Source organism: Gopherus evgoodei, chromosome 6 (genome assembly GCF_007399415.2).
Source record: "Gopherus evgoodei ecotype Sinaloan lineage chromosome 6, rGopEvg1_v1.p, whole genome shotgun sequence".
Taxonomy (NCBI): domain Eukaryota; kingdom Metazoa; phylum Chordata; order Testudines; family Testudinidae; genus Gopherus; species Gopherus evgoodei.
In genome coordinates this window covers 13,931,473-14,219,830 of record NC_044327.1, presented here as the reverse complement: position 1 = coordinate 14,219,830, position 288,358 = coordinate 13,931,473, and the positions used below count along the sequence as shown (strand labels likewise).

General features: G+C 45.8%; 3 protein-coding genes across 5 annotated transcripts; 1 reads left to right on the top strand and 2 right to left on the bottom strand.

The window, feature by feature from the left end:
- Positions 1–52,602: 52,602 nt before the first annotated feature.
- PLPPR1 (phospholipid phosphatase related 1) lies at positions 52,603–252,494 on the top strand. 3 transcript variants are annotated; one of them, XM_030567865.1, is made up of 8 exons: positions 52,603–52,666; positions 129,232–129,340; positions 187,748–187,936; positions 207,349–207,481; positions 232,459–232,709; positions 247,210–247,386; positions 248,901–249,032; positions 252,018–252,494. In XM_030567865.1, the coding sequence occupies exons 2-8, from the start codon at positions 129,278–129,280 to the stop codon at positions 252,048–252,050; spliced, it is 978 nt and encodes a 325-aa protein (XP_030423725.1). In that variant the 5' UTR covers positions 52,603–52,666; positions 129,232–129,277; the 3' UTR covers positions 252,051–252,494. The 3 variants fall into 3 exon arrangements, with proteins under 3 accessions (XP_030423725.1, XP_030423724.1, XP_030423726.1); XM_030567864.1 differs by lacking the exon at positions 52,603–52,666 and adding an exon at positions 52,849–53,053; XM_030567866.1 differs by lacking the exon at positions 52,603–52,666 and adding an exon at positions 53,958–54,194.
- Positions 252,495–261,149: 8,655 nt separating this feature from the next.
- MRPL50 (mitochondrial ribosomal protein L50) lies at positions 261,150–264,232 on the bottom strand. The gene is made up of 2 exons (XM_030567286.1): positions 264,103–264,232; positions 261,150–262,621 (listed from the first exon to the last, which is right to left on the bottom strand). The coding sequence occupies exons 1-2, from the start codon at positions 264,186–264,188 to the stop codon at positions 262,231–262,233; spliced, it is 477 nt and encodes a 158-aa protein (XP_030423146.1). The 5' UTR covers positions 264,189–264,232; the 3' UTR covers positions 261,150–262,230.
- A 5,932-nt stretch (positions 264,233–270,164) lies between these two features.
- Positions 270,165–285,180, bottom strand: ALDOB (aldolase, fructose-bisphosphate B). Its single transcript, XM_030567285.1, has 9 exons — positions 285,065–285,180; positions 275,748–275,869; positions 275,241–275,452; positions 274,619–274,673; positions 273,466–273,626; positions 272,992–273,075; positions 272,168–272,342; positions 271,399–271,598; positions 270,165–270,709 (listed from the first exon to the last, which is right to left on the bottom strand). Exons 2-9 carry the CDS (start codon positions 275,857–275,859, stop codon positions 270,614–270,616), a joined length of 1,095 nt encoding a protein of 364 aa, XP_030423145.1. The 5' UTR covers positions 275,860–275,869; positions 285,065–285,180; the 3' UTR covers positions 270,165–270,613.
- Positions 285,181–288,358: the final 3,178 nt, after the last annotated feature.

Here is a 288,358-nt window from a genome sequence, read left to right as displayed (position 1 = left end):
TTCCCAGAGTGGAGGGTTTTTCCCTCAGTGTTCTGAATGAGTTTATCGTGAAACAATGCTGTTAATATACATTTTAAACAACATAGGAGCTTTGACCTTTTTATCCACAGACAGTTCAGGACACTGAACACTGAATTATTTGCTCTTGGCAAAAGAGCCAGCTCTGCTTCATCTTGAATACATATTTTGTAGTCATAAAGACAAACATTTTGATGCAATAGAAAGGGAGACATTTCAGGAATCTCAGAAGTTCCTGGAACACAGACATGTGAATGCCTGTCTCACTCTAAGTGATACATACGTGGCTTCTTTACATATCTTGGATGCACGAAACTTTTACTGTTCCTACCTTCCAGCCAGCAGCCTGTCAAACAAGACCTCTCCATTTGGAACTTTCAATAAGATGATGAAAGTTCTAAATGAAGAACTTTTGATTCAGACAAACTCCCATTCCATTATCTCATATAGCCAAATCCCTCCTCTCTTTACTTACTTGGCTGCAGCCAGTGGATATGCAAGTATCAGTCTGTCAAGTGATTGTGAAGCTAGCGTTATCAGAGCTCGTGCTCACAGTGTGTCACAAACCTATATTTAATGTGTACATGTGGCATGCTTTTTCATCTGAAATCTCCCACCTTCCCATGGAGCGTGCTAGTGGGGTAGGATGAGGCAATGTCTGTCTGAAATGAAGTTGGAAGTCATGTTCTGCTGACATAAAATGACCTTAGCAAGAATACTAACAAACTAACTTTTGTCACTATTTCACACTAGTAAAATGACAGCACTTATCCAATAAGTAATACCAGAAATAGGCAATATGCCAGCAGACTTGACTGCACCCTGCATTCTTCCAAGATTGGAATAAAACTCAGTTTGTCTTTTATTACATAGGCATTGTTCAGAGGGGAACTTAAACACAGAGCTTCTGTCTAGTACGTATAGATTATAAAGGCCTCTAGCTCTTTTCATTGGGGAAAAGATTGCCAAGAGCAGATGCCCACAGGTCCAAGCCAAAGTTTTCCCTCTCTATACTGTTGTGCTGTATACTGGGACCCATTTGGCTGTGGAAAGGATCCAAGCAATGGGAAGGCATGACAAAAAACCTAAACCAATGTGTCCCCTTTAAGAAGTTCTCAGGGAAGGAGCAATCTTAAAGTTCCTAAGGCCATCACCTTTGGGTCTGACCTACTGGGTCAGAGTCAGTAGACAATCTGTGGGCCCACTCAGGCTAGTGCCTTGGAACCTGAGAGCACAACCTGCCTGGCCTGTAGTCATCTCTATCCTGCTGAGCTTCTTCTTCCTGTTTAAATCATCCACGGCAGGGCTAGGGAATCCTTGATTGCACCCAGGGTTGCTTTGGCTGTAAGCACCAGACTATCCCTTGAAGGAGCAGTGCACTCCCCATAGGCTGTCACCTTCCACCCCAGAGCTGGCTGCATTTCAGTCATGTGTGTATGCACATTAGTGTGAAAATAGACTTTAGATTACAGCCCTGCAGATTGGCTTACTATATGGAAACTGTGGCAAAGTACCTGTCTCTCCTCCCCTAGCTCAGTCCTTCTCAGCCTTGGAGACACAGGCTTGGGCAAAGCAAAAGCCCTTCACAGTCACACAGGGTCTGGCTGATCCCTTCTCAGTCAGGGCTGATCCCTTCTCAGTCAGACCCTTGTTCTGTTGTCCTCTCCTTCTGGGGAGAGTGCAACCTGCCTTGCAAGAAAAGTTTTTAGAGTTCAGCTGCCTCTACTTCTCTCCTCCCCACCCTGCTTCCCTGCCAGGGAGGGTTTAAAAAGGTCTCCAGCCATTGGGGCCAGCTGAAACTAATTACCTCCCTGGTAACCTCTGTTCCAGCTGAACGTTATTCCTCCATGGTTAAGCCTTCTGGGACTAATTACTACCCCACTCTTGGTAGCTAAGTGTCCTGAGTTTGCCACAAAACACACAAGTATCAGAGTTGGTTTCCATCACAACTCAGTACAATACATCTCTAATGACAATGCTGAGAATGTTCAGAGTAGGGGGCAGCTACAGCAACGGTACTGAGAACCAGAAGTTCATACAGAAGGTCTTGGCAATCTGTGCCTAGCAGCATCCCCAGAAGAAGTAATGTCAGACAGCAGTTAGTAATGTGTTTTTTATGACACTACCTAACCTGCTTGGTATGTCAGACAAAACATACCTGAAGAGACAGTCCTTGAAGACCTGATGTCTTTTCCATCATCAGCTACTGTGGTCTTATGAGTCTTCTGAGGGGACAAAGACCTTGCCAGTAAATTCTAGTATATCACATCACCTGAGAAGCAGTATTAGCTGTGAGGTTTACTCTTCCTTATTTCTGTCAAGCCCTGGCCTTTATGCCAATTGTTAGAAGGGAAGCGGAGCTTTGAAAGGAGAATAAAGGTTTTATTTCTTTTTTGCTGAGGGGTTTTTTCTTTGGCAGTCTCCACCCACCCCTTTCAAACAATGTAAAGTGTACAGTGGAGTTGAATTTTATCTCAGGCAGAATCTTTCAAAGCTTTAGCTATCAGCAAGTTTTAATCTTATGCTTGGAAACTCACCAAGTAACATTAACATTTTATTTCTGCATGTGTTCATTTAACAATCATAGGGCCTGATTGAAAGGCCAATGTGTCAGTCTTTCATTGACATCACTGGACTTTTGGGCAGGACTTTTAAACAATATCTATAGCCTTCCTGTTTTAAGTACTATATATGGATTTAAAAAGCTCTTGGATGGACAGATTTTCATATTGACAACAGGAAGTTCAGATAGAGGAAAAAATATTCTAGCAAGATCATTATTTGTGTGTAAACTTTATTAAATGGGCAAGAGATTAAAATCATGAAAGAAAAACTATTCTATTCTCTATTTCCTGAGACAACATATGGATTTAAAATCCCAGTCACTTGGTACCAACATAGTTTATCTAATATATTCAAATTGCTGTTACCGAGGGCCGGAGATTTACATAGCACATCCCAAATTAACAGCTCTTCAGTAATCTGAAACAGTTTCTGAAGATAGCAAATAGTAGGGTGTTGTATCAACCAGGCAAGGTACTAACAAACTTCAACAGGACTTTATTTTTGCAGTGGAAACTTCTTTACCAAGCTGTTGCTGCACTCTCTGTAACTCTCACTCAGCCTGCTCCTTCCTGTTCTTTCAGACTCCCAACAGCCAGTGCTCCCAGTTCTAATAATTACAGCAGCATCTAAACACCACATTCCTTCCTCTCTTAAGAAACTCTCCCAATTAAAATAAACATTGTTGTACTAACCACAGGAACAAATAGGAAACAAGACATTATACTGTTGGCAGAAATATTACACTGAAAACACTGCAGATACTACATAACAGTCTCTAGTTCAGGCAGGTGGTCATCTGGGTCTGACAGTCCGCCTCTCAAGCCCTCATTCCAATGCAATGTCTTCTTGTGTTGGTTCTACGGTGAAGTCATCCAATGCAGACTGGGTGTTGGCATAATCTCCTGTTGGTGCATAGGCAGGTGCAAGATCAGAAGTATTCCATACCCACCCATCAGAAAGTCGATAGGTGTAAGGTCCCTTCTTCTCTATGATTTTAAGAGGAGCTGTGAATTTATGGTCCCCTTTGCGTATGATTCCAGGTTTTCGTATTTTAACGAAGGAACCACACTCAAACTTTGGTTCCTTAGTACCCCGCCGCTTGTCTATGAAAGTCTTAGACTTTGCTTGGTTCTGTTCAACTGTTTTTCTCACATCATCCTTGTTTGGGGCATCAGGTCATGCCTTTAACAATCCAGCAATGTTCAGTTTAGTATTCATCTGTTTCCCATGCAGTAACTCTGCAGGTGATCTTTGCATTGTGGCATGTTGTGTAGCCCCGTATGCTTGCAAGAAATCAGTAGTGAAGGGTATCCACAATCACCCTTCCAGCTTAGCTGTTTGCAAACTCTCTTTCAAACTTCTGTTAAACTGTTCACTTTCCCCATTGGCTTGAGGGTAATATAGGGATGACCTTCTGTGTAAAATGTTCCTCTCTGCTAGAAAAAAGTTTCAAACTCCAGAGAAGTAAATTGATTACCATTATCTGAAACCAGTTCTTTGGGGTTACCTTCCCTGCTAAAAACTGAAGAGAGAAATTTAATTACTGTAGCAGAAGAGATTTGCGATGTAAACGCTACCTCAGGCCATTTACCGAAATAGACTATTAAAGTGATGGCATAACGACAGTGAACTGGCGCAGTATCAAAGGGTCCTACACTGTCAGTCGCCACTTTTTCCCATGCAGATTCAGGAAGAGGAACAGGCTGTAATGGAGGGGTACATGTCACTGCTGTCTTACCATGCATTTAGCAAGTGACATAGGATTTTATGAGTGCTTCAGTTTGAGAGTCCATCCCTGGCCACCAATACAGATCCCGTAGTCAGTTTGATTCTGACAATTTCTCGATGAGTATCATGTGCCAGGTCTATGAGTTTTGACTGTAATTCTTCTGGAACAAGTAGCCGGTGTGTACCTTGTAGCACACAGCCATTGAGCAAAGAAAGTTCATCCCGAGCTCTAAAATAAGGCAGCAAAACTGGGTCAAGGTCTTTAGGATTACTGAGCCACCTCTTTGTCAGAAGTTCCCATAGTTTTTGTTGAATTGGACACGGTGAACAAGCATCTTGAAATTGCTCTCTTGTAACAATAAGAGTAAGAGTGCTTGTAATAAGCGCAACTACTACATCCTCATCCTCCGGTGGCTCATCTGGTGAAGGCAAAGGCAGGCGAGAAAGGCAATCAGCTACGACATTTTGGTTTCCAGGCTTATATTCCAGTTCATAACTGAAAGAGAGTAGTCTTGCAGACCATCTAGCAATACAAGTTCCTGCTCTTCCCAGTCCTTTCATGGTGAGCAACATTGTCAAAGGGCTGTGGTCTGTGCACAACTTGAATGTGCGGCCCCACAGGTAAGTTCTCCATTTTTCAGTAGCCCAGACACAAGCAAGTGCTTCTTTTTCAACTGTAGAATATTTTCTCTCAGCATTTCTTGGTGTCCTTGAAGCAAATGCAACAGTCCTCTCTGTGTTGTCCTCATGAAGTTGTGTGAGGACAGCCCCAAGTCCATAATCAGAAGCATCAGTAGTTACAATTGTGGGCAATGCAGGACTGAATAGTGCAAGTACTGGACTATGTACAATCAAGTCTTTCACCATTTTGAAACTAGTTTGTGCATCCATTGTCCACACTAAGGTTGAACTTCTCCGCAGTAATTCTTGTAATGGTTTAATGACAGAAGCATAACTGGGAATGAATTTTGCATACCAGGAGGTAAGACCCAAGAAGGAACGTAAGGTTTGCAAATCCGCTGGAAGAGGAGCATTTGAAATTGCCAGGATATGATCTGGATCAGGTTTTAGTTCAGCCTGTGAAATTGTATGCCCCAGAAAGGAGAGTTCAGTTTGTCTAAATTTGCATTTGGACCTATTGAGCTTGAGACCTACTTTGCTGATGCAGTTTATTACAGACTGCAGGTCATTGTCATGCTCCTCAGTAGTATTTCCAAACACGATAATATCATTCATCATTCAAATAGCACTGAACTCCATGTTGATTCTTCAGAATCAATGACTTCATTTTTTGGAAGGCACCTTGGGGCTGATGCGACACTGTATGGAACACGTTTAAAACGAAATAGTCCCTCATGTGTAACAAATGCTGTGAGATCTCTGCTATCTTCATGCAACATAGCCTGGTGGTATGTGCTCCGCAAATCAAGAGAAGAAAACATCTTTGCTCCACAGAGTTCTGAAAATACTTCTTCTATGTGAAGAAGAGGATGGCTGTCAATCACAATAGCTTTATTTGACTCCCTTAAGTCCACACAAAGGTGAATGCCTCTACCCTTCTTCTGCGTCACCACCATAGGTGAAACCCATTCCAAGGAGTTAATCTCTTCAATGATGTCCTTTTGAACAAGTTGTCTAAGTTCCTCTGAAACAGCTTCCCTGACTGAAAATGGTGAGCACCGTAATTTCTGTCGTACAGGCATCACATTATTCTGCATTTTAACTTTATGCAGAAACCCATAAGCGCGGCCAAGTTTCTCCTCAACCTGGGGTTGGGCCCCAGCTGAAACTGGTGTGTGTACTGCAAGAGTGCTTTGCTGAGGAAGATCAATTCGTCCATTAACTACCCTGAGATTTAAAGCAGCCAATACATCTCTGCCAAGGATAGGAGTGCCTTTGGGGACAATGTAGAACACAGCAATCACCAAAAGTAACTATTGCTGGCAGGCAGCCATGTACTGGAATATGTTTTTTCAAATAGCACACTGTAGCGAGGCGGCCTGGCTCCCAGCCACGCCCGAGAGGGCTGAGCCCCCACACCGGGCCCTTACACACACCAACTGAAGTTTGGACTCGGTAAGAGGCACATCTTTAAAGTAATGCAAATAGATGGAATCAGGTAGTACAGGTACTGCTGAGCCAGTGTCCAACGTTAGCTGAATAGAGTGTGATTTGACTGAGGGTATGGTGGAAACATCTACAGTGTACTTTATCTGCTCTGGAACATGTGCAGTAGTGATTTTGTCCACACTCAGCACAGTAACATCTGGTATTTTAACTGCATGCGCCTGTTGATTGGACTGGCTACTGCAACATACTTTAGCAAAATGCTCAATCTTTTTACAAAGATTGTACTGAGCTACTTTGGATGGACATCCTGTGTAGCTTGCAAAATGTTGTGGGGGATCCACAGCGAAATCTTGCTTTTAATATATTTTGAATTTGCGATGCAGTGGCTTTTCATTAGCTTTCCTCTTGCAATTGTTTGTCTGCAGTGATAGTGAACTTTTCTGCAAAGGAGTCACAGCCTGGACTGTGTCTTCTGTATCTCTGCTCATTATTTTGGCTTCAGCTGTAGCTGACTCAATCTGAGTAGCAATCATTATTGCTTTTTCTAGTGTAAATTGTAGTTCTAGAAGTAAACGTTCTCTGACATTAAGCATGGTTGTTTTCTCAATGAGCTGGTCTCTAATCACCTCATCTGCCATATTCCCAAAGTCACAAGTTACAATCAGACTCCTCAGGGAAGCAATATACTGCATTATAGTCTCCCCTGGTTTCTGCTCACGCTGGCAAAATCTGTAGCAATTAGCCACTGCATTCACTTTTGGCACAAAAAAGTTCTTGAATGCAGTGAGTGCAGTCTCATATTTATCATCTGCAAGAGGAAAAGTGTAAAATATACGCTGCCCTTCTGCTCCAAGGCAGTGGATTAGCAGAGCAAACTTTCTTACTTCAGAAATCTCTGTAGCACTGATTGCAAGCAGATAAGTCTCAAACATCAGGATCCAGACCGTAAAAGCAATTGGAGGCTCACCTGGGCTCTGCAGAAAGGGTGCAGGTGGGTTCAGAGGCAGAAGATCCATCCTTGTTGCCAAAATGTTGTATCAACCAGGCAAGATACTAACAAACTTCAACAGGACTTTATTTTTACAGTAGAAACCTCTTTACCAAGCTGCTGCTGCACTCTTTGTAACGTTCACTCTGCCTCCTCAACTCCTCCCCCCTCCTTCCTGTTTCCTGTCCTTTCAGACTCCCAACAGCCAGTGCTCCCAGTTCTAATAATGACAGCAGCATCTAAACACCACATAGGGTTAACAGAAATCATTTCAACATGCTTTTTGTCTTTAAGGGGTCACTACTACATGGACCTGCACAATATTTTATGGATCTTAATCAAGTTGTTGAGACTGGATTTGCCAAAATCTTCCTAACTGTCTGTGCAAAATACACAACTTCTGTTTTATGGATGTCATCGAAACTTTTGCTGCTTCCTTATCTCCATTAAACCCGTTATGGGTTTGTATCACCTGGCCTGAGGGTGGCATTATAGTAGGAACTTGGGACTCTCCAATCAAAGAAAGGGGACCTATTATGCTACCTGATGTACAGACAAATCTGTAGTTCCCGCTTCAGAGAGTTTTTACAATCTGGGTGTCAAATAGGACCCAACCGGTAGACAAAAAGAGGGTGGGAAGATAAGGTCACAAAATGATCAGACAAACAGAAAAATGGAAGCTGCCCCACTTGTCTGAATGCCCATTATGTGTTTATATTAAAAAATAAAATGCTGCTGCAGTCACAATTTTAACCAAAAAAGCTATTTCCTCATTTAAAACATGTAAAAAAAAAAAGTATTAAAACATTCTGTTTTGCCAAACACTGAAACTAAACAAGTCAAGCAGTTATACTAATGGTCTAATCTTTAAATCAAGGGGAGTTTTGCTATTGATTTGAGTGAGACCAGTCCCCAAAATAGGTCCTGATTCAGCATAGTATTTAGTACATGTTTAAGATGCAAGCATGTGCTTAAGCCCCATTGAAGGTTAAAGTTAAATTTGTGCTTGAGTGCTGTGCTGAATAAGGACAGGCTGCAGAGTCAGGGAAAAACAGCCAGCAAGTAATAAAATGAAAGACTTTTTCTAATTTGAGAATAAGCATTTCACTTTAGATCTTCAAGTAATGTAAAATGACAAACTCAGGTCTAATTCCTGCTTCCCTTTTCCACTGCACTAAAGAGGAATCTCTTGTCTACATTCTTATTTTTTGGTCTACATTCCCTTGTCTACATTTCTTATGTATATGGACCTGAAATTTAATCAGTGGAGTCTCTTTAAAAAGAAAATTACTAGTAGAAAATTTGAATAAGCAAACAGAAAGGATACATACTTATGGATCGCTCTTCCTGGCTGCCTAACTCTGGAATTTATCAATCTACCTTTAGTGAAATGTCAGGCTTGGAGAAGCTTGAAAGAATCCTATGCTACTGAGAATCCGCTCTTGATAAACCAGTATTAAATAATGAATAAAGATATAGAGGGGGGGGAAGAAATGGGAAATGAGGAAAAGATAAAAATGTAAAGTGCTTGAACCTTGTAGCTCATCTACTGAAGATAAGAACAAGAAAATTAGGAGGCAAAATGAAAGTACTTTGGGGTCTAAAAATGAAAGTAAATTATAAACTTTAATCCCCAGTTACAACAGTATCTGAACATACTAGATTTCAGTAATATTATGGATTGAGAATATAAGCAGATGTCCATTCATGCTCAGATGATTTTAATGTGGATTTAATTTGTGGATCTTGCTTTCTGAAACATGATAAATGGGATGGGGTCAGTAGGACTATATTCCTGGGGCCAGATCCTCAATGGATGTAAATAAACAGTTCCATCTGGTCCATAGTTCTCTTACTATAAATGGCAGAATCTACGGCAGTATGAGACTGAATTTACATATGATGAGCTGTTCTGTAAAAGTGATGATAAAGCAAATAAATCTATCCCACCAGTCACAGCACAGGGCATTGAAATGTACTAAATAGCAATGCAATTGAGAGGTTACCTCTTTGAGCCTGATCCTGCAGTCTGTACTCAGGCAGAAGTCACATTGATTTCCATGCCAAAGAAAGAATTACATGGCTAGGCTGCTTTTGCCAATCAAGAGGCAGCAGCATCAACAGCCCAGAACACACACTTTTCTTCCATGCATAGTTGGACGCAGTGCTTACCCTCTGGGATACATTGTGCAGTCCTTCCCCTTGCTTGTACTCGAGGGCTTTTGAAGAAATAAAGTTGAGTCCCTGAAGAAAAGGGGATTGGACTCTTATGGCTAAAGAATGCCCTTTTGATGTATAGGCTGGTGAGTTAGCCCACTGGTTTACAAGACTTCTCTCTCCCACTTCATTTTCATCTACTGTCTTACTATTCCTAAGGGTAAATCTGCTTTGAAATTCAAAACAGAAAATAAAGAGTCAGAAAACAGAGCTATTATAAGTCAGCATAACTGCATTGACCTAAAGCTGAGCCAGTAGAGATTCTGGTCCAAAATATCAGCATTGTCTTCCAAATACTATTTGGTCCTGAGAAGCCAGTTACAGAAAAGAAACCTCTTTGATAGTTCACCTTGTATAGATACTTGGACCTAGATCTATGCTCCTAATTTATGGCTGGATTCTGCTGACATTACTGAAGCCAACTAATGATCACTCATGGGGTAGGGTACCACACCCTACTCCATGAGTATTGCCATTTTATCCAGTGTAGCTTCTGGAGTAAGGTAATTATACTGCTCTGGGATTGTCCAAACACTGAGTCAACTTCTGCGCCCATTGAAGGAAATGGCAAAGCTTTCTTTGACTTCAGTGAGAGCGGGATCATGCCAGTATATTACAGATGAAGTCAAGTTACTGCTAGTCTTCTGATGCATTTTTGGGTGTTCTGTTTTTTTTAAATCCTCAAAGCTATCATGTAGGGCAGATTTTCAGTCTCTACTAGCAAAATCAAACAGCTAATACCAATTGGAACTGAGAATCCACACTACATGTTAATAGGAAACAAAGCCTAGGATCTGGTGAATACCTTCCCAAGCTAGTCACTGAATAGATAAAATCTTTGTGCATGCTCAAGTGCTTTCAACTATATGTTGGGAATTGTTTGTTATGGAGCCAAGCCTCTGCACTAAAACTGGGTTACATTTTTTGGACAAATAGTTTAAATTAAAAAAGCAGTTTCAGGTTGATGTAAACTATTGATGAATGTGCAGAATTGTTCTAGACAAAGAATCCTGGGCTAGAATCACAAGGGGTTGCTATTCACAAACCCAGAGACATTAGCCCTGTGGTCTTCCAATTGTCCTGTGATTAGGGCACATGTAAGATAACAAAGTCCCAGGTTCAAATCACTGTTGTGGAGATTTATAAATATTAATTGGAGCAGGGGATTGGAATCCATTGCTTTGAGAAAAATACTAAAACTGATAGTAGTACCCAGTTATGAGGAGCGTGTGTCATCACTATGGCCTGGTTCCAATTTACTACAGTACTGGAAAATGGCACATTTGTAATTTTCTCAATTCCAATCCCCTGTCCCCAGTCAAATCCAGCAGATCACAATTTCATTATTCCAGCCAAAGCACAGCAGAAAAATCATTTTCTAGCACAAAACAAAAAACAAAACTACACAAAGTTTTTTCACTTTAAAAGCAAAGATCAGAGATGGGGGTTGGGGGCTTAGCTACATACCTACGAAGTGTTTTCATGGAGACTTGTGTGCATGGTTAAAAATGTGACGGAAAGGATGATGGGTTTTAGTGACAAAAGAGGTCTTTTCATCTGCTGTAGCTTCTAACAATTACTATATTAGAGGGTCAATGGCTCACCAAGAATGTTACAATTTGTTTCCATAGTCCTTTGCCTCAGAATCTCAAAGCTCTGTAGAAGCAGTCAGGGCAGCAGCACAGGTAGGTTGGTACGGTACGCCATACCAACAAGATATGTATAGCCGGTATGGCGTACCGGAAAAAGGAGCAGAAGAACGTGGAGCTGCTGGGTGGCTCCACACCAGCAGCTCCTCTGGCACAGCTGCACCTCCCCCAGCCCTTCCCCGCAGGGACTCCTCTGGCTCTCAGCAAGAGCCCCACTGGAGGACAGGGCTGGTTAAGGACAGGACAGGACAGAGGAGGAGCTGCCAGCGTTCTGCTCCTTTCCCTGCTGCAGTTCCCAGGAGAGCCCTGCAATGGAGAAAGGAGCAGAACCTGGAGTTTCTGGGCAGTCCATGCCCACAGCTCCTCCATTCTGCCCAGAAGTAGGAGATGAAACATTTGGACTACATGCCCACACAAGAATTAGATGAGTAAGTATCTCCCTTAGTTGGGGGGAAGTTCTAGTGGCACAGGTGTAAGTGGGTGGGGAATGCCCTCCAGTTCTTCTCCAGAGAAGAAAGGGGAATGGCAGGATACTTACCCCCTCCTTGTCAACTCACTGGCCAGTACAGCTGAATCAGCCTGGAGGGGGGAGGGCAGTAACTCGGTGGTGGAATACATGAACGATAAATTAGGCCCCACACGAGCAAGGTGGGGCTTAGAGGAGCATCCCTGAGTCAAAACATTTCTAGAGTTACAGCTCATGCACCATTCTTTGCTTAGAGTTGGGCCTAAAGGCACCAATCTTGCCCTAAAACAGTTAATTTGCTGAGAGTTATTCACTGACTGTGCAACTGTAACACTGCGAAAGCCTGGCTGTCAGTGGGTGGGATTGAATCAGGGACCTTTGGAGTTTAATGTGTGAGCTAAAAGCCACCTGACTTTTAGCTAAGGCTATAGAGCAGACTCATTTTAACACTATGTGGTTTTGGTGCCACTAGATAGGACAGAACACCATATCCAGGGGTGTGTGATTTACATAACATCAAGAGAAAATTGTACCATGGAGGTAACCTGAAGCCTAGTACGCTGAAATCAAACACGTGATTCTAAACCAGGAAGTAAAATAGGCAATAAAGACATTTTAAAAATGTCCTACACAGGGGGTGAAGTAAAAACTCAGGCAATATCTTAAGTCAAGGAGGCTTGAGGGAATATAGAGCCTCCTATTAGTCTGAGGAAATAGCTGGCTTTGCTGTATAACTCACAATTTGGAGGGTTTTTTTAACCCACATTAGATTTGTACAGCAGATAAAAATGGAATACCTGCAATTTACAAGCAGCAAAGTTATTTTGTTACGCCTGGGGATGTTTTTATGCAGGAGGGAAAGAAATGTCTCTTTCTGTAAACTTCCAGCATTACATGCATCACCAAGCTAAAGAAACAGATTTCTACCCTACTGAGGCAAACAAATAACTCCAGTTTCACATGCTGCATCATAAGCAAAAAGTGTTGGGGGGAGGGAGGGGAAATGGAAAATGTAGGAGATGCATTGTGTGCATATATAACATTTATTTATATAGCAATCTCAGTGGCTAATATTAGTTACAACTGACTGGCCTGCAATAAGACACTTGTGGCATGGCCTTGACTGGTCTAGGGCAGCAGACTCAGGGTCACAGGGCTCTGGCTGTGGGGCTATAAAACTCCAGTGTAGACATTCAAAGTCAGGTTGGATCCCAGACTCTGGGATCCTTCCCTGTCATGGGGTCTTAGAGCCAGGACTCCCACTCAAACCTGAACATGTACACTCCAATTTTATAACCCCACAGCAGGAGCTAAGCCAACTGAAGCAGGCCAGTCCTACGTTTTTTACTGCAGTGTAGACATACAAAGCTTTTGGTGCACTTAGGGTAAGTAATGAGATGGGGTCTATGTCTCCAGAAGTAGTTGTGATGGTTAAACTGAATCCGGGGGGGATTAGTCCATTAGAGTTGGATTGCTGACTGCAAAACACCACATCTTCCATACCTATAGAGGGAAGAGCACAATATGACCCGTACCACTTAAAATAGGTCCAGTATTCTAGCACAGTGTTTACTATAATGAATTGTCTCATTGGCATCTGTGGGGAAGGAGACACTAGTACATAGAGCTGGGTGAGACGTTTTGGCTGAAACTTTGTTCACCACAAAAAAAAAAAAGATGCAGATTCAGAGTGTGTCACAAATTCATATCAAATTTCACAAATTGTTTCAATTGGGGAAAACATTGTTTTGACTTTAAAAAAAAAAAGTGAATGTTTGATGCCAAACACTCATTTCAAGGTTTACTTCAATTTAAAAAAATTAAAAAGCTCAAAACATTTGATCCCAAAATAATATTTTTGACTTTTCTGTGCAGCCAGCAAACCAAAACAATCAGTTCTTGGCACAGCTCTAATGTTAAGGATTATGCATAGTGGTGCTCACAGGATCAGGGTCTTATTGCAGTATCTACCCAATATCTGCTTCTTTAGGTACTGTGAGGGGGCAGCACCGCCCCACACTAGCTCCAGCAGTGTCAGACCAGTGGCACTGACAGCGGAAATCCCGCCCCATCCGTACTGGCCATGCTCCAAGTGCTCTGGGAGTATAAAAGGAGGGAGCTCCGCCCAGACTGGGTGGCTGGCTGCAGGGGAAGGACCTGACTGGGAGCTGCCTATGAAGGACCAGCCACTGCCTTTGAAGGTGCCAGGGATGGAAGCCTCTCCAGGCAGGCTCAAAGCCCTATGGTGGAGGAAGCCGAGGAGGTGACTGACCTGGTGGCCTGCAGGGAACCTAGGGACTTGTGGAAGACCTTAACTCTCAAGCTGGTAGGAAGTGACTGGGGGGGGATGGACTGGTACCTTGCCTCTGCTAAGCCTCAGTGTGTTTCAGTAGGACCCCCCCACTGAGCCAGTGACAGGGTTCTATGCTGTGGTTAGGGCTGCAGGCTGGGGGCCAGTGGAGTGGAAGAGACTCCAGCCATTAGGCAATACTGCCCTGCAACCAGTGGTGACCCTATGGACTCTGGTCCCTAGGCTGCACTACCCTGTAACCAGAGGCACAAACCCTCACAGGTACCTAAAAGACCTTTGAAAATCTGCTCCTTCATCCTAATCTCATTATAGGAGGTTAGGGTTACAACAGCTTTGCAAACCCCAAGCATTCTCCTGGGGAACTGTGGTCTAGATAGTATTACTATGAGGTAGCTACACAAAACTACTTAAAGACTATACTCAGAGTAGTTATCAATGGTTTGCTGCCAAACTGGAAGGGTGTAGTGGCAGGGCCGGCGCTACCATTAGGCAGCCTAGGCAATCGCCTAGGGCACCAGAATAATTGGTGGGCGTCATTTTGCCGGAGGGGGTGGCAGGCAGCTCCGGTGCAGCTGCCGCAGTGGTGCCTGCGGAGGGTCTGCTGGTCCGCGGCTCCGGTGGAGCCGCCGCAGTCCTGCCTGCGGACGGTCGGCTGCTCACATGGCTCCGGTGGACCTCCCGCAGGCACCACTGCGACAGGTCCACCGGAGCCGCGGAGCGCCAGACCCTCCGCAGGCACCACTGCGGCAGCTCCACGGGACCAGCGTGCGGGGAGGTGAAATTGCCGTGTGCCTAGGGCGTTCAAACCCCTAGCATCAGTCCTGTGTAGTGGGGTCCTCCAGGGGTCTGTCACTATTCAATATTTTCATTAACAGCTTGGATAATGGAACTGAGTGTGTTTATAAAAATTGGTAGATGACACCAAACTGGGGGAGATTTGGTGGACAGGATTAGGATTCAAAAAGACCTTGACAGATTAGAAAATTGGTCTGAAATGAACATGACAAAATACAATAGTTCAAAGCATTACACTTTGGAAAGGAAAAGTCAAATGTACAGCCACAAAATAGGAACTAAGTAGCAAGGCGCTAGCACTGCTAAGAATGATTCAGAGATTATAGTACATCAAAAATTGAATGAGCCAACAATGCAATGCAGTTGCAAAAACACGAATACCATTCTGGGGAATTATCACAGGATGCTCTACTCAACCCTGGAGTGCCTCCTTGTGAACACAGCTGAGAGTTAGTTCTGCTGGTCTAATGCCTCCTCCTTCAAGTGCTCACTCCATGTTTCTCATTCTCAGGATGCAACTGCTCCATCTTCATGGCTTGACCCTCTAGCCAGGTCACTGTAATTTTCCCGTTCCAAGGGGGATGCATACTAAAGTCCCTCTGTATCAATTAGCCCAGGCAGTCTTCCAACTCACTGCTCCTCAATGGTGCCACTTGCCCAGTGGCTGGTAGGGAAATTCAGGCTTACCCTCTTCCCCAGGTTCTAATCCAGGGACCCTACAGCCAAGATCTGCACCGTTTCACACCTTACCTGCCTTTTCTTTCTTTCTGAATAAAAACCTCAATCCAGACCCAAATTTTCAGCTTTATATAATCTCTATAAGAAATTAAGGAACTGAATTGTCTTAAAACAAGGATTTAATATAGTATGTGACTGCTACATAGTACAATGCTATGCCTCATAATAATGCTCCAGAGACTCTTTCTGGATGATTGATGGGTTTTATTGTTTAGTAAATAACAATGCAGTTTTTAAATGAAAAAAATGTAGCATTCATTTTCTAGTACTGGATCTAACTTGGCTTCTCTGTTGTAGTGAGGTTTTCAATCTGCATTGACAATAATTAAGCTCAGAAAGGGTAGGAAGTTCTTTTCTACTTCTTCCAGCTGAAAATGGCTCTAGGAAAGCAGTAGAATATTCTTGGAGATAAAATACATAGTATCAACCATGTTTACTCTCTGCTAATAGCACTGAATTAGATGATTAGTGTTTGTTTTGTCTAATAAAACACAAAGGTATAATCATATTAGGGCTTTCTGTTTTCTCTTTGTCGGTAGGAAATTGCTACAGTGAAGAAGTTCTTGTTTCATGCCCCCTTTGTCTCACTTTCAGCATCAGAAAAAAATAGTGCCTATTTGCACAGTGGCAAAAGCAAAGGGGATAAAGGTGGATGGTAAATAACTATTAGGATATAGATATTCAGGCCTGTCTGCAAAGGCCTATACTTTAAGAATGTAGGTGTATTCTTATCACTTAGCTAGTTATAGAGGTATAAAAGAATCAAAATCACTGTCTGTATTGGCCTTCTCTTACTGTGACAGGTTAAGGCCGTCAGCTAAGATTTAATTAGACAGCCATAAGCTGGGAAGTGTATGGTCACATCCACACATTCCAAACTAGTCACATTGAAATAAGGTGCTATTGGGCTGTTAGGAATACACTCCTGCCCTGATATTTCTATCACCTCCAGAGAAAGGGAAGAGCCTAGAAGATGTAAAAGGAAACTTAGTTTAATAGCATCCTGTCTGGCAAGAACTCACTTATCAATAGATACAGCTGGAAAACCCTCATGTCTGTATAGATTTAGTTGTGAAATCTTCACTTCTGTATTGTTTTGTATGTTTATTTGCATGGTCTCTATCTGGTTCTGTAATTGTTTCTATCTGCTGTATAATTAATTTTCTTGGGTGTAAACCAATGAAGGTGGTGGAATATAACTGGTTAAATAACCATGTTACAATATGTTAGGATTGGTTAATTAAATTTCAGTAAAATGATTGGTTAAGGTATAGCTAAGCAAAACTTAGGTTTTACTATATAGTCTGCAGTCAATCAGGAAGGGGGAGGGAAATGGGAACAGGAACCAGGGATAGGGGAAATAAAATCATGTCTTGCTAAAGGGGGAAATGGGAACAGGGGATGGGAACAGGAACAGGGACACAGGCAAGGCTCTGTGGTGTCAGAGCTGGGAAGGGGGACACTAAGGAAGGAAACTGGAATCATGCTTGCTGGAAGTTCACCCCAATTAACTTCGAATTGTTTGCGCCTTTGGACTTCGGATATTGTTGCTCTCTGTTCATGTGAGAAGGACCAGGGAAGTGAGAGGGTGAAGGAATAAGCCCCCTGAAAATAGCTTTTTGCTCATTATGCAGGTAATTTCTGCCATCAAGCTGTTTTGTAACTCCAGCAGATGTTTGAGTTCCTTTGAGCTTCAGGAAACATAATGGGATCACTTTTCTTTTTCCCTCCAGGAGCAAATGCCAGGCTATTTGTTTGATATTTGAACAAATTGGAGTACATTTTTTAACAAAAAGATGAGTAAGCTCTTATTGTTAAACAAAGATATAAAATTCACGTGGTGGAAACAGATTTCAGGTGGAACCTACAAGGCCTAACTAGGCTAATACTCACTTATAGAACCACAGGCATGTTAGGACACTACAAGTACCAACTCCAGTACACACAAGCAAGATTGAACTTCCTGCTAACCTCCCAGGTCAGATCATCAGAACATAGAAGACAACAACTTAACACTAAGACAAAGGTATAGAATCATAGCACCAGAAGGGACCTCAAAAGGTCATCTAGTCCAGTCCCCTGCTCTCATGGCAGAACTAAGTATTATCTAGACCATCCCTGACAGGTGTTTGTAAAACCTGCTGTTAAAAGTCTCCAATGATGGAGATTCTGCAACCTCTCTAGGCAATTTATTCCAGTGCTTAACCACCCTGACAGGAAGTTTTTCCTAATGTCCACCCTAAATAGCCCTTGCAGCAATTTAAGCCCATTGCTTCTTGTCCTATCCTCAGAGGTTAAGGAGAACAATTTTTGTCTTTCCTGCATGTAACAACCTTTTATGTACTTGAAAACAGTTATGTCTCCCCCTCAGTTTTCTCTTCTCCAGACTAAATAAACCCAATTTTTTTTTCAATCTTCCCTCATAGGTCATGTTTCATAGTCCTTTAATCATTTTTGTTGCTCTTCTCTGAGCTTTCTCCAATTGGTCCACATTTTTTCCTGAAATATGGCACCCAGAACTGGACATAATACTCCAGTGAGGCTTAATCAGCGCAGAATAGAGCGGAAGAATTACGTGTCTTGCTTACAATTCTCCTGCTAATATATCCTAGAATAATGTTTACCCTGTTCACTCATATTTAGCTTGTGATCTACTATGACCCCCAGATCCTTTTCTGCAGTACTCCTTCCTAGGCAGTCATTTCCCATTTTGAATGTGTGCAACTTATTGTTCCTTCCTAAGTGGAGCACTTTCCATTTGTCCTTATTGAATTTCATCCTATTTATGGCATCTTCTGGTGGAGCTCCTGTCTGCACTGATCCTTACAACTTTCCTCCCTCTAGTTCAGGGGTTGGCAACCTATAGCATGCATGCCAAAAGCGGCACACGAGCTGATTTACAGTGGCACTCTGCTGCTGGCCTGGGGTTCCATCCACCGGCCCCTGATCCCAGCCACTGGTCCCGGGGGCTCTGCTGCCAGCCTGGGGTCCTGGCTGCTGGCCCCACTCAGCCCGCTGCTGGCCTGGATGAACAGAACCCTGGGCTGGCAACGGGCTGAGAGTGGCCAGTGGCAGGGACCCTGGCTGTCAGGGGTCGGTGGATGGAACCCCAAACTGGCAGCAGGCTGCTGGTCTGGGGTCCCGCTGCCGGCCCTGCTCAGTCCACTGTCAGTCTGGGGTTCCGTCTGCTGGCCCTGTAAATGTAAAATGTATTATTGGCATGCGGGACCTTAAATTACAGTGAATAAATGAAGACTTGGCACACCACTTCTGAAAGGTTGCCGATTCCTGCTCTAGTTAAATAAAAGTTTGAACAGTAAATCCTAGGAATCTAGGTAGTTTGCCATCCATACAGGTTTCCATGCGTGTCTGCGGACTTGAGTCCTATATTCAGTCATGGACACATCACTTGTAGTCAGATTTAGATATCAGCAAGTGCAGGGTTCATATGCTCTAGGTCAGGTCTATCTGTTGTGGATAGATTGTCTGTTGAAGAGTGCAGTGTGATGACATCCCAAGAACATTCAGGCAATTCCTTCTTCACAACCAGTCACCTATTACAAGCCCCAAGAACTTGCTGAGGTACCTCCAAATCCTCTTTTACATCCACCTAGGATAGCTGTTGAGCATCCTTACTATTTGCCTTCTCTTTTCTTTAAATGGATCTGTGCACCAGTTCTCCATGCACTGCAAAAGGGCAAGCTCTGAGCTCTTGCTTTTGGCATTAGTAAGGGATAAGTTGTTTAGCTTCTTAATCACTGCATAAGATCCCCTCCAAGAAGGATTAAGTCTGGGATTTTTTCCAGACAGCTTTTTCCAGTTGTGTAAGATTCCTTCCTAAGTGGAGTACATAATTTTCCTTGCATCCTGTGCTTTGTGTATTCACTTCCAATCCATCTGTCCCTCCACCTTCTGGAATGTCGTCCTCAGATCACAGATATAAGACTCTGCCACATCATCCATGTGTGTAGGTGCAGGGGGCTTTGCCAGTTCTTGCTGCTTGAACATCAAGTCACAAGGAAGCAAGAGTTTGCAGACTCCAAAAATAATCTCATGAAGAGAGCCATGGATAGCTGAGTGACAGCTCGTGTTATACACAAGGACCACAAAAGGTCACTTTGTATTCCAGTCTCATTAGTATTCACTGGCTAATTCTAAGCATAGAATCAACCGCGCAGTTTATTCTCTCCACTGTCCCATTACTTGCAGGGTGGGCAACACTGGTCCTCACGTTGGTTATGTGGAGTTGTCAGTTAACCTCATGTAACAATCATGATTCAAATTCCTTCTCCTGATCACCACAAATACAGTGAGCCAAACTGCAATGCTACGTGTTCATCAAAGCAGCCATAACCGTCTCAGTCCTTTTATCCTTCAGTGGTTGCACCACTACATTCTTTCAGAAGATGTCATACTCTATCAGCAAATAACAATATCTAGCTAGTGTCTCTGGTAGTGGGCCTTTCAAGTCAATCTTATGAACTCCCAGGGCCTACTAGGTTGGGGCATTTCCCCTAAGGAGTTCTGCCTCTTCGTGTTGGTGCTTTCCTTTCTTGACAGGTAAGATAAGAAAGTATCTAGTCATTAATATCTGCAGTCATGCCCAGACAAAAACGTCCGTCAAATACATGGCTCAGTGTCTCTTCATGCCCCGCGTGGCCTGACACTTGCTTATCGTGAAGACATTCCAGCACCATTCTCTGAAATTGGCTGGCAAGACAATACTGTTACTTTCATACACTGGCAAGTTGGTAGCCAGACCAATGGATAAATCATTCCTGAATTGCACTGAATCTCCCCAGCCTGGGTTCCTTCAGTAGATCTATTGGCCCACTAAACATAACTCAGGGTCCTTGGATTGTTCTTGCCAGATATCCTCACAAGACTAGACTGAGTCTACTCACTGCCTTCACCATGCTGAGAGCATCTGCAACCACCTTTTTGCTTTCCAGGTTTATGGTGAACTCTGAATGTATATCCATCTCCACAGGCATCCATCTGAGTTGTGCTTCATAAGAAGCCATTGAAAGGCACTGATCTGTTGGCGCTGTGAATTCCATGCCTAATGAACAGGGATGATAGTCCGTGAAGGCCTTCACAATAGACCTCAGCTCTGCAGCTGAATGTTTGGTTCCCTTCTCACTTGATTTGAAACCTCCAAAAGCCACTTGTCTTCACCCACCAACCTCAATTAGTTCAAGTGTAAATCTGACAGAAACTTTGGAGGCATCACAGGTTAGCATGAATGGACAGGCTGGCTCTGGGAATTAAAGTGCAGCATAGTTTAGAAGTCCTTCCTTCAGTGAATCAAACACTTTTTGGGGTTCCTCTCGTGAACAGGTATAATGAATTTTTTTTACAAATGTCTTGTAGAATGTGCACAGGCCTACAAACTGCTGTTCCTTGTCCAAGTTTGTAGGAACATTCCAGTCCTTTAGCACATTCCGTTTCTGGGATTGGGGCTCCAGCCCATTCTCACTGACTTTGTCCTAGCAAGGTGATCAGCTCCTCACAAACTGACATTTGTTTCCTGTACATTTTAAATCCTGACTCCTTAAAGGTTTAGAATACTTGCCTTCTCTTACAAGACGTTCCTCCCACATTTTATGGAAACAAAATGAAGTCCTCTAAGTGAGGATGTCTTAAATTCTCTAAACTTGTGTTAGGCCATTTACTACCAGCCAAAACATCCCAGGTGCATTCATGAGTCCAAAAGGCACTCCGCAAAATTAAAACACCTTTTGACCTCTGCCCCATGAGAGGCTTTGAGACACCAGCTACATTCGACATTATCCCCATGGTATAATGTCTCACTAGCTGCACTTCCCAGCCAGTCACATTCCTTGCTGTTACTCAGAATGCTGTTGGTGGTCCAGCTTGAAACAGAACTCTGCTAAACAACCATCCTGACTTGATATTAGTAGCTTCAAACACTCCTTCAGGTTCACTGCAGCAGGCTATTATCATTAAGGATATTATTGTATGATGGCCTGGCTTCACCACCACTTTATTCTGAGCCACCATAGAGAGCAGTTCCTCTCTGGTACCCTCTAAGCATGATAGAGACTCTTCTAAGGCCCCAAGAATCACTCCCCAGGGTCCACAGATCCTCCTGCCCACATCCAGCAAGGATATCTGAATACTGTGATGGAGTTCTTGTGATGTCTTCAGATGAAATCCACTCCTAACCCAACAGCACTTGAAATATTGGTCACACCAATTTTGTTGGGGTGTATGTGGAGACCTCAAGTTCAATGAGAGCTGCATTTCTCCTGTTGTCTGCAGTGGCTGGTGATTGGTAGTTACTAGTTTCACTCCAGCAATAAATATTTTCTTCCCTTTCAGCACTGGGTGTTCACCATTGATCAGAGTTAGCTCAGAACCTGAGTCTAACAGCAAAGTAACAGGTATCTGGGTAGTTATTCACATGGGCCATTCTAAGAGTTGCTGATGGCAGTAGTCCTTCTGCATCAGCATTTTCTAGTTTACCATGTGTGGCTTTCCTCAGCTTAGGCAATGTCCTAACTCTCCTGTTCAGATCTGAACCTTAGAGTTCAGAACATGAGAAGCTAGCATGAGACCTCCAAAGCTTAATTACCAGCTTAGATCTGATATCGCTGCCACCAATCAGGAATTTTAAGGACTGATACCCTCTGGTCCCCCCAAACCTTCCCAGGGCGACCCCAAGACTCAGATTCCTTGAGTCTCACAACAAAGGGGAATAAACCATTTCCCTTCCCCCTCCTCCTCTCCAGGTGTTCCCTCCCTGGGTTCCTGGAGAGATATCAGATTCAAGCTCCGTGAATCTAAACAAAGGGATTCCACCCTCTTTACCTCCTCCCAGATTTCCCTGCCCTGGGGACCCTAGGATACTCCCTGCTTCAAGTCCTTGAAACACAAGTACCGAGAGATCTAATCTCTCTCCCCCCTCACCCAGAGGGTATGCAAAGTCAGGCTTAGTAAATCTAACACAAAGAGATTTTCCCCCTCCCTTCGTTTCTTAGCCTTAACCAGTGAAAAACACTCAAACAGGTCTTAAAAAGAAAGCTTTATAAAAAAAGAATGAAAAAGGACATAAAAGGGTCTCTGTATCAAGGTGACAATATACAGGGTCAATTGCTTAAAAGAAAAATGAATAAACAGCCTTATCCAAAAAGAATACACTCCAGCAACTACACACATGTAAATACAAAAAAAACCCACAATATAAACCTATTGTCTTACTATCCTTGTACTTACAACTTGGAAACAGAAGATTAGAAAGCCTGGAGATTCCCGTGGTCACTCTCAGAGTCGAGAAAGAGAACAGACCAAGAACAAAGGACTCACACCCAAAACTTCCCTCCACCCAGATTTGAAAAAGTCTTGTTTCCTGATTGGTCCTCTGGTCAGGTGTTGTTTGTTACCCCTTTCCAGGCAAAAGAGACATTAACCCTTAGCTATCTGTTTATGACACAGCAGTCCTTCTGCATCAACATTTTCTAGTTTACCATGTGTGGCTTTCCTCAGCTTAGGCTATTCCATCTCCAGTTGCCTTTACCTCTGCATCACCTGCAAATGTCATCTGGCCCGGGATGAACTCAGAAACAGTCTGATCCATAGGACACCTGTGAATAGCTTGCATCTGGGCCTCCTCCCCCAAATTTTCCCACCTCAACTAGCAATCATTTCTTGAAGTGCTGCATCTAGTATAAAGGAGTCACCCCAAGGCTGGGAATTAACAGCTGGATTATTGCCTGTTAACTATAACAGGGAGGATTTTCATAGTTACCACAATGACTTAGGAACTTGATGAACTTAGATAAAATTTTCAAAAGTGTCTATCTTCTAGCTGTAATGAGGGTTGGCAGAAGGATGGAGTGTTTTGGAGTTCATAAAATAGTTCAAACACATCAGTTTTATCTTCGGATTCAATTTTTAAAAACTTAGCATTTTCTAGCTCAAGGGATACCTCTGTTATCTGTTAAGTATAGAATCAATACAGCTGGTTGTTCTAAGACAGTATTGCCGATCCCAAGCACTCAATCATGAGTCAGGTTTCAAAAATATGAGGTTTTTTTTAAAGTAATTTTGGGTTCATGTTGTTTGTCTTCTGTTTTCTGAGCCTTTAGGGTGCACTCAGGTCACATTTTCAAGCTTTGGCCTGAAACATTGCTGCTGGTGCTTTAATAAATGAAAGCTAAGATTCTCTCAGTTGTATGATTTCAGCACAACCTGTATTTAGTTAGTCTGGGTTTGTATCTAGCAACCTCAATAGAAAATCCCTTTTTATATTCATCACAACCAAGTCCTGTTGGATTCTCTTGAATCCACCATGGTGGGTGGAGTGGGTTCAACGTTTCGTAAACTAAGTCACAGCATCTGTTTTTGCCGCTCTTATTGACCCCATGAATCGAAGATGGATTAGGGCACATCCTGCTTTGCAGACATCTATGAATGTGCATTAAATTTTATATTTAAAAATTCTCTTTGCCAAAGACTTAATTGCATTCCATTGGTGGGGGAGGTGGAAAGACATCACCCCTGCCTTTCCAACGGGGGCTGCATTTTGATGCACTATTATTTGGATCACTTGTCCAGCAGTTTTTTCTAGCTCTGCAATTCCTTGTCACAAGTGAGCCTGAACCACCAACTCAAACACCGCCACACTTTGGAAGGCTTAAAATGCGGACCTGAGCCTAGAGCTGACTCCTGCAGCTCAGGCCCACTTCAGTAATTAGGCTCCACTTCAGCATCATCCCTCTGCACAAGCTGGCCAGCTGTGGATGGGAGCACACACTGCATCCTTCTAAAGGCTGGGGCAGAGGCTGTGCTTCTCAGGAGCTCTGGGAGCCACTGGGTCTACCTTTGTACCATGATTGTGCTTGTGCCAACTGAATCCTGTGTAGCTCTCACTATAAGACAGCTAGCCCTTTTTGAACATATGAGTTACTTTGGAGACTCATTCTTTGTTTGCCTGAACTCTTCTTTATCTTAATTGGCTCATTCCAGGTGTACAATGTTTGGATCCAACATAAATGACGAAGGAACATCATGCAGCATAGTGGACCTTACACAAAACATATCATATCAAATAAATGAAATCTGGGTCTGCATCAACTGCTGTAGAAGACAGGTCAAAACATTGGACACTGGAACTTTCCCATAATAACCTGTATTGTTCACTGAGAAATATTACACTGTATGCTGCAGTAACAATCTCAGCAGAGAAAAGATTGGACCATTTTGGGGGGGCTAGCTGGCTTTCATGCTTTGTAAGCTAAGAATACTATATTTCTTACACACTGGGAACCAAACTCCCAAATACTTTGGGGCCAAAGACTGCTTGCTTTGTTCCCACAAATACTTCCATTCAAGTCATTTTCATATGCTTCCTTTGAAGTCAACTGAACTATTAATCTGTGTGACTCAAGGAGGATTTGGCCCTTAGGTTCTACCACAGGTCATTCAGATGGTTTTGATTAACCTCCTGGTTGTCTTTTTATAATATCTTTGCAATAATAAAAATAACAATGTAGTTGATAGCTAAATATCATCAAATATTACGTAACTTGCCAAATAAATGAAATCTGGGTCTGCGTGCATCAACTGCAGCACAAGACAATTCAAAACAAACAAACAAAAACTCTTATGGATTTGCTGCTGTTGAGGCAAGATTTTTTCCTTCACCTCCATGCTCTTATCTGAGATCTCTCAGACACTGGATCTATTCCTGTTGGTTGACAACTTAGTGAATCCAGCATCAAGCCTTTCTTGGTAGATACGGTTGGAGTTGAATGGCATTTTCCAATCTGGTCCAGGAGGATGTCCACATGGAGAGGCAAACATCCAAATATTCAGTTTCATCCATATTTAGTCACTGAAGTCTAGCCATTCATTCTGGTTGACCATAGTGCATCAGTTCTTATACAGCTCTTGATGAATTGCACATGTGCCCAGGGACAGCCACAGTGTGCATCTTTAAAAATACAAATTGAGTGGTAGATACTCACCACTTGGGAATGAGCTGGATCAGTCCACTTCTCACTATTAGGCAGACAATCTAATTTGTATCCTTCATTAGATAAGAGCTGCTGCATCAGATTTGAGTCAAAAGTCACTGACTTTCTTTCTGCTTGAATACAATAAATCAAAGCAGCTATCCTCATTACACAGCAGGCTTTACTGATCTGCATATTTTGGAGGTCAAACCACCATAACAAACAGATTAACTTTTGATTTTAAGAACTTGTTAATCTGTTTAGTGAAAGGGAGAAAAAATGAAACCAGTGGGTTTAAACCCAGGGTTGAACTTCGCCCATTATTCATCACATTTGGTTGTTCACCTTGCCCTTCAAAGAGATGTCAGGTGAGGATACACCTTTATACAGAGGCCTTGCCTTCCCCTCACAGCTGATTTTGAGAGAAAGAATAGGATACCTGGAAAAACAAGACTTTAATCTACCCAGTGGGCAGAATATTAATTTTGCACAAACATAAATTTAAATGGGAACCTGGCAAAATAATTACTTCCCAGCAATCAGGAATTATAACCCTTGTTCATGACTCTTGTTGCTAATTTGGAGGAAAAAGCAGCTGCTTATTTATCCCTGTTATTATAATTTAATAAAAGCACACTGAAAGTTAAACTTCCAACTAAAACTACTAACTTTCATTAAACTAAGGATTGAACAGCAAAGAACTCAAAATGACAAGTGGAATTGACAATAGGGAAAGGAATCAACCACTGGCTAAATCACTGGGTGAAAACAATCTAGGCAATGATCTGTTCATAAACATACTTTACCCTGGAAAATGAAGGAGATGACTGATAGTAGCCCTAGGAAATAGTAAGGCCAATACCTTCAATGTTTAAGAACTCCTCCAGTTGTTTCTTTTCCTGCCTAATCCACCTCAATTATCAAGTGATGAATAATCCATAATTTCCTTTTTGGGTAGATTAGTTTTACTCAGGTACTCCTTTATACAAGATCTGCCGGTTTAACACCTTAAATAGAGGAGGATTTTTTGTGTATTTTGATGGTGGAAAATTGGTGTCATGGACTCAATTAGCATCTAGAAAACACTAAAGAATTGCATCACTTTGCAGGGCCTGATACAATCAGTCAATTGTGGGCTGTGTTTTTTTTTGTGTTTTGCAAAGCCACAGCTACACAGCATACAGTTAGCACAACCACAATCATGGAACAAAGGTAGGCCCAGTGCCTCCCAGAGCTCCTGAAAAGCACAACCCCTGCACCAGCCAGATAAATTAAAAAAAAAAAAAAAAAAAAAAAGAGGATCAAAAATGAAGAAGGTTGGCTCTAGACTGCTGTTCAGGGATCAGGTGGTGTTGTGTTGGTACCTTATGCTGATTGGCAGGCTTCCGGGGGCACTAGCCTGTTGCCTTGGCATCTTCCTTCCTGGGGGAAGGAGGGGCAGTTAGGCTCCATGCAAATAGTAGGGTCCATTTGCATAGAATGCATTGCAAGATTGAAGCCTTAGACCAGAATTTTCAAGAGCCATTTGATGCCTAAATGGCCAGTTAGGGACCTAACAAGTGCTCAACCTCACCAACTTCACAGGACACTGCTTGGCTGCAGCAGTCTGGCTGTACAGAGCTCACTGCAAGACCAGGCCCTAAGTGGTTTACTCACAATAACCAATTGTGGTAGATTTGGGGAATGAGATGCCTACTGTCTTGTTGTGACCACTAGAAAAATGTTGTCATCTGATGAATTGGTGCCAGTTTACAGCCAGAGATATTTTTGTTAAATATAAGGAAGCGCTGAGAATTCCTTTCCTGATTTCATATCACAGCTAGTGTCTGCTGACAGAATGAGGTTATTCCTTGCTATTTTTTATTTTAATTATCATTCCAAGCCACATTTGAAGTGTTAAATCTTACTGATGCAGATGCTGCCTTTCTGGAGTCCCGTTGTTTTTTCTTGATAACTTGCTGCGGCTTTGCCAAAAAAATATAATCGACCGATAGTATCAGGCCCTGCAAAGTGATGTGATTCTTTTGTGTTTTCTAAAAGCTAAATGAGTGCATGACACCAGTTTCCCCCATCAAAATATACAAAGAACTTTCTCCATTTAAGGTGTTAAACTGGCAGATCTTGCATCTAGTTTTTGTAATATCAGCCCGGAGCTGGAATCTATGGGCCAGATCCTCAGATGATATAAATTTGCATCGCTCCAGTGAATTCTTTTTATACTTAATGAAAATGACAAATGGCTGTCTATTAACCAAAAAAAAAACCCAGAAAATTACATCTTTCTTGAATAGTCTATTTTCCAGAGAGCTCTTTTTTTATATTTTAAATTCATTTTATCCTTCACTCTTCACGCATCCCTTTATTCCACATGACTCTTGTCTCCATTAGGTTGCAGCTATTGAAGCAAAGGGATTTCCTTGGCACTTGGTATTTTTTGTAAAGACTTCTTCTGTGAAGCACCGTGGTTGATCCCTGGGACTGCTGTCTGGAGGGGAATAAGCAAGCAGGAAAAAACTGATCTCATGAAAGGAACTGGAAACAGGGAAGGAAGAGGAAAGGCTGAGAGCCTCAGCTGGGGTAAAGGTTGATTGTTATGGTCTGCACTCAGCACGGGAGCACCCCCAGACACCACATTGTAAGGATTCATCCACTCTAGCATGCCCAGTTTTGGTTCTACAATGGTCTACCACTTTCATGGCCTAACCCACCAGCCAGGTCACTTACCAGTCCCCTAGCAGTGAGCAGAAATGTCTGGGGAAAAAAACAGGAAAAACCAAAGTCTATGGGTTTGTCTGCAAAGCCCTCAGCCCCCACTAGGGCCTCATCGTTCTTGGCCTCTTTCACTCCTAAAGCCTGCACTTCACCTCTTGGTCTGGGGGAGAAGTACGGAAACCCTGGCCCACTCACTTCTCTGGGTTCCAGGCCAGGGACCTCTTATGAAGTGATTGACACCAAGCTCACCGTAACTCTTTCTCTGACCTGCTTCCTCCCATGCCTCTCTTTCAGGCCCTGCTTCAGAGTTACACCCTGTGGTCACCTCTCTCAAGGGATCTGGGTTCCCAGATGGCTTCTTACTAGTCTGTTTTATGCTCCTGCTCTCAGCAGCCTCTCAGCCACTGGGCTGTATTTCAAGTCCTCCTTATGGTTTCTCTTGAGAGAGGTGTCATAAACAGATAGTTAAGGGTTAATGTCTCTTTTACCTGTGAAGGGTTAAGAAGCTCAGTAAACCTGGCTGACACCTGACCAGAGGACCAATAGGGGGACAAGATACTTTCAAATCTTGGTGGAAGGAAATCTTTGTGCTTTTTTTGTTGTTCATGGTTCGCTCTTGGGGCTAAGAGGGACCAGACGTACACCCAGGCTTTCCCAATCTTTCTGAATCAGTCTTTCATGTTTCAAAATTGTAAGTAATAGCCAGGCAAGGTGGATTAGTCTTATGTTTGTTTTCTTAACTTGTAAATGTGTCTTTTTGCTGGAAGGATTTTTATCTCTGTTTGCTGTAACTTTGAATCTAAGGCTGGAGTGGGGTCCCTCTGGTCTATATGAATCTGAGTACCCTGTAAAGCATTTTCCATCCTGATTTTACAGAGATAATTTTTACATTTTCTTTCTTTAATTAAAATCTTTCTTTTTAAGAACTGATTGATTTTTCCTTGTTTTAAAATCCAAGGGGTTGACTCTAAACTCACCAGGGATTGGTGGGGGGGGAAAAGAGGGGGTATGGTTAATTCCTCCTTGTTTTAAGATCCAAGGAGTTTTGATCGATGTGAAGCCTCTCAAGGCAACCCAGGGAGGGGAAAGTCTGGGGGGAAAAGGAGGGGGATGGTTAATTTCTCCTTGTTTTAAGACCCAAGGGGTTTGGGTCTGGGTTCTCCAGGGAAGGTTTTGGGGGAACAGAAAGTGTGCCAGACACTAAATTCTGGCTGGTGGCAGCATACCAGATTTAAGCTAGTAATTAAGCTTAAAAGTGTTCATGCAGGTCCCAGCTTTTAGTACCCTAAAGTTCAAAGTGGGGGAAAAAACCTTGACAGAGGTGCTTCCTCCAGCATTAGAATTTTGATCAGGCAATCTGTATCAATCTCTTCAGAGAGGAATCCCCCCAGCTTAGGCCAGCTGTAGGGCCTCAGCCAGCTTCTCTTTCAGCTGGCTCCTTTTCCCACCACTAGTCTCCAGAGGCAGAGAGTTCAGCAGGCCAGCCTTCTCCTAGTGATGCCTATCTGGTATGAGGAAGGAGGCAGCATGTATGCTTATCCCCTTGCTAAAGCTCCTCCCAACTCCCTGGGAGAGAGAGGAGCCTTGCTCCACCCACTCTGCAAGACTCCTGGTCCCGGATCCTTAAAGAAACAATACTGGGTTTTCTTCCAAGCACGACTTATTCCACTTTTTGACCACATATCCAGCTGGTGAAAACACACAAACTGAAATTTCAACACAAGTGTTAAAAAAAAAATATGGAGGAACTTTATTTCGTGTTTGTGTGAATTTTTACCTCATTCTTTGGACACCGCTCTATTTTCCAATGTTAGTCTTGGAAACCAATGTTCATTATTAGGCTAGTATCTATCAAATATGAAATTCACTTATTTGTAAAAACATATCTTGTCAAATAAATGAAGCCTGTGTCATTTCAAGATTACTGTGCAATTACAATTATTTTATACTATGTCCCTCATTTTGGAGTCACTGTCATACATGATCTCATTAGAAATATGGGCCTATGAGTTATAAAAGATGGGGTCAGATGAAGATGTTGAAGGTAACCCCGGGGGACTGTTCTGTTTTTCTTACAAAACAAGACATTATTCTTCAGCACTATATGATACTGGATAAGCTATGATCCTATCACTTCAAGCTGTGAAGATATTGCCCTTCAGGAAAACTGTTTGTCTGTTTTACACAGTGTTTGGCAGAAGGAAATAGTTTATTGCTCACCACGTTCACTCATTTTGATGTCCCTTTCAGTAGAGTGTGCTGCCCATCCGTGCATAACTTCTAAATCTTGATTCTCAGCATTGTGCTCCATTACCTTGTATCAGTCAAGTAAAGAACATGAAAGTCTGACTTATGTGTTGTGTAAGTGAAAGGAGATTAGGGCTCTTAGTTTTAATATTTCATATACACTGAAATTAATGAAAGGCACTTTTGGGCAGAGAGACTGTCTGACCTCTAAATGACAATTTTTTTAAAAAAAAGAAGACTGTCAGAGCTGGGCAGGAAAGATCTGTGTGACCAGTAAGTTATGTGGAGAGAAACATCCCATTGGTTCAAATGTTAGAAGACTATAAGAATCACCTGGCACACAACATACATCTTAGACTGTAGGCAAGATTGCATTAAAATGTAAAAAAAAATTATTGCCAGCTTGTGGAAAACTTTGGACAACGTAGTCTTTTAGAAATTAGAAGCTAATGCCTTCAGCAAAATAGCAAGGCCAATTTAAACTGCTGTAAGGCTGGTTAAAACAATGTAAGAGTGATTATACACAGTTACACCAGTTAGCTAAATTGATGCAACATCACACCTTTCATTTAAACCAGTGCAACTATGTTTAGATGGGGGGACAGGGGGTTGGCTACACTTGCAGCTGTACAGCGCTAGTCTTCGTACAGCTGTGTAGGGAAAGCGCTGCAGTGTGGCCACACTGACAGCTACCAGTGCTGCAGTGTGGCCACACTGACAGCTACCAGTGCTGCAGTGTGGCCACATTTGCAGTGGTGTTGGGAGTGGTGCATTATGCGCAGCTATTCCACAGAGCACCTCTTCCCATTCTGGCGCCGTGGGTTGTGGGAAGGGGTCGGAGGATGCGGGGCATTCTGGTTCCTGTCCCAATGCCCCGTGATGCATCCCTTCACATCCCAGCAATCCCTGTGTTTCCGTCCAAATTTGGTGCCATCTTTCAACGGTTTCTGTGCAGCACGATTCTGTGTTCCATTTTGGTCTGCGGGAAATGGAGCCCAAACTGCTGAGGAGTATGCTGACGAGTCTTGCCAGCACATCACGTTTGGCAGTTGAGCTATTCCTTAAGATCCAAAGTGACAGTGAGGAGTCCGACGATGATAACGAGTCGCGTAATGCGTACAACACGAAATTGCTTGTGGCATTAACAAACATGCTCAGCACTGTGGAACGCCGCTTTTGGGCTTGGGAAACAAGCACTGACTGGTGGGATCACATCGTCATGCAAGTCTGGGATGATGAGCAGTGGCTGCAGAACTTTCGGATGAGAAAAGCCACTTTCAGGGGACTGTGTGAGGAGCTCGCCCCCACCCTGCGGCGCAAGGACACGAGATTGAGAGCTGCCCTGCCAGTGGAGAAGCAGGTGGCTATTGCAATCTGGAAGCTGGCAACTTCAGACAGCTACCGATCGGTCGCGAACCAGTTTGGAGTGGGAAAGTCAACCGTTGGAATCGTGTTGATGCAAGTTTGCAGGGCCATTAATCGCATCCTGCTAAGAAGAACCGTGACTCTGGGGAACGTGCAAGACATTGTGGATGGCTTTGCACAAATAGGTTTCCCTAATTGTGGAGGGGCGATAGATGGGAGGCATATTCCTATTCTGGCACCACCCCACCTAGCATCTGAGTACGTTAATCGGAAGGGGTATTTCTCTATGGTTCTCTAGGCGCTTGTGGCTCACCATGGGCATTTCATTGACATTAACGCAGGCTAGCCCGGAAATGTGCATGATGCACGCATCTTTCGGAACAATGGCCTCTTCAGGAAGCTGCAGTCCAGGACTTTTTTCCCAGACCGGAAGATCACATTAGGGGATGTCGAAATGCCCATTATGATCCTTGGAGACCCCACTTACCTGTTAATGCCATGGCTCATGAAACCGTACACAGGGAACCTTTACAGCAGCAAGGACCGGTTCAACTACAGGCTGAGCTGGTGCCGAATGACTGTGGAGTGTGCTTTTGGCCATTTAGAGGGGCGCTGGTGATCTCTTATGGGAAGCTGGACTTGGGGGAAAGTAGCATCGCCGCAGTTATATCTGCTTGCTGTACCCTCAGTAATATTTGTGAAGGGAAGGGTAAAAGATTCAGTCAGGCATGGATCTCTGAGGTTCAACGCCTGGAGGCTGAATTTGCACAGCCAGAGAGTAGGGCTACTAGAGAGGCCCAGCATAGAGCTGCAAGGATTAGGGATGCCTTAAGGGAGGAATTTGAGGCTGAAAACCAACAGTAATGTTTAGTGCCTTGCATGGGAGTGAAGTGCAGTGGTTACAATGTTAGTAGGAATCTGTGTTTCCTAAGCTGATTTGCAGTGCCTGTTTCTTTCCCGAGCTAAGGGAGCTAAGCTTTCTGCAATAGTAAAGACTGTTTTCAAAGCCAAAAATTCATTTATTGAAGACACACAACTTTTTTGGAATCTGAAAGGGCAAGGGGGTGGAGTGGGGAACTGTACAATCACAGGTTTGCATATGTCCTATCTGGAGTGCTGTGCAATGACTGCTGCACTTCAGGATGGCTATACTGCATGGTGATGGGGTTGAGTGCAGAGGGTAAGGGTCGTAGTTCTCAGGGCTGGTTGGTGAACGGACAGGTGTTGGAGGCAGCAGGTGGTGGTAAGAACCCGGATGTTGGGGAAGGGGGTGTGGAGCTAACATGAGGGCACAAGAGAAAGAGGTTTGGGACAAGAGCGGCGGGGGGCGCGCGGTGGCAGTAGTGCTCTGCCTGCATGGCTACAAGCACTTGGAAAGAGTCTGCTTGGCGCTCCAGGATGCTTACCAGCCGCTCCGCGCATTGCTTCCTTTGCGCTGCGTTTTCCTTGCGGATCCTGCTTTCCCTCTCCCTCCACTCCTGCGCTTTTTGATTCTCTGTGAGAGATTGCTGCGTCCCTTCTTGCAGCATATCTTCTTTGCTTTTTCACGGCCTCTTCTGGAGGTTTTGTAGTCTCTCAGCCGGTGATAACACGGACAGCCGAGATCTCAAGGTTGCATCTGTAAAGGCAAAATGCAACACTCAGAGGCAGTATTGTTTATACCAGACAGAGTAATTCCCCTGCAGTTAAGGAGGACACAACAGTCTTCACAATAGCATAATTTTCCCATTCCAAAGAGAGCGCACATAACCCACAGGAGCCCCGAAATGGTGAGTAAGGAGCTTGCCTGTGTCCAGCAATGGTCCCCCCACCCCTCGCAGCACAGCGGCAAGGACGCCTTAGCCTGACTGGGACAATGACCACGGTGGCTCTCTCAATAAACCTGCGCAAGCACATTGCCCGCACTCTGGCTGAAACTTTTGAAGAGATTACCAAGGCTGATTACCACGACGTGATAGACCACATCAATGCGCTATTCCGTATCTAGGCATGCATGCATGCAGCCCTAACCCTGCCTCCCCTCCCAAAACATTTCCATACTGAAAATAAAAGCTGCTTACCGAGAACCCGCTCCTCTGTTTGTTCTTCACCAAGTACCAGCTGCTGTGACTGGCTACCTTCCTCCTGGCTTGAGAAGAGGTCCTGGCTGCATGCCTCCAAGGACTCCGGGGTGTCTCCCCCTACTCCCGTACCCTCACTCTCACTTTTCTCCTCCTCCTTCTCCCCCTGCTTTGAAGTGTTTATGGTGGTCCTCAGAGTGGAGGTGGAGTCACCCCTAAGTATTGTGTCCAGCTCGTTGTAAAAATGGCAGGTAGTGGGAGCAGGGCCGGAGTGGCGGTTTCCCTCATGGGCTTTGCGGTAGGCACTCTGCAGCTCCTTCACTTTAACCCTGCACTGCAGCGCATCCTGGTCATGGCCCCTTTCCATCATGGCCCTTGATATCTGCCCATAGGTATCGTAATTTCTATGGCTGGAGCGCAGCTGGGACTGCACAGCTACCTTCCCCCCAAACACTGATGAGGTCCAGCAACTCGCCATTGCTCCATGCTGGGGCTCGTTTGGTGCATAGAGGCATGGTCACCTGGAAAGATTTACTGATTGTACTCCACACCTGGCTAAGCAAACAGGAAGGGGATTTTTAAAATTCCAGGGGCATTTAAAGGGCGGGTCTGATGGTTGGTCACCTGAGGCCAGGGCAGTAGAGGTCAAACTGGTGAACAGAGTGGCTAAAACAGGCATTCTGGGATACCTCCGAATACTTCTGGAGGCCAATAACAACGCTTTTGGTGGCCACACTGGCCGGGCAGCAATGCATTAGCAGCGCCACAGTCTTTATTCCTCTCGTCGAGGTGGAGTACAACCAGCGCTGTAGCCAGGGAGATACAGCGCTGTATGTGCCTTGCAAGTGTGGACGGTGATTCAGTTGCAGTGCTGTAAAGCCACCACCAGCGCTGCAACTCTCCAGTGTAGCCAAGCCCTAGGCGTTGGTTTCTAGATGAGCTGAATTACTGTGGAACAGATTCAAGCATGGATTCAAGCTTGAAAATAAGTTGACTCCAAAGCTGAATTCAAGAACAATTGGGAATTCATGCAAAAGTTTGCAAAGAACTTCTTTCACTATCCATCCACTCTGCTGATTGTACGAGCTGCTGTTGAAAGAAGTGTAGAACGGCATTGATCTATTTCTTACCGACAGGCTTCATCCCCCAAACGTAAAGATTTAGAGGCACCAAATGATGACAACATGGAGGAAAGTAGGGCAGTTTGAAAAATAATAAAAATAAAGTTTAAACACAACCTGAAAAATTTGAGCTGAATTTTAAAAAGTCTCCAAATGTAGGCCAAGTTCTGATTATGAAGAGTGGGGCCATTTGCAAAAGTTGGAGTAAGATATCTGCTTGAGTGAGTGTTTGGATATGTCTACATGGCAAACAGAACCCTACGGCAGGCTTGGGCTAGTGGCATGTGTGCTTCGATGCTAAAAGTAAGTGTGTAGACATTTGGGCTTGGGCTGGCACTCGGGGTTTACTTTCCAGAAAATGGATTTAAAAGTATCAAACTGCTCCAGTCAGATAACCTTTAGCTAAACTCTATTCCTGTCCAGATACAGTTCACTCAACCACACAACCTGGTTCTGATTAAAATGGGACACACAGAGCTGGATGTCATCAGTATACTGAAAGTAACAAGGCCCAAATTGTCTCTCTAGTAGCCTCTGGTAGCAGAAGAATGAGATCAGAACTGTGACGGAATACACGTGTGTTCACTCTCTACACACTATTGTAGTAATGTTTGTACGAGGTATGCCTTGTAAGGTATCATTTGAAAACTCATAACATGCTGATCAGCAATATCCTGGTAAAGTGTATTAGATGTAAAGTTACCAACATAATCAGAAATCATGGCTGAAGTGTGGGGCGGGGAGTGGTTAAATCAGTTTCTCAAAGAAAGTGTCAAACAGGTTATCGTAACCTTAGTCCCAGATTTGGACCTTAGCGTTCAAAATATGGGGGTTAGCATGAAACCCTCCAAGCTTAGCTACCAGCTTGGACCTGGTACTTGCTGCCACCACCCAAAAAATTAGAGTGTTTTGGGGCACTCTGGTCCCCCTGAAAACCCTTCCCTGGGGACCCCAAGACCCAAATCCCTTGAGTCTCACAACAAAGGGAAATAATCCTTTTTCCCTTCCCCCCTCCAGGTGCTCCTGGAGAGATACACAGACACAAGCTCTGTGAATCCAAACAGAGTGACTCCCCCTCTCCGTTCCCGGTCCTGGAAACAAAAAGGACTTTCCTATTCCCCCAGAGGGAATGCAAAATCAGGCTAGCCAATTCAACACACACCGATCTCCCCTGATTTCTTCCTCCCACCAATTCCCTGGTGAGTACAGACTCAATTTCCCTGAAGTAAAGAAAAACTCCAACAGGTCTTAAAAGAAAGCTTTAAAATAAAAAAAAGAAAGAAAAAATACATACAAATGTTCTCTCTGTATTAAGGTGACACAATACAGGGCAATTGCTTAAAAGAATATTGAATAAACAGCCTTATTCAAAAAGAATACAAATCAAAGCACTCCAGCACTTATATTCATGCAAATACCAAAGAAAAGAAACCATATAATTTACTATCTGATCTCTTTGTCCTTACACTTAGAAACAGAAAACTAAAAAGTAGAAACTACTCCTCCAAAGCTCAGAGAAAGCAGGCAGCCAGAAAACAAAGACCCCAGACACAAAATTCCCCCCACCCAAAGTTGAAAAAATCCGGTTTCCTGATTGGTCCTCTGGTCAGGTGCTTCAGGTGAAAGAGACATTAACCCTTAGCTATCTGTTTATGACACAGGTGTCAACAAAACAAATGAGCCATTACCTTCCAAGTGGCTATCCTTTGACAAGAAAAGGGGGCAGGGACAAAGATCTACATTTTAGCAAAGAAACAGCATGAAGTTGTTTTTCCTCCTGAGACTGGCTGTCTTCTAGTTCCCAGCTGGAAATGTTTTTCAAAGAGGGACTAAAAGACTATGAAAAGAAGGGGCAAACATCTCAAAACACCCTCTCTTTCCTCGCCTGTCTCTGGCCTCAGACCTAAACAGACAAAGGAAAACAGCTGTTGGAATTTGCAGGGAGGGGTCCTAACCTGAAGAATTTGGTCAGTATTACTGCTGTGGTGAGAAATTTTGCTTGAATCTAATGTAGTTTAAGTTAGACACTAGAAAGTGCTTTATCTTTATTTTTCTTGTAACCATTTCTGACTTTTATGCCTCATTTCTTGTACTCACTTTACATCTCTTTGTACTTAATAAATCTGTTTTATTGTTTTAGCTAATCCAGTATGTTCAATCTGAAGTGTCTGGGTAACTTCCTGTATCATAATAAACTGGTGTACATTATTCCCTTAAAGGAATAACAAATTTCATATTTGGGGCTGCCTGGGAGAGGGCTGGGTAGTTCAGGACACACATTTTGGGGGAAAGTCCAAGATTGGGGGTGTGTTGGGATCACCCTGCAATATAATCAAGGCTGGTGAGAACCAGAGTGTGACTGTCAGGCTGTAGTTACACAAATACAGTGATCTGGTGGCTGGTTGTGATCACCCCAGGCTTCAGATTACAACAGCAAGGTATTCCAGGATTTCCCAGCTTCCAGGGCAGGGGTGACACAGCCCCCTAGTGATCTGGATTGGACTCCAGTATGTACTAAGAACCTTTATGTCATTTTTCTAACTCTATGCTACTCAGGGCTGGGATATTGTCTTTCCATAGATTTAGAAAGCACCTTGCTTCCATTATATGGAATCATAAAAATAACTCTGGTTTCCCACACTTGTACTCAACCTAATACTACAGCTTAACAGAGGAACAGTCATGTTTTGCCAACCACCTGGTGTCCCAGCTCTGTGCTCACCTCATAAAATGAGCCTTGAAAGACAGTGAGTGCAGGTGACATGTGGATAGTTACACAAACTCATCACTCTTGTTATATGAATGTCACAGCTTGCTGGCTGACACTCCAAAACACATTTGTGCCTCATCCAGCACTAGCTACCTAGGGCTTCTCTCTTCTAATACAGCTACTGAGGGGTTCCTTTCATCTAATACCACAGAGCACAGGGCTTGCCCACTATGCCTTGGGGACGTAGGCAGTGGTTGAAGTAGAAATCATTTTGTGATGGTACTGCACTCATGGGAGGGAAACAAGGGGGGGCATGTGACCTCCCCATGTGACTCCTTCCCAGCACCAGCCCAGGGCCCCCACACTCTCCCCATCCCCTCCAACATCCGCCTTTGAATATACAAACATCAGCATGCTTATCTACTCGCTTTTCCCCCACATATGTAGTATTCAGCATGTTTATATGGAATATGGGAGTTGGGTGAGGAGCCATTTCAGCATATGTATGACTTATTAAAAGACAAATTTTTAGTAGAACTGTATCCTAAACTGCTTTATGGTATCATACCCAGACATTGCATTTCAATGGGGGTGTAAGCAAGTGGACTCACCCCACGGCACCTTCTGCTGGTCATCCATTGGAATTAGCTATTCCAGCATCCTGGAGCACCCCCTGCAGGCTGGTGATCCACCTTACCGCTGGCCGCCATGTCCCTCCTAGGACGCCAGTGCCCGTATCTCTGGTTGCTTCCCCTCCAGCAGTACCCCCACACTCTGGGTGTCCCCATCCTAGGGAACCCCCACCTACTAACCCCACCTCACCTCAATGTAAGGCTACTGCCAGTCACCATCTGGCCCCACTCCCTGGGGTAGACAACAGTATATGACACTCATCACAGGCAAGGTTGGGTTGGACCTGCTGCCTCTCTCTATAACCGGGCTGCCCCTCTGCAGTCCCGGTACTGGTCTTAGGCCCTCAGCTAGGCCCACAGCCTGAGGCTTTCCTAGGCCAGCGCTCCCCAGCTCCTCTAGCCTTCCCCAGCCCTGCTCCACTCCTAGTGCACTGGTCAGCTCCCTAGCAGCCAGGTCCTTCTCTACAAGCAGAGAGAAACTCCTGAGCTTCTGGCTGCCCTGGCCTTCTTATGAGGCCCAGTTAGGTTGTTTGGGGCATGGCCCCAGCTGCAGCCACTTCCCCCAATCATCCAGGGCTTTGCTCCCTTCCCCAGCCTTCTGTAGGGCTTTTCCAACCCCTTCAGGGCTGGAGCGGGTGCTCACCCTGCTACAGGGGGATTCAACTTCCTTTATAGAAACAGGTTTCAGCATAGCAACAGACTCCTGAAACTGTTACCAGTCCACAAAAGTAGCCCATAGTCATGCAAACATTCCCATTGTCTTCAGTGGGATTGATGAAATGATTAAGGGTTTCAAGGATTGGGTTCCAAGTCTGTAAATTGTTCTTGATGACACTGACAATGCCTGAGCTGTCAGATCAGAAGAAGCTTCATTTGAATAAAGATGGGCAGATGTGTGATAAGTCTTAGCTCTGATGCAGAATTGGGCTGATATCTGAATCCAAACATCCTCTGGTCAGTGCAAACAGAGGCATTCCTCTGATGATTTGGATTTGATGTGATGCAGTATGGATAATTCAGACCAATGGGGAAAAACAGAATAAAAAACTGTTTAAACACCTTCCATCCCGCCCACTCCTCCCCTCTTGAGGATTCTTGACTAATGTAATAGCACAATATATATGCTAACAAACTTAAACAAAGCCTTTATTTAAGTTTGTTAGCATATGTATTGTGCTGTTAAAGCCATTTCAAGAATAAAAGCCCTCCCTAGCTGTTTTCTTCTCCTTTAAGGAGCAGAGAGCAGCCCCACCCCACCCCCTGAAGGGGGGGCTAGACCCAAGTCTTTCCGGTACCCTGTACCGGCTAAAAATCTCTTGCCGATACTGCATAGTGGAGGGTACTGCCCTACTTGCACTCCTGGACATAGGCAAACAAATCTCTTGTGAGAGCACCCTTCCAGGTCATCCAAGTGGGCTGCCTGTCACTTTTTCCTCTCCCTCCTTCCCCAGGTTACCTTCATCTCTCTTTTCCCTAATCTCATTCCCTTGACTTCACTAGTGGGTGAATTTCACCCCAGTGCAGAGGGCCAAACCAAGGCCATATGGCTTATTTTGAGGACTTTCATGAGACTTAAGGGATGCCTAAGCTTAGAGAGAGCCCTTTGTGCATAAGTGAATTTCACACTAGGGTGAGGAAATTTTCTACTGTGCAGCTGGACTTCTTTCTATGCCTGTGTAACCTGATGGAAAGTATGTTACAGGTCTCCCTTTGTGCCTGATCCAAGTGAGGATATGAATCTGTTAGCACCTCTGCTAGGGAGCTCCAGCTCAAGCTGTAACAGCTCATGCTTTTATCTCTGAAGGCTTCATGGTTTAATCCCCAGAGTGTCAGCAAAGATGGCATTGGCAGCTGTCACACCAGCAGTTCAGGAAATAAAAACATCTTCTAATATTTCTACCTGCTGTGGAACTCCTCTGGAGTCAGACTCCTTTGCTGTATGTGCCTAACCCCACCTCTGGTGAGACAGACTGAAAAGAAAGGACTTTTCAGTTTCCATTGTGCTCTGTATAACATGAAAGCCTTGATTTAAAAAACCCCAAACCTGCTAGTTTCTTGTTTGGTGGAACTCTATTTAAAAGACGCTAAGATGCTTGCAGGCTGAAAAGATCCTTACCACAGTATCCTGAATAGCGTGGGTATTTCACTGTGAAGTATTTCATCTGTCCTTTTCAAGTGTTTGTTCTCAGTGTTTTGTGAGTGTTACTAGAACTGTTCACACGGCTGGTGAAAAATCAGACATTGCTCAGGTTTGGGGGCAGGGGAAACAATGTTTCACCACCCAAGAAATGAGCTTTGCGCTACAGTGAAAGAATCAACACCGTTCATCTTGATAGTTTACCCACTTCTATTTTTAGTAGCACAGAATGCTGCGCCTCTTGGCAAAAACACCTCAACTGAAGCTGAATCCAGGCGTCAGTTAAAAGCAAATCAGCATGGGCTGTATGTCCGCAGCTGCACACAAAAGCTGAGATAAACTCGAGAGAGGAATGATGGCCTAGTGCCTAAGGCACTAGCTTAATAAGTAGACTAGTGGTCAAATCCCTATCCTGCCACAGACTTTCCCCTGTGGCCCCAGGCATGTCACTTAGTCTCTCAGTGCTTCAGATACCAATCTGCAAAATGGGGATTTCCTTACCTACCAATTACCTTTGCTGTAATTCAAACAGAAAACTGCCATCTCATTGAGGTTAGGCAGGTGATGTGCTGTTCTGAGTGGCTATGAAATGCACACACAGTTAGGCCTCGTCTACACGACGCGTTTAAACCAAATTTAGCAGCGTTAAACTGATTTAATCCTGCACCAGTTCATACGAGGCCCTTTATATTGATATAAAGGGCTCTTTAAATCGGTTTCTGTACTCCTCCCCGACGAGAGGACTAGCGCTGAAATCGGTATTGCCATGTCGGATTAGGGTTAGTGTGGCGGCAAATTGACGGTATTGGCCTCCGGGCAGTATCCCACAGTGCACCATTGTGACCACCCTGGAAAGCAATCTGAACTCGGATGCATTGGCCAGGTAGACAGGAAAAGCCCCGTGAACTTTTGAATTGCATTTCCTGTTTGTCCAGTGTGGAGCTCTCATCAGCATGGGTGGCGATGCAGTTCCAAATCCAAAAAGAGCTCCAGCATGGACCGTGCGGGAGATACTGGATCTGATCGCTGTATGGGGAGACAAATCTGTTCTATCAGAGTTCCGTTACAGAAGACGAAATGACAAAGCGTTTGAAAAAATCTCCAGGCTATGATAGACAGAGGCCACAGCAGGGATTCAGCACAGTGCTGCGTGACAGGCGTAACGGAAAGCCAAAGAATCAAATGGAGGCTCATGGAGGGAGGGAGGGGGTACTGAGGACTCCAGCTATCCCACAGTCCCTGCAGTCTCCGAAAAGCATTTGCATTCTTGCCTGAGCTCCCAATGCCTGAAGGGTCAAAAACATTGTCCGGGGTGGTTCAGAGTATATCTCGTCAATTTACCCCCCCTCGCCCCCCATGAAAGAAAAGGGAAAAAAATAGTTTCTTGCCATTTTTCAATGTCACTGTATGTCTACTGCATGCTGCTGGTAGACGCTGTGCTGCGGCGATGAACAGCAGCATCCCCTCCCCGTCCTTTCCTGATGGCAGACGGTACAAAATGGTGGAAAACCACCATCCGCCCATGAGTGCTCCTAGCTGGTCTTGGTGAGGTCGGCCAGGGGGGCCTGGGTAAAAATGGGAATGACTCCGTCATTCCTGGCAGACAGTACAAAATGCTGGGTAACCGTCCTCATCATAGCAGCTGGAGCCTGAGCTCCATCAACCCCACCCCTCTTCGTGTCTAAAGAAAAGATTCTGTACTCCCTGGACTATCATAGCAGCGGGTGGCTGTGATCCTCTTCCCCCCGACCCTTTAATGTCCTGCTTGGACTATCATAGCAGCTGGAGGCTGCCTCCCCCTCATTTTATCTCGCTAAAAAGTCAGTGTTTCTTATTCCTGCATTCTTTATTACTTCATCACACAAATGGGGGGACACTGCAATGGTAGCCCAGGAGGGTTGCGGGAGGAGGGAAGCAATGGGTGGGTTTGTTGCAGGGGCACCCCCTAGAATGTCATGCAGCTCATCATTTCTGTGGGATCTCTGGGGCTCTGACCCACAGCGGCTGTGCTCTCTGGCTTTCTAGTAGACTTGCCCCGTATTCTAGGCAGGACTGACTCTATTTTTAGACAAAACATAAAGAAGGGAATGACCCGGGGAGTCATTCCCATTTTTGTCCATGCGCCCCCGGCCGACCTCAGAGAGGCCAGCCAGGAGCACCCATGACAGCAGCAGATGGTACAAAATGATTGATAATCATCATCGCCACTTTCCAATTGCAAATGGTACAAAATGATTGATAACCATCATCTCATCGCCAATTTACAATGGCAGACGGTGCAACAGGGATGGTAACCATCTCTGCTACCTTGCAAAGGCAAATGAATGCTGCTGTGTAGCACTGCAGTACCGCCTCTGTCAGCGGCATCCAGTACACATATGGTGACAGTGACAAAAGGCAAAACAGACTCCATGGTTGCCATGCTATGGCGTCTGCCAGGGGAATCCAGGGAAAAAGGGCGCGAAATGATTATCTGCCGTTGCTTTCACGGAGGAAGGATTGAGTGACGACATTTACCCAGAATCACCCACGACACTGTTTTTGCACCATCATGCATTGAGATCTCAACCCAGAATTCCAATGGGAGGGGGAGACTGCAGGAATTATGGGATAGCTACCCACAGTGCAATGCTCCAGAAATCAAGGCTAGCCTCGGTACATGGACACACACCACTGAATTAATGTGCTTAGTGTGGCCGCATGTGCTTAGTGTGAGAGAAATCTGTCTGGCTAACTTTATACAATCTGTTTTACAAAACCGGTTTATGTAAAATTGGAATAATCCTGTAGTGTAGACATACCCTTAGCTTCTGCTAAGATATCCTGTTTTCCTTCCTCTCCAAGCCATGTACCTGTTCTATTTTGTCTTGTAGGCTTTAAACTCCTTGGAGCAGGGACTATCATTTTACTATATGATTCACAGCGGCTGGTACAAACGAGTCCCAACCTAACTGAAGTGCTATCTCAAAATGGATTATTACTACTAATAATTAAGCAAAGTGAGATACTTGCTAGGTTAGGCCCTGATCCTGCAAAGACTTATACATGTGCTCAATTTTACACACACATTTCAATGAGATTACTCAGAAGGCATAAACGTTAAACATATTCACAAATCCTTCCAGGATTGAGGCCTGACGCAGCAAGCATCTCATTTTGCTTAAGTCTTTGTAGGATCAGGGCCTTAATTTGCAGGTCAATAATCTTGCAGCAGTGTGTAATTTAGCAGCATTGTTAGAATCTAGCTTCTGGAAACAAGCTTGCAGATGCAGAGAGAGCCATTTTCTGTGTTTGGTACAAATGGTATAATTGGGAAGAATTTCATGCACTTACTGGAAATTCAAAATTTCACATTGCCTCACAAAGCTGAGGGAACTGAGCACTTTCCAGTACTGGGTCCTCAAATCTGTAGTTGCATACAGCTTCTAACTGCTAGTAATGCTGTGGTACTGAGTCCAGCTATTGAGAATACAGAAAGATTGATGTTTCTGTAAAAAAACACAGAGTTTTCACCTAAATCAAATCTCCTGTTACTACAAAGATCAGTATGACTCTAGCACTGGCTAGTGATGAGCGATGTGTAATGTCACGTCAAGACAGGAAGATGCAATAAAACATCAAAGGAGCCCTCCAAGCATGAATCCCATAGCATCACAGCAGCATTTAACCGTGGCTTTCCTGAATGGCATGTGACAGACAAATAATGTAATTATTGCCAAACTACTTTAAGGCTCCAATTCAGCAATTAGCATATGTGTACACTGAAGCACTTGGTTAAGTCCCACTAACTTTACTGAGATTGAAGCTTATCCTCTGGAAGAGTGTTTCTCTGTAGCATCTAGCTCCCATCACTGGGTTCCCACAGAAACACCAGGTCTGCTGTCTCAAAAGAGACAGAATGCACACCAGCCTGCTGGCTCAGCTGAGATTGCACACCTCATCTTAATATAACAGGGAGTGAGGTGATTTTATAGTAAAGCTAAAATTAAGTTTACTGATAAAGAACAGAGATTTAAGTGGCACTAAGCAGAGATAATAGAAACAGAAAATGGTTACAAGTAAAACAAACTAAAACATGCATTCTAGTATCTAAAATTTAACAGATTACATTCCCGGTCTCAGGGAATTTCTCACTACCGTCAGTTCTCACCATCCTCAACCCACATGACTGTGGAATCCACCTTTCACAGATTGTCCCTTTTGTCCCCTAAATGATGGATAACAAAGGAATCCCCATTCTCTTTTATGGTTCAGATAAGCTTTGAAATGTATTATTTGAAAAGTAAACCCAGACAAAGTTCCTCTCCCTGGTTGCTTGCTCTTTGGTGGGCCAGTCCAAAGCCCCTTCTTCATCCTCTGGTCCATTTGCTTTCTTGATTGCCTAGTTTACCTTAGATAAACATGTACTTTTATTGGCCTTTGCTTGTAATCAGGCCATGCTGTTTTCTCATCTACCTGTCAGCTTGATCTGTGAACACAGGTAAATCCACACTCCTTTGTCTAAGGTAGGATTGTTTATCAACTGCCTCCACAACATATTATAAGAACATATTTCCAGCACACATATATAATTTTTATATACAACCCCTACATACATCACACCATGGTATTCATGACCAGAGTGCCACTCCTTATCAGATGATACCTTACAAGACACTGTTTGGCTAAATATTCTGTGTGTTGAGCATAATGAGTTTGTCAGACTTGCTGGGATTTATTGTTACACAACAGTGCACTCTTTGGCATAAAGACGTTCTTAGGGTCGTGGGCCCATTGACAAACATCTTGCCCTGTGTTTTGAAACAATTCTCTGCGAGCAGGGGCGGCTCCAGGCACCAGCGCACCAAGAGCGTGCCTGGGGCAGCAAGCTGGGGGGGGGGTGGCCTGTTGGTCACCATTAGCGCAGCAGTCAGGCGGCCTTCGGCAGCATGCCTGCAGAAGGTCCACTGGTTCCGCGGTTTCGGCGGCAATTTGGCAGCGGGTACACCGAAGGTGTGGGACCGGGGGACCTCCTGCAGGCGCGCCGCCAAATCCGCATTACCAGTGGACCTCCCACAGGCGTGCCGCCAAAAGCCACCTGACTGCCGCACTTGGGGCGGCAAAATACATAGAGCTGCTCCTGTTTGCGAGAACATCATAAAATTTAGATATCACAATGTACCTCCCAAAACTCCAAGAACTGGTGTGTCCTCTAATATAGCATAATAATAAAGACCTATTTCAAATTCAAGTCCACTAGAACTTTGGAGTATCTTCACTGTGAAACACTCTGCATAATGACCGGGATACAAACAAGTTAGAGGGGACTTGAATGAGGTATTTATGACTATGAAGAATAAAGCGAAAATTGAGCTGTGGAAATTGAGCGGGTCTTTCTTTTTATCTTGTCCCAAGAGATCACTTGATGAAATTAAGGGTAAACAAATTTAGGGAATATTTATTCTCTTGGCATACACTGATACTGCTGCAAAGATTATTGAGTCATTTATAGTTGCTGGATTTTAAAGTAGGGCTGCATGGTAAAATAAGTATAATTAAATTTCACGCTAAGGGGTCTAATCTGATTGCTAATATGGACTAGGAAATACACTTTCCCATTGTGTACAGCACAGTGCAAATTCCTAAGGGCACAATACTGCAAATTGCTCAGGATTTTGGCCTTTATCCTGCAAAGAGCTTGAGTATATGCTTAATTTAAGCAGGAGAGTAGTCCATTGATTTCAATGGGATTATTCACAAATTTACACATAAATCAGAGGGAGGATCACCATACGAGATTAAATCTTAAATGCATTGGTAATGCTTTTCTCTTAAACATGAGGTACTAGCCATTGCTAGAATCAGGATATTAAATTAGCTGGACTGGTGATTTGACTGACTATGGCAACTATTGTTTTTAATACGGTGGGAGTCTCAGCATATAACTCACAGTGGGAGGTAGATAATTCCATAACACAGCAAAACCTATAGTGTCGTGTCTCACAGTAATGAGCTAAATATTTCAAATAATCATTCCGGAGGAGGGAGCCGCCAGGTGACATGAAAGAAGAAAAGAACATTTTGAGAGACTCTCCTTATAGTTGGAGATAATGACTCTTTCATTTATTATTGATGATAACCATCTGAAAAATTACCGTGGCACTAGCAATTTGCACCACATTGAGACCAGAGTTGGGTCCCGTAAATGACAAATCACTACTGAACTTGGGCTGGGATGGTCAAAGGGGCACAAACGAGGTAGCATCCAGTTCCCATTGAATTTCAACCGGATTTGGGCATCTAGTTCACTTAGGCCCCTGATTCATCAAAGCACTGAAGCATGTGTTTAATCATGTAATTAAGTCCTATTGAATTCAACGGGACTCGTGCATACTTACAGTCAGGCATGTTCTGAAAAGCCTTGCTGAATAAGAATACACTGTTGCATCAGGGTTTAAGCTTAGACTGTAAACTCTGTGGGGCAGGGGCCACCTTTTTGTTTTGTGTTTGTACAGTGCCTAGCACAACGGGGTCCTGCTCTGGGACTGGGGCTCCTGTGTGTGATGACAATACAGTAATAAACAATCAGAATTTTTCTCTTTAAAATCCCAGTCGTGGAGTGTTGCCCCCTATCAGTGGTATACAGTTGTTCCAAAAGCTATATATTTTTTGAAAGATTAACTTTTATTTATTTGTGTTTGTGGGCGGGGGGGGGGGAGAGGCAGGTTTCCTAAGATACAGCGTATAGATTGTCTTAATGCCTGTTCCTAGCCTGTTTAGCAGCTGCTAATGTGGAGCACTGCTCAACATTCACTCTTCTTTACCTTTCTCTATTATTTTTGTTTATTTTCCTTGAAAAATATTCTTCCTATTAAAACTTCTTCTGGGGCTGCCTGGCCTACTTTAGGCTAAAAATAGCCTTTGTTGTCAGGGCCGGCTCCAGGCACCAGCTTATCAAGCAGGTGCTTGGGGCGGCCACTCTGGAGTGGGGCGGCACTTTCAGGTATTCGGCGGCAATTCGGCGGAGAGTCCCTCACTCCCACTCGGAGAGAAGGACCTCCTGCTGAATTGCCGCAGATCGTGACAGTGTTTTGTTTTTTTTTGGCAGCTTGGGGCGGGAAAATCCCTGGAGCCGGCCCTGCTTCTTGTTGCTGCTGGTTCAGGCACGCTGTTACCAGATTTGCCCATTACGTTGGGGTATGCTCATTTATTCGGGTTACTCTTCTGCAATTCTGTAATTCTATCAATGTACTGCTTGTGTTTTCATATGGAGCTTTACTTCTCCCTTCTGCAAGTCCTGTCCCAATGGAGCTACCCTGCAGGACCTAGGTTCCCCAGGGCTAGGTTCCTCCAGCCCCAGAGTCAGATGAACACACACACACACTAAAAGAGCAAGTCTGAGTTGACCGGGTCAATCAGCACTCTTAAGCTGACTCCTTATATGTCCCTGTAGTCAGTGAGCTGGGTCAAGCAGCACTTTCAAGCTGCCACCCTTAAACGCCCCTGGTCTCAATAGGCTGGGCCACAAGTTCAGCATGTCCCTATCCCCACTTTCACATTACAAGTGTCCTGCTGGTAACCCACTTGATGAGCAAACCCCACAGTATTTTTGGGCATTACAGGGATCTTTAGCTTAGGTAAAAGAAGCGTTGCTGCAGAGTGAATGGGGGAAGCTAAAAACACAAAAGAGTAAAGTTCAGCAAGAGAGAGAGAAGCAACCAGCTTAACCATAAAAGTTATTTATTGAATAATAGCGATAACTACACAAGGAGCCTAAACCAACATAATATATGTTATTAAAGGTTAATACCTAAGGTAGAAAGGAAAAGAGAGAGAGAGAAAGAAGGGGATCTCACCCACTGCATGAGGCTTGAACTGTTCGGGTTCCCAGGTGATGGTGGTAGCTCAGGGTCCTGAGTGCTGGAGACAGGCAGAGCCCCCAGCATGGTCAGTCAGGAGAAGATGGAGTCCCAGTGGACCTAATGCATAGTTTGGATCTAAGCATTAGAACACTGACTGGAGGGTGAGTAGGGATTTTTGTAGAGAAAATACAATGGTTCAAGGGAGAACACTAGATTTCTTTATAGGTAAACTGATGACTCAAGGGTTTTCTTTAGGCTAGACAATAGGAGCTGACCACTCTTGGCTATAGGTGGTGTTTTCTTCCAGGGATCTCACAATGCAACTAGGCTGCTTCAGTATTTTGGATATCAATCAAGGATTCATTACTAGAATTGGTCTTCTAACTGCTGAGCTGGGTGTGTCCAGGAGATAGGTTCATTAACATCTGGAGCAGAGATCCCCCATGATGCAGTGCTTCCCTGCTTTTCTGGTCCTAGAGTTCACTGCAGTTCTCTGTTCTCAATTCTGTATGCTAATGCAGATGCCTCTCTGTTCCATCTTTCATGCAGATGAGGCTAGGGGAGTTGTTTCTGTTCTCCATTCTGTATGCTAATGGAGATGTCTTAATCTTGTCACCCTTGTCTGGAGGGGTCTAGGTGTGTCTCCCAATGCCCTTCACTGCTCTCTGCAAGTTCTTTTCTCTGATAGGTTTTGGTTTAAGCAGAGACTGGTATGTGAGGGGTGGGTGTGTCTTTCATGAGTCAGACAGGCTGGATACTGCATCCTGGTTCCCTAAGAACCCAGAGCTGACTGGTGTCAAAGCCACACGGCCACTCACACTCACAAACAAAACCTCACCCCTTGCTGTACTTCTCTGATATTAGAAGCAGGTTAGAAATCTGCATGAGCACAGGCACAAGGGAAAAAATGGGAGACCCAGCTTTCCTGCACTGCTTTCACTTCATGTCCTGCTTGCTGCGAGTGGGGAAAGAGCTGTTGTGCTTTCTGATGTTATTTCTTCCGTAATCCAGATGGGGTTGGGGGAATCAATTGGCCACATGAGAGAGTCATGAAAGGGGAGGAGATAGGAAACAAGATACGTATCTGAAGCTCCAAAAGTTCAGGTTTGGTTTAAAGTGGGTGGCTCTTCTCCAAACCAGTTTAGTCAGTCTGAGACAATGTGAGAGAAATCTGTCTGGCTAAGGTATTGTAGGAGGCAGTATGGCTTAGTAGACAGAACACTGGACTAGGACTTACGAGCCCTGAGGATGGAGCAGTGGACTGGGACACAGGAGTCCTGAGTTCTGTTAGATTCTGTCGCTGCCACTGACATGCTGGGTGAACTTGGGCAAGTCATGTCACCGCTCTGTGCCTCAGTTTCCCTTTGTGTAAAATGGGGCTGATACCAACATCCTTTGTAAAGCCCTTTGATATCTATGGAGGAAAAAGTGCAATATAAGAGCTACGTACCTGTGTAGGTACTTACACAGCACCCGTTACTGTAACGTGTGAGTGCCTCACAGTCTTTAATGTATTTATCTTCACCACATCCATAGGGGCAGTGCTATTATCCCCATTTCACAGATGGGCAACTAAGGCACAAAGAGGCTAAATGACTTGTTCAAGGTCACACAAGGAGTCTGTCGCAGAGCAAGGAATTGAAGGACTTCGAAGACCTGGCACCTTAATCACTGGACTATTGACCCTTCCTCCCTTTGGGACAAAGACCCAATGGGTGGAACATACCAAAAACCGCCTGTGTGGAAAGCTGAAAATAATGTGCAGTTAGTTTCTTTAAAACATCAATAACATTTTCTATCACCTCTCTTGGATGATAATAGCAGGAGTGTGTGGGCTGCAGGCAAATTTTAGTATAACACAAGGGATATCGTGTAAATCATTATTATATTATTTAACCCTATAAAGTATTGAAGATTCAGAAATGCTACACCAGCAGCTAGGTCTTGCCATCTTTGATTCAGGCAAACTGTCCCATGGGCTTCATTCAATGGGACTGTTTGTATGAGTAAGCGCTACTCATGTTAGGAAGGACTTGCAGGATTGAGGCCTTTATATCTCTTATTACAATAAAATCCAACTCTGCAAACCCTGGGAAATATCATGGTCAATAACACTGATTGTGGCCCTGATTGTCCTATGCATTATAAAGACTCAGAAAAGTGCCTGGCACCTTTTATCTGTATGCAAGTTACAATAACTGGCCCTGAACCTTCACTGAATTCCACGCAGGCATTGACTGCGGTAGGGGCTACACATGGGTCCAGCCAATACGCAGTCAAGATTCACTTGCAGGAACAGGGCTGAAAACATTGAGGGCTGGTCTACACTGGGGGAAGAATCGATCTAAGATACGCAACTTCAGCTACACTTTTCGCGTAGCTGAAGTCAAAGTATCTTAGTTCGACTTACCTGGCCGTCCTTATGGCGGTGAGTCGACTGCCGCGGCTCCCTTGTCAACACTGCTTACTCCTCCTGCGGAGATGGAGTATGGGCATTGATTGGCAGATCGATTTATCGTGTCTGGATGAGACGTGATAAATCCATCCTCAATAGATCGATTACTACCTGTCAACCTGGTGGGTAGTATAGACGTACCCGAATTTCACTCCTGGATCATTTGGGGGTAATTCCATGCTCCATTTGCTCCCTAGCGTTGCTGCCTGGCTGTATTTTGTACTTGTGAAACCCCACTGATTGGGCAGGGGAGCCAGGATAGCTGCAACTCTGCCTAAAATAAATATGGTGCTGTAGATAAGCTTGTGAGGATTCAATTTTTACTGGTAAATGTTGATTTCACTGTACATGCACAAACTGATGAAAAAATATGTCCATCCATAATAGACAGGCAAAGCAAGAACAATGCTGTTTGAGAGTTTAGAGTTTGATTTAAAGCTATTTACTTGGTATATTTTGACATGTGATATTGACACTGCATTGTAAGTTAACGCTTTGTGCAACTCAACGGTTATTTGATAGTTATTGTCTGACTATTCTGCATTGTCTGACGCCTCCCCACCCCCCCAACGTCCCACATATAAATCAATAAAAATCGGTTTGTGTGTGTGAAACTGCTTAAAAACAAACATCAATATGATCTGTCAAAATGACAATCTAAATAGAATTCGGCCAAGCCTCGCAGTATCCAGGATTTAGCCAAGGACCCAGTGCTTAATTTTTGCCAGGGCTGATCCCCGACACCTCTGGGCTTGGCCGTTCCTAGCCCCAGCACCCTCGGCCTGGCGGTTCAGAGCCCTGGCACCTCTGGGCTTGGCTGTTCCTAGCCCCGGCACCCTGGGCCTGGCGGTTCAGAGCCCTGACACCCTGGGCCAGGCGGTTCAGAGCCCTGACACCCTGGGCCTGGCGGTTCAGAGCCCTGACACCCTGGGCCAGGCGGTTCAGAGCCCTGACACCCTGGGCCAGGCGGTTCAGAGCCCTGGCACCTCTGGGCTTGGCCGTTCCTAGCCCCGGCACCCTGGGCCTGGCGGTTCAGAGCCCTGACACCCTGGGCCAGGCGGTTCAGAGCCCTGACACCCTGGGCCTGGCGGTTCAGAGCCCTGACACCCTGGGCCTGGCGGTTCAGAGCCCTGGCACCTCTGGGCTTGGCCGTTCCTAGCCCTGGCACCCTGGGCCAGGCGGTTCAGAGCCCTGACACCCTGGGCCAGGCGGTTCAGAGCCCTGACACCCTGGGCCTGGGGGTTCAGAGCCCTGGCACCTCTGGGCTTGGCTGTTCCTAGCCCTGGCACCCTGGGCCAGGCGGTTCAGAGCCCCGACACCCTGGGCCAGGCGGTTCAGAGCCCTGACACCCTGGGCCAGGCGGTTCAGAGCCCTGACACCCTGGGCCTGGCGTTCAGAGCCCTGGCACCTCTGGGCTTGGCCGTTCCTAGCCCCGGCACCCTGGGCCAGGCGGTTCAGAGCCCTGACACCCTGGGCCAGGCGGTTCAGAGCCCTGACACCCTGGGCCTGGCGGTTCAGAGCCCCGGCACCCTGGGCCTGGCGGTTCAGAGCCCCAGCACCTCTAGGCTTGTCCATTCAGAGCCCCGGCACCTCTAGACTTGCCAGGTCAGTTATGAAAGTAAAAAAAAAATTGCTTGAGCCTCTGCGCCTCTTTCATTACAAATTAAGCCCGGCCAAGGCCCTTGCACCCCCCAAGGAAACGGGCAGAGGGAGCAGGATGGGCGCCGCTGCTGCAGCCCCTGGCTGGGCACTGAGCGGTGCAAGCGGGGCCGGGAGAGTTTGCAGCGGGAAGGAGCAGGGAGGGATTCCCCCGCATTGCTCCTTGGCTGCCTGCGAGGCACAGGGAAGGTGCCGGAGGCAGGTGAGAGGGAAAGCGGACGCCGGGCGGGCTCCATCCCGGCCCCCAGCGCGGTGCTCGGGGCTGGAGGGGGCTCTGGAGGGCGCCACCCCCCGCTCTCCGCTCAGGGGAGCCCCGGGAGCTTTCCCCTGCGCCTGCGCGCTCCTGCCCGGCTGGCTGGTCCTTGTGATAAGCAAACAGAGGAGCCGGCCCGTGGGCAGCGGCAGCGGCAGGGCGAGGGAGGGGGAGGAATCACCCCAGTAGCGCCCCCCCCAGCCAGCCGAGCGGGCCGGCACGCCCAGGCGCCCGGCCGTCACCATGCCTGGGCTGGGGAGCGGGGCTGCGGGCAGCAGGCTGCCGGGATATCGCTACTCCTAGCTGGACAGAGCCCCGGGGGAGGCTGCACGGGAGGTGAGTCAGGGGCTGCTGGCTCCTTTTGCAGCGCTCCAGGCTGCCAGGGGGCCGCTGGGATGCACTGGCCGGAGGAGGAGGTGTCTGGAGGCAGATTTGGGAGAAGGATGTGTGTGTGTGTGGGGGTCCTTTACTTCCTCAGCTGACAGGGTGCAGCCCCTGCCTGCTTTCCCAACAGCAAACTTTTAATATTTTATTCCCTTTCATGTGGGGACAAAGGGGGCCCGGTGACTGGGTCTGGGGTAATTCTGCGGCTGTGGAAGGACACAGAAGGGTTTGTTTGTGTGGGTGGGGATATGGGAGTTTGGAGCTGCATGCATGTAAATATTTGCCATGTCTAGTTCTCTGTGTGTGGCTGTTTGGGGGTGGGGGGGTATCTTGGTTGCCTTTGCATGTATATTTCTCTGTGTGTGTGTGTGTGTGTGTGTGTGTGTGTGTGTGTGTGTGTGTGTGTGTGTGTGTGATTTTTTGGGCATGTGGGGTCTATAATGGGAGTGACACAAGCAGTGAGACAGGCTAGATGCATATGTGTATTCGTGTATTTCTTTGTGTGTTTATGTGTCGGTTGTTTCTCTGTGTATATATGTTTGCAGCCCCGTGCTGCTGATACATGTGGTTCTCTGTCTCTCCGTGTTAAGATCTGTGTGGGTGGATTGCTTTCTCAAGTAGACATTGGGCTGTATGTTGATGGGATGAGGGGATTCACATATGCAGCTGGGACATGACACTCCACTCCCTGCTGCTCCGTCACAGCCCCAGGGACTCCATCCTATGCCTCACCAGCAGATTAAAAAGTGACCTGTGTGCTGTATTCAACAGAAGAACTGGGGAGCAGGGAGGTGGGGGAAGGGGTGTCATTGTTTTGATGGTTGCTCTTTCTGTGCATGTACCACAAACAGCCAAGGTGACGCTTGGGTCACTAATGGGCATGAATGATGAGTTATTGGGAGACATGTTAAAATCAACTCCAGGAGATGAAAGGAGCTGGAATCTCTCCTAGAGGCAAAATGAGCTGGTGCTAGATGTGTCTTTATTCTTACGATGGAAGGGGATGTGTGAGAGTGTGGCATATACTGGGGACACTTTCCTCACTTTACCGAGGACCGTACTGTCGTTTTCATTATCTTCGCCTTCTAGTTCTGTGAGTATCAATAGAAAAAGCGAGCTGATAAATATTTTTTATATCTTTAAGGTGCCTGTGAAGACAACACATTTTGATAAGGGAGTGGGGCTTATGGAATGTAAATACCTGTATTTGTAGAGATGATCCCCAAGATGTTTTCCTCTTTGGGAACCATGGTAGTGCCCTGTCAGTAGAAAAGGTTTCAATGTCTTAAGCCAGATCCTCAACTGGTGTGAATGGATGTCACGCCACTGACTTGACTGGAACTATTCCATTTGCTGAGGATCTGGCCCAATCTCTCTTTTAAATGGGACAATGTGTGAAGGGAATACTTCTGATAATGGGAAGAAACTACCCGGCTCCTGCAGTGGAAGGAAAAGAAATGGGTTACCTTCTTCAGAAGAGAAGGGGTGGATTTGGGATTCACATCAATGACTCACAGAGAGGAAGGGGGGGTGCGTGTGAGCAGTGGATACCATGTTTCTATTCCTGTGTTTTCCCCACCCTGTTTCTTCCCAGGTTATTCCCTTGGAACATATGTCTGTTTCACATGTTGGAACTGACCACACACTGAGGCAGTATATAATGGATAACCCAAATCATCAAAATAAATGTCAAAACAGAGACCCCCCACCATCCTAAATCCCATGTTTAACGTTCACTCCACATGTCACAATGGACCTGATCCTGCATCTCTTGCATAGCTAAAACTCTCATTGGCTTTAATGTGCAGGAAATGCAGAACTGGGGCCTGGACATTGTAAAAACCTTCACTCTGCGTGGGGACAGATGGGATTTTTTTCACCTCTCCTTGAGGGAACTTATTTCCTTCTAATTGTAGGGAATGGTGTGCAAGTCCCACTGGATGGGTGCTTTAGAAATACTTATGGTGGACATAATTGTGCCCTGCTCCCACACAGCAGAGTATGGGGTCCCAGTGCAGATCCTGGAGATGGTTGCATTGGACAGACAGACTGCACATGGCTCTGCCTGACATGCTGTCCAGCACTGCTGTCTAGACAGAAACAGGGCAGGAGTGTGCTATCTTCTGTAAAGGTCTGATGCAGCATACTCCGTTCCCTGCATTGGGAAAGAGGAGTTCTGGAGGAATTATCCTGAGTACAGTTCCTTCTCCGCACTCCTGCCCTTGGCTCACAGCTGACTTTAAAGGCCCAATCTAGCCTGAAAGTATTACCATGAAGTTTCCTATCTCTTTTAATAACTGAATGTCTTTGTTGTATTTCTTTCCATTTCTGTAAAGGCAAAAGGTTGAGAAGCCCCAGGTGCCTTTAGAGTGCATGAACGTAGAAAAGTATGAATTAACTGTATAGCAGGGGGATCTGAATTTGAGTTCTGGGCTAGCAACTCAGCTGCTGTAAACTCTCCTAGTGCCAATGACTTTACACCAGCTGATGATCTGATGTCTATACTGGGAGAAAGCATGGTATAAGAAAGCATGTTAGCCAACCCGTTTTAGCTAGAAAGACATTCAACACAATTTCGCCCTTAGCGCGGACATGGACAATGGTGTTTAAAAATGTGTTGACTCTCTGGGCAAAATGGTACTGAACATCATGCTTGTTGAATTGTCTTTGTGAGCGCGCTTTCTAACATGGCATTGCTTCCCAGCAGAGAGAAGATCTAAGAGGAAGGAGCAGCTGGTAGGGAACTACATTCAGCCAGGACACTTTGACTGAATGAGGAGCATTTATGACTATCATCTGGTCAGATGCGAAGCCAGTTTCTCTGTCTGTGGCAGTTAGGAAATATTTAGAAATGAGTTGGGAGATCAGTCAAAGAGGAATTTCCATACTAAGAGAAGGAGGGGTTTGAAAATACATTTAATTACACCATAACTCTGTTAGCTTTTCATGTATTATTCCCTAATTTTCTTTGCATGGGGGAGGGATAGCTCAGTGGTTTGAGCATTGGCCAGCTAAACCCAGAGTTGTGAGTTCAATCCTTAAGGGGGACATTTGGGGAACTGGGGTAAAAATCTGGGGGTTGGACTAGATGACCTCCTGAGGTCCCTTCCAACCCTGATAGTCTATGATTTTTTTTTTTAATTTGTCTCACGGCTCTTTTTTCCCTCCTTCCTACTTCTTCCAGCAGCAAGAGTCTGGATGTGGGATTTTTTGAAATCTGAAGCACTTCCATAACAATGAGCAGTGATGTTACAGAATCAAATAGAATTTTTTTTTTTTTAGTGTAGGTATTCCCCTTGTTAGAGATTTCCCAGTTACAGAAGTCTGGTTTTCATGAGTTTTCTTGTGTAACTAATAAAATAGCAATAACAATCATAACATTTAGCAATTATATAGCACTCTATGGGCTCACTCTTGCACTCTTCCCACAGAATTCGATCCTCACATTGAGTCCTTTGACCCTAATGGGGCTCTGTGAGATGTAAGGGTCCTCTTGCACAGAACTGTAGAATCAGACTCAAAGTAATGTGCCAAAATTAATCAATTGCATATAGTTAATTTTTGTTTTCAAACATTCATTCTGTATTTTCACTAGAAAATATTCAGAAACCACATTAGTAATGGTTAGAATTGCTTTATAAAATGTGCATTTAAAAACTCAGCATCTCCTGCTTCACCATCTGAATAGAATCTTAGTTTATTAAATTTGGAGATCAGTTCTAATTTCATTTTCTGCAGAAAGAAAGTTTGTGGGACAGAAGAGAGGGAAGGGAAGGGAAGCAAATACCTTTCAAAATCCAGCAGAGGAGGATAGAGAGTCCACATTACTTTTTCTGTGAGAGAATGTTTTTCAAGGGAAATACCAGCAAGATTATACTTATTTTTTCCCCTAAGGACCATACATTTTTTTTGAGAATAACAGCAGTAAACAAGGAAAAATTCTGAGATTCTGGTGACATTATAAAGCACTTGAGCTTCCTCTTCTGGGTTACGTCAAGAGTAACTCTGAAGAAAATAAATTCTGTTCTCATTTATAATCATGCTAATGAAGCCAGTGGTGTTCTGTAGTGTAAGGACAAGGTGGTCATTTCCTAAAAGGTGAGAGGACATTCAACTTCCCTTGGGTCAAATCTTGAAGTCCTCTTGCTCAGTTTTTATTCAGTCCTTATTCAGGTAAAAGTCCCATGTGATTCAATGAGGAATGAGTCTAAGATTTGTCCCATTTACTTTGATGGGAGACCCCTGCTTAGCTCCTTATAGAATTTGGCCCACTGTATCTCATAGTGATTCTAATCCTATGAGGTCCTTCAAGTCTCGTAGAATTCAATGGAAACAGGGTGTTCAGGTACTTGCAGGACCTGGCTCTCTGTCTACATCCTGTGTTCTGTAAACCCAATACTGAAGTCGAGGCATAGGCAAAGCTTCCATTGACTCTCTAATAGGAGTGTTTCTCTGTGCAAGGACTGTAGAATCTGGGTATGAAGACTGTACAATACTTGTGGACTCACTCCTGCATTCCTTGCATGTCCAAAACTCCCTTTGTTTTCAATATCTTTTTATGCCTATCCATGTGGGAAGGATTTTCTTGCATTTTTTTAATATTGCATGTATTATTCCCTCAGTGTGAACTGGTGCAACAACTTGTTTATGTATTCTGCACATATATGTCGTTATATGTTTTATACAGAATATTCATTGTCTTTGATTAGCCCTGGGAGTGCAATGGCATTTATCATAAACATGCACTGTGTCCCCCTCCAAGATCTTGCCTTCGGAACATTGCTGAAACTACAGCTGTACTAGTTCTGAAGATTTTATATATTCGTTTGTGTATGTGAAAGTTTTCAGCTAAATGTTTTGATCCTACAACTCTTATTCCCATGAATGATCTCTGTTCACACCAGAAGGATGTTAATTTATGTGAGTAAGGCTTAAAAGACCTAGCCTTCCATTGCTCGTTTCTCTGAAGGATTGTTTGGGTTGCTTATCAGTTATTAGGTACCTTTCCCTCATCTATTGATTCCCTTTTGGAATGCTTAAAATGCATATCCTAAGGCTGTTTTCCATTGGTAGAGTGATGCAAAACAGCCTCTGTGTAAACTGGAATCAGTCCATGTTTTAATTGGCTCATTCCTTGGTGTCTCCTCCTACCCAGCATAAAGATATAGGCTACATATGTCTCCGTGAAAATGCAAGATTGAACCTTTTGCTTGTGGCTTCCCCAGACATCTATGATAATGAAGTGCAGCAACGCACATCCATTGGGGGGAAAAACACTTGGGTTCTTGTGATATTCTGAAATGTGTATGTGCTTTTATTTTTCATTAATACATGCCTTATATTTATCCCATTCCCCCGAGAGACAAAGTTATTTTCTTTATTCAGATGGGGCTTATGGCAATAGGCATATTTATATTAAAAAGTATGGAGCTTTGCTAGTGCAATATGTAGGGCATCTTATTATAGTTTCTGCTTTGTCATGTACAGCTGAGATCTTTTGGATTACATTAAAATAATACAGAAGAAGTGATTGAAGATATAATTAGCTGGAAAGGGGGAGAGTAATGTAACAAAATGTAATAGACAGAGGTTTGATCAGTTATCTCACAAGCTTAATGCTCCATCATTATTCTCATCTCCTAGTCAACCCTAAAAGTAGCTTCCAGGCAGACCCCCTTGCACAAATGTACTAATCATCTATCTAACGCACCTAGGGGCCCATGAAATGGAATAAATGCAAGACCTTGCCGTTCACACCAGCACTAACAAATAGAATTCTATCTGCAAGGATTATGTCTCTTTTTATATTTCTAATAAAAGTTAACCATGATTTCTGTGGACTGAAGGAAAGGTTTCTGTTTGTTTTTAGATGTCACTTTTACTTACAGCAGGCAGGGTGGCTAAATTGCTGTTCTTCCGACATTCTTTCAAACTAGTTGTTTGAATAACCCCTCAAACTTAAGACATCTCTTTCAATCTTTGTTTCCTCTTTGCAATGATGCCACAAGCAAAGAAAACATGTGAGGGCCAATTTCTGCAGGCCTTGCTCAGAAAGATCTCCCATGGAGGAGAAATATTAGTGGCACCTATTTTTACTGGCAAAAATACAGTTTGCCAAATTCCTAATGACAAACACAAGGAGCCCGGGGTGCAGTACACTGACTCCTAGTTTGCTATCTTTGCTTTCGAAGAATGTGATCATTTTAAAAAAAGCGTAGGGGATTAGACTCATTGTGAGGTCCATGTGCCATTTCAGTCCCATCTCACCCTATTTTGAGCAAAGCTTAGGTGATACGTAAGCCTTGTGCTAGACTCTGCGCTGGGCTGAACTTCATCCATGATGGTTCCTGCAAGCGAGGTTCCTGCAAGCGATTCCATGTGAGCAAATGTTTATGCCAGCTTGAAGCCCCGGTGAAGTCAAGGGGACTTTGCATGGGCCTAGGATTCTGCCCACCCAGAGCAGCTTGTCTAAGTGGGGCCATGTTCAGTAACTTCACTGAGATCCTACCACTGCAATTCCAATTGAAAGGTGTTTCTTTCTCTATTTTTTTAATTATCACTGTGAAACACCAGTGAGCTAAATAAGGTCAGAATTCTGGTCCAGCAACCCTCAGATAAATAAAACCAAATCTGACGGAAGTGCACCTAACTGTGTAAGGAAATTGCATCACATTCACATTCCACTGCATGCTTCTGTCACCCACATTTGTAACAGTCACAGAAAACAAGATGAAGTACATTTGTTTTCCACAAATACAATAATTTTTTCTGTTTGTTCAGTAATTGCTTTTCTATTTGCATTTTGTGTCTTGTACAGTAACTGATTTTTCTACTTGTTGAGACCCTCTTCTGCATTCATTGTACATGGGCCTCCTGCAAAGTTTAAACCAAAGGGAAATTATAACTCTCTCTTTTGTAGTTGGCTAAGGAGTAGGAAACTTGGCTGGGTTTTATGAAATTATGTATGCCAGGATCTCTGGGGACTCCGATGGAGAGCTGTTTAAGGAGAAGAAGAGGAGAAGTAGAGGAATGGAGACTCATCATAACACAATACATCTTTTCTTCCCTGCAAACCACCAGTCAGATTCAGTGGAGCAAGACGTGTTTGCCATTTTTAAATGTAATCCAGAATTGACCTGGAGCAGAAATAGCATATCTATACAAAAACAGTTAGAGAAGCTGTTGATATTCTCCTTCAGGAATCTGATCGCAAACAGATGAAACCTAATGCTGGTTCTCTGGCATGCTTCTACTCATTCCTACCTGTTAAACTGGCCTCGTGCCCACTCATAAAATACGATGCCAGCTTCAACAACCAAAAGTGTCAGCATAATAGAGGAAAGTGTGAAAAATTCAGTCACTCTAGGAAGATCACCATAATGTAAAGCAAAACCAGTGCCATTTGCTTCATTATAAGAATCACATCTGTTGGCATTTCTGGGCATTTTACCACTGATTAATTCCTCCCTGCTGTATTTCTTTTTTCAATTTAAGTGCTCAGAATTCTGCAGGCAGAGCAGGAAATATATGTGCACATTTTGAATGAGGCCAATTGCACATCTTCCTAATGTGCCACACGGGATTTCTAAGACAGATCGAGATTTTTAATAAGCTACAGAGTCTTTCTACTCTGGGTCACAAGTTGGAATGTGGACCAGGTTGCCAAGAACTGCAAGTGAACATCTAATTGATATTGGGTCACCCTGACAGTATGAGTTGATGGTTTCAGTTGCTAGTAGACTGATATCTGTATCATAAAACCTGCCATTAGTTGGCACCTTTCATGGCAGAGAGGACAAGGGCTGGTGTTGCATGAGGTTGATCACTGTCAATTTTTAAATCAAGATTGGATGTTTTCTTAAAGGAATTATTTTGGGGAAGTTCAATGCCCTGTGCTATGCAGGACGTCAGACTAGATGATCCCATCTCATCTTGGAATCTATGAACTGTGCAGCTTTTCATCCTCAGAGCTGCCTTTTCAAGGTCCAGGCTGAGACAGATCTGGACAGGGTGGGGAATTATTTACTGCTGCTGTTCATATTGTACTTGAGCTTCTGGGTTAAAAGACACCAGTGTCCAACGGTATCATTCTGGCACTGTTTTTACTCTAGGGAAGTACAGGTCTCCTCTGTGGACGTGTAAGCCACCGACTGCTGAAGTTTCACAATGTTGCATCGCTACTCCTCTGGCATCTTGAGCATGCATTTAATTTTATTTAAAGAGGCACGAGGAGTTGTGCCAATGTACAGTTTACATGCCCTTAATGGGATTTCATGAATATCAACGTCTCTTCAGAGATCAATAGACTAAAAGCACAATTCAGGAAAGCCATAGTTTCCTGATGCCTGCGCTAAGGCGAACAAAAGGGCTGTAGCCTGTATCTGCCCTACTGTGTGCCTTGAGACTATTTGCCACAGCCACTTTGAGTAAGATTTGGTGAGATATCACCTGCATCTGTTTCAGCTTTGTGGCTGCCGTGTCATACAGTATGTTAAGGACCAAGCTCCAGAAGTGAAGGAGCTCATAGCAGGATTCCATGGTACCGCCAGCATTCGCAGTAGGTTGTGGGTTGGGGACTGCACCCATGTGGCAACTGTGACACCTCCGAAAGATTCAGTGTCAGGGAGTCATCACGAGCATTGTCACAGCAGTGACTAAAGATAGGTCATCATGCATATAAGGTTGCCAAATTCAGTACATCTGCTTCCGCTGTCATGCCCACACAATACATGAAGCCAGTGACCCATGTATTTGAGAAATAATGTGAAGAACTTCTGACATCTAATGTTAGATAAGGGCACAGGCAGTTGAAAAGAAAGCGAATGAGAGATCTGATGTCCCACTCAGACTTGATCATTCTTTATTGAGAAATGGCTTAAGGCCACATGCATCTATTCTGCCAACCCAGCATAGGGCAGCCATCATACACATAGCTAATACAGCACCTGAGCCCACCCACTCATTAAGTTAAATTCAGAGATACTGAAAGTGAATTGTACAGAATTTACATCATCTGGCCAAGATGTATTAAATATGTTTGTTACATACTGTCAGTTCACAGTGTTTCAGCATGCTGCAGGAGGGTATCTTGTATGAGGAGTAGTTGAAGGAAGATTCCATACTAGTTCTTCATTCTCAACAAGGCAAAGGCAATTTTAACTAGATCCGGTTGGAAAGTGGTGGTGTTGGTTTTTGTGGTTCCCCTTCCGCCCACCAAAAACTGAAATTCCAAAAGATTTTAAGCCTCTGACTGCCCAAAACTGAATTTTCAGCTGAGAATTGGTCTTCTGGTGAAAATTTTCATTTTAGAAAAATATAATTTTTCCATTTAAAAAAAAACTCGACGGAAAATTTCAACCAGCCTTAATTTTGACTCATTGAAACGTATTTTTCCTGCATTAAGTGCTTTTATTTTGTTGTGATTTTTTCTTTGTTTTCATTTGGAAAGAATCTGTGTGCCACTCCTGTCTCTTGAGGTTAGAAGAGAAGGTTGTGCTCTTGACTTTTTGATTTCTGGAGCAATAGTTGATCTGGGGTTCTTGAGACAGTACGAAGAGACAAAAGACCCTAGAAGATGTACCATGACCCCAGCTATTTGATTTGTATCTATTTGTGTTCATTAGTTGAAGTACCATGATCAGGTCTTTCTAGGTGGTCTCACGTGTCTAGTAAAAATGTAGTGCTATAGAACTCATAAAGACCATTTGTTATGGCCAGCCAGGTTGCACTGCCTACTCCTACTGGTATATTTTCTTCTCTTAGCAGAAAGGGAAGCAGGCAACTTGGGGATCAACAGAGAAGCAGTTGAATGAGTAGGAAATGGATGATGGACAAATGCAGTCCCTCCAAAAGATTATAATGGTTGTGTATCATGTTCATAGAACTTGTTACATATGGGAATAGAATGTAAAGCCGAGACTGTTCTGCCATTACATGGAGGCTTTTGAACGGAATGTTAGATTTTATCAGGGAACACAGTTGTTCCTAGAAACATTGGAGCTCATTTTGCCCAGTGGTACAATCTTGAAAATGCACGTCAGCTGTGCCAAAATGACGAACACAAGTACATGTTACATCAAACTGGCTTACAATGGTCCCTTCTGATTTTGGAATCGATGAATCAGTGGATCTATGAATTACTGTCCCTCTATAGCTCATGCTATGTTTGTTCACAAACCATGGACAAAAGGCTTTACTGTGTAATGTTTAGATCAAGGAAAATGTAAATAGACTTGCTGGTGTGTTCCCAGCATTGATAGATATGCAGATTTACAAGGCAGTTTATGCAATTTTCAGTATATAAAGATCTGCAGTTAAGAGTAGCCCACCCAGCCTAAAACCTATCATTTTGGAAGCAATATTGACAGTGTGTTTTAAGAAGAAGGGGTGGAAAAAAGCCATTATGGGGTCAGCAAACCCATTTGTAGCAGGATCCCATTCAATAATCTCATGCAGCCTGGTAAGCACTTACAGAACATCCAGAAAAATTAATTACACTGCCTACTTCATTATTTATCAAATGACGAGTGCTTTTGTGTTCCATTTCAGGTTCGACAAAATGACTTTGTGGAGGGTATGAGCACAAAATATGGTGTATTTTTTTGATAAGGGCATAAGGAATTTATCTTATTCTGAATATTTTCAGACAGCACTTTGGGATTTCTATTATTTATCTGTGTCCAAGGCTAGACGTATGTCAACATACCTCAACTTAGTTAGCAGAGTTGGACTTAAGAGGGCATGACCTGACAAGCTGCCTTAGAAAACATTCGTGCTTAGTGGTGAGTCAGTCCGTCATGCTGGCAGCATCTGAACACATGAATGCAGGTAAGCTGCCATCTTCCACAGACGGGCCTTTGTCTTTATATTCCATGTCTGTCCCTTGGGTTGCTGTGAAATTCCAGAGTAATATTCATGGCCGAGGAAGTAGCGTAAATAAGCTTAATTCATAGTAAAATAGAGTGAAGATGATATGCAGCTGCTAAATTGAGAGCTTTATACTATTGGCATCCCAGGCCCGACTTTGCTTTGTCAAGTTGTCACTAATGGTATTTTTGATTAAATTGGGGCTTTGTTTGTTAAATATTTTGAGAATTGATTGTGTATGTTTAAAGCTCATCCTGTTAGTTTTTAATTAACATTTCTGTTTAACAATGCTGATCCTGCTGGGGGACAAGTCTACTTTTTTTTTTGATGAGTTCATTGTTCAGAACTTTCCTTGCTTAACATGCCTATGTTTGTTTCAGTAATATCATAGAACTGTAGGACTGGAAGGGACCTCAAAGGTCTGGCAGTCCAGTTCTCTGCACTCAAGTCAGGACTAAGTATTATCTAAATCAGTGGTCCCCAACCTTTTTGTGGCCAATAGCACATTCATGTTTTCAGAAGAATGTGGCGGGCGCCAACAATTTTTCAAGGCTTATTTTGTATTTGTACATTAAATAATATGAGAAACATCATATTTAATATTCTTCCCACTCTGGGTTGAAATAATATGTACGTTGTCTCTTATTTGAACCACTCATTTTGGAGCAAAATGTTAAAAAAACAATAAATTGCAAAGCACAAGAAAACAGCAGTATCAGTGCAGGAAGAATACTCACATTAGAGGGCTGGCTCCAGGCACCAATGGAGCAAGCAGGTGCCTGTGTCAGCACGTGCTACGAGGCAGCATTCGGTCCATTCTGCAGAGGTGGAGCGTCTTTTTGTTTGTTTGTTTGGTGTTTTTTTTTTGTTGGCGGCAGTTCTGGGCAGTGCAGGGAGAAGCCTGAGAGAAGCTGTGCAGCCTGCAACCCCGGAGTACTCTGCACCCTAGCATCTCTCCCCTGCTGGGCACTAGGCAGGCCCCGTGCCTGCTGGGAACAGAGAACACTGGCGCCTGTAGCCCTGGAGTTCTCTGTGCCCAGCAGGTGGGGGGCTGCGGCTTCTCTTCTTGAAGCCGGAGAGAAGCTGCAGCCCCACACCTGCAGGGGACAGAGAGCACCGGTGCCCGCAGCCCTGGAGTTCTCTGTCCCTGGCAGGCGCATGGCCGTGGCTTCTCTCCGGCTTCAGAAGCCAGAGAGAAGATGCAGCCCCGCGCCTGCTGGAGACAGAGAGGACCGGCGCCCACAGCCCTTGAGTTCTCTGTCCCCGGCAACCTTAGGGCCGCAGCTTCTTTCCCCTGCTGAGCACTAGGCGGGCACACATAAATGCCCCGGCAGGCACCATGGCGCCTGCAAGTACCATGTTGGGGACCACTGATCTAGACCAATGTTTCTCAAACTGGGGACTGTGGACCTCTGGGGGTCCCTGAGGGTACTCCAGGGGGTCCATGGGCCCTGCTGATCAACTTATCCTCCTCCCTCCCAGCTCCTCCTGCACGGTAAAAGTCTGGTGGTGCAGAGTGGCGAAGGGAGGCTTCCTACCTGCTCTGGCTCCGCGCTGGTCCTGGAAGCATCTGGCACATCCCTGAGGCCCCAGGGTAGGGCAGGAGATCTCCGCATGCTGCCCCCACCCTGAGCGCTGAGTCCGCAGCTCCCATTGGCCAGGAACAGCTCCCCCCCACCCCTGCCTAGCAGCCCCTGCCAGAGGGATGTGCACCCAAACTCCCTCCTTCCCAGAGCTTGCACCCTTCACCCTGTCCTGTACCCAAACTCCCTCCCAGAGCCCACACCCCTCACCCCCTCTTGTTCCCCAACCCTCTGCCACAGCCTGATGAAAGTGAGTGAGCGTGGGGAGGGTGGATGGAGTGAGCAGGGGACGGGGCCTCAAAGAAGGGAAGGGGCAGGGGTATGGCCTTGGGGAAGATGGTGGGGCAAGGGCTGAGTGGGGAGACTGGAGGGGTCCCCTCAAATTTTTAAATCACAGTGGGGTCCTCTGGTTGCTTAAGTTTGAGAACCGCTGATCTAGACCATCCCTGGCAGGTATTTGTCTAACCTGCTCTTAAAACCTCCAGTGATGGAGATTCCACAACATCCCTAGACAATTTATTCCAGCGCTCAACCACCCTGGCAGTGAGGAAGTTTTTCTAAGGCCTGGTCTACACTGGGAGGAGGGGGCATCGATCTAAATTACGCAACTTCAGCTACATGAATAACGTAGCTGAAGTCGACGTAGTTAGACCTAGTGAGATGACTGCTGCCGCTCCCCCGTCAACTCTGCCTGCACCTCTCGCTGAACTGGAGTACAGGAGTCGATGAGCGAGCGCTCAGAGATCGATTTATCGCATCTAGACTAGACGTGATAAATCAGTCCCTGCTGGATCGATTGCTGCTCGCCGATCTGGCTGGTAGTGAAGATATACCCTTAGATAATTGATGTTTTCTTGTGTTATTAATGTTTCCCGTCCCTTTATAATAGTCAGGTTTCATTTATCTTAAAAAGTCTCCCCTCCCGCCCCCCCTCTGGTTATATAACTGAGACTGCTTCCGCCGCTGGGTTCACTCTGATGGATGTATCTCAGTATCCTTAAAGATGACTTAATCTGATCATTGGATTCTTGAGCATATAACTCAGCAAGATGGCTTCAAATACCTAACACATGCTTGTGCATCAGCGAGGTCAACAAAACCTGGTTACTGGATAAATTATTCCTTACTCAGTTCTAAAGACTGTAGACGGGGGGGGAACAACATCATCAGCAATAAAAATGTGGTCTCTTTGGGAGTGGAACTTGTCTAAGAAGCTGAATAATTATATGGGCAGAGATGCATTTAATATCAAATTATGAACTTACCCCTGGGCGTATCTACCTTTTAAATCCCATTTCAGTCTGATAGGTGGATTTCATCTCTGCGCAGAGGTCTAGCAGAAGGGCTATGTACCTTTTTAAATGCCATTTAAACCCTCTTAGCTTAGACCTAGTGTTGAATTTCTCTCTGGAGCTGGTAGAGAACAGGCACGCTACTTGCAGTTGTTTCATACAACATGCTATTTAAAATTTTAGTGTATTATGAAATAATGCAAAACTATCGTTTTAAAAGCTGCCTTCCCCTCAGCTTTCTATTCTAAAGAGGAACAGTTACCCATTGCATGGTAGAATACAATGTACTTATTGCTAGTAGAATTAACTGTCTTATTGTCTTCGTCGTAGGACATTAGTTGGCACAAGTAATAGAAACAGGAGAAACAGAGATCCCTATTATGATAGAGAAACAAGAAAGGCGGAATGAAGTCTGTGGACTGTGTGTGGAAGGGCAGGCAAATGAGTTAGGGACAGTAAATTGTATATTAATTAGAGAAGAGAAAACAGAACAATGTAGGTCATAATCAGAGCATGCCTACAGCTACAGGAGAGAAACACACACTGGTCAGGTTCACCTTCCACAGTGGTTCAGTTTCAGGATGTGGACCAAGACACTGAGCTCTGTGTTGATGAGGGCTATTTAAGTATCTGGAAAGAGGGATTATGACTGGGCCTCGCATGGCTGCTCAGGATTTGGGGGTGATAGAAGGGATGACAGGAGGCCATGACTCTGGTGCTGCTCCAGCCTGGCCTTCAGGATCTAGACCATCTTCTTTCTGTGGGGTTTTTGGGATCTGCTTCATCCCTCACCAGGCCTGCCCTGTCTCAGGGCAGGGACACACTGTCCCTAATACAGGATGAGCTAAAAGGACACTCTAGCCTACTGTGTTCAGTCTTCTTCTTTCTCGTCAATAATCTTCAGAAGCGTGAAGAACTCATGCCAGAACAAACCAGCTTTGTTTATCTCCCAGGGCTTGGCTAGATATGGAAATGCATGGAATCCCCTCCGTCAAATACATCCTGCTCAACTGCGTGTGACATTTTCCATCTTTGCAGGGTTCAATCAGGAAAATAATTAATGTTGTCCCTATATTTTTATTTCAAAGGAAAAAAATCGCATGATTTTCCTGCCCCATTCTCACCTTTTCAGTTTCTTCTTTTTCACAAACCCCTACTTACTCTCCAGGATTATCCTTAACATTCAGACCCAGCAGAGCAGGGATTTTATTTTCCCCAAGATCCATCCATTTGCTCCCCACTGGAATTTGGAAGATTCGTAAGATTTGTAGATCTGATTTGGTTCTCTAATTGTTATAAGTGCTGACCAGCCCACATTCCCTGTTTCATTAGAGTTTTTTCAATTCATTTGATCTCTTGCCAATCTTGCCTCTTTCTTTTTTTTTCATTCATTGTTAATGTGCCCTTGGGGCCTGATTCTGCAAACATTTGCTAAAGGAGGTAGAAAAATCAGGAGTTAGTAAAGAGACACCTGGTGGTAATTGCAGGATTGAGCAACTGAGGAGCTACTGTGGGGAACTCGAGCAACAGAGCTTCCGCCTTCTTACCGACAGCCTGGAACTGGCTCTCTAAAATGGTTTGCTTTTGATCTGGTTCAAAGCTTCCAGCAGGTTTCTTATGGGGAGCTCTCTGCTGCTGAACTGAGGGAAGAGGAGAGACCAGGTGGGTGAGGTAATAGCTTTTATTGGGCCAACTTCTGCTGGTGAAAGAGACAAGCTTTGGAGCTATGTAGAGCTCTTCTTTAGGTCTGAGGGGAAGCGGAGCCAGTTCTCCAGAATGAGCGCTCGAATTTTTCAGTACTTTTCTCTTCTCGTAGGTTTTTTTTTCCCAGGCAGTCCAAGCAGTTCACAGCCCTGAACTGCTTGTAGTGCCTGGGAAAAACAACTCCCCCCAATTAGATAAGCCCCTTTGTTTTCAGTTTAAACTGATTTTTACCGAAAAAATCCTAGGTTTTACAAAAAGTATTATTTGTTTTTTTTCTCTGATTTTCACCCTACTTTTGCATCATTCAAATATATAAAAATAACTTTTTATTAAGAAAATACAATACATGGCATGAGCATTGGCCTGCTAAACCCAGAGTTGTGAGTTCAATCCTTGAGGGGCCATTTGGGGAACTGGAGTAAAAATCTGGGGATTGGTCCTGCTTTGAACAGGGGGTTGGACTAGACCTCCTGAGGTCCCTTCCAACCCTAATATTCTATGAGATATATGTATTACGACAATACATTAGTCTAGTCTGTGTGTATCTGCAAAGCTGCCTGTTGAAGTCAGGCTATGTATTAGTCTAGAAGATGCACACAATAAACAAACAGGCCTGCACACAAGCGCTGAAGTGCGTGTGCATCTGAACATACTGATGAATCTCGTACTCGCCACATATACATTTCAAGCTGTTACTAGATAACGGTTTAAAGATCTGACACACTAAACAAAAATCTGAATCAGAATATGTTTCAGAACTCAAAGAAGAGTATTTGAAAGTTTAAAGAAAAACAAAAACAGGAGAAAAGGGTGAAGTTGAGTGTATGCACTGCAAATGATGTGGTCCAATTATTAAATGTAAATATTTATAGGCTTATTGTTCTAAGTCTACATCAGCAAACAGTTTATTCAAATGAAAAGCTTTATTTGGGGATTAGAGATCTATTGTTTTCTTAAACTCAGAGGTTTCGTGTTTTGAGTTCTGTTTTAGTTCTGCAACAAACCATTAATGCTTTGATGAATGGAATTCAACCTACTGTATACTTCTTTCCCCCGTTCTTCCATGCACCAAAATAAACCGATATTTACCCAGAAAAAGAATAGTTTTTTCCCACCTGTTTTTGTTGTAGTAATAAACACCGATGAATTCTCAGGAAAAATAAAATAAAATAAAAACCGAAAACAAAAGTCCCAGTGCATAGGTCATGTGTTGTCTCTCTGCATAGGGGAGAATTTCACCCAATGTGAATAATGTTCACCCTTCCCTCAACTGCTAGTTCACTGAGTCTGAGCAATGAGGTAAGAGGAACTCAGACCCTCAGCTGCTGCTGTATTTCTTTCAAAGATACTTTTTGTCACGTCAAAGGGGGATCTCCACTCTGCTGATAGAGGCCCTTGACTAACCTTTGGTCATCGGTGAAGTCCTAAGGATGAAAAAGAGACACAGAAAATAAATTACAAACTGAAAAATGTAGGCATTGCCATAAAGTGCTGGTATTTCAGATAACACACTGTGCCTTTTGAGGCGGTTTCTTCCATGATTTGGAGGAGCTGTGCTTGGAGGCTTTTTCTTTATTACAGTGGCATCTCTTTCACAGTTGCGCAATATTTGTCAGATCCAGCTCCCCTTGAAGTTAATGGCAAAACTCCCTTTTGACTCAGTTTGTGCAGGTGTTTGGCAAGGAATCTACCAACCAGGCATGATTATTTTCACTGTCCATGAGTTTTGTCTTGCATAGGAAAATGATTATTAATTTAGGACCTGCTCCTGCTCCTCTGAAGTCAGTGAGTGTTTTGCCATTGAGTTCAGTGGAGCTGGATTGGATCAAGGATTGCTGAAATATTTCACTTTTCAATTTCCGTGCATGTTTTCATCTCGTTTACACTAAGGGCCCTTCAGAGTGCATCCCTTAGTATTTATTCATAGGCCTTTTTGTTGTGCACATTACCACAGAATGTGAATGGCTTTTTAAGAGGCCCTCCTGCATCGTACTGAATTTATAATCTTTGGTTATTTTGTTCCGACTGTCAGCATGTATATGTCTGTTTTTTCTTGTCAACTTACTCTTCATTTCAGCTGGCATTATCTCAGAACCTGACTGAAAGATGATAAAAGCCAAATTAGATTCTCTGCCACCAAAAAGCAGGATAAGAGTGTTTTCAAATGCGCTGCCATGCGTTGGAAGGCCTGTGGTGTTGACAGAATTCTTTAGGATGTTTTGTTTGATATAGTTTTGACTGGAAACTTTTTTTTAAAAGATTTTAAATTGACAGCAATGAAGGGCTTATAAACTCTCCTGCTTTGGGGCATAAATCAATCCCTCACTGATTGGGGGTGTGTGTTGGTGTTAGGAACAAACTTCCCTCTGGGAAGATTATTTCCTAGTGGCCTATTATAAGTTTTTGTGCAACTTCCTCTGAAGCATCGGATCCTGGCCACAGTTGCAGGCAAGCTATTAGACTAGATGGGCCACTGCTCTGAGCCATCATTCCAATGTTTCTAACTGACGTCCTCCATTTATCCACAGAGCAGTTACAGAGCAGGCATTTGTAGGGTGAGATTTTCCAATAAGTGCATCCCCAATAAGCCTCATCCTATGGGCCCACCTGTGGGGGTGAGATGTAGTTAGGCATCCCTGTCCTTGGGTTCCCTGAAACCAAAAAGGAGGGCAGTACTGTTGTGGTGAGGATGTTTTTTCGTGATGTGTCAAAAGCTGCTAGAAACTGTGCTGAGACCAGTAACTCACTCCATGTAGCCATGACCAGTAACTCACCCCAAGCAGCCATCAGGTAGTAGCAACCTTCAAACCTAGGCCCTGATCCTGTAAAGGCTTATGCACATGATTGCCTTCATGGGTCTACTCACTGCTTAAATCTTTGCAAGATCAGAACCTTAATCATGAGGTGACCCGGTGAAAGAGTTGTTTAAGAAAGCATGTGTCTGCCAATACTTTGTGGGGTTTAGATGTTGAATTTCAAGCGTTTGTTCGTTCATTCGCGCTCAGGAGCAGCAAGAATACAACAAAGAAACAACAGGTTTGGCCTGATATGCTTTTAGCCCATTTTTATGGCTACACAAGAGCCTTATGTGAATCTTCCAGAATTACACAGAATACGTGATCAACTTGGAAGTAAAAAAGATGTAAATTAAAAAGGTTAGTCTCACTTAGCTACCTGCTTGTTAAAATGGTATGTGGATCCAAGATAGCATGTGACTGGTTTTCTGCTAATATTATAAACCAATTATAGATGTCATCAAGACTGGGTTGAAATTTTTATAAGAACAAAAATTCATCAAGAAAATGACCTTTCTAAAAATAAAAGAAATTGTCAAAAAATTAAAAACTTCAACTTTTTTTTTTATTAAAGACACGATCAAAACCACAGATGTTTTGCTTACAGGAACTATTTTTTTGTTTGTTTTTTTAAAAGGAAAAATTTCCATAACCAAAATGAAAAACACCAATAACATTTTGATTCGATCAAAAATGAAAATGGATCCCTCTGAACCTTGTGAACTGGAAGCAACTTTGAGTTTGAGGTGTTTTTTAGTTAAATGCTTTTGTATTTTGGGACCAGCTCAGATATTGTTACATTCTGTATGGTACAGCCTTCTCCACCTGTTTCTCCATAGCACAGGGGCATGCTCTTAGGAAGCAGAGACATCTTCTGTTTTGTTAACACAAAGTGGTTCGGTTGCTGGACATGGCTGTCATGCAGTTCCTCAGTTGAACAAATACTTCATGTGGACATATTAACCAGTGACAGCTAAATTGTTTCTGCCTCCCAAGGTCTGTGCTCTTCAGATAAAGACTGGAGGATAAGATAGCTCAGCACTTTATATATATTTTTGATCATCTCTTCTTCTTGTCATATTTCCCTTTATCTCTGAATACCTACTCTTTTGACCTTTCTCCTCCGGCTGACCCATGAGGGTTAGCTTTACGAATATTATTTTCTGCTGACAATCAAGTTCTTCCTTCTACAACCAGAGCTGCGTTCAGATTCTATTGAATAACCAAGGCTGCGCTCTGCTATCACAGAAGTGCAGCCCCGCTGAATGCATGTTAAGGAGAGCAGCATCTGGCTCTCTGTATACTGTACTGGTTTTCCGTTGCCGTTACCAGGAAATTCACGCTCCTCTCCTTAGGTGGTGCAGGGCTTTGCATTGGTCTCCTTCCTTTGCTCTAACTTTTTCTACTCAGGTTTCCCCTTTCCTCTGCTGAGGCCACAAAATGAACCATCCTTCTTGTGTCCTTTTCTCACTCTCCTTCCTGGGATTGCTTCTGTGTGGCCTTCTACTCTTGTCACACTCACTCTGCGACACCTCCAGACCTTTATTACAACACAAATCACCTGATGTGCTGGTCATGCCTATTTGGTTTTACAATGAACACTTCTCTGTTGGCATGCTAGTAAAGCAAAATCAAGTGGTTTGCTACCATCATGGTGATAGCCATGTCTCCTTGGAATATCCAACTTCATCCTCTGGACTGGAATGAAAAGTTCTGCCTTGGAAATGAAGGGGCAGATCTGAGTTGGAAATGAAGGGCTGAGTTCAGTAAAGATGTGCCGGTTTACACCACTTGATCATCCTGCCCCAAGCCTCTCGGAGTTCTTGGCACCAGCGGTGCAGAAGTGGAAGAAGAGCATGGGAATGGAGCTGTAGAACATAGCTACACTGCTCTAAGTCTGTTTTTGACTTGATAGCAGGTGGTAAGTTACTACAATAGTCTGATAGACCTTTCTCCTCAATCTCTGAGGGTAACTACTTGGCTTACAGTAGGGGTAGCTATGTTAGTCTGGATCTGTAAAAGCAGCAAAGAGAGTCCTGTGGCACCCTACAGACTAACAGATGTATTGGAGCATGAGCTTTCGTGGGTGAATATCCACTTCATCGGCTGCATCCGACGAAGTGAGTATTCACCCACGAAAGCTCATGCTCCAATACGTCTGTTAGTCTATAAGGTGCCACAGGACTCTCTTTGCTGCTTTTACTTGGCTTACTTAATTGCTCATTTCTTGGATGTGGTTGTTCGTTTGGTTAATTACAATTTCTCTCACAAGTTTCTAGGTAATTTTGCACCAGGCGAAAGGAACACATCACAGTGTATTGCCAAATAATAGGTGGATGTAGTAATAACCAGAATGAAGTATCTTGTACCTGTATGCTAATTTATTACGGGCCATTTATTGCCGGTGTTTGCCTTATGCTAATGTTGTCACATCATGCTACAGAAACCTATCGCATGTTCAGTGACATCCTATGCACAACACGCAGATTAGAAGAATGATCTGGCTTTGACCAGTATCATGACTCCTTGCAACCTGACTGGCTTTTTCTTAGGACTGCTGATTGATACAGAAGCTTCCCATTCACTGACTGGGAGTCAGGCTAAGACCTCCTCCACCTCCTGCCAATGTTAAATGTTCCATTATTAAGGTAAGGAGGAACGTTCTAGGGTTCAAGAAGCTGCCTTGAGCAAATAGAAGGAAAGAAAGCAAGGATTCAGCCCAGTCAGGCCTTTGCATTTTAAATTAAGGCAGTGAAATGACCAGGTTATGGCTGTGGGCACATGGCAATGTAATCTGGCTGTTTTCAGGGCTAGTGATCAGTTTTGGGAAAGCTCTCCTTCCTTCTCTGTGGACAGCTGGGGATGGCCTGTATTTCCTTTGTCAACTCTAATATCAATGTCATGTTCTTGTTTCAGTTCCCCATTCACAGTCCTGTTGTCCTCCTTGCTCTCACAAGTGTTCATCCCATCTTCTTCCCACCTGATCTGCTGAGCTGCCTTATTCTCAGTCCAGCTGTATAGCAGGCTGCATGGCAGGTGCCATACTGTTGAAATTTGATTTTTAGCTAACTGGGGCTGGGTGGCTAATCACGTGTCTTGTTTCTAGCAGGGTTGAATTTTACCAATATTCTGCATTGTCTCTTTTGTATAATATAACGTCCCTTTTGACTTGAGCAGCTAGTCAAAATTTGCATCAAATAGCAGGAAACAACTTCTTTTGCTCACAGCATCAAGAGCGCTTCTTTCAGCCTGCACCACTGACCCAAAAACCTGTCACCAGGTTTCTTCCAGCATCAGCCAGCATGCTTTCAGCTGCTTCTTTTAGGCTGTCTCTCAGCCATGTCTGTCTTCAGTTTCTTTGTATTCTAAGAACATAAGAACTGTCGGGCTGGGTCAGACCAAAGGTCCAGCTAGCCCAGTGTCCTGTCTACCTACAGTGGCCAATGCCAGGTGCCCCAGAGGGAGTGAACTTAACAGGTAATGATCAAGTGATCTCTCTCCTGCCATCCATCCCCACCCTCTGACAAACTGAGGCTAGGGACACCCATCCTGGCTAATAGCTATTCATGGACTTAACCTCCATGAATTTATCCAGTTCTCTTTTAAACGCTGTTATAGTCCTAGCTTTCACAACCTCCTCAGGCAAGGAGTTCCACAAGTTGACTGTGCGCAGTGTGAAGAAGAACTTCCTTTTATTTGTTTTAAACCTGTTGTCCACTAATTTCATTTGGTGGCCGTTAGTTCTTGTATTATGGGAATAAGTAAGTAACTTTTCCTTATCCACTTTCTTCACATCACTCATGATTTTATACACCTCTATCATATCTCCCCTTAGTCTCCTCTTTTCCACGCTGAAAAGTCCTACCCTCTTTAATCTCTCCTCATATGGGCCCCGTTCCAACCCCCTAATCATTTTAGTTGCCCTTCTCTGAACCTTTTCTCATGCCAGTGTATCTTTTTTGAGATGAGGAGACCACATCTGTACGCAGTAGTCAAGATGTGGGCGTACCATCAATTTATATAAGGGCAATAATATATTATTCTCTGTCTTATTCTCTATCCCCTCTTTTTCTCCCCCTTTTTTCCTACCTCCCTGCTGCCCCCACAATACTCAGTGAAAGCTCCTGGGTGGGCTCACATGCTCGTTTTGTCTTAGGGAGGGCTTACAATTATGTTAATTGAAGGGTGAATTCACATCTATTGGTATCAGTTGCATAACAGAGTTTCAGCCCAGCTCATACCAATAATTTGACTAGGGGCCCTATTTCTTTTTTACTCAGGAAGACTCCCATTGACTTCAGTAAACTTAGCGGGAGTTCTGACAGAGTCAAGATTCAGGATGGATTGCAGAGTCTCATCCAAACAATGGCAGGACTTGCTTTTTCTGTTGTTGTGTCCTATCATTTTGAATATCTTTGCTCTATTCTGTCCGACCTCCCACTTTAAGGAAGATTGAAGGCAGCATGTGTTACACCCTTAATCACAAGAGTCAGGTTTTCAAATAGATCAGTGGTTATTCTGGGGATTCAAACCTGCTGCTTTAGTAGCATCTTGCAGCCAGAGACCTCCTCAGTGCCAAGCTACAGGCCAGCCTCCTCTCACAACAGCGACATATCTGGACACACTAACCCCTGCTGTAGCTCACGCGCTGTGCCCCTACCTTCTTAAAGGGGGAGCTCCCATTTCTCTTTCTGAGTAATTTCTATCACCACTAACAACAATAAATATTTGAAATTATCACTAAATATGTACAATATACATCTGTTTGTAAAACATCAATTCTAGGGATCTTGCCCATGCTTAGCCACGCTAAAATCAGTCAGTGCAAAAGTGACAGTTGCACACTCAAGGAATCTCCAACACAATGACTGTGCTCCTCGTTTCAGCTGGGCCTAGCTGAGTTGTGAGCTTCATGGTCCTGCAGTGCTTTGTTCCTAGTGTCACTGGGGCTGTTGCACAGAGGACTGCACGGAGTGAGAAACTTCCAGCAGTAGCAGCTGTCGTATGGGTAGGATGGTCTTTGGGTTAAGTCATTGGCGTAGGAGGCAGGAGATCTGGGGTCAATTCTTTGTTGTGCCATGGACTCCCTGTGTGATGTGGACACAGGAGTGGCACCAGGGTTTTTGGCGCCCTAGGCGGGGGTCCTTCCGCGCTCCCGGTCGTTGGCGACAATTCTGCGGGGGGGGAGGGGTGGTCCTTCCACACTCCCGGTCTTCAGGGCACTTCGGTGGCGGGTCCCAGAGTGAAGGACTCGCCACAGAATTGCCGACGATGACCTAGAGCGCAGAAGGACCTCCCGCCTGAGGGGCAAAATGCCGCCCTCCCAAAACATGGTGCCCTAGGTCGCCTAAATGGAAGCTCCGGCCCTGTGTGGACACATCACTTCATCTCTCTGTGCCTCAGTTCACCATGTGTAAAATGAGAATTATAATATTACTTATATCTGACTGATCCGATATTCCCTGAGGCAGGGACTGTCTTTTACCGTGTGTGTACAGTGCCTAGCACAATGGGGAATTCATTTTGTTTGAGCCGCTATGCATTGTTTATTTGTCTTAGTAGTAATAGTAGAAGCAGTAGTATCAATAGCAACAGAGTGTGCTGATGAGCCAGGACCTGCTGGTCCTTCTGCAAGACCTGCTGGTCATCCTCCTTCAGCCTTAATCCCTGCTTTTTACGTCCCATTCAGGCTCAGTGACAGAGGGCACCAGTGGGCAGACAAGTGCCCCCACGCAGGTCCTCCCTGTTGTCCCCTATCCTCCCTTGAGCGCTGCTTGGCTACACTGTTGCCTCTGGGGTTATTCTTCCTTATGTGTCTTGGGGCTGGTCTACACTGAGGGGGTGGATCGATCTAAGATATGCAACTTCAGCTATGTGAATAGCGTAACTGAAGTTGAAGTATCTTAGGTCGATTTACCTCTCATCCTCACGGTGCGGGATCGACATCCGTGGCTCCCCTGTCGACTCTGCTACCTCCGTTCGCGCTGGTGGAGTTCCGGAGTCGATGGGAGCACATTCGGGGATCAATATATCGCGTCTAGATGAGACGCGATATATCGATCCCTGAGAAATCGATCGCTACCCGCCAATACGGCGGGTAGTCTAGACGTACCCAAAGAGAAAGGAAGGAGAGGCCAGTGCTAGCCTGGGACTTAGGAAGTCTGTGTTCAGTTCCCTGTCCCACACAGACTCCTACTGTGACCGCAGCCAAAACATGTGGTGTTGGTTTTGGCTGACATTTTTCCAGTATTTGAATTTCCATCAAAAATCTTGCCAGGGAGGCAAACCACATGTTGTAAGTCAGCTCCACAAGAGTGTTTGGATTCATGTTCTGGAATGATGGCACGAGCCAAACACTGCCGCTGGAAGGTGGACGGAGCACGGATGCTGCAAAGCCATTTTAAAATTCAAGTTGACATCCGTGGAAAATGTTTGGTGCTATTTGCCCAGCGTGGCTTCGCCTACCAAAGTCCCCAGAATAACAGTTGCAAGCGAAAGGTTCAGTGGGGAACCTCAGAGGTTTTGCTTTGCATTAAAACTAATGAGGATGTGAATGGAAAGCTTTAATGTTTTGCTCCTCTCCGCTTACACAAAGAATATTCTCATTAGGAACCGGGGATGATGACTGTTAGCAGAGGGAGTTAAACAGAACGGGAAGCAAGCATCTTTCACCTGCAAAGAGTTTACATTCCCATGATGGCAGGAGATCATTAACATGAGAGCAGCAACATTATAGCTTCTGAATGGCAGAGAAAACAGACAGCTGGTAAATGACCCAGTAGGTGGGAGAAGCAGCTTCTTTTAGGAGCTAGTTTAAGAAGGTTACTGCAGCTTCATTTGCAGACCCGAAGAATAGACAGGAATGTGCCATTAGGGTGCTTGTGTATGAAACATGACCCAGGGTTGGTACTAACCTACCTGCTTGCCAAGCACCCATCAGTTTCCTCCTTGCTGGGAGCCCAGAGAAGCTGGAGCAAAGTACAGCTATCTGGGAAGCACAGCTGGAGATAAGGAATGTGCTGAATAGCTATGTGGGTTCCACCAGTAGACTCCCGAGGAGTCTCTCCCTTGTTGGGACCCTCAGGGAGGGCAGATGGAGGTGCATCCACTCGGATGAATCCCGCAGAGTGCAGCTGCCCAGAGTGGTGCAAAGAGATGCAATCTGAATATTCTTGGGTCAGTGGGTGTAGATGGGTTATTCTAAGCTTAGGTTTGCCTGCACTGCAGCTGGGAGTGTAGCTAGTGCCCTAAAACTAACAGTGTGGACATTGCAGTGTGGGCAGTGGCACGGGCAGCAACACAGGCTAGTCAGCTGTGTACAAGCCAACCAACTCCCTGGAATGGCCAGCCCAAGCCGGCACCCACACTGCAACATCCACACTACCGTTCTTCGCATGCTACCTCAAGCAGACCCCATGTGACCTTGGTCCAACTCAGCGTATGCCCTAGGATGCTGGCTTCAAACTGGAACATGCTTTCTTGCCCAAGACTTGTGCTTACTTCTTATGTAAACATAAGGGGGAAAAGCTTCACTGGGCTTTTATTCAAACATGACTGTCGCTGCGGGACCACCCAAACTGGGTGCAGAACTAATTCAACATTAGCTCCAGCCCTGCAAATTAAAGGGAAAGCTCTCCTGCCCCCAAGAATCTGGCACTGTAATCTGTTTGGAAACCAGTTGTTACAGGTTTATAAATAAATGTGTGAATAGGTTTGCTTTCGATAACAATTGAGATGTAATCACACAGTGTGTTGCTGGAGGATGCTTTGGGGCCACTGTGTGCAAGTGTCACAAATCATATAGGTGTGACTTGAACACAGATTAGATTTTTGTGGGTGGAATTTTCTAAAGCATTCAGCATTGGCCTAGTTCTGCTCTCATTAAGGTCAATGGTAAAATCTCCTGTTGATGTGAATGGGACCAGAGTTAAACAAGCATTAAATGCTTTTGAACAAACCACCCTATGGAGAGTGGCACTGGCATATTCTAAAATGCCATTCATCGAGGGAGCCTGAATCAAGTGCTCAATTATCACAATAATGAGTGAAGTATGGAGGGGATAGCTTTAAAATCCACATATGCCACCTCAAAAGCAAGCAAAGGTTGTTCACAAGAAAGAAACATGAAAAAAATTCTACTGGAAAGTACTAGCACAAAACATTGCAATGTTATGATGGTGGTGTGTTATTTCATGATAAATTGCTACTGGTACAGTGGGAAATTACAGTTTACACTAAATTAAGTTTGGCTATAAATAAGGCACAAATACACAGCTTTGAAAAATGCTGCTTCATTTCAGAGAATTTCATAGGAGTTGGAGCAGTTCAGATCTTCGATACATTTCAGACTTTTGTTCTCTGCAGGTAAAGTCCAGAGTTTCTCTTCTGGCTTGTTCGTTAATAAATTCCAGAGTCCTTTAAAGCTTGCAAATGTGCCTTGTTTTACAGCAAGGTTGGGTATAGTTAGTCTTTTTTCTGCAATATCCTCTGAACTTTTTTATGTCTGTATGCATTTTAATTTCATTCGGATGCATTATAGACTCTTACATTGGTTGTGCTGAAAATCTTGCCTCTCTTTGCACTGATGATGTTTGCCTTACCAGAAAGATTAAGTTCAGTTATTTATTTGGTGCCAGATATTCACTCAGCTCCTACTAAATGTGTGTAGAAAAAAGCACTGCCTAAAAACTGTCTGAAAAACAGTTGCCGCTAGAACAGAAATTGACATACTAGTTCTCAGTCATGGAACTCAGAACTTCAAAGGGGCTCATAAATATTTCATGGGCGAATTCAGGGCTGAAAGTAAGGCGGTACGGGCCGGTTCGGTGTACTGGTAAAAAGTGGCCACCTGTACCAGCCCGTACCACTGACTTTGAAGCGCTGCCGCGACAGCGCTTTAACGTCCCTGCCCCTTTTGCCTCCCCCCCTCCCCCGAGCTGCTACCCCAGGGCCAGGTATTTAAAAGGGCTTGGGGCTTCAGCTGCTGCAGCGGTTCGCCGCTAGAGCTCTGAGCTGCGTGGATGCTGGATGCTGACCCCTCCAGCCCTGCCCCTCCACCCGAGGCCCTGCCCCTTGCAGGGGGCAAAGCTGCCCCCCCAATACCGGTAAGAAAGAATTTTACTTTCATCCTTGGGCGGATTCCTGAAAGGTCACGGGTTGTAGCAAAAGAAACTAGTCTGGACCACTCGTCCAAGCTACAACTAAAAGGATGGATGGAGCAGGTAATTTTAAAAAATGTTTATACAGCTAAAAAGAAATCGGGGCAAAATGTTCACATTTGGCTGCCTAAATCTAACTTCATAGTTCGTTGCCTAGGTAAACGTAGACTGATTTTTCAAAGGCACTGAGCATCCTCACCGTCTATTGAAGTCACTGAGACCTGTATGCACCAACCACCTCTCAAAATCAGACCTCTTTTACTCAGGTATTTGAAGATGGCATTAGGTGCCTCCCATTAAGCATACAGGAATGGGTCTGTGAAGAATTAAGAGAACATTTTGTATAAATATATGTGTCTGTAAAATAAGCCACTGCTACATAAAGAAAACCGTTATCCTTACTTCTGAAGAGAGTATCGGCTCTATTTCTTCCAAAAAGATAAAATTCCATGTACAAACTACGTTCTGCAAAGGACTTACTCCCATGCTTAACTTTTAACTTTAAGCAAGAGTTATCCCACTGACTTTCATAGGATTTAAGTGGGTTTTTAAGTTAAGCACGTGCTTAAGGGTTTGGCTGATTCAGTGCCTATAAGCACTGCAGATTTAGCAAACCAGAAGAGGATGCTACCAGTTTGTCATTTGTATTTCCTTTTCCTTTACCATAGTCAAGGTTATGGGTAGCTTTCTTTGTACAGCCCTCTGTTAGTCACCCTTTAGCTTTAGCTTAGGAAATAAACTGATCTTGAATTTAGTCTATATTATTTGATTAACTCATTCACTCATCACCAGCTCTCTTCCTTATTAATGTGATCAAAAAAGGCTCTCCAGGCACTTACATAATGTTCAGGATTATCTTAACCTTTTATACTGAATAAAGATCTGTCATATGAATGAAGCCATGGCTACCAATGTGCTAATCAGCTGCTTAGTGCTGAAAATAGTGCTGGCACAAGGCGAGAAGAAGGCAGAGTCTGCTTCAGTCCAAGGACAGAGAGTGAAATCCTGGCTCCACTGAAGTCGTGGGAGTTTTGCCATTGATTTCACCCAGAGTGTCTGATTGTCCTAATCAGAGAAGTACCAGCTTCCTTGGCCTCAGAAAACACAAGGTCAGGCACGGGGAATAAAATAACCACTGTTGTCTTGTTTGTGGGAGGGCAGTTTGCAAGCAGGTTTTTTTGAAATCTGACACACACAAGGCCCTATTCTACCCTGTATTATGTATGTGCAGCTCTCATTAACATCAATGGGAGATACCTGCATAGACTTGCAAATGAAACAACACTAAGTGTGATCACTTGTGGATTTGGGGAGCCCTCTTATTTTTTTAAAGAGTTTTTTAGGTTTGGAGGGTTTTTTTGGTTTTGTTTTTAGTGTAATTAAATAGTAACAGACGGGACAGTTGAAACCCAGTGTAGCTTGCTTTGCCAATTACATCCATGGACATACTAATCACTGTTTACCTCAGTCCTTCCAAACAACATCACCTCACCCATCAAAAGCTTTTGAGACATTTCTGAGGAGGTTTGTGCTTCTTTCACTTCATTGAACTGGACTGAACTCAAAAGGAAGTAGCAGAAAAAGTTCAAGCTATTAAACCTATGGTCTCTGGAAGGTCTCTAAGTCTGGACAGATATCTCCAGAGTTCTATGAAATGTATAATCACCTGCTTAGCTGTATATTTCTGTCTGCAATTCAAGGAATGTTAAAAATTAGAAGCTTCCACATGGATAGGAGATTTTCCCTTAATACAATTGATACAATGCCACATACCTGAGGAGGCTTGTGGGTAGCTGCTGCTTCAGTTTCCCCTCAAGATTGGCTCTCCTGACCTTGCATCCTGGTTTGGTTGCTGCAGTGACTTCAATTCAGTCATTAATAAAAAAGTCCATCCCTTCCGGAGTCTCCAAGTCCAAAACAAACACAAAACACAGCCTGCACCTGCACCTCGGTCTCCAGTTGAGCCCAGCCTCATCTTCTGGAGGTTTTGTCTTCTGTCCTCTGCCCCTCCAAGGCTTCACTGAGTCTATCCCTGCTCTCTATTGAGAAGGGACCACATTTCTATATGTAACTGATTTTGGAGTTAGATTTACGCATCCATGTTTGAACATTTTGGCTTGACCTCTCTTTTTTTTTTAGCTGGGTTCCACTGTAACAACTATTTTTTAAATGTATCTTCGCCATCCATCTTTCTATACAAAATAAAGGTGGATGCTATGTTACTGACTCTTGCAATTCTGTTGGAATCTATTCCTAGCCAGAACTGGTTACAGATTTTAGCAGAAAGTAAATATACATCTCCAGATGTCTGACTCTCTCAGATATCCTGATTCTTCCAGTGCTTAACAGTGCCCTTGGAATAACCAAACAAATTACGTATTTGGACGTGATCAGGTTAGATGATCATAATGATGTCTTTTGGCCTTAAAATCAACAAATAACATTCTGGTGTGGGTCTACTGTGAAAAATGATAATGAATGATTGACACTTGATCTGCTCCCTGGTATATTCATTTCCATTTTCTTTAGCAAAAGGCTTGTTTTTACTACTTTTTGCTGTTTATTTTTTGTATTGTGATAGCACCTAAGAGCCCCAGTCTTGGCCCAGGACCCCAGTGTGCCAGGCACTGTACAAACGCAGGCCAAAAAGATGGCCCCTGCTTCACACATCTTACAATCTAAGTATGACAAGAGATCACACTTGGATGCAGATAGATGGAGGAGTACATGGGAATGAGACCATATTGGTCAGCATGTTGGGTGGTGGTTTCGGCATACCTGAGGCCTAACCATTGTCAAGTTGTTTGTAGACATGATGGCAAAGGAGGACAGTCAGGTAGTTTTGTGGTGTTTACAGGGAGCTGCTCCCAGTCTGAGGGACAGCATGGCCAAAAGCATGAAGATGCTTGTTTGAAAATGCCACCAGTGACAGCTCCACAGAACCAACACAGTTATTGAGGTCCTCCTCCTCCTGGATGCTTGCCTCTCCACGATGATGAGTCCTTGAATAATAGACTTCCCAAAATTGAAGAGTCCTCGCTGTGGCAAACCCATGCCAGCGGACCAAAAAATAGCAACCTGCTGTATGCTGTTGTGGTATGTGCTGCACCAACTCTGCCATGTTGCTACATCGTAGTTCCCTCCAAATGCAGGGAGTAAATTCCCCAGGATCTAAGACACCTGGCTCTGTGGTCCCTGAATATATGTGGATTGACCCTATTCCCACTATTTGCTCCAAGGCATCTGTTAAATGGTTAACTTGAGATCTTAACTTTAACTCTGCTCAGGTGTAGCGCTGAGCCAGAAATGGTTTTCCCATCCTGCAAAAGGCTTCAAGATTTTGAAACTCTTTCTTATCCTGCACCAGGACTAAACATTGAAAACTTTTTGAATTGATAATCCCAATTTTTTTTAATCAGGTCCATTAAAACGTTTCATTTTGATAATTTCAAAAAGTTAATTTATATTTTAAAACAAACATTTCTATACAAAAATTGCTTTGAATCAAAACATGAAACGTTAGAATATGTTGAAATGTTTTGAATACTTTTTTTGTTTCAAGAAAATTTCGGATTGGAATTTGTTGAAACTGACCCTTTCTTGTGGGTAGTGCCTTGTAGCAGGGTGGACACCTCCTGCCCTGAGGGGCTTAAAACAGCCCTAGGAAAGGGCTATGGCAGGAGAAAGCAGCCACTGGGCTCATTGGGGGAAGCAGGCAGAGCTGTGGCCATGCCCCAAACAAAGCCCAGCTGGCCCCTATAAGAGGGTGCGAGCCAGAAGCCCAAGGAGTGTCTCTCTGCTTTGAATGAGAGAGGGGCCTGGCTGCTAGGGAGCCGAGCAGTGTACTGGGAGTGGAGCAGGGCTAGGGGTGAAGGCTAGAGGAGCTGGGAAGCTCCAGCCTGGAAAACCCCCAGGCTGTGGGCCTAGTAGAAGGCCAAATTGGGTACTGGGGTTGCAGAGGCAGCCCATGGGTAGGCCGAGGCAGCAGGCCCAATTCCCCTCTGCCAGTGATGAGTGGCATACACTGTAGTCTGGCCCAGGGAACAGAGGCTAGTTGGTGACTGGCGATAGCCTTACACTGCGGCAAGGTATGGGTAGTGGGTGGGGTTTCCCCCTGGGTGGGAGACCCTGAGAGAAAGGGGTTACTGCCAGGAGGCAGCACCCCAGATAACGGGGCACTGGGTCCGGGAGGGACATGGGGGCCCAGTGGCAGTTGGACACTGGCCTGCAGAGGGTGCTACGGAGGCTGGAGAGCAAATTCCCGAGATGACCAGCAGGAGGCGCTGCAGGGGTGAGTCCTGCATTGCTACATGCCTGTTTTAATGAATTGGCATTTTCTGATGAAAAAAAACATTTGGTTGGAAAATTGCTGACCAACCATACTCAAATGCACAGTCGTGAATGAAGACAGTGCTGTGAAATTTCAGGATGTCCACACACAAAAGCAAACTCAATCACATGGTCTGCTTTGAGTAAGCCCAGAGGATCTGATTCAGTGGTACAATGGAGCTGTTTTGTGTTTCTTGGGGTGGCACAAAGCAGCTGTAAACCCAGGTTCTGTATAAGATTCCCTGTCTAAAGAATTGTTGGGTAGTGCAGAGCCGCCTTAGTGGCTCCTATGCCATCGCCCCACCTGGCCCTGGGATACGTGATGTGCTTAGGAATAAAACACCATTGCTAGAGTATCCCTGCACCCCAACAATCTGTAGCTGCAATAACAACCTGAAGGGGCCACTGAAATTTAGACCAAAGAATTGGGGCTGTGGTCTTTCGATACAGAGCAAAAATTTGGATCAGATATAGGATACCTGGAAAATAGCAGCCTTTCTGTCAATTTCAGCTGTTTCGTTTCATGCAATATCTCTTCACCTTGTATGGCGTCAAGCCACACTGCTTCTTCAGCAGACTGCGTGCTGATTTTGTCAGATAAGTCTGTTCTCAGATGTTCAGAACGTGTCCTCTAAAATCACAGTGCGGTGCAACTGATGACATCCAGGTGCCCTTATTCCTCTTTTATTTCTTTTACACTATCCTCATGTGTTTGGTTTTAGCCTTGTTTTGTACCTACCCCTGCAGCATTTTCAGAAGCAGCAGCACTTACATAGAGTTCAGTGCATCAACATACCAGATTCCAACCTCTGTTGAAGTCTGACCCTAATTAAATGTGTAGATAGAAAAGATGTGCATATTATAAAGTCAGTGTGAGATTTTTTGGCTGGCCAATCCCTGTTAAAATGAATGGCATTGAGCGACCAACTCCCTTAAGCAGCTCTGAAAATGAAATCCTAAAATACTGTCTTGTCTTAATCCAGTTTCTGTCTATAAACTCCTACTTTGCAGTCCAGTCAGGTGTTAGGCCAAATTCTGCCTTCAATTATGCACCTGCAAATCCATGGGAATAATTTGGGTCAAATTTTACTCCCTCTGATCCTGGCTGTAATCTATTATAAATCCAATGATTTAAATAGATTTACTCTGGATTTTCCCCGAGTGTAACTGACAGCAGAAATTGGCCCATTCAATACATATCCCCTTTCAAAGGGGCTTAATTTCTCTGCCATTATCTGTCTGTCTTTGTTCTTTCTCTATTTATTTTATCTGTCTTTGAATGATAGACATGTGCAGGCTGATGATAGGAAGAGCAACAACCTTCAGAGAGTGAAATGGAAAATACAGGGAATTGTGAATGAAAGATACATTGGAAATATATATAGGAGTCACAGGGGGATTAAGGTAATTTTGGTTGAAATTTTACTGACCATGGACAGATCTGGTATAAATTGTCAATGGAGCTATGACGTTTTACCCAAGCAGAGGATCTGCCCTTACGCTTAAGGGTCATGTTAGTTTTTAAGGAACTCCGGGAAAGTATAATGACCACAATGTTAATAGAACAATTTTTCCAAGCAGTTTTCATGGTACAGTTAGTACACTGTACTGAAATATTTATACAGTGTACATATCTTTCGAACTGTGAACAAGATGGGAGCACTCAATGATAAAGCAAACAGAGAAAGGTGAGTGATATGGTATAAAATACAAAGCAAGATGGCAGTCATGGGGGGCTATTGAAGACTTCATGGTCTGACTCTGCCCTCCGTTATCTCCATGAAATGGATGAAGATGTGCAAGTGTATCTTTGGGCAGAATTTAGTCCTATGCAGGTATATCATATTCATGATAGAAACTCTGTGGAATTAGTTCTGAATAGCTCTTTTTAGCAGTTCACATAAGAAGTCAGATAACACACAAACTTCTTTGTTTAGAAGCTTATTTCTCTCTATAATCCATGTTTATTATGGTCTTGGGTTAGTAACAAGACAAGCACTGACTTGGGGTCTTTTAAAGGTTAGATTTGCATTTAATTATTACAAAACATATTTACTGAACATAGAGCAAATGGTTCTTGTCAACATGGCTGTACCATCAGGGCCACATTGAGGTCAAGGATAAAGTAGTGAATTCCCTGATGTCCCCCCCGAAAAAAGCACAGACACATGCTGTAAAAGTGGTGTTACTCTGTGCCGATTTTCTACATGTGACCACTAGTCAGGATCTTTTACGGGGTCTGGGTGGCCACATCTACATAAATACAGGACTTCCCACTTCCCCCACAGATGTGTCGCAACATGCACTTCTGCATCATCATTCGCAGAGGAACTGCAGAATAGTCTATTAGAAACTTGAAGGAAGAGGTCGAATTAGACTGGTTGGCTTCTAGTATGTGATCCGGTTGAAAATTCCTAGCCTCCAGCGCTGGCTCCAGGCACCAGACTAGAAAGCACATGCCTAGGGTGGCACATTGTAAGGGGCGGCATTCCGGCCAATCTTGGGTTGGCATATTCTGGCCGCCCTGCTGTGGTTTGTTTTTGTTTTTTTTGCTTTGGCAGCCTGGTCCGCAGCTCCAGAGCCCCTGGCCAGCTCCCCGCATCCGCCAGTCCCAACCCAGCCCTGCAGGGACACCCCAGCCCGAACGGCTCAGGAACTAGCGATCCGCACTGCTCACCATGCTGCCGGGACTCCCTGGGACTTGCCACTTCCTGCCACCTGCACCAGCCTCTGACTCCCATGCTGCTCTGATGCCTGGCTGAGCAGGTCTGCAGTGCCTGGCTGCCACGAGTGGATGGAGCGGGTGAGCGCCGCCCATCAACCCCCTGTGAGCCGCCTGACCGCCCTCCACGTGCTCCCTGCGGCCTGCCGTTTTTTTTTTTGCTTGGGGTGGCAAAAAAAGCTAGAGCTGGCCCTACTAGCCTCTTTAATCTCTCCTCATTCCAAACCCCTAATCATTTTAGTTGCTCTTCTCTGAACCTTTTCTAATGTCGGTGTATCTTTTTTGAGATGAGGATACCGCATCTGTACGCACTATTCAAGATTTGGGCTTACCATGGATTTACAGAAGGGCATAAGATGCTCTCCATCTTATTTTCTATCCCCCTTTTAATGATTCCTAACATCCTGTTTGCTTTTTTTGACTGCCGCTGCACACTGTGTGGGCGTCCTTCAGAAAACTATCCACGAGGACTCCAAGATCTTTTCCCCTGATTCGTGTAGCTAAATTAGCCCCATCATATTGTATGTATAGTTGGGGGTTATTTTTTCCAATGTGCATTACTTTACATTTATCCACATTACATTTCATTTGCCATTTTGTTGCCCAATCACTTAGTTTTTGTGAGATCTTTTGAAGTTCTTCACAGTCTGCTTTGGTCAACCAATGCTCTCGAAGGTATTAGTAGTATAAATATTTGTGCTGGGAAGAAAAAAATGGGGGAAAGTTGCTGAAAATTGTGGCAACATTATACAGAAATAGCAGCAAAATGGTACGGTCTTCTTAAGCTGTTGGGAAGTAAAACTGATTCTGTTCTGAATCACAGATCCTGCCTTTAATCCATTTTTGTCTCATTACCCTGACTGTGCAGAAGATGAAAACAATTTTGAATCGCAAAGTGGTCCCCACTGTATTCTTCAATTTAAAGGGCAGTGGACTTTAAGTGGCAACTCTGTCATCTTTCCACCTTGCTGGATGTTGAATTCAGACATCCCTGCCCTACTTCTGGTACAACTAGACACCTTTCAATCCATTTAAGAAAGAGCAGCTCGCTGTGTTTACGTGATTGGAAGGAGACTAGGCTGAATGATTTGTTATTTCCAGAGAAAAAGAATAGTCAGACCAGGAAAGCCTTTCCACTCTGTCACTTTCTATCATTCAAGCCTAACAAAGAAGCTGCGGAAAAAGTGTATTTCTCCATCCGTGTGGCTTTGCTATTACGCAGTATTTATGCATTGACAATCCAGCCTGTGTACACTGTAATCTACTGCTTTCTTAAAACAATACTGTCCTGTACTTCAGCTCTAGGGTTGGTTGATCCAGCAGCGTATTGAATTTGGACAACCTTTCTCATGGTTTTTTAGGTTTCTGGGGTTTGCTAACCTTTTGAATTGTTGTCTGGATGAAACCTACCCCACAGTGTCAGAAGGGAGAAAAGCAGCGCCATTGGGCTACGTGCAGGTTGTAGGCAAAAGCCACAAGTGTGGCCCTTATGGTTCATACCATATTACAGGGGTTGGCAACCTTTCAGAAGTGCTGTGCTGACTCTTCATTTATTCACTCTAATTTAAGGTTTCGTGTGCTGATAATACATTTTAATGTTTTTTAGAAGGTCTCTCTCTATAAGTCTGTATATTATATAACTATACTAGTGTTGTATTGTAAAATAAACAAGGTTTTCAAAATGTTTAAGAAGCTTCATTTAAATTTAAATTAAAATGTTGATCTTAACACCGCTGGCCCGCTCAGCCTGCTGCTGGTCTGGGGTTCTGTTCACCTAGGCCGGCAGCGGCCTGAGTGGGGCTTGAGGCTGGGACCCCGGGTGGCAAGGGTCTGGCAGTCAGAACCCCAAACCAGCAGTGGGCTGAGCGGTGCCAGCGGCTGGGGCCCCAGACCGGCAGTGGACTGAGCCTACTGCCACTCAGGGGTGTCATCCGCCGGCTCCTGCCAGCCGGGATCTTGGCTGCCGGACCCGCTCAGCCTGCTACCGGTCTGGGGTCCTGGCTCTGCCCACACGCAGTGGGTATCTACCTTCTCCCTGGTTCTGGCCATTCTCTTCCTCTCTCTGCATTGAGCTGAGGGTGGGAGTGGACTGAGCACAGGGCTGGGAGTGAAGTGTCTGCCCAGGAGCTAGAATGAGGGAGGTGGCTCAGGGTTGGGGCAGGAGGTTTGGGTGTGGGGCACTTACCTGGGCAGCTCCCATTTGGTGCGAGGGGTGCAGGGTGTGTGTATGTGCAGGAGCTCCCATTTGGTGCTCATGGTGGGGGTGGGGAGGTGGGGGATGCATGGGGTGTGGGGGGGTGCAAGAGTCAGGGTAGGGGGCTGGGGCATGTGAGGAGGTGCAGGTGTCAGGGAAGGGGGGCTAGGTATGTGTGGGGGGTGCCAAAGTCAGGCTGGGGTCGTTGGAGGGTGAAGGAGTCAAGCAGAGGGCTGGGTGTGTATGAGGGGTACAGGGCTCAGAGCAGGGGCCTGGGGTGTGTGGGGGGTGCGGGGCTCAGAGCATGGAATGGGGTGTGTGTGGGGCTCAGGGCAGAGGGCTGGGTGTGTGTGGGTGGAGGGTAAGGGCCAGAGGCTGGAGGGGATATGCCCCTATTCCACCCACTCCCCCCTTCCCCATGGCCCTGCCCCTACTTCTCTGCCTCCGCCGGAAGCAGCGAGCACGCTGACTCTGCTCCCTTCCCTCCCAACCCCCCCCCTCGCAAAGGGCCGGTCAGCTGCAATCGGCCGGCAGGGAGGAAGGGATGGAGAGGCGGAGGAGAGGCAGGAACCCAGCACACTATGGGAAGAGGCAGGGGAGCCGGCAGGACCAAGCTTCTGCCCATAGGCATGCACAGCACGTTTCATTAGGGTATGCATCCACAGAGCCCTGCCCTAGCCTCACCCCCACCATGCCCTAGTTCTTTCCCCATCCACTCCCTCCTACTTCCCACCCCGTGACTGCCCCCTCAGAAAATCTCACCCCCCCGCTCCTTGTCCCCTGACTGCCCCCTTCTGGGACAACTGTCCCCCAGGACCCCATCCCCTATCTAAGCCTCCCCGCTCCTTGTCCCCTGACTGCCCTGTCATAAACAGATAGCTAAGGGTTAATGTCTCTTTCACCTGGGAAAAAAAAGTATCCTGAAACACCTGACCAGAGGACCAATCAGGAAACCAGACTTTTTTCAACTCTGGGTGGAGGGAAGTTTGTGTCTGAGTTCTTTGTCTTCTGCCTGAATCTCTCTCAGCTAGAGAAGGATTTTTTCTATTTCCTGCTTTCTAATCTTCTGTTTCCAAGTTGTGAGTACAAAGTTGGTTTTTTGTTTTGTATTTAGATGTCTATAGTTGCTGGAGTGCTTTAAATTGTATTCTTTTGAATAAGGCTGTTTATTCATATTTCTTTTAAGCAATTGATCCTGTATTTGTCACCTTAATACAGAGAGACCATTTGTATGTATTTTTCTTTCTTTTTTATATAAAGCTTTCTTTTAAGACCTGTTGGAGTTTTTCTTTAGTGAGGAACTCCAGGGAATTGGGTCTGCAGCTCACCAGGGAATTGGTGGGAGGAAGAAGTCAGGGGAAAACCTGTGTGTGTTAGATGTACTAGCCTGACTTTGCATTCACTCTGGGTGAGGGGGGAAGAGAGATTGACTCTCGGTAATTCTGTTCTCCAGGCTGGGAACGGGGAGGGTGAATCCCTCTGTTTAGATTCACGGAGGTTGCTTCTGTGTATCTCTCCAGGAACACCTGGAAGGGGGGGGAAGGGAAAAGGTTTATTTCCCTTTGTTGTGAGACTCAAGGGATTTGGGTCTTGGGGTCCCCAGGGAAGGTTTTTGGGGGGACCAGAGTGCCCCAAAACACTCTAATTTTTTGGGGTGGTGGCAGCAGTACCAGGTCAAGCTGGTAACTAAGCTTGGAGGTTTCATGCTAACCCCCCATATTTTGGATGCTAAGGTCCAACTCTGGGACTAGTTACTGACAGGCCCCCCTAGGATTCTACTCCTACCTGTCCCCTGACTGCCCTGACTCTTATCCACACCCCTGTCCCTAGGACAGACCCCTGGGGACTCCCACGCCTATCCAACCGCTCCCCGCTCCCTGACAGGACCCCCAGAACTCCCAACCCATCCAACTACCCCCCTGCTCCCTGCCTGCCCCAACCCCTCTCCACGCCCCTGTCTCCTGACAGCCCCCCGCCAGAACTCCCAACTCATCCAACTCCCCCCCGCAGCTCCTTGTCCCCTGACCATCCCCTCCAGAGACTCCCCCCATCCTAACTGCCCCCTCCTTGCTCCTTGTCCCCTAAGTGCCCTGACCCCTATCCACCCCCCCCCCCGACATACCCTGGGACTCCCATGCCCCATCCATCCCCCCTCCCCCTGCTCCCTGACTGCTGCCTCCAGAGACCTCCTACCCCTAACCACCCTGCTCGTAATCCCACCCCCTATCCAACCCACCCTGCTCCCTGTCCCCTGACTGCCCCCACCCCTAATCCAACCCCCCTACCCCAGACCCCTTAACATGAGGCTCCTAGCAGCATGTTCTGCTCTGCGCAGAGCCAGACACGCTGCCCATTGGCAGTGCACAGCCCCGCCCCTCAGAGCACTACATGTGCAGCGGCATGGCTCCAGGAGAGGGGGGGAGCGTGTCTGCCTCCCCGCGGAGCCAAACACTGCCCCACGCGCACGCCTATGCTTCTGCTCCCTGCTCCCGTCCAGGGGGGAGAGGGCGGAGAAGAGCAGTCCAGGCTGGGCAGGATTTTTAATGGCACGCTGCTGCCAGCTGGGACTACGGCAGGCAGCAGCGTGCCATTAAAAATCAGCTCGCGTACTGTCTTTGGCACGCGTGCCATAATTGCCCACCCCTGCCTTATTATAAGAATGGCAAATAACGCTCTTGGCAAGTGATGTTCAAATTTGCTTCCTAGTTTGCCTGTGATTTGCTGCCTGTGCTGCATGAGTTCGTTCAAGATTAGGCCAAACAAGGTGCCCATTTCTATCCAGTGCACAATGGGCCAGTCTCAAATAGTGGTCTCAACACAGACTCTATTTGCACAGGCTCATCTTTCAGCATGTAACGTCTTAAACACACACTACTGGAGGAAACACTTCACCTGGGTGTGGGTTGCATCAGTCGACTTGTTTTTATAACAGAACATCTTCTGTGGCATAGTAACCAAACTCTAGGGAAAACATACAAACCAGCAGTAAGTAGAGTGTATGCCAAGGGTGTCAATAATTTTTTGTCAAGGCCCAGACTCCAGAGAAAATAAGAATATAATAATTAATAATAAGGAAATACAAAGATTTCAGGGTCCATTCAAGAGTATCTGGTGGTCTGGATTTGCTCCGCGTCTGCCCCTTGACTACCGCTGGTGTATGCTGTTGGCATTTTTATCTTAGTTTGGTTCTGATTTAATGTTGCAGCTTAGATTTTTAGGTGCTGGGCCACATTTTATTCTAATTTGCATCCTGTGCCAATCCCACAGAAAACAGAGCTTAGTTTTAACTCTGTCCAAATTCCCCAGTCCTTAATCAAGAAAAAATCTCATTACAGCCTATGATAGTTTTGTGTCATTAAAAACTGCAGAATTGTCCCTGACTAATTCTTATTCATTATTTGTACTGAGACCAGTCAGGGGCCAGGACCACTTTGTGATAGGCACTCTACAAACACAGAACAAAAAGTCTCTTTCCCCGAAGACCTAACCTCAGATTTAATTCTATGGGACTACTTGCATCATTAGGAACTGGGGGAAATCCATCCTCTTGTTAAGTGAATGTGCCTACACAGAACTTGGCTCATTTCCTCTAGGTACTCTCGATTAGTGTATCTCTGCCATGTTTTAATTCTAGGTCTGCAGTCCTCCAACGTCCCATAACCTCTCATTTCCCTTCTTCGCATAGAGATGAGTGAATTGGAAATGTGTTTAGACAGATCTCATCTATGGTGTAGTACACTGGGACTTTGGCAAGGGAGGGGTTTGTGAGAAGTGCTAAGTAATAGAATAACACATCCTAAATTCTTTACTGAATAAGTAACTAGAAAAATGTCCGTGCTGTAAGATTTATATAGTTTTCTAAATAGTTGATAAGGGCAAGAGGTTTTTGTTGTTATTAAGGACAAGTAGAGCAACTTTGAATCCTGTAGAATCCATCTACAGTCTCTGGGTTTTATTTTTCCCTCCCCACTGGTGTGATTCTTTTGACTTAGTGGTTTTACACTAGGAATTGAATTTGGCCTGCTCAAATTGCACAGGATGTAAGTTAGCACTGAATTTGGCCAAATGTATTTTATTCTTTTATAGTGAAATTCACCCCATGTGATGAACTAGGCTCTGTGCACCACAGTAGTCCCATGTAGACCCTAAAAATAAAGTTTAAAGGGTGCATAGTATGCGTGGTAACCATGTGTAAAGGGTTTAATTTCACCCTATATGAAAATGAGATTCAGGTGTTCAGTGTGTGTTACAAACACCTAGGGTGACCAGACAGCAAGTGGGAAAAATCAGGACAGGGGGTGGGGGTCATAGGAGCCTACATAATTAAAAAAAAACAACAAACAAACCCCAAATCGGGACTGTCCCTATAAAATCAGGGCATCTGGTCACCCTACCAACACCCATCTGTGCTCAGCAATACGACTCTGTTGCAGCTCACATGTACGGAACTTAATGCTTTAACTGAAGCTGTACAGACTTGTGATTTTTACTTTGGAGATTCCTGGATCAATCCCCAGTCATGACCTAGATGGCAGTTGTGACATAAATATAAGTTATGAGCAAAATTGTGCTTTGAATTATACTCTCGTAAATCTGGATTTGCACTGGTGTAAATGTGAGCAGAATTTGGCCTAGGATCTCTTTCACAACTAGTTTTAAAGAAGGAATTATAATGTATTAAAGAAGGAATGTATTTTAATCATTCAGAAATTATTCTATTTTTGTAATATATTTAAAAATGTATCATGACATCACAACCTCATCGTAACTCCCAGCTGCTACCAGTTGTAAACAGGATGTCAAAATATTTATTCTGTTGGCTTTATAAGCAATATTTAGAGACCAGGACAACAAATAAGAGGGGCTTTTTGTCTTCATGTTGCAGCTCTTGTAACAAAGCTGTAATTAAGTCACAAGAGATTTTCCACAGATGTTATAATGAAATGGCTTTTAAAAATTACCCGATTACTAAATGACAACTGAAACACTAGTTCCAGTTAGCTCCCATTATGATGATATACTCAATTTTCTAGTAGTATTTATTTATTTGGAAATAAAAATGCATAATGGCTCTGTGCTTACAATATTTTTATGCTAAATATTTAATAGTAATCCGATATGTTCTTAATTTGATTGTCAACTTTCCTTATTTATTGCTTTATTGCAAAGATTTTTGTCTTTGAGCAATTTACATGTAAACTCACACAATACATGTATATATTTATGAGAGGTGTACATGAATCTTTTTGTGTATGTACAGAGGTCATATACAAGTCTTGTGAATGTCCTACTCCTGTTGAAGTCAGTGGGTGTTTTGTGCAATAATTGAGAGTAAATTATGATCCAGAAACAAGTGAGTGGTTTAAAGTTACTTTATGATGTCTCAGTAAAGGGATTTGCTTACTGATTGACAGGCTGGAGGGGTTTATCAGTCTGATCCTGTGCCCACTGAAATCAATGTTAAACCTCCCATTGACTTTAATGGTGCAGGATCAGGTTCTTTCATAGAACTGAAAGGGACCTTGAAAGATCATTGAGTCCAGTCCCCTACCTTCCCAGCAGGACCAAGTACCGTCCCTGACAGATTTTTTCCCCAGATCCCTAAATGGCCCCCTCAAGGATTGAGCTTACAACCCTGGGTTTAGCAGGCCCATGCTCAAACCACTGAGCTATCTCTCCCCCTTTTATGAGTCACTCCTATTAAATGCAAAGCAAAGTAAATGTGAGGGGTTCATTTGTCCATTAAAGCCCCGTGTGTTGATGTACAAGTGAAACATTTATATTTCCTTTGCTTTGCCTGATAGGGTTGCCAGGCATCTGGTTTTGACTGACTGGCACCGCTGATCGGGCCGTTAAAAGTCCGATCGGCGGTGTCGCTGGCTCTGCACTGCTCCTGGAAGTGGCTGGCATGTCCCTGTGGCCCCTAAGTGGAGAGGTGATCAGGGAAGCGCCGTGTGCTGCCCCAGTGCCGGCTCCGCAGCTTACATTGGCTGGGAACTGTGGCCAATAGGAGCTGTGGGAGCGGTGCCAGGAGCTGCACGGAGCCAGGGCTGGCAGGGAGCCTGCTTTAGCCCTGCTGCACTGCTGACTTACTGCCTTAAGTAAGTACCGCCTGGCTGGAGCCGGCACCCCAACCCCCTGCCCCAGGTTGGAACCCCCTCCTGCACCCTAACTCCCTCGCACAGCCCTCACCCCAACCCTCTGCCCCATCCCTGAACCCCGTTCCAGAGCTAGCACCCCACATCCTCTCCCGCCCCCGAGTCCCCTGCCCCAGCCCTGAGCCTGCTCCTGCACTCCAAATCCCTTGACCCCAGTCGGGAGCCCCCTTCTTCACTCTAAACCCTTCATTTCTGGCCCCACTCCAGAGCCTGCACCTCCAGCCAGAGCCCTCAACCCCTCCTGCACCCCAACCTCCAGCCCAGTGAAAGTGAGTGATGGTGGGGGAGAGCGAGTGACAGTGGAAGGGGGGCTGGAGTGAGTAGGGGTGGGGTCTCAGAGAAGGGGAAGGCAGGGGCTGGGCAAGGGTGTTCGGTTTTGTTCAGTTAGAAAGTTGGCAGTCCTGTTGTCTGAACGGGTAAAAGCATTCTCTAGTAGTTCATCAGCCAACTAATTACTAAAGGGACAAATTTTCAAACACATTAGGACCAGTTGCAAAAACACAATTGCAATTGATTTTCCCTCTCCCAGTCTCCTGGAGCTCCGTGTGTCTATGTCAGGGGTCGGCAACCTTTCAGAAGTGGTGTACCGAGTCTTCATTTATTCACTTTTAATTTAAGGTTTCGCGTGTCAGTAATACATTTTAACATTTTTAGAAGGTCTCTTTCTATAAGTCTATAATATATAACTAAACTATTGTTGTATGTAAAGTAAATAAGGTTTTAAAAATGTTTAAGAAGCTTAATTTGAAATTTAAATTAAAATGCACAGCCCCCCAGACCGGTGGCCAGCACCCGGGCAGTGTGAATGCCACTGAAAATCAGCTTGCATGCCGCCGTTGGCACATGTGCCATAGGTTGCCTATCCCTGGTCTGTGTCTTTCTGGTTGTTTTTTCTTTTCTCCTTCTGTTTGTCTGTTTAGATTGCTTGGACAGGGACTTTGCCTATTCGGTGTTGTGTAATGGCAAACTTATGTTTGCACTCACAATTCCCATGATATTGCATTTGGAAATAGGCTAGTTTCTCATGCGAGTAGCCAATGAGGCTATTAAGAGTGAGATTTTCAAAAGCCTCTAAATGACCGCTTGATGTTGTAAATACCTGAACTTGTCTAATCAGCCCAGTAATGTGGTTGAGCTGTTGGGAGCACAAGGCACCAGGAATATGTGTGTTTCCAAGCTTCAGAACAATCACACCCATATATAAGAAAACGTTTGATAGAGTTCCCTCACAGGCCTTGTCTACATTTATGGTGGTGTGTAGAGTACAGGCACTATATGTGCAGCTGCATGCCACAGTAAAAGGCAGACTGTGTCCGCACTTGTCACTGTGGTACATAGGTACATGTGGCAATGAAAGATTCTGCTTGAGGAGAAGCAGCGGGATGGCAGTGGGACATGGGCCTGCCTCCTAACCAAGTGGATCTGCTGGAATTTCTGAGCCAGGTTTGACCCCTCGTGTCTCCACTGGCTCCCTTGCTGCACAGTATCACCAGGGTCTCCAGTGAGTGTGGTGGCCTGCAGGGCCAAAAGAGGGAAGGCACATGCTCCATGGAAAAGCTGATGCTGCCCTTGTCTATGTTAGCTTTTCTGGGGTGTCTCTGTAGGGCTGTAGGAGAGACAGTGTATGTCTATCCCCTTCTATCTCTGTCCTCATCCTGCACCGCATTCCCCGACTCATAGCCTCTAGCCCCTACCTCCACACAGACCCATGAAATGTCCTCCATGTTGTCTAGAGGATGGCTAGGACAGTGCCATGGAGGCAGCTGAGCCCTACTTATGTGGTGGCTGGGGAAAGAAATGTGAGCAGAGGGTCCCCTCTGCATGGACCAAAGGAGAACAGTCCCCAGGCTGCTATCTTAGTGTTAGGAAGATAGCACTGGAAATGTCTGTGTTGGGTGGCCTTGCCCAGTTTGTCTGTGGGGGAAAAAAGCCCTCAAAGCATATTAATATTTGATGTTTAACTTCAAAAAGAAAAGAAAAAAGTAGCAGCAGATAGACAGAGAGATGTGAATTTTCCATACGTGTTTCGATAAATGGTAGTCTTGTCCTGCTACTTTGGATTGAAGGATAGTGTAATACCATGCCCCTGGGTGGGTCATAGACAATGGGGATTGAACCTAGGATCTCTGTATCTAAAACCATGAACCTCTACTGCTGGAGCTAAAACACCCAGCTTTGTTAGCCATGGCTGTGGCAGGCTTATTAACCTCTGTGTATGGCCTACCCTCCCACCGCTAGAGAGGGACAGAGCATCACCCTGAGTGTGGATTATATTATAATTGCAATGCCCAGGGGGTACTCCTTTTAGATCCTTAAGCAGAGTTAAGAAATAACCAAAAAGAAACAGCACCAGGAGAATCCATTCCAGCCTTGCCACTGAGCACACAGCATGCTGGGACAGGATGTGGAGAGTTTAGTCAATGCTGTGTGGATACTCATACGGTGCAGGTATAATCAATAAAGCTCATATTCATGTGCCTCATTACTCAGTCTCTGTGCTTCAGTTTAAGGAGTTCCAGGGGTGAAAGTAAGTCTAGTGACTTACCAGTACACTGGGGCCAGCTCTGGACCTGGAAGGGGCGGGGCCTAGGGCAGAAGGGGCGTGGCTGAGGGAGTCAGAGCTAGCCGTAGCCCATCCCGTAAGGTAAGTGCCCCCCGCACCTGGGTAGCAGCAGCAGCTTGGGGCTCTGGGCGTTATTTAAAGGCCCGCAGCTCCCCTGCTTCTACTGCCCTGGCCCTGTAAATAGCTGCCGGAGCCCTGGGGAAGCAGCAGGCTCCCGTGGCTATTTAAAGGACTGGGACGGCAGAAACAGCTGGAGCCTCGGGTCCTTTAAATAGCCCCTGGAGCCCCCTATTATCCCAGGGCTCCGGGGGCTATTTAAAGGGCCCGGAGTTCCCCTGCTGCTACTGTCTCAGCCCTTTAAATAGCTGCCGGAGCCCTGGAGTAGTGACTGTGGGGCTCCGGTGGCTTTTTAAAAGGCCGGGGCGGTAGAAGCAGAGGGAGCCCTGGACTTTTTAAATAGCTCCCAGAGCCCCACAGCCCTACCCCAGGGCTCCAGCACTGGGACTCTGGTGGCAATTTAAAGGGCCTGGGGTTCTAGCCCCTGCTAGGAGCCCCAGGTCCTTTAAATTGCCTCCTGAGGAAGCCGGGCCACCCTGGTACGGCAAACTGGCTCTTGTTGTATGCTGTACCAGGACATACCGGCTTACTTTCACCTCAGAGGAGTTCCCAGAAACCTGGACACAGCGATGCGCAAATTCATAAGACTTCTGATTCCCCAGAGCCTTCCAGTGTTTGCCTAAGGAAGCTGGACTTTGACTGAGTATTGTGCAATACAGATTATTCATAATGAATATATTCTGGGCAACACATCATTACATAATTGTTCAATGTGATCAAGTGGAGTCCTATCTATTTATCCCACTTACGTTCCAAAACCCATCCTTTCATTACGTTTTCCCACATGCCAAATAAAATGTAATGTGTTGTTTAAATATTATGTTTGCAATTTATTGGATTAAATGGTACAAAAACAACTACAGCTGAGACAGGGTTGTTATTATAGACCTGTTGTTTGGAAGGACTGAGTGAAGAAAACACGTGGTCTATTAATAGTTGGGCACATTTTAGATTAGGAAAATATGTTGCACGTTAGTCAAGGAAGAGGTGGTTTGTGCATTCATTATCAGGGATGAGAAACAGAGCTTCAGTGCACAGATAAAGAGTAACAGAATAGCCTGTCGTCAAGCCACTATTGGTTAGGAATGCACTGGGCAGAACACAATGTCATTTTCGTATAACAAGCATGGAGGGATTTTGTGTAAATGAGAGGATGGAGTTTTGAAATGTACAAAATTGCCGCCATTAGATATTAACCTGAATACAGTGTAGTTGGGATACATTTTGTTATAAGCAGAGTTGTCTAGCTTAAACGCAGAAATCATTTGCCAAGGTTAGGCTAAGTTATCTCAGCTGATTGCAGAATAACTGTTAGAGAAAGTAGGGAATGTCCTTGACTTTGCTGTATGGCTAATTTCGATTTAATTTGATAGAAATCACCCACAGAATAACTTTATGTTCATGAAGTCACTCACTCAATTCTTCTTGTTGTTCTAATAAGAAGCAGATGAAGTGGGTAAAGGATATACATCTTAAGAAAGTGGAAGATTATTAGGATGATTTTTTAAATCATGTAGAGCACCATTTTGACACCTCTTAATTGTGTTTGCTAATACCTTACTCAAGGAATATTCCTGCTGACTTCCGTAGGACTTTGCATGTGCCCAGTGCTGCTCAGTCAAAGTTATGGTGTCTCAGTATGGCCTGTATTTATATAATACTGGAAATTGACACACATTTCATGTGCACAGGGAAAGTCAGGTTCCTTGCCCTGGAGTGATTATAATCTAAATTAGGTAAGACAACGAAGATAGGATGAAGACTTGAGACAACAGTTTAGGCAAGGGAGGCTTGTGGGCGCTGTTTATGGTTAGGAAGGATTGCTAGAAGCAAGTGGGTTCTGAGGAAGGGATGCTTGGTGGATAAAAATATGATCATTGTTCCAGATGCAGTTTAATAGACTTTAAGGTTAGAAGAAACCAATTTGACCTGTGACCCTCATGTGTAACACGGGTGAAATTTCACCCAGTCAAGGAACTATGATGTGATTGGAATAACAGAGACGTGGTAGGGTAGCTCACATGACTGGAGCGCTGTCATGGATGGATATAAACTGTTCAGGAAGGACAGGTGTGGGAGAAAAGGTAGGTGAGTTGCATTGTATGTAAGAGAGCAGTATGACTGCTCAGAGCTCCAATATGAAACTGGAGAAAAGCCTGTTGAGATCTTTGGGTTGAGTTTAGAGGTGACAGCAACAAGAGTGATGTTGTGGAGGGCTTGTACTATAGATCACCAGACCAGGAGGATGAGATAGACGAGGCTTCCTTCGGACAACTAACAGAAGTTTCCACATCATAGGCCCTGGTTGTTATGGGGGACTTCAGTCACCCTGACATCTGCTGGGAGAGCAATGCAGCAGTGCACAGACAATCCAGGAAGTTTTTGGAGAGGGTTGGGGGCATCTTCCTGGTGCAAGTACTGGAGGAACAAAGTAGGGGCCATCAGGGCCGGTGCAAGGATGTTTCGTGCCTTAGGGGAAACTTCCAACTTGTGCCATCCCCTCCCCTGCCGGCGCCCCTGCGGCAGCCTAAACTTATTGGCACCGCAAGCCTGGGAGGTGGGAGAAGTGAAGCAGCTCACCCTTGCCCTGCCCCGCCTCCTCCCTGAGCACGCCATCGCTGCTTCACTTCTCCCACTTCCCAGGCTTGCGGCGCCAATCAGCTTATGTGCCGCAAGCCTGGGAGGCAGGAGAAGTGAAGCGGCCTGGCGTGCTTGGGGAAGAGGCAGTGCAGGGCTGAGCTGGGGCGAGGAGTTCCCCTGAGTGCCGCCCCCCCGTACTTGCTGCAGGTGGCCCTCCCTGTGCTGCCCTGCCCCAGCTCCCTCCGCCTAAATGCTGGCGGTGACCGGGGTGGCCGAAGATCCAGCCACCTTAGTCGCTGCCGGAGAAAATAGTGCCCCCCAAATCCCAGTGCCCTAGGCGACCGCCTAGGTTGCCATAATGGTTGCACCAGCCCTGGGGGCCGTGCTCCTCTTGACCTGTTGCTCACAAACAGGGAAGAATTGGAAGGGGAAGTAGAAGTGGGTGGCAATCTGGGCAGCAATGACCATGAGATGATTGAGTTCAGAATCCTGACAAAAGGAAGAAAGGAGAGTAGCAAAATATGGACCCTGGACTTCAGAAAAGCAGACTTTGGCTCCCTCAGGGATCTGATGGGCACGATTCCCAGGGAAGCTAATATAAGGGGGAAAGGAGTCCAGGAGAGCTGGCTGTATTTTAAAGAAGCCTTATTGAGGGCACAGGAACAAAGCATCCCAATGTATAGAAAATAGCAAATATGGCAGGCAACCAGCTTAGCTTCAGCGAGAAATCTTCGGTGAGCTTAAACACAAAAATGAAGCTTACAGGAAGTCGAAACTTGGAGAGATGACTAGGGAGGAGTATGAAAATATTGCTTGAGGATGCAGTGGTGTAATCAGGAAGGCCAAAGCCATTATCTTTGAAAACTCCTGGTGATTGTGGGAGGTCCAGGACGACTGGAAAAAGGCAAATATAGTGTCTATCTTTAAAAAGGGGAAGGAGAATCTGGAAAAATCATGAAGCAGGTTCTCAAGAAATCCATTTTGAAGCAGTTGGAGGAGAGGAAGGTGATCAGGAACAGTCAGCATGGATTCACCAGGGGCAAGTCATGGCTGACCAATCTGATCCCCTTCTATGATGAGATAACTGGCTCTGTGGATATGGAGAAAGCAGTGGACGTGATATACCTTGACTTTAGCAAAACTTTTGATACGGTCTCCCACAGTATTCTTGCCAGCAAGTTTAAAAAGTATGGATTGGATGAATGGACTATAAGGTGAATAGAAAGCTGGCTAGATCTTCAGGCTCAATGGGTAGTGATCAACGGCTTGATGTCTAGCTGACTGATCCCTGGGACACTCCTCTTGGTACCGGCTGCCAGCTAGACATCCAGCCGTTGATCTACCCATTGAGCTTAAAGATCTAGCCAGCTTTCTATTCACCTTATAGTCCATTCATCCAATCAATACTTTTGTTCATCTTAATTAATGATCTGGATGATGGGATGGATTGCGCCCTCAGCAAGTTTGCGGATGACATTAAGCTGGGGGGAGAGGTAGATATGGTGGAGGGTAGGGATAGGGTCCAGAGTGACCTAGACAAATTGGAGGAGTGGGCCACAAGAAATTTGATGAGGTTCAACCAGGACAAGGGCAGAGTCCTGCCCTTAGGACAGAAGAATCCCATGGACTGCAACAGGCTTGGGACTGACTGGCTAAGTGGCAGTTCTGCAGAAAAGGATCTAGTGACAAGAAGCTGGATATGAGTCAACAGTGTGCCCTTGTTGCCAAGAAGGCTAACGACATTTTGGGCTGCATTAGTAGGAGCTTTGCCAGCAGATCGAGGGAAGTGATTATTCCCCTCTATTTGGCACTGGTGAGTCCACATCTGGAGTATTGTGTCCAGTTTCCCCCCCCCCCCTCCACAGAAAGGATGTGGACAAATTGGAGAGAGTCCAGTGGAGGACAATGAAAATGACTAAGGGGCTGGGGCACATGACTTAAGAGGAGAGGCTGAGGGAACTGGGGTTATTTAGTCTGCAGAAGAGAAGAGTGAGGGGGGATTTAATAGCAACCTTCAGCTACCTGATGGAGGGTTCCAAAGAGGATGGAGCTCAGCTGTCCTTAGTGGTGGAGGATGACAGAACAAGGAGCAATGGCCTCAAGTTGCAGTGGGGGAGGTTTAGGCTGGATATTAGGAAAAAACTACTTTGCTAGGATGGTAGTGAAGCATGGAATGGGTTACCTCCGGAGGTGGTGGAATATCCATATTAGAGGTTTTTAAGGCCTAGCTAGACAAAGCCCTGGCTGGGATGATTTACTTGGGGATTGGTCCTGATTTGAGCGGGGGGTTGGACTAGATGACCTCCTGAGGTCCCTTCCAACCCTAAACTTTTATGATTCTATTATTCTATGATATTGGGTTGGAAGTGAACATGTTGAAAACAAAGTGGATGCAGAATGAGGATTGTGCAGAAGGAATCATCACTGTAAATGGGAAAGAAATCAAGGAGGTTGACAAATATGTTTACCTGGGTCAGCAGCTGAACAGAGACGACTCCTTTGAAGGGGAGTGCAGTAGGAGGCAAAAGGGATGATGGGCAAGTTTCAACAAAATAAAGACGTCTCTAATGGATGATGAACTGCCCATGAAGAAAAGGAAAGAACTGTTTAACTCCACTGTTCTGCCAGCAGTGATATACGAAACAGAAAGCTGTTCAACGACTAAAGTGGAGGAAGAAAAATTCGCTGTCACCCAGAGAACAATGGAAAGGTGAATGTGTAAGATATCGCTCTGTGATCATATACCAAATGAGGAGATCAGAATGTCTACAGAGGCATAGGCACTGGCTCCATGGGTGCGCCAGCCCTGGAGCACCCCTGGGGAAAAATTGGTGGGTGCTTTGCACCCACCGGCAGCCAAGCTTCCCGCCCCGCCCCCTGCCTCAGCTCACCTCACCTCCGCCTCCTCCCCTGAGCTTGCCATGTCACCGCTTCTCCTCCCAGTGCTTGCTGCCGCAAAACAACTGTTTCGCGGCATAACAAGCTCTGGGAGGGAGGGGAAGGAGTGGAAATGTGGAGGGCTCAGGGGAGGAGGCGGGAAAGAGGTGGAGCCAGGGTGGAGATTTGGGTAAGGAGCCCAACAGAGACAGGGAGGGGGCAGAGTTGGGGCGGGGACTTTGCGGAAGGTGTTGGAATGGAGGTGGTAGGGGCGGGGCAGGAGTGGAGTCGGGGCGGAGTTGGGGTGGGGGGGAAGAGCACCCACCAGCGTCAGGAGAAGTTGGCGCCTATGTACAGAGGTGACTGATGTAGTGCAGGAGATGTACAACACAAAGCAAAGATGGGCAGGTCATGTAATCAACAAGCAAGAAAATAGGTGGACAACCCGTGTCAATGACTGTATCCCCAGAGACCACAAATGACTGCTGGGCTGACCAAAAATGCGCTGGGCCGATCCCATGACAAAACTCTTTGGCCAGAAATGGAAAGAATGTGCTCGCAACAAGGTGTGGGGGTTGACTTGAGTTTGTGGAGGGATGGGCAAGAACGAGCGGGACAAAGGTGACTATACAGACAACGTCCCCGTTCTACCTCTTACACAAAATGCTGACCACAATCAGAAACAAAGCTTTGCTCTAGCAAGAGAGATAAAGCAGTAAATGAGAGCAATATAGAAAGTTTTCAGTGATCATTGGGTATAAATGTTACATATTAGGCATAGTGAATTGAAGGATTATCCAGTTTTGTGTGAAATGCTGAGCTGTCTTTCTAAATGAATAATCCAGTTCTCTTGTATCTAGACAAATAACAGAAATTGCACTAGTGTGGAATGTTTAACACTTTCCATTCATTTTTTTTTAAATCCCCAGGACAATATACCTCTGTCAGCATATTCAGATTATTTTCTTTCTCTCTCTGTCATCTTTCATTGAAACAAAGGTTCTCAGTAAGCTCATCAGACTGCTTTTGACAAAGTGAAATTCACTAAAGCCAAAACATTTCATGGAGATGTCGTTTTATGGTTTCGACGAAGTTTTCATCAAGATAGACTTTGAGGACTCGTTCTCTCTGGTCACATCTGACCAGGGAGAAAGGAATAAAAAACCTGAGCTTTTGGATCCAAAAACAGAAGTTTGGACGCAATGCTGTTTTTTGAAAAGGTTCCAAAGGTTCCATGTGGGATGAAAACTAAATTTTGAAACCTCCAAAGTTATTAATTGGAATTGTCCTCTGGACAGCTCTCGTTCTCAGTGTGGAGGTCATGAACAGGTATCAAGGGGACATGAGCACCCTGCCTCTCTTATGTTGCTAGGCGGGAGGGGATGTCCCAGTAGAGGATAGGTTAGAAATGACTGCATTAGAACTCTGTTGAATTTTCAGCCAAGTCCTGCAGAAGTGATGTATGGATGAAAAATACACTTTGTCCTTACTCAGACACATTCTGATTGACTTCACTAGGAGTTTACTTGATCAGGACTCAATGTAAACTGAATAATAACCAGTGAAGAAGTCAGTATTTGGCATCTTGTTGTTATTTTATGGTAAAATATTAGTAATAGCTGCCTTAACAGATAACTAATTTTTCCAGTCCCTGAAATTTCAATTTAATTTTAAATTTCCAAAGCATTCCCTATCCTAAACCCTATCATCATTCTTAAGCTCTGGATTCATTCACGTTAACTTATTATGGAGACTGCTCAGCGTCCAGTTATTCGAATATGATCGCCTCTCTTCTGGGCTAATCCCGCTGTCTATCCTATGCATTGTTGCTAGGTTACGAGGAGCAATGAGTATCTACCTTTGGCAGTGTTAGTGGGGTGCCTTCAGCACTTTCACAGGAGTGCGGGAAGCAGGTTTGCTGAGGTGGCAGCTTTGTTGCTCGAAATGTAGCAAGGAAGCACTGGTTCCAGCTGGCCTAGTTGTGAGATGTCTAATTGGTTCATTCCCTGTACTCAGAAACACCACCTGCAGAAGTTTCCTTTCTCACATTTGCAATTAACTGTTTCACTTTGGGCTGAACAGGTATTTCTAGGAAATACAATTCTTTTGGAGGTAGCTCCCGTTCTGGAAATTCACATTCAGCATGTTGCTAGGTGCAGTAGCAGCAGTTGAAAGCCTTTATAAAGTGTGTGGCATCATCACAGAGATGTCCTTCTTTTCACAGAACTAATTCACTATGCTCCAAATGCCAGGCCTGATGAAACCAAGTGGTAGTTTTGCTGTTCATTTCATGGGGTCCGGGATTTGACTCTGTGCAAGGAACATTTTAACCAGCATGTTGCAAAACACTGAAACTAGGGCTGGGTGAATAACCGATTTTTATTTAATTGGTTTGGTGGTCAAAGTAAAAAATTAACAAATAATTTTGGATTGAACTGAAACAGTATTTTGGGCCGTTTTTTTTTCAACAAAACAAAGAGCTGAAAAAATGTTTAGGATCAAACAAAACACGCTGTTTGACCTAAAACTTTTTTTGGGGGAGGGGTAGGAGGGTTGCTTATTTGTGTGTGGGGGAAGGGGTAAATATTCTGGATTTTATTTCTTTTTTTTAAACATGCCCAGTTTTTAAAAATCTTTCCTCATAGGTCAGGTTTTCTAAACCTGTTATCATTTTTATCATGGTACTGGACTATTGGGAATTGGCATATGGGCCATTTCTAGTGAATAAATTTAGACAGACCAAGATGATACTCATGCAGACTTGGCTGGCTTCGGCCTAGTTTTGCTTGAAATGAGTGTTGCCTTAGTGACCTTATTATTAAGAAGCATTGCTTACAGCTAATGCTGTAGAGGGCAGAGGAGTTGTTCTGACCACAGGTTGTGCCCAAATGTGAGGATATTACATCTGTAGAAGGGAGTTAGCATAATGGATAAACAGAATGTATTGCCCAGAGGCTATTGGGGGAAGTTCCAAACAGTCCATATACAGAGTAAAGGGTATAAGTGACCTAGTCAAGTATGCTTGATCAGTGATAATAAATCAATTAGAAAAAATGATAACATGAAAATAGCATGGACAGCAAAAGTCCTGCAAACTGGAGCTTACACATATGTATTGAATGAGTTGTGTAAGACATAGTATTCATAATACTTAATGCTAGTTGGAAGAGAACTAATGAATATGTAATTTGGATGTGTGTACATATGTGGAAAATGTGTCAGAGTTTTGTAGAGGAAATCAGTCATGGCCTGTCTACACCCCAGGGAAAAGTAATGGGCATTGTCATTTTATTTGTTGCTTTAATAGTAATTGTAATCTTAAAGCATGCTGGATTACCTTTGGCAAATCACTTAAAATCATAGACTATCAGGGTTGGAAGGGACCTCAGGAGGTCATCTAGTCCATCCCCCAGATTTTTACCCCAGTTCCCCAAATGTCCCCCTTGAAGATTGAACTTGCCTCTGTGCATCAGTTTCCCCATCCTGTACAAAGGGGATAATGATATTTACCTCCTTTGTAAGAAGTTTTAAGATCTACTAATTATATTACTGCTGTGTTTAGATTAGTATTCCAAGAACTTTCCAGTACAAAAAACAATGTAGCTTAATTTCATGTCTTATGTAGCTTTTTTTTTTTAATTCTAAACCATTTAGCTCCTAGTGATGATCCTTATCAGTTTCTGAGACACACATACTGAGGCAGCTGGAGAGGCACATTATTCCTGATTTTATTTTTTTAAGAGAAAAAGATTTTATGGATTGTTTTTCTCACTCCCTCCCCCCAATACAAATTCAGTGCTGCTGCAATGTAAAGTTTCACTGCTCACCACAGGATGTGCTGTTAGTTTATTCCAAGCTAAGTGCTAGAAAAGTGGAGAAGAAGTGATTTTTACAGAATATTTACATTTTCTAATAACTCCCATGCTGGATTTTATTGGAGAGACATCCAAAATTATCAAACCTCTGTGTTAATTATCTTTTTTTACACGCTTTAGTTGGCTCATGTCACCTCAGGGTTATTAATAACCTAACACCACATATGTAGGTAGAAATCTTTTGCAGTTTAAGGGCCTGAGCCAAAGCCCACTGAAATCAATAGAAGTCTTCAGTGTGGGTTCCTCACACATCTCCGGTGTCTGCAATGTGATGCTGAGGATAGAATTTAGCACATTCTTAGTAAAGACGAACTGCTTAAGGACACTTCCTAGAACTACCTTATATTTCTAACAATATGGTTCTCCTACTACATGCGGTAAAAGTTGGGATGGCAGCTTGCCGTCAAAGAAGAGTTCACATTATTTTTTCATTAAAATGCTGGATGGTAAATAAAGTCTTGCTTTATCCTGGATAATATGTAATCTCTTCAAGGTGTTCATGGCATTAAAGGTACAGTGACTCACGCAGAGCCAGATGCTGGTATAAATCCAGAATAATTCTACTCACTTCAAGTGGCACATTTACGTTGGTGTTACACTGAAGGCTGAATTAAGTTGGTGGAGAAGAGGCAGCAGCTATTGTGCACTTAGCAGAGGAGGAATAATTGACAGCTTGGGCTTCAAATGAACAATGCAGCATCTAAAAGGGGTGATGTGAACTGAAATCAAATTTTGCACTTGGCAAGATTGTGAGACCTGGCGTTAGTGTGTCAGGGGGGAGTGCTTAAAATACTAACGGGCTCAGGCTCTTTGCTTCTAATATTAATTTGCTACCTTTCTGCTCTCGTGGTGTATTGAAAACTGTAAAATTCCAAACTATCTCTTTATATCTATGGCAGGTTAGGGGGCTCTATAGGGAAGCATTCATTTTGGGCATGCCAGCAGTTTAGTTTGCAGAGAGCCAACTTCAAGTAATGTGGGATAAGCTGTGCCTCTCTATTTTAAGGAGCAGCCTGATTTGTCTCTCTCTCGTTTGGGGTTCTGTGTGTTATGGTTCTGAATTCTAAGAAATAAAATAGTATTACGTTGTGACCTTCCAGCAACAGCATTTTTTTAAATCTAACTTCTCTGTAACCAGCAGCTGTATCACTTGCTCTGTCTGCATCCATTGGATATGGAAATTGTTAGTGTTGACAACATGATGTTGAAGGATATAGTTTACAGAGTAATGGAAAGAAACTGTGAGGAAAAAGTACTGCTACCTGTGACAGTCAAATTAAGAACATCTGGAAATTACACTGCATCCGAATCCTGGATCTGTTTTGTATTCTTTACCCTGAAAACAAACATTGCCATAATTTGTCTTTATTGTTTCCAACTTGCTCTTGTAAAAAATAGGACTTTGTCATGTTTTGGAGGGACTTCTCAATCCTGAAGCCAGGCAAATGCTGTAGTCAGCCATGTACGGAATATGAGAACTAATCAGAATGCAGCAGCTTTTACATGTGCAGCAAAAGCCTTATGAATGTATCAACAGTTTATTTAATCTCTTTTCCATTGCATGGTAGTATCTGACATTATACAGTCCATTAAACAAGCAGAGTTGTACCAGCTTTCTGAAATCTGCAGTGAAACCACCAGGCACTCTGATTCCTTTCTTCCATTTCCCTTCCCCTTTCATTATTCTAGTGCGTGCAAATATTAGTAACCTGAGATACTTTATCCCAGTTGCTATAAATCAGATGCCACTTTTAAAGAAAGTCCCTTCTTTTCTTTTTTGAAAAGTTTTCCTGGTTGGTAATTCTCCAGGGAAGAGGATGTTTCCATTTCTCGCTTGCTTGCTTTCTGATTGACAGCAAATCATTGCACATAAAATAATTTTAACTATAAAGAAATCAACATCCTTGCTTTTAATGACTTGTCTGTGACTTTGTGATAATAACTAATGGAAAAGTGTTAGAGAGACAGAAGAGATATACTAGTGTCTACATTAAAAATCTACTAGAGTCCAAGTAGTATCAATTTTACTTTTAAGAACCTCTGTTTTAAAGGTAATTTGGTTGGAACCTGACACATAAGATCTGAGCTCAGGAACCCTTTTTATTTTAAACCAAGGTTCTGAGTTTCAGAGGTGCTGAACACCCACAATTTCTGTTGATTTCATTATGAGTTGTGAGTGCTCAGCCTTTCTGGATGTCAGACCTGGAGTTTGTTGTAAATTGGCTCGACAATGTTAAGTAGTATTTCCATTTCCATGCATTAAAAAATCACAGATCAGACCCTGGAAATCATGGGATTGGCTTAAAAATCCAAGAGATTTTTTAGAAATAATACAATTGGGGTTCTTTTTATTTGCCTTCTGGTGTTTGATTATTTAAGGTGCGCTTGCATCATGTTTTCTGGCTTTTCTTCACAACCAGAAGAACTAGATTATTATTTTTCTGTAACATGAAAGCATATTCTCACCAAATCACATAGCTGCAGGAGCTTGGAGCTTTAAGAAAAAATGAATATATCATGAGATTCTAGGTGACTGTCCGGTTGGCGGCACCGCACAGTGGGGCTGGCAGGCTCCTTGCAAGCCTCCGTGCCGCTCGGCTCCCAGGAAGCAGCCGGCATGTCCCCTCTCTTGCTCCTAGACTTAGGGGCAACCAGGGGGCTTCAAGTGCTCTCCCCACAGCTCAGCCCATGGCCAATGGGAGATCCGGGGATGGCACCTGCGCATGGGGCAATACGTAGAGCCGCCTGGTTGCACCTCCGCATAGAAGCCGGGGGGTGGGACATACCACTGCTTCTGGGAGCTGCTTGAGATAAGCACCACCATGGGTCTGCCCTCCTGAGGGGCCCCCAGCCTAGAGCCCCTTCCTGCACTCTGAACCTTTCAGCCTCAGCCCGGAGCACCCTACTACATTTCAAATTCCTCATTCTCAGCCCCACATCAGAGCCCATACCCCCCGAGCCCTCACCCCCCATACCCCAACCCCTTGCCCAGTCCCCTACCGCACCCTGAACCCCTCATTTCTGGCCCCACCCCAGAAACCATACCCCAGCCCAGAGCCCAAATGTCCTCCCACATCCCAATCCCCTGCCTCATTCTGGAGCTCCCTCTCTTACTCCAGACCCCTTGGTTCCACCTCCCAGCCTGCACCCCAAACCTCTCATTCCTGGCCATACCCCGGAGCCCTCACCCCCTCCCAACCCCCTGCCTCAGCTCCCTCCCATATGCCGAACCCCTCGGCTCCACTCTCCCCAGAGCCCCCTTCTGCACCCCAAATCCCTCATTCCTGGCCCCACCCTGGAGCCTGCACCCCCAGCTGGAACCTTCACCCCTCCCACACCCCAACCACCTGAGCCAGCCCAGTGAAAATGAGCGAGCAAGTGAGGGAGGGTGGGGAGAGCGAGTGACAGAGGGAGGGGGGATGGAGTGAGCAGGAGTGGGGCCTTGGAGAATGGGTGGGGTCTCAGGAGGGGCAGGGGAAGGGTGTTCGTTTTTCTGCGAGTAGAAAGTTGGCAACCCTATGAGACTCAAAATAAAATCACAAAAGTTGGCAACACAGGTTAGGTTCAAACAAATTTTCACTTGCTGATTTCAGGTTATTTTTTGTGGCCTTTCAAAATGCACCTATATTTCCAATTTTTTTAAAATAGATATTTTGCTAATCACTAGTTTGTTCAGTGAACTAGTATCTTTCGGTATTTAAAGGGCTTTATTTTTCAAAGAGTGTATCACCCAACCACTTTTGTTTAGGTACCTAAATAAGAAGCCAGATTTTCCAGAGAGTTCGTCTCATTTAGGCACCTGAATTAAATGTCCAGATTGTCAGAAGTGCTCAGCATTCAGTCACTCCATTGAGGACATTGTAGAAACTGAACACTTTTGAATAACTGAATCTCTGGCCAGTATTAGGATTCTAGTTTCCTCTCTGTACACATGAAAGCTCCCATTCATGTCAGTGTCAACAGGAGTCGTGAACATGAATGGAGGACAACAGATCTATACAGCATAGACAGAAACTCTGTAGCACTCCTGCATGTCATAGTTATGGAGGTCTTTTATCCATGTATTATTGATGTCAGACCTGTTGTCTTAATTCAAATGTGCATGTTTAAAATATTATAGGCCTGCTCCTGTTGAATGTAATGGGAATTTTGACATTGCTTTCAGTGGGAGTGGGATGATGCCCAATATGTCGCGTAACTGGTGGCTCAGAAACTTGAAAAGTAAGGAGTGGAGTTTGCTTGCAAATATGTCAGCAAGCATCCCACTTGCTTTGTAAAATCTGCAACTTCCCATCGACAAGAACATACAGCAACTTCCTGTAGAGGATCTGTATTACCGGATCAGAGACTATGATCAAGACAAGAGACCCGCAAAAATATCAGTTGTGCCAACCCCAAGCATTCAAAAATCATGAGTCAGATCCTCAAAATCATCAAATTCCTTTTTGAAAAAGTGGCTTTTTTATTTGTCTTCTGGTTTTGTACCTTTGGGGTTCACATTTTCTAACTTTTTCTTGACAACTATTTAGGCTAGAAACTTGCTTTTTAAAAAAAGCTGAGATTCTCACATAATCACATGATTCCATGAGCTGGAGCTTTAAGAAGAACATCAGATATTGCAAGGCTCAGGATAAAATCACAAGAGCTGGCAACACTAGTGTACATTCAAATGATCCCTTCTATCAAACCACTCTCTAGCATGCAATGTGTTTACCATCAAACTGCCAGATTGTGGCATTTAGCAGCCTCGAGCAGGAGACAGTGCAGTGTCACTGCCTTCAGGGATGCGCTGGGAGGATTCTGCCACCTTTTGCATTGTGAAGTCTGTTCACCCCAAACCGTTTGGTCCTGCATGGTCCCTGAAGACTTCTGAGAGATTTGGATACAACGTGCTCCCTGAAGCTTGTGAACTGCTGATGTCTGCATATGATGGAGTGTGTAAACTCTGCACTGGTAACAGGGAGGTTAAAGAGCTGCTGTGGGCAAGGCTGGTCCCATCCCTCCGGCTTTGTCAGTCATGTAAGCATCTGGCACACAGCAAAGGGTTAGGCTGCTTGCTCCCTTCCTATACCCACCCACGAGAGAGCCAGGGACAGTCTGGTGTCCAGTGGCATGCTGTGGTGTATTCTTGGTGCAGCGTTCACTGAGACAAAATGAAAAAGCCTAGAGCGGGGAAAGATTTTGGTTTTAAAATGGGGAAAGAGAAGGGATTAAGTGTACTGTAATAAGCCTCAAGCCACAATACCTCTTCTGAGCACGAGGAGGATTTAGAAAGCATTTTGTCAATATGATTCGCCTGCTTGTGATGCAGAATCAAGTTGTTGAGGGAAAAGCGATGGAGGAAAAAGGCTAAAATGCCTGGAGAATTAAAAAAATCATTTTCAAAGAGTTCGTCTCAGTCAAGAGTGGAGGACAGGGTGGATGGAATGTGCGCCTGTCTCTGAGTGTGTGTGTGGGGGGGTGGATCTGACCGGGAGGGCCATACCATGCTACATGTGGCAGAACTATAGGAACAAGTTATCCTTTTCACCAGCACCTGCAGCAAGTTGAGAGGTATCCAAAGCCATAGGAGTGTCCTTAGGGCCAGCCAGACCTACCCTTGGAAAACGGACTGGCCTTTCAGCCTTGTTCGTTTTTGTTTGACGATCCTCCCTTCTGCTTCCTAGACGCAGTTGAATAGAGAGAATAAAATATTCGTGCTAAATAATGTGCCGTGAGTGCCCATGAGCATAAGTAACGGTTGCTTGAGCTAGCCCTTAGTAATCAGGCTGTGTGAGGTTATACCAAAAAAGACTGAGAGTTGTGAAAAGTCACCAACTGATAACCCTGGAGATTCCTGTTTATTCACAGGGTAATTATACAGAATCACAGAAGTAAGAAATGGCAAAAACCTACAAAGTTATTCAGCCCATTTTCTTGCCAGTTAGAATTGTTTGAAACTTTTCATTGACAAAAAAAATGTCTTTTCAATGAAATGAGAATTTGTTTCTACTGGAAATTTACTTTCTTGAGATAAAATTTCAAAATGAAATGAAAATTTTTGTTTCATTTTGAAAAGAATCGTTTTGGGATCTGGATTTTTTCCCTTTCTGTCACTTTTTAACTATTTCCCTGTTCTTCCCCAAGTAAAGGGATAGGGAAATTAAAAACAACAGTCAAATAAAGTAAGTTCAAGACTTTCTCTAGTGAAAAAATAAATAAAATGAGAATGAGATGTGAGGAACCCACTTTAACTTTTTTTACCTTTCTTCACTGCAAAAATGTATGCAAGGTTAATGTTTAAAAAAAAAAAAGTCTCTCTCTCTTCCCCTCCTTGGTTCCAATGGTAAAAAGGAGGAAAAAAATAAATGTAGAGAAGTGGGAGGAAAAAACATGGGGAAAAAATTTGAATTAGAAGTTAAATGAAAATTTCCATTTAGGATCATTTCAATATTATGGTTGTGGCAAAAAGAAGAAACCCTTGAAAATATTTCAGACAAAAGAAACTGTTCTTTTCTTTGGAAATATCTGTTGCAAGTTATTTTTTTTAACCTAGCTCTACTGTCATTGCAGGATTTTCCCCTATCGTACGTTTTCTAATATTTTGTCCAGTCTAGTTTTCAACGAGGCTTCCACCACTTCCCTTTGGAGAGTATTCCACAATCTAAGTCCTCATCTAACACACCAGCTGCACCGAAGTTTGTGTTCTATTCATCCGCCCTATGACCGGTCCATTCAGACTATGAGTTTGAAATGCAATCAGCCACAGAGGCAGTTCTTTAGCTCTAGGTGTAGAGATTCAAGCCTTCGGGCCTAGAGATCCCAAGTTGAGTCCCAGTTGTCTTGGTTAAGATGGCAGCCATCACACAGACACACTTATTTCAGTTGTTTAGAGACTATTATTTTGGTTTAGCTTAATTATCGTTAAAAAAATTTGACAACGAAAATAAACCAAAGTTTAAACCAAACTAAATAAGTCTCCACACAGCAGGGCCGGCTTTAGGCCATTTCCCGGGAATCAGGCCCCACGCCTTAGGTGCCTTTTAAAATTTTTTTTTACTCACCCAGCACCCGCAGGGGGCAGATGTCCCGGCCTTCAGCGGCATTTCAGTGGCGGGGGGGGGGTCCGCTTTGGGTCTTTGGCATTTCGGGAGCGGGGGGTCGGGGGATGTCTGCTCCGGGTCTTCAGTGGCATTTCAGCAGCAGGGGGGTCCGGAAGACCGGGGTGGACCCCCCGCTGCCGAAGTGCCGCCAAAGCCCTGGACCACCACCAGGAATTCAAATTGGGCCCTGCAGTTCATAAAGTTGGCCCCGCACACAGACGTGCTACAGTTTAATTAATTAATTTAAAACCACACTTTTAGTTAAACCTCTGCAGTTTACATGAAGATAAGGTTTACTCTCAGGAAGCTTTTCCTGATATTCCGCCTAATTTTTCCTTTTCTGAATGTCTCTTAATACTGCAGAAATACAGTGGTGGAATAGGGCCCAGGATTTTTCTCCCCCCAGGAGCTTTATTATTATTATCCCAAGACAGCAGGTAATGTTACTGAGATGCTGGTTCAATAAACATGGATAAGAAAGGGAGCTCATTCCATTTGCAGGGAGAGAAGCGACACTCTAATGACGCTTCACTCCAGTGGTTTTCAATGTATCAGGCAGCCTCTTCTTGGCAGCTCATATCCTGTGGTCTCTTTAGCAATGTCCTGCAACAAAATGTCTTTGTGAAGGGGGATGGTAATAAATCCATTCTGTAGCATATAAACTCTGTATTCAAAGGGTTTATGGAAAGGGTTATCAGAGAAAATCTGTTTCTGAATTTCACAAAACCTCGTGACCTGTTCCAGCTTGAGTTTCTTTGTGTTCCAACACATCATACCTCCCAAAGCTTTAATAAAATCCAGAAACAAATTCAAGCAAATGACCCACTACCAGTCTTCATCCAGACTCTAAGGACCAAACCTGTAGAATCTCACCAACTCCAGGCTTCTATGCATGGGTCTGCAGCGTGGCCACCCTTTGCAATTTCATGCTTTTCTTAAAGCCTCAGTTCCTGTGGTAATGTGATTTGCATGAGGCGCTCAGATTTCATTTTAAAGTCAGTTTCTAGTCCTTATGGTTACATAGAAGAGCTTCAAAATGTGCACCGAGTGTATCTCAAGGGCTCAAAAATCAGATGACAAATAAAAAGACACAACATTTGTTATATTTTAAAATCTCAAAAGTTTTAAGCCAGCCTCATGATTTTTGGGGACCTGACTCATGATTTTGGAACCATAGGAGTTGGCAATACTGGTTGTGATCTCTAGCCCAACTTGTTTTGCCTAATATTTAACCCACTCCAGGGTTTGGGGTTTCATCTCTTCTTAGGAGATGTTTTGTGATCAGGGGCTAAAAAGGGGGCAGAGGAAAAAATCTACCTAAAAAATAAGTGGAAGATAGACTGGAGGGCAGGAGGAATGAAAATAAAAGACAAACAGTTGAGAAAGGGAAAGAGAAAAATGTGAATGGAAAAAGTAAATACAGTATATTGGAAAATAGGAAAGTAGGATAATAGGAGTTGTCAAACTGTACCAGACCATCTAGTCAAGTGTCCTGTCTCTGGGCACAGTACCAGATACTCCATAGCAAGGAATAAGAAACTCCACAGTGGAGAATTATGGAATTATCTGCTTATAGGGAAAGCTGTTTTCCCCCACAACAAATGATGGTTTTTCCTATGTCTCTTTTTTTCATCCTCTAATATAACCAACCATTCTTATCAGTCTACTCTCTGTTTGAATCCCATTAAGCTCGTTGCCTCAGTGATACCTTGTGGCGATGAGTTCCACTGGTTAATTACGCATTGTGTAAAATAAATCCTTTTTCAATTTTACATGTGTTGCCTTTCAGTTTAATTAAACTTCCCTATGTTCTTCCATTAGGAGCTGTGAGTAATCTAAATAGTTGTTCCATTTCATAAATGAATATGCTAAACAACAGGGGCTCTAAAACAGGCATTTCACTGTCAACCATGTTGAAAATATACTGACCACCCACACGGCAGGTTTAAGGTGTCGCCTGTTTATAGGAATGAACTGTTTATTTTTCTGACTTGGCTTTTATTTTACATGTGGATTTGGGGGGTTATTTGGAACAGGTTAACCAGATATTCCATCTGTTTTTAAATTTGCTAGCTGTGCGTGTTTGCAGGGATTGTGTGAGTGGGCGCAAAGCCACACTGAATAGAACATTTGTTGCTGCTGGTCTCTCTGCTTCCTTGTGGCACCAGTGGTACTGGTGCTGAGGGCAAAAGAACTGATACCAAGTCCAGCGCACAGAGCAGTGCTAGAACTAACCCTCTATCCCTTGGTTTCAAAGTGAACCTAAAGTGCTGTCAAAAAAAGACTATGCAATTATTTGGCTATTCAGTCCATGAACCATCTCTGATAACATGTATAAGTTGGGTCCTGTTTGATGCTGAGCCCTTTAAACTTGTATTTAGGTCAGTGGTAATTCAGGATGCTCAACACTCAGATCTTTGCGGCATACTACTCAGGCCAGGTCTACACAGGAGTGTTTTACGGGTATAATTACATGGACACATACTATACTGGCTAAGCACTCCTAGTGCGGATGCAGCTTATACCAGCAAAACTGTGCTTTTGCTGGCATTGCTGATTCCAGCTCCCTTAAGTGGAACAAGTTCTACCAATAAGAACCCCACAATATACCTGTGTCTACACTAGGAACTTGTGCTGGTACAGCCCTGTGTGTTAGGGACCTTCTTCACATCTCTGACCAACATAGTTATGCTGGCTTGAATCTGTAGGGTAGATCTGGCCCAAGACTTTACTTGTGGCCTGAGACCCTGGCTTACTTTGCTATCTAACCTACAGAAAACTACAAACTGCTGAAGTGGAGATCATTGTTCCACTTGGGCGAGGATACACAGTCTGGTATGTTCTAAGGGGCAAATCCTACTCTCTATAGTCTGGTGTTAGTCTCATGGTCATCAGCTGAACTACACCTCTACCTCTATATAACGCAACCCAATATAGCATGACTTCGGATATAACGCAGTAAAGCAGTGCTCTATGTGGGCAGGGCTGCACACTCTGGTGGATCAAAGCAAGTTCGATATAATGTGGTTTCACCTATCACGCGGTAAGATTTTTTGGCTCCCGAGGACAGCGTTATATTGAAGTAGAGGTGTATGTGCATTAGGAAGGAGAGTAGGAATTGTCTCTAAGATCCTTTGGAAGTCTATCTGAGACAAAGCCACAGATTGAAGGCAATAATTTCTGTTGTCTCCTGGTTTTTAGACTGTGCCATTGGAGGATATATATATATATATATATTTAATTTAGGCTTCCATTGGAAAAAGAAATCTAAAAATGTTGCCTTTTCTGTCCCTGGTAAATCCTTGCTTGGTGGCAAGGCACATGTCAGTGTGTCGGTGGGCACATTTTACTATAGCTTGAAGCCAGTGCCCCATTAGAAATGGAGAATGAAATCCTGGCCTCATTGAAGTCAATGGGACTTTTGCCACTGATTTTATTGGGGCCAGGATTTCACCCGGAGTGTGTTGAATGGTGCTAATGCAAAACCAAAGGAACTTCTACTTCCCGGGTGTCTGATCCTTCTTGCTCAGCATAAGCTCTGCTGTGCTGCCACGCAGCAATGGGAAAAGTAAAGATGCCATCTGAAGAAGAGCCAACTCTCTGATTTGGATGATGAATCTGCAGATGGCTCACTGTGGCTATGGGGCTCATGTGCATTTTGTGTTGCAATTTATGTGAAGTTTGTAGTGAACTGAAGCAGTTTGGTATGAGTTACCAGGGCTGTTCCAGCTGCTTCGGAGGTAGGGGTAAGGACAGCAGATGTGGAATAATCTGCCCCTCACATTAGGCCTCACCCTCATCTCTGATAGTTACAGATTGGCTTAAACCCTGAATCATGAGGCTTAATATCCTTCCAAAAATTTTGTTAGCATTAGCTATTATAACTCTGGGTAGTCTTGTTATCTGTATGACAGCCCATGACCAGCAATCGGCAGTATTAGAACAAGCAGGAACTTCAGACAAACAAACAAATAAACAAACAAAACCTGAATGGGACCATGCAGCCTGTATTCCATCCTCTTTGTAATAGTGATGTGCTTTTGTTTGCTTTGCATCTTTATTTTATTTAATTAGGTGATAATTGCTGCTCAGACTACATGCTTCATCATTGAAATTAGAGATGGAAAAGACCTATTAGCTCATCCAACCAATCCCCTAGTCACTGCAGGATTCTTCACTGCAGAACATTTTTCTAGTATTATTTGGTTTTTAAAGCTTGAGGTCTCTGCCACTCTCTTGGGAGACCATTCCCAGGCTAAATATATCTTGCTGGTGGGAAGGCTTCACTGATCTTCAGCCTCATTTTCCCTGTCTACATTTCATCCCGTTACCCCTATTATTCCACCCCTCTTTGACATACTAAACAGATCTTTCCTTACTTGGGGCCAGATTCTCCACTGCCTTGCATACATCTTTGTCATCATTCACACCTGAGCAAAGTGGGTGTAAAATGCTGCTAAATCACAATGGTATCCGTATACACTGAAGTGTAAGGGATGGCACAACATTAAAGTCAACGGAAAACCAGGCCTGTCATGTTTCCAGTCTCCAGAGCCATGTAAACTATTAGCATGTCCCCTTTAGTCATTGCTTAGGCAAGTTAGATATATTTAGCTCTTTTAATGTCTCCTTATGAATCCCTCCAGTCCCGTTGATCATTGTATTGCTCATCGTGGCACTCCCTTATACCAGTCGATATTGTTGTGGAGATAGCTCCAGAGGATCAGACTCATACTAACTTATTTCATCATCTGGCTCATTGTCAAAGTCCTTATGGAATTTCTTTCTTACCATGCCAGGATATTTGGGGGGCGGGAGGGAGAAGTACCTACGCTATCAGTACGTGTAGGTTAAGAAAAAACCCAACCCATGCACAGGTTGAGATTTGAGCCAGCTGAGACTTGTGAAAGCACTCAGCTTTGGCCTAACTCTGCTCCCCAAGGGAGATTTACCATCGACTTAAATGGCAGAGAATTAGGCCGAGCAATCAGTGCTTTGGAAAAACCACACCCTTACTGCTTTTGTGATAGCTGCATTGGTGAGAACTTTTTGACATCCAACTTGTAAGAGAAGTTGAGGTATCTCCACAGACATTCCCTTCTGCAGAAGGGAACAGATATCTGACTTGTGTTTCTCGTTTTTTTCAGAGCTAGGAGGTAGCCACCAGTGAATATATGTTACTGGTCCCTCCTGTGCCTGAGCTGTGGATGTGGAGGGTCAATCGCAGCTCAAACTAGAGAGATTTAGCTTATGTTTCGGTCCCCAGTGTGTTATCCAAGATGGCGGCCATCACACTGACATTTGCTCTTTTTTTCCTCTGTTGAGAAGCAAACATGAGGGATAACATAGATGGTGGATTTTAAGCTTTGGAAGGCTCAGACAATTGTGATTAATACCAGGGTGTGTGTAGGACATGGTGCAGAGCTGCACCCCTCCTCCCCTAGAGGGAGATCCAAGAGGGAATGCATATGTATGCATGCACAATCTCTTACAATCTTCCACTTGTGGGAAATGGCCCTGCTTGGGATATCCATGGAGAACGAACCTGTGACAGTCAGCACTAAAAGCATGAACTTCTCTCCCCTGAGTTAAAGGTAAGGGTTGTTAGCTAGCATGCTGGAACAGACTGATTAACCGCTGCTGTGGACCAGCCGCTAGAGGGGGACAGATGCTCACACGCTGCCAGTATGGGTTACACTTGCTCCCCCGGGCAACTTCATGGACCTGTGCAGGGAGTGAGGGGAAGCAGGGTCATGTCTTGGCCTCCAACTCCTCTCTTTGGGGTGGTTTGTAACACAGAGGCTGGTAGGAGGGCACAAAAGCCTGCACTGCCCGGAGTGCAGGAGCTATATTTGTGTCCTGTCCTTGCTCTTCTGACACCTCCTCCTTAAAACCCCAAAAGTCAGAAGGATCACGAGGCCCTGCTTTCCTGGTCTGTATTCATACTGAAAACCAAGATCAAGCGAGCTTTGAGGAGGAGAGGCAGATTGTATGACCAAGCCAGACAGAAGTAGGTTGGTACTAAACTCAAATAAATGCCTTTCTCTGCAAACAGCTGAAATGCGCGTGTCTCTCCAACTCCCTGCCTAGCTGCTTCTTCCTCCTTTGTGTAGTTTTCAAAAAGCAATGTTAGAGGTCCAGGTCTAGATTGGTGACCAATTAACTGCTTCAGTAAAGCAGAGTGGATGGCAGAGATACCGTCAGGAGGATATGATTGTTTGGGACATTGGTTAATGAGGTGTTCCACAGTTTGAAGGCCGTTTCTGCAGCCACACGTAGGCTTATGTCTCAGTCTCCATTAATGGAGAAGGTAGGCACATCTCCCATGTGATATGTGGTTGCAGTTCAAAGTGGATCATATTTTCCAGTGGAATGAAAAGCCACTAGTTTCTTTGTCTGGGTCCCTGAAGAGCTGTTTGTTGGGAGTTGATGTCATCTGCCTTGCTTGCCATTGATCTTTGGGGGATAAAAAACCCGAGTCTTGAGCTCTGTGCTGCAGGCCAAAAAAGTTTTTCTGGATTTGACTCAGAATTCTGTATGTATTAGATCTGCATCTTTTGGGTGGTCCTTGTTCTCTCGAATGTGAAGGGACTCCTGAAGGATTCTCCTATCACAATGAATTTGGGGTGGGTGGATGCACAGCACAGGAAGTCACGGGTTTTGGCATTGATTTACTGTGCCTGGAATTATCCATGTGGCACTGTTAATTTGAGTGATGCATGGAAGCTATTCCTTGCTTGTGTGAGTCTGAGAATGTCAGGGCAGTGAGATGCTAACACCAAATTATGCTCCCCGAGCCCCGAATGTCAAGTGTTGCAGTGGGTTTATGTCGTTGTTTATTTTTTTTAAATAATAGTGGAGCTTGTACTCAATGGGTTGCTCAGTTTTGCTCCTCTAGTTCCAGACTGCCTGCTCAAATCAATAAGCATTTTGTCCTCAGAGTCTCTTTCTCTCTGTTTATATGTACCACAGAGGAAGGCAGCCTAATTTTGAATGTAAAGCCTCTAAGGTAGCATTCATATTCTGACTGACGGCCAATGTCTGTCCCATCTGATTGGTTTCCCCGCTGTTTTCCCCGCAGTGGAGGAGAGAGTTCTAAAATTATTCCTAGATCCTGGAGAAAACTTTTGTCTTGGTGTCCAAATGACCCTCCGTAACTTTATATCTTGACACTGGAGACTCTCAGTCCTGAAAGCACTGGGCTCCCAGACCATAAAAGAAAAATTGCAACGAGATCTCCACATCTGTCTCGGGAGTTGTTCAGAATCACATCCTCTTGGGCCCCTTCAGACTGAGAGAGAGAGATGTGTGAAGATCTGCTCTGTACAGAGGGAAGTCAGGGAGCCGGTCACAGTTCCCTGATTCTCAAGTTTCCCTGACTCCGGTATAAATCAGAGCCACATCCATAGGCTGTTCTAACTTATGCCAGCCAGTTGAGAATTGGAGGTGTGCAGGAGTACTTTGCCTCCCCCATTGCACCTCCTCGTACTCCATATACCAGAGTGACGGGAGCAGATGGTGTAGGAGCCAGCTATGCTGGCTTTATGCTACAGTAGGGAATTCTCTGCTGGCCAGGTAAGGCTAGATTGTGAACACTTCACAGAACCTGAGCGGCACAAAATGTCTGAAGCAGGGAAAGAGAATGTGGCTCAGTGTAACTCTGTAAACAATTGCTCTCAGACGTATACTGAACTGTGCAGAGCTGACTACTGGTGGGGCATATGCTGGGGAAGAAAGAGAAAGCCAACGCATGCGCAAACAGAAGTATAGAATGATCCCATACAAAAATCCATGTTGTGGAAATGGCCTGAGCCGGATGTACTATGAACACTGTGCTTGTGTTCACTGAATGTCCTGTGAACATGAGCTGCATCTCACTGAAACAGTCCAACTAGAATAGAAGGAAAACTCAACAAAATCCCATAATTCTGCCTTGCCTGGAAATGTGTACGTAGGTGGGAATACCATACGCAGAGGCACCTTAAAGCGACTCTTGGTGGGGCCACCTTGTTTCTTCTCATTCTTTGTTTAATACATTTAAAAAATGCGCCTGTAATGCTCAGGCTTCCAGTTGCCCACTGCAAACTTACAAAAAATAGTGGAATTGTACAAGTGTAACTGAGGGCAACACTTGTAGAATCTGTACAATGATCATGTTCCAGGAGACAGACAGATGATGCGCTTGACATTCAAGTTCCAGCGTGAATCTGCAGGCATGCCAATTAGAAAAAACATCACTTTACTTGCAAACTGAACAAATTTGATGTGGAAGCCAGTGAGACCTGAATGTCCCAATATAATTAACTATGCATGGGTGCAGTCTGTTGCAGGATCAGTCCCTAAAATTACTGTAAACTACTGTAATTTCATTAGACAAATTTTGCCATTTATTCCTGGATTTCAGAGTCCCCTTTTCAAACAATTATGCCCTAACTGCTGACCGCACCTGCCATTCCTTTGTTGCAAGTGGCTTCAAACTGATTTGATAAAAAGAAATGAGTACTTGCATTTCCCATTGGTTTCAGAAGAACCTGTAAGGCCCATTAATCAATCTAAATTAAGATGAAGCATCTTCAGGTGATCAGATGGAGACCAAAAATAGTCCCCCTTTTCCATCCAAGAACACGCACGACTATTTCAATTAGATTAATTTCTAAAATTGGAAGGGATGAAAGGAGACCTGGCATAATTGGCTTTTTAGTTAATTGGAAGTTAGAAGCAGAATCAGCTCCATTAATTGTGCGTGATAAATTTGGTGGTGGTATTTACAAAGAGTGCCTGATATTTTAAAGTATTTCTTAATGAATCCTGTAATCTGCATCCCTCTCCTCTACCATGCACTGATAATTCCATCACAAAAGAAGACAGCAGCTGTATCAGTTAGATGGTAAGGCAGCTTCACCCCTGTGATTTCACTGATTTTCATGCTGTGTTTTAAGAATTGTCACTCCAGGCAACGTTGAGTTAGTGACATGCTAAACAATTTGGCAGGGATGTAAGCACCTCACAGCATGAACCTGCCCATCCATGATGACACTTAAAAACCAGAGCTGAGTGAATACAACAAAACAGCCCTTGTGAACGATCCTTTGACTTCCACGTGGTTCTTCACTTCCGCCATGTTTGTACTGCTTTTTGTTTGCTGTGGCTGTTCTTTGGGGGTGAAAGTCACCCCATGTGATGACATGCACATAAAAGGTGCATGTAATCTAATGTAATGTGACTTATATGGCTGACCACCTCTGTAGTGCCTGAACACCTGCCACACCTGAACACCTCGGGGGCAGGGATAGCTCAGTGGTTTGAGCATTGGTTTGCTAAAGCCAGGTGTCAAGGTTTTTTCCCCCACTTTGAACTTTAGGGTACAAAAAGTGGGGACCTGCATGAACACTTTTAAGCTTAATTACTAGCTTAAATCTGGTACACTGCCACCAGCCAGAATTTAGTATCTGGCACACTTTCTGTTCCCCCAAAACCTTCCCTGGGGAACCCAGACCCAAACCCCTTGGTTCTTAAAACAAGGAGAAATTAACCATCCCCCTCCTTTTTCCCCCAGACTTTCCCCTCCCTGGGTTGCCTTGAGAGGCTTCACACTGATCCAAACTCCTTGGATCTTAAAACAAGGAGGAATTAACCATCCCCCTTCCTTTCCCCCCACCAATCCCTGGTGAGTTCAGACTCAATCCCTTGGATTTTAAAACAAGGAAAAATCAATCAGGTTCTTAAAAAGAAAGCTTTTAATTAAAGAAAGAAAAGAAGTAAAAGTTATCTCTGTAAAATCAGAATGGAAAATGCTTTACAGGGTATTCAGAGTCATATAGACCAGAAGGATTCCCCCCCAGCCTTAGATTCAAAGTTACAGCAAACAGAGGTAAAAATCCTTCCAGCAAAAAGACACATTTACAAGTTAAGAAAACAAACATAAGACTAATCCACCTTGCCTGGCTACTACTTACAATTTTGAAACATGAAAGACTGATTCAGAAAGATTGGGAAAGCCTGGGTGTACGTCTGGTCCCTCTTAGCCCCAAGAGCGAACAATGAACAACACAAAAAGCACAAACAAAGACTTCCCTCCACCAAGATTTGAAAGTATCTTGTCCCCCCATTGGTCCTCTGGTCAGGTGTCAGCCAGGTTTACTGAGCTTCTTAACCCTTTACAGGTAAAAGAGACATTAACCCTTAACCCTCTGTTTATGACATCAGGGTTATGAGTTCAATCCTAGAGGGGGCCATTTCGGGACCTGGGGTAAAAATCTGTCTGGGGATTGGTCCTGCTTTGAGCAGGGGGTTAGACTAAATAACCTTCTGAGATCCCTTCCAACGCTGATATTCTATGATTCTGTGTAAAACCCATGGCAATAGTGAAGTACTTGAGTGGACTACATGGAGTCTCTGTCACATCTCCCCTTTTGGGGTCAAAACTCTGCTTGGGGGAGTGTTATAATTTGGGGTCTTGGTTGGTGTTTAGGGTATCTCTTGTGATGGCCCTTTACATAGTGGTGAATTTCACCTTGAATATGTGAACACTAGTATTTGCTCTTCAAAATGATGAGGGGGCTGGGGCACATGACTTATGAGGAGAGGCTGAGGGAACTGGTCTTATTTAATCTGCAGAAGAGTGAGGGGGGATTTGATAGCAGCCATCAGCGCTTATTTTATCTGCTACTCCAGAAATCTACCGGATCAGCTCATGTAGTCTTTCCTTACAGCCAAGTCTCTCGTGCTATGTCATGTGTTAAAGTAAAAGGCTTGAGAAAACACTTGACTGTGCCTTTTAACAATCCTTCTGTTGGACATAAGCTGCAGCGTTCCATTTATTAGAATTTTCTCTTCTTTCCTCCTTGGCTTCCTCTCCCCCTCCCCTGCCCCACCATGACAGATCCCTGTGGCAATAAAACCTTTTCAGCCTGAGGTGTTTGCCTTCGTTGTTCTCTTTTCTCTGACTGCCTTTTAGTTAATGTTCAGTTTGCTCATATATATATTCCATGGCTCTGCCTGTTTTCCCAGGAGATGCTAGACAATAACCTCCCACACTGCAGTTGAAGGGCTTTCTGAAAATGTATGTGAGGGGAATTAGGCAAAATGAGAACTAACTAATGCTAATTAATTCACAACCTTTGTATTATTCAACTACTCTACCTTGTTTAAAGAGTAGAAGCACCTCACATAATGCCAGTGCTCGGGTAATATTAATATTCCCTTCCTGTAGGTCTGACCAAGTTGCCTCACATTGCAGTGTTCACGCTCCCGGATGAAAAGGTCAGAACCTAGTGATATCTTAACAAGTTTTTCCTAGTTAACAATCAGAACAAAATGACGATAAAAATGGAGATGGTGACACTAGATGGTAATGAAAGATATCCGCTATCGTTTGTACAGAGAAGCTTTCCTCAAGAGGAAGAGAGATGCATAGATATAGGCCCAAATTCTCTCTGTGCCAGTATCTAGTTCTGACTTCCTGATTCCTTGGGCTGATCTGTGCCATCTCTGATCACAGCATAGCATAGGCCGCTCCAGCCTATCTGGCAACGGCCTCCAAGGAATCATATGTCATCTGGGGACAGATCGAGTACAGCATATTTCAGCCATAACCCACTTTACCACTGTCCTGCCCGCTTCATCAGAGCCAAATGTGGAGGAGTGGCGAAAGGGCTGGCTATGCCAGCTCTATGCCAGCTGAGAGGTCCCCCATAGGGAGAGAATTCTCAAATTGGCTGCTTTCTTGTCTCTTGGAGCTTCCAGAACAACATCAATTCAGAATGCAGGAGAGAATCTGGCCCATAAAATACATTTCTTTTCCATAGGCAAATTATTGTAGTAACAAACTCACTGATGGTGAACAGCAAAGAGTCCTGTGGCACCTTTTAGACTAACAGACGTATTGGAGCAAGAGCTTTCGTGGGTGAATACCCGCTTTGTTGGATGCAGGTCACATGGGGATGTATTCACCCACGAAAGCTCATGCTCCAATACGTCTGTTAGTCTATAAGATGCCAAAGGACTCTTCGCTACTTTTAGAGATCCAGACTAACACAACTACCCTTCTGATACTTGAAAAGCAAGTTTGCAAGAACAGTCATAAACACGACATATTTCTGACATCATTGCAAGGGCCATGGCATTCAATTAGGCAGAGCAGTGGGGCTGCAAAGGACCTTCAGCTTGTTTGCTATAATCTATTCAGTTTCTTAACACACATGATCTAAATTCTTCTGAATCTAATTAAATGTCTCACAGCACACTACTTCCGTTTAAAACACCCAACTCCTTACTGTTTTCCATAATATACCTATGGACTCGAAGGCAAGGCGTTAAGTCATAGGGCACTGGATTTGCAAAATCCGGTTATTACTATGTTCTGGCTGCACTGGCCAGGGAAACAGTATTAATGCCATCCTTAAACATGATCATTGCTAGAAAGGTGCTGACAGGGATTTCAGTAGTAATGATCCGCACAATTCTTGTAATTCAGTAACAATTCTTCTTTAACCTATCATTCTATCAAACAATCCCCAAAGCCATTTAGAACAGAAATAACTCATGCACACCTGCCCAGTTAGGAGCAGAGCTAGGTGAAATATGGATTTTTTTTGTTTGCTGACAATTCCAAAATATAAATGAGAAAATAAATTGTTACAGCTCAAACTGAAAATGAAATTTTCTGACAAACTGAAAAATAAAATAGTTTTGGATCAAACAACACATTTCATTTTGATTTTGGGCATTATTGTACTTTAAAAAAAAAGAAACCCTAAAATTAAAAGAAATTGCAAAACAAAGTTATATTAAATAAAAAAATTGAAATGTTTTGATTTGAAAAATTGAAACGTTTTGATGGGTTTGGGGTTTTTTTTTCACTGAGTCCCTTTGGTGAAATCGATGTGAATACGTGAACTTTTTCAGCATTATCAAATCTGCATTGTTTGCTGGAAAAAGTTATAGTCAAAACATTTCATCTCGCTTTAGTTAGGAGTTCATAGGAGCAACAATGATATCAACTCCCCATACCAGTGCCTTACCACCTCCCTCTCAAAGGAGTCAGGCCATATGGAACAAGTCTCTGTGCAAGTGAAGTGGAATCATCCTATGAAAATTTGCCAGGAGTTGATGCTACTTAAACCAGCCGTTACTCTCATACGTGCCTTGGCAAAACCAGTGCCCCAGTAACTTGGAATTCAAATGGAAGAATTTCTTTGGGTTCAGAGTGCTGAGAGTGGGATTGTGCCCCATGGCATCCTGGCTATTTCTTAATATGGTTAGAATTTCCATTCCTCTCATTTCCCTGGCATTGTCCTGTGTGAGTGTGTGTGGTAGGGTACTGGGCAGCTCTCTGGCCACTGTTTTTTTTCTTCTTTGGTTTATACCACTGCCTAATGCTGATCTCTAAAGCCATTTTAAGTCTCTCTTCACACTTAAGACCAGTTAAGTCTCCCATTAGAGTTCTTTTTTCCATACATTGTGTACAGTGAAGAGATCAAATGTCTCAATGCAGATTGTTACCAGGTTATGTTCCATTAAAATTACAATAGTCAGTATCGCACAGTGATGCTTAGCAGGAAGGGGTTTTGTGGTTTAAACTACTAACTAACATCGGGCCAAAAGAACTTCGCAGAAAGGGCCCAATTCTTCACTGCCAATTGTGTGGTGCTTATTCCCACTGAAGTCAATAGTTTTGCCTGGGTAAGCTGTCCTGGCATGTGAAATTGGACATATTTGCCCAGATAAATCTTTTGATGATCCACAGAGTGGCTTTCAGGTCACTGTAAACCCATCTTATTTTAAAGTACAATTTCACTATTTATTTAGCATAAAACATAATTGATTTAAACCATTTATGACTCAGGAATACAGTCACTTCTGCACTGGATTGTGATCTTGCAATCTGCTCTGAGTTAAGGAGCAGTGCATGGCTGCATTGGTCCAGAAGCAGAGAAAGGATCAAACTGTGATTGAGATTTTGATCCTGCTTCCTCCTTGCTCAATGGGAGATGTAATCTGCAACACCCTAAACCTGGTGACCTCTCTCTGAGTCACACTCTTACCTCCCAGGCTGCTCCAGGGACTATGCAGCAAGACACCGGACAGGCTGTAAAACTACAATCTAGCGCTTAATATTCTGTTCCTCTTTTTCTCTGCTTGCTACATGAGCTTGCCGTGATATTCTCCAGGCTCTATTAAGTGAAGAACGTTCAGTCGAATGTAACTTACTGTACGTGTTTGTGTCTCTTTCAGCCTGGTAAAGTTTTGGACAGTGCTTTCCCAAGAGGTGTGATGAGAAATGGCTTTAGGAAACAACACCCAGCGAAGTTATTCTATCATCCCATGTTTCATCTTTGTCGAGGTGAGTGCACTGCACAGATGCTGCAGAAGTTTGTGTCATGCTGTGATGAAGCTGGGACAAAAACAGCTGAACTCCTGTAAGACTGAAGAGTAGCACGTCAGCAGTTGTGCAATGTATCCTGTTTTGATAAAGAAATGACAAGGATTGTCTATCACACATGAACACAGCTTGCTTATTTAACAAGGCATCAGGGCCAAATTGGTCTCGTATTACTGTGATGCAGTAGGGACTGTCTGTGTGGGGAGTGGGAGAGCAGGGGAGGACTTTAGGGGATGGACGATGCCAGGGCCTGTAACCTGAGCTAGGTAAGGGAGGGGAAAGGTCAACACCTTTGCCCGGGAAGAGGACAAAGGAAGGGAGCGGCAGGAGGGAAGCAGTTTGAGTTTGGGCTTGGGGCTGTGTGGGGGCTGTGTGGGCGGAATTCAGGGTATCCTAGCTAGGATCCAAGCACCCTGAAAGCCCAGAAGGACTCGGTGGAGGGGTCTGCAAGCTCTGCTGTAACCTGTGTTCCTGTTGTCCAATAAACCTTCTGTTTTACTGGCTGGCTAAGAGTCATTGTGGGTCCCAGGAAGAGGGGTGCAGGGCCGGACTCCCCCACACTCCGTGACAACTGGTGGCAGCGGTGGGATATACTGCACCCCGTGGATGGCACTTCCTGCAGTAAGTGACTGGGGAGCAGTAAAAGGAAGGGTTGATTAACCCCTGGGAGTGTGTGCCCAGTGAGAAGGACTTTGCAGTAACAGGGTCCCCCGGGGGATTGGAGCGAGCGGTCCCAGGGGCGGAGGAGTCTACAGCTCGACCCTGGCAGAGAGGTGGTGACCTCAAGAAGGGCTGGTGCACTAGGGGTCCCCCTGGAAACCGTGGGGAGCGGCGAGCACCCCGGCCTGTGAGTGGTCAGCAGGAAGATGTATGCCAAGCGGCGCAAATGTGACCTGGTGGAGCTGTGCAAGCAGAGGGGGCTGCACCCAGGGAGGCTCAGCAAGGACCAGCTGATTGCCCAGCTGGAGCAGGGAGACCGCATGAATGAACGGAGCCCTGTCTCTGAGGGAAGCAGCCGGGCAGATGCAGCGCAGGCACCAGTGTCTGTCCCCGCTGGGAGTGGTCAGCTGGCGGACGAGGGCTTCCCGAGACCCCCCCTTCCTAGGCCTAGGGGAAGGGCGGGGAGGAGCCCAGTGTATACCGAGGGCACCGTGACACCCCCGGCCAGCAGGGGATCCTCCCGGCGAAGCCCCCCCCCAGCAGGGGATCCTCCCGGCAATGCTCGGCATCCGTGGAGCGGACACGGCTGGAATATGAAAGGGAGAAGCTCGAGTTAAAGAGGCAAAAGCTGGAGGAGAAGGTGAAACAGCGTAAACATGAGAACCAGCGCCAGTGTGAGTGGGAGGAGGAGAACCAGCGTAAACATGAGGAGAACCAGCGCCAGCGTGAGTGGGAGGAGAAGGAGAACCAGCGTAAACATGAGCGGGAGGAGAAGGAGAAACAGCGTAAACATGAGCTGGACCTGGCCTAGCTGAGGAGAAGTGAGGCCCCGGCTGCGGTGAGTGAGGGGGGACCCAAGCCTACAAAGAGCTTTGATAAGCACTTGCTGCCCCGGCGTAAGGAGGGGGAGGACATAGATACCTTCCTGACGGCTTTTGAGAATGCCTGCGAGCTGCACAGGGTTGACACTGCAGACAGGATCGCAGTTCTCACCCCCTTATTGGACTCCGCAGCCATGGAGGTGTACAGCCGACTGAAAGGGGCGTAGGCAGGGGACTACAAACTGTTCAAACAGGCCCTCCTCCGCGAGTTTGGGCTGACTCCTGAGATGTACCGGAAAAAGTTCCGGAGCCAGCGTAAAACCCGTGAGATCACATACCTACAACTGGTCAACCGGGCGCAGGGGTATGCCCGCAAGTGGACAGCTGGGGCCCAAACTAAAGAGGACCTGCTTGACCTATTCATACTGGAGCACCTGTACGAGCAGTGCCCGTCTGACTTGAGGCTGTGGTTGATGGACCAGAAGCCGGAGAACCCACAGCACGCAGGCCAGCTGGCTGACCAATTTGTGGACAGTCGGGCAGGGGATGGCAGGGAGGAGTCTCGAAGAAGCAAGCCTGCCTCAACGCAGAGAGAGAGTCATCATGGGACCTCCCAGTGGGGTCCTATGGAGAACCCCCCCCAAAGGGGAACATCCAGCGGCAGGTCCCTCCGACCCACTCAAGGGGACCCACGAGACATGGGCTGCTATCGCTGTGGCCAACGAGGTCACATACGGGGCCAGTGCCCCAAGCTCAGGGACAGACCAAGCAGACCCAACCTGCAGAGAGTGGACTGGGTAAAAACCCAATCGGAGGAGGGGCTACATTCCCAGGAAAGGGGGGCTGGCAACTTACCACCTGTGGATGCTCCAGGCTCCGGGTTTTTGGTTTACCGGGTGGGCGCGGGGCTGCCCCTCCGGAAGGAGTGCATTGTTTCCCTGGAGGTAGATGGGAGGAAGGTCATTGGGTACTGGGACGCAGAGGTGACGCTGGCCCGGCCCGAGGTGGTGGCCTCAGATCGGATGGTGCCCGACACCTACCTGACCCTGATGGGCGTGGGCGGAACCCCATTCAAGGTGCCCGTGGCAAGGGTACACCTGAAATGGGGGGCCAAGGAGGGCCCCAAGGATGTGGGGGTACACCGATATTTGCCCACTGATGTGTTAATGGGAGGGGACCTCGAGGACTGGCCTAGTAACACCCAGAGTGCCCTGGTCGTGACTCGTAGTCAGAGTCGGCAAAGGGCACTGCACCCCGACAACGGGGAAGGTACTCGACCCGAGGTGCAGGACCCTAACCCAGGGAGCGGGGAACGCCCAGGGGCATGGTTCAGAGAGGCTGCGGTCTCAGACCCAGCCAGCAAGAGAGAGCCGATCCCCATCCCTGTCCCAGCTGCTGAGTTCCAGGCCGAGTTGCAGAAAGATCCTTCCTTGTGGAAGCACAGGGACCGGGCTGACCTTAGTGTGGTACAGACCATGAGGAGAGGTTGCAAGGAGATGTTCCTGTGGGAGAAGGGGTTCCTGTACCGAGAATGGGCTCCCCCAGGGGAAGTAGAGTCATGGGGGATCAGGAGGCAGCTGGTGGTTCCCCAGAAGTTTCGTCACAAGCTGCCGTACCTGGCCCATGACATCCCTCTCGCAGGGCACCAGGGAATCCGACCCACCAGAACTTTTACTGGCCTGGGGTCTTTACCCATGTCCGACAGTACTGCCAATCCTGTGACCCCTGCCAGAGGGTGGGGAAGGCCCGGGACAAGGGGAAAGCGGCTTTGAGGCCTTTACCCATCATAGAAGAACCTTTCCAGAAGGTGGCCATGGACATAGTGGGACCCCTCAGCAAGATGACCCGGTCAGGGAAGAAATACATCCTGGTGGTGGTGGATTTTGCCACTCGCTACCCCGAGGCGGTGGCCTTGTCCTCTATCGAAGCAGACACAGTGGCAGATGCGCTGCTGACAATTTTCAGCCGGGTGGCGTTCCCCAAGGAGGTCTTAACGGACCAGGGGTCCAACTTCATGTCGGCCCTGCTCCGGTCCTTATGGCAGAAATGTGGGGTCCAGCACAACTGGGCCTCAGCGTATCACCCCCAGTCCAACGGGCTGGTAGAAAGGTTCAACGGGACGCTGAAGATGATGCTAAAAACATTTATGAATCAGCACCCACAGGATTGGGACAAGTATTTACCTCACCTGCTGTTCGTGTACAGGGAGGTGCCCCAGGAATCTACCGGGTTTTCACCTTTCGAACTGTTGTATGGAAGGCGGGTAAGGGGGCCCCTAGACCTGATGAGGGACGAATGGGAGGGGAAGGCCTCTCCCGAGGGAGAGTCAGTGGTGGAGTATGTCCTGACCTTCCGGGAAAGACTGGCCGAGCTCATGGGCCTGGCCAGGGAGAATCTGGCCCGAGCCCAGAGGAGGCAGAAGGTCTGGTATGACCGCACGGCACGGGCCCGTGCCTTCGCCACCGGAGATCAGGTGATGGTTCTCATCCCCGTGAGGAGAAACAAACTCCAGGCCGCCTGGGAAGGGCCCTTCAAGGTTATCAAGCAACTGAATGAGGTAAACTATGTGGTGGAGCTGTCAGACCGGGTCACATCCCCATATAAGATGCTCCCCTTTTCGGGTCACTGGTAAAACTGCCCAGAATCTTGAAAGGGAGGTCAGGGACATGCTGGCTTTGGGGGTGATCCAGCCGTCTTCCAGCCCTTGGGCCTCGCCAGTGGTGCTGGTTCCCAAGAAGGATGGGTCAATCCGGTTCTGTGTGGACTATCGAAAGCTCAATGCCATCACCGTATCTGATGCCTACCCTATGCCCAGGCCTGACGAGCTCCTAGACAAGCTGGGAGGTGCTCGGTACCTCACCACTATGAATCTTACCAAAGGCTACTGGCAAGTGCCGCTGGACGCAGATGCCAGGCTGAAATCGGCCATTATCACCCCTCTGGGGCTCTATGAGTTTCTGACCCTGCCCTTTGGCCTCAAGGGAGCACCGGCCACCTTCCAGTGCCTGGTGGATCAGCTACTGAGGGGGATGGAGAGTTTTGCCGTGGCGTATATTGACGACATCTGCGTCTTCAGCCAGACCTGGGAGGACCACATGTCTCAGGTTAAACAAGTCCTGGAACGACTCCGAAAGGCTGGGTTAACAGTAAAGGCTGAGAAGTGCAAGGTGGGAATGGCTGAAGTATCTTACCTGGGCCATCGGGTGGGGAGCGGCTGCCTGAAGCCGGAACCAGCCAAGGTGGAGGTGATCAGAGACTGGCCTGCTCCCCAAACCAAAAAGCAGGTCCAGGCCTTTATTGGGATGGCGGGGTACTATTGAAGGTTCGTGCCCCACTTTAGTGCCATAGCCGGCCCCATCACTGAACTGTGCAAAAAGGGGAAGCCAGACAAGGTGATCTGGACTGAGCAGTGCCAGGAGGCTTTCCAAGGTGATCTGGACTGAGGCTCTGGTTAGCGGCCCAGTTCTGGCAAACCCAGATTTTGACAAACCCTTTATGTTGTTCACCAATGCCTCAGACACGGGACTGGGGGCAGTGTTAATGCAGGAGGATGAAAAGGAGGAGAGACACCCCATCGTGTACCTGAGTAAGAAGCTGCTACCCCAGGAACAAAGCTACGCGGCCATCGAGAAGGAATGCCTGGCCATGGTATGGGCGCTTAAGAAGCTAGAGCCATATCTCTTTGGGCAACACTTCACCGTGTATACCGACCACTCTCCCCTGACCTGGCTGCACCAGATGAAAGGAGCCAAGCTCCTGAGGTGGAGCCTTCGCCTGCAGGACTATGACATGGACGTGGTCCATGTGAAGGGAAGTGCCAACCTGACAGCGGATGCGTTGTCCCGGAGAGGGGACCCTGAACTTCCCCAGGTCACTGGGCAGAGTGACCCTGCTCAGTTCAGTCTCGAAGGGGGGAGAGATGTGATGCAGTAGGGACTGTCTGTGTGGGGAGTGGGAGAGCAGGGGAGGACTTTAGGGGATGGACGATGCCAGGGCCTGTAACCTGAGCTAGGTAAGGGAGGGGAAAGTTCAACACCTTTGCCCGGGAAGGGGACAAAGGAAGGGAGCGGCAGGAGGGAAGCAGTTTGAGTTTGGGCTTGGGGCTGTGTGGGCAGAATTCAGGGTATCCTAGCTAGGATCCAAGCACCCTGAAAGCCCAGAAGGACTCGGTGGAGGGGTCCTGACTGTGCCTGCAAGCTCTGCTGTAACCTGTGTTCCTGTTGTCCAATAAACCTTCTGTTTTACTGGCTGGCTAAGAGTCATTGTGGGTCCCAGGAAGAGGGCTGCAGGGCCGGACTCCCCCACACTCCATGACAATTACAATCCCACAATGGGGTATGAGCAGATCCCTCATCCCTCCCTTACCACTCTATATAGGTTTGTCAGACTTGAGATGTAGGTGCAGAAGAATAAGCAGGTGCTGCATTCTCAATGAGTCCATCCCTGAAGCAGGTGAGCAGGGACTAGAGGGAGTGTGGGCTCTCCCTGCCCAACTCGCTGGCTAGCATAGCTGATCTAGGAGGGAGTATCATCATTTATTGCTGTTAGTGGCCACTGCCCTCTGGAGCAAGAAGAAAGTGAGGGAAGAATTGTTATTTATAGGGGTGTCTCTGGGACATACAGACCCTAGAGCTACCCCAGGCTGATGCAACATAGGCACCAGCCTGTGCTCAGGGGAGTGTATTAATTCTCAGTCTAGCCCAGCTTAGACTGAGAGGCCAGTTGTTCAACTCTTACTACAATCAGTGAGCATTCAGTCAGATGAATGGTCCAGTGGGAGTGTAGTGAGGTGCTTCTCCTGTTTAAACATGGTGGTGGAGTCAGATGATACAACAGTTGTGAGTTAACTAATGTTTAAGAGAAGCCAACAACCAGGGTCTTTGTTTGCTGGGTATGGAGTTGGTTTTTCTTTATCAGCCTGGCAGGTTTATTTATTCTTTATGGGTCATTTATTCACTCTAGTGAGTTTGTTTCCTGTTACGATCAAAATAAATGAATACAAAAACCTCTCATTTTCTCCCCCTACTAGGAGGTAGGAAACATCTCAACCTGCGGATCTGGATTTGGGTTATTTTTCAAGGAAACTTTGGTCAGAAGTTTGTCTGGTGAGAGCTATACGGTTAAGGAGTCATAGGTATCCACCTATTGCTGCATAATCCATACCCCCACACCTGTTGTCCCTTAATCCTGAATTGTAAAATTAACATTGTGGGCCAGATTGTGACTAGATCTGTGAGGGTCACAGGGGCAGGAGTGAGGGAGTAGGGCACAAGAAGAACCTATTGGAAAGGGCTAGAAGGCCTAGTCACAGTCTTGGTCTTTGTGTTCTGTGGGACTGATCCAACTCCCACTGAAGTCAATGGAGGGACGTTCCATTTGCACAGAACCAGGGCCTTTGTTTGCTGGGTATGGATTTTGTCTGAGGCCCCATGCAAGCAAGGAGGCTTGCTGTCCATAGTGCAAGGATAGTAACCTCTACAAAAGGGAGATAGGATATCTAGAGCATGTGATTGTAATAGGTACCTCTCTTGGCCTCACACATCCAGCACTGTGCCTGCTCCCGCTAAGGGAGAGCTTCTTTGCACCCACTCTCCATCTTCTGTTTCTCAGAGGTTGCCCTGAGAGTGCAATCAGTTTCTCTGTGGGCCTGATCCAAAGCCCATTGAAGTCAGGGAGAGTCGTCTTATTGCCTTGAATGAGCTTTGGTTTTCCACTCTCATCAACAGAAATCAGACTGGCTGAAGAAAGTACTAGTTGTATAGGTATGGGATATAATCACATGGGCCAAGGCAGATTAACCAGTTGTTATGGGAAAATGTTGCAAAACCATTGTAGAAACAGAGTAGTACCTCTCAAGAGGTGGAATTATAGCAGACAGCTATATCTAGTGAATAGTTTAAGGCAACTGACCCTCAGTTGTGTCTTACTGTTGCCCTTAGGGATTTATCACTGACGTAATACCCACATTTTCAAGGAATATAGGTCTCTGTCTCCTGTGGAAACCAGACCAAATTTCTTAGGTAACCTCAAAACTAGGAAAGGACAGAAATCCATACCTCATCATTTCATTCATCCCCCAGACCACTTTTTTTTTCCAAATGTGCATAAGAAATACCAGAAAGGTGTGAAATAAGATGTTTCAAATTTATAGCCTGAATCATCTCTGAAGAATTTTAGCCCTCTAATGTGTGATTGATAAGTCTGAGGGTAGTGGAGTCAACGGAGTTACAAATTGGCATGTAGACAAGGCTGACATGAACATGAAAATGAATCAAGTGCCAAGAGGAAGGGAAGATCATTGTTCACTGCCTAAGCATACTTCCCCTGTCCTTTGGCATGCTAGATGTGATGATAACAGTCAATTTTTATTAAGAAGCAGACGTAAAGACAGAGAGCCAGTGTTAAAATGGATGTTCCCTGTGCTGGCGTTGGGTAATGCCAGCTCTTCCCATGGACTATGCTTCATCTTTTACTCATGTTACTATTTGCCTTTCTGGAAAAGTGATGTGGATTGTCCATATCCAGCGCAGCAGAATTGGAATCTGAAGGTTATTTATATTTATCCCAAGTAGTGTAGATCTAACCAGCGCTTAGAATTCGATTTCCCACTGGGAAGGCAGAGTAGATGGACAGCAGCCCACTCTGAGAAGCCACTACAACTCTGAATAAGTTTCACTGAAAGTGTTTTGCTTTTCAAGCTGCTAGTAGTCTGTTGGTTGCTGGTGGGCATTTCAAATGTGCCTTCAAGGGGCTACGCTTCATGATAAGCTCTATATTAGTTAGTTGTTGTAGCACCGGGCCCCATGTCAGTAATTTCATAGTATCTCTGAACCAGTGATTCTCAGCATTTCTTGGTGACTTGAGGAAAGTTGGCTGATTCCATGGGGCTCCTCCTCCTGCTTGTTTCCAGCTGCGAAATCACATTGAGGACAGCTAGAAACACATTGTGTGATTTCCTAATAGTTCTTTTCCATGTTTAGCAATTGCTGATAAAACAGTGGTGTTATGTGATCACAAATGAGAGGAGAGATGGCCCACATCCGTATTATCATCATTGATATTCCTGCGTTGCCAAGGGAGATGGTGGAATCTCCACCTTAGAGGTTTTTAAGGTCAGGGCTGACAAAGCCCTGGCTGGGATGATTTAATTGGGGATTGGTCCTGCTCTGAGCAGGGGGTTGGACTAGATGATCTCCTGAGGTCTCTCTAACCCTAATCTTCTGTAATTCTACGTTGAAACTAGAGCCCCCAACTGAAGTTGGGGCCTGTGTTAAGTGCTGCACAGACACAGTAAGAGCCCCAGCTTGGAAGAACTTACAGTCAAATAGGCAAGGCAGATGCAGGGAAGAGGAAACAGAGTGTCAGAGGGATTAAACGGTTTGCCTGAGGTCACACATCAGCTCAGTGGCAGAGCCAGGAAGAGAACCCAGGTTTCCTGTGTCCTAACTGAGAGGCCTATCCACTGGATCCCACTGCCTTTCTCACTGACCTTCCTAATAAGGTTTTGTCCACTCACTGATAAAGTTTAAACACCTTGCCCTAAAACTTATTTTCAATTCCCGGCTCAGCTGAGCACCAAAATATCATGCCAAAACATTGTGGGTGGCGGCCGGTTGGGGGGACCTGGGCCCTCCCTGCTCCACCGGGTCCCTCCACAAGCCCCGTCACAGTCCTTTCCAGTGGGATTCTATAATTCTGCTCTACAGTGCTCTCAGGTTTAGACGAGCTTAAGACTGAATATGAAAGTATAGGACACACACAGTTCTGATATTTTAAATATCATCCTGCTTATGATGATATTTGACAGTTTTTTTAATAATTCCGATGGTTATTCAGACTTCCATTTTCTTAATCTTATTTTTCTCCACTCAGCTCACTTATCTTAGCAGTTAGTTATTATAAAACCTGACCTGAAGGTGAATGGCTCATTGTAAGGACTTTCCCCCTGGGCTGACTTTTCCAAATTCCTTTATACATTCAAATGTGGACATTTAAATAAAGAGGTAACATGCAACATCTAATCTGTAATGACAGAAATGTTAAATCAACATTTCACTTCCTAATTAGAAAAGCTATGTACATTACAGGCTAAAGAAGACTTGATTAAAATAATTCTCACTCACTTATCAAATCAATGTCTGTGTCTAAAATATTCAAGGCAGGTCTCTTGATCGTTCCTTTTTATTGTGTTGTATCAGATATAATTATGTTTTGCAATGCAGTGCAGCATATATCTCCAAATATTATACGACGGGAACTGCCATGATTATTTATTATTGGCGGGGAGGGATAGCTCAGTGTTTTGAGCTTTGGCCTGCTAAACCCAGGGTTGAGAATTCAATCCTTGAGGGGGCCATTTAGGAATTTGAGGATTTAGTTGGGGATTTGTTCTGCTTTGGTTTGGACTAGATGACTTCCTGAGGTCCCTTCCAACCTTGATATTCTACATTAGATGTTATGTTATATACATACTCAAAACATATGGGAAATAAAGAGGTGTGTTCACTCTTGTGTATGCAAATCTTGATGGTACTGATCAATTTTTATTTAAGAAAGAGGTAGGGAATACTTAATGTGTCTCAGGTTTTCTGTGTTGCTTGCTAATGCTGGACCCCTGGGGCTGGTTGCCACCAGTGTAAATTAGAGTAGCCCCCAGGATGCTATAGTCCAGCACTTGGGGGGGCAGACGGTGCACAGAGGCTGTAATGGGAGCAGGGCAGTGCAAAGATCGGTTTAGAGCCAAGTTTGCTCTCACAGTGCTGGTATTCAGTTTGTGGTGAGATGAGGATCTGACTGTACAGCTCATGGGCCTTGGTCTTGCAAGCTATTTAAGGCTGCTAACAGAAATGCAGAGAGCCAATGTACTAGGGCTTATTTGCTCAGGAGCTTCTAGAGGGATATGTGCACAATGGTCTACTGGGTTTGAAATGAGCTCTGTGAGGAGGGAGGCAAAGTGAGTGGGGCTGCAGGGCTGGAGTGGCTCTCAGCAGAGGGAGGGCCCAGCCGCGAGGGGGAGTATTAGCACAAAGTCCTCTGACGGTTCAGTGCTGCTCACTCGCTCTCGTTGTGTGCCTCCCTGTCGGACTGAGCCTTTAGTCCCAATGCACTACACACACAACCAAACGTGGCTTGAAATCATCCCACCCAATGAGAGCTGGTTGATTGTGTTAAAAAGATGGTGGGTGTGGAGATTGCAGTCGAGAAAAGTAAAGCCCTGATTAGCTGGAGGTATGTTTTGTACCCAGAATTTTCATAGAGCAATTATGGTACATGTGGACAGAATTATTGAACAGGGGACGTCAGTTTTGATTGGAGGCTGTTTGTTGACTAGGGGTCACTTTGTAGAGAGAAGTTCTCTACATCAAGAAAAAGCGGAGCTATTGGGACTAATATTCTGAAGGACCGGAGTTCTGTTTTGACCTTCCTTGTAACCTTGGGCAAGCCACTGCCACTCTATAGGCTTCTGTTTCCCCTCTCACCGTTTGTTTGTCTTGCCTTGGGCAAGACTCCCTCTTTCTATATACATGCATAAAACTTAGCATAATGGGGCCCTGATCTTGAATGGGGTCTCTGCGCTCTGCTGTATTCACTTGTCTATTTTTCATGCTATTCAGTAACATACCATTTTTAACACGCTTCATTTAAACCAATGTTCATTCTCCTCTTTGTTTTGAAATGTGCGATATTTATAGTCATATTGTCCTGCCTTATACAAAACAAACACATAATTATTGACTATAGGCCCCTGATACTGAAGACTCTCCCATGAGTAATGTTACACCTGTGAGTTGCTCCATTGTTTCCAAGGATCTGTTCATGTGTGTAATTGTTTGTAGGAACGAGGCCTGTGGAAATATACTGAATCTTGCAACATTTTGACTGTTGTGAAAAGAAATGGGAAAGCTAGTTCCAATGTGCTAGTTTGCTACAAACATCAAGACAGAAATGTGTTTGTACCATGAGAAAACAATATGCCCCCAGTATCACACGTACAACCCCACTGACTTCAGTGGGGCTCCGTATGTATGCTTGAGGGCAGGACTTGAAGCATTGTGTGCAAACATGATGATGGACAGGCTCTAAAGAGCTTTCTATTATAAAAGTAACTTTCCTGCACACATTTTAAGTGGAAATGTCTCCATCTGATCGCAGATTACAGAGAGGTATCTAATTTGAGTGACTCTGATGTGTATAATATGTGCTGTGGTGTTCTTTGCTCTGGTGAAGAGTAATCACTGATGACGGGAGGGCTGTGGGAAGGGAATGGGACAAGCAACAGCACCATCAAAGCTTAGGAGGTTAGACAGCCTTCAAACTCTGCAATTTGAAGAGCCTACTTCTTTGTGCAAAGCCTTTGATTTCTGCCTTCAGGAAAGGTTTTGCAAGCGAAGTGGAAACTGTGTCTTCTTGACAACTCGATATATAGTGCTCTGCGTAGAATCGAGAAGATTTTGCAGGAGATTTTCTTTTTCCCAAGCTGATGCGAGCTGCTGAAAGACGTAGCAAAAGATGAAGACAGTCATGCAGCTCATCTGATCCAAACGTTCAGTTGTACTAAAACATATTTGACCTTATGGGATCCCTGGCTCTCTGTTTCGCTAGAGCAAATGGTCCTTATGTTTCCTGGTTTTAGTTTTACACTAGTATAACTAAAATTAAAATAGTGCCCACTGGATAGCGTGACAAATAAAACAATTCAGGATAAAAAGCCAACAGGTTATTCATCCTGATTTCAGAACTGGATAAAGGGAAAAGCGAGCAGAACACAATGTAACTAAGGTTGCAGCTTTGTCACACATCCTGTGTGTGGGACAATGCCATGTCTATGCTGTTCCAGGCATAGGGCAGGGAAGGGATTTTGCTCCTGCCCGGTTCATTGCGGGTGCAGAGCCAGGCTCAACAAATGCTAGGCTTGCAGATCTTGCTTATCATGGATGCCTGGACCCAAGGTCCTAGTAGCCCATTCAGGAGTTTAAGGGGGATTCTTACTTCACCCTTACGGCCCTGCGTAGGTGTTTGATCCAAGTCACAGTCTGGTCCATAGTGGTGTACGTTGTACTGTATCATTTAATTCAGTTGATTACATTGCGGATCAGAATTGAATGCCCCATAGATCTAAATAAATGTCTCACTTTCAGAATCTATTATAGTATGAAAACAGGTGAAATACAAAGACCTATGCCATGTCCTATCATTGATCTGTACACTCATCTTCCATTGGTGCCATTTGTACTTTTGCTGTAATACCCATTTCCTCTTCAAGCAGGATATGGTCCTAACTAGTTACACAGAGTTGATCTTTGGTGCTGCTGAATTTCCTTGCAGGTAAATAGCAAAATGACATCGGAGTGAAACCAACGTACTGTGCTCAACTCCCCTCCACCCCACAACCAATCTGGAAGTCATTCAAAGTACCTCTACACAGGGAGAAAAAAAAATCCTCGGCTGGCCCAGGTCAGCTGACTTGGTCTCATGGGACTCAGGCTCCGGACTGAAAAAATTTCCATGTAGGCATTTGGGCTCAGGCTGGAGCCTGAGCTCTGGGAACCTGCAATGGGTGAGGGCCCCAGATCTTGGGCTCCAGCCGAAGTCTGAATGAATATACAACAATTTTTAGCCCTTCAGGCCGAGCCCCACAAGCCCAAGTCAGCTGACCCAGACCAGCCATGACCATCCCTGTGTAGATGTATCCTCAGAAGAGAGATGAATTCTAATGGACTTCTCAAAGATTTGCTTTCCCCTTTGTAAAATCTTCTGACATTCTCCTTGGATCAAAAACTTATCCCTGAATATGAACCGACCTATGCCAGATATATTCATTGCTAAACCATGATATTATGATGTTGCTGAATGATGCATTCTGGACCATCTTGAGTAAAGTACGTCAAGTGATTCCACACCAGGGGACTTCTGACAAAGGGAATATTTTTTTAAAAGGTTAGTGAAAAGGTATTTCTATGCTAATGGCCCCCCACAGCCTGGTTAATGAGAGCAGTCAGAACATAAATCTGAGCTTGATGCAATATCCATTTTTACTTTTCAGTTCACCTTAAATAAACGAGTCTTCATTTGTCTCATCTCTAGCCAGAATTAGCACACACACAAAATATTGTAGGCCTTGCTGATCATCCCCTTCTCTTTTAGGCATGGAAAGAATGATAGAAGCACAAATACTGGCCAAAAATGTCCAATCTGCATGCCTCAAGGAGTGAAGCTGGAACTGCCTTCACTCTAGTTGTGACTACCCCATGTATGAAAACTGCTAAGTTGAGGCTTCCCAAATTTCAGCAGGGCATAACTAAGCACGGAGAGGGTGGAGCTGGAGAACAGTTTTTTGTGTAGAGCTGCTATCTCCGAGCAAAATAACGGAAACTGATTTACACTTCAGCTAATGAGATACTGCTGTCTCACTGAAGTCATGTTACCCCATAGCTCTTTGATCAGTAGGTTTGGAAGTGATGTGGTGGTTCTGAAAGATAGAGGTCCAAGCCACTGGCAACCTTCCCACCCATGGGGTCAGGACGGCCTGGCCTACACCTACTCTTCGTCAGCCAGCAGATCTGTGGGATCTCACTGTGCCTTTGCAGGATCCATTACCCCATTCCATGAGGTCTTCAGATGCTCAGTCAGGGTCTTTTTTGGCCACACTGTTTGTTCCCTCGTCAGGTGATTAACTCTGTCTCTGCCACAATGGGTGGAAGTGTCCCTGGCAGTGATGGCTCTTGTTTCCTGTGACTTCATAATCTTTAAAAAATCTAGTCAGTACATTGGTTTGCACGTTAAGATAACCAGTTACAAAAGGGTGGTAGAATTGCTTCAGTCTGTGTGTGGTACTGATGCTCATAATGTCGTCATTTCTGGGGCTTTATTCTCATTCCTTGTGAGAACTTTTACACCACTCTGGCAGTGTAAAAGGTCCTTAAAGTGTATGTAGGTTACCTTTTCATCCACTTAAATACCCTTTTACACTGACAAAGCAGTGTAAAGGGGGCTTACTTCGAAAGCAAATCTGGCTTCTATTGTATACCCTCTGTTACTTCTACCACTTATGCTTATGGTAATTGGGACAAAAGATTGATATGTTACAGTAAGAATAACCAATTTCAGTTGTACACTTTAAAAACAGACTGTATGTGTGTGGTGGGCGGTACACACACACACACTCACACACACACACACACACACACACAGAGCCCTGGGTACACACACACACACACACTCACACCCCTACCTATCTACCTCAGTACACGTACAATACCACCTAAACTCTTGGGTTTGTTCCCTGAGGTCGGACACAAACACAGCTGAAGAATAGGTGTCATCTGGAAAAAATACTGGGTCTCAGAAGGCCAAGTGGCTGAGTCATCCATCTAGTATTGGATTTTTCCATAGTTTCCACCCTGTAGTATTATCTTCATTTCTGATTGCCATGTTGGTAGTTTTCATATTGTCATAGGATGACTGGACACTTACAGAATGCCCGTGTTGACTCTGAACTTCTGTATTTTTGAATTGTCAACTTAAAAAAATATCCACAGCCAAGATAATAAATCCAAGTAGGAAAAATATTAGAGCTGGTCAAAAATATTTTGTTTTAAATTATTTTTGGTCAAAAATAGCTTTTTGATTTTAAAAAAATTCTCAAGAATTCGTTTTCATCATATTTTGTTTTCCATCAAAAAACTGAAACTGAAATTTGTTTTAAAAAACAAACGCCGCTCCCAAAATAATTTTTTTCCTCCTTTCCTTTTTTCAGTTTAGAATTTTTCCATTATTGGTTTTCCTTTTAAACGTGAAAATGTACATTGAAAATGTAACAAAACAAAAATGTTCAGTTTGTTTTGAAAATGTTCATGGAAAATTACGATTTTTCAACCAGCTGTATAAAATGCCTTCCTTTTATTTATTCACATTTTGTCTCTTTCCTTGTGAGGGAGAAGGAGAATGGGGAGAATTCAGTGGAACTGCTTGTGTGGTTAAAACTAAGTTTATGGTGAAGTGCTTTGCTGTTTTGGAATCTTAGGGCTTGTCTGTGCTTGGAAATTTACTAAAATCGTAGACACTTCTTTCAGAAGAAGAGTGTCTCTATGGGGCTGTATATTGAAATAATTCCTTTGGAACAACAATTTTGGTCAGTTTCCAAATGTTGCGAACATCGTGTCTGGTCTTCATCCTCACAAATTGCTGAACAAACCAAAACATCAGATCTGATGACCCTTGAATGTTGGGAAAATTCAGGTGCAGCTCTAGAGCCAAAACCTGTGAGTGAGCCAATTGCTAAAATAAATTTAAAAAAAAAAAAGTCAAACTAGATTTGCTATGAACTGTCTCCTTCATAACACCCTAGAAATAAGACCAACTGTTGGTCAGCTGATTTGTGCCCACAGTCATTTGGAAGATTATCCTTTCATACTGTTTTATAAATCTAGTCAATGCAGCTGCATTCTTTTTCATTTAAAGACAGCCAGGAAATGAAATTTTCAGTGGAAGTGCTCATAAAAGTGCTATTTTTGCTACCTGCTTTGAAATAGCTGTGTCTGATGGGAGAAGGCCTGCAGTCGTCCTCACACACAAAATAAAAAATATATAGCTTTAATATGTAGAGACACATGGGCAGCAAAGTATTTCTCGCTTTCTCTCTCCCTGCATTTTGCTGTAGTGATTTTTATGTGATAAATCAGGCTGAGGAATTTGTTTTTCAGTTGAATTTTTTTGTGATACTGTCTTAGATTACTTCGCTATGTTATGCAAGTGCCTCTTGACTGCATGTTTGTCGTCAGTAACACAGTGGGGATTATATTGCTACAAAAAGGCTGGGAGCATATTGAACCAATGGATTAAACATTTCTTTTTTTTTTTTTAATCTAAGTTTTTGTTTCAGCTTTCCAGCAACTTGAAAGATTCACCCACTTTTTATTGTACCATTCTTTCCTCCTTAACTTGGGACTAGAGTTAGTGCAGTCAATGGGAGTTTTGTCATAGACTTCCATGGAAACAAAATTGAGCCCTTTCAGTTTTACATTTCCATGTACTCTTGTCCTCAGAGCAAGTATCTTTGATGGGGTGGGCTATTGTTGGAGCCACTTCCTATCCATCCTTATTTCCTTGGGAAACCCTATTCGTTCTTTCTGTCCTCACAAAGCCGTTGGTCTGTGGTAACCTTCATTCCAGTAAAGAAAACTCTGCCTAGAATCTGACATTTGTGGCCTGGGAGGGATGGCTCAAAGGACTATTATGTAATGTGCTTGCTCATTCCTTCTTTCCCCATAGCTGGAGAATGAAAACCTGAACTTGGAGGCGGGGTTTACACTTTTCATAGTGTATGAACTGAGACAAGAGCTGGTTAAAAAATGGAGGTTAAATTCATGAAAGTTTTCCTGTTTTTTGGAGGGAGGGGGAGTTATCCAAATTAAAAATGTTGATGAACATTTTTGTTGTAATTTTGAAACTTGAAACATTTCAACCAGCTCAAGCTGCCATAGAATGTCCAGGTTAACATCACTAGTGTTACCCTAACGCTAGTGAGACAGTCATTCTAAGCTGTATCAAGGATGCCCAGCGATGGTGACACAGTTACGAGCATTTAAAATATACAGGTTGAGATTCTCATAATAGAACTAGGGGGATTTGGATGCCCAATTGCCCTTGTGCAACACTGAAAAATTCTCACCCATGCTCTAGAATGTCGTTTCTCAAATACGGCCACCGTGGCCGCATGTGGACACCAGGTGGCTTCCCTGTGGCCACGGCAGTTTCCTGCGCAGCATCAGCTCTTCCCCTTCCTCCCTGTTGCTCCTGCATGCGTTGCCTCTCTGGGGAGACAGGTGGGACACACAACGCTTAAGGAGCCAGCTGAGGCGAGGTTGAGGAAGTGAGCAGGGGGGATCTGGCTGCGAGTGAAGAGGTGAAGGGGGGGATAGGAGGCGAGCGGGAGAGGGTGAAGGAGGTGAGTGGCAGAGGCCCCTGGCAGAGGACTAAGGAGGCAAGCAGTGAGCCAGCAGCAGGGTGAGGAGGTGAGCCCCTGGCAGAGGCCCCTGGCAGAGGAGTAAAGAGGCGAGCGCTGAGGCAGCAGCAGGGTGAGGAGGCGAGCACTGGGCGGACATGGAGGGTGAGGAGGCGAGTGGCAGGGGGCCCTGGCGGAGGAGTAAGGAGGCGAGCACTGGGCGGACGTGGAGGGTTAGGAGGCGAGTGGCAGGGGGCCCTGGCGGAGGAGTAAGGAGGCGAGCACTGGGCGGACGTGGGGGGTGAGGAGGCGAGTGGCAGGGGGCCCTGGCGGAGGAGTAAGGAGGCGAGCACTGGGCGGATGTGGAGGGTGAGGAGGCGAGTGGCAGGGGGCCCTGGCGGAGGAGTGAGGAGGCGAGCACTGGGTGGATGTGGGGGGTGAGGAGGCGAGTGGCAGGGGGCCCTGGCGGAGGAGTGAGGAGGCGAGCACTGGGCAGACGTGGGGGGTGAGGAGGCGAGTGGCAGGGGGCCCTGGCGGAAGAGTAAGGAGGCGAGCACTGGGCGGACGTGGGGGTGAGGAGGCGAGTGGCAGGGGGCCCAGGCAGAGTGAGGAGGCGAGCACTGGGCGGACGTGGGGGTGAGGAGGCGAGTGGCAGGGGGCCCTGGCGGAGGAGTGAGGAGGCGAGCACTGGGCGGACGTGGGGGTGAGGAGGCGAGTGGCAGGGGGCCCAGGCAGAGTGAGGAGGCGAGCACTGGGCGGACGTGGGGGTGAGGAGGCGAGTGGCAGGGGGCCCTGGCGGAGGAGTAAGGAGGCGAGCACTGGGCGGACGTGGGGGTGAGGAGGCGAGTGGCAGGGGGCCCAGGCAGAGTGAGGAGGCGAGCACTGGGCGGACGTGGGGGTGAGGAGGCGAGTGGCAGGGGGCCCTGGCGGAGGAGTGAGGAGGCGAGCACTGGGCGGACGTGGGGGTGAGGAGGCGAGTGGCAGGGGGCCCTGGCGGAGGAGTAAGGAGGCGAGCACTGGGCGGACGTGGGGGGTGAGGAGGCGAGTGGCAGGGGGCCCAGGCAGAGTGAGGAGGCGAGCACTGGGCAGACGTGGGGGTTGAGGAGGCGAGTGGCAGGGGGCCCTGGCGGAGGAGTGAGGAGGCGAGCACTGGGCGGACGTGGAGGGTGAGGAGGCGAGTGGCAGGGGGCCCTGGCATAGTGAGGAGGCGAGTGGCAGGGGGCCCTGGCGGAGGAGTGAGGAGGCGAGCACTGGGCGGACGTGGGGGGTGAGGAGGCGAGTGGCAGGGGGCCCAGGCAGAGTGAGGAGGCGAGCACTGGGCGGACGTGGAGGGTGAGGAGGCGAGTGGCAGGGGGCCCTGGCGGAGGAGTGAGGAGGCGAGCACTGGGCGGACGTGGGGGTGAGGGGGCTAGTGGCAGAGGGCCCTGGCGGAGGAGTAAGGAGGCGAGCACTGGGCAGACGTGGGGGGTGAGGAGGCGAGTGGCAGGGGGCCCTGGCGGAGGAGTAAGGAGGCGAGCACTGGGCGGACGTGGGGGGTGAGGAGTCGAGTGGCAGGGGGCCCTGGCGGAGGAGTGAGGAGGCGAGCACTGGGCGGACGTGGAGGGTGAGGAGGCGAGTGGCAGGGGGCCCTGGCGGAGGAGTAAGGAGGCGAGTACTGGGCGGACGTGCAGGGTGAGGCGGCGAGTGGCAGGGGGCCCTGGCAGAGTGAGGAGGCGAGCACTGGGCGGACGTGGAGGGTGAGGAGGCGAGTGGCAGGGGGCCCTGGCATAGTGAGGAGGCGAGTGGCAGGGGGCCCTGGCGGAGGAGTGAGGAGGCGAGCACTGGGTGGACGTGGGGGGTGAGGAGGCGAGTGGCAGGGGGCCCTGGCGGAGGAGTAAGGAGGCGAGCACTGGGCGGATGTGGAGGGTGAGGAGGCGAGTGGCAGGGGGCCCTGGCGGAGGAGTAAGGAGGCGAGCACTGGGCGGACGTGGAGGGTGAGGAGGCGAGTGGCAGGGGGCCCTGGCGGAGGAGTGAGGAGGCGAGCACTGGGCGGACGTGGGGGTGAGGAGGCGAGTGGCAGGGGGCCCAGGCAGAGTGAGGAGGCGAGCACTGGGCGGACGTGGGGGGTGAGGAGGCGAGTGGCAGGGGGCCCTGGCGGAGGAGTAAGGAGGCGAGCACTGGGCGGACGTGGGGGGTGAGGAGGCGAGTGGCAGGGGGCCCAGGCAGAGTGAGGAGGCGAGCACTGGGCGGACGTGGGGGTTGAGGAGGCGAGTGGCAGGGGGCCCTGGCGGAGGAGTAAGGAGGCGAGCACTGGGCGGATGTGGAGGGTGAGGAGGCGAGTGGCAGGGGGCCCTGGCGGAGGAGTAAGGAGGCGAGCACTGGGCGGACGTGGAGGGTGAGGAGGCGAGTGGCAGGGGGCCCTGGCGGAGGAGTGAGGAGGCGAGCACTGGGCGGACGTGGGGGTGAGGAGGCGAGTGGCAGGGGGCCCAGGCAGAGTGAGGAGGCGAGCACTGGGCGGACGTGGGGGGTGAGGAGGCGAGTGGCAGGGGGCCCTGGCGGAGGAGTAAGGAGGCGAGCACTGGGCGGACGTGGGGGGTGAGGAGGCGAGTGGCAGGGGGCCCAGGCAGAGTGAGGAGGCGAGCACTGGGCGGACGTGGGGGTTGAGGAGGCGAGTGGCAGGGGGCCCTGGCGGAGGAGTGAGGAGGCGAGCACTGGGCGGACGTGGGGGTGAGGAGGCGAGTGGCAGGGGGCCCTGGCGGAGGAGTAAGGAGGCGAGCACTGGGCGGACGTGGGGGGTGAGGAGGCGAGTGGCAGGGGGCCCTGGCGGAGGAGTAAGGAGGCGAGCACTGGGCGGACGTGGGGGGTGAGGAGGCGAGTGGCAGGGGGCCCAGGCAGAGTGAGGAGGCGAGCACTGGGCAGACGTGGGGGTTGAGGAGGCGAGTGGCAGGGGGCCCTGGCGGAGGAGTGAGGAGGCGAGCACTGGGCGGACGTGGAGGGTGAGGAGGCGAGTGGCAGGGGGCCCTGGCGGAGGAGTGAGGAGGCGAGCACTGGGCGGACGTGGGGGGTGAGGAGGCGAGTGGCAGGGGGCCCAGGCAGAGTGAGGAGGCGAGCACTGGGCGGACGTGGAGGGTGAGGAGTCGAGTGGCAGGGGGCCCTGGCGGAGGAGTAAGGAGGCGAGCACTGGGCGGACGTGGAGGGTGAGGAGGCGAGTGGCAGGGGGCCCTGGCGGAGGAGTGAGGAGGCGAGCACTGGGCGGACGTGGGGGTGAGGGGGCGAGTGGCAGGGGGCCCTGGCGGAGGAGTAAGGAGGCGAGCACTGGGCGGACGTGGAGGGTGAGGAGGCGAGTGTCAGGGGGCCCTGGCGGAGGAGTAAGGAGGCGAGCACTGGGCAGACGTGGGGGGTGAGGAGGCGAGTGGCAGGGGGCCCTGGCGGAGGAGTAAGGAGGCGAGCACTGGGCGGACGTGGGGGGTGAGGAGTCGAGTGGCAGGGGGCCCTGGCGGAGGAGTAAGGAGGCGAGCACTGGGCGGACGTGGAGGGTGAGGAGGCGAGTGGCAGGGGGCCCTGGCGGAGGAGTAAGGAGGCGAGTACTGGGCGGACGTGCAGGGTGAGGCGGCGAGTGGCAGGGGGCCCTGGCAGAGTGAGGAGGCGAGCACTGGGCGGACGTGGAGGGTGAGGAGGCGAGTGGCAGGGGGCCCTGGCATAGTGAGGAGGCGAGTGGCAGGGGGCCCTGGCGGAGGAGTGAGGAGGCGAGCACTGGGTGGACGTGGGGGTTGAGGAGGCGAGTGGCAGGGGGCCCTGGCAGAGTGAAGAGGCCAGCTGTGAGCCAGCAGCAGGGTGATGAGGTGGGCAGGGCAGGTCTGGCTGCAAGCGGGGGAGTGAGGAGGAGAGCGATGAGCCACCAGTGACAGGAGTTCTCGTGGCGGGCAGGGGAGTGAGGAGGGACCCTGGAGGTGGGCGGTGGGTGAGGAGGTGAGAGGTGGGCTTGTGGGCAGCGGGTGGAGCCCTTCTTTGGGGTGGCTAGCCCCCGAATGCACCTCTTCTGTGCTCCTGGCCCGGCAGCTGGAGCCCTGAGACCCCCTGCGCCTTGAGCTACAAGCCTCCTGCCAAGAGAAGCCCTGAGCACCCCCCACACACACACATCGGAGGAGCCCGGGTTGGCCGAAGCCCTGAGATCTGCCCCCTCAGCCACCTGCCCGGAGGAGCCCTGGGCCTACTGCAGCCATGCCTCCCTTCTCCTCCCCACCCCTCCCCACACCCAAGCCACCCAGACATGTTTTTCATTATTATTTGGACTTCTGTTATGTAAAATCATTTTTAAATTTACTTCAGAATTGTTATACAGACATTCACTTTTACCAAAAAAGCAAAAGAAACAGTAATAAAAAAGACAAGAACATGCAAAGCACCTTATTTATTTTTCTATTCTGTTAGGTCTAGTAAAGAATAGAGAGAACTGTGCATGATTTTTATTACTGAGTCTGCAAAAAAAAAAACCCCCCGAAAACCTTACATAAATAAATTACAGTGATCTAATGAATATATGTGCATATTACTTTATTAACTTTAGGAAAAATAAATAATTTTAGGAAAAAATGTAAGTGTAGCGACCAGCAAGAGTTGGTGACTGCGCTCTGAGCCCACCAAAAAATTTGTTGCGAGAACCCCTGCTCTAGAATATATAGTTTATAAAGTCACCCTGAGCTGAATTATTTTCAAATAGTTTTAATTAAATTATAATTGTAGTATGTGGCAGCATCAGTCTTTGTCATGCTTTGCTGACTTGTCAGAAAGGTGGATGGGTGGGTGGTTAAGGTGTTGGCCTCTGGCTTGGGAGTTCTGTGTTTAATTCCTTGCTTTACCACAGACTGCCTGTATGACCTTGGTCAAGTCAATTGAACCCAGCTCCGTTTCAACTGAAATCAATGGAAGTTAGGAGCCTACATAGTTTTATGAACCTGGGCCCTCATCTCTCTGCGCCCCATTTCCCCATCTATAAATTGGGGCTAATAGCATTCCTGGCCTCACAGGGGTGTTGTGAGCATAATTACATTAAAGATTGTGAGGTGCTTAGATATGATGGTGATGAGGGCTGTATAAGTACCACAGACCTCCATGAAGTAGTGGTGAAAAAATGCTGTACAGTTTCACAATGGTACTATGCAACATTCCTATGAGAACATAAATACTTCTCAATGGGCCAAATGCTCCACTCCATTAATTTGCTTGAGCTCCATTGTTTCTCACCTTGTTCATTCATAATACGTATTAATTTCTCTACATATTACTCTTTTAATTTCTCTTTAAACTCTCCCTATTTGCCAGTCATTCCTTATTATTTGCTTTTTTCATCTGTGGGCCTTATTCTACCTTTTGTTACGGATGACTAGATGATTCCATATTGCACAGTTGGCTTAATCTCAGTGAATAGGTGTCTTTCGAACATTGGATTAGTTCTTTTGAGTTGCTAGGTAGTTTTAATGTTACCTGACAATAAAATAAACCTTGATCTTCTGTAGAAAAAAAACTAGATAAAATTCATGGAGGATAGGTCCATCAATAGCTATTAGCCAGGATGGGCAGGGATGGTGTCCCTAGCCTCTGTTTGCCAGAAGCTGGGAATGGGCGACAGGGAATGGATCACTTGATGATTACCCGTTCTGTTCATTCCCTCTGGGGCACTTGGCATTGGCCACTGTCAGAAGACAGGATGATGGGCTAGATGGACCTTTGGTCTGACCCAGTATGGCCATTCTTATGTTCTTATATTCTTGTTTGCCAAGTAGTCTGAAAGGGTGTCTCCCATACCACCTTTGCCCCAAGAACTGTAATATTTTTGCATTCATGCATAGATAGTAACATCTTTTTTCTTTCTTAACTGCAGAGAGGCCACCATGTCTTCATGACACATTTTATATAAGATGGTTTGAGGATAAATAGGTATAATAACTCTGTCCATCCTCATAAGTTGTAATATACCTGAAATACTGCCTTAGAGCCAAATCCTGGATACTTTACTCATGCTAGTACTCCCTTTGAACGATTCAGTGGCACAGCTCATGGAGATTGAAATTATTTATGTGTATCAATGTGTTTACAGGCCTGAATTCCTGATTAAAATAATATTGCAGCACCGGTGAATTAGTGTTTCCAAAACTGTGACATCCTATGAAAAGGAGGTCATAAAGACAATGACATCCAACAAATATGGAAAGAGGATATTGAAATTATTAATTTAAGCAAAGGTCAGTAGATACTTAATCTTCATGGTAATTTTCCAGCTTTATACGATGCCTAGCATTATAGTCTTGCCTAGCCTAGCAAATGCAGGCTATATAATGGCAGAGATTTGTGATTTTTGTACAGATGTACAACAGTAAGTTGTATTTGGCTCTTACTGCAGCATTAGTGTACAGGATCTGAACTCAGGGTGCATCTTTTCTTAGGAGAGACCATCTTATAACTATTATTTAATAGGTCACACTTTCTATTAAGGGTATATTTTGAAATAATTTATATATAAATGATAAATAGACATTTTAATAAATGATAAGTCCATTGTTATTGTCTAAGAGGTCAATTGGTTGCGTATAACGATCTTCAGCATCTTCTGCAGATGTGTTTTAAACACATCTATAACACACACTACTAGAGTGAACAGATGTCCCGATTTTATAGGGACAGTCCTGATTTTTGGGTCTTTTTCTTACATAGGCTCCTATTACCCCCCAGTCCCGATTTTTCACATTTGTTGTCTGATCACCCTACACACTACTCATGTCTGTTATAACATCTATTAATCATTTATTAACCTTTTATAGACTGTTTATAAATCACCCTCACAATAAAGCAGGACCGTTTAAGATATATTGTACTAGCATTCCGACTCCCTGCCAGGATCAAGTTCTCACTTTTAGGTGCTGTACAGAAGCATAAATATGTGGAGTGAAATGCCCATTGGAGTCAATGAGAGTTTTTGCCTTTGACTTCAGTGGGGCCAAGATTTCACTCATGGCCTCTACTCTAAAGATTTTGTAATCTAGAGAGATTGAATTTGGTTAGTCCTAAGAGGTTTGGCATATATTTTTATTAAAATGTCAAAGTTTAAAAATTAGTCCTTACTAACCAATCATTGAATGGAGCAGTGCTATTAGGACAACCAGAATTTAAATTCTAATAGCATTGGCATCTATCTTACAGTATGAGTACTAATATGTTAATGAGAGTTTTGACTTATTTAGGATTGAGAAAGGAATGAAGGATTGGACTCCCCAAAATAGAATGTGATCTTTTGTTTAACATAAGGGAGTTATTGATTTTATTTGCCGTTGGTTTACTGCAGCCTATAACTGAGACTGCATTTCTAATAAAATTATATTATAGATGGATGTAAATTTATCCTAGAAATGTAAACCATATTTTTGTTAGTGCCTGACTAATTTAAGAATCCAGTTACAATGGAGTGGAGTAATCTTTCAAGTAGATTGAATAAAGGATTACACTTTTATTATCTTAGGTCTGTTACTGAACTTGACTCAGAGAGCCCATTAAATTAGCAGTGCAATGAAGTTGTCCTTAGTGATCTATAGAAGCTCATTGCTCACACTGATTTTAAAAATCAGAGTTAACTGTTATTCAGGCATTTCAGACTCACAATAAATAGCTTTAAAGTTATTTTGACTGGCCAAATTCGGGGGTCGGGGTGGGAATTTGAGTGCTCTTTACCTCAATGATTTATACATTTTTCACACTTATTACATGAGTCCCGTAGAGATGATGGCTGAAGCGGGAAATGCATTATGGGATACCTCTGACTCAGGAAAACCCCCAAGCATACATGAGTTGAATAAAATAGGCAGCCAGAGCCAGGCAAAGAAAATGTCAAACTTGAAACTGCTTTCTCTTCCCCCCTGCTACTTTCTTGGAATATTACTAAAGGTGTGGGGGCCTGTTGAGCTCAGGAGTGAAAAATGGTCTGGTCAAATGGAAAGGTAGAAGTATGTGGTTAGGCTAGGAAGAGAGAGGCGTAGGATGTGGCAAAGAGGAGGAAGGCAAAAGGAGATTAGTGAAGTCTTGGATAATTTAATAAAAACACCTGAACTGTATGACTTTGGTCAAGCCACTTGAACCCAGCTCCGTTTCAATTGAAATCAGTGGCAGTTAGGAGCCTACATACTTTCGCACCTCCATGATCGTGACTAGCCCCTGCATCACTTTTGCTGTGTAGATGCACCCTTAGGGGTGCGTCACAACACTGCTCCTGCGATGCAGTGACTGCCAAGGTATCGTTGTTCTCCTCCAGGCTTCTTTAGGCTCCCAGTGTGAAGGGTAGCATCCCTCATACTTGCTAGGATGAGGGAATCCTGCTAGCCCCTTTCCTTTCCCAGGCAGGGATGCTCCCACCCTATTTTGACTTGCAAGGGGTGCTTGGATGAAAGCCAGGCCGCACTGCCTGGGATCATGTAACCCTTTGCACTGTGGCGCTAATCCATAATAGAATCAATGTTGTTTCTATTGTGCTTCTATCTGAGGATATCAAAGCACTTCCAAAATACTAGGCCATTAAGCTGGACATGTTTGGGGAGAGTTGGGAGGAAGCCCAATAGCCTCAGACCAAGGACTGTGCTGTCCCTCTGCTGTCGATATTTCAGCCTGTAGGCTGGGTTTTGTAGCCACTTGAGCTATGCAAACATGGGCTCAGTGGCCAGTGCTCCTAGCTGCTCACTTTGTGATAGGTTACACTGAGCTGGAATGGAGCCCAGCGTTGCCACACTGGGAGGTTTTCTCACACTTGCTCTGTAGCCACTCGCCCTTGTGCAGTGGAAATGCTTCTGTGCTCTAAGGGGGAAATCCACCTCTGTGCAGAGGGCCAGCACAGAACTTGGGTTCCACTTAAGGGCCTCAGACTAGCATATGAGTGGGTCATGAGCATTATGATGGTCCTTTGCAGAGAGATGAATTTCACCCATGGTGAATTAAGCCTCACAACACAACTGTTACATAGGGAACTATTATCTCAATTGTATATGGCTAGAGGTATGGAGTGCATAAATAAATTGACCACACTCATCCAGCAAGTAAGTATCAGAACTAGGCTCTCCAAGGTCCCCTCTAAGTATCCTGCCCTGCCTCTCTTGTAGGTCCAATGAGACCTGCATACAGTTCGGCAGCTGCTGGCAGAGTATCGCTGCCCTCCAGCAATTCATCTGTCACTGTTCCATGGAAGTTCCTTGGATTTTAAAAAGAGCCTTTCCCCATCCATAAGATGTGCAGTAATCATCAGGCAAAAGAGCATCCACTTAAAACTAAACAGCTACACAATTTCAGCTCTATAGAAAAGGGGCGAATTGGAGTTATATAAAAAAACCTATAAAACCACTTATAAAGTAGTAGTCTTCAAAACCATTATTAAGGCTCTCTTCTTTCGCCAGCAAGTAGTAAAGTAGAAATAGTGAGGTATCAGCCATTTAAGAAAAAAATAATTAAAATGCCTTCCTCCATAGACAAATGGGGGAGATAATTAAGCAACTACCTTAAAACATGTCAAATGGCTACGCCGCAGTAGGAAATAAAAGGGAGGAGTAAATTAGATGTACTACTACAAGAAGAAATTACTGAAGCACTTGGCAGCAGGGGGAAAAGTTAAAACTGTCTTTTGTTGTAATTGATGAAATCATCAGAGCCTCATATACAGGAAAAGAACATGCCTGTCTTATAGCAGTCAGTACTCAATGCTCAATCACTCTCCCTGCCAGGAAAATAAAAGGAAAAAGAAAAAACATTACCTGGGAAAAGACATTCCGAATAAGAGACTAACTAGTGGTTCTCAAGCTTCATTGCACCACAATTCACATCTGACAACAAAAAATATAATGGGACGGCAGGAGGGGGGGAACCAAAGCCTGAGCCAACCCGAGTCCCAGTGCCCAGAGGGAGAGGCAAAGCCAAAGCATGAGACCTGCCGCCCCAGATGACGGGGCTGAAGCGGAACCACAAGGGCTTAGTCCCAGATGCTACCTGCAGTGTATTTACAAATAGGTTTGGGGAAGTTGAGGGAGGATTTTACTAGCTCACTTTATAGCTGCTCTTCCTTCCTGCCTACCGCGGTTTTGCCTCTGAAACGCTTGGTGCTGCCCAAAGCAGCAATTCTTAAGTAGGTGACAGGATCAGCAACTGAGGTTGGCTTATGACAGGCATAGTGATGAGCTGGGGTGGATTAGGAGGCTCTTCTTTTATGTTTGGAATGAGATAGAAACAGCGGAGAAAAGACCTGAGAAGGAAGGCAAGAGCCAACATGGTACAAGTGGATTTGTAATGTATGCTTGTGGGGGGGGGTAGAGTAAGGGTAACCTCTAATCAGGGGGACTTCCCAACCATGCAGCATTATCCCATGGCTTTATTTGGGTGCATTTCCCTACACAATGGGAGCTGCAGGGCTGGCAATTTAGGATTAAAAGGGACTACAGACAGGGGAGTAGAAGAATATATTCACAGCTTTAAGGTGGACCACATTCCTCCCTCCTCCATTTAACCCCCCGCAATTGTGGATTACTCCATGATATCCACACTGCCAAAAGTGCAAGGGTCGCGCAAGGATTCAAGGCTAAAAGCAAGCAGCATACCTAATTCACAATATTCCGTGCATGGACTGTGCATCAAGCATAAAAGCAATCCTTCTGCTTTAGCCTGCATTGGCAATATTAGTCTTCCAGCATGACCATCTCTCTCCCCCGCCTATATTAAGACAATGCTGTAGTAACATGCTCCTGACTAATCCTACTAAGTCAGGAGAGCAGTACAGAAAAAGAGAGAAGGAAGGATTCTCTCCTGTGCCAGAGAAAATGGAATGTCAGGATGCTGGTCACCAGCTTCCTCATTCTCAAGACCAGCCCTGGCCACAATGATGCTCAGAGCTGCTTCGAGGCTGCTCTGTGATCTCCCACTGAGAGAAGATCCTATAACAACTCCACTTTGTCACACCCTACTTCTATCCTGATGCTGGGAGGGGAAAGCAATGGGGTCCAGATCTAAGCTCAGATGCATTGACAAGCGGTTCCCCTACACTATGGTAGTTCTGTGCTGGCACTTGACAAATGGGCCAGATCTCGGGAGAGAATCTTGAAGAGTGGAATAACACCCTTGGGATTTGAACTGACCTTTCCTAAATGAAATTGTAATGTACTACTGCTATGCAGCATGGCCAGTCTCCTGTGATACATGTGATATGTTTGTTTAGAAAGTGGTCAGAACCTATTCTTCCCATGCATTTTTCTCAGGATCTGTAATCAATATGTGAGCAGGAAACTGGCCTGAAACAAAGCATCATTTACCTTTGTGGTTCAATATCTGATCTCAAAATCTTTATTTAGTTCTGACAACAGTCAATTTAAGACCTTGGCTTTTACTTCCCTTGGGTATTTATTCCCTTGTTTTGCTGTATTATAATTCCACCATGTCTTAGACCTTCCCACTGTCGCTCATTTCAGTCTTCGAAAAGAAGCTCTATTTCTTTCCTGCTGCAAGGACATCGTGGCGATTGTGTAATGTGGAAGTCTCAATGTGCCTTGGACTTCCTTCAGTAGTCATCTGGGTCGTCAGCTGAAGACAGCCCAGAGTAGTTATGACAGTACTAAAAAGATGTATTGGTGTGTTGAGCCAGAATCCTGTGTCTTGTCAAAAGAGCTGCCGTCTCATGTCATGTGAGAAATGGATTTTCCCGGCAATTCCTGCTTAAGTGAAAATAATCATTAAGTTAAAACTTTGTCATTAAGCTTTTAGAGCACATGGCAGATTTAATCGCTTTTATGGGTCATTTTTACAGTGAAATATCAGTCAGCACATCGTGGATCTCAGAGATGTACAGTAACTAAGAAATTGCTTTAGCAATTTCCCATATGAGGAGAGATTAAAGAGGCTAGGACTCTTCAGCTTGGAAAAGAGGAGACTAAGGGGGGATATGATAGAGGTATATAAAATCATGAGTGATGTTGAGAAAGTGGATAAGGAAAAGTTATTTACTTATTCCCATAATACAAGAACTAGGGGTCACCAAATGAAATTAATGGGCAGCAGGTTTAAAACAAATAAAAGGAAGTTCTTCTTCACGCAGCGCACAGTCAACTTGTGGAACTCCTTACCTGAGGAGGTTGTGAAGGCTAGGACTATGGCAGTGTTTAAAAGAGAACTGGATAAATTCATGGTGGTTAAGTCCATAAATGGCTATTAGCCAGGATGGGTAAAGAATGGTGTCTCTAGCCTCTGTTCATCAGAGGATGGAGATGGATGGCAGGAGAGAGATCACTTGATCATTGCCTGTTAGGTTCACTCCCTCTGGGGCATCTGGCATTGGCCACTGTCGGTAGCCAGATACTGGGCTAGATGGACCTTTGGTCTGACCCGGTACGGCCGTTCTTATGTAAAGGCAGCACTTTTACTTTAGTGTTAGGATCAGACGCTCTTGCAGCACATATGTTGTGCAATCACCGTGTACATGCCAATCGAAGGCGCACTTAGCAGAACAACAGTGTGAGCACTTGCAATTTATATATTGAAATTAGTCATGGATGAGCAGTGAATTATAGAAGTGATTGGTCATAGGTAGCTGTTGTCTCCAGTGTATAGTATGACCTGTTATGGGCAACGAAGTCTGGGGTATGACTCACTGTATAAAAACAATCAGTAATCAAACCCCACCTTTTTCACTGACAGACAGATTCTGTTCCCAGTTGAACTGGTATAAACCAGAGTAACTCCTCTAAAGTCAGCGGAGGTACTGTGGGTTTACACTGACAGTCTTTTATCAATTTTCATGATATGATTATGAGTGTTTTGTATTTTGGATTCTCATACATTCTAAAGCCAGAAGGGACCATTAAAACATCTAGTCTGACCTCCTGTATAACCCCCAGGACAAAGAGTTTCACCCAGTTCCCCTACATTGAGCCCAATAACTTGTGTTTGACTAAAGTATATCTTCCAGAAAGACACCCAGTCTTGGTTAGAAGACATCAGGAGACGAAGAATCCACATTTCACTTGGTAGTCTGTTCCAATGGCTAATCATCCTCACTGTTAAAAATGTTTTGCCTTATTTCTAATTTGAACATGTCTGGCTTTAACTTCCAACCTCAGCTCTTGCTCTGCCTTTCTCCACTAGACTAAAGAGTCCTTTAGTACACTATATTTTCTCCCTGTGAAGGTACTTCTACACCGTAATCAAGTCACCTCTCAGCCTTATTCTTCATAAGCTAAACAATTTGAGCTCCTTAAGTCTGTCATTCTAAAGTGTTTTTCCAGTCCTTGAATAATCTAAAGTTAACCACAAGTTTAAATGTCTGGTGAATAGGAATGGGTTGTTCTGGTGAATAGGAATGGGATTATTGACATACTGAAAATTAAGCTCGTACATATATGCTTGATTGAACTGGGGCTGTAAAATATGGCAGAAGAACTAAGGGATGTGTGCATCTGAATTTGAAATGTGGAGTTTTAACAACATATATGGATGCGGTCCGTGTGTACTAATGAGGGTAAACGAGAAGAATGAGATTACTTTTTCAGTAATAAGCAAGCATTTTGGGTAAGGTAGTACAGAAGTAGACAAAGTATTAGGTGGCAATGGGTTATTCCCACGGGAGATCTGAAATTTAGGAACCAATAATTATTTGTGGAGTTTTCTGATACCGGAGAACTGCCAGATGATTGGAAAGGGGTAGGGATAGGATACAGAGGGACCTAGACAAATTGGAGAATTGGGCTAAAAGAAATCTGATGAGGTTCAACAAGGACAAGTTCAGAGTCCTGCATTTAGGACAGAAGAATCCCATGCACTGCTACAGGCTGGGGACCGACTGGCTAAGCGGCAATTCTGTAGAAAAGGACCTGGGGATTACAGTGGAGGAGAAGCTGGATATGAATCAGTAGTGTGCCCTTGTTGCCAAGAAGACTAACGGCATATTGGGCTGCATTAGTAGGAACGTTGCAGGCGGATAGGTGGAAGTGATTATTCACCACTATTCACCACTAGTAAGGCCAGATCAGGAGTATTGCGTCCAATTTGGGCCCCTCACTACAGAAAAGATGTGGACAAATTGGAGAGAGTCCAGCGGAGGGCAACGAAAATGACTAGGGGCTGGGGCACATGACTTATGAGGAGAGTCTGAAGGAACTGGGCTTATTTAGCCTTCAGAAGTGTAGAGTGAGTGGGGATTTGATAGCAGCCTTCAACTACCTGAAGGGGGGTTCCAAAGAGGATGGAGCTCAGCTGTTCTCAGTGGTAGCAGAAGACAGAACAAGGAGCAATGGTCTCAAGTTGCAGTGTGGGAGGTCTAGGTTGGATATTAGGAAAAATTGTTTCACTGGGAGGGTGGTGAAGCCCTGGAATGGATTTCCTAGGGAGGTGGTGGAATCTCCATCCTTAGAGATTTTTAAGGCCCGGCTTGAAAAAGCCCTGGCTGGGAGAATTTAGTTGGAATTGGTCCTGCTTTGAGCAGGGGGTTGGACTAGGTGACCTCCTGAGGTCTCTTCCAACCCTAATCTTCTATGATTCTATGAATCAGAATGACATCTGATGGCTGGCTAATTCTAAAATCACTGCATCGTTCTATTGGAAATATGAAAATCCCAGCTTGACTTGAGTGTTGCAATAAACCGAACCTTGTCATTCTAATGATACAATCTCTCTTTCCCTCCTCAATTCCAAAACTATTTTAGGCAACATCTACACTATGAACTAGGGGTTTGATTCCTGACTCAAGCAGGCATACCTAAAGGAGCGCATTAAAATAGTAGTTTAGCCGTAATAGCATGGACAATGTAGCTGTCCCTAGTACGTACCCAAAGAGGTAAGGCAGGTTCATAATGCTGCCACCCACTACTGACCATGCCACCTCAGCTAGCCTGCTTTTTTTAGTGCACTAGCTCAATGAGAGCTGTCTATTCAAGCTGGGACTTGCAATCCCAGCTCCAAATGTAGATGTAGCCTTAGCGCCTGCTGCTTCCAGAAGTGCTTGAGTTAAAAACCCAGGCTTCGTACGTTCCAACAGCTTGGAACTCTAGTTTAACTAAAGCGCTAGGACCTGATCTTGCTCTCAGTTGCCTCATTGTAAATCCAGAGCTACTTCATTTAAACCAATGGTGAAAACCCCCAATGTCTCTGCCAATCTGACCTAAGGGAAAATTCCGTCTCAACCCCAAATATGGCGATCAGTTAGACCCTGAGCATGTAGGCAAGACCCACCAGCCAGAGACCTGGGAAAGAATTCTCTGTGGTAATGCAGATCCCTCCCCATTTAGTGTCACCGGCTATGGGAGATATTTGCTGCTAGCAGTTGCAGATCAACTACACGCCATTGTAGGCAGTCTCATCATACCATCCCCTCCATAAACTTACTAAGCTCAGTCTTGAAGCCAGCTGGGTTTTTAGCCCCCACTGCACCCCTTGGAAAGCTGTTCCAGCATTTCACTCCTTCGATGGTTAGAAACCTTTGTCTAATTTCAAGCCCAAACTTGTTGATGGTCTGTGTATATCTCTTTGTTCTTGTGTCCACGTTGGTGCTTAACTTAAATAATTCCTCTCCCTCCCTGATATTTATCCCTCTTATATATTTATGGAGAGGTTTTTCATTCCTCAGATCATCCTTGTAGCTCTTCTCTGCACCTGTTCCAGTTTGAATTGATCTTAAACATGAGAGGCCAGAATTGCACACAGTATTCCAGATGAGGTCTCACCAGTGCCTTGTACAATGGGATGTCTGGACCTAATCTATCACACCCTGATGAGCAGAAGGCTCAGGCAATAACCCGAGCAAAATGGGAACATGTCGGGAGACTACTGTGTGTGCAGATCCTGGCAGTTTCTCTCTGTCCCAAGCCTCCTCTTCCGGACATTTCCATGAGATGGGAAGGTCCAACCCTATCTTTTGTGGAACGAAAAACAAATGCTCGGAATCTCTAACTGTCCCAAGGTGAGAGAATGCCTCTTTCCAAAGCACCCTGGGTCTCACCCTGGCTGGTCATGGGATATTGAACCTAGATTTCTAGGAGATTGGAGATTTTGGGCACACTAGTTTTTGGGTGTCCAATTTCTGATACCATTCATAGATTCCAAGGCCAGAAGGGACCATTGTGATCATCTAATCTGACCTCCTGTAGAACACAGGCCATAGAACTTCCCCAAAAATAATTCCTAGGAAAAGGTCCAATCATGATTTTAAAATGGTCAGTGATGGAGAATCGATCCCGACTCTTGGTAAATTGTGCCAAAGGAAATTGTTGTTAAAGCAGCCTGATTTTTCAGAAAGTTCTGATCGGGAGCATTGAGTCTTAGAATCTGACATTGTGTCATTCTTCCCTAAATCTAGCACTACTCTCTTTGCAGTAGTCCAGAACTCACTATAGAGAGTCCCAGAATTCACATCACTAACTTTCAATCCCTAATGCTCAGATGCCTGTGTCTCTGTCTCTCCCTCCGGTCACTTTTTAGTTCCAAGGATGATTTCTTTTGAGGCAGCCTACATAGAGAGCACTGTGAACAAGCTCCCATTCCTTTTATAGAGAGTTGTGCGAGCACTACTGATGCACGGGCACGTGCTGGAAATTCAGCCGTGTTCTCTTGATTTGGAAATGCTGATTCTGTAGGTGCCTTGACAGACCCATACAGTCCTGAAATGAAAAACAAGCCCTGGGCATCTTTAATTTAATGCAGTGTAGTCTAGTTGCATCCACGCTCTGCTTTCATTGCTAAGAGATTCATTCAGAACAGATAACATTTTAATGCAGATTTTTCTGAGAAAAATAGTTACTCTCTGCCATAGTTTGGATCGTTTTAAGGTATTAAATGCTGGAAGCAGTACTTTTTGGTGTGTACTGGGTTTGACAGAGCATCAATGCCCCCTACTGATAAACATTAAGAGATCTGCTTTAGGAGAGCAGGAGCATGAATAAGATACATGGATGCTGAAGTATTTTAATAATACTTTGCAGTAATACCATTCTTCATTTAAATAATCCAGCATGCTTTCTTCTTCAGTTTGATGTCTAACTTTCTCCTCTGGATACTTGCATAAATCTTACTGTTATTCCCCAGGAGCAAAGGAGACATAATATTTCATGCTGTTCATGGGTTATATAAAAATTACAGTATAGACATCACTTAAAGTTTTGCTAAAGGACGAATCCTGAAATCCTGTCACATACAAGTTCCGCTGACTTCACCAGGCGTTTTGAAGCCCATAATGACTGTTGCTTGTTCAGGGACATATGTAACATTTTTATTACGTATTCCTGCTCTCATAAAACAAAAGAGCAGATGACTTGTGCTCTTTTTACCTTAAACAGGTTATACTAATTGTCGTATTTATCTTAATTATCGAAAAATCAGAGTGCAAAGTGTTATGTTGCCCCTGATGGGTTGTCAGCAGGTGATGAATCTTGGATCCTGGATTTCTTTGGCTTTGGCTTGAGATCATGAGATCTAAAAACAGTGTCTTGATGTTGGGAGTTGCGGGGGTGACTCATAATTTATTTGAATTCACGGCGTTGGCAATCCCAACTGGGATTCTGAGCATAATTCAAGCAAAGTTATTCAAAGCGATGCCTACACATCTTCAAAGGTAACATACGATGTATTATTACAAGAGTTTCTGGGGTTGAAACAGACTGTGCCATGCTGGAGCAAGCCAGTGATCTCTCATATCCAGTAACCTGCCTTCAGATATGGTGGCCACTCACGGATTTCAAGAATATTGGCTATTCCAGTACTTCTGGGAATGGTGTAGGCCCTGTCCTCATGGATGTGACTATGCAGGCACCATGCACGCAAGGTCATGCTGCATGGGGGGGACGCCATTTTGAAGCATGTGGTGCCCTGCCCCGGCTAGTGTGACCACACACAATGTGTTCAAAATCAAGCCGCATGTGGATGCCATTTTGAAGACCACCCCATTCTGCCCCCACAGGCATGATCTCACGCGCATGGTGCATGTGAGGCAGGGGGTTATAGCAGCATGCTCTTCAAAATGGCATACCCTGCCCTGTGTTGGACAGAACCTCTTCTGGTTTTGTCTCAGTACCAGCTGGGGGACAAACCTTAGAAAAGTAGGACTGTCAGGAATGGCCTGCCTTCCTCTACCCGTGGCCAATGTCAGCAAGACAAGTACTGGCCCCAGATGCCCTGATGTGAAATTCTGCCCTGTGCAGAAAGCCAACACACGGCTAGTCCTGTTTTTGCTTTCCTGACCTCTGCAATGATCAGTTTACCTCCCGAATCCAGACTTTTGTGAGCTGTCTTCACTGGGGAAAAAAGGTGTGTTCTTAACTTGTACGCTAATATGTGGCAACTAACATGAGGTGAAATACTAGCGAAGACAAGAAAAAATAGTATGTGTGTTTGCTAACAAGTGGTGACTAACATGAAGCAAAATCCTAATGAAGACAAGGCAGTTTGTAGTTTTAATAGGAGTTAGTAGGATGAAGGCTTTGAGGAAACCTCGGGTTTATCGTGACGTGTTAACTTGTGTTAAAACTACAAACTTCCTCATCTTACCTAGGATTTTACCTCCTATTAGTTACCACTTGTTAGCAAACACGAGTTAAGAACACACCTTTTTGGCCTACTGAAGATGCACCCTTGTATTGCATAACTACAGATGTTGTTGGTCCTAAAATCAAACACCTCCTTTTTTTTTTTTTAAAACCCTATGGCTGTAATACGATGGATTTTTAAAATCTGTATAATGCATGTAGCAATTAGTAAGCAAACTGCCCCATCAGAAGATTATCTGGAATTGGAGCTCTACTGTCATAAATTAAATGTTGGAAGAAAGCAAGTGAAATTAAAATCATAAAATACTACAGACAGCATTTTTTTGTATGGTTGTTTGGTATTTTGAAGGTAATATAGCATTAATGCCCCTTGCTGATAAGCCTCAGAAGAACTGCTTTAGATTTAAGTAGAAACACAGATACATGAGGCTCGAGTATTTAGTAATACTTTGCACTAATATCATTCTTAAATTGAAAGAAAAAATCCAATATACTGTCCTCAAAACTGGTTTGTTTAAATAATAAAATTTTAATTTTATGCCTCTTCATTGCAAAAGGTCTCTGAGCCTTGACAACAAAACCAAACCTCTAAAACAATTGTTATAACAAGTAAGCCACTTTCTGGTGATTGTTTGATAATAAGAGCAAGTTGACATAACATGCCTTGCTTGGAACTAAATCTAATTCATAAGAGACAAATATAACCACAGAAATAAAAAAAGAAACCACTAAAAATATTTTAAAAGCAAATGATTAAGCAGACCAAAAATGAAAAGCATCTTGCTTAAATCTAGAGACTGCAAAATGTTGAACAGATGTATTGCCATTCACGTTGTCTGTGGAGAGCTAAATAATACATCCTTTCTCTGTATTCAGCATTATCTATTGCTAGCAAAAGAAGAGAGATCATTAATATAGATTTTATATAGTTTCTGTTGAAAATGTCAGTGCAGATATTAAGTGCTTCAATAAAAGACCCAGGGATTTCACGTGTTTGACGGCTGAATGTAATTCCTGCAATACTGTTTTTATAGTTACAATTACACCGGTACACTTCTTCCAGCTAGCACCAACACTGATGGCCCTGCACCCTGTCTGTTTATCCATTCATCTGTTTGTGATGTATAGATAATAAGCTTGTAGGAGGTCCACTCTGTATATGTTCCCCCTCTGCCTGTGATTCCATGCAGCTCCTTCTGTGTAGGGGATCCATGTGTAGAGGGAGGCTGCAGACCCACCATGATCCATTGGGTTTGCAATCAGAACTGCTGGGGTCAAAGCTTCCCTCCCACCTGTAGAATGACTGGGAGAAACTTGCTATGAGGGGCTTCTACCTGCCATCCTGTGCCAGGCCCCCTTCCACACCAATGTGTACAAAAAAGTTTGACTCAGGTCCTTGATACGTACAAGTTCTGTAGGGAAACTGGATGTCTCCACATTCAGTGCTATCCCTCCAACCCCTTTCACCAGCACTAAATTGACTCCAACTTGATTGGGGGAGGAGATTCTGAAAGAGAGGCACAGGGGAGAGGACTGTGATGACCAATATGACATTAGTGTTAAGGGGTTATGAGTCAGCACTGGCAATACGGAGGAATAATCTGCAATGACCAATAGGTTGAGAACAGCATTAGCCGGGGCAGAGGAGCCTCGGGGAGTCAAGAACATAAAGGTTTGGCTCAGATTCTGCTCTGCTGTTGAACTCAGTTGTGCTGCATTGGTGTAAATGATAGAAGGGTTTGACCCTTGATATTTGAAGGCAAGACCAAATGCAGAGCTTTTCAGAATGATGCTGCACCTCATGGAAAAGGGCTGGGCTTGTCTCGGGGGTCCAGATATATGGAATGTTACAGGATCAAACACAGGAATGTTAAACAGCAGCAATAATACACCACGCCATGAACACTGGTGTCAGGGTCATCAGTGGAATGAGTGAGTGGCTCAGGGATGATAGAAGAAATGAACTTGGCTTTCTTCCCTCTGTGAATCGTTCGATGCTCATTTAAAACAAGGAGCAATTTGCTTGAGTACTGTAGCCTACCACAGTTGTGGCATACTCAGTAGCCGGCTAGGTCCCTGGCGTCTACTTTATTTTAATTGCACATGGTCTGGCAGAATTTATGTACTTGTACACATTCTGCAACACTTAAAGGCGCTCTCGTTGGTAATGTGTGCTGTGCAGACGACGTAAAGCATAGCACTGGTGAATCCCAGCAATAGTTTGGCCACTGGAATTTCAAATCTTAAAAATATAATTTGAAGCAGATCAAATTTTATCCTGTGATTCCTAATGGTTAGGGTCCTACCAAATTCATGGCCATGAAAAATGTGTCACAGACCATGAAATCTAGTCGCCCCTCATGAAATCCGGCATTTTGTGTGCTTTTACCCTATACTACATAAGTATCACGGGGTAGCCATGTTAGTCTGTATCCACAAAAACAACAAGGAGTCCGGTGGCACCTTAAAGACTAACAGATTTATTTGGGCATAAGCTTTCGTGGTTAAAAACCCTCACTTCTTCAGATGCAACATACTATTCAGATTTCATGGGGGAAGACCATTGTTTCTCAAACTGGGGGTCCTGACTCAAAAGAAAGTTGCAGGGGCATAAGGTGGTTATTTTTTGGGGGGGTGGGAATATTGCCACCCTTACTTCTGCGTGGCCTTCGGAGCTGGGCAGCTGGAGAGTGGTGGTTGTTGGCCAGGTGCCCAATTTTGAAGGTAGCACTCCACCAGCAGCAGCGCAGAAGTAAGGATGGCATGATATGATATTGTCACCCTTACTTCTGCCCTGCTGCCTTCAGAACTGGGCGGTTGGAGAGTGGCAGCTGCTGACTGAGGATTCAGTTCTGCAGGCAGCAGCGCAGAAGTAAGGGTAGCAATACCATACCATGCCACCCTTACTTTTGCGCTGCTGCTGGCAGCGGCTCTGCCTTCAGAGCTGGGCATTCAGCCAACAGCAACTGCTCTCCAGCTGCCCAGCTCTGAAGGCAGTGCTGCCGCCTCAGCAGTGCAGAAGTAAGGGTAGCAGTACTGCAGCCTCTCCCTGCAATAACCTTGTGATCCCCCTCCCCACCCAGCCTCCTTCCCCCACACAACTCCTTTTTGGGTCAGGACCCCTACATTACAATACTATGAAATTTCAGATTTAAATAATTAAATTTATGATTTTTTAAATCTTATGACCATGAAATTGACCAAAATGGACTGTGAATTTGGTAGGGTCCTACTAATGTTCCTTCATCTTGTGTGATCTTAGGATACATTTAAAACTCCTTCATTTAAATGTACATTTAAAACTCCTTCATTTCTTTACCCTCGCAGAGTTTACTCATCTTAACTGATGTGATTGTTTGCTTTAGGTTTCCCAGGGATTTTCACTCCTTGAGTCTGAAAAGGGTGTCATTCTCAGCTTTTCCACTAGAGGCTGATCTGACTCTCTGGTTTTTCTTATTTCAAAGCTTCTAGTTTTTTTCATTGAGATGTGAGTGACACTAGTATTTATTTAGTGGTGGGCTGGAACCAGAACTGTCAGATGAGGGTTTTGTGCTACATGGTTACAACAGGTTAGTGCCTCACAGCTGGATATATCAGTGTATGGGTTAATAGTGTCCTGGCCTTCTCACTAGACCAGGGGTCGGCAGCCTTTCAGAAGTGCTGTGCCGAGTCTTCATTTATTCACTCTGATTTAAGATTTCACGTGCTGGTAATATATTTTAACATTTTTAGAAGGTCTCTTTCTATAAGTCTATAATATATAACTAAACTATTATTGTATGTAAAGTGAATAAGGTTTTTAAAATGTTTAAGAAGTATCATTTAAAATTAAATTAAAATGCAGTGCTCCCCAGACCGTGGCCAGGACCTGAGCAGTGTGAGTGCCACTGAAAATCAGCTCGCGTGCCGTCTTCGGCACCCATGCCATAGGTTGCCTACCTCTGCACTAAATGATCATTCAACCCACTGTTCTGAGCGCAGGCAATGTGGAAATTTGCCTATGGAATTGAACTGTCTCTAGTACTTAATTCATGGACTGTGCCCAGGTCAGTTCCTGCCATTGAGTCTGACTTGCAGTGGAGCAGCCCCTGATGGGAGAATCCCAACTTTTGACTAGCGCCAAGAAAATCCCATGCATAGAGTGGTCTCCTTTGTGTGTATGGTGCCAGCAAAGTGCAGTTGTTCAGCAGGGTGACTCAGACCAGAACATGTCAGCTCTGCTCCCAGCATTCCAGTTGTTATCATTGACTCTTGTTAATTGACAACTCGTGCTGAATGCAGAGAATTGATTTGTTTCAGCCGGGCACTGAACAGATTGCCATGGAAAAACCTGCAATAGCTCACTGGCCAATGAGTATTTCTTGCACCGGCATCACGGGCACTGTGAGCTTTCAAAATATGCTGTGGGTATCAAAATACGAATACAAAGGAGAGTGTTTAGTAACAGGCAGTGCAGGGGGCAGGCATGTTCTGTAACCTTTAAACACCTATTTTATCAAAGGGAGAAGACTGCTAGACATTGCTCATTCGTGTTCCAGCATCATCATGTACAGGTCCATGTATGGGGATTGAACTGAGGGACCTCCATAACTAAAAGTCTGAGTCTCTAGCTGTAGAGTTGTACCAGACCCATGTACTCTGTGGACTGGGTGCAGAAGGAGGTGGAACCTACACCAAACAATGGGGTACACGGGTACACTATGGTCAGGGCAACATAGAGGTTAGAAACTACCATGTGCATGTATGTACAGCTCCTTGCACAATAGGGCCCTGATTAGGACCTCTAGGTACTCCTAGTACAAATAGAAACTAGTAAAAAGGAAAGACCTATTGGGTCATTTAGTAGGAGCGTTCTCGAACTATGGGATCTGGCCAATGTCCTGGCGGGGCCTTGAACTTTGTTTTAGTGTTACTATTGATTGATTTATCACCTTGACAATAAGAAAATGGAAGTGGCTGCCTGCGATTCCTGGGGTGCTTGTCCCAGTTTCTGCTACAGACCCTCTCGCTGCATGGTAGCAATGGCTGAGCAGGATTTTCCCACAGTCCCATCTCCTTGCCATTGGGATGGTTGTGTTGCCCCTCCATTCTTAACACCTCCTCCCTGCAGGTGCCCAGCCAGATGCAGCAGTTTGGCTGCCTCAGGGCCTTGTGGGCAGGGAAAGGGGCCAAAAGGAGGGACTGGGGGCTGATGAGGATGTAACGCTGAGGTGACCAAATGGGGAAGTAGACTGGAGGGAACAGAGGTTCAAGGGGAAACAAGCTGGGGAGTCAGAGGCTTCCCTTGAGGCCTTGCAGCCTGATCTGTTCTCCCTGGAGTGCCTGTTCCTCTAGTGGGACATGCAGGTCACGCTGCAGTTTCATTACAGGGTGATCTTTCCACCCTTGTAAAAGCTCTGCTCAGAGAACCCAGCTCATCCCTCCCACTCAGCCCATCTTCAGTTGCACCGTTTGGCACAGAGTGGGCCAGGTTCTCCGTTGCCCTGCATCTTGCATTGTCCATTTATACTGGTACCAAGTGGACGTAAGGGCAGAGGGTACAGCACTGCACCAAATGACTGCGCAGGGCTAAAAGATGGCACACGGACGATGCCAAGCAGTGTCGAATCAGGCCGCTTGTTCCATGTTTCAAACACCTGTTCTGAATCTCCTTTCCTTAGAGTGACACACCACATACTATATATCTGCATTTGGAAGCCATGACTTCCATTAAATGTAATTCCTTCCCAGCGTGGCTTTCAACAGAGGGTAGTTTCTGGTAAATTATAATACATTCCACTCAGGCTTTCATTGTAAAGGTGCAGCTGCTAAACCATTGAAATGTAGGACTGGAAGGGACCTCGAGAGGTCATCTAGTCCCAGCCCCCTGCACTGAGGCAGGACCAAGTAAGCCCAGACCGCCCCGACAGGTGGTTGTCCATCCTGTTCTTAAAACCCTCTATTGATGGGGATTCCACAACTTCCCTAGGTAAATGAGGATGGCTATTAACCATGGATACTAGAAATAAAAAGTGATGTTGAGCCTGAGGGCATGTCTACACCGGTGCAGCTGCACTGCTGTAGTGCTTTAGTGAAGATGCTCTACGCGAGCAGGAAAGAGCTCTCCTGTTGGCGTCAGTACTCCACCTCCTCGAGCGACGGTAGCTATGTCGGCGGGAGACGCTCTCTAGCCAGCATAGCGCTGTCTGCATGAGGGGTGAGGTCAGTAGAACTGCGTCGCTCAAGGGACTGGATTTTTCATACCCTTGAGTGATGTGGTTATAGCGATATAGACCAGGCTTCACTCTCCGCTGCCTCGAGTGCAAAAAGGGGAGGCAAGATACTCCCAGATTACACCGGTCATGTTTTATATCTACTCAGCATTCACTTTGCACTGCGGTAAATGCCAACATATTGCATTGCGGTAAATGCCAACACAAGGGGCTAGATTCTCATTTACACTAACGCCCCTTTACACCACGCGACCAGCGCAAAGGAGCCTTAAAGTGAGTGTAAATGATGCTCCATTTTAAGATTCCTTTACACTGCCACTGTAAAGAGGACTTGGTGTAAAGCCTGCAGAGTATAGAACGCAACAGCCCTTCCTGCCACCCACCCACCCATACTTAGCACCAGAATGACCAGTATCCTCAAGAAGCTAGAAGCAGCTGCTTTTTAGGAAGTATCTTTCATAATAAAGAGCAATTGTCTTCAGTCTCCCCATTACTGTGAGCTTCCATCAAAAGGTTTTAATTGCACATATGTGAGGAGGTGGGGAAATAAAAAGAAAGGAAAGTGCACTGATCTGCGGTCAGGGTCCATTGTTCCAGCAGAGCTATAATGAAATGTCTCTATGCATACTGCTTCCAGCTTTCACAGGACTGGGGCACATCACTCGAGGGACTTGAAACAAGACAGTTTACCTCCTGCTTTGAACAGGAAGCACTCTCAGCAGCCAGGGTGCTGGGGCAGAGGTGGAGAAGGGAGGGGGGTCTGCTGCGCTCAGGACAAAGACGATATCCAGCTTCAGCGGGCTTGGGAGGGGTTGCTTGCTGTCCTGATTTTCACAAAGAAGTGCCAGCTGATGTGCTCATGTTCGTCATGGCAAGACATCTTGCCCCGAGCTCTGTTCCCAAGTGGCAAGTCTATGTGACCTCCACAGCTGGTATTGGAAATACGTTCTTAGTAGGAAGGCCCCCAAATTGACATACATATTGTAGCAGGAAGAGATGAAGTTAGGGATAACAGAATTGAATGTAATACTTACCCCAAAGTCAGGCCATTGGGGCCCCATGTTAATTTCTGTATTAAAAATCTGCAGCAGGAAGGTGTCAGTGACTTAGTGAAAGCTAAAAGGGAAGAAATTAGGATGGAAGTGAAGAAGATGCTGGAACTCGGGGTCATTGAAGAATCCCACAGCCAGTGGTCCAGTCCGATCATCCTAGTCCCCAAGCCTGATGGCACCCTGAGGTTTTTTAACGACTTCCGGAAATTGAATGAAGTATCCCGCATTGACGAACTAGTTGATCAGTTAGGCAAGGCCCGATACCTAACCACTCTGGATCTGACCAAAGGATATTGGCAAATTCCCTTGGCCAAGGATGCCAAGGAAAAGACTGCCTTCTCTACACCCGATGGCCTGTTTCAATACACTGTCCTCCCTTTCGGACTCCATGGGGCCCCTGCAACATTCCAAAGACTTATGGATAAGTTACTACGACCCCATGCCACGTATGCCGCTGCCTATCTAGACGACATAGTCATACATAGCCCTGACTGGGAAATGCACCTAGGAAAAATAGAAGCAGTGCTGGACACCCTGCGAAAGGCCGGTCTCACTGCTGACCCTCTCAAGTGCGTGATAGGACTAGCTGAGGCCAGATATCTCGGGCATGTAGTAAGGAGAGGTTTGGTAAAACCCCAATGGAACAAAGTGGAGGCAATACAAGGTTGGCCTCGACCAATCCGCAAAAAGCAGGTCAGAGCATTTTTAGGGATAGTAGGATGCTATTGGAGATTCATCCCTCATTTCACCACAAGAGCAGGGCCATTGACGGATCTGATAAAAGCTCGGGGCCCTGAGATAGTAAAGTGGACTGATGCGACAGAAAAGCATTTGCAGATTTACGGACAGCCTATGCTGCCATCCAGTACTCATAGCCCCAGACTTCGAGAAGGATTTCATCCTACAAACGGAGGCCTCGGAGGTGGGGCTTGGTGCCATCCTTTCCCAGATGGTAGGAGAGGAGGAGCACCCCTTCTTGTACCTCAGCCGGAAGCTCCTCCCCAGGGAACAAAAGTACTCTGTTGTCGAAAAGGAATGTCTGGTGATAAAATGGGCTATGGAGACTCTCCGCTACTATCTCCTGGGGCGGCGGTTTACCCTCGTGACAGACCACGCCCCGCTCCAGTGGATGGACAGGGAGGAACGCCAGAGTGATGAGGTGGTTCCTCTCTCTGCAGCCTTTCCATTTTTGAGTCCAGCATAGAGCTGGAAGCCAACATGGCAACGCTGATGACCTATTGCGATGTCACTGCCTCTCGTCCCAAGTAGACCAACCCCCTGATGTTGAGCAGGGGGGCGGGATATGTGATACAGCATGGCCAGAGGGCAGCAGGAGAGTGTTAGCAGGGAGCCTTATTCCCTGCAAGGGGAGAAAGGTTTGCTATAGATTAACTACAGCACCTGAAGCCAATTAGAGCACCTGAAGCCAATTAGAGCACCAGCAGTCAGTCATGTGATAAAACCCCTGCTTCAGTCAGACAGTGTGGGAGTTGGAGCAGGAAGGTTTGGTTGGAGCAGAGAGCAGTTTGAAGGAGTTGAAGCAGAGAACAGTTTTGAAGAGAAACCAAAAGGAAAGTTTGGAGGAGTGCTGCAGTGGGCTGAGAAATCCAAAAAACCCTAGGTAAGGGGCACCTGGCTTATGTAGAAGGAGGGCAAGAAGTCCCTTCACAAGCTGAAGGGCAGGAGAGGGAAGTAGCCCAGGGGAAGGAACTGCTAGTTCAAGTGGTTCATGACAAACCTCAGGGCCCCTGGGATGGGACCTGGAGAAGAGGGCGGGCCCAGGTCCCTCCCTCTCCACTCTCCTCCTCAAGGACACTAGTGGGGTAATTAAAATACTGATTCAGAGGCAAGCAATGGCGCCCTGAACCTTCCCCAAAGAAGAGAAAGCGTGAGACCCAGCATAACAGTACCGGCAATTTGCCACACAGTCAACCTCCAGAATATTGAAATTCAGGCTGTCTTTAGAAAGTTAGATTTAGACTCATTTAAGGCCAGAAGGGAACATTAAATAATGTAGTCTGACTTCCTGCAGAACACAGGGCTGAGAATATTCATCTCTAGGGCGAATTAAGACAGAATTTGACTCTGTCACCACATGCACACGCAGATGATGCTTTTCGCTGCTCCATTGCATTGTGTGGGGATGGGGATGGCGCACTATACATGCCCTGTATGACAAGATGTCCTCAGGTTGCACTATGCTTGCATTAGTTGTAACTATTGCCAAGGTGCTCATATGCCAGGGCAATTAGCTCTTGTATAGCTAAATTCATACAGTATTATTATGCACTGTTGAATGGTTGCCACTGCCATCTCCTGGACAACATCCGAACTGCTTCCCTGTGCATGTTAAGACACTTCTGCTAACGGTTAAATGAGGCTCACCTATAGCACAAAGAGTAGGGCTCTCTTAGGGTGACCAGATAGCAAGTGTGAAAAATCAGGACAGAGGGTGAGGGGTAATAGGAGCCTATATAAGAAAAAGCCCCATATATCGGGCCTGTCTCTATAAAATCAGGACATCTAGTCATCCTAGGCTCTCTTCTTTTTGGAGCAGATAATGTCAGTCCCATCCTTGCTGTCCCAGCTGGCCATGGCTGCAGCACACTGATGCCATGAATTTCCTAGATGACAATGGGCTTATTCCACTACAAGTAAACTTGTACTACTTATAAGCACAAGCTCAGTCCCAGTTTTCCATACCGTGTCCCAGGAAATTCTTTAGGATGCTTGAAATGATCCAGAGTGAAATCCTTGTTCCATTGAAGTCAGTGACACAGCTCCCACTGGCTTCAATAGGGACAGTGTTTTGCCCCAGGTTTATTTTATTAAAAACATTTAATTATTTTTTTACAAGTAGGAAATGTTTCTTCAAGAGACATGGATACACAGCCTCGAACTTGCGCTGTATTTACTAGGAACAAAGAGTCCACTGGAATATGAGTACAGTGTGATGAACAGTGTTTGGGGTGACAAGGAAAGTCAAATGAGTGTGGATGCTATCAAAGCTGCTTTTTTGCTCAAAGTGACCGTTAATGACACTTCTTTGGTGTTTCATGATGAGCTCATTGAGACAATCAGGGTATGTCTCTACTGAAGCTGGGTGGACATACCTGTGGAAGCTCAATCGGAGGCCCCAGTCAGTTACACAGCAAGTGTATCTTTACTTCCGAATGTGAAACACATGAATCTGAAATTGAATTAGAAATAGATCATTCAGGCCAGTACTTTAGTGTAGATTATATTCTACATTACTTTTAGCCTGTGTGGTTTCAAATGACTCAAACATTCTCAATGTCAAAGATTCTTTCGGCATAACATCTCCTAGTTACAGCCTTTCCTACCCATCCACACAGCTAAAACTCTTGTCCAGGCTCTCATCGTCTTTCATCTTGATTACTGCAACATCCTTCTCTCTGGCCTTGGCAAATGCAACCTTGTCCCACTCATCTCCATTCAGAATACTGCTGCATAGATCACAGCCTGCGCTTTGACCGTGTCATCCCCTCTTTGAATCCCTCCACTAGCTCTCTCTCCTTTATCATATCAAACATAAGCTGCTTGTCTTCACTTTCATGGCTCTTCATGACCTATCCACACCAAACCAGTCCTGTCTCATTCGCTGTCAGGATGTTGACCGCTCGGCCCATGATGCCACCTTCCATCATCCACTTGTTAAATTTCAAACAAGCCCCTTTGTGCTCTCTTCCATCCTGCCCCTCAACTAGCATATCGTACCGACCAGTATTGTCTCATTGTTTTCTTTATTAGGATAACATGAGTACTGTATTGACTTCTGCACCCGTACAGAGCCCTATTGATTGCACTGGGGCTTCACATGGATCAAGGAATCTACTCATGTATATGAGCTTGCGAGACTGGAGCCTAAATTAGTTGCTGTTTCTAAAGGTTGACATCAGCACTATAAGGAATGTCGTTTATACTGTACAAGAATGTAGTTCAAACACAAAACTGTCTCACCTTTTGTAGTCTTGTAAATCACCCAATTATGTTGTGGGTTGCCATAATTGGCAATACAGTTACTAGGTGATTGTCTTATTGGGTATTAATTCTTTCCAGTAGAGAAAACAAATAATGCACAATGACCATACTAGGTTTAGTCGTGTAATAGCTGTAAATCCAATTAATAAGCTTGAAACAAGGGTGGATCGTAACTTTCCACTACAGCCCAAGCTGTGTTTGCATGTGAGGGAAGGAGCACATGTGGCCTGTTCCTGAGAGAGCTCTCCATGGAACTTGCACATTTTCCATTACCACACAGTCTGAGGGTATGTCTACACTGCAGTTAAAACCCTATGGCTAGTCCGTGCCAGCTGACTCAGGCTTGTGGGGTAAGGCTGCAAGGTGGGAGGATCCCAGAGCTCAGGCTGCAGCCCAAACTCAAACATCTGCACTGCAATTAAATAGCCTCACAGCCCGAGTCCAGCGAGCCAAGTTAGCTGGCACAGGCCAGCTACAAGTATCTAATCGCAGAGTAGACGTACCCTTACTGTCTCACAATTTTTAATGTATTTATCCACACAAACATCCCTGTGAAGCAGGGCAATGCTATTATCCCAGAAAAGTGAGAGACTTGTGTACATGTACACTTTGAGCTGAGGAGGAGGGGTAATTCCCAGATCAGAGAGATTCCCATGCTAGCTCTGACTGAACTAGCACACTAAAAATAAAGTGTAAGTGAAAGAGCAGGAAGGGCTGGCCATTCCAAGTACATGCTGTGTGTGGCGGGTTCAGTCAGAGACCCCCTTGGGACTGTCACCTGATGTGCTGCAATTACCTCTGAGCCCATTTTCTCTGCCAGCTTGGGACTCCAGACTCCTGTCTTGTTTAGCCAGACACATTAGCCTGCTGCAACACAGACCCAGGGTCTGGTCCATGCCCCCAAAGCTGCAGATTTAACTGAAAACAGCTCAGCAGGTTACCTGTCTCCAGCATGCAGACACCCAGCTCCCAATGGGATCCAAACCCCAAATAAATCCATTCTACTCTGTATACACCTTATACAAGGTAAGTTCATAAATTGTCCGCCCTCTATAACACTGATAGAGAGATATGCACAGCTGTTTGCTCCCCTAGGTATTTATTAATAAGCAAAAGTGATTTTATTAAGTATAAAAAGTAGCATTTAAGTGGTTTCAAGTAATAACAGACAGAACGAAGTGAGTCACCAACTAAAATAAAGCAAAAACATGCAAGTCTAAGCCTAATACATTAAGAAACTGATTACAGGTAATATCTCACCCTCAGAGATGTTCCAATAAGTTTCTTTCACAGACTAAACTCCAAATCAGGGAAACACTAGACTATGTAAAGCATGTATGGGGACAGCACAGTCACATACAGTGCAAGATGTAAACATTTACAGTAGGCTTTTCTTATCCAAAGCCCATTGAAATCACTGGAAAGACTCCTATTGACTTCGGTAGGCTTGGGTACGGTCCTTAGTATACCTTAAAATAAAGACAAGGGGCTATTTTACTGGCTTTCTTTCTTTAATTAGTATTTAATTATATAGCCCAGACTCTAGTATCATGCAAGATACTTTCAGTATGGCTTTGGTGTCCATACTGAGGATGTAGTAACATTTGTCTATTTCAAGGAATCATGAAAGTTTCAGTGGGAATTGGTTTCTCACACGACGCTTTACTATTAACAATACTTGAATTGTGTATTTAAAAAAAACAAACAAACAAACCTTTCAGTGCTCCAGTTCTTTGTTTTTTCTTATTCCCCAAATGTCCTTTAAACACCCAGAAATCACAAGAGAATAGGGGTGGTCTTGTGGTCAAGACACTGACACGGAACTCGGGAGAACTGGATTTAATACCTGGCTCAACTACATATGACCTTGGGCAAGTCATTTAATCTCTCTGTGACTCTATTCCCCACCTGTAAAATAAGCATAATAACACTCCAGCACATCGTTACTCTTGTCTGGTTAGCTATGCGCCCTTTGGAGCAGGACTGTTTGTAAGGATGATCTAAATGCATATGTTGTACCAATGTAATGGTATCAGTTTGGAAAGTTTTAGAGCAGGACAAAGGTGCTTATATAGGTAAAGCTCATGAAATAATATAAGCACCTTTATATGAGTGTCACTATAACCAACTAAGAGCTGCACCAGTTTAAGGCCTGGTCTACACTGAGGGGAGGATCGATCTAAGATACACACCTTCAGCTGCGAGAATAGCGTAGCTGAAGCTGACGTATCTTAATCGACTTAGATTGACTTATTTTGCAGCCTCGTGGCACTGGATCGACAGTCGCCACTCCCCCATTGACTCCACTTCCGCCTCTTGCCCTGGTGGAGTTCAGAGTCGACGGGGAGCGCGTTCGAGGATTGATGTATCGCATCTAGCTGAGACGCGATACATCGATCCCCGATAAATCGATCACTACCCACTGATCTGGCGGGTAGTGTAGACATACCCTAAGTATCTCTTTCTAAAACAGATACAATTAAATTGGTCCAAAAACTGTCTACCAAAAATTGGGTAGGTAGTCCCTCATAGTGCATTGAGCCTAGCACTATGTGGCCTTATTCTTAATTGGTGTTATCGTAGCTATAACAACAATAATTTAGGTAGGCATTGGATCTTTGAGGCTGTTATCTTAGATAAATATTGACTTCCTTGTCAGCTATCTTTGAAATAATCCCCTCTTTGACACAGACACAGAAAATGTCAGAGTCCCATGGTTTGGTAAGTAGGTTATTTTTGGGGAGTGGGCTGTGGACACGGGGAAGGGGTTGTACTATCTTTCAAGCGTGAAATCTCCATTCTGGATACCAGGCCTGAGGCTGGGATTTTTAAAGGGGCTGGTTGGCTATCAATAGAAGTTAGGCAGCGTTACTCAGTAAAGCCTAGAATGGGGCAGCACATTTTAAAAGACGAGGAGTTTGCAGATTTGGAAACTATGGCAGTAATTTATGTGGCCTTTTATTCCATTTTGGAATGAAATTGATTAATACATTTCTTTTACGAGAATAATGGACAGAATGTTTAAAACCCATTTTATTTGCAACGTGCAAACGGAATGGCAAGTTAGCAAATGGCAAATATTTATTAGGATGAGTCATGCTTCTAGTTCCATTATTGTGTTGTACTATACTGCTCTAATTAGTCATTTTGATGTGGAAGCTAGGTTGGCATGTGTATTTTAAAGTATGGTTTCACTTTTTAAATAACGATTATTAGAGTTAGATGTGCTGTCCATCACCAAAATATCTGAGTACCTTAATAAAATTAATAGGAATAACAAAGTCTCTAGTGCACTTTGTGGAGTCTTCATATTATCATCAGGTTCATTGGGTAAGCAATTTAAGACTGGATCAGTACTTAGGAGACCACCGAGTTGCTAGAGAAATTGTAATTCAGTTGGTAGATGCTCTTCTTAAAGAGTCAGTCCCTGAATATGATGCTAGGGGTGCTATGCCACTGGAATGCTGCTTTTCTGAAGAGCTATAAACTGAAATCCTGATCACTTGTGGCCATTTCAAATGAAATGTCTCATGGCTCCTTTCACAGAAGTAGAATGTTGATTCCAGTCTCCTGTCCTCATGCTAGATTGGATGATTATTATTATTATTTATTTTATTGTACTTATTTGCTGCCTAAACTCCCCTTGCAGTTATCATGTATTACTCATTAAATGCTAACAGAGTGATTGGTGCTGTACAAGACCCAGGAGAAGACGTGGTCCTTGCTGTTATAAACAGATAGTTAAGGGTTAATGTCTCTTTTATGTGTAAAGGGTTACAAGCAGTGAACCTGGAACACCTGACCAGAGGACCAATCAGAAGACAAGATACTTTCAAATCTCGGAGGAGGGAAGTCTTTGTTTTGTGTTGTTTGTTTGTCTATTGTTCTCTCTGGGTTCTGAGAGTGACCAGACGTACCTACAGGCTCTCTAATTTTCTGTTCAAGTAGTAAGTACAAGTAGAAAGGTGGTTTAGTCTTTTTGATTGTTTTCTTTATTTGCAAAGGTGTATTTTGCTGGAAGGATTTTAATTTGTATTTGTGCTGGGGGGAAGGCTTCTCTCTAGTGTCTATAAGCTGAAAGACCCTGTAACATTTACCATCTTGATTACAGAGACAACTTTTACTTTTTTCTTTCTTTTATTAAAAGCTTTTCTTTTTTAAGACTTGATTGATTTTTTCCCCTTGTTGAGGCTCAAGGGAATTGAGTCTGTACTCACCAGGGAATTGGTGGGAGAAAAGGAGAGAGAAAGGAAGGGGGAAGGTGGAATTCCTCTGTTTTAGATTCACGGAGCTTGAATCTGTATTACCTCTTGGGGAGGGGAAAAGAGGAGGGGGGAAGGTGCATTCCTCTCTGTTTTAAGATTTAAGGAGTTTGAATCACAGTGATCTTTCAGGGTAACCCAGGGAGGGAAAGCCTGGGAGAGGCAACGGTGGGGGAAAGGGTTTATTTTCCTTGTGTAAGATCCAGGGGGTCTGGGTCTTGGGATCCTCTGGGAAGGTTTTGGGGGGATCAGAATGTACCAAGCACTGCAAGTCCTGGTTGGTGGCAGCACTATAAGATCTAAGCTGGTAATTAAGCTTAGGGGGATTCCTGCTGGTACCCCATCTTTTGGACGCTAAGGTTCAGAGTGGGGGTTATACCATGACACTTGTCCTGAGGTATCTACATCCTAAGCAGATGGAAAACACAAACCGGACACAGGAGACTCAGAGGAACAGAATCTTGCCTCTCCTTTTGCAAAACAAATGAGGGTGCAGCTTCCAGTGCTGAAAGAGGATTTTGTGCAAGCTAATGATACAAGAACCACCCATGCCAAGGCCCTGTGTTGTGCAACCCCTCTGGTTCTCTTGGCTCATTTGTTTCCTATGGTGCCAGAGCTCAGCCACCAGCCACTGTGCTTGGAATTCACTGTAGTGGTGGATTCTGTCAGGTGGAAGGGGGAGCACTTGGATTAATATTGACTCTTTAAGTATTAAGTGGATCTATGACTGGGTGGTAAGATGCACATAGAGTAGAAGACAATCTAACCCATCCCCCACTCCTACCTAGTCTCCTAGTGTCAGTGCTGATTCCTAGGGTGATGGGGTATCTAGTGGGAAGTAAAAAACAATATTACAAAGCTGGCACTTCTCCCTCCTTGCCTTCTGTGAAATGCAGATCTCCCCTTGCAGATGGAGGTGAAGATCTGAACTATAGCACTGGCATTTCATCAATTCCTATCCTATTGATCGACGCCAGCTTTCAACGGGGTAGGATATCCCCAATTCGTGTAGAGTTAGTTCCTCTCCTAGAAGGCTGTGTTAGTGGGGCAATAAAGTGATAAGCATCTTCGCTGTTTTGAGCTCTCCGGGGAGACTTGCTCATTTGTCAGTTATGTGGATTTCTGGTAAAGCAGATGGCTCAGCCCTCATTGGTTGCAAGGTGATCTACTGAAAAGTCTCTGATTTAAGGACTGTCACTCTGTGACATTCTGTACCTCGGGGGAACACCCTGCACCCCCATGTTCATCATTATAATATGATTGTGTGGTATCCAATGCAAAGTTTGTCATGTTCGAAGGCTCATGATGCGCTGAGCATTGTTCTTATAGTAATGATATAGGTTGTAATTTCATGTATATAGTTATGAGGCTGAAAATGTGTCCTCATGGCTTAAAACAAGCCCAGGCAAAACTCTCCAGGAGCAGAGGAGCAGTTCACACCTCACCAGGGCATATATGGGACAAACCCAGCCCAGCCTCACAGGAACAAAGGACACTGACCTAGGCACCAACAAAGGATCTGTTGGACTCTCGAGTGAGTCACCCCCCTTCCCTTGGTCAGTTTGGGACTGTGATGAGATAATGCTCCCCTCACTCTGAAGGGGCAGGGGCAAAGCCAAGAGAGAAGAAAGAACATGATAAACATGAACATCTCCATCTTCAGCCACCACCATCAAGTGTCTGAAGCGCTGATCAAAGGGGAGAGCCTGGCTGAAGGGCAACCAGCCAACCTGTGGTGAGAAGCATCTAAGTTTGTAAGGGCACTGAAAATGTTAAGATCAGCTTAGAATGTGTTTTGCTTTTATTTCATTTGACCACATCTGACTTCTTATGCTTTGACTTATAATCACTTAAATTCTGTCTTTTGTAGTTAATAAATTTGTTTGTTTATTCTACATGAAGCAGTGCGTTTGGTTTGAAGCGTGTCAGAGACTCCCCTTGGGATAACCAGCCTGGTACATATCAATGTATTTGTTAAATTGATGAACTCATACAAGCTTGCAGCATCCAGCGGGCATAACTGGGCACTGCAAGATGGAGGTCCCTAGGATTATGTCTGGGACCGGAGATATTGGCTAGTGTCATTCAGTTGCTTACTCAGGAGTTGGGGGTTCTCACAGCAGAGCAGGGTAAGGCTGCTCCCAGAGTCGAGGATTGGAGTGACCTAGCAGATCACCAGTCCAGATAATACCAGGGGAACATCATGCATTCACCCAGAGAATGAAAACTAAAAACTGCAGAAAGCAGTGACTTTTAAATTTTATATCAGTACGCTAGCATTCAACTTAAAAATGAGGAAAAAAGTGAAAAATGTGTGTTTCTGAGAATTGAATATAAGTAGAGCCCTACCAAAGTCACAGCCATGAAAGACACGCAATGGACTGTGAAATCTGGTCTTTCGTGCGCTTTTACTCTATACTATAAATTTCACGGGGGAGACCAGTGTTTCTCAAACTGGGGGATCTGGCCCAAAAGGGGGTCACAAGGTTATTTTGGGGGGGGTCATAGTATTGCCACCCTTACTTCCACGCTGCTGCCTTCAGAGGTGGGTGGCCAGAGAGTGGTGGCTGCTGACCAGGGGCCTAGCTCTGAAGGCCGCAGCACAGAAGTAAGGATGGCAATACCATACCTTGCCACTCTTACTTCTGCGCTGCTGCTGGCAGCGGCTCTTCCTTCGGAACTGGGCTCCTGGCCAGCAGCTGCCCCTCTCTGGCCACCCACCTCTGAAGGCATCGCCACTGCCAGCAGCAGCACAGAAGTAAGGGTAGCAGTACTGCAATTCCTCTACAATAACCTTGCAACACCTCCCCACCCCCACAACTCCTTTTTGGGTCAGGACCCCTATAATTACAACACCATGAAATTTCAGATATAAATATCTGAAATCATGAAATGTATGATTTTTTAAATCCTATGACTGTGAAATTGACCCAAAAGCACCATTAATTTGGTAGGTCCCTAATTATAAGGATTAATTACCAAACTTCATGCCATTTGAGTAAGCCGTTAAAAAAGAGGCTATGTTGTTACCGGGGTTTTCAGAACCCCCAACAGGGGCAACTAAACTATTTTGCTCTAGGTGGTGTTAAGAATAAATCAACAAGAACTCAGTGATTCTGTCTGATCGAGGATTAAATGCAAATCAGCATGCTCTTGACTAACACTGCAGTTTATTAGATTTAAGCACACATGAACATAAGCAATAGCTTTAGAACATCCCAGATACTTATCTAACATCTGGAACAGTATTGAGGTTCTCGGGGCCAGCTGCTCACCCACCAAGAAGAAAGGGTATCAGGAAAAACATCTCTCAAGATGGCTTCAGAGGGCTGCTCCAAAGTACTGTATTAGCTAATTTTTTATAACTAACTTCTACAAAACACATAGGCCATAATGACCCCTCCTGGATCATCACTTTTCCTAACTTTCAGTAAACTTTCTAATATCAGAGGCGTTTAGGCTCAAGGTTTTCCACTCACCAGAGTTTCAGTCTCAGTTGTTTACTTGTCTGTCTCCTCTTCCCATTCTGATTAGCAGAAGCTGCCAGCTAGATATAGAATACCAGAGTTGGAAGGGATCTCAGGAGGTCATTTAGTCCAACCCCCTGCTCAAAGCAGGCCCAATCCCCAGACAGATTTTTGCCCTGATCTCTAAATGGCCCCCTCAAGGATTGAGTTTAGCAAGCCAATGCTCAAACCACTGAGCAATCAACCCCACCTTGCTTCTGAAAGCCTGTCTCCAAATTAACCCTTAACTACGTGGTGTTTTATTTCATTACTTCAGGGTAGCTGAATGCACATAACATGGTTGCAATTAACTTGATCACTTTCTGGGGTATACACACCCCTCAAATCTAGGGCAAAGTGATCAACCTGTACAAGGAACCCAAATTCTGTGATCAGCTAAAGTGGGTGCAGCTAATTTGTGCAGTTAATTGTTATTTCTGCAAGAAGAAAAATAATGTGGGCCTCGTATGCCATAGAATTAACCCCTGGCTTCAGAGTTGTGCTCCTGATCCTTAACTTTCATTCTGAAAAATAAATTGTGGGAGGGATTTTCAAAAGCCATCATAGAAGATTAAGGTTGGAAGAGTCTAGTCCAACCCCCTCCTCAAAGCAGGACCAACCCCAGTTAAATCATCCCAGCCAGGGCCTTGTCAAGACGGGCCTTAAAAACCTCTAAGAATGGAGATTCCACCATCAGCCTAGGTAAACCATTCCAGTGCTTCACCACCCTCCTAGTGAAATAGCATTTCCTAATATCCAACCTAGACCTTCCCGACTGCAACTTGAGACCATTGCTCCTTATTCTGTCATCTGCCACTGAGAACAGCCGAGCTCCATCCTTTTTGGAACCCCCCTCAGGTAGTTGAAGGCTGCTATCAAATCCCACCTCACTCTTCTCTTCTGCAGACTAAATAAGCCCAGTTCCCTCAGCCTCTCCTCATAAGTCATGTGCCCCAGCCCCTGGCGTTGGACTAAGGGATATGATAGTTTCACCTATTGAGTTCAGTGGAACCAGGGTTTGCAAATGTACCTTATGTTTTTAGCCTTCATGAATGTGAAGAGACTGAAGATGTGACCTGAGCAGAACTGATGGAGTGATATCTGCCTGAGTATGCAGAAAACTTGAAGAAATATCCCGAGAGGTGTGAACTACCCCATATATCCTAATGGCTTGTTGTCATTTTTAGGTTTCAGAGTCCATCTCCAGCATACTGACAAGTGAAAATGCAGGGACAGTATAAAGGAAACTGAATGTAATGTAAACAGAAAAAACACAATGCCTACGGCACTGATTTAATTATTCATTTTCATATTTAATTCAGTGATGTGAACACTTGCCAAATTTGAATTTAAGCTTCTGTAGACCTGACAACTGCCTCCTACCTGCTGTATCTAGCCAGGCCTGCTTTTGGTCTGGCATCTGTCAAACACTCCACATCTTTTGTGGCTCCCTTGTGCATCCTTGACAAAATGTGTGAGCGCAGGGTCAGGCCAGGAGCTAGATAGATGCACAAACATCTTGTAAATGGCTCTTTGTGGAAGAATTGCAAGAAGGGTATAGTAAACGGCTAGTCCTATAATCTTGCAACACTATATTTTGAATCCACTGCAAAGTGACTTTAAAATAAAAAAAAGACAATTAAGATCTGGGTTTTATTCCTGCCCTGATTTTTTTCCCTAGCTCACTGCTACGTAGCTTTGCATTCACAACATCTCTTGAAACATACGCATAACTAATGTGCCTCCATTGTGAAAGATGATTGTAAACAGGATCCTGGATTTTGAGTTTTTGTTGCTCTGCACCTCGTGCAGGCATTTGTGGTGGTACAAAGTGGGTGTGAAATGCTACCAGGTCAGCATGTGTTCACACATAGTGCAGCGTGATGAAGAATCAGGCCTGCTTTGTACTGAATGGTGCCACTGGTGGTCCAGCTTTGGGCTATCCAGATTTTGCTCCTGCACAGCTCTGATTGGTGGTCAATCATACAAGGGAAGAGAGCATTTTGTGGCACTTTTAATGTGTTCACAAGACAACATGATAATGTTAAAAATGATGTGCTGGATTCAGGTTGTTGTGCTAATTGGTCCCATCGCAAACTGGCGGAAAGGCCAAGCAGCGAATGTGTTTATCCCAGTGGTTCTCAAACTTTTGTACTGGTGACCCCTTTCACACAGCAAGCATCTGAGTGTGACCCCCCTTATAAATTAAAAACACTTTTTACATATTTAAGACCATTATAAATGCAGGAGGCAGAGCGGGGTTTGGGGTGGAGATTCACAGCTTGCAACCCCCTGTAATAACCTTGCGACTCCCTGAGAGGTCTTGACCTCCAATTTGAGAACCCCTGGTTTATCCTTTCACTTCTGTGGCATAATCCCTCCTGGTCAGGGCTGAGGGAAGTGGGGGTCAGCAATTTGGGGAAGAGCTTGCAGTGCTGTGGCCCTGTCAGATCTGTTTGGGGGCTAAATAGAAGGCTTCAGTCTCCAGGGCTGCCAAGCCAAAATTGTTCACCAGCACTACATTAACAAACATTACAGTGAAACAAAAAATGAGACCAGGATGGATCCTGGTGCAATAAGCACATTTAAAGGAGCAGACTCAGCCCAGGGTCTATGCTGGAGCAGACCCTGAAAGGAATCCTAGTAGTACAAAAGTAGGCACAACCGCCTTCCGTTTGCTAGGAAAGGGAAGGAGGGGTTGTAGAAAGTGTGAAGCCCAGAGCAGAGGAGTGGTCACAGAAAGAACTGCTGGGAGACAGACTGGGTCCATTGTTCCCCTTGGCAGATTTTGGGCTTCTCTTGAATAGATTTTTAAAGCTTCCCGTGTAAGAAGCAGCTCCATGAAAAGGCAAACTCGCTTTACCTGGAGAGGAGTCCCCATTCTGGGTCACACGGGGCTTCTCTGAACTAGCATGGTATATACTCTCCCCTGCGCTGGCTGAATTCCACAGCTGGAAGCTGATGGCTTTTGGTCCCCACAACCCTTGTCCTTTCAAACGCCCCCTCTTCCCCCCGCCAGTATGCACTGATTTTTAGGTTGTTGCCACCAAAGTCTATGGTGCTGCTTGCTGTCCTGTTAGTTTGGATGAAACGTCGCTGCTGGTGACACTCATACGCCTTTTGATAAAGTAGCCGCCAAAGCTCCAGTCCCTCTGTGAGCCATGCTGCAGATCCACTTCGATCTGAGACATTCATTAGTGTCGTTTGCCAAAAGGTTTATGTAACAGATGTTACAAAGCAGAGAGAGACACACACACACACACACAGCAATGCTGGAAGAGCTGTTGGGGTGATGGAGGGAGGATATTCCGTGGGACTAAAGTAGCTCAGAGACACAGCTGCATCTGCTAAACAGCAACTAATGTCTCTGTGTGATCATGCTGTATTTTCAGCTTGTCATCATGGCTGGGACCATTCTGCTCGCCTACTACTTCGAGTGCACTGACACTTTCCAGGTGCATATCCAGGGTTTCTTCTGTCAGGATGGAGATTTGATGAAGCCTTATCCAGGAACAGAGGAGGAGAGCTTTATTTCACCTCTGGTGCTGTATTGCGTGCTGGCTTCGACCCCGACAGCTATTGTAAGTATAAAAACACTTTCATTCTTCAATGCTGATGCAGAAGAAGAAGAAAAAATCCCTATAATCCCTGATTTTCCTTTTCCCCTCTCTTCTTTTCAAACTGTAATTGATGTATGATTCTGTTGTAGCAAAACAAAGAGAGCAGACTCATAAAATCCACATCAGTTATCCACAGAGGTTCTGGTTAATTTTAATACTCAAAAAAAAAAGCAAGATGAAGCTCCCTGCAGTTTAAGAATGTACAGTAGCTAGCTCACTTTAATAGTTGGCTATGAATTGCATGGTTTCCAGAGTGGCCCCAAATGCAAAGGTTATGTGTTCTTGGCAATAAAATAACTGTAATAAGATTTGAATCAGATCTGAAATGATACAGCCAGGACTATTTGCTGCTATGCTGAATGGACTGCTGAGGGCTCAGATGAAGGGAAAGCTGCTTTATAACAGTTTCTAGTTATTGACAAGTGCAAATGTGCTTTATTTTTATGTGTGTCACTCTCTCTCTCACACACACATACAGATAACTCTCTTCTTTAGCTGTTTTTCTTTTAGGATCCCACAAAACAGTAAAATCAGCCCCTGTGCAGTTTTATCTGCTAAAGCTGTTTTCAAGTTGCAGGACACCAAAAGCTCTAAACTGCTTCTTAAAGTCCCTCTAATCTCAAAACATTGTGTTTCTTCTTTTTTTGCACAAAAAAAATATAATTAATAGCCAGCTTTGTTAATAATCTAGCTAAATGAATTCAGTTTAATTAGTTATTGTCCTTTTTGTGTGTCTTTTTTTCTGCAAAGTTATTAACTCGTATATGTGGATCTTTAAGACGGGTGATTGCAGAAGTGTATGTCATTAAATTTCTTGGGATTTCTTTTTAGTTTATTGCAAATTTGGGATCGTAATTGAACTAATAGCAGAAACAGACAATACAGAAAATAATCAGAAAAATAAGGGAAGACTTTCAAAAGTGGCTAAGGGATTTAGGTGCACAAGTCCTACTGAAAACCAATGGGACTTGTATGTCTAATTCCCTTAGGTACTTTTGAAAATATTCCCTACTAGCAATTGTATTTTCTGTATTAGCACTCCAGGCTCAATAGGTAATTTGACTTGGTCGAGTTCACTTAATGCTGCACCAATTTCAGGGTTTGCAAATGAAGGAGTAGCATTGAGACCAGGAAATGTTGTTGTTTTACACCCATCCTTTCCCACCAAAATGCATTTTGTGCCATCTAGGGAAGTAGCTTTTGGAAAGCAGTGTTTGTACAGGGAGATATAATGCACTCTTCACTATTGATTTGATGCTGCACAATTGAACTCATTGGGAGACTTGTCTTTGACTTCAGGGGAACAGGATCTGGCATGAGATGGCCAAGTACTGGTACAATGCTGCTCTCTGGGAACTTTTTCCCTTGGGAGTCTTCATGTGAGCAGGACAAAGTTGCTATGGCATTTTAAATGTTGTTTTACTGGGGGAACCTTTTCCCTCCACCCTAAAGATCAGTGACAGAGCTTTCTTTCCTCAGGGCCCTCAGTTACCGTCCTTGGCCAAGAAAGGCTGAGTGGGGTTATCTTTGGAGTCCTTCAGGGCTGATCCTTCCTCAATCACAGACTAATGTGATGTGCTTGTGCTGCCAGGAGCTGACCAGTGCTGCCATTGTAGCATACATAGCCCTTGCCAGCCCAGGGAAGGGAAGATCAGGCCTGGGAGTCAAACTCAAAGAGCTATTGGACCAGCCATCTAAAGCCTTTTTTGTCTCATATTCAGTATATTCTGGTGTCTAGCACTGGGTTCTCTTTCCCATCTAATCCAAAACAAAGCACGTGCCAGGGGCTGTCTCATTTCTTCAAACTTTAATGGTTTGAGCTTGAGTGAGTTCAATACATTTCTAAGACATCCACACCCATTTCTTTCTGGGCCACCATTTCCTACCTGCCCCCAGTGCATTCAGGCAACAGGCCCTCATTCCCACTCCCAGCAGCTATTTCTGTTCATGCCTTCCTCACACACTAACCATTAGAAGCATCATCTCTAATCAAGTCTCAGCAACCCCTGCCATACTCTGGCATTTCTAAACTGTCACCCACATCCCTAACCTGCATGACTTGGCCATTATGCATTGCACTGCCTACCAAATCACCCTGCAATACACATCCTTATTGATGCTTACAGCCCTGGCCGCTCCGGCAACAGGGGATGTGATTTGAAAGCCATTGGAACCCACATGAGGTTCAGCCAAATGAAAGTATCCTATCTCTTCCATTTATGCTGTGGCAACTGTATCCTCACAAGAACAACTCCAAATCAGGTTTCCTTCTCAAACACCCAACTGCTTCACATTAAGAACTCCTCTGTGGCTCATTGACCAGACGATGTTCAAGGTAAAAGTTTTAGGCGTGCTGGGGTTGGTTCTCCCCTCAGTGTATCTGCCTATCTCTGCTTCACATGAATGAGAGTCACAGGTGCGTATAGACTAGAGAGCCTACACTCATTGCAGGTTAATCCACAGCTTCGCTCTCAGCACTCTGCTATCAAGAGTAATCGTTGTCAGCCCACAGCCAGGCCTATGGAGAGTGCATTAAAATCAAGGCTAATGTCAGTCCTCTTTTAGAGCAGTGATCCTCACAAGTGAGATTATTGCTGCTGTTCTTACAAGATGATCTGCAGGATCATTTGATAAGAGCTGTCTGCACTAGGGGGGAGGGGGCTAGTAGACACCACTCCACTTCAGATTAACCCATAAACCATGAACAACATGCTGCTTCAGGCTTACCAAACACACTGCATGCGCTTGTAAGCAGAGTCCAAGTCAGAGCAATGGGTCAGGTTGGCTAAGAGGATTTATTACTGTGAATCTGATTTGCCCTTATTTTATCACAGTGCCAGCACCACATGGCATGAGGGAAGTAACTATTAACCCAGCTTCTTGGCATCTCAAAGAAAAACAAACTAGAGAGAGTTTGGTAAAACCACATGCCTACCCCAGTGCATACACTGGCATACAGCAGCCAGGCATGCTTAGGTGCGGTCCCACATGCACATGTTTGAAAGTCCTAATTCTAGTACAGCTTTGAAATGTTGCAGGATTTGAAGGGAGCGTGTTAGCGAATACGGAGCGTCTTGTGGAAAGTTTGTTTTGTTTGAGGTTTCTTTTTGCAATCCAAGTTGGAATCAAATGACTGTGACTACAGGTGGCAAAATGCATGCGTAAATCCATGTACCCCCAAGCAAATCAAACGCTTATCAGAAACACTCTTCATTTGGTAACATACTGTGTGCTTTTAGCTGTCTAGTACCTGCAACATGAATGAGACTCTCCTGCTTCCGCTCTCGTTGAAACTTGCTGTTGTGCAAGTGGATCCATTAAGGTATTTTCCCTGCTGCACTGAATGTTTAATCACTAGGCTCCTGCCTTACAAACATCTTTTGATGTAATATCTGACATAACCTTTTGCTGTTTGATAATGGGAAGTCCCTGCACGGGGAAGTGCTTTCCTCTCACTGGGTCACAGCTGAATAAATAAAAAGTACACATGCTGGTCTCAAATCTCGGAAATGCATTTTTCACCCCTAGGTTCCACTAAGGATAGTTCAAAGGGTTTCATCTTGCCGTACTCAGTTGTCATTCTAGACTCTGAGTGCAATGAAATTAGCATCTTCTCTGTAAAGCAGCAGAGAAGTGGTGAATGAACTGGTAATTTGCACCTCAACAAGGACAGAGTGGCTTTTTTTCTATTCCAAAGAAACTGCTGGTGTTTTTATTTCTGATTTAATAACTTGGCCTCCTCCGGATCATAAGTCTTCACCTTTTGAATCTTAACATTTCCTTTAGCTTTGGTGTAGAAGAATCGTTCCTGGGGTCATGTTAACAGGAATTGTGTTTATTTTACATGCTAACTGCAGTGATAGATACACTGGACCCTCACTAGAACGCACATCTATATAGCGCGAATTCGCATATAACACAGTCAGGGCCATGGATCCCAAATTTAATTTCTTTAATTGCAATTCATTTTAACACAGTCTCCGCTACAACATGGTCCCCACGTTAACGCGGTACTGCTCATGGATCCCAAATCCTGTGTTCTAGTGAGGGTCCAGTGCAGTTCCTGGCCCAGTGAAAACCTCAACAAGACAGCAGTGTTGCATCCTCATCTGGTGTAAATGGGGCCAGCTCCATTGACATCAGTGGTGCGACCCTGATGAACAGTAGCCCGACCCCCACTGCGCAACTTAGTTTTGCGGGGGGCCCCCCATAGTGTGGGACCCTGGGCAGTTGCCCTGCTTGCCACTGCCTAACGCCAGCCCTGATTCTCGAGTAACACAGAGCACTGGGCTGGTGTAGCAGTTTCTGTTGTCAGAAGCGGGTTGCAGTGCAGTGAAGTTTGAGAACCGCTTGGGTAGATATTAGGAAAAACTTTCTAACTAGAGTTCTGAACTATGTTGTAAAGTTCTGAAATAGGTTTCTAATGGAGGTTACGGAACCTCTGTCATTAGAGGTTTTAAAGAACAGGATGGTCTAGGTTTACTTGGCCTTCCCTCAGCGCAGGGGGCTGGACTTGATGACCTCTTTAGGTCCCTTCCAGCCTGACATTTCTATGATTCTATATTAGTGACCTCCCCATGGAGCTTAATGTGTGCTGGTAAATAGGCTAGCACTCTACTGTCTGTGGAATCCTCTGTTCCTCTCTTCAGTGTTTCTATCCTTTTCTTGCAAACTTCCTTCTTCAGTGAACCATGCCTTGGTGAGATTGCAGTGTACAAAGTCAGAATGCTGCTTGCCATAGTGCCATAAGTCTCCAGCAGATATTTCTGTCCTGGACTGAAGTTGACATACACAGAAATCACTGCCCATTCAGAAAGCCAAACAGTTTTAAACTCTCAAATTAGATGCTGCAGAGTTTTAATAATCCAAATGACACTAGCCAACCTCTCACTCCAGTGATTTAATGGACAGATGTCCCTAGGGAAGAGACCAAGTGGCTGTGGGGATGCTAACATCATTTTCAGAGCTGGGTTTTCAAAATGAGAACTCTGTATTTGAGAGATATATGATACGTACCTTATAATCTTAGCTGGCTTTCCAGTGATGGGAATCCTAAAAATCAAGGGTATCATAAAAATATCAGTGCAATTCATCTGCACGTATAATCCACACCCACGCAGCATGGCACTCTGTCCCTCCTAGTGTTGGCTGGGTCACATATAGAAGTTGATGAGCCTGCTATAACTTTGACTAACAGGGTTGGTTTGTAGAATCATAGAAGTTTAGGGTTGGAAGAGACCTCAGGAGGTCATCTAGTCCTACCCCCTTCTCAAAGCAGGACCAACACCAACTAAATCATCCCAGACAGGGCTTGTCAAGCTGAGACTTAAAAATCTCTAAAGATAGAGATTCCACCATCTCCCTAGGGAACCCATTTCAGTGCTTCACCACCCTCCTAGGGAAATAGTTTTTCCAACCTAGGCCTCCCCCATTGCTCCTTGCTCTGTCATCTGCCACCACTGAGAACAGCCTAGCTCCATCCTCTTTGGATGTTGAAGGCTGCTATAAAATCCCCCCTCACTCTTTTCCTCTGCAGACTAAATAAGCCCAGTTCTTTCAATCTCTCCTCTTAAGCCATGTGCCCCAGCTCCCTAATCATTTTTGTTGCCCTCTGCTGGACTCTCTCTAATTTGTCCACATCCTTTCTGTAGTGGGTAGCGCAGAACTGGATGCAGTACTCCAGATGTGGGAGTGCCAAATAGAGGAGAATAATCACTTCCCTCAGTTGGCTGACAGTGCCCCTACTAATGCAGCCCAATATACCGTTAGCCTTCCTGGCAACAAGGTCACACTGCTGACTCACATCCAGCTTCTCATCCACTGTAATCCCCAGGCCTGTTTTTTGCAGAACTTCTGCTTAGCTAGTCAGTCCCCAGCCTGTAGCGGTGCATGGGATTCTTCCACCCTAAGTGCAGGACTCTGCACTTGTCCTTCTTGAACCTCATCAGATTTCTTTTGGCCTAATCCTCCAATTTGTCTATGTCACTCTGGAGCCTATTCCTATCCTCCAGCATACCCACCTCTCCCCCCAGTTTACTGTAATCCACAAACTTCCTGAGGGTACAGTCCATCCCGTCATCCAGATCATTAATGAAGATGTTCAAAAAAACTGCCCCAGGACCAACCCCTGGGGCACGCCACTTGATACCAGCTGCTAACTAGACATTGAGCCGTTGATCATTACTGACTGAGCCTGACGATCTAGCCAGGTTTCTATCCACTGTGACAAAGTTCCTTCTCTACCTTGGTGGGTCCTGCGCTTATTGGCAGATTTGCTCACCTCAGTGATCTTCCTCACAGTCTGGATCAACTCCTCCTGTGTCTGATCAGGAGTTGGGAGGTTTGGGGGAAACCCAGGCCCGCCCTCTATTCCGGGTTCCAGCCCAGGGCCCTGTGGATTGCAGCTGTCTATAGTGCCTCTTGTAACAGCTGCATGACAGCTACACCTCCCTGGGCTACTTCCGCATGACCTCCTCCAAACACCTTCTTTATCCTCACCACAGGACCTTCCTCCTGGTGTCTTGTAACGCTTGTACTCCTTAGTCGTCCAGCAGCACAGCCTCTCACTCTCAGCTCCTTGTGCCTCTTGCTCCCAGCTCCTCACACGCACTTCTCCTCTAGTTCCTCCCTCGCTGACTGGAGTGAGCTCCTTTTTAAACCCAGGTGCCTGATTAGCCTGCCTTGATTGGCTGCAGGTTCTAATCAGCCTGTCTGCCTTAATTGGTTCCTGATTACTCCAGTGCAGCCCCTGCTCTAGTCACTCAGGGAACAGAAAACTACTCATCCAGTGACCAGTATATTTGCCCTCTACCAGACTCCTGTACCACACTGGCCTGGGTCTGTCACATAACCTTATAGTCCATTCATCCAGCCCATACTTGTTTAATTTGCTGGCAAGAATACTGTGGGAGACTGTATCAGAAGCTTGGCTAAAGTCAAGGTATATCACATCCACCACTTTTCCCATATCCACAGAGCCAGTTATCTCATCATAGAAGGCAATCAGGTTGGTCAGCCATGACTTGCCCTTAATGAATCCATGTTGACTGTTCCTGATTACCTTCCTCTCCTCCAAGTGCTTCCTTGAAAACCTGCTCCATGATTTTTCCAGGATTGAGGTGAGGCTGACTGGTCTGTAGTTCCCCTAATTCTCCTTCTTCCCTTTTTTAAAGATGGGCACTATATTTGCCTTTTTCCAAATGTCCAGAACCTCTCTTGTGTGCCACAAGTTTTCAAAGATAATGGCCAATGGCTCTGCAATCGCATCAGCCAGTTCCCTCAGCATCCTCAGATGCAGTGCATCCAGCCCCATGGACTTGTGTGTGTCCAGCTTTTCTAAATAGTCCTTAATCTGTTCTTTCACCACTGAGGGCTGCTCAACTCCTCCCCATACTGTGCTGCCCAGTGCAGCACTGTGGGAGCTGACCTTGTCTGTGAAGATCGAGGCAAAAAAAGCATTGAATACTTCAACTTTTTCCACATCATCTCTCACTAGGCTGCCTCTCCCATTCAGTAAGAGTCCCTTAGCCCTTGGTTCTTTTAGCTCAGACAGTAGAGGCTCATGCTTCAAATTCTAAGGTCTCAGGTTTGATCCCCACTGCCACTGACCTAGCTAGGGACATCAAGTTGCACATCTATAATTCTGGTATATTCAGCACCCTCCATCCCTTGATGCATGAGACCTGAGTAGCAAAGGGACAAAAAGATGGTTCAGACCATTTTACTGCCCTTCAAAACTAATTTCCAAAATATGAGATTACTGTGATTGGGCAAAACTCTAGCCTATGCCAAACAATCATTATAGAATTCAAGGCTTCTACTTACACTGGCCTGTCCATTATGGTTTGACTGTTTGGAAGAGAACTTACTTCAAAAAGAGAAAGTTCTATGCTGACCTGAATATTGGGTTGCAATAGGAAATTTCAAGCAGACAGGTGGGTTTTTTTACGAGTTTAACAAGTGTCCCCAGCATCTTCATATCATCTCTAGTTTTCTTAATGAGGAAAAAAGCAAACTTTGTGTGATTTTTTTTAAAGTATCTTGAATGGATTGCACAGGCCAAAAAGGATGAAGATGACATTTCCATGTAGTATTCAGTCAAGCCAATCTCTAAATCCAGTGATGATCAAATGTGTACAAGGCAGGAAGAAACCATGTGCAGCTTTCCCCCTAAACCTTGAATCTATTTCAGAATTATTGGAAATGTGCTCCTTTTAAATGTGTTTTCTCTCCTTCCTGGCTTTTGTTGGTTTAGTAGAACTGTATTATGTGTCATGCGTCTGACGAAGTGAGTATTCACCCACGAAAGCTTATGCTCCAATACATCTGTTAGTCTTAAAGGTGTCACAGGACTCTGTTGCTTTTTACAGATTGAGAGTAACACAGCTACCCCTCTGATACTTGTATTATTATAGTGATCTATTTCTAAAAGAGAAGCCAGGAAAATCCTGCATCGTGTTGGCTGAGTCCTCCTCTGGCTGCTCGGCAACAGATGCTGAGGAAACCAAAAGGGAGTTAATTCAGCTCAGGGTTGTTTTACAATAACATCCTCCTAGATTTTCAGGCAGAAATCCCTGAGCACCAGAGAGCTCCAGTGCCAGCACAAGTTGTGAGGGTAAGGTAGAGGGCTGACAGTCCTCTGTGGAAAGGGGAAACATCTGCCTGCAGCATACGCTCCACACCGTCATCCTTGTAGAAAAATCTGGCCCTTTTTTCTCTATGGGGTATTGTGTAATACAGAGCTTTCCAGTGTCTCTCATTTTACTCCCCAGGTTCTCTCTGTTCCACATAAATGTTGGTTCCTCTGACTTCCAGTGTTGGGAAATGATTTACACTAGAAATGCAGAACCATGAAATTTCTCAGACAGGAGGAAGGAATTCTCCAGCATTCCAGGTTTCCCTCATAAGCAGTCTGTGTCTCCTAGGGTTGCCAACTGTCTAGTCACACAAACAAACACCCTTGCCCTGCCCCTTGCCTGAGAACCCACCCCTGCCCTCCCCCTTTTCTGAGGCTCCACTCCACTCCCTCCATCCCCCATCCCTCCATTGCTTGCTCTTCCTAACCCTCACTCACTTTCACTGGGCAGGGCAGGGGATTGGGGTGTGGGCTCTGGGCTGGCGCTGAGGGGTTTGGAGTGTGGGAGGGGGCTCTGGGCTGCGCCTGGAGCACAGGGTTGGGAGGCAGGAGGGGATGTGGGGTGAAAGCTCTGGGAGGGAGTTTGGGTGCTGGAAGGGGCTCAGGGCAAGAGTTGGGGTGTGAGAGGGGGTGACGGGTGCGGGGTCCAGCCGGGCGGCACTTACCTTGGGCAGCTCCTGGGTGCCAGTGCAGCGGGGCTAAGGCAGGCTCCCTGCCTGCCTTGGCTCCACACTGCTCCAGGAAGTGGCTGGCACATCCCTATGGCCCTGGTCGGGGGCAGGTATTTCCACACTCTGCTCACACACCCCGAGCGCCAACTGTGCCACTCCCATTGGCTGGGAACTGTGGCCAGTAGGAACTGCAGGGATGGAGCCTGCCTTAGCCCTGCTGCGCTGCCAATTGGGAGCCGCCCAAGGTAAGCGGGGCCGGGGGGCTCTGTCCACTGCCCCCTCCACGCGCCACTCCCAGAATGACCAGCATGTGCCTGTGGCCCCTGGTAAGGGGGAGGGGCAAGGGGCGCTGTGCGCTGCCCCTGCCTGCAGGCACCGCCCCTGCAGCTCCCATTGGCCCCAGTTCCTGACCAATGGGAGCTGCAGAATCAGGGCTTGGGGTGCAGGCAGTGCATGGAGACCCCTGTCCCCCATCCCACCCCCACAGGAGTAGCTATTAAGGGGTAGATATTGTTGTCTAAACATTTTTAGTCAAAAAGATCACTTTTCAACCAAAACAAAAATGTTCATGGAAAATTGTAAGTTCGAACGTTTTCCAGTTTTCCAACAAAAAACAAACTTTTTTTTGAAAACTGAAACTTTTTTTTCTCCGGTCAAAAACCCAAAATAATGTTTGCAGAAAATGTCAGGATAAATAAATGATGTTTTCCACACACAAAAACTGATGCTTTTCAACCAGTCCTGTTAAGGAGAGGAGAATCCAGGTCCAAAGAGACTTGCACAGCAAGTCTGTGACAGACACATGTAAATAACTCATCTCTCCCAATTCAGTCTCCTCTTCTAATCACCTGGGGCTTATCAAGTCCAGGTGTAAATGGCTGAGCAAGGAGCAAGACACTGGAAAATCAGGCTTGGTATCAGGCTCAGCATCTCAATAGAAATTCCAGTGTAATGCTCCAATAATTTTTTCCTGCAATAATTCTTTTCCATACTTGCCCTAAAATAGATTATGGATTTCTTTGTTGCGGCCTCTTTTATCTTCAAATAATTGTGTCATAAATGGAACACAAAGGGAAGAATTCAAATTTTGGTTCTGTTTTCATCTATGGGATCAATGGATCCCTGGGTAGATAGATTTGCACTGCTATGTTCAACTGAGTGTCATACTTCATTTTCACGTGTAGTTAAAGGGACAAGAATATAGACTTACCTATTGAAGATAAGCAGGGTCGTCCTGGGTGACAGTAAGGATGGGAGATCTCCAGAGAACAACTCAGGTGATGCACTGACTGGTATTGGGAACTGACTTCTCCCTCTCAGTCAATATTGAATCTGTGTCCTAGCCTGAGACCTAATCCAGGATCAGGCCCATGTTACTGTTGTTGTTTATTTGTATTACTGTACTGCCTAGTTGCCCCAGTCATAAACCAAGACCCCACTGTGCTAGGTGGAAGACAAAGATACTGTCTTTGAGAGGGGATATAAAGGCCCGGTGTTGACCATTTGTGCTCTCAAAATCTCATGCTACTGTTCACAAGAGCAGATGTGCAGTGTTATGGCAAATTCTTTGGGCCCTATGTTAAGAATTGATGAGGTTGATAAAGCTCTTTGGTGTCCTTCTAGATGAAAAGGGCCATGTGAGTAGAAATCATCAGTCATAGGTTCAGTACTTTTCATACTCATTGATAGTCTCATCATCTGGGTGTGAGTTGAGGGAGCTCCTCTTCTGAATGTATGTTAATAAAGATATTAGCTTAATACACATAGGGAATAAAAATAAGGAAACTGGTGCTTCCTCTTGTTCAGTGTTTGCTACCAGAGACTTGCTTATGGAATATCAAGTATCCTTGGATCTCGCAATAAAATTATAGGTAGCAGATACAGAAGCTGATCAATAGCTCTTTAAAAGTGTGAATTGTCTTATTCTTAAAAGCAACCATTGAGGAGATTTTCAAAACTGCCTTAGGGAATTAAGAATACAAATCCCAATGAAAGCCGGTGGAATTTGTGATGCGGCATGTACCCCACACAGGCCCTAAGAGGGTTAATGTGGACCTCAGAGGCCAATTAACATACCAGGCTGGACCTGGAGGGAGAGCCAGGCTTACCTGAGGATGAAGCAGAGCTGAGGAAGGGCTGAGATAAGAGTATAAGCAGAGGGAAGCTACAGGGAGAGAGTCTGCCGTCATGTTCTGGGACTAGGAACTGTAGAGACAGACAGGAGGTGGGGCTTTCCCTGTCTCTAGGGAGGGCTTGGGGAAGGCCTACTGAAAAAAGGCCACAAGGAGGGAATTAATCCTATGATGGGCTCTGGAAAGGGGGCCAGGCACAGAGAGTCAGCCCTAAGTGTCAGCGTTCCAGCAGAGAAAGGAGCTGGGGGGACTCAGCAGCAAGCCAGGGGACTGAGAATCAGCAGGGAGGCTGCGTTAAGCTCCCTCTGCAGGGAAGCAACACAAGGGGCTCGGAAGTCGGAAGTTACTCAGGAAACAGCAGTAGCACATCTAAAAGAGCAGACCTAGCTGCTTCATACGAGGTCCCTGGGTCAGAACCCAGAACAGAGGGTGGGCCTGGGTTTCCCCACCAGCCACAAGGAAGAAGTTTACAAGCCCGGGGTGGGAGCTGAAGACTGATCTGAAGAAGAGGCCAATCAATAGCTCATGAGTGGTGGAAGTGTTGGGACACTTCTAGACTTCTCATTGTACGCTTGTTACCCCAGAAGAGGTGGATTTAAATTGTGATCTGGCCAGAGGCCTGTGTAACAGCAAGAGAGACCACTGCAATGCTGGAGCATCCATCGGCAGGGGGCACCGGATGGGAAGGGAGCCATTATGCCACTCCCGGTCATGAGGAGATGGTGCTCGGGGCTGAGTGAACCCCCTCTCGGTGCTCCTCAATCTGTTAGATGCTCTTGAAAATGTCCCGCTGTGTAAGTGACAATAAACAAACTGGAGTCATGAACCACTTTACAGCACCTGGGTGGAGGTGATGGTTGCAACTGGGCTCATGCACATCCTGAGGGATGTGAAAGAGCAAATGTGCTTGAGTGTTTGAGCCACAGGGAAGGCAAATATTGCTGGAACACTTGCTGGCTTTCAGTCATTTCTCCTTCACTTAAAGGTAAACCTGCTGCAGTGACTCAGAAAAGGTCACATTGCAATGGTTGTGCCTGTTTGCATGGCTTTGCTCGACAGGACAGATTTGTTCCAGGGAAGGTGATTTTTCAAAGCTTGAGGGTAGTGGGTTCATGGGGTCTTAAATGTTGGTTGATTGAGTCTGAGAACACAATAACTTTTGAGTCTTTCCTTTCCCTTTTCCTTGCTGGTTTGCTCACAGCTTGCCTCATCGGGTATGTCCTTCTCCTATGGGATATGTTCCTCTGCTGCAAATCGAGTTCTGTGCTCTTGATTAATTTAGTTCATTTTGCTGTTGTACTCTGGCATTAAAAATGCATCTATGCAAATTTTCCTGTACAGTAAATTCAGTCAACATCCTACAGAGCTTAGCTGCTTCACGCCTTGAATTGATAGCTGGTGAGGTGTAAACGTCGTGTCAGCATCTCATTGAAAGGGAGGAAGGATGGTTAGGGTGCTACTGCAGAACTCCAGAGACCAACATTCAGTTCCTTACTCCACCACAGACTTCCTGTATGACTTCAGGCAACTCTTTGTGCCTCAGTTCCCCTTCTGTATCATGGGGATAACAGTGCTTCCCCACCTCACAGATGTGTTGTCAGGATACCTATGTTAAAGGATCGCAAGGCTCTTGGATACTGTGGTGATGGAGACTATGTGAGTACCTAACAGAGAGAGCTCTCATAGGCTGCAAGAGTCTTTGTGGTGTAGGTCCTTCCTTTTATCTGGTGAGAACTGGTAAAGGATATTTTTTTAATAAACAGACTTTAAGACAATTCCAAATTAGGGCAAAATTCTAGTACCAGATCTGTCCTCGGTGGATCTCAGTTGGCTTTCTGTCCTCTCTTCATGTGTTTAAATCTTCTTAACATAAGTATAATATTTTGCATCCAGCATCCTTCAGATAAACTGTATGCTCCACACACACACACACACGTTTGCAGAGTTAAATAATAAAATGACTGAAATAAATAATAGCTGAGGGAGAGATGTAAGGAAGGGTGGGGAAGAGGGTATGTTTTCAGCTGAGATTTGAAATGAGATGGAGATTAAGGGAGGTGGATAGAGAGAGGAAGTTTGTTCCAAATGAAGGCCCTTGTATCTCACATGCTGTTTGTGTGTAGAGGACCACAGAGGAGGACAGTGCTAAATGAGCAGAGAGGAGCCTTTTCAGATGGGCTGGAGTGAGCCAGTAGTGGTTATGAAGAGAAAGGAGAGTGATTGTAAATTGGACCCTGAAGTGAAGGGATAGACAGTGGAGTGGGGGGAGAAGCCAGGCAGCAGCATGGTGCCTGCAGGAATCTGGAGAGCTGGGACTTGGCTAAAAGGGAGTTTGCTTAGGGAGGCCAAGATACAAGCAAGGCATAGAAGAAGACTTCAACAAAGGCAGAGTTGAGGCTGATATACAGGCATGGAACCTGGTAGGCTTATTTGGAGTTAAGCATGATGCCAACTTTTATGGACAATAGAGGTAAATAAGAGTAATTTGGCAAGACGACAAGGCCAAGGAAATGCCTACACAGCCATCTAGTAGAACTAGTTGGAAAATGGGAACACTTCCTTCTCCCCTCACCCCCATTGAAAAATTGAAAATTTTGAGCAGCTCCAGAGGCAGTCGAGAAGGATAGCACGAACCATACTGCCAAAAGCTGAGCTGAGATCAAGGGAGATGTGGAGGAGGAGGGAAGTAAAATTTCAATACAAGGAGGGAGGCAATTGGCCACAGGGAGGATTGTGGTTTCCATGCTGTGGCCTGCCAGATGAGAATCTGTCCAGGATATTGTTAAGTGATATGTGCTTTGTTTACTAGAGAAATGAGAGGAAGCCTCTTTATTGCACTCTGCCGAGAAAGGAGAGGTTAGAGGAGGATCAGTCATTGGACAGCATGTCAGGTGCCAGGAGGAGGGAGTAAGGAATTCATTGACAATGGCAGATTTTTGACAATCGGGTAAACTCCTATATTGAAGGAAAGGGTTTTGTTGACACTGGTGAGGATGGACAGAACAAGGGCTGGGCAAACAATAGGAAATTGAGGTTGTTTTCTTCTGGAACTGGCTGGTTGTAAGCAGAGTACAAGAAAGGGGAGCGGCACTCATACAGGACAGGAATTGTCTACGACCTGTGTTTGCACAGTGCTCAGCACAATCCCTGTTGGGGACCTATGGGCATTCCCAGAATATTTAAATATAATAATAATGTATCAAAAGCAGAATATCAGAGCAGAGAACCAGCACACACATTGCAGAAAGTATTCTTCCCTTGTAATTGCAAGCCTTTTCAAACAAGAGGTGTCCTCTGTTACATAATGTAGTGGTCCATGAAATAAACTTCTAACACCTGTTGAGAATAGCTTCTACTGTCTAAACTGTCAGACATGATGCTTTGCTACTGATTGGTCAACGCTGCAAAAGTAATTCTATTTTATGTATGTATGTGCAGTGTTTTTGAATGCTGGCTTAAAAATGGCAGACTGCATTTAAAAAACAGCCAGGGGATGAATTAGTAACGAGATTCCCTGAAAGCAGAAATGTAAGAAAATGTACAAAGCTTACTGCAAGAACCAGATATCACTGGGCATTCTACAGCTCCTAAAACTAGTCTCATAGCAATCTAACTCCACTGAATTTAGTGGTGTTACTCCAGATTTACACCAGTGTAGGTGAGATCAGTATCAGGGCCAACAATTATCTAATACCAGCTTTGTTTCCTTTTGCATACGTCACCATAGACAGCACATCATCAGTTCTTACAGTGCTGAATAAAAGGCCCCACCCTCCAATGTAATTTTCCTGTCAGCTCTACTGTTTAATTAAGTAGGAAGCTCCTGTGAAACGGCAGCTTCTGAGCCTTACTTTTTTTCTCCCCAGTGGAAGTAACAGTAATAGATGCTTTATCTAGAAATATACCATACACCAATCAAATCTGGAATTGAATTCCATTTACAATGGCCTCATTCTTGTCGAACAATGGGTTAATATCCTGATTTAACAGGGTCCTTTTGTGCGTAACTTCAAGCATGGGAGTAGTCCTAGTGAAGTCAGCAGAACTATAGAGATGCTTAAAGCTGTGCCTATGCTCGAGTACTCTGCCAAGTCGCAATCTGCATCAGAAATGTCTACGCCCTTTACACTGCTATAAAACTGGTTGGGGAGAAGAAACTGGTTGGTGTCAAATCATTTGATGCTACCTCACAAACACTATCTAACTGCTTCTTAAGTGTTGTGCTAATTTGATATGCACAGAAATCCACGGGACTGTGGGTATCTAGTTTTTGCTCTTACTCCAGATTTACACCAGTCTGACTAACTCTACTGAAATGAATAGATTGTTTTTAAGGAGACATTTTATTTTGATCAGTATTTTTGTGTTTTATACTTAGATGTCTCCTGACTTAAAACATTTGATTTTTTTAATCCACCTAATTGTACCTCATCTTAAATTAGATTGGAAGCTCTACAGGTGCTGTAAACATGCCTAGCGCAATGGGGCCACAGTAATAACTGGGGCTTCCGGGTACTGCACGAGCGCAAATAATAAAGGAGAACAAATCATGTGTCACTTTTAAACTGTATTGGTGCTCAGGGTCTTTTATTTTCTTCCACTCTAGCTACTGAATTGAGCTCTCTTGAACTATGTGCTAGCTCTGAGAGCAGATAGAATAAACTGGATAAAGACAATATTTCAGTGCAGCCTCACGCTTTGGCTCTTCCCTCTCAAATTCCATTTTTAATGTGCATTTTATAACGCTGGCATCTCTAACCATCAGCGGTTAGAATTACAATGGGGCTGGACATACCTGGCTTGAATCAGTAAGGATGCTCATCCAGGTTAATAAGAATAAATTGTTTGTTGCACTTGAAACAATGTGCTGTTGCAAGAAGTAAAGCGGTCTAAGAATAGGTATTTGATATTTATAGGTGAGCTCAGCTCACGTGTTTTATTATCTACTACTTGGGCCCTCACCTAACGATGTGGTTTCTTTTCCCACATCCTTAGTAGCTCAGTTACGTAGCATTGCTGTGAGTACACCCTTTGTATAAAGTTCATTTATGCTACTTCAGTCTGGCTTCTTTTTTCTCCTGAAGTCCATTATAAATATATAAGGGTCAAACTCCACTGATTTCAATGGCAGCAGAGTTAGGTCAGTAGCAAGAGCTTTTGAAAACCCAACTCAAGATAATCAAGTTCTAGTGTCCCTGTCTCAAATAAGTTTAGTGATCTCAGACTAATTCCCATTGAAATGATGTTCATATTAATTCCAGTTTAAAAAAAAAAAAGAGGCCCACAGAATCCACAGTTGCACCAGATCTCTGTTTATTTTTGCTTGTCCTCCAATCCCCAGCATAATTTAGAGTAGTCCCAAGGCTGTTCTAAGTTATGCGTAGTTGCAGTGGCTCCCAGGAGGCCTTTACATAGCCACATTGTGCATTCCAGCCACCCTATGCTAAAGCCAAGAGGGGAGGGCATAGGACCCTCTTTGTGCCAACTGAGGGTTCCTCCATGCCAAGGGAATCCTCAACTGCCTACCTAAGGAGGCTTTACGGTCCTGTTACGTCTCCAGAGCATGGGCCAGGATTTGGCCCAGAAAATGAAGCTGCATTTTCCAGTGTGGACACATCACTTGAGTGTCGGCTAGTTAACGGATAAACACGGTGCCATTGAAGTTCATGGGAGCAGGATCATGCTTGGGGGCCTTTTCTTCACTTGGAAAAACGTGTGTTCTTACGCTGACGTAGCAAACTCAAGGTAAAATCCTAAGGAAGACAAGACTGCGTGTAGTGTTCACATGTGCTAGCAGGTTGAGGTAAAGATTATGGGGAAGCTTAACCTGCCAGTGCGTATGAAAACTACAAACTGCCTTGTCTTCATTAGGATTTGACCTCCAATTAAGTGTCTTGAGTTAGCTAACTTAAGAACACACCGTTTATTTCCTGATGACAGTACAGCCTAGGTCTTGTTGCCAGCTTTGCCTGTTACTTTGGGGTATGCTCATTTATTAGGGTTACTCTTCTGGGGTTGAGGGGAGGTCCTGTACTTCTATCAATGTAAAGCTTGTGTCACTTGTGTTCTCATACAGAGCTCTATTTCTCCCTGCTGCAAGTCCCCTCCCAGTGGAGCTCTCCTGCAGGACGTAGGTTCCCCAGGGCAGGGTTCTTCCAGTCCCAGAATCAGACGAACACACACACATTAACAGAGTGTGTCTGAGAGGAACAGGATAATCCGCACTCCCAAACTGACCCCTAATATGTCCCTGGACTAAGTAGGCTGGATCGAACAGCACCTCCAAGCTGTTACCCTCATATGCCATGGGCACTGCACCGGAATAGAGCCCACCTGAGCAGGCTGGGTTGAGCAGCACTTCCAAGCTGCCACCTTCATATGTCCCTGGTTAGCATGTCCCTATCCCCACTTTCACATTACAATTGTTCTGGTAGTAACCCACTTGATGAGCAAACTCCACAGAATTTTTGGCCCTGCAGGGATCTTTAGCTTAGGTACAAGAAGCGTTGCTACAGAGTGAATGAGGAAACCAAAAAACTCCCATGAGGGGGACAGAGAGAGAGAGAAGCAACCAGCTTAATCATGACAATTATTTATTGCCAGGTAATAACCATAGGGGAGCCAAACAAAACAGTGATAATATTAAATCTAACTTAAATTTGATTATAAAAGTCAGGTTTAGAAAACTGTAACTGATCACACAAGTCAGAGTCAGAAGCAGGGCTGGCTCCAGGCCCCAGCGCGCCAAGCGCATGCTTGGGGTGGCATGCTGCGGGGGGCACTCTGCTGGTTGCCGGGAGGGCGGCAGGCAGCTCCGGTGGACCTGCCGCAGGCATGCCTGCGGCAGGTCCACCGGAGCCACGAGACCAGCTGACCGTCTGCAGAAACGCCTGCGGGAGGTCCACCGGAGCTGCCTGCCGCCCTCCCGGCAACCGGCAGAGCACCCCCCGCGGCATGCCGCTGTGCTTGGGGCGGCGAAATGGCTAGAGCGGGCCCTGGTCAGAATGCTACACCTAGAGAGAGAGAGCTGGGTTCTCACCACTTTGTGAAGTTTGAATCGGTCAGGGGTCCTCAGTGGTGGTGGTAGCTGAGGGTCTGGAGTGCTGGAGACAGGCAGAGCCCCCAGCACGATCAGTCAGGAGAAGATGAAGTCCCAATGGAACTGATGCAGATTTTGGATCCAGGCATCAGAGCACTTACTCGAGCATAGGCAGGGGTTTTTGTAGGGAAAGAACAATGGTTCAAAGGAGAACACTCTGATGGCTCAAGGGAGTACACCAAAGTTGTTTTGTTCAGCCTAGACATGGGAGCTGATCATTCCTGGCTATGGGCCATGTTCCTTGGAGGGAGCTCCCAGTGCAATTAGGCAGCTTCAGTATTTTGGATACCAATAAAGGATTTATTACTAGAATTGGTCTGATAACTACTGAGCTGAGTGTGTGCAGGTGTGTGTTTATTAACATCTGGAGCAGAGATCCCCCATGATGCAGTGCTTCCCTGCTTTTCTGGTCCCAGAGTTCTGTGCGGTTCTTGCCTTGGAATCTCTGTTCTCCATTCTGTGTGCTAAGGGAGATGCCTCCTTCTCCCACCTTTGATGCAAATGAGGCTAGAGGAGTCCTGTCACCCTTATCCCAGGGGTTTAGGTATGTCTCCCTCTGCCTTTTCATTGCTTTTGTAAGTCTTTCTTCTGATTGGCTTTGGTTCAAGCAGAGGCTGGGGGTGGGGCTGGGGGAAGTCCTTCATGAGTCAGACAGGCTGGGTACTGTGCCCTGGTTCCCCAAGAACACAGAGCTGACAGGTAACTGTGTAAGTGCAATGTTCTGTAGGCACACTAGTGCAGAGGTATTGTCTATGGCCTTGATTCAGGCATCCACCTTTGAACATGTGTCCTTATGATTCTTAAACGTCCCTTTCTTTTTTTTCCCGTTGCTGCAGATTTTTATCGGCGAGATCTCCATGTATTTCATAAAGTCAACCCGAGAAACCCTGATTGTCCAGGAGAAAACTATCTTGACCGGAGAGTGCTGTTACCTGAACCCATTACTTCGAAGAATTATACGGTTTATAGGTAAGTGTCCGTAAACATAGAGAGTTTTGCCCCTGCTTGCGAAAACAAAAGAAACAAAAGAACACCAACTTCTTAAGATCTACAGCACAAAATTGAGATGTGAAATCTTTGCAGGCTTCTTCCACCTTAGAGGGATACTCCCCCTCAGGACTTGCAAGGTAATGTTTAAAATGCACCAAATCACGCCATACAGAGCTGATTTATGTGCAATTTTGCTAAGTGTAATGCTTCTCCTGGACCCTGAAAGCAAGATTATGCCCACTAAATCCTTATCTGAACACTTCTATCATTGATATGACAAATTACAATTATTTACGATTTTTTACTCAGCAGCCCATCTCTTCACCCTTTTTTCTCTCCAAATATAAATTAACCTGAGAAGCACCAGTATGTAATATTCAGCTGAGGTGAACCAACAAACAAACAAAACACAGTATCAGAGGGGTAGCCGTGTTAGTCTGGATCTGTAAAAGCAGCAAAGAATCCTGTGGCACCTTATAGACTAACAGACATTTTGGAGCGTGAGCTTTCGTGGGTGAATACCCACTTCCTCAGATGCATGTAGTGGAAATTTCCAGGGGCAGGTATATATATGCTAGCAAGCAAGCTAGAGATAACGAGGTCAGTTCAATCAGGGAGGATGAGGCCCTATTCTAGCAGTTGAAGTGTGAAAACCAAGAGAGGAGAAACTGGTTCTGTAGTACTGTGGGGCCATGCGGGTGCCCATAACAGTGCCAGCATATCTCCAGATCAGTGGCACTGCTATGGGCACCGCACGGCCCAACAATATGCCAATATTTTTATGGCCGACCTGGAACAACGCTTCCTCAGCTCTCGTCCACTCACGCCCCTCCTCTACCTACGCTACATTGATGACATCTTCATCATCTGGACCCATGGGAAGGAGACGCTGGAAAAATTCCACCACGATTTCAACAGCTTCCACCCCACCATCAACCTCAGCCTGGACCAATCTACACGGGAGGTCCACTTTCTTGACACCATGGTGCAAATAAGTGATGGTCACATTAACACCACCCTATATCGAAAACCTACCGACCACTATGCCTACCTTCATGCCTCCAGCTTCCATCCTGGACACATCACACGATCCATTGTCTACAGCCAAGCACTGAGGTACAACCGCATCTGCTCTAACCCCTCAGACAGAGACCAACACCTACAAAATCTCCACCAAGCATTCTCAAAACTACAATACCCGCACAAGGAAATAAGGAAACAGATCAACAGAGCCAGACGTGTACCCAGAAGCCTCCTACTGCAAGACAAACCCAAGAAAGAAACCAACAGGACTCCACTGGCCATCACATACAGCCCCCAGCTAAAACCCCTCCAACGCATCATCAAGGATCTACAACCCATCCTGGACAATGATCCCACACTTTCACAGGCCTTGGGTGGCAGGCCAGTCCTTGCTCACAGACAACCTGCCAACCTGAAACATATTCTCACCAGTAACTGCACACCGCACCATAATAACTCTAGCTCAGGAACCAATCCATGCAACAAACCTCGATGCCAACTCTGCCCACATATCTACACCAGCGACACCATCACAGGACCTAACCAGATCAGCCACACCATCACTGGTTCATTCACCTGCACATCCACCAATGTAATATACGCCATCATATGCCAGCAATGCCCCTCTGCTATGTACATCGGCCAAACTGGACAGTCTCTAAGGAAAAGGATAAATGGACACAAATCAGACATTAGGAATGGCAATATACAAAAACCTGTAGGAGAGCACTTCAACCTCCCTGGCCACACTATAGCAGACCTTAAGGTGGCCATCTTGCAGCAAAAAAACTTCAGGACCAGACTTCAAAGAGAAACTGCTGAGCTTCAGTTTATCTGCAAATTTGACACCATCAGCTCAGGATTGAACAAAGACTGTAAATGGCTTGCCAACTACAGAACCAGTTTCTCCTCTCTTGGTTTTCACACTTCAACTGCTAGAATAGGGCCTCATCCTCCCTGATTGAACTGACCTCGTTATCTCTAGCTTGCTTGCTAGCATATATATACCTGCCCCTGGAAATTTCCACTACATGCATCTGAGGAAGTGGGTATTCACCCACGAAAGCTCACGCTCCAAAACATCTGTTAGTCTATAAGGTGCCACAGGATTCTTTGCTGCTTAAACAAAACACAGAAAGCCCAGACATAATATTCCTCTCATTTTTCATTTGAGACTTTATTGAGTTAATTGCTAAGGAACTGGTGGAAAAAATGCAACTTTCAAACACTTTGGAGGCTTCCTCTGGTGGCATTTATCAGCAGCTATGTTTATTTCATGAATTTCGCTTAATGGAGAAGTTAACTTAGCAGCTGTCACTGGGAATCATCCTATAGTTATTTCAGAGTGGGAAGAATAGCACAGTAGCTTGCACTGTAAAGCAAACTGGCTGAGGGCTAGATTGTTCCACCTGAGGGAGTGAGAACCTTTCTCCCCCCCCGGCCCCCGCTACTCGCACTCCTTGCATGGCCTACCACGATTTTGGGACTGGGCGTGTACAAGTTGCACACTTACTTCCCCCCGATCCAAGTCTGTTGGAAGTGGACAGCTAGAGACAGGGAACGGGCACAGCCTACTCGCTGGTCAGAGTAGCTGAACTAGCACACAGGTGGGAGAATTTTAGTTTATTGCTGGTATAAGCCAGCCATAAATCCTATGCCCCACAGAACAAGAGCAGGAACTGAGACTCAGAGGAGATGCACCACTCCCTGCTCAGGGCTGTGCCTAAAGTCACAATCTAATCCAAAGGAACTGAGGCATGAAACGTTAGCGGGGGTTTTCCCCTCACCCCTCGCAATGCTTTACAGTTTCGCATGGAAACGAAAGGGTGATGTGCTGGTGGTGAAGGACTGCGTTGCTCCAGTCAGACACCATCCCGTTGGGAGGATTGCACTTCATAGACCCCTTATTCCTCCTTGAGCTCTCCTTGTGACGCTGCTCCTCTGGCTGAGTTTGGTCTTCTCCACTCACTGATGCAGATGGGGCATGGTCCTACCTCCTCTTCTGCAGCCTATGGGGCACTTTTCACCACCAGGGGCAAACTGAGAGAGCAATCCTTACACAGTGAGACTCCTTGCCCCTTCTCCCACTCGACACTCCCCCTAAAAACAAGGGGCAGGCACAGTCTGACCCTCAGCATGGCACTCCTCTGATCAGTTATTCAGCTGTGCCTTGTGGAAAAATAAAAGATCAGGGAGCTTTCATTAAAAACCAAATACCCTTGAAGTTCAGCTAGCCTCTAGCGCACGTTAATGGGTAGTAAACTGCTGTTAACAGGGAGCAGAATGCTGTCCCAGCATTCTCAGCGTGTGACAATAGACTGATCAAATATTCTCGCCTGTGGGGCCAGCGCTAAAAGAGCTCAAACCAACGAGGCAAAACATTTGCGGTACGTGTTTTCTTATAGGTCACTCTCCCTGTGCGTAGCCTTCACTTGAATTAGCTTTATTCCTGAGCATTCGCTCTAGCCACTTCTCGTCTGGGAAAAAAAACTACTGCTGTGTACAGAGAGCAGCAAAATATTAAGTTCTCCCCACAAATCAATCTCAGCTCCTCAGGTTGGTTGTTTTCCGGAGGGAGGGGAAGTGAACAGGGTTATAAATTGCTTTAAACATGGGTCTTGTTATAAACAGGGGAGGCAAATGCTGTAGGCTGGGGGTGACCTTGGTTTGTCCTCCCCATCTTTTGGGCAGCTGCCAAGGGGGGTAGATTTCTGGACAGGTGCATAGGGTGGCAAATTTGCCTGGCCGCCCTGCCATCGTGGCAGAGGGATGATTGCACCAGATTTGAGTGCATTGCAACCCTTCCCTCTAGGTCGCAATGCCACTCACTCAGATTGGGCTTAGCTATCCCTCCCTCATAGCAGGAGGACAGCCAGGCCAAATCTGCCACCCAAGCCCTATGAGGAGAGGGAAGCTGGCTGTCTTGAGTGGCTTCTGCTGTCTCACTGGCCGAACAAGAAACAGCACTGCTGTCCAGGGCTGGAGCTGGGCGTGGCGCAAACCAGGCCCCAATCGCTGACCCATGCTAGACATCAGTAAGAGACACGTGCACATGACCTGCTGCCCCCTCCTCACTCTAACCTCAGGATGGAATCGGTCCACTAACACCCATGAGCAGCCATTGGCTCAGGGTGGAGTCAGAAGTAGGGATGCTGACACAATTTCACCCCCTGCCTCTGAATGTTTCTGAACTGCCCCCCTGGTTTTAAAGTAAGATTTCTTTTCCCCTTATGGTGGAAGAAGACCTTTTTAAGGAGCATCCTGTTTCCCCTTCAGAATGTAAGAACTGGAGCTATTTGAAAAATGGGGCCCCTCCCCCTCAAAAGATCATGCAATATTTTTACCAAATTTTCACTTTTTTGATCAAAATTCCAAATGTTAATGTAAAATTGCATCTAGCTCTACTAAGAACTAGATATTGAGTGGTGATAGCCGCTGGTAACTAAATAATAGTTGTTTGTTCCAGAAAGATGGGTAGCTGGTGGAATGTATAAATGGGGACAAACGATCAGATTGTTTGCACGTGGCTTCTGTTTAGGCTGTTTTGCCCACCAAATATAAAAAAAAAAAATTCCAATTGATTTTGGCCTCCAAAACGCTCATCTTCCAAAGCCCATTGATGTCAAAGGAGAGAGTCCCACTGCTTTAGCCAGCCATTAGTTCAGGTCCCGAGTTCTCTCCGAACCTGCCCCTGAGCCTGTGGTGATCTCCTGGGAGGACAGAGGCCCCTCTGCTCCCACTGGCTTCAGACTCTGAGGAGCCAGAAGTAAATTATTTTTCCTAATGTACTGAAACCAGCTGGTGTAAAAAGATCCAGCTCTGTCGACTTCAAGGGAGCGCCGGAGAGTTGCACCAGCTGAGGATCTAGCCAAATTCCTAGTAATGGAATCTGAGGCCCCTTCATATATTATCCTTGTTGCTTCAATTTCCAGTGTTGCTCCATTGCAGTGAACTTTAAATTAAACTGAACTAAAATAAAAAGCGAGCTTCCAAGTGTTGTGCTGTTCCCCTTAGTATGACAAGAATGTGGAGACTGACTGGGGCCTGTGCTGGATGTCTCAGTTTCCAGTGACTCCAGTTCTGAATCGTATTATTCACTAGGCATGAAATTCACCCCACCGGCATAGAGCCTGGGTGTTCAGGCTCTATGCAGAGATACAGGGGACATGATAATTTCCCCTCCACCAACCCAAGGACGGGATGTAGGCTTGCTGCACAGACATGCTCCTATTCCAGCACACAGAGTAATAGCGGAAGTCCTTATGCATCGGGTTCAAAGGATATGAGGGCCAGGCAATCTGCATAAACTCAGATCTGCAAACACTACTTGGTCACCACCATTGGTGATCTTCTGTGCTGGAGTCTGTGGGCCCAGCACAGAGATGTGGCATGCGAGCACTGTGCTGAAGTGGTGCGTGCAGAATGTTCGACACCAGGAATGAACTTCTTCCAGGGAACTTTGTTTTCAGAAAAGGCTGAAATTAAATTCTTCCCACTACATCTGCTTTCACTAGTAAAATGTTGTTGTGGCCGGAACAAGGTTCAACGTTAGTTCCTTTGGGAGCTGTAGCTCACAGTGGCTGTATAGGGTGACCAGATGTCTGAATTTTATAGGGACAGTCCCAATTTTGGGGTCTTTTTCTTATATAGGCTCCTATTACCCCACAGCCCCTGCCCCGATTTTTCATATTTGCTGTTTGGTCACCCTAGGCTGTAGTTGGGTTCAAAAGATTAACTCTTAAGTTACTTCAGGCCCAAACTGACCTTCTGAATCATGCTTGCAAACAGGATATGTGCAGATATTGCATCTCCCATCCCCAGCCCACATTTGCACGTGCAAACTGGGATTGTCGACCCAAATCCAGTATTTGTGGGTGGAGTGGGCATATATGGAAACTTTTTTTATGTGCATTTTAGCAAGGTGGTTGGGAAGACATGGCCATTGCTGAGCAAGGGTCCTGTTCTATAAGTTGCACTTCAACTCCCTTTAAATTCAGCGGGGTCTCATAGGATATCACATAGTTATATTCTCTGGATTTGTGCCACTATCATATTTTGTTTATTCTTTGGCTGTATGAAGGGTCTAAAGATTAAAGAGAAATGGTAGAAAACATTACAGAAGTTAGTACAAAAAGTAAAAACAAAAAACAAAAAAAACCTTCAGGATAATTTTCAAAAGTTTTGCTATTTAGTGCCTTTGACATAATTCTTAATACTATGCTCTCGGTAGCAGGAGAGAGGAATTTCAGTCATCAGCACAGATGACTGCAAGTGGCAGCACATAAGTAAACAAGTGTGTTTAAAAGACAGAATTAAAATTAAGTTCTAACATCTGTTGAGTGTGACTGGGCAAAGCACAGAGTAAAGCCAACCATGAATCTACCAAGATCAATTGGATACTCTGAGTGACAGATGCAGTGTAGGCACAAATGATGGTATGTGGAGTTAATAAGTTAAAAGACAAGCTAGGTACAGTAATACATTGTAAGTCCTGGAGAACATTTAAGATCCTGGAACTGAGTCCTGCATGTAAACGGGGAGCCAGTGAGGACAGTGCATCACGAGGTTAATGCTCTGTCACTTTGCAGAGCACAAATTCCACCCAGTGAATTCATTTAAGCACATACAAATACTGTGGCTCAGCATTTGGCTGAGAGTGTTGTAATTATCACAGCCATTTGTACAACCTGTTGAGTCAGTGTAAGATGTGCTACGTGTAAGGGGACTGTTGCCCCCTTACTAACATTCAGTGGGGGTTAGGGTGACCAGATGTCCCAATTTTATAGTGACAGTCCCTATGTTTGGTGCTTTGTCTTATATAGGCGCCTATTACCCCTCTCCCCCGTCCTGGTTTTCACACTTGCTGTCTGGTCACCCTAGTGGGAGTGTTTTGATTGGCTAGCTCCCAGTACTAAAAGGGGAAGAGTCAGTGGGAAATCAGGACCCTGAGACTGACAGTTCCCAGGAAAAGTGAGGAGAGGCCAATGCTCCAGGTCTCCCTGATTGACAAGCGGGCAGGTTAATCAGGGAGTCAGGAGGCCAGACAGGAGAATGGAAGAGGAGTCCTCAAGGGCAGGGAAGCCTCTGGGTAAAGGAAATGGGAGTGAGGACTCGGATCCTTTCGCTAGCCCACTTCACCAGGGTAATGCAGAAGCCAGGAAAGTTCCCCACAATAGCGTGACCATTCCCCCGCTTACATATACAATATTTAAGCAGGATGCTATCAGGAAGTGGTTTGTAGAATTAGAACACAAGGGGACAGATCCTCAGCTACTATAAATTGGCAGAGCTCTACTGAAGCCAGATACATCATATTGGATGTGTCGATGTCACCTCCAAGACTAGGGAGACAAAGACTGAAATCCCAGTTATCCACCTAGCCTAACCTATGAGTGAAGCATTTGTTAATCTAGAGATGGATAGCATTTCAACCACAAACAATTTTTGACTGCAATCCTTTATTATGTTTATCAAGGCTTGCATTTATGGAGGTACATAGCATCCGCTCTAGGGTGATAGTCTGTCTACTGTACAGTAGCTTTATCCCATTACAGGTTGCTAATTCCTCACAAGGCCTGTCTTACGTGGATTCCCTGAGCGATCTGTTCTGTCACCCTTGCTATCAAAGGCACTGTGGCAAGGATCACAGTGCCATCAAAGTGCAGGTCATGCCAGTCTCTATACTATGTCTGTTTAGGGAGGTCTTCACTTCCTCGGTGCTTAGCTAAAACGGACTAGGGTGAGAATGAGCTAGTAGGTTGAGGGCAGCATCTAGGGAGTATGGCAGGAATGGTGCCTGTCTGTAATATTGAGGGGATTTGTCAATTCTTTGTCCAAAAGGTTCTGCTTGGTGGTGCTTTAGGATTCTGGATTCCCAGGATTGGTAGTGGCCAAAAGAACCTTCCTGTTTAGCTGTGAAGGGATTTCAGTCTTTTCTCTCACTCGGTCACAGTTCTCTCTCATGTTTGGTTCGTTTTGTTTAACTATAGCCTTAACTCGGAATTTCCACTGTCCAACCCTGGTGTCTTATGCGAAAGCTGCACTGTTACCTGAATGTCTTTTCTCCTGTCAGTGATTGATAGATATTTGCAACCTTTATTCCAGGTAACAAAGATTATTGCTGGGGAATATATTTTGCACCAGTATGATGATTAGTTTGGGCCCTTTGGATAATCGATTTCATTAAATTTTGTTAAGGCACCCAGGAGCCTTGAGTAGTCCATAACAATATTATTATTATTATTATGAAATAAAACATCCAACCCTATTCATCCTACTGAATGGCATGAATGAGGCACTGCTTCAGATCTGTCCAATGCACTTGCTCACATTAGACAATGATTGATTTAAATTGACTAGAGTAATACACTATGGGTGGGATTTTCCAAAGTGCTCGGCATTGGCCTAACTCTGCTCCCATTGAAGCCCGTGGCAAAACTCCTTCCATTGACCTGAATGGTGGCAGAGTTGGGTCGAAGCCGAGCACTTTGGAAAATCCTGCCCTGTGTCCTTTCTGGTGTTTAAGCTAGAAATGTTTAAAGTAGCTGGCCAAGGTATGGGTTGGGGTAGTCAGATGCTCATTGGGCTGAGAGGAATAATGACCTCATAAATCAGGAGCCTGCAGTCAGATCTTTCTAGGCTCCCTAACTGTAGCTAGCAAATTAAGGTGCTATCCTAAGAACATAAGAACGGCTGTACCGGGTCAGACCAAAGGTCCATCTAGCCCAGTATCTGGCTACCGACAGTGGCCAATGCCAGGTGCCTCACAGAGAGTGAAGCTAACAGACAATGATCAAGTGATCTCTCTCCTGCCATCCATCTCCATCCTCTGATGAACAGAGGGTAGGGACACCATTCTTTACCCCTCCTGGCTAATAGCCATTTACGGACTAAGCCACCATGAATTTATCCAGTTCCCTTTTAAACATTGTTATAGTCCCAGCCTTCGCAACCTCCTCAGGTAAGGTGTTCCACAAGTTGACTATGTGCTGTGTGAAGAAGAACTTGTTTTATTTGTTTTAAACCTGCTACCTATTAATTTCATTTGGTGACCCCTAGTTCTTGTATTATGGGAATAAGTAAATAATTTTTCCTTATCCACTTTCTCCACATCACTCATGATTTTATATACCTCTATCATATCCCCCCTTAGTCTCCTCATTTCCAAGCTGAAGAGTCCTAGCCTCTTTAATCTTTCCTCATATGGGACCTGTTCCAAACCCCTAATCATTTTAGTTGCCCTTTTCTGAACCTTTTCTAGTGCTAGAATATCTTTTTTGAGGTGAGGAGACCACATCTGTACACAGTATTCGAGATGTGGGCATACCATGGATTTATATAAGGGAAATAATATATTCTCAGTCTTATTCTCTATCCCCTTTTTAATGATTCCTAACATCCTGTTTGCTTTTTTCACCGCCTCTGCACACTGCATTGACATCTTCAGAGAACTATCCACGATGAGGCCAAGATCTTTTTCCTGACTCGTTGTAGCTAAATTAGCCCCCATCATATTGTATGTATAGTTAGGGTTATTTTTTTCCAATGTGCATTACTTTACATTTTTCTACATTAAATTTCATTTGCCGTTTTGTTGCCCAATCACTTAGTTTTGTGAGATCTTTTTGAAGTTCTTCACAATCTGCTTTGGTCTTAACTATCTTGAGTAGTTTAGTATCATCTGCAAACTTGGTCACCTCACTGTTTACCCCTTTCTCCAGATCATTTATGAATAAATTGAATAGGATTGGTCCTCGGACCGACACTTGGGGAACACCACTAGTTACCCCTCTCCATTCGGAGAATTTACCATTAATTCCTACCCTTTGTTCCCTGTCTTTTAACCAGTTCTCAATCCATGAAAGGACCTTCCCTTTTATCCCATGACAGCTTAATTTACATAAGAGGCTTTGGTGAGGGACCTCGTCAAAGGCTTTCTGGAAATCGAAGTACACTATGTCCGGATCCCCCTTGTCCACGTTTGTTGACCCCTTCAAAGAACTCTAATAGATTAGTAAGACACGATTTCACTTTACAGAAACCATGTTGACTATAGCTCAACAGTTTGTTTTTCTATGTATCTGACAATTTTATTCTTAACTATTGTTTTGACTAATTTGCTTGGTACCGACGTTAGACTTACCGGTCTGTAATTGCTGGGATCACCTTGTCATAAACAGATAGCTAAGGGTTAATGTCTCTTTCACCTGAAGCACCTGACCAGAGGACCAATCAGGAAACCAGATTTTTTTCAACTCTGGGTGGAGGGAAGTTTGTGTCTGAGTCTTTGTTTTCTGTCTGCCTGCTTTCTCTGAGCTTTGGAGAAGTATTTCTGCTCTCTAATCTTCTGTTTCCAAGTTGTGAGTACAGAGATCATGTATTTACATGTCTATAGTTGCTGGAGTGCTTTGATTTGTATTCTTTTTGAATAAGGCTGTTTATTCAATATTCTTTTAAGCAATTGACCCTGTATGTGTCACCTTAATACAGAGAGAACATTTGTATGTATTTTTTCTTTCTTTTTTATATAAAGCTTTCTTTTTGAGACCTGTTGGAGTTTTCTTTTCTGGGAAATTTCAGGGAAATTGAGTCTGTACTCACCAGGGAATTGGTGGGAGGAAGAAATCAGGGGGAGATCTGTGTGTGTTGGATTTGCTAGCCTGATTTTGCATTCCCTCTGGGTGAAGAGGAAAGTGCTTTTGTTTCCAGGACTGGGAACGGAGAGGGGGAGTCACTCTGTTTGGATTCACAGAGCTTGTGTCTGTGTATGTCTCCAGGAGCACCTGGAGGGGGGGAAGGGAAAAAGGATTATTTCCCTTTGTTGTGAGACTCAAGGGATTTGGGTCTTGGGGTCCCCAGGGAAGGTTTTTCAGGGGGACCAGAGTGCCCCAAAACACTCTAATTTTTTGGATGGTGGCAGCAAGTACCAGGTCCAAGCTGGTAACTAAGCTTGGAGGTTTTCATGCTAACCCCCATATTTTGGACGCTAAGGTCCAAATCTGGGACTAAAGGTATGATACACCTCTAGAGACCTTTTTAAATATTGGCGGTACATTAGCTAACTTCCAGTCATTGGGTACTGAAGCTGATTTAAAGGACAGGTTACAAACCTTAGTTAATAGTTCCGCAACTTCACATAGTGGGGGAGGGATAGCTCAGCAGTTTGCACATTGGCCTGCTAAACCCTGGGTTGTGAGTTCAATCCTTGTGAGAGCCACTTAGGGATCTTGGGCAAAAATTGGTCCTGCTAGGAAGGCAGGGAGTTGGACTCAATGACCTTTCAAGGTCCCTTCCAGTTCTAGGAGTTTGGTATATCTGCAATTATTTACTTTTTTATTTTTTACTTTTTACTCCAATGGTGTTACACCAGAGGCAAATGTGACCCCTTTTGTTTTAGGTCTAAAAATATGATAGCTGAATTATCACTAAATTACATCTCTTGTGTTCTGTGAACCAAACTGGTGGGGGGGGGAGGGGAGGAGGAGTGTCTGCTATGATTATTTTTAATTACTGATCACCACACGTGTACTTGGCCCTGTGCAATACAGGAGAAAAACTCAGTCCTTGCTCCATGGCCATTACAAATTAACTAGGCAGGTAAAAGCTGAGACACTTAGTGCCCATGGACTTTTGCAAATCTGGCCTATACGATGACATGAAGAGGTCCACTCTCAAAGCAGTGCAGATATCCTCCCTTCTGGGGCAGCGTAGGGAAGTTCAGACGGGGCTCGTCTCCCTCCGGAGCAGCAGGAGCCAGGCCACCTCGCTACTTTGGTCAGGTGTGTCGGGAAATTAGCCTGGCTGTGCGGCAAACAATCGGCAGCTCAGGCCCTCAGGCAGGGACTGAACAAACAGGTTCGACAGCAAATCCCCAGGCTCCTGGCTCTGCGCGGCTGGGGAGAGGGGGAGACGGCCACCCGCGAGGTGGGTGACAGGGGGGACGCAGGCCCTCCCACTCCACTGCATCCCAGCCCAGGGCCCTAGCAGCGGCCGAATACCCGCCACTGTGTCAGGGGGATCCTGATCGCAACACACTGACGTGGGCTCTGGCAGTGCTGCAGCCAGACTCGGGGCTTTTCTACTTCCTGTCCTGTGCCTTGCCCTCTGAGGGGCAGGCGCAGGGTTTGCTGGCTCCGCCCACTTTGGTGTCCAGGGAGGCTCGTCCCCCTCCGGGGCGGCGGGGGGCCAGACCACCTCGCTACAGGTAGCGTGCAAAGGGGTTCCAAGGCTTTGCAGAGTGAGTTGTAAGACCTGGATTTTGATCAGTGCTCTCGTGCTACAGTAAATGCAAGTTGGCCTGTTTTCCACTTCCAAAGGCGGCAGCACTAAGGATACAGCAGATTCGGCTACAGCTGAAACCTTTATCATGCTTTTATTGTGATGTATATTGATCACTGTAATTCCCGTTTTGCAGCTCTGCCAAACTGTGCTCTATGAAAATTACAGCTATGCACAGCAATGAATTCAGCTGGCTGGGTTTTAACCCTTACAGAGAATACTGCTTACATGTCAGACATTCTCCGAATACTTCCAGATGGCTTTTGGGCTCACCCATAATCGATTTTAAGGTTTGAACTCTAGTGTACATGAATATCGAGGGTCCAGTCCCCTGGTAGCTTTTATATCTGGGGGGTCTGTTTGTCTCCACAAAGTCACTTCATGATTTTGCCTAAAGTAGCTAAAGTAACTGACCACAGCACAAGAATTCAGAGACTAGGCTGACATCTTTTTAAATGCGAGACAAGGTGGGTGAGGTAATATCTCTTATTGGACCCCCTTCTGCTGGCGAAAGAGACAAGCTTCTGAGCGACACAGAGTTTTTCTTGTTTAAAGGCACAGGAATCACAACTGAAAGCCCTGCCGTGAAGGTTACAAGCCACAGCTCTTTAGCAGGAGCTCTGCTGAAGTCAGTGGTGACAAGCCAGAGTAAGTCTGAGAGAAGCGAGAGGTGAATCGGGTCCTGTGAATTCACACCAGTTCCCAGATCCATCAACAAGGCTGTGCCCATCTCCTCATGGCTTGGAAGGGGCTGCTCCAAAGCATTGCAAGGTGTGCCCTTTGCCTTGGGAGATCCCTTCCCAAATTCAGGATAAAACAATACAGGACTGCAGTGCCCAAGCCACAGGGATAAGGAAATGATCCTTCCACAAGACAGCAGTGTGCTATTAGATATACAGCAAAAGTGGAACACACACAAAGAGCCTTATTCTCAGTTATGCTAAGGCCCCTATAACCTGCTCAGTGAACAGAAACAGTCCCTGAAAATATCCCCTGCCCGGGGTGCTCCCTGGCCAGCAGAATGCTGGCATAAAGGCTCTATACTGGCCTTGCTCCCAGCTTTTCGTGGGCAGCCAGTGTGGCTGGAAAGCATTGTGCTATGTCTGTTCTCTCTTTCCCAGGGCCACTAAAGGTCCACAGGAAGCAGAGAGTACATTAGACCCACCCTGAGACTGCTCTAATTTACATCAGGGGCTTAAGGCTACCTTCTGCTTTTAGCCTCCTGCCTCCCCCAGCCAAGCCTGGAGATGGAGGAACTGAGAATCAGGACTGACATGACTTACAAATGTGTCCTCTTTTCCTCCACTGCTGACATCTTCCCCACAAATCAGCTTGATTTCCCTCCTCTCATTAAGATATGATTCCTACAGCCCCCTACACCTGTTTTCCCCCCATGATTCGCTCCTCAACCCTTTCCTCCCCCAGATCTCTCTGACTCCAGTACGTCAGCTGGTAGCAGACTCCATGGAAACTCTCAGCAGCATAGATACTTGATGGTAACTATAAATGGCATTTCTTAAAAAAAGCCGCCTGTGAGTGTTAAAAAAGCAGCTGACAATGCAGGGGGAGGAGCAGAGTGGGAGGCGAGAGGCTGGAGAATCAGGAGCAGAAGCCCTTTATTACAGAAAAAACATGAAGCCCTGTAAGTAAAGTGACAGAGAAACAGTGCATTGAAGGGTGTGCGGGACATCAGAAGTGCTGCTCCTGAAAGTTACAAATCCAGGTCTCGAGTAAGGCGTGTTTCCTTAAAGCCCACAGTGGACTCACCGTACTTGTCATGTTCAATTTCATCTGCCATAGAAAAGTGATATCATCATATAGCTCCTGAAAAGTACATAGAATTCAGTTATAGGGAATCCGGCAGGATTCTGAGTGTCAGAGGAACGCTGATCCTCAATCTGTCTCCGGAAGCTTTGTGGTCCTCTAGCCAACCACTACCCAAGCATAAAGCCACCAGCTTACAATTTAATTCTAAGTGTTCTGCTGAGGGATCCAGGTAACACCATAATAGCTAGCTCTCATACAACACTTTTCATCCATAGTACTTTACAAAAAAAGGTTACTATCATTATCCCCATTTTAGCGATGGGGGGAAACTGAGGCACAGATCAAACAGACTTGTCCAAGGTCACCCAGCAGGCCAGGTGCAGAGCAGGTACGAGGACCCAGGCCTCCTGAGTCCAGGGTTAGTGCTTCACCCACAAAGCCACACTCCTTTATAGAGACATTATGTTTACGTGGGAGGTTTGTGTCTCAGATTCATCCATTGATTCTTTGGGGCCAAGGAGGTTTGAGTACTCTCTGCTCTGGGGGATGGAGGTGTGGGGAGAACTGAGCTTGCCTGAGTCTGGCTCTGATATCTGCTAGGAAGTGGCAGATCAATGGCCAGTTCCTACTCCAACTGTGTTATTGGGAAATGTGATACAGCATGGACAAAGGGCAGCAGGAGGGGGTGAGAAGGGAGCCTATTTTCTGTAAGGGGAAGAAAGTTTGCTATAGATTAATTAGAGCACCTGAGGCAGTCACACGATAAAAACCCCTCCTTCAATCAGACAGTGTGGGAGTTGGAGCAGAGAGGAATTGGTGCTGGAGCAGAGAACAGTTTGAAGGGAAGCAGAGGACAGTTTGGAGAAGTGCTGCTGTGAGCTGAGAAGTCCAAGACCCTAGGTAAAGGGGCACCTGGCTTGTACAGAGGGAGGGCAGGAAGTCCCCCACAAGCTGAAGGGCAGGAGAGGGAAGTAGCCCAGGGGAAGGAAGTGTCAGTTCAAGTGGTTTACCACTATCCTCAGGGCCCCTGGGCTGGGACCTGGAGTAGAGGGCGGGACCAGGTCCCTCCCTCTCAACTGCCCCACTAGTGTCCTAGAGAAGGGGAGTGAACATTCCACTGCAGGGGCAAGAAACGGTGCCCTGAACCTGCCCCAAAGAAGAGAAAGCGCAAGACCCATCAAAATAGTGCTGGCAATTTGCCACAGAAGTTTGTCACTGACTGCAGTGGGAACAGGATTGGGCTCTATACCAGGCTTCCTTGGGGCAACCAGTCTCTGACCTCGATGTTAGGATATAGATATTCAGGCCTGACTTCAAAGGCCTATACTTGAAGAATGTAAGTGTATTCTTATCACTTAGTTAGTTACAGAGGTATAAAACAAAGAATAAAAATCACTGTCTGCCGGTGTAAGGGCCTTCTTTCACTGTGACCATCTGAGGCCCTGTTCTTATGCTAAGGCCTTTGGCTAAGCAGCAGAAGCAGCCATAAACTAGGAAACATGGTCACATTCTCACCAGTCACACTGAAATAAGGTGCTATTGGGCTGTTAGGAATACAGTCCTGTCCTGATAATGCCTATCACCTCCAGAGAAAGGGAAGAGCCTAGAAGATGTAAAAGGAAACTTAATTTGATAGCATCCTGTCTGGCAAGAACTCACATCAATAGCTGGGGTGTGAAATCCTCATTTCTGTGTTGTTCTATCACTGTAGTCTCCACTTCCCTATTGTTTGTCTGTATAATCTCTGGTTCTGGGATTGTTTCTGACTGCTGTATAATTAATTTAGTTGGGTGTAAACCAATTAAGGTGGTGGGATATAATTGGTTCGATAATCCTGTTACAATATATTAGGACTAGTTAGTTAAATTTCAGTAAAATGATTGGTTAAGGTATAGCTAAGCGGAACTCAAGTTTTACTATATAGTCTGCAGTCAATCAGGAAGTAAGGGGGGAATGGGAACAGGGAATGGGGGTGAGGGAATTGGAATCGTATTTTGCTAAGGGAGGAACAGGGACACAGGCAAGGCTCTGTGGTGTCAGAGCTGGGAAGGGGGACACTGAGGAAGGAAACGGAAATCATGCTTGCTGGAAGTTTGCCCCAATAAACATTGAATTGTTTGTGCCTTTGAACTTTGGGTATTGTTGCCCTCTGTTCATGCGAGAAGGACCAAGGAATTAAGCGAGTGAAGGAATAAGCCCCCTAACACTCAGGACTAGCTTGGGCCTCCACATCTGGATCACAGAGCACTGAGCTCCAGGGAAGAACCAGGCAGTAGGAGATAGCAGGCTGGGAAGCCTGGTCTGGATGAGAGATGGTGGATACAAATTCAGTTTGAATGCTGTTAAGTGCTGATAGGATGGCAGCAGGGCATGCATTGCTTTACACGTGTCAGAGCCGCTGAGATAAGTAAAGCACCAGTATAAAAGCATGGGAATTACACACTGCAGCTGCCTGGGGAAGCGAATTCAGAATCTCTCTGGTTTATATCTTTCCTATCATAATAAACCCAACAAGCATATAAACCCTGTGAGCCTTTACTTGCTGAAATAAAGCCTCAATTTCATTAGTCAACGGCCCCATGTTAGGTGTCACTGTTTTAAATGAAGCTGTTGGTGGAAGTTGAGCCATGAATTTGTTAACACAAATCATGCAGTCATAAAATACAAGCTACTGGCAACAAATCCATATGTGTTGCATTTCTAAATGTCTAAACAGGAGAGGTTGTTTGTTTGGTAGCAGGTCAATAGCTTAATCATTTGAATTAGAAACCCTAATATAGTGAAACACTCCACAACCCACACTCCAATCACCCTGCCAGACGGAGTCAGGAAGATTTCAAGCCACAATACAATGAGGCTATAGCCACTGTATATAAACACACCAAATACTCATTGTGCTCCATTGATTTAGGACTTCTTGGAGCTGGAGCTGTATGAGTGCGATGTAGGGTTTAGACACCTGACGTTCTGCCTGCATGGGCAACCTTAGTTCTGGGATTTCCTGACTTTCGAGTGCTTATAGTTAAGGTTGTCTGACATGGATGAGATTTTTGGGAGAAGTTTTAACGAAAATGGATCAGGCAGTTTCGAGCCCAGGTTGAGAAGCACTGATCTAAGTGAGTTGACATACCGCCTGGAAGACCTCTGCATACCCTCAGGGGTACACGTACCACTGGTTGAGAACCATTGCTTTATAACCCGCAATTACCAACGGGTAAAGAGCAGTTGCTCTCACTGTAGGATGTACCACTTCTCTGTGTTCAACAACACACAGTTTGATGGCTCAACCTGTGAAAGGAAATTCAGTTCCCATCTTAAAATTTAGTTCTGCAAATTCTGCACCCATCCGTGTCAGCAAAAGGGGACAGAAACCCAATATATGTAAACCCCAGTCAGACTTTTAGCTCCTTCTCCAGGCAGTCTGTAGTATGTGGAACAACTGGCCCACTAGTATCAAAGCCTACCAGAGAATGCATTCATTGCAGAATCACCATAGAAAGGGAGTTAGCCCCTTGGCTTGTGAAAATGAACTTGCAAACATTAACATACTAAGTAGACATTACACTTCCTGTTTCATCCTTGCTCTGGTCAGGGAGTTGTGGGCCCAGCTCATGTTGAACAGATCACAAACGGGCTTCTGCTGTGTTGAGTGCCTTCTGCAAAATGCAGAGTCCCTATTGTTGCACCAGGGAAGAATTTGGTGCAATGAATTCTCTTTAATCAGGATTGAAGAACCTGAGCATGTTTCTATTGCTACCAATGATACAACTTCTCTTGATGTCAGTGAGACCAAGACCTGGCCCCTCTCCGGTGGATAAAGGGGAGTAAGGGGACAGGAAGCTCCTCCTCCAGCCCATCCCCTTTAAAATACAAGAAGATTCTTGGTCAGACCCTCAGCTCCCCTCCCCACCATCCCCTTACGCCATGCTTACAGAGCACAGGGGCTAGACACCTGCTCCAGCATGGGAGATGAGGATTCCCTGATGCCAGGGAATCCCTAGATGGGGTGATGCCAGCATAACTGGCTCTATGCCACTGGCTTCTGGCCCCCTAGCATAACAGGCATTCTGAGCATGTGCTGGAGTGGGGACACAGCGTGACTGGCGCATGCTGTCCTCCAGCTGCCTTGGGTTGGAGGAATGTACTCCAGGTTGCAAGTTCTGGAGTGCATTCCTCCAAGTTACAAGTTATAACGGCCCCGAAACTGCTCTAACCTATGCTGGGAGTTAAACAGCTCCTGGATACCCCTGAGATGTAGGGGTGAGAGACAGAAAGGTTGCAGAAAATCACCTGTACGCTCGCCACCAAATTAAGTGAACAGAGTTCCAGTGCATGTGTGGGTCTGGCCGGAGTGGGGGCGGGGTAAAAAGGGCCAAGCTACAGAGGATATATTTTAGCACCAGTTTGATGCCCCATTCTCTCTTGCATCAAGACTTCTGACCTCTGGTCAAGCTTTTCCACTCCAGATGGCACCAGGCTTGACTGTGGTAGCTGCTTAATGGCAGTGTTTGTGTTTGTTTTATGAAAACACACAAAATCTCTCACATCAAACCTGGAGCGCATAAATCTGAGAACATGCCCCCTTCTGCAGCCCAGAGCCAGCCATTGTATTATACTCACGCAGCCCTTTCCCTGCTCCAGTATGTGGCAAAGCCCTCATGGGGATGACTCCATCCAGCATGGAGGATCCTCCCACTGCCCTCCCACCAATACAAGGCCTGCAGCAGTGCAGGGAGGTGTGGAGTCAAGCAAGCAGTTTGGTTGCACCTGGGGATTTTCCCCTTCTCCAGAAGGATTAACTGGCTCCCTCCTCGTGAATCCAGGGGCTAAGAACCCCAGCACTGAGTGGCCTAGCAGCCACCTTGGGGCTGGACTCTGCCCCCAAGTTAGCTCCTTGCGTACAGCCCAGTCTTTATTATTGCCATTTGGTTATTTATGCAGCATTACGGATGTGCATGGTACTTTACAGACAAATAAGTGTCTCCTTCTCCCACTGCCTTGGTGTACAGTAACTCCTCACTTAACGTTGTAGTTATGTTCCTGAAAAATGCGACTTTAAGCAAAATGATGTTAAGTGAATCCAATTTCCCCATAAGAATTAATGTAAATGAGGGGGAGAGGGGTTTAGGTTCCAGGGAAATGTTTTACACCAGACAAAAATCTATCTATCTATCTATCTATCTATCTATCTATCTATCTATCTATCTATCTATCTATATTTTTTAAACAAACAATTTAATACTGTTCACAGCTGTGATGATTGTGAAGCTTGGTTGCAGTGGTGAAGTTAGAGGGTGGAAGACGGTGGGATATTTCCCAGGGGAATGCCTTGCTGCTAAATAGTGGTTCTGAAACTTTTGTACTGGTGACCTCTTTCACACAGCAAGCCTCTGAGTGCAAACACCACCTCCCCACGCACATTAAAATGCTTTTTTTATATATTTAACACCATTATAAATGCTGGAGGCAAAAAGAGGCTTGGGGTGGAGGCTGACAGCTCGCCACCCTCCATGTAATAACCTCATGACCCCAAGGGGTTTCGACCCCCAGTTTGAGAACCCCTGTGTTAAATGGTTAATACATTGTTGTTAATGTAGCCTCACATTCTACAAGGCAGTAGGAATGGAGGAGGGGGAGACAGCGACTGACATACACCTTGTGTGTGGGACAGAGAGAGAAATGCACACTGCCCCTTTAAGTAAGCTGACCCATTCTTATGTGCCTTGTCTTTTTAAGTGGATCAAGAAGTTAAGAGAGCAGCTGCTGCCCCAGGCTTTCTCTGTCCCCACCTTGCTCTATGTGGAGAAGAAGTGGTAAGTGGGGTGTAGGAGCAGGTGAATACCCTGACATTGGCCCCCCCACCCCCACAGCAAGCAGGAGGCTTGGGGAGCAGCTCCAAGACAGAGGGCAGGAGCAGCACATGGCAGTGGAGAGAGGGAAAGCTGCAGTTGCTAGCAGCTGCTGCACAGGGAACTTAGGGGAGTGGGGAGCTGATGATCCACCCTGGTTATAAGCCCCCACCAGCTAGATGCAAGAGGCTGCTCTTCCTGCAAGCAGTGGACGAAGCAGATGGCTGCCAGACAACTTAGAGGGGAGCATTGCACAACTTTAAATGAGCAAGTTCCCTAATTGATCAGCAACATAGCAACTTTAACTGAGGAGTTACTGTATTTTGCACCAAAGGCCAGTCTATGTTGCTTAATATGTGGAGATATCTCTGTCGCATAGAACTGGAAGGGACCCTGAAAGGTCATCAAATCCAGCCCCCTGCCTTCACTAGCAAGACCAAGCACTGATTTTGCCCCAAATCCCTAAGTGGTTCTCTCAAGGATTGAACTCACAAGCCTGGGTTTAGCAGGCCATCGTGCAAACCACTGAGCTATTCCTCCCTACCTCATAGAGGTGTCATGAGGATAAATACACACACACACACACCCCTCAGCTACCATGGTAATGGGGACCATGTAAGAGCCTCAAGGCTGGTCTACACTGGGGGCGATCGATCTAAGATACACAACTTCAGCTATGCTATTCACGTAGCTGAAGTCGAAGTATCTTAGTTTGACTGACCTGGCCGTCCTTACGGCGGTGAGTCAACTGCCGTGGCTCCCTCGTCAACGCTGCTTACTCCTCCTGCCAAGATGGAGTACAGGCATCGATTCATGGATCGATTACTACCCACCAACCTGGCGGGTAGTATAGACATACCCTTAGACAGATATTTGTACACTAACATAGCTAATGCTGGTACAAACTCCCTGGATGAGCTACATTGGTATAAGCCCCATTTTACACCAGTACAACATATGCTAAGGGTTTGCACTGGAATAGCTATGCCAGTATAAATATCCCTACATAGACACTTCCTGAGTAAACTGAGTATATGTTACTCCGTCAATTACTTCCCTTCTGTTGTCGATCTGTTATTATGTGATGGATTACTGTATCTATGGCAGTTTGCTTTGATGCTCATTAATTTTATGAAAAGAGATGTTCAGTGAATTGTACTGCTTGCTTCTTACTTATGTCACTGTTTGGGATGTCTATCACTTTGAATATAGCAAAAAAATACACAGCTTACCAGTGAAATAAACGTAACCATAGTGTTTCCAGCTTTTAGGATTTCATCAAGAGATAAGGTGTTTTTCTTGAAGCTGCAGATGCTGGTTTTATGTGAATACCTGAGAATCTCAGCTTTCTTACTTTAAAACAAAAATCTTACTGTCATGGTTGTGCAGAAAAACTTGAAAATATGACCCCTCAAAGCTTCAGAACCAGAAAGCAAATTTAAAAGACCCAACGTTTCTTATTTCAAAATCTCATGATTTTAGGCCAATCTGATGATTTTGGGGAGCTTGATTCATAGTTTATAAATACATAGGGTTGGCAATACTGTAACCATGATGTTCTGCTTCTTGTGTATTATAGGCCGGGTACATTGATCCATATAACATAAGGCCACTCTGCAATTCTGACTATTTTACTTTGTTTTATACAGCTGATTCTGTGGAACATTTTATCTAAGTTTTCATATCAGTCATTTGCAGTATGGTTAATGGGTAACACTTTAAAGTACGCTATCTTATCTGTACTATAATAATAATTAATACTTTGTTAATATAAACTACTTTTAAATAATAAATGATTATTCTATTCTAGGGGTAGGCAACCTATGGCATGCGTGCCAAAGGCGGCTCACAAGCTGATTTTCAGTGGCGCTCACACTGCCTGGGTCCTGGCTACCAGTCAGGGAAGCTCTACATTTTAATTTAATTTTAAATTAAGCTTCTTAAACATTTTAAAAACCTTATTTATTTTACATACAACAGTAGTTTAGTTATATATTATAGATTTATAGAAAGAGACCTTCTAAAAACGTTAAAATGTATTATTGGCACGCAGAACCTTAAATTAGAGTGAATAAATGAAGACTCGGCACATCGCTTCTGAAAGGTTGCCAACCCCTGTTCTATTCTATTCTAACACTGAAAACGTGATAATAATAATAATACACTAAGACAGCGTCTGTCATCCAAGGATCTCAAAACATTTTACAAACATTCATTAATTTGGTCTGACAACAACTCTGTGAACTAGGTAAGGGATTCATAAGAATGACGTTACCCACCACTGAAATGTAGTCATCTCTGGGGTGGAAGACAGCAGCTGTTTAGCAGCACTTAGCAACATTACTCCATAGTTTAGGACAAGAACGGGAGGAAAAATAATACTGTTTTAAATTTAAACTGCAACAGGCGCTTAGAGTTACCCGTTTTGGAATACGGCCAAGACATAGGGGTACATTCATATAAATAATTAATTCCTACATAATTTATGTTAAAATGATTTTACATGTGAAAGGGAGGAAGGAGGATATTGGAGTTAAAGCACAGATCTGGGTGCCAGTCCCAGTTCTAGAATTGGATTCTGCTCCCAGCTCTGCCACAAGTTTTCCACGTGGCCTTAAGCAAGAAATTCAGGCCATGTTTTTAAAGCTGGCCATCAACTTTGGTGTCCAGGTTGAGACAGCGAGGGATTGATTTTCAGAGGTGCTGAGCACCCACGGTTCCCACTGACCTTGGCTGGAGTTATGGGTGAAGATTGTCTTCAGTATGACAGCTCAAAAATCAAAGCAGCCAAAATTAACTGGACACATTTGAAAATTGTGCTTTGGTTTCCCTATCTGTCAAATGGGAAGAGTAGTAGCTGCTGTACAGGAGTGGAGTAGGGGTAAATTTGTTAATGTCGGTAAAGCACTTTGAGGTCTTTGGATGGGAAGTACCATAGAGGTGCAGGGTGTTCTTATAAAACAGGTTGTTAGGGTAAACTGCTACAGTGCACTGCCGCTGCCGTGTTTCTATTGATTGTCGTTCATCCTCACCCCCAATGTATATGTTGTGCACAGAGCACAAGCCAGCAAGCTGGGCCTTCCCTCACCTCCTTATTTATGAATGTTGACCATTGACGGGGCCCCGTACTGCAGCCATGCAAACATCAATCTCCTATTAAAGTCATTGGGAGCTTGGAGCATGCAAGGCTTGCAGGACTGATTTACACTGATGCTAGCGTGGGTCTGGAAAGAGGGGCCGTTTAACATATGTGCTTTCTGCTCTCCCCCCCTCACTGTGCGTTGTAAGTGGAGCTCCCGTTGACATCAGTGTTACTGGTCACATCAGCACAGATGCTGCTCACCTTTCCCAAGATGTAGGGCTGCCAGGCGTCCGGTTTTCGACCGGAACGACTGGTCGAAAAGGGACCCTGGTGGCTCTGGTCAGCACTGCCAATTGGGTCATTAAAAGTCCGGTCGGCAGAGAAGCAGGGGCCGAGGCTAAAGCAGGCTCCCTGCCTTCCCTAGCTCCACGTGGATCCCAGAAGCAGCTGCCAGGTCCCTGCAGTCCTTAGGCACATGGGCAGCTGGAAGGCTCTGTGCGCCGCCTCTGCCTGAGTGCCGGCTCTGCAGCTCCCATTGGCTGGGAACCACTTCCCGTGGGAGCTGGGGGGGCAGCACCTGCGTATGAGAAAGCAGTGCACAGAGCCTCCCTGGCTGTCCATGCACCTAGGGGCTGCAGGGATCTGGTGGCTGCTTCTTGGGAGCTGCAGTATGTGCCGCCGGGGCTGCTCACTCTGAACCCTCTCCTGCACCCCAACCCCCTGCCCCAGCCTGGAGTTCCCTCTCGCACCAAACTCCCTCCCAGAGCCCGCACCCCCCCACACACACACCAACCCCCAGCCCTGGGCCCCCTCCTGCACCTCAAACTCCTCATCTCTGGCCCTGTCTCAGAGCTCTCACCACCTCCCGCCCCCAACTCCCTGCCCTAGCCTGGAGCCCTCTCCCACTCCCTGAACCCCTTATTTCTGGCCCCACGCAGAGCCCACGCCAACCACCCAGAGTCCATACCACACCCCAACCCCCTGCCCCAACCCGGAGCCCTCTCCCACACAAATCCCTCATCCCCGGCCCCATCCCAGAGCCTGCACCCCCAGCCAGAGCCCTCACCCCCCTGCCCCAGCACAGTGAAAGTGACTGAGGGTGGGGGAGCAATGGAGGGAGGGGAAATGCAACAAACAGGGGCAGGGCCTCTTGGGAGGGGTGGTCAGTTTTGTGCCCTTAGGAAGTTGGCAACACTACCAAGGTGAGTTGTGCCTAACAACTCCATTGGCAACTCAAGGAGTAAGGCACTGTTCACCATAAGTGACGATGGCAGAATCTGGCCTGGGAGAGATGGTCAGTGCTGCTGGATCAGAATATACATTTCTCAGTATCACATTGGTGGATATTCGGAATCCAGAGGACATTGCTTCCCTGATAAATCAAATTTTGAGGCCAATAATCGGACAGTGTCTTTTTAAGATTGCTTCCATACCCTCTTGTGTTACAATGGGGGACCGTTTTCTGCCAGTCTTTGGTCCAAGTCCTGTGAACAGTTATATAATGCTTAACTTCAAGCATACAAATAGTCCTAGCTACTCATATACTTATAGGTTAGCACATGCATAAGACAGGGTCAGGGTCTTTGGCATCAGGAAAACTTGATGACAATTATTTTGATTTGATGTTTTCTGGTGAAATCCTAAAGTCCTCGCACAGTCATTGCTTAAGCCTTGATTCAGAAAGCACTTAAGTATCTGCTTAACTTTAAGCTTGTGCTTATTTCCCATTGAAGTCAATGGTACTAACTGGGAGTTAAGCACATGCTTAAAGTTAAGCAGACACTTAAGTGCTTTTCTGAATCAGGGTCTTAGGTAAGACTCCAGGTGACGTCAATGGGAGTTTTCTCTGAGTAAGGACTGCAGAGTTTGGCCTCTGTCTCTCATTACTTCTGTTTGTCTCCTGCTCCAGGAATGTTTTAAACATTTGTGAATAATTATTATTTTTAACCTTTTCACAGGGGTGTTTGCATTTGGACTTTTTGCCACTGACATATTTGTAAATGCTGGCCAGGTAGTGACTGGGAACTTGGCTCCTTACTTCCTGACGGTGTGTAAACCCAACTACACAGGGAGCGACTGCCAGGCTCACCATCAGTTCATGAACAATGGGAATATCTGCACCGGGGACCTGGAGGTGATTGAAAACGCAAGGAGATCCTTCCCATCCAAACATGCTGCTTTGAGCATTTACTCAGCCCTTTACGCCACGGTGAGTGCATGTGCTGTTCGCCAGTTCCCATGACGGGCTTCAGTTGCTATAGCGACCCTGTCTCATTTAAATCTCATCTATAGTTTTCTTTTGTCTGTGCTGTGTGGGCAGGAGACCTTCTTTTCTCATGGGGCCAATGGCTTTTCTGGGCCAAATTCAGCCCTGGTGTAAACAAGTGCAACTCCCATGACTTTCCCAGTGAGGGGCAGTCCTATCTGGAGGCATGAGGGCCGGCTTGGCAGTTAGGAGAGCCTCAGTTCAAATCCCAGATAGGCCACTGACTTTATGTGGTCTAGGGTGAAACACCGCACTTCCCTGCCTCAGTTTCCTGACTTGTAAAATGGTGATGATAATACCTACCTCACAGGGAAGCTTGTTACTCTTCCTTAGTGTCCGTACAATAGCGAGTGCTCAGTGTTACTATTCTGGGGGGAGTCTTGTCTGCTTAGGCTGAATTTTAATCCCCTGTTAGGTATAAATTCCTCTTGCATGCAAAGGTCCCATTAAAGGCGGTGTTACAATTTTGCGAGCATAATAAAGGTCAGATTGAGTCCTTGGTGTACAGTTTAAAGGTGATAGTTCTGTCCTGCCATATGGGGAATATTCAATGTCTGTAAAAGCCCCTCTAAAAATATTATCCACCTTTGTTTTCTCTGGCAACGTTATAACATCGTAGTGTGCTACAAGTCTAGTCACAGTTTGTGTAGGGCTATTTAAGTGATACAGTAAGGATTATAACAGTATTGAAGACACTGGTCGTTTTGCCATTCATTGCAATGGAGTAGCTTCTGACTCAGGTTGAGTAGCATCTTGATCCACAAGCAGACGTCTCAAAATCAGTGAGACTGTTCAGGAAGTTAGGTACCACTCAACATAAGAGTGGCAGAATCTGGCTCGAAGGCAGCAAGATTGGCCCCAAGAAAGTTCTCCTCTCTCCTTGGCGTAGCAGCAAATGCAGGGTTTCAATGTACTAATGCTGAATGTTTTAAATGTACTTTATTAGCTGATGAATGAGACTTAAAGGCCACTAATTATATTTAGAGTGGGAAAGACAAGGCCGTTACTGTTTTGTTGATTGCATATTTTTCTTGTGTGTCACGTGAACTATAAAAGTGACACAAAAGCATTAACTTAGCTAGCCTGGGAACATCACCACATTCGGAGCACTTTGCTTCACTAGGAATACTAGTACAGGCGAGTCTCATCTTACACACATTTAACGTGCGAATTCAGCTTTGCGCGGATGGCAAAAACAAAAACAAAAAAAGAGAAAAATAACAATTTTAATATTGTGCCTGTAGTGCGGGCGATTCCGCCTGCCATTACACTCAATGTAATTTTGACTATATGCGATTTTCGCTTGACGCGCTGACTGCGGAACGTAACCCCAGTGTAAGATGAGACTCATCTGTACACTCTACTGGCAAAAAGTGCTCCTAGTGTGGGTGGAGCTATACCAGCAAAACTGCACTTCCAACCCACACCCACTCCACCCTAAGGCCTGGTCTACACTGGGAGGGAGGGGAAGGGATCGATCTAAGTTACGCAACTTCAGCTATGTGAATAACATCGCTGAAGTCAACGTACTTAGATCTACTTACTGCAGTGTCTTCACTGTGGTAAGTCAACAGCTGACGCTCCTCTGTCAACTCCACCTATGCTTCTCGCCCTGGTAGAGTCGACGGGAGAGCGTTCTGGGGTCGATTTATCACATCTAGACTAGATGCGATAAATCAATCCCCACTAGATCGATCGCTGCCCATTGATCCAGCATGTAATGTAGACATGCCCTGAGTGAAATGAGCCGTACCAGCAAAAGCACAGTATTGCCACTATAACTGTGTCTACACTAGGTGCTTCTGTTGGCACCGCTGTGTTGGTCAGGGATCACACCCTGGCTGACACAGCTATACCTGCAAAAGTATATAGTTTAAAGCAATATAAATTGTGTCTACGATGCTTATTGTTATTCCCCTACTTATATCTTTAGATTGTGAGTTCCATTCGGCGGGGATTGCCTTTAGGTGTCGGGCTCATCGTGAGCACTACCGCAAATGAATAATAACAGTAATGCATGAAAATAGACTCCTGATAGATAGAATCTTTGGGTATGTCTATACTGCAAGTAAACGCCCGTGGCTGGCCTGTGTCAGCTGACTCAGGCTCATGGGACTGTAAAATTGCAGTCTGGACACTGGGACTTGGGTTGGATCCCAGAATCTAGGACCCTCCCCACTCGACGGGTCCAGTTCAAGCCCAAACAGCTACACCACAATTGTAAAGCCCCATAGGCAGAGCCCCACAATCCCGAGTCAGCTGATATAGGCCAGCTGCGGATGTTTAATTGCAGTGTAGACATACCCTTTTGGGAGCAGCAGGTTTTTTGACTACTTGCTTTGAAATGCAGGCTGCACACTTCTCCACTGACTCTGTCACTGATAGCCCTGGCCCGAGAACAATGCCTTTAGAGCCACGCTACTTGGTTCTCCTCCTGGCCTGCGCTACCCTCGGCTCCTCTGAGGGCCAAGACTCCACGGAAAGGGTAATACCACCCTGCGCTCAGGGCTGTGCCTACAGACATCATCTAGCCCTGAAGATGCTGTAATTTGGGAGTAGCCTGCCTGCAAACGCTTAACATGGACATACTTTTATAGCCACAAAAGGGAATGGTTTACATTACACTCATATTTATATTGTCCAAGGTCCTTTAGGAATTATATTCAAGCCCAGTTGTACTTAATCATTTTGCCAGACAGTGTGTTGGAAATGCTTCCCTGCTTGCGATAAAGCCTATAAAAAAGGGTGGGGGCTGGTGATCAGCTGCATTAATTTAGATGGACTATTTGGGACCAGACAGTCAAAGATGTTAACATGAGCTGAAGCCGATGGAGATGGTGGAGTTATCTGGGTTCCTCTCTCTGGCCTGGTCTGGTGAGACCATCTCTTAGGATTAGGATGAAAAAGGCCCAGGGTCCCAGGAGATGGTGGGGGTGGCAGCCATGAGTCTGAAGCTCACTCCTTCCCTTTCATTCATGTTTCAGTCAGCCAGCATTTGCATTCCCTGCTTTCAGTCAGCCAGCATCACACTAGTGTCCATCCATATTTTCCCCCTAAAGTCTCTTTTTTTAAAGTACCCTGAAAGGGAGGGATAGGTGGACCCTGCCAGTTAGGTCTCATTTCCAGCACACTAATTTTGGTTCACTGATTTCTAGTCCCACACTTCTTGTGTTTACCAGGCATGATTTTAACATAGTCCTTGAGTTATGCACCTCTACCTCGATATAATCCTGTCCTCGGGAGCCAAAAAATCTTATAGGTGAAACCACATTATATCAAACTAGCTTTGATCCACCAGAGTGCGCAGTCCTGCCCCCCCCCAGAGCACTGCTTTACCGCGTTGTGTGGTATTCATGTTCTATCGGGGGAGAGGTGTATCAATAGGCCTTTCTATTTGAACAAACCTAGTCTCTTTGCACCATTTCCCAGGCACGTTTATTGTTATACATTGTTGTGACATTTTTATGACCTTTTGCTCCCTTTTCACAACTGATGTCATGCGAGGCCCAATTATTATGACAGAGTCTAACACACAATGAATTAAGTTGGATTCTAACCACCAAACAAAAATAATTGAGGGCACGGCGTGTGAGTAGGTTGGGGAGGAGTAGAGCTCTGTGTGAGTCTTCCTGTCCTCCTTCACACATCAGTGGGAGGCACACATGGGGCCAGGGAGCCTACTTCAGTCATTAAACTAGAATATCCTTTGCAGATTCCTCTCCTCCAACCCCCTGGAGTGCAGAATTATGTGTCAGCTCAGTACCAGGCCCAGCTAATCGGACTGAGGATTTGCACCATTAGTGCAATATTTTTGCATCATTATTTTTAAAATCCATGCTTTATTGGCTGATGCCAAACAGGTTATGAACCAGCAAAAGCCCAATTCCTGCAGTCCTTGTGTAATCCAGACACACTGACTCCAATCATGTTTTGGGAGTAAGGGATGGAAGATTTTGCACCTTCCAAGCAGAGGTGGAAGAATCTGTTTTGCCAAATTTAGAACCCACTGAAAGAAGGACTGGCTCTAGATTTAGGTCGGAGCTGGAAATGTTTGAGTTTCTGAGTTGCTTTTTTCACTGGCAAAACATCATTCCTGGGCTGCTACATTCCTCTTTATTTTAGTCCCCTAGAAGCAGGGGCGGCTCCAGGCACCAGCGCTCCAAGCACGTGCCTGGCGCGGCAAGCCATGGGGGGCGCTCTGCCGGTCGCCGTGAGGGCGGCAGGCAGGGTGCCTTCAGCGGCTTGCCTGCGGAGGGTCCGCTGGTCCCACAGCTTCAGCGGACCCTCCATGCTTGGGGCGGCAAAATTTCTAGAGCCGCCCCTGCCCAGAAGCAGAGCAAGAATTGGTTTCAAACCAGTCATTTCATTTTGCATTAAACAGGCTTCCATTTAGTTAGAAATACATGCTTTTAATTAAATTTCCTGTGGAAAAATAATAGAGTGGAAATATTTATGAATGTACAGAGTCCTGTTAATGATTTTTGGCTGAAAAATGAATGAGAGAAATACAAATTTTATAACTGCAAATATGTGTCATAATGTAGAAATTTGTAATTGAATCACAGATACCTTTTGCTGTGTGTGTGTGCGTGTTAAGATGAGATCTCTTTTGTTCTCTTTTCCCTTTTTTCCCTCTTCTTTTTATATTTGCACCCCGTAAAAAAAATCCAATGCATGTTTTTAATATTTTAAAACAAAATTGCTCTTGAAAAACAACAGTATAAAAAGGAGATTTTGTTTTCAAAAGCTTCTAACGGTTTTAGGAGCACAAGTCTCACTGGCTCAAATTGCCACTTGCACTCCTAAATCACTCAGATGCTTTTGAAAACCTCTCCCTATATTAAGCGGGGGGAGGGAGGGACATGTTGTGTGAACCCTGAAAAAACATCACTAATAGTAGGGCTTCAAAAAACTCCAGAGAATTCATAGATCTTACAGCCAGGAGGGACCACTATGATCATCCAGTCTCACCTCCTGTGTAATAGAGCCAGTGATCCTGCATCAAGTATCCATAATGTATGGATGAACTAGAGCTGGTCTTTTAGGAAAATACTGAGTCTTTAAAGTTTTAAAGCCTTCTGGAGAAGTTACCACTTCCTTTGACAATCTGTTCTCACTGTAAGAGACATGCATCTTTTACACGTTTAGATGTTTGGGCCTTGATTTTATTAAATCGAGAGTATCAATAGCCTGTCCCATCTGTAACGTCACGTCATTTTCCCATGTGAATAATACACTAGTCTTCTCCTGCTCCCAGAAAACCAGTGTGAATGAATGTTTTATGCAGTATAGAATTGGCAGTTATCACACTAGGGCTGGACTGTTACTTTCAACTGTTATGTTCACTAGGACATTCTAAAATCACTGTGGCAGAACTTGGGTCGGGGTGTAGGGAAAAACACTGCTCACTGAATCCAGTTTTGAGTTCGAGTTGATACTTTGAACTGTTCTCTCAAGACAGAAATAAGAAGGAGAAAAGAATTGGTGTAACTATTCATACAAACATGCTTTATTTTGATATCCTGTTCTCCATTGTTTTCCATAGAAAACCTTATAATGACTTGGCACTTTGTAACAATAGTTCTTCTTCGAGTGATTGCTCATATCCATTCCAGTTAGGTGTACGCGCCGCGCGTGCACATTCGTCGGAAAACTTTTACCCTAGCAACTCAGTGGGCCGGCAGGTCGCCCCCTAGAGTGGCGCCACCATGGCGCTCCATATATACTCCTGCCGGCCCACCCGCTCCTCAGTTCCTTCTTACCGCCCGTGTTGGTCGTTGGAACAGTGGAGCGCGGCTTAGCTGACCTCCACTTCCCTAACTACTCGTTTTCTCGTATATAATTATGCAGTTATAACACTTTTATATATATATATTTGTATAGTTATACGTGTTTCCTTTGCTAACATGGTTAGTTTAGTTAGCTGGGTTCAGGAAGTAGCCCCTTCCATGAGCCCAGTGCCGGAGCCATGCATGGCTCACCGGGTTTTAAGAGGGGCCCGGCTTGCCAGAAGCCGCGGCCGAAGAGAGATCTACGTGACTCCTGTTTGAAGTGCCTCAGGGAATCACACTTGACAGATAAGTGCCCCATTTGCAAGGCTTTTAAGCCGAGAACACAAAGGTGCGGGACTTTCACTTACCCCTCCACCTTGGGCGCGGAGCGATGTTCAAGCGGCGGGCAGAAGCGCCTCCTCGGCACCGGACCCCGCCGGTACCGCCAAGGCCTTTCGGCACCGACCGATCGCCGGCACCGATGTCGACTCGGCACCGCTCCCTTCTTCCGAGGTCGAGAGAGTCTACGATTCCTGCTGGTGCCTGGCGGCTCCCCGGCACGCGCCGCGGTTGAGCCCCCTGCTCCCGCTACTTCCGTGCCACCTGCATCGCAGCCAGAGAGCTCGCCTAAGTTGCGTATCCGGCACCGTCACCTGCAGAGGCACCGATGACTTCGGCTCCGTTGATTCCAGTCCCCCAGGACCATGGAATCCGGTGCCTGGCAGCTCCCCGGCTCGCGCCGTGGTAGAGCTTACTGCTCCTGCTGCTTCTGTGCCAGCTGCACCACAGCTAGACAGCTCGTCTAAGATGGCTCGCCCGGCACCGACGACGTCGGCACCGTCGATCCCGGTCCCACGAGGGCCGTAGAATCCGGTGCCTGACGGCTCCCCGGCGCGCGCCGTGGTTGAGCTACTGCTCCTGCTGCTTCCGTGCCAGCGGCACCGCAGCCAGAGAGCTCGTCTAAGTCGGATCGCCCGGCGCCGACACCTGCTACGGCACCGATGACGTCGTCACCGTCGCTCCCGGTCCCACAAGGGCCGTAGAATCCGGTGCCTGACGGCTCCCCGGCACGCGCCGTGGTTGAGCGTATTGCTCCTGCTGCTTCCGTGCCAGCGGCACCGCAGCCAGAGAGCTCGTCTAAGTCGGATCGCCCGGCGCCGACACCTGCTACGGCACCGATGACGTCGTCACCGTCGATCCCGGTCCCACAAGGGCCGTAGAATCCGGTGCCTGACGGCTCCCCGGCACGCGCCGTGGTTGAGCGTATTGCTCCTGCTGCTTCCGTGCCAGCGGCACCGCAGCCAGAGAGCTCGTCTAAGTCGGATCGCCCGGCGCCGACACCTGTTACGGCACCGATGACGTCGTCACCGTCGATCCCGGTCCCACAAGGGCTGTAGAATCCGGTGCCTGACGGCTCCCCGGCACGCGCCGTGGTTGAGCGTATTGCTCCTGCTGCTTCCGTGCCAGCGGCACCGCAGCCAGAGGGCTCGTCTATGTCGGATCGCCCGGCACCGACACCTGCTGCGGCACCGATGACGTCGGCACCGTCGATCCCCGGTCCCGCAAGGGCCGTAGGATCCGGTGCCTGGCGGCTCCCCGGCACGCGCCGTGGTCGAGCTAAGGCTCCGGCTGCTTCCGTGCCAATGGCACCGCAGCCAGAGGGCTAGTCTAAATTGGAGCGCCCGGCACCGACACCTGCTGCGGCACCGATGACGTCGGCACCGTCGATCCCGGTCCCGTAAGGGCCATAGAATCCGGTGCCTGACGGCTCCCCGGCACGCGCCGTGGTTGAGCTCCTGCTCCGGCTGCTTCCATGCCAACCGAAGCCTCTGAGGCACCGACAACATCGGCACCATCGATTCCAGTCCCACAAGGGCTATCGAATCCGGTGCCCGACGGCTCCCCGGCACGCGCCGTGGTTGAGCGTATTACTCCCGCTGCTTCAGTGCTGACGGCACCGCAGCCAGACAGCTTATCTAACTCGGTTCGCCCGGCACCGACACCTACCGAAGCTCTGACGACCTCGGTACCGTGGATCCCGGCCCCACGAGGGCCGTCGAATCCGGTGCCTGACAGCTCCCCAGTACGCACTGTGGTTGAGCCTGCTGTTCCCTGCACGCCGGAGATGTTACCAACGGCGAGGGCTCTCAGTGCCATGACAGAGTCAGTGCTGCCTGACCCGGGCACCGCCGGTACGGGTAATACAGTCTCTTCAAGGGACTGTCCCCTGTCAGTATAGCAAAGCGGCACCGTTCATGATCACGGTCCCGCAGACACTCCAAGTCCTGTCGGCACGCCGGACACCACTGGCAGTCCCGGTGCTGTTTTCCTCGGTACTGGTCACACTCGCTGCACCGGTCGGTATCCCGTTCGCCGACCCGCTATCGGCACCGTTCCGACATCTGGCACCGGGGCAGGTACCTTGACTCCTGTAGCTCTTCTCCGAGCCTCGAGATCTCGGTCGACCTCCCGACACCGTTCTGGTTGCGGGTCTGGATCTCGTTCCAGGTACCGATACGCCTCCCGATGCCGGTCCCCGGTGCCGAGTTGGGCAAGGTCCGAGTGAGTCAGAGACTCGGCCCGTGCCTTCTTTTAGTACCTCCATGGCCGTCCGGACGCGCATCCGTGTCATCCCATATGCGCAGATTTTATGCTCAGGACCACGATCCTGATATGATGGCCAGCGGGCGCCAGCCCCGGCGCAGAAAGAGCCTTGGCGAATGCAAGGTGTACTCTGCAGGGGCCCTGCAGCTCTGGGTAGCAAAGCAACAAGCCTTGCTTAGCTGTGATAATTATAGCACCTGGGTGAAGGAGTTTCTCCCTCAAACCTCCCACCTGGAGTTCGCTGCCGTCTTGGGGGACGGGGGAAAGAATTTACCCCTTGTTGGTGAAGGCATCTTCGCGGCAGAGACAGCCCCAGACTGCGAAGCCTGCTGGACAATAGGGTCCTAATGCGTCTTAGCATGTATACGCCAGCGACCAAACGTAGGCCTTTATGGCCCCAGCCGCCATACTCTGTGCCTAGCCAGAGACAGAACTCTGGAAAACGGCAAGGCCAAGGTGGTCGCAGACAAACGTCAGGCCCCCTAAAAAGCCAAAGTCAAGGTCCCTCGCAATTACCACTGGGACCAAAGACGGACCTTCCAAGGTTCGCCGGAGGGCGGCATACCAGTCGCAGGACGGGATCCCGATCCCGCTTTCTCCTGGCATGGCCCCAGTTACTTTTAGATCGCTGGGCCCTGCGCACGATGGAGCATAGGTATCACCTTTAAATTGCTCCAGCCCTGTCCCCCTTCAGCGGACGAAAGGGGCTAGGGGTTTTACTCCCGTTATGCCCTAGTCCCCCACTCGAACACAGGTCTCAGACCTCCCTGGTTCTGCATGGACTCAACCGGTTTGGGATAAGGTTGAAGTTCTGCAGGGTATCCCTGGGAACCATTATTCCATCCTTGCCTCCTGGGGGCTACTATGCCGCCCTGGATAGGAAGGACGCGTACTTTCGCAATGCCATCTTCCCTCCGCACGGGAGATGCCTCCGCTTTATAGCCAGCAGTGAATATTCCCGGTTTACGGCCATAGTCGCCGCCTACCGTCGCTGATGTCGGATATGCGTTTTTCCGTATTGGGACGATTCGCTTATCCGAGGAGACTCTGAGACACAAACCACTCAGCCCGTGGGCATCGTCACGGTCTTATTCACAGGTCAAGGCCTGATGATTACTATAGAGCAATCCACTCTGGTTCCCACGCAGAGGTTGGGCTTCCTAGGGGCTATCTTGGTCTCCTACCTAGCCGGAGCCTGCTTATCACAACTGCGGTTTTAGGCGATGGCAACAATCATCTGAGGTCTGAAGGCTTTCCCAACGACCTCAGCTCGTTCTTGTCTCAGTCTCCTGGGTCCATGGTTGCCCGCAAGTTTGTAACCAAACACGCCAAGCTCCGCCTCCGTCCTCTCCAAGTCCGGCCCACCTCGGCGTACCGCTTGGACAGGGAGCCAATGGTCATGGTAGTCACCGTTCCCTCGAACGCCTTAGGCTCCCTAGAGTGGTGACTAACTCCCTCCTTGGTGTGGACAGGGATGCGGTTTTATCCACCCCAGCCCTCACTGCCCCTGACGGCGGACGCATCATCTCTCTGCTCGAGTGCTCATGGTCACCTCCGAGCTTAAGGCCTTCGGTCTTCTAGGGAGCTGGCATTCCTCATTAATGCCCCAAAAATGAGAGTAGTCCGCCTGGCATGCCAGGGGTTCCAGCGGCAGCTGCGAGGCCGTTGTATCTCGGTGTTTACAGCCAACACAATGGCCAGGTGCTTCATAAGCATTCAGGGGGGACATAGTCCTCCCCCCTTTTTTGTCAGGAGGCCATCCATTTCCGGGTCTTTTGCATGGCCCACTCGATGGAGCTGGCGACGTCCTTTCTCCCAGGCGTTCGGAACGTCTTAACTCTTTGACTCAGCAGGTCTTTCATGTCTTACGAGTCATCACTCTGCCCCATGTGAGGCGTCCCGCTTTCCGGAAGTGGAGATGGTTCCTCACACAGACCTATTCGCTCACCGCGAGAGCAGGAAATGCCAGGTGTTCTGCTCCTTCCAAGGTCTCTCCTCGGAATCGATCTTGGATGCATTCCTGATGCCGTGGAACGGCCAACTGCATTATGCCTTCCCACTGTTCCCACTGGTTCGTTAGGTCCTGCTTAAACTCCGCAGGGGCAGAGTGCGCATCATCATGATCACTCCAGAGTGGTCCAGGCAGCACTGGCATACCACGTTGCTCGGCCTGTCAGCCCAGACCCCATCACTCAGGGCAATGACAGGCTTCGTCACTCGGACCTGCAGCCCCTTCGCCTCACGGTGGCTCCTGCGTACCTGAGTCGGGGTGACAGGCAGCCTTCCACCTGGTCAACGTACCGGGCCAGGTGGAAGCGTTTCCTTTACAGCTGCAGTACGCTCGATCTTGCTCCTGCTGAGGTCTCGATCCCTCTATTTGGCCTGCCTCTGGCCTTCAGCGGCAGGATCTGGCGGTATCATCGCTGAGGATACTCTCAGCAGCCATCCCTACCTTCCAGCAGGCTAAAATGGACGTTCAGTGTCCCACGCTCTATGGGTTCGAGGTCCCTCAAGGGCTTGGAGCGCTTGCACCCTCGGGTGCGCCGCCCAGCCCCGCCCTGGGACCTCAACCTAGTCTTGGCCAGACGAGTCTCTGAGATCAGAGCTCTTACGAAGGTTCCGCAAAGACAAGGTGCAGTTATGACCGCACCCGGCTTTCCTCCCTAAGGTGTTTTGGCCTTTCATGTTACCCACAGCTCAACGCAATGGGCATAACCGTTGCACTCCTTGAACATCTGTGGAGTGCTCGCATTATATTGTGCTGACAGAATCATTTCCTAAGGTGCCCCAGCTCTGCCCCGGTAGCGGGCCAAAGAGAGGGCTTGCTTGTTTTCCTCTCAGAGGATCTCATCTGGGGTGATGGCGGACATCCCCACTTGTTATGATTTGGCTCATATTTCCCCAAGCCACATCACCGTGCATTCTACCAGGGCTCAGGCTTCATCTGCCGCCTTGCTGGCTCGTGTTTCTACCCACGAGATCTGTCGCGAAGCTCCATTGGTCCTCGGTCCATACCTTTGCTTCGCAGTATGCCCTGGTTCAGCAGTCAAGAGAGGCTGTAGCCTCTGGCTCAGCAGTTTTATTCTGCCACTTTTCACTCCGACCCCACCGCCTTTGTAAGGCTTGGGATTCACCTAACTGGAATGGATATGAGCAATCGCTCGAAGAAGAAAAGACGGTTACTCACCTTTGTAACTGTTGTTCTTCGAGATGTGTTGCTCATATCCATTCCGCACCCGCCCTCCTTCCCCACTGTCGGAGTAGCCGGCAAGAAGGAACAGAGGAGCGGGTGGGCCGGCAGGAGTATATATGGAGCGCCATGGTGGCGCCACTCTAGGGGGCGACCTGCCGGCCCACTGAGTTGCTAGGGTAAAAGTTTTCCGACGAATGTGCACGCGCGGCGCGTACACCTAACTGGAATGGATATGAGCAACACATCTCGAAGAACAACAGTTACAAAGGTGAGTAACCGTCTTTTAGGTTCATTCCAATTTGCCCATCCAACTGTGGATCCAGAGTTCCCCCTAGTGTCCCTTCTTGACCATTACTCATCATTTGTAATTTTATTGCACCGACCTCGTCTACACTAGCAGGAGGGTTCGAACTAAGATACGCAACTTCAGCTACGCTATTTGTGTAGCTGAAGTTGAAGTATCTTAGTTCGAATGACCTGGCCAACCTCACGGCGCCGAGTCGACTGCCGCGACTCCCCCATCAACTCCGCTTATGCCTCCTGCTGAGGTGGAGTACGGGCGTTGATTAGCGGACCAGTTTATTGCGTCCAGACGAGACGCGATAAATCGATCCCTGATACATCGAACACTACCTGCCAATGTGGTGGGTAATATAGACGTATCCATACTGTAAATTTGGACTGTAGATAAAGGCTGGCTTGGTGTGTATTTTGCGTTTGAAAAAATCTTTACAACTCTCAGAGGCTTGTAATTGGAAGATGCACAGTTAATTGATCAGAGCGAAAAGCTGCAACTTGATATCACATCTTATATGTGTAATAAAGCTCTGATTTGGGCTTTATTTGTGAAATTTTTCCGACAAAACTTTTCTTGGGCCAAAAATGAGATTTGGTGACATCAAAACATGTCACAAATTCACATCTGTTTCACTGAATGCTCCATACTGGAAAATAAATGTCCGAAAAAGTCAAAATATTTTGTTTTGTTCAAAACATTGCATTTTGAAATTGCATTTATTTTTTTTAAATACAAAATGTTAAATACTCAATCAAAACAATGTTGCTTTGTCCTGAAACAATTTTTTTTCAACTTTTCGATTCACTGAAAAATTGATAAAATTTGTTTTCTGTTAGACTTGAAACAATTTTTCTGATTTTTCAGAATTGCCAGCAAATGATACATCCATTATTTGCACAGCTCTTGTTGTGCTGTCTGCCTTTCAGCTTTCAGTAACCAAAAGATACTGTCTGAAAATTAATGTATTTTCAGATTGGAGATTGTTGGTTTTCCAACAAAAAAAAATTTTTTCCCCCAAGGAAAGCTGACATCGTCCATGAAATGTTTTTACTCTGGTGAAAACCCAATTTTTCATTATGGAAACGTTTTGACCAGCCCTCAGCATTTAACAGTAACTACCAAAGGAAGGTTCCTGCTTCTCGAGGTATCTGTGGATTTGCAAACCGTCTGCTGGCTCTTTCCCTGGATCACGCCCATAATGTGTGGCGCAGGTCCATTTACAAAGTAGCAGCTATAGGGCACTATATACTAGGTAATAACTTACCAATGAATGTTACAGTTGGATCATTCTGATCATTCAAGTCTTGGGAGAAAAGCCCGCTGGTCCCCATCACCCTTGGGGGTGGCAGTGCCTAGTGTTTATGGCAGTGGTCCCCAACCTTTGTCATCTGGCGAGCGCCAGACGATGAGCCAGGGAGGACCGTGGTGGCAGACAAGCATCTGCCGAAATTCCACTGACAAGCAGCAATGTCAGTAGGCATCACCGCCAAAATGCTGCCTACAAGCAGCGTCATCCAGAGGCGTCGCCACCAAAATACTGCCGAAAATCGTCGGCATGTTGGCAGTGATGCCTCTGGATGACGCAGCTTGTCGGCAGCATTTCGGCTGATGCTCATCTGCCTGCCAGTACGCGGGCGCACTTAGACACCCCGGCGGGTACCATGGGGACCCCTGGTTTATGGCACACTAGAGAAATCTGTTACTGGAGACTTTTTTGACAAGCAAAGTAATAGCACACTTGATGCATTTGCTTTGCTTAACAAAGCCAAGCTGTGTTTGGAAGGCATAAAAAAATTCACACTTAACCTATCACTGAGGAGGATTCCATTGTGTTTCTTTGGTTATCATTATGCTGTCAAATTTTGGTGGTTGTTACAGTATTTTTGTATTCATGCTACTCCTGTAATCACAGGCTCTGAAATTAGTGCATGGCTGTTAATTGCTCCTCACATAGTTTATTTTCTTTGTCAAAAATGCCCTTAAGAAAATGAGCTGACACAGCTTGTGGAGTTTACTGAACCGATATTTCTGAGCACAGGAAAACTTCTTACAATGTAATTACATTTTCAGAGTTCTCCTTTGTTAAAAACCACAGCAAACCCTCCCATACTCTTCTCCACTTCTGTCACTTATTAAAGTCCCAAAGTCAAAACAAAGGCTACTTGGTCACGTGCGCTCCTAGTTTGCATGGGTATGTGTCTGCAAAAACTGGGGATTTGCATCTGGCTGGGTGGATGCACAAATTCCTGACTCACATGCACACATTCAATAGCCTCTATGCAATATAAGTGTTCAACTGCACACGTGCAAATTCTTGTGTGATGGAACAGCACCCTTTTATAACAGCTCTGACTGCCCTATTGCTGACTATGGTTGAGTGGATGTTAGACATGCTGAAGCCATCTGTCTGCGGTATCTGTTTTCCCTTCTGAGGCCCCTATCTAAGCTACACAATCCCCTGAGAGTGCCAGAGTTCAGAACATCTGTCACGTTCCTGCTTGGCACAACATGCATAGATGAAAAATGACCTGCATGTTTGTCTGAGCCCTTTCATGTGTGGCTTGCGCTGTGTTTCAGATGTACATCACAAGCACAATTAAAACAAAGAGCAGCAGACTAGCAAAGCCTGTGCTGTGTCTTGGGACCCTCTGTGCTGCCTTCCTCACCGGGCTAAATCGAGTTTCCGAGTATCGAAACCACTGTTCGGATGTGATTGCAGGCTTCATCTTGGGAAGCGCGGTAGCATTGTTTCTGGTAAGCCAATTAGTCCTCTCCCACCCAATTTCAGGACAATCGAAAGTCAAAGAAAAATTCTCATGGTGATACTACAGTTGTCTTTCACAGCTGATTACTCAACCCACACCCTGTGATGGCTAATTCTAGTGTCATGTAAATGGATTTATCCTCAGAGCAAATCCTAACACAAAATCAGACTTGTATCTACATACATTTCCGTGGTATTTTAATCACTGCAAAGTGCTGACTCTTAGGCCATCCTGGGAAAGCGGTTCTGGCATGCAGGAGAATGCAGCAGGTGCCAAAAGGGCAGTGTGGTTTCTTTCCCTAAGACTACTGCCTTTGTGAGGCATGGCACCTATACCTCACAGCCTCATTGGCTGTCTGTTGTTTGGCAGATGTGGGATTCGAGATCTTACTTTGAGTGGATAAGGCTCTAAACAAAGAGCCTAGTTTTCCTCTTTGTTACAGGGCAATCACACAGATTTAAAACAAGTGTAACAGAGAGGAGAATCAGGTTGGCTCAAAGCTGAGCCTATCTGGGAGACGTGTATCTCCCACTCTGGCACTTGAGACTGGGGATTTGGGATGATTCTTTGCCCCCCGTGAGATGACATGGGATAGTCAACAGTGCCAGCCAGGGATCTCCCCATCAAAGGCCCATGGGTTTGGAATGCTCACAGTGCCCAGGAATGGCATCTTTCTGGATGAGACCTCAGACTTCTTGTTCCCTTGTTAGCTAATTCAGGCATTTGTACTGAGAAATGTGCCCAGTTCCAATTAAGAATAATTAAAATTAATCACAAAACCTCCAGAGTCCTCTGCTTTGAATGCTTAGCAATGAACAGGCACTACTGCCCAAGTGTGCTGCTGTGTGACCTGCCAGATCTGAAACAATGTGACTCCAGTGAAACATCCTTTCAGAAATACAGCAGCCCTTACGAACAGCAGTGCAAGCACCACACAGGGAGGAGGCAAAGATCAGGCCTGGAATGGGCAAGTGTGTCCTGAACTAGGCATGAGACTGGCATATTCTTTGCTTGAAACCATGAATAATTGAGCCTGGTGTCATCCAGGAGTGAACCTTGCACTTTTCATGGAATGGGAGGTTGCAAATTTTACTTGCCTGGGAATCATATATCCTGATGCAAAATTTGGCCTGTAAAGTTCACGGCCAATTACAGTTAGTGGTTCTGAAAGAGTAACACAATTATAATCAAGGCTTCTGTTCTCTAGAACATCATAAAATAACAGTAAGAATGGTTCATCTCCACAGGTGACAATCACACAGGCTAGGTTACTGAAAGAGCCCCTTGCTCCCAGCTATGTCATTCACGTTGTCCGTAGTCCAGTTCTGAGAAGGGGATGGTTTGGAATCAAATCCCTCTCCAGGCATACCCAGAACTTTGAAAGAATTTGGGTCAGGACCCAAATTTGCTGTTTCAGATTAATGCTTGGAAGGCAACGGTTCCAGTTAATGCCTACCAGTGGAGTTTATATGATGACTTGGCTCTTTTTTCCACATCATGCAGGGAATGTGTGTTGTCCATAACTTTAAAGGAACACATGGAGCACCTTCTAAACCGAAGCCTGAAGATCCCCGAGGGATGCCCCTCATGGCTTTTCCAAGAGTGGAAAGTCCCCTGGAGACATTGAGTGCACAGGTACTGTAATTCTCTCAGTCACAGACAGTCATCAGAAACATTGTCAGGCACAGCTGAGCACCTTTTAACCTCACTGTAAACACGCAACCGTAGGGCCAATTTCATCCCCAGTATAACTCCACAGAAGACAATTAGACATATCTATTAACATATCCCTTGTGTCCCAGCCTTGTAGACTTCAAATGCCACGGACACACACCTACAGCTGACGAGGCAGGATTTAGCAAATGCAATCAATGACAAGGAATCTTCACTCATGTTGCTTGGGGAATAAACTTTCACCTTTTTCTTGTGTGCTTGGGCAGAGAATTAGGGGAGGGAAGGTAGATAATTCCATCTCATTACATTTTGGAACTCTCTCCGTACAATGCCTCTTTCCCTTAAATCTGACACCAATGTACATAATCCAGAACACAGACTCAGATGTGCTGTACAGTGGTCCTAATCCTGGGACAGATCCTGAGCCCTCACACCTCCTCTTCATTGGCCATTGGGATGCTCAGCATCTTTCGTAATAACAACAACTAGCAAACAGTTCTCTAACTCAGCAGCAGGAAAACAGAAACTTCCTATGTGTTTGCAACTGAGTAATCCAGGATGAGCAGCCGGACATTTTTTTTCTCATTTACAACGATGCTCCCCGTTTCACTTCCATTGTTTGTACAGCGTAACCAAGAAGACTTTGCCCCCAGTAATTACTAGGAACATGAAGAAGCTGCAGTTTATCAGTTAACTTCTTCCAGGCTGCCTAATGTAACAGGTTTTTGCTTCAAAACACACCTGTTGTGTCCTACATATTGTTCCAGGTAAAGAAACGCTGGTACTTAAGAGAATGCCGCTGCATTCTGCAGAAATGAAATTATGTACAGATATTACAGATGTTCAGCAAATAAGGGCTTTTCCTCAGGGAAATTTAGACTTTTTGTCAAAAAAGACCTGAAAACCAGCCTGGTAAGCATACGCCGTGTATATGGAAACATTAGTGTTTTGTCTTTTCAGACACAGATAAATATCTGGGGCTTTTTTATATATGTGGCATAAATAAAGGAGGCCAAGGCTTCCTTCTAGGTGCCAAGAATTGCCAAAAGGCCTGATCTAAAGCCCAAGGAAGCCAACGAGCATCTTTCCATTTGCTTCGGTGGGCTCTGGATCAGGCTGTAAAAACACCTACACTGAGTTGGCCCAGAGTGGGGTTTTACTCTATGGTTTACCATCCAAGTGGTTATTGTACTGATTCTCCAAATATGGGAAAGAGATCCATCCCCAACTGCACACGTTTCTGCAGATGGCCCCACTTAATTTTCCTTTGCACCCCCCGCAAGTACCGTAGTTATGGAATGGCCCTACCAAACGGATACTCCATCCCCTCAAAGCGGCACAGTGAAGGGAGGTTGTGTCTACCCTGGTATTATTACCCTGGCTGTGTCTGCACAATATCCACCTCTCCACCTGCTTGATCTTTCTGTTGGATTGTTGCTGGCTGTGCATTGCTATGCTGGATTTATTCCATCTCTATGCTCATGTCACCTGGAGTTCTTTCAACCCAAAGCTCTTGGTAACTTTTACTCTGTGTGAAGTGGTGTCAAGAAATAAATCAGGAGAGACACGGCCGTCCGACCGATAGATGGCTGGCACAAACAGGACAACACAAGAGTGCTTTCACTTAAAGCTGAACTTTACTAGTCTCAAGCACTTACACACGTCCGCAACAAGATTAGTAAAATATCCCCAACCCTTGATAATTACCAAAGCTGAGTGTGGCTCTCGAGTGACACAGCAGCAGGCTTCCGGTGGCCAAATCTTCCGTCAGCCGGTGAGGACCGCAAGCTGTATCCAGAGGGAGAGTCCAAAGAGAGTCCAGAAGAGTCCCCAAACGAGTCCAGCTATCTCAAGCTTTTCCCCCGTATTTATACATTAGTAATAGAATGACATGTCCCTAAAAGAATCATTGTTAAGGAAGCAGTTTCAATGATCAAGCAAGAGGTTTCTTCTGATTATTGATGAACCAGGTGTGGGTTTTTCCAGTTTGCAGCCTTGAGACCCCAATAGATAACCCTTGGGCACATCCTGCTCTTTTAAAATGCATGTATCAGCAACTTCAACACAATTCTTATCAGGAAGGACATGGGGTCGAGCTGCTCTTTCTGTGGCACCCCAAAGCCCCCCACCCCCTCCTGCGTTGATCAAGCTGAGGCTTCTGAATGGCCAATCTACGGCTTGCTTTTAACAATAAGCCATAGTGGTTTCGAGCGCTTTACTGGTTTGCCAAAGTCTCCCCGTGCACACGGGTCAGCTCTGCATTATATTCCCTTGCCCCCTGACATGAATTTGCCTAGCACTACAGGATCATCAAGCTAGGCAGGACCCAACATGCCCCCTTTTACCTATTTTCCCCCATGTGCACGGTTTGCATGGGCAGCTGGACCATTTTCTGCAGAGCTCTGCATGTTTGAGGACAGAACTATTAGACAACATTTACATCCAGTGCATCTTGAGTCACACTCCTTCGTAGCTGCACTGGCACCTGTCCATGGATAGAGCTTAGGTCAGACCATAAGAAAGGGAGAACTCTCCCTGGGGGTGCATTTATTACTGAAGTCCCCAGAGATTCAAAATTAGGAATATGATGGGCACCAAGATTCTCAAGAGCCACCAGTGAGTGTGGGTAGCTCAATTCTGCAGTGCCCAGTTTGGGGCCTGATTTTCGGGGCCAGGGGAGGGTGCTCAGCACTTTGAGAACCAGGCCCCTTTAAAGTGGCTCAGGATAGGCATCCAAAATCACTAGTCCCTTTTGGAAATCTTGACCCGGGTTAAAAATCAGCATTGATACCTTTGCTGTGATCTTTTCTTTTTAAGCTCTTAGAGATCAAGGGACTATTTCCTGATGAGTCAGTATATAGATTCATCCCCTCCCTTTCAAATATCTAGAAACCCTAATCAAAATGTATTGAAAGCTCTCATGTGTTTTCATTTTCCTTTCTGTAGAATCACTCTGCCTCAATGACTGAAGTAACCTGAGCTGGAAGATGGCAAGAGAAGCTATTTTTATTACCCTTCAGTACAATGCTCCAAGACACACAGTTACTAAATGTCCAACTGTGACGACCAGTATTATGTTATGTCTAGTTAGAGGCTGATGTTTTGTACATTTTTTGTATGAGGAAGTGATGTAGCTTGCCCTGATTTTTTTGTCAGCTTTAATATATTTATGCCAGAATTTAAAAACAAAAAACAAACAGACAGACAGAACCCAACCTCTTTTCTTGTTTAAAGTGTGCACTGAGGAACTACATCTATGGAATTGTTGATGTTGTTATGTGATATTTGTACACAGACTTTTTTTTGTTTTATATACATTGAAATAAAATAATTATAATAATTCACTTTTACCTTTTGTTACCATAGGAAATGCTTCGGACAAAGGGACAGATTCTGATTGCAGGAATCTTCGGGTAAATCTGTTCTAGCTGCATAAAGATACTTCAGATTTGGCTGAGATCAGGAACCTAACCCGAAGGGTACTGACAGCAAGTGATAAACCCTCGGGCTTTGATTCAACAAGTTACTTAAGCATGGGCTTATCTTTAAGTATGGGAATAGTCCACTTGAAATTGATGGGACAGCTCATGTGCTTAAAGTTAGGAAGGTGTTTAGACTCTTGCTGTATCAGGGCCTGGGGCAGGAGGAGGATTGTGCTAGTTCTTAGAGAATAACTAAAATAATAGGGTCAGTGTTTTTAATGGATTTTTGTGAGAATAAGTTGGTCATTTTAAAAAACGCTAGAATATTCTGCAGCGATGACCCTCGGTACTCCAATTGACAATAGGATTGATGCAGGGCCCAGTTCCACTCAGCTATACGCACACAACTCCTTCTTGAAGTCAGATGTGCATATTTAAGGACAGAAATAGGGCCATACAGGCATGAGGCCATTACTGTGGATTTCCACAGTATTTTTCTGAGGTGGGAGTGTCCATCTTTCATAACTGCATTATGGTGTGTGATAGACCAGGCCAGTTGGGAACAGCAGAGTAGTCGAAGGGAGATATACTGGCCACTAGATAAGCAGTTTTCTGTTCCCGGAGTGACCAGAGCAGGGGCTGCTCCAGCCTAATGAGAACACCTAACTCCAATTAACCTGCTAAGAGTCAGGTGAGGCTGTTAAGCACCTGGGTCTAATTAAAACCCCTCTGATGCTGTAAAAGGGCTCACTCCAGTCAGGTGAAAGGGAGCCAGAGGAGAGGAAGTGCATGTGAGGAACTGGGAGCAAGAGACACAAGGAGCTGAGACTGAGAGGGTGTGCTGCTGGAGGACTAAGGAGTACAAGCATTATCAGACACCAGGAGGAAGGTCCTGTGGTGAGGATAAAGAAGGTGTTTGGAGGAGGCCATGGGGAAGTAGCCCAGGGAGCTGTAGCTGTCATGCAGCTGTTACAGGAGGCACTATAGACAGCTGCAGTCCACAGGGCCTTGGGCTTGAACTTGGAGTAGAGGGCAGGCCCGGGTTCCCCCCAAACCTCCCAACTCCTGATCAAACACTGGAGGAATTGACCTGGACTGTGGCTTCTACTAGAGGGGAAGGTCTCGGGGCTGTTTCCTGACCCATAGGGTGAATCTGTGAGGTGAGCAAATCTGCCAATAAACACAGGACCACCAAGGTAGAGGAGGAACTTTGTCACAGGTGTCATAACATGAAGCTTGCACTTAATCTGTGTCCTTAATTACACTGGTCCAAATGAAAAGCAAAACCACTAAAGTCAAGGGGGTTATTTGGGCTTTGGACTGGTGTGACCAAGAGGTCAATTTGGCCCTGATGATCTCCATGGGGTCTGGCACTGTTTCATTCGGAGCCTCCAATGAGCCATAAGAATAAATGGCACAGTCCATAATAGCTGAGTCTGCATTTTTTGTAAATTATATCGTACAGAGTTTTGAACAAACCTGCTCTTTTACAGTTTGCGTAGTATTATTAAAAATAAACTAAGGGGAGGCCATTTACAACAAACAGAACCAGAGCAATAGTTTCACTTTGTGGCTTTTACTTGTTCCTAAGGTTTTCCTGCCTCTCGTGTTTCTGGCATGGTGATAACTGATGTATATCCCTTTTAAGGAATGGAGCCTCTCTGTACTTTCACTGGAATGTTTACCTGACTCTTTCAAGTTGGTGGTTCTTGGCTTTTTTGTATACCATATTTTTTTTCCAAAACAGATTTGGGGCGGGGTGGAGAATCACAAAAAAACCTTGCATCCAGGGTTCTGTCATTTGTTTTTTGAAGAAATGCTGGGATGGTTCTTTGTATCTTGCCTTACCCGTGATTCATCTGGCTTGGTATTGTCTTCGGAATCTACTTTTTGCCTTGGGAATGGCAGAATGTAGACATGGGACTGGTTTTAGGGTTCCTGAGCAACCCACGGTGGAACCACTGATAGGTCTCAGGTTTCCACGCTCGGCCTTGATCCAAAAAAATCAGTGGGAATATTTCCACTGACTTCAGCAGGTATTAGATCAGGCCCCTACTTCCCGCTGTACCAGGAAGAGACTTACTTGCTAGCAAAGGTTCCCAGGAGCGGATGCTCCTCTCTGTTGCTGCTATCGTAGATGTGACAAACCTGTGCTCTCTGCAATAGCAGCTCAGCCATTTTCAAACACCAGTAGAAAGGAGGTGAGAAAGAACCATGTTTCCGTCAGCTGGCTGAGGTAGATCCAAAGTGTGCAGGTCTGCCTCTTACCGGTTCTGCCCCACTGATTGATTCCCTTACATGGATGAACGGAGACCTTTTTTTAAGAACTGTCCTTTCCAGGTTATTAGAGAGACAAGGTGGGTGAGGTAATATCTGTTATTGGACCAGCTTCTGTGGGTGAGAGAGACAAGCTTACACAGAGCTCTTCTTCAGGTCTGGGACAGGAACTCCAGGCATCCCAGCTAACTAGAAGATGGAACAGATTGTTTTGCACACGCAGTTAGCACATATTTTAAGGGACCATTCAAGGTAGAGTGCATGTGTATAGATGCTAACTACTTACGCTAAACAACATGTTACCCCTTGCGTTTAGCTGCGTCACTGGGAGTATCATTCCCAGACCTGAAGAAGAGCTTTGTGTGGCTTGAAACCTTGTCTGTCTCTCCAACAGAAGTTGGGCCAGTGAAATATATTACTTCACCCACCTTGTCTCCCTAATATCCTGGGAGCAACATGGCCACAACTGCACTGCATGCAACAATGGAAGCTGTCCAAGTTAAGGTACAGATTGCTACACTTGCAGCTGTACAGCGCTGGGAGTTAAACCAGCCTTCGTACAGCTGAATAGGGAAAGCGCTGCAGTCTGTCCACACTGACAGCTGCCAGCGCACTGTCATGGCCGCATTTGCAGCTGCATTGGGAGTGGTGCATTATGGGCAGCTATCCCAACGTTCAAGTGGCTGCAAGGTGCTTTTCAAAGCAGGGGGGAGTGTGACAGGGAGCGTGGGGGGAGAGAGAGTGGATTTTTGGAGCCGACACTGTGTCAGCACCCTGCCTTGCAAGTTCCAACCCCCCTCCCTCCTCCGCCCCTCTCTCACTCACTGAAAGCAAACAGCAGCTGTTTATTTTTCCTCACAGACCAGATAAGCAGCCAGTCCCCGAAAGGGACCCTCTCGGCCACACACCGCCCGCTGCCTCTCTCTTCAAGCAAAAATTAGCTGTGGGCGTTCCAAAGGGAGCCCCCTCCCTGCCTCTGCTCATCCACAGCAAACAGTAGCTGTGTTTGTATTTTGATAAGCAGCTCCTGGAGCCCCGAGTTCACAACAAAACAAAGAGGCATCACAACAAAATGAGGAGAGGAACCTGCACTTGAAAGGATTACGGGGAGTTTCCAGTGGTCAATCACTGCGTAATACGGTTACTCCCCGTTTACACTGGAGCATCAGTGTCTCAGCCACTCTGCAGCAGCTTTTATTCCTCTCGGGGAGGTGGAGTACCTGCAGTGCTGTAGCCACGGAGATACAGCGCTGTATGTGCCTTGCCAGTGTGGACGGGGAGTGAGTTACAGCGCTGTGGGCAGCTTTATTGCGCTGTAACTCTCAAGGGTAGCCAAGGCCTTTCTCTCCTAACTCCAGACATAGAAATAATACATGCAAACAAATAGGATGAACACACTCAGTAAATCATATGCTTTATAATGATACAATAGGAAACTTTTGGCATAAAGCATGTTCCAGTTACCTTATATTTACACTCATCAGCATATTTCCATAAACATATGGAGTGCAACGTCACACCACACTTCTCAGGGCTTGAGGGAGACTGTTGAGATCACACTGAGTAGAGACAACTTTTGTTCCTCTTTTCTTTCAGTATGTTACAGCACCAGGACAATTTAAGGATTGGTGCTCTGTAAACACCTAAAACAGAGCGAGTTAGAGGCCAGGCTCATCTCTAGCTGAAACTGAGGGTTTCTGAATTATGGGACCTCAGAGGAAAGGTCTGAAAGCTGATTATTTTCCAGAACTAAGCAGAAAGATACTATGAAAGCCTGTTTCGGTTAAGGCATTTATCTGGTGCCCAAAGTGCTTGACTTTATTTGTGTCAGCTGGTTATCTCTGCTTTTTCTGTTTTCTTAGTTGTTGAGTGCCCCTCTACAGTGATAGCAGAGTTTGAGGTATTTCTGGGCAGAAATAGTAGTAATGCTTTGTACTTCTCTAGCATCTTCCATGCCAGGACCTCAAAGCATTTGGCAAGCCTCTGCGACACAGTTAGCCTCAGCACTCCTGCAAGACAGAGCACTATTACTGTCGAGCTGTTCACATTAGTACTAGGTATTGGTGCAAAAGCACCGTCTTTGTGTTTTCATCCTCCAGGGCATCCTCTGCCAGAATGCACTGCCACGCGCTAGAAACGATTGCTCATTTTCCAAATCCACAACTAGGAAAAAAATTAATATGTCTAGGTCTCAGCATGACTTACATTTGTGACACAGAGCACTCAAGTGCCATGCCTATCAGAGCCAGGATTACTTCCACATTGACCTGACTCCTAAATCCATTCTTGGTATTAGTGAGGCCACTTGTTTTGGGAACCTGGGACTTTGCCTTTACCTAATTACCAGTTGCTTATACACAGGACTTTCTCTCTTAATTATTTGCTAACAGACACACTCACAAAGACATTCCCTGAGTATATTGCTGATTCCACAGAGGCTCACAAGACTGCCTCGCTCTCCAATCACAATAAGCTCCTGTCACAGTATCTTTCACCTCCTTTTTCTTCCCCTCTCCTGGCTTGGGATGCAGCTAAGGAAAATTAGCCTCCTGCAAACTTAAGAACAGATTTTTACATGTATTTAGCCCCCTGAAGATGCAAATATCAGTGAAATCAATGGGAGTTAGGCACATAGTGAGCACCTGAGTGCCTGCCTGGCTGAAGCTTGAGGTATGCACAGAGCTTTTAACAGCTGGCCCTTAGCGCCCCAGTGCTCAGCAGTTTTGCACAAGCCTTTGAGCCCAGTTCCTACCTGCACTCTCTCTAGCTTCACAAGCTGTGACTCCTCTGTTCCCAAAGACTTCTCTGGCTCATTGCAAATCAGCCCCAGTCATCTTTTCCATAGCATCCTGCAGGGCTATGGCTCAACGTTTCCACAGTAGCCCTGCAGGAAGAGCTTCCCCTCCCCGAGAAGCCCTCGTTTGGCTGGATTATGTAGTGACTGCTTCTAAATTAAAAGCGGAGAGGCTGGCCGGACCAATAGATTCAATCTCCTTCCCTTCCTCCCCACACTCCCAGCCTTCCTCTTGGCTCCTTCCCACCCCATCTCTTTCCTAATCCGGCGCCTTTTCCCTCCCTGGAGCTTCCTGTCCTGTCCCCTCCTGTGAGCAGGAAGGCTCCAGAGAGAGAGAGAGAGAAGTAACAAAAAGGTTTCAGAATGGCACCGCCAAGGGAGATAATTGAACCCCATGGTTTACCATCCCTGGATCTTTAGGCTAAGGACCTCAGGTAACTTGGTTTAAAAACCAGTTTCTGTCCACTTAGTATAAACCTTAAAGCTCGGCAGTGCTTTCTGTCAAATTACGACTTTAGTGCTTTTTGCCATCACTTCTACACCTGCTATTCCCCAGCACGCCACTTGCCTGCTCCCTTTCTCCTCCTGGATGGCTCAGTTGCAACAGTGAAGCCATTCCTATAGATCAGGGGAGGACAAACTTTTTGGCCTGAGGGCCACGTCAGGTTTTGGAAATTGCATGGAGGGCCAGTTGGGGGGGGCATGCCTCGCCTCCCCCAGCCACCCCGCCTTCTCACTCCCCTGATGGCCCACCCCCAGGACTCCTGTCCCGTCCAATCCCCCCATTCTCTGATGGCTCCCCAGGACTCCTGCCCCATCCACCCGCCCCCATTCTCTGTCCCCTGACCGCTCCCAGAACCCCCGACCCTGACTGCCCCCCTGCTACCCCATCCAACGGGCCCCTTCCTTCCTGACCCCCCCCCCCCCCGCCCCGGACCCTGCCCCATCCAACCACTCCTTTTCCCTGTCCCCTGACTGCCCCACTCTTCCTGACTGCCCCCCCGACCCCATTCAACCCCCGTTCTCTGCCCTCTGACCACCCTGACCCCTATCCACACCCCTGCTCCCTGACCACCACCTCAAACTCCCCTGACCCCTTACCACACTGCCTGGAGCACCTGTGGCTGGCGGCACTACAGCCATGCACTGCGCAGCACAGAGACCGGGTCAGGCCGGGCTCTGCAGTGCCACTGCCCCAGGGTGGGCTGAGGCTGCAGGGGAGGGGGAATGGCTGTGGAGGGGCTGGGAGCTAACCTCCCAGACCAGGAGCTCAGGAGCCAGGCAGGAGGGTCCCACGGGTCGTAGTTTACCCACCTCTGCTATAGATACATAGTTTATCATGTACTTTACGCTCCTTGAAATTAGGGCCCTCCATAAGGGCCCTATGGGATCTGGTCGTTCTCCATTCCAATACTTTTTGCAAGGTACTTGCAAACTTGACTCATAAGGACCCACTAATAAGAGTCCAGCATTTAGAACATCTTTATTACACAGGCATAATGTAAACATAATAGGCAGCAGGTTTAAAACAAACAAAAGGAAGTATTTTTTTCACACAGCGCACAGTCAACCTGTGGAACTCCTTGCCAGAGACTGTTGTGATGGCCAAGACTATAACAGGGTTCAAAAAAGAACTAGGTAAGTTCATGGAGGATAGGTCCATCAATGGCTATTAGCCGGGATGGTGTCTCTAGCCTGTTTGCCAGAAGCTGGGAATGGGTGACGGGATGGATCACTTGATGATTACCCCTTCTGTTCATTCCCTCTGGGGCACCTGGCATTGGCCACTGTCAGAAGACAGGACACTGGGCTAGGTGGACCTTTGGTCTGACCCAGTATGGCCATTCTTATGTAAATTGTTTAGTAACACTCACCACGTTCTGAGTTAAGGATGCTGCTAGTGCAGCAGGCTGTATATAGCTAAGCCTGTAGTTAATAAACACAGTTATTAAGGACCCAACAATGCCTTTGCGGTTTCTTCATCTTATTGGAGCTGTAGGACTTATTCTGAGGGAGTTCTATGACCTGTGTTATATAGGAGTCAGAGTAGATGATCACAATGCTCCCTTCTGGCCTTGGACTTTATGAATCAGGCCACAATCACTTCCTGCCTCCCACAAATTATGGGCACATTTATATATTTTGTGTTTGCTACATGCCCTCTATTTACACACACTGCGATGTGCTGATATCAAGGGTATTTGCATTACTAATGAAGATCTTTCATAGTTTACGTGAGAATAGTTTAGTTGGGGTTGGTCCTGCTTTGAGCAGGAGGTTAGTCTAGATGACTTCCTGGGGTCTCTTCCACCCCTAATCTTCTATGATGCGTTTACAATTCCTAACTTGTAGTATGACATGGATATCTCCAGAAGTGTGCTTGTGCTGAGTCAACTCTTCTACATGTGATGCAGTGTATACCGTCCTGGCTCAGGTCCACATTAACCCTTTCTGAGTAGTACCTGGAGGTGGGCAGGCCTAACTAATAACAAAGCCTAGCTGGGGAGGAGCTATAAACAGAGGAAGTTTGGAACAGAAGGGGGCTATAGGGAGAAACTCTGCAATCATTTTCTTGGCAGCAGGCAGTGAAGAGGCCTGGAAGGAAAGAGAAGGCTCTTTTGCAGTTAGGAGAGAGCCCAGAGAAAGGCTTTGTAGGAAGGACCCTTGACCGCCTGCCCTAGGGTCCCGGTCCCTGTATTAGAACTCAGTGTAGAAAGCAGGCCTGGGTTCACCTGAGAAAGTGATGTGAAGCCTCTAAGGTGATATGGACTACTAGATACCTTTAGAAAAGAGTGAATGGACTACTGGGCCCTGAATTGACGGTGGCAGACTGGCTGAAAGGATCACACATTTGTTAGACTTCCTATTACCCTGGAAGGGGCAGGACTAAATGTGACCTGACTAGAGAGCAGAGGTACAAGAAGAGGGAGACCACTGCAAGGACCAGAATGATTGTCAGCATAAGGTGCTAGAGGAGAGCCTGCTATGCCATGCCCAGTCACAAAAGGATGCATCTATGGTGAGTTAACTCCTCTACACACCTCTCCCAGCCCACCTACATACATAGCTACCAGAAGTAGCATTGTTTCTACTAAAGTGTCATCCTAAACCATTAAAAGAATCACCATGAGGCAAAGCTGGAACTCCTCTGGACTGGGAAGGGAAGACGAACTTGGGAGTATGAGTTCCCTAGTAACTTTTGGGGCACTGTGATAAAGTAATTACGAAATTTGTTGATTAAAGCAACAAAATAACCTTTGTAATAGGAATCCGCAATTGAAAGCGGAAGCTCCCCACTGTCCTCCAAAACTTATGACACTACGTATGTGTTTGCACTCAAATAAAAGAAGTCCTAGAACAGGAGAATCCAAGCTTTTCTATGCCTGCTCCACAATGCTGCATTATCTGTTAATACAAGTTCCTGTAAATGCCTCCTACCCAAAGGGATCCACCCAGGCTTACCATGTGTGATGGTGTAGATACATTCATCCTCCCCCAGACCCATGCTCACACATACCTACAGATGACCACCCTTGCATTTAAACTTGTCTGTGAAAGACAGAAGTCACACATAATCAATACCAGTACATTTCCACACCTTGTCATTTATTTTACATTTCCTTACAAAATGTTTCCATTTTTGTTTCATGTCACTGATGGGTATGTACATCGAATCACCACTACCATCTACCCCTGCTGACTCTAACTATTGGAGACACACTTACACTGTGGTAAGGAAAACTTCTGAATAGAGAGAAAACTGCAATAAGCAACCGCCAAAGGGACCAGAACTCAGTTTCCTAGCATATAGTGGGGGCCCTTAACTAGGAAATGTAACAGCTATACTGAATCTTGGTGATACCTGAAAATGTTAACTTAAGACAATGGTGGTTTTGAGTTAGCCTAGAACTCATTGTCTAAAAGCAACCAGTTCCGTTTCTTTTGGTACATCTAGAGCAGTTTCTTCAAGAGCAGCCAATTTGTAATCTAAACACCCTACACCTAATGGATTTGAGGACTGTGCCTCTGGAATGCTTTTCATTGTGCTATTGCTGATAGGACCTACATTTCCACCCCATTCAGAGAAGGCTGACTGTTACAAGATACACTGGAGAAAGGGAAAGGGTGACTTTTTTTCCTCACCCCTCCTCCACGATCTGTTAGCTCCAGCAGACACAAATAAGTCTGACAAATTCCCTCAATATCAGCCTCTCTCTACATCATGTATATGGCAAGGTCACAAAACCCCATTATGCAATACCGATTCCAGAAATGACGTTTACAGTGATGCAAGGATCAGTGTCCTTTGTTTATCCTCAACCTCTATTACTCATAGGGTATGTCAACACAGCAAAAGAGACATGCAGCCCGGAGTCTGAGCCAGCTGACCCAGTCTCTAACTATCTGCTAGTTTTGTTTGTTTTTGTAGTGTTGTTGTACCCTTAAATAAGGAGCATGGCCTGGAATAGATAGGATACAAATGTTGTTCTCTTTATTGACCAGCTGTCACTGTTGCATCATAACAAAAGCTGCTTTTTTTATTTTTTAAGCCGTAAGCAGCATCCCTGAATTCTGAAGACATTTAAATGAACTCCCAATGGCGTATATGACGTGTCGACATCACCATGATGAATCTCACCTAGACATCATCCCAGACTGGCATGACTCAGTGTTCCCACATAATCTTCAGGTTTGAGGGCAGCTCTGCAGTACATAGCTCATCAAATTTTGAGGCATCTTTGACCTGCGTGCTGTAGAAAGCTAAGACATCCCCAGCAGTACACATTTGGTGGAGTCGTGAATTGGGGACCGCATGGCCTAGTTCTGCAGCCAGTTGTACCAGCAGGCGATACTTTAACTTGCTTTCTTTTAGTGAGGCCTTCTGCCAGTCCTCAGAGAGCGAGAGTCCAAAGATTTCCCTGACGTGAGACTCAAGACGACTCTGGAGATCCTCTGGGGGAAGGTACTTTCTACTGCGTGGTGGGGGACAGACCAGGATGGGTGGATCTTTCACTAGAACAGCTGTTTCAACCACCTCTGGTTCTCTCACCTTCTTCCTGTTAATCAGAAGGAAGTATTTTAAATCTCCCAGCTGCTGTTGAATTGAAGTGTCCTTTTCCATTTAGATTAGATTCCCATCCTCCTCCCATTCACACTCATTTTTGGTTTCACTACCATAATTTGATAGCTTTTACACATGCCTGCACTGAAGACAGAGCACAGCTGTTTCCTTCGCTGATTTGCATATACGCTCAATACAAACATTAGCACTCTGAGGGTATGTCTACATCTACAATTTTGCAGCGCTGGTTGTTACAGCTGTATTAGTACAGCTGTATAGGGCCAGCGCTGCAGAGTGGCCACACTTACAGCAACCAGCGCTGCAAGTGGTGTTAGATGTGGCCACACAGCAGCGCTGTTGGGCGGCTTCAAGGGGGGTTCGGGGAACGCGAGAGCAAACCGGGGAAGGAGACCAGCTTCGCCGCGGTTTGCTCTCGCGTTCCCCGAACCCCCCTGCAAACCGCAGGGAAGGAGACCTGCTTGCTCGGGGATTCGGGGAATGCGAGAGCAAACCGGGGAAGGAGACCTGCTTGATTACCAGAGGCTTCCTCAGGTATGCTGGGATACCTGCTTATTCCACGGAGGTCAAGAAAAGCGCTGGTAAGTGTCTACACTTGATTACCAGCGCTGGATCCTCTACACCCGAGACAAAACGGGAGTACGGCCAGCGCTGCAAACAGGGAGTTGCAGCGCTGGTGATGCCCTGCAGATGTGTACACCTCCTAAGTTGCAGTGCTGTAACCCCCTCACCAGCGCTGCAACTTTGTGATGTAGACAAGCCCTGAGCCTAGTTTCCAGCTTTTTCTAGAACGCCACCTTCAATAATATTCATGGAGCAAGTACCCCTGCCACAGTCAAACAGGCCAGGAGGTGCTTCACTCCTCTCCTGCTGTTGCTTCGTTACAGCAGTAATTTGCACTTTTACAGCCTCTCTGGGAGGCCTTAGGTGGAGGCGCTCCCAGCGACTGAGGGGTGCTGTGCTAGCATAGCAGCTGTTGGGCAGCCAGGCCCTGGGAGCATGTCCACGCTGCCCCTGGAGTCTATAGTTGAGGGCTCGTCTACACTACGCAGCTTTTAGCGACCAGGGTGTGTCGACACAGTGCAGTGCAGACGAGCCCTACGTGCCCAGCACACGCCGGGGGTGGGGGAGCTCCCAGCGAGCCCCGCCGCTGCGGCGTGAGCAGGGCGCTGTCAGGCGGAGCCCTACTCAGCCCGCCGAGGGAGCGCGAGCGCGTGCCCGAGCAGGGCCAACCGCCGGCTGGCCACGCGCACCCAGGCTGCGGGGGCGGGGCCGGGAGCGGGGCAGCCCGCGCTGGAGGCTGGAACGAGGCTGGCGCGGCGGACGCTCGCCCCCCGAGGAGCAGGCGGAGCACTCAGGCCGCAGCCCAGCCCCAAGCCGCCTCCCTCCCCGCACCGGGCGCCTCAGCGGGGGAAGGAGCCGAGAGCAGCTCGGCCACGGAGCCTCCCTCGGGGTTACCTCATGCCGCCCCACAATGCCCTGCGCGGCGGGACCCCCAGAGTCAGCCGCCTCCCGGCACGCACGAGCCCGCAGGAGGCAGCCATCTTGGAAACGACACAGAAAGTCTGGCCGTGGCACGGCGGGAGAGGTAGGATTGTTTCCGGGCGCGCGCTGCCTCATGGGAAGTGTAGTCGTGGGGGGCTAGGTCACGTGGGCGAGGCGCGGCACCCGCGGAGCGCTCTGGGGGACGTAGTTCGCTTCGGGGCGAGAGGCTGCGGCCTCCGGCGGCTCGTGCATTGGGTGGAACTGAGCGGGAGGAGGCCCGGGTGATGTGGGCAGAGTCTCCGCATGGGGCGCTTGTTGCCATAGACACCGGGATGGGGCCTCCTCCGTGCCCATGGGGCGCTGCTGCTGGTGGCCCCCACGTGCCTCCGTGTCACCTTGGGCGCTGCAAGGCACCAACCGTCCGTCTCTCCTCCCCCTGCTCCCCACCCCCAGCAGGGCCTGGCACAGCCTGGCCATAGAGCACACCGCCCCAGCCCTGTGCCAGTGACACGCGTGTGTACAAACAGCTACACATGCAAACCACACGCGGGTGTGTGCAAATAGCTATACGCACATCTGCATAGCCCCACCCAGCTTGCCACATCCCCGCTCCTCTGCCTACCTCCCAGCATTTCCTGCCCAGGAGCGGGAACGTGGCGTGCTCAGGGGAGGAGGCGAGGCTGGCGATTTGGGGAGGGGGTGGAGTGGGGGCAGGGGAAGAGCGTTGAGCCCCTACGGGAAAGAGGGGAAGTAAGCGCATTCTTGGTGGTTGTTATAACCTTAATACACATTCTTCACAACTCAGAGATAGATGTACATTTTTAGAAGGGACACACTATACATTTTTAAAGTGATTTATTTGGAAAACTTTTCTCATTAGTTTTACAGCTATATCAGAAAATGAATGATTGTTTGGTTATTTCATTTACCAAAGGTAATTGAAGCAGATATTTATGAAGTCATTGGGAGATGAACTATCTGCAATTCAACAGCTTAATCATTAATATTTGGAGGATTTCCTTGCCATGCTGTATTAGGAGGAGAACATCACTAGACAGACATTTAAATTGTTTTATTTAACTAAAACAACAACATTAAGTATTCTGGATTTTTTTCTTCAAGGGCAAACATAATATTTTAACAAAAAAGCATATGTTCCCTTGCTTCTCACATTTATCTCCAGACTTCTCCTTGTTCAAATCTATTCCGCCCCCAACAGTCTTCTATTCATTGAACTTTTTGAAACTTTTCACTTTTAGAGACAGGTAAGGGATTGACTCTGTGTACACAAATTTGCAGAGGGACAATAGCATTGAAGTCTGTTATTTCTTCCTTTTATTTATTTTTTTGTTTGTTTAAAAACATTTTTGCTGTTAACAAGCATGTTAGCTCTGGAAACATAAATCCATAGTTTGAGAACTGCAAAACTAAGCATCTCTGATGGTGCTTTCTAGACTGAGCACTGAGTCCCATTGGGTAGATAGAAAGATTAACCTAAATAATCTATACAGAAGCCTGTGGAATCCCATAAGATCGGGTCCCCAGTCCGTGAACTATTAGAACTCATTTACAAAACTTTTCTTAAACGTTATATGAATATATTGTTTCATACTATGGAATTAGAGTTTATAAACCCTAATCCATGATGAGACATAATGTATGTTAATTAAAACTGCCTTTAGATAGGTTTTTTCCTCAAAAAGCATTTTATCAAAAAAAATCAGATTTTTTGATGTTTTTTTAAAAAATCATTGATTTTTATCCACTCTGACAGTGGTGCACGGTGGGGGGAGGGGAAGGATTGGTCCCCAGCTGGAGCGAGGCAGGGGCCAGGGGCAAGATGAACTCAGTGAGGCATTGGGGGGAGGATTAGTCCCTGCTGACTGGAGCAAGGCAGGGGCCGGGGCAAAAGCGTAGCAGGGCGGGAGCTACGGTTGGTCCCTGCACCAAGGGAGGGGCTGGGGGTAAACTGCAAGCGCAGCAGGGCTGGGGAGGGGGTAAACAGGATCCCACCCACCCCTGTCCAGATAGAGTGGGTACCTACCTTCTCCCTGGTTCTAGCCCATTCTCCATCTCTCTCTGCACTGAGCTGCCCTCCTCCAGTGTGACAAAGTGGGAAGGTTCTTCATGTTTTCTCTGAATAATGTGTGGGTGCCTCAGTTTCCCCTATGCATTTCTTAAGTATCTAGGTGGTGGGATAAGGATGCGTGATTGTTGCAGAGTCCTAGACAGGTGTGATGCTGTCTGCACAGAGAATGGCTGACAGGGGTGCAGGATCTGGTCAGGAGTTAGAGTGAGGGAGGGAGCTCAGAGTTGGGGCAGGAGGTTAGGGTGTTGAGTGCCTACCTGGGGCAGCTCCTGTTTGGTGCGAGGGTTGCAGGTGGGAATATATGTGTGTGCAGGAGCTCCCGTTTGGCCGCTCAGGATGGGGGTGGGTATGTGTGTGGTGGTGCAGGAGTCACAGCTGGGGTTATGGGGATGTGGGGGGGGGTTCAGGAGTCAGGGCAGGAGGCTGGGAGTGTGAGGGTGGTGCAGGAGTCAGGGCTGGGGGTGTGGGTTGGGGTCGTGTGGGTGCTCCCAGCCCCCTGCCCTGAGCGGCTCAGGGCAGGGGGTTGGAGGGGGTATACCCCAATTCCACCCCTTTCCCCAAGACCCCGCCTCTGCCTCCTCCCCTGACCAGCGAGGGCACTGTGACCCTGCTCCTCCCCCTCCCTCATGCCGGCAAACGGCTGTTTGGCGGCAGCGGAAGTGCTGGGAAGGGGAGGGGTGGGAAAACGGCACGCTCAGGAAGGAGGCAGGGGAGGAGCTTGGCTGCCTGTGGAGCCTGCCCTGCTGCAACAGGAGCCCTCAGGACCAAGCTTCTGCCTGCTGCCCTTGCAGGAGGGGGTGAGGGGTGGAGAAGAGGGGACCAGGCCAGGGCCTCTTTGGAGTGTGGGCCTGGCGCCAGTGGCACCATGGTAAATCAGTACTGCACCCAGAAGGTGTGTGGGTTACATATGCACACTCATACACATGCTATATATGAATGTATGGATACGTACATGCACTACATACTCGCCTACACACACACATACTGGGCCATGTGCTGTCTGCTGCCCTTTGCAGGTGGTGGGAACACACCTGAAATGCCCAGTGAATGCGGGAAGGACATGGCTCATTTACCTGGGAGGGCTGCTCCTCTCACCTGGTGCAAAATGGCGCATGGCACACAGTCCACAGGCTTCCATCGTAGGGAAGGACCCTTGTATGGTCACTGCTGCAGTGTGGATGGAGGCTTGGCGATTGGGCCCAGGAGATGTAGGAAACATAAAAGATCTGTAGAGATCCCTGGTGAGGGTGCAGGTTGTAGCCCAATAAGACCCCCAGTGATTTCTGAGCATTGTACTCCAGTAAAGCCATACAGGCAAACAACCCCTAGAGAACTGTGATCTCCATGAGCTACCAATGCACCTCTGAGGCTGGTAATAGTGTTGCCAAGTCTCCTGATTTATTTATGAGTTTTGTGATTTAAAAAAAATGTTTTTCATTAAGCCCAGCTCTTGATCCAGAGATATGATTACGTGGGAATCTCAGCTTTCACGGTTTTGTTTGTTTGTTTTTTTTAAGTAAGATTCTAGCCCTTATGAGTGTGGAGAAAAACTGGAACATGTGTCCAGTGCACACTAAAGACTCAAAAAGAACCCAACATGTATTTTTAAAATCTCATTATTTTGAGGCCTATCTCATTATTGAGGCCTGACTCGTAATTTTTGAATGATTACATTGACATACTGAGGTGCTGTTATAGCTGCAAGCCTGAGATGGTTGTATCAGCCATGCTTTGGTTCATGGGTATACATGTGGTGCATAGGCTCGCTCACATCCTTAAATCCCTTTGGTCAGCCTACTGACTCAGCAATGCATTAGATTAACAAGTCCCTACTTGGGGTACCTAGAATAGAGCCAGCAGGCAATGAGGATAGTGCATTACACATCACCACATACTCCAGGGCTGACTTAAACCCACCATTCCTTCTTGGTTGGACTGCTGAGCAGAGGAGCTGCAGTTAAAACACTTGCAGCGTTCACTTTTGAGTGGCAGAGGTGTTTTTCACTCTTGGGAACACTTTGCAGAGAAATGTAACATTTTGGGGGAAGAAGGGTACTGTTATATTTCACACAACCATGAGTTACATAGGGTGACTGTGACCAAAAGCACCCCATAGTCACACCCAACACACTACTGTAATAATCTTTGTACAAAATGTGCTTTGTGAGGTATCGTTTGAAAACTAATAACTTGCTGGTCAATAACATCCTGGTGAAATGTGTGTAGCAGCATTATATGGGAAGTTATGAAATCCCCCTGTATAATGTTATTAGCACACATTCAAAACCGCACAGCCCTGCCTAGGCAAAGGTTGTTAAACAGGTCTATCCTAAACAGAGGAATGTGTGTTTTACCTCAATTTAGATATCAATAGTAAAGTGGGTCCTCAAGATAGCAGAGAGAGGAATTGACAGAAGATGAAGCAAATTTGCATTTCTGCAAACACAGGTGGGAAGAAAGATGCCTCCTTCTGTACCCTACTCCATATTGCCTCCTTTACTGTTTGAATAATCTTTGCTTTGAGGGATAATCTTCAGAAGAATCCACTTAATGGGTTCACTAGACTATAAAAGAAAGGAGCAGAGAACCGCCAAGTGATCTCTCTCTTTCACCTAAGAAAACAAAGTCATCAATAACCTTGGGCCTTGGGGATAGATCCTTACCAAGGATCAGTCGCCATCTTGCTGGAAGACTGTCTGTGAGAGAGATGATCTTGAATAAAGCCTTGCTAGATTAAGCTTTAGACTTGTAGATGTGTGTTTTCACTTTTATTTGCTTATAACCGTTTCTAACTTTATCTCTCATACTTGAATTCACTTAAAATACTATCTTCTTTTGTTAATAAACATGTTTTATTTTTTTTAAATCTAAACCAATCCAATGCAGTGTTTAGACTGAAGTGTTTGGTAACTCCAGTTAAAGTAGCAAACTGTTGAATATTGACTATTTACAGGAGCAACAAACCTTTAATATTGGAACTGTCCAGAAAAGGACTGGCCAGTGCAGAACACCTGATTTTGGAAAATTTGGGACTGGGAGTGTGTTGGGGTCACCTGGCAAGTAGTAACCGAGGCTGGTGGAAGCCAGGGTGTGACTGGTGTGTTGCTGACAGGCTGCTGGGGTCAGAGCTGCTGGGCCAGGGCTGTAACTGTATACAGACCCTCAAGAGTGTGAACTGCATGGTGGTAGACTGTGAGCAGCTCAGGTTGGGAAGTACAACAGCAAAGCACTGTGAGGCATCTAGGGTTACAGGGCAGGCTGTCATACAACCCCTCACTCATCTGGATTGAACTCCAGAATGCGACAGTGACTACAAGTTTACAGAGGGTGTGCACACTGGATCAGTATCTAAGAGGCAGCAGGACCTAGTGGATAGAGTCCGGCCTGAGAACTCAGGAGACAGGGGTTCTCTTTCTGGTGTTCTGAGGAGCTTTGGACAAATCACTTAAAACCTCTGTGCTTCAGTTTCCTCAGTCTGTAAAATGGGCATAGCAATGTTTATTTCCTTTGTAAAGTGCTTTGAGATCTGTGTATGAAAAGTGCTATGTAAGAGTTAGGTGTTATTCACACATCATTAACTTATCTCTCAAAGTCCTGCCCCAATATGCAGCAGGCTCAGCATAAACTTGAAGAGAAGGATTCTCTGGACACAGTCTTTGGAGGTAGCTTTAACTATCTATGACCCTGAAAGCTGTGCTTCGCAGGCAGAAACCTGAGCTTACCTGAAGGCCCTCTGAACTCACATTGCAGGATCAAGGCCTAAGTCATTATCAGAAATGCAGAATTTCATTTTTTTTTAAATATATGATTTTGATCTCATTGGCAGTTCACAGGCAATTATTTTGTCTGGTTTAGTTTGTGCACATAAAATTCAACAAGCAATTGAAAGTAACCCCAAGGTGCATATGTGCACTTGTGAGAAAGAATTAAACCTTCACACACAATAAAAATTTATCAGCTGCATATAATTTCACAGTTGCGGATGTTTTATTCACAGCCCGTAGATTGAAAACAATATCTAGAATGTGTAATACAGGAGTCCAATGTACTCTCTCCCGCTGCAGAGTGTGGTTTTGGAGGGGGCATGTGCTTTATTTGCTTGTAAACAGAGAAAATTGATGCCTGCATTCCCATTTTTCTAAGGAACAAAGTAAAAACTCTCTCAGGGGGAGAGAGCAATTTGGTAAATTAGCAATGGCAGTAGGGAATAAGTCTTTAAAACAGGTACTATTTTCTTGGATAAGATGAGGTGATTTTCTTCCTACATTTTAGGATTAAAGTGTGCAGTGGAGCCCATAGTTTGAACCCACAGGATTTCCAGTTTCCTTTTTGGGGTTAGGATTTTTCCTTTTTCAGTCCCCCTAGAGGGACAGGGTGGTGGTGTATTCTCACACCTTAGTACGTGTAGCTGGCAGTGAAAAGGGACTGTTTTGCAGCTGCATCACTCTTTCCAGAGACAATATATTGTCCTTTGGATGCTAACCCATTAATCTGAAAAAACAAAAAGGAGGGAGAAACAGTTAGTTATCCAGAGGAGAGTAAAAAAAAAAAAAAAAAAAAAAGACAGGGAGAAGTAAAGAACACAGGGAAATAGGGAGTATTTCTGTGAATTCCCAAACAAAATTTACAAGGACTGAAGAATTTAGGAAACAGATAATATAAAGACTGTTAACTTCTAAGGCAGAATGCTAGTGATCAAAAGTTATTGCTATCTGATACCTGTGTGTTGGCCTATATACAATGAGCTAATCATCTCAGACAAATTTACCCATATTGTAAAAATGTCCACAGAAATTAGCTTTAATTAGCATCCTAGTCGGCAGTCTCAGCAAAGAGACCGAAGATCAATTGGGTAAGGAGAATAAACCACCCATTTATTCTTACAGATGTCTCCAGAGTAGATTTGAGGACTATTATTGGGGCTTTGAGGGGAAGCTTGCGCTGCAGTTTCCTGTGTTAGACCTGCGGGGCGTGGGCTGTCATCCTTGGATGAACATGAAACACAAGGATGGAGCAAAGCAACAGGAATCTTTAAAACTTGGGGAACATGTCCCCATTTATCGCACCATGTGTTGTACAGTGTTTCTCTGAAGTAGAGTGAATGTTCTTTTAAAGACCTGGACTTAGAACTGGAGGGTCTGGGGCAGCTCAGTCATGATGATGAAGTGAAGGTCCCATACCTGTGCCCGTTTGCAAAATGCCTCCTGCGTAGCCTTCTTGTTCTCAGGTTTGCCAGCCCATGCGGCAAGTGCTGATGCCTGCAGAGCCCGTCCATATGAGAAGGTCAGCTTCCAGGGTTTGGGCAAAGGGCACTGGTTGATGGCACTGAGGTTGAGAGAAGCTTCCTCTTCACTTTGGCCTCCGGACAGGAAGCAGATTCCTGTGGGAGGAAAAAAAAAGAAGTTGTAAGTTTAGAGACCACTGATTCACTCTCATGTCCTGAGATGAAGCAGAATCTTGTCGTGGAGGCAGCAGGAACATAAAGAATCACATATCACAAATCACGGTTTTCCCAAAGAAGGCATTTAGGGTGAGACTGAAGTGAATTCGATCAACTGTATATCCATAGATATTGTATCCTATCAGTCCTCAGTGAGATTGCATATGATGCCCTGTCAAATCTACCGCTGGTGTCTGCTATTTGGTCCATAACTAGAGATGCAACAAATTCTCTTAAAATCTTTCAATGCAACAACCACACAACCCAGCCTCCTGGGAACAGAACAGGTCATTAAATGGAAGCAAATGGAGAGATATATATTAAACTAACCAGTGGAGACATTGTGGTCTGACCCCTCCCCCCAAGGTCTTACTGCACCTCAGTACGTGAGACTTGAGGTTTCAGATCACGATAGGTCCTACAAACAACCGCAATAAACATTTGAGGCACTTGGATGGATGATCCTTGAATATGCATGGAGAAGCAATGGATAGTAATGAATGAGTTACCAGGAACAGCAGCAGGAACAGTGCGATGAAGGGCAGTGACTGTTGCCATGGCTACCTCCTGAGGGGTGTACTTCTTGGGGCAGGAATGCCCAGCAGTCACCATATTGGGTTTGAGTAGTGTTCCCTCCAGGTAGACATGATGATCATTCAGGGCCTTGTAGACAGCAGCCAGGACCTGGGAAACAATGAGAACAGAAGGATCATTCAATGCTTATTCATGTTCACTCAATGCTGGGCTTCACTCCCATACTGATTCACCAGAGAGACCCAGGCCTCCAAAACTGCTGGAGGGGGACAACCTATTTCTGGGGTGAGAGTGGAATTCACTGTCCACGTTTTAGCCAGGCTGAACTTCAATCCCCCTTCTATCACTTTACCAAAAAGCCCACCAAACCTGCTATGGAGAAGTATTTGTCCGCAGAGATGATACAGGAATTCCTTCTCCATAGTCATGGAATTCTTGGCTTTAGCCCCTCAAACCTACCTTACTCTGGAATGGGAAAGTTACAAAATACGGAATGGCAGTGGAAACCTGGATGATACCTCTTCTCTTAGAAGAGTGAGCCCTTCTCAGCAGAGAAACAGGGTGGCCTCGTGGCTAGGGGACAATTCCCACCTCTGCCACTTACTTACTGTGTGATCTCGGGCAACTCGCTTAACCTTTCAGTGCCTCCTTCCCTCCCCCACCCCACCATCCATCTGTAAAATGAAGATAAGAAAGTACTTTGAGACTTATGAATGCAAAGCTCTGTTTAAGAGCTAAGTATTATTATTATTATGCTGATTGATGAAAATGGGACCTGGCTGGTAGGTAAGAATCTTACCTTCTCTGTAACATACTGACAGCGCTGGAGGTCATGGTCTCCATCGGGTAGGACCTCCGGTTCTACAATGGGCACCAACCCATGCTAGGAATGGAAAAACAGAAGTCACTGGAGGTCTGGACAAGAGACTGCCCTATAAGGTGAACAAATGTCCCAATTTTATAGGGACATCCTGATTTTGGGGTCTTTTTCTTATTTAGGCTCCTATTACCCCCCACCCCGAGTCCTGATTTTTCACACTTGCTGTCTGGTCACCCTACTGTCCTAGCAGGGATAGCCTGAGAAAGGGGCAGTAAAGCAAAGAGAACTACCAGAAGAGAGAAGATACCAACAGACTCTCTCAGCATGATGGACAAAGAGGCCTCCTCTCAAACACATGGGAACTATTTCAAAAGAGAGTAGAAAAGGGCACAACTTATTCCCACATCACAGGAAGGGAGGGAACTATTTCACACACACACTGAGAGTTTATACCTGCTGGCAGATACTGGCATAGCGTGCCAGCGTGTTGGCATTCTCCTGGATGGCTAGAGTGGAGGGAGTTGTGTCTGTGATCTTCAGCACAGCACGCCACTTGCCAAAATCAGCGCCATCCTTCTTATACTGGGCGCAGCGCTCAGCAAGCCCATCCAGCCCTGCCAGTATAAAAAGGGAAAAGAAGGTGCCTTATTTAGTGCCTCCAGATTTATGTGGTTGGACTGAACTTTGTGTCCTCTACGCAACCCTGTGGAGGTGGGGATACAGGGCCAGTGCGGGGGTGGGGGTGGCCTGTGGCTCCTGCCTTCTCCTGGAGACTGCTATCCTGTGGTCCTTGTGCAGACTACCCAGGGGGCATGCAAAATGTCTCCACTCTGTGCATGGCCAGTGCAGTAGCTGCTCACTGTATGGGCCTCAGGGAATGGGGTTCTCTAAATTGACAGAGCTAGGATGGTAACTAGGGAAACCCTGGGTATAATCTGTGGTTAGCAAAGCCTCTGGGAAAGTAATAATGCAGGATCCATAATGTTAGAAACAGGAACTGCTGCACAAGGTCAGAGGATTAGTACAGAAAATCTGATATCCTGATTCTGACTGTAAAACCTGATACTTCAGGGGGAAATGACCTCTACTCCCATCTAATTCCACCCCCCAAAATACACATGAACAACCATATAATGTTAACTTGGTGGGGGAGGATGAGGGGATAAATCCTTTCTGATCCTAGCTGGTGATCACTTTTATGCCTTGAAGCAAGACAAAGAGCTCTTGTGACTTACTACTCTTCTGCCTACTTATTACCTTGTGCTCATCAAGCCAAAAGGGATGTTTCTGGGCAGGGGGAGGCTGCTCTCTGCATGCTGGCTGGTATCTGGAGGGTTGTGGTGGTGGAGTGCATAGTGTCTAAGTGTGGAGCAAGGTGTGCCAATGAGCACATACCCCCCCCAACGCCTTTGGAGGTACTATGTTGCTCCTGCCCTCTGCAAGCACAATGCTTCCAGCCACTGCTGCTTGTGTTGTACACCTGCTTCTCCCTGCCCCACATGGCTTTCACTTTGAGAACCACAGCTCAGCCATACTCCAGTCATTTAAATCTCTCCTTGTGAGGAAATGCACCCTCATTCTTGATGGCTTAGAGGAAATGTCTCACCTTGAATGGTGATTTCTCCATTTGTTCCTGCCAGCGGGGCTGTTCCTTTATCTAGCTACGGAAGTACATGGAAAGGAAGATGTGTTAACAATTAACAGATCAGTATAATTTCTGCCACTGTAACCCAGAGCTAGTACAGACTCCTCAGCCTTCGCCAGCAGGAGTCACTGTAACAAATGGTGCAGGACCTCGGTGGGCAGAGCAAGAGACAGAAAACAAGGGTGGGGAATGGAGAAAATGCAGGCGAGAACAATGCATGACAATGAACAAACAGATATTGGGAGTGGGAAGCAGAATTGTTGGCGGGAACAACCCAAGAATTCTAGGAGTTGGGGAGAGTCACTGGAGAGGATGGACTCAAGAGTCTTGAGGACAATGGAATGGAAGGGTGAAGCAAGAGCTCTAGGAGGTGGGGGATTTGCTGAATAAAACAGGTCAGGATCAGTGGCTGTAGCTGTGGCTTGGCTGACAGTACAGGAGCATTGGCTGCAGGGGTAATGCAGAGAATGGTGCCGGAATGACAAAAGAGCATTGCTTATCAGCGAGATCCCTGCCTGGGCACAGTTCACACTGGGAAGGGCTCTGGGGCTATTATGCCAGCAGGGACCTTGGAGATATTCACCTTTATTCCCACCACAATGCCTTTGTCTTTGATGACATCTGGGAATGGTTTTCCACTGCTGTCCTTCTGATAGAGGGTCTCATGGAAAAAGATCACGCCCCCAATGCTCTGATTGATGGAAGCATCTGAAGAAAAGAGGATCTCTCGGAAGGCGCGGCGATTTTCCTCTGTGTTCTCCACCTTGATCCTCTGCAGTCTGTTCCCCATAGTACCTGGCAAGAGGGGCCAAAGGTCAGAGAACACGATATTGGGTATGATTGTCCTTTCACTTATCTTGTATAATTGCAAGGATGGAGTAACTGAGAATTAGGCCTTCCTGTGTCTGTAAAGACCTGGGCTAATCTCCTCAGCCCATGCCCTTATAGTTGGACCCCAACCCTGCCCTGATGGACTGCTCGCTCCTGAAGAAAGCTGGGGATTCATTTACTCCTGCTTGGTATCTCAAATTATTTCAGAATCAAAATGGCTTGAAGGACACTAAGAAATCTCAATAACTGATCAACTCACCCACAGACTCATCTGCAGCCAGGATCCCCTTCCCTGGAGCCACAATCTGCTGAGCTATGTCAGACAGGGCCTTCTTCTGCTCCGGAGTCAGCGCGGGAAACTGGTGGGTCATGATGGCTATTCTGGAGGAGACATGTAGAGACACCCATTGTTCCAAGCTGAGTTATGCTGTGGATAGTGTTTGTAAAATCACATTGATTGGATACAGACACAACAATCACATGTATCTCCTTCTGATGGGAGTGAGGTTCTCTATATTCTTACAGGTTTCAGAGTAGCAGCCATGTTAGTCTGTATCCACAAAAAGAACAGGAGTACTTGTGGCACCTTAGAGACTAACAAATTTATTTCAGCATAAGCTTTTGTGAGCTACAGCTCACTTGTTCGGATGCACAGAATGGAACACACAAACAGGAGATATTTATACATACAGAGAACATGAAAAGGTGGAAGTATGCATACCAATTGGAAGAGTCCAATCAATTGAGATGAGCTATCATCAGCAAGAGAAAAAAAAAACCCTTTGAAGTGATAATTGAGATGACCCATAGAAGGTGTGAGGAGAACTTAACATAGGGAAATAGATTCAATTAGTGTAATGACCCAACCATTCCCAGTCTCTGTTTAAACCTAAGTTAATTGTATCTAATTTGCATATTAATTCGAGTTCAGCAGTCTCTCTTTGGAGTCTGTTTCTGAAGTTTTTTTGTTGCAAAATTGCCACTTTCAAGTCTGTCACTTAGTGGTTAGAGAGGTTGAAGTGTTCTTCCACTGGTTTTTGAATGTTATGATTCCTGATGTCAGATTTGTGTCCATTTATTCTTTTGCTTAGAGACTGTCCAGTTTGGCCAATGTACATGGCAGAGGGGCATTGCTGGCACAGTGGGATTTATGTATATAACTGGACGTGCTCAGAGCCTAAAGGCAGTTCAGTAAATAGGCTTGGAAGGATTAGATTTTTTTTTAATCGGTAAATGTCAATTTCACTGGACACACAGAAACTGACAAAAAGATATTTCCAACCATCATAATCAAAATTTACAGATTGGCAAAGCAAGAAAAATGCTTCTTGAGAGCTTCAGAGTTTGATTTAAGGATACTTATTTTGCATATTTTGACATGATATTGACAATTCATGTTATAGCTATAAAGCTTTAACTTTTTGAATCTCAAAGCATCTACAGTCATTAAATAATTCTGACCCCTCCCCTTCATAATTTCCCACAACTGAAAATGTAAATTGATAAAGTAAAATAAAATAATCTTTTAAAATAAATGTTGATATTATCGCTCAAAATTTGAAGAAGGAAAAAAATAAGAATTCTGCCAAGCCTGTAGTTAAATCATTAAAATCTGGGACAAAGTAACACACATTAATTGCTGACTGGCAAAGTTCTTTGTAAAGCAGATTAGATACTTTGCTCCTAAATAACTAAGAGTTCTCTCTTATCTCCCACATGGTACACTGTCTGCTAACAAACCTCCTCCTCTTCCTTCACCTGCCTTGTAGGTATTTGCTTGTATGGCTCAATGCTTTCTCACCCCTTCTTTCCTGCTGTGTGTCTATAATTTGTATGCCTGGGGCTCCTCTCAGAACTGCATGAGATATTAGCTGTTTCACGGGAAAGCAAATCAAATGTGAGATGAATTAATCCTACTCTATACAAGATCTTGGATTGCAAATGGATCCTAATCTATTCCTATTTTATCAGGCTGTGGCTGACATTCACAAGCTGAAAATTTCACCTGAGTGAGGGTCAGATTCTGTCTTTTGCTGAGGCTGGTGTATGATCTTATTAAGATTTTGATAAGGAAGGAGAACACACCTGACAGCTTGGGTTTGTTCTTTGGGTGGACAATGAGAAGTATATCTGTTCCAGAAAAAAATACTTCCTAGAGGCCTTTATAGAGAAGTATGGTGGTGTTCTGCAGTAATGTTTACACTGTATAGCCCTGTGATCACACCTCTGAGATCCAGGTCCTTCCTCATGTATGTTATGGCCTCATCTATCTGTCATCCATCCTTTATAAAGGTCTTAAGAAGAAGAAAAGTCCCTGTTCTGATTGTTATTGTAATTATTTGTGTTATAATCCTTGTAGCCCCAACGAAGATTAAGTGCCACACAAACAAATGCGTAGCGGGAGACAGTCCCTGACCCATACAGCTTACATTCTAAACAGACAAGACAGGCACATTGTTGGAGGGAGTAACACAGAAGCAGTGACTTGCCCACAGTCACCAAGCAGGTCAGTGGCTAAGCCAGTAACAGACCCCCATTTTCCTGACTCTAGGTCCAGTTCACTATTATCATAGGCTGGCAGGGCCTTTATGAGGAGTCAGACTCTGTCTTGCCTGTGGCCTAGCACTTGTCCCCCAACTGATCCTGATCTAGTAGCTTAATTACCATTAGTGACCCCTGCTGTGAAAGGTCAAGGAGGAAGATGTAGAGATAGAACTGACTCAGAAAGAAGAGATAGGGAGTTCCTTCTCTCTAGGTAGGGTCTGGTGAAGGTAAAGAAGCCTCACAGATGGAGTTATATTCTGTGGTGAGTGTTCTGGAAAAAGGTAGGGTGAATGTTCCAGAGTAGGAACAAGGAGTGGGGAGGACCTAGAGAGAAACCTGGGAACCAAAGGAGAGGCTGGGTTAACCACAGCCTACTGGGAAACAACACAGGGGCTCAGAGGTAGGAAGTAGCCAGAGAAACAGCAGCAGATGTGAATGGTGTAGTGGTGCTGAGTACGCCCCAGGGCCTTGCCTGCCACAGCATGGGGCCAGAGTTAGAGCCGTTTGGAGGTGGGGTTAGAGAGCTAGGCTGGCAGGGTAATGCTGCAGATTAGGATTACACCACTAGAAGGAGCAGACCCATTTTAACACAGTGTCCCTGGGCTGGAACCCAGAGCAGAACGTGTATCTGTGCTCCCTCATCAGCCCCAGGAGGGGGTCTAGAAACCTCAAAACAAGGATTGCTGAGCACAGGATGGGGCTGAGGTGTGAGCCCAAAGGATGGGTTGGGGAGTAGCCTGTGAGGGGTAAAAGGATCTCTTGTTACCCCAGAAGGGGTCCGAACTAGACTTGACTTTGAAGGGCTAAGTCATGGCCACAAATAGGCCATTGCAGGTTCAAGGAAGTGATCAACAGGGGATGCAAGAAGTGAAGACTTCTGCAATGCCATGACATGATGACAGGGGGTGCTATTGTGGTGAGTGGAGCTGCTTGCATCTACCCGTTTGACATGTCGCCTCCTGCAATGCCATGACATGATGACGGGGGTGCTATTGTGGTGAGTGGAGCTACCTGCATCTACCCGTTAGACATGTCGCCTCCTGCAACGCCATGACATGATGACAGGGGGTGCTATTGTGGTGAGTGGAGCTGCTTGCATCTACCCGTTAGACATGTCGCCTCCTGCAATGCCATGACATGATGACAGGGGGTGCTATTGTGGTGAGTGGAGCTGCCTGCATCTCCCCTTTAGACATGTCACTTCCCATTTAATTCTCTAATTTACATGCTTAGGCACTGATCCTTGAATCTCACTGTCTTCAATGGGACTCTGTGCAGACCAGCTTTTAGCATGCACTTGGGTGTCCTAAAATACTGCCTAAACAAGACCTAGCGCTGATGAGCAATAGCTCAGTACACTTCAGAAGCACTACTGCAAGTCTGAGGGCCAGTCTGGGGCACCCTTACTCAGGTTAACAAGCCGTAATTCACAGGAGCAGTCCCACTCCCTTTAAGTGTTCCCTAAGGTGACGGTTGTACAAGATAGTCCTCTGTGTTCCAGACCCTTACTACAGGATACTGCAGAATCCTCCCAGAGGAAAAGATCTATTTAGATTTTGTTCCCCACCATGTTCTGAGCTCTTGGAAAAGGGTCGGGACGTATATCTACACCCTGTGCATATGGCAAGGTGGATACAGTAGGCAGAATCTCCCTGTTAAGAGTGGCAATGAGCTGGTGTAACAAGTGAGCAGTTAGCTCTCTGCAGTGCACAGCAATTGTATGGGAGACAGCTGTGAATGGCAGTATGGGATGGTGGTTTTGCTGGAAGTTAGACCAAGGCATGGTGATTTCTAGGTGCTCTGTATACCTGCTTAGCGATGATCCTTTAGCTGGGAAAATTCGAGAGAGATAACATAACACACACAACACCAGCCAATCAGAACCTCACTTTTGAGTTTCAACTTCTAAAGCCATACGCTGCTGCTGCCATAAACCAATGAGCCATCACATGCCTGTCCACAGCAAATGGCAATAGTAAATGAAGGAGTCTGATATCAAACAGAGATGAGTTGCAAGAGTAGATGAAAGTTCCCAGTTTTGCATAAATACCCCTTCACAATGCTAAAGAATGGATGGATGCACAACAAAACCACACCAGGAAGCCTAGAAATGATCATTTATTTTGGTGAATAGATTTAGTTATCTATTGCCAGCTTCTGCTACTCTTACACTTCGCAATACCTTCTTTGAGAGCAGTGCCATTGATTTCAGATGTCCTATTCAGGCAGTAAAGTATTGCTCATTACGAGCATGGATGGCAGAACCTGGCCCATCATTGGTCATTGCTCAACTATGGCTGCCTTATGAAAAACAGGCTTCCATAAATGTATCAACAGAAATTATAAAGGCCTGTTTAAGAGAGAGCATGGTCCAATAGATAGGAAATTAGACTGGAATGCACAGGGGCGGCTCCAGGCACCAGCACGCCAAGCGTGTGCTAGGGGCGGTAAGCCACTGGGAGCACTCTGCCAGTCGCCTGCAGAGGGTCCGCTGGTCCTGCAGCTTCGGCGGATCTCCCACAGGTGGCATGCCTGCGGAGGGTCTGCTGGTCCTGCAGCTTCGGCAGACCCTCCGCAGGTAAGCCGCTGAAGGCAGCCTGCCTGCCAGGCTTGGGGCGGCAAAATGTCTAGAGCCACCCCTGGGAATGCAGGAGACATAGGGTCTGTGCTTGGCTCTGCTACTGATGTTGCCAATATTTTTATCTGCCAGACAGTTGTACCTCATCTGCTTAGTGGAAAAAGGCCAATCATTTCAAATTATGGGCCAGATCCTCAGCTGCTGTAAATAGTTATAGTTTGAGTGCCTTCAGTGGAGCTATGCTAATTTCCACCAGCTGAAGATCTGGCCCATGAATGTTATTTTCCTGTTTATTGTAATTGTTCACAAAACTGAAAGGGGGGAGGAAGAGCAACAACAAAGGAATATATGTACAGAAAATGCACAAAATCAGATGCAGTGTGTTGGCTAAATAGAATGTTCTGCAAAGCTTTCCAGCAAGCTTTGCAGGTGCTTTAAACAAACAGGGCTGTTTGTCTAAGCCAGTCCCTGGCAGAGAGGCAGCTGGACCAGAAAAACACGGCAATGAAAGTCAATATTGCTGTGTTGGAATCTAGACCTTTCTCTAGTAAGCGCAGTGGGAAATATTGTCACAGACATCAGCACAAACATTGCATTCAGTTAATATTACAACAGACGGGGCGAAAGTGCAAGCACACGTGGGGGATGGGAGAGGGAATATGGGGAAGGATTTCAGTGTTGTCAGCATGTTGCACCTCGGACCAGGTTAGAAGCATCTGTTCTTTCTTTATGCCTTTCCCTTGGCAATTACCCTCAGCACTTTGTTTCTTACAAACAATCAGTGTCAGGTTTAGAATCATTTGCCTATCAGCCTCCTACCTAAACTGGAGAAACCAGTTGTGTTATAACATCTGGGTTCTGGACAGCAAGAAAAAGAGGATTCAGTTGGCACAGGTGTTTTCATGACTGTCTTTTATCTCTCCTTTTATGTAAAATATGTCAAATGTGCAGGGAACATGTGTTGAACACTTGGCCCTCTCCGAGTGTGTGCAGCTTTGTCTGCACAATTACTTGTGAGCACAATTTCTCAGCATTTGTGTACACACATTTACACATACAAAACCCTATTTGTATGCACAAATTGTGTGCATGTAGATCTGTGAGAGTAAATTCTACCATTGTGCACACAAACGGTAGTGCTTAAAGTATGTGAAAGTGATTTGAATGAGTAAAAGCTGCATGTGTACAAATGGATGTGGGTGGGGTTTTAAAATGTGGCTCATAACAAACAGGCAAGGAGTACAACACTTCTGTCTGATTTCTGGTTCAGCTGTCTGTTGGGGACACTAGGATGGAAATTTAACCTTCTGCATAATGAAAACAAAATTAATAAGTGCTTGTGCAATGGCTGGCATCTTGACCAACAAGAGGGATTTAACTGGGGACCGCCAGAGCTAAACACGAGTTGCTTGAGTTATGGAACCAGGCTTCCCCAGTGAGACCTGCTACAGATCTGCATTCTCTGTGGCTCATGTACAGAGGGTGACATGTGACACACTGATACGTGTGTTAAACTTGGAAGATGCAAACGGCTCTAAAATGCTTAATACTTGTATTATTCTATTGACTTGAGAAAAATTATGCCTCCTAAACAAAAGTGAAGAAAACCCTCTCATTCCAGGGCAAATGAGGAAGGGAACTGCCTGAAAATATGGCAAAGAAAATAAGTAAGAAGCTTTAAGAAAATAAACAAAGAAGCATTAGTGTGGAATACAAGGCAAATTGTCCTTTCGGAATAAAAAAGGCTGTTTGACCCAAAACAGATGGGAAGGAAGAGAGAAAGTAATACGCACACTGAAGAGTGCATGAGGAACAGAGAGGCTGCTAATAGAGGAACAAGTCAGGTATTAACCATTCATGACTACAGGAAATGAGGAACGTAAAGCCATGTAGGGGCTCCCTTTCCCCCTCTTGTACTGCAGTCTTGTACTTCCATTCATTCTGGTGCTCATAAGACAGAAAGTCAGGGCACTGTCCTACCATGCCCTGAATGGGAACATTATCCAGAAATGGTTAAAGCACTGAACTTTACACATACAAGCCTACACGCTGAACATTAAATTAACAGCCATGTTTACAAAAATAAAATAACTGCTAGAGAGAGAAAAGCCATCACAGTGCAAATCAGCATCTCATGCGGCTTTGATGGTGGTCAGTATATACACTGCATTGTCCCATAGGCATGAAGACAAAACTGTAGATGTAAAGCATGTAGATTAGGGGATGGGTCTCCTCTGCCAAGTATCAGATCTGGAAAAACACTGGATTAAGGATTCAGACTGCCACTGCCTTAGGAAAACGAGTGAGCACTTTTGCTGAAGATGGTGATTTTGTCCAAGTTCTCTCAAGTGGCTGGAAGATCAGACCTCCCAATTACCTAAAAAACCTGATTGCCGGCTGTTTGGTTTTCTGCACCTGTGTGCAAGTAGTAGGCATACATGCACCATGTTTTTTCTTAGAGCAACTTGTAAGGCAGAGTTTTGCTAACAGACTGCTAAATATCTATGGGTGTTGTCGGGGAGAGGAGAGGGAGCGAGGCACTTTCCCCCCCTTTTATCCTTTGCTTTGGGGGCTGGCATCAAGTGGCACTTGCACCAGACTAGCTGAGGTCACATCCCCTCCAAATTGGGTGGGAGGGTGTAGGGCAGGGATCTCAAAGTCCCAGCCCACGGGCCAGATACAACCTGAGAACCTCCCCACTGCAGCCCACAGAGGAAAGACTCTGCATGCAGCAGTGTCTGCTGCAGGTGCCGCTCCCATTGGCTGGGGGAGAGGGATAGAGATACAATTACAAGTCACCAGGCTGAGTCAGCCATGGAGGCAATATTATTAGTTGCCGGGCAGAGTCAGCCAGGGAGGCAGTGTCACGTTTTTCCACAGTGAATATAAACAAGTCACAATACTGAACACAACTATCTGACGCACACCTTGCTGCAATCCTGAAGGTTTCAACTGCTCAGTCACGGAGGTCAAACATCAACAAAGTGACAGAACTGAAGAGTTGCCAGGTGTCTGGCAAACACTAAAAACTCTCTGGCAGACGAAGAATTGTATCAAGTTTTATGACTGTTTTATTATTTCTAAGAAATTTGAAATAAAAAAATACAATGTAAACGTTTTCTTTTCTGAACACCATCTTCAGTGACATTATTGGCTTGCTGGGAGGATTGGAGGACTGGCACTGGCCCTAAGGCAAATTGAGTTTGAGACCCCTGGTGTAGGCTTTGTGACTCCACAGCCCCTCTCCACTGGCCAGCAGAGCTTATGGCTGTAGATGGGAGTGGACACCACACTGCATTCCCCTCTATGCTCAGTGCTTCTGCATCTCCTTTTTGGTGAAGGGCACAGGGAAACAGGTGCCCTAAGGACTAGGGAGTGTCTGGGTCATATACAGGGCTATTCCAGAAGCTGGGAGATGGTTTGGATAGAGCACTCGTTTTCATGCTGAGGACAGTTTCTTCTTCTTGGTGGTGGTGTCCTGGGTGGTGCCATGCCCTGGTTGGTAGTGGTAGGAGTGGTGGATTGTGGAAGGGTTCTGCCACGCTGGCAGTTGGCACTTGTTCCTGGAGTAGGTGGAGAGTTCTGGCAGGTCCGCTAGAGAGCTCTAGTGCATAGGATGCTAGCAGGGGACAATGCGGGTGTTTTGGGTGAATTAGGAGGTTGAGGGTGCTAGCTTGGGGATGATGGTGGGGTCAGCAACTGCCAATGAGCCTATTCATATTCTGTAGTTCTGAGCAATTTACTGAAGATGACTGTTCTCATCCTCTGTATTCAAAGGGGTCCAACTCCACTGCTAGTACAGGGGAATATTTCTGCCAACAGCTTCTGTTATCTCTTTTCATGTAGTCTTCTCCTTTCAAGACTATCCTATGTCCCCTGGTCAAAGTCAGTCTCACCAGCACTACTGCTATAATACTTCCGAAGAAATTAAACACCGAAAGCAGGTTGTAACACTTCATCAGCCCTGAATGCATAATGTGCATGCAAGGAATAAAAAGAGGATTGCGTTCTGCAGCTGCACCCCAGATTTTCCCACGTGCACCTACACGAATCATCATTTAAACAAAGTAGCAGAAAATGACACGGACACAAACACACAGGCTATTGATCCAGTCTCCTGAATTAAGGATGAAGATTATGTGTTCGCATTCACTTCTTCCAGGTGTTCTTCGTTACAAAATTAAGTCAAAAGAGTTAGCAATTGCATCAAATGGGGCTTATTATATTTACAGAAGATAGATGTGAGAGAGAGAGATCATTGCAGAAAAAAGAAAAACTAAGAATGAATGTGTTTCTTTCCTGATTTGGTTAGCGATGACATAGTTTTACACGCAGTTCCTGGCAAAGCAAAAGCCATGACAGAAAAGATACATATTCTCTCTCTCTCTCTCTCTCCCTCCACCTCCCTTCCCCCATTCAGATCAAAACTGAATCAGTAGTTTCTTATCACTCACTGTTTGAAGATAGTGTCTCCTTCTTTACTATAAATTCCTGCTGAGGTAGCTGCAGCCAAGTAGGTCCAATCTCCCAACTCCCAAACTTTTTATAAAGTCCTTAGCAATATTTGTTTTCCCTCCTCTTTAAGCTGTTTGAGGCGGTGTCACTATGCAGCACCTCTGATTGGCTGGGTGGGTTTATGGTCCCTCAGCCAATCAGATTCATTCTCTCTCATCCACAGGAGTGGAAAAATTCTAGTTTTTTTTCTCTAGGAGTGAGAATGACAAATTCCATAAAGATTCTTTTGACAGATCAGTTCAACAGCTTCCTCATCCCTTCCAAGCCATAGTACGAATTATTGCAAGCTGGAATATGCTCACAGTGGACCTGGCTAGAGCTTGCGTTTTAGGGCCAGATCCTCAGCTGGTGTAAATCAGCATAGCTCCATGGAGTTCCAACCCTCTGGTTCTGTCCCTTGGGGCCAGGGAGTCTGTGTTCCCTTGTATTTTGTATATGGCCTTGCAAAGTGATGAAGCTCAGTGTGTACTCTTAGTAATAGAGTCAGTCTCTGCTGGTAATAGTGCAGTAGGATGAAAGTCACAAATTGCTTCAGTGCATTGCAGTGTGCAAATTGGAATTCTGTTTGTGGGATAAATTCACCCTAGGAGGACAGGCGAGCGCAGGACCTATTTAACACTGAAACCCTCAAATTAGGCTTATGTGGTGCATAATATTCACTATGAAAAACAAATGAATTCTCTATACGCAGCTTCCAGGGCAGCTATGCTCATACTGCTGATATTTTCAGTTTGTCAAATCACAATAGAACAAAGCTGATTTCATATTCCAGGTAGCCCACCACAGTGGGTTGGACACGTAATACAGGTACTGCGTTAAGCCAACGGCATACTCTTAGCAATGGCACACACGGTAGCCTTGGATGTTAGAGCTTGTTTTAACTGAACAATGCAATGTTTGCTCAGACCCTAATGTTCTCTCTCTATTTTTTATGACCTTCAGGTGAGCAGCAGCTGCTAGACACTTGTTCAAGGAATTGTGGCTTTTCATCAAAGGAGTGCACCTTCACAAGGCCAGCACCCTCCCACACTAAGCCCATCAACCCCTTATGGTGTGAGACTTGGGCCAGGGCAAATGCACAAACAATTAGCGCTAATACAGGGCTAAACCCTCAGCAGGTGTAAATAAACGTAGCTCCATGAAAGTCATTAGAGTTATACTGATTCACCCTAGCTGAGGATGTGGACCATTATTTCTTCCTTTCACTTTCTACTTCCTTCCTGATAAGCCTGTTTGCAGAATACCATGGATGTATATCCATTGTGGTAAATATCGATGGCCAGAAAACCCTAACTGCCTTGTGGTATCTGTTTCATTATTTGAGACATCTCTCACTTGGGGACTCCATCCCTTCCAGAGAGATAGACTCTGTGATCTAATTAGCTGTTCTTCACCTCTAACTGCGATGATCCTATATAGTAACAATCAATATTTATCATGACAAGCCCTATTAAAGGGATCTGGTGGGGGTAAGCGGGACAGGGGTAGTTATTGTACCAACATGCTCCTTCCAAATTTGTCTTGCACCTTTGAATGCCCCAGAGAAAACCCAGCTTGGAACCTTGTCTCCTAATCCTTTTGAAAACTCAGCGGTGCTTCAGGGTGTATCGTTCCCTGCATGATGGGGATGTGATATGACAGGCGCCCTTAAAAGAAGTAGGGCAGAAGGGAAACGATGCCGGGCAGAATTCCTAAAAGCCTTGCTGGGTATTTCTGAAAACACAGTGTAACATCCCATCGCCCAATGTGCATTTTTTAAAATGTATTTGTTTTTCTGAGGAATTTGATGTCCCCCACCATGCAGCTCCCTCTGAGCTGAAATCCAGCACTACAGTAATTACAGGCCTAGCAGCATCTCTGAACAGCCAGGAGGAAGAATTAACATTTTTTTAAAATACTCTGAAAGTGAATAAATATGGAGACTCAATTCTCCTTCCAGTTAGGGTTGCCAACTTTCTACCCGCACAAAACTGAACACCCTTGCCTGGCCCCTTCTCTGAAGCCCCGCCCCCACTCACTGCATCCTACCCTCCCTCTGTCACTCACTATCCCCACACTCACTCACTCGCTCATTTTCTCCTGGCTGACTGAGGGAGTTGGGGTGCAGGAGGGAGTGAGGGCTCCGGCTGGGTGTGTAGGCTCTGAGGTGGGGCCAGGGATGAGGGATTTGGGGTGCTGGAGGGGGCTCTGGGCTGGGGCTGACTGGTTCAGAGTGCTGGAAGGGGGCTATAAGCTGGGACAGGGGGTTGGAGTGCAGGAGTGTGTGATGTCTCCAGCAGGGGGGTGAAGGCCCTGGGGTGGGCATGGGGATGAGGGGTTTGGGGTGCAGGAGGGTGCTTCAGGCTGAGACCGAGGGGTATGGAGAGCAGAAGGGGAATCAGGACTGGGGCATGGGAGGGTGTCAGGGTGAAGGGTCTGGGCGACACTTACCTGAAGCAGGTCCTGGAAGCAGCAGCACATCCCTTCTCCAGCTCCTACGCGGAGGCCCAGCCAGGCGTTCTGTGTGCTACCTTGTCTCTTTGCATTGGCCACAGTTCCCAGCCAATGGGTGCTGCGTAACTGGCGCTTGGGGCGGGGGCAGCATACGGAGCCCCCTGGCTGCCCCTACACATGGGAGAGAGAGGAGAGACAAAGCCAAGCAAAGCCACGGCCTTAGCCCTGCTGCGCTGACCGGACTTTTAATGGCCCAGTCAGCGGTGTTGACCAGAGCTTCCAGGGTCCCTTTTCAACCAGGCATTCTGGTCGAAAACCAGACACCTGGCAACCCTACTTCCAGTCCTAGAGAGAGTGGTCTTCTAGTCAGGATTGGGAGTGTGCAAGCATTCCTACCTGATGTCATACTAAGCCTCAGCCACATTAAAATCCAGAGCCATGATGCAAACAGCTCTAATGGGAAATGTGTGATTACAGTGTAGAGGCTGGAGCAAACTCTAGAAAGCTAGTGTGCTCCTTGATGGGTAAGAGCCAGCTGAGGATCTGATGATAAAAAGACGGTTACTTACTTGCACCATAACGTTTGTTCTTTGAGATGTTTATTCTACTCAGGTGTGCACAGGTACTGCTAGGCAAAATTCTCCGGCTTTGGTGTGCGTGGCACATACACCTGAGAGGAATACATGTCTGCAACCATTTGAAGAAGAACCAACATTTAGAATTTTTTTAAATTCTTTGGGTCAGGGTCTGAGTGTGTGTATATATGTTTCTACAGGGCCTAGCTCAACATGTCCCTAATA

What these genes read in the sequence shown, in the direction of transcription:
- PLPPR1 (XM_030567865.1), top strand. Translation starts at nt 129,278, where the DNA reads ATGGCTTTAGGAAACAACACCCAGCGAAGTTATTCTATCATCCCATGT. An exon ending in CTTCGACCCCGACAGCTATT is followed by an intron (nt 187,937 to 207,348) that starts GTAAGTATAAAA and finishes CCGTTGCTGCAG; the next exon opens with ATTTTTATCGGCGAGATCTC. An exon ending in ACTCAGCCCTTTACGCCACG is followed by an intron (nt 232,710 to 247,209) that starts GTGAGTGCATGT and finishes GCTGTGTTTCAG; the next exon opens with ATGTACATCACAAGCACAAT.
- MRPL50 (XM_030567286.1), bottom strand. Translation starts at nt 264,188, where the DNA reads ATGGCTGCCTCCTGCGGGCTCGTGCGTGCCGGGAGGCGGCTGACTCTG. An exon ending in GCATTGTGGGGCGGCATGAG is followed by an intron (nt 262,622 to 264,102) that starts GTAACCCCGAGG and finishes TCTGATTAACAG; the next exon opens with GAAGAAGGTGAGAGAACCAG.
- ALDOB (XM_030567285.1), bottom strand. Translation starts at nt 275,859, where the DNA reads ATGACCCACCAGTTTCCCGCGCTGACTCCGGAGCAGAAGAAGGCCCTG. An exon ending in GTCAGTATGTTACAGAGAAG is followed by an intron (nt 272,343 to 272,991) that starts GTAAGATTCTTA and finishes ATTGTTTCCCAG; the next exon opens with GTCCTGGCTGCTGTCTACAA. An exon ending in CATTTTGCAAACGGGCACAG is followed by an intron (nt 270,710 to 271,398) that starts GTATGGGACCTT and finishes TTGTTTTTTCAG; the next exon opens with ATTAATGGGTTAGCATCCAA.